General features: G+C 40.8%; 1 protein-coding gene and 1 pseudogene across 8 annotated transcripts; both read left to right on the top strand.

Annotated features, from left to right (window-relative positions):
- Positions 1–26,776: 26,776 nt before the first annotated feature.
- On the top strand, positions 26,777–228,387 carry DNAH5 (dynein axonemal heavy chain 5). Of its 8 annotated transcripts, none has more exons than XM_078391705.1 (80): positions 26,777–27,238; positions 42,924–43,058; positions 50,197–50,281; positions 51,319–51,476; positions 51,769–51,990; positions 53,076–53,213; positions 55,088–55,264; positions 55,836–55,949; positions 56,282–56,389; positions 58,725–58,847; positions 59,654–59,869; positions 63,465–63,572; positions 65,681–65,766; positions 66,919–67,240; positions 67,858–68,064; positions 69,533–69,704; positions 70,880–71,025; positions 73,052–73,214; positions 73,547–73,792; positions 75,396–75,586; positions 75,684–75,780; positions 77,023–77,159; positions 81,158–81,359; positions 82,338–82,573; positions 84,020–84,238; positions 84,806–84,868; positions 94,553–94,791; positions 101,603–101,843; positions 103,222–103,421; positions 103,510–103,663; positions 103,906–104,069; positions 105,905–106,061; positions 108,818–109,030; positions 111,608–111,832; positions 113,866–114,038; positions 115,268–115,446; positions 117,572–117,759; positions 119,531–119,725; positions 120,791–120,925; positions 122,662–122,769; positions 126,131–126,284; positions 133,218–133,364; positions 134,660–134,901; positions 136,521–136,697; positions 139,808–140,012; positions 140,889–141,031; positions 143,483–143,617; positions 144,981–145,103; positions 145,656–145,869; positions 146,420–146,643; positions 147,948–148,146; positions 149,666–149,692; positions 151,124–151,296; positions 153,058–153,188; positions 157,041–157,194; positions 157,790–158,057; positions 159,502–159,733; positions 161,705–161,819; positions 163,069–163,245; positions 164,561–164,764; positions 166,896–167,075; positions 167,712–167,849; positions 170,898–171,033; positions 173,374–173,690; positions 174,366–174,521; positions 176,119–176,301; positions 179,924–180,167; positions 187,952–188,066; positions 192,842–193,032; positions 193,420–193,541; positions 195,730–195,879; positions 196,901–197,146; positions 198,785–199,004; positions 199,351–199,556; positions 200,068–200,271; positions 204,366–204,581; positions 205,894–206,106; positions 206,888–207,040; positions 210,170–210,401; positions 225,496–228,387. In XM_078391705.1, the coding sequence occupies exons 1-80, from the start codon at positions 27,110–27,112 to the stop codon at positions 225,645–225,647; spliced, it is 13,989 nt and encodes a 4,662-aa protein (XP_078247831.1). In that variant the 5' UTR covers positions 26,777–27,109; the 3' UTR covers positions 225,648–228,387. The 8 variants fall into 8 exon arrangements, with proteins under 8 accessions (XP_078247831.1, XP_078247827.1, XP_072854601.2 ...); XM_078391701.1 differs by having other exon boundaries at positions 26,995–27,238; positions 73,550–73,792; XM_078391704.1 differs by lacking the exon at positions 26,777–27,238 and adding an exon at positions 36,760–36,912 and having other exon boundaries at positions 73,550–73,792.
- LOC140707215 (U6 spliceosomal RNA) lies at positions 204,624–204,719 on the top strand (annotated as a pseudogene).
- Positions 228,388–265,125: the final 36,738 nt, after the last annotated feature.

The following is a 265,125-nucleotide window of genomic DNA, read 5'->3' as shown; positions in this document are numbered from 1 at the left end:
CAGTCCAAGAATACCTGGGTTACCCAAGGTATAGAACCACTACCTTAGAGGACTATTGTCAATGTCTGCCCTCCCCGTCCCCTTATATTTTCCCCATTTTCTAGCACTTGGAGTAGTGCCAGGCAAGTGGACATAGCTATCTTAAGTTCCCACAGGACTCCTGATGTAACATTTCTCCTGAGTCGTATATGAAATTAAAAGTGTGATTAATCCCAACAGGCCCCTGCTGCTTGGAACATTGCCACTCTGACCTGGTCTGCTATAGAGGAGGGGGCCTGACTGAAGACATTTTCACTGGAGCAGCCTCGAACCCAAACCCAGCCCTGATACTCACTTTTGGTTTTTATTAAAATAAAATTCTTCCAAGTATGAAAATGCTAGAATTAAAGACATTTTCTCACTCTACAGGACCATAAAAGCATATGTGTTGAGAATGGATATACCAGTACATTAATAGTTTTTAAACTAGATCAGGATTGGGACACCTGTGGCCCTCTAGATGTTGTTGAAACTAAATTGTCATCCTTTATTATTGACAAAACTGCCTAGGGCTGATGGGCATTGAAGTCCAACAGTAGCCTGCCTGTACCCGGTTAATATTCTGAACATGAATTTAAAAAAAATCCAGCTGCTGAGCCACTGATGCTTAAAAATAAAGGTGCAAATCACAAGGTGAAACAAAAACAGTACCTAAACCTATTTATATTGCCATGTGTTGTTGCCTAGACTGAGTCTCTATATCAAATGAATAGGAAGAACTTTGGAATATGTTTGAGATTAATACACCACAGTGGTTTGTCCAAAAAAATGTATTTTGTTTCTTTGCTAGTTTTGTAAATAGACACACAAATAGTACAGTGCAGTAGTTCTCAAGATTTATAAAGTCTGGTGTAGGAACAAATGCTGCTTCTACCTTCCTCCGTAGCTTGTTTTGGCCATTAAAGCAGATGTTTCCCTGCCCCACCATATTGGAAGAAGATAATTTGGCATAGACCTGCTGTTAAAGAAGAGCAGCATTGCAGAGTGTGCCAGAATACAACTGAATAAATTCTGAAATTAAAAGCACGGAAGAGTAACTTGGGTGCAATACCACTTTGAGCTGAAAACATGTAATACACCTTCACTAATAAAGAGGGAAAATTGGATAATGATACCAGTTTCCATCTGTTTCCTCTCTGGCAGTGCATAGTCTCCAGCTTCACATTTTCATGGCAAGATATTCTTTATAAATGAACTAATGGAAGTCCCTTTTCCTATTTGCAAGGTTGAAAAAGTAATGGATAGAAGTGCGACAATTTTCATAAGTAGATAGTAACAAATAACTCCTCAAGGATCACTTTAGGGCAGATGGATTATAACATCAATGAGTAGGTGAGTAACTGGAGGGCCTGCTGTATAGATCAGAAAAACCAACAAGTGGGCTGCAAGTGGTTTTTGAAGCCATCACTGAAATCCAAGGAAAAAGCATTGAAAAAACCTACACTTTAAAAAAGGTATGGAGGGAGTTTGTATCATATTTTGAAAGAGAACTATGTTCCTCAAAGTGCAATTCTCCATTAAAATAAGTTACATGTTCCCCATAAGGCTTGTTTTAAAGTATTGTAGAGTTTTAAAGTACTGTAGGGCAGCTAGCAGGGCCAGGGGAAATTATGCTAGGTTTCAGATCCATGAAAGGTGCGCACCCAAAGATGATGGTGGCATGTCCAAGTAAGATGAAGGCTATTTTGTGCAGCCATCTTGTTTGCTTCACAAAGAATCCTGTTTCTTGTCACACAAACCTGTCAGTGTAGGGTAGTGGTTATAGGGTTGAACTGAGACTAGGAACCCTTGATTTGCTCCTCATTCAGCCACAAGCATATGTGACTTTTGTCATCCACCCTACCCCGTGACCCTCTCCTCACAAGGTTGTTCTGATAAAATACAGAACAAATACATCTAGGCAAATCCTAGATGTCACTTTGAGCTCTTTGGAGGGAAAGTAAAGTGTCGAGATTAGAAAGAAAGAAATGTAATGTCTGAACAAGCGTTAGGAAATACAAAGTATACATTTGGTGGGGAATTGCTGCAAAACATATCCTCCCAGTTCATGAACCACATCCATCACATACAGCAGGATCCCCATACCCTCTGGGGATTGGTTCCAAGTCCCCCCCATGGAGAGTGAAAACTGCAGATAATAGCAAACTACTGTATATATATCATAGTAAAAGGGGGGGGGGGACAGGAAAAATTATTTTCACATGCTTTACAAGAACTGACCACTAGAGACTGCCAGAGATCATGCTATGTTTCTTCACTAACTAGTATTCATAGCTTAGCCTCTGGCTCCCTCTAGTAGACAGTTCTCTAGTAATACATGTGAAAATGTTTTTTTTTTCAGATTTTTTAAAATTACCATATTTTTCCATGTATAAAATGATACTTTTTCCTAAAATCATTACACTGAAAATTGAGGGTTGTCTTATACATGGAAGTAGGCTGAGGAGAGAACAAAGTGGCCCATACATTGCCTCTGCAAACAGGCTTCCTTCAATCACAAGGTTTATCTGCCTCTAATCAGGAGGCTTAGCTTCGGGGGGAGCTTCGTCCTGGTGAAGCTAGCAGCTCTTGGGAATAGCTCCCGGAGAAACTAGAACCGCTTCAGTCTGGGATCCCCCCAGGAATGGGGGAATTTAGGGGGGGTCAGGAGAGACCCTCCTGAAGCTTGTGTGAGCCGCAGAAGTTAGAAGATTGGGCAGCAACTCGATTTTTCTTTCTTCTGGAAATTCACATTAGCACAGACCGAAGACGGGCGCCATTGTTGGTAACAAGCCAGGACAGCTTCAGCGCCGAGAATAAGAACAAGAAGCACGGCGAAAATATAAATAAAGTAAGTGGGAGCCCTTGTTCTATGAAAAACCCCATTAAAATGAAGAACAAGTGATTGTGTGAAAATTTATGACCGAAATGAGATAAGGAGGAGCGGCGTATTTAGCATGTCAGCTCGCAATTAAGCTGATCAAGGTTGTGTGGATTTTAAGAGAACAGCCAGGCAAAAACAGCTTGTGTTTTTATTAAGGGAAAAACTTCTGGACACTGGACAGACTTTGAGAGAATAAAATCTGCTGTAAGCTGTACACTTTGGACCTTCTCTCCTTTTGGATATACAATTCTTAGACTGTGTGGGACTCTGTTTGCTGTGGAAAACACATTTGCTGGGACTCTGATTGTTGGCCCTCCCTGTTTGGGGGAGGAGAAGGAAGCCTTTGGAAGTAAAAAAATAGACTGTGAGCTGCGTTTAAACTGAACTAATGATTTAAATGGCACTCTGATAACATAGCCCGGCTAGGTGAAGGTAAAAATAAATCTTGAGAAGAGAAAAGAACATCTTCCGGTTTGGCGGCTGGCAATGAGTTGGACCTTCTCTCCTTTTGGATATACAATTCTTAGACTGTGTGGGACTCTGTTTGCTGTGGAAAACACATTTGCTGGGACTCTGATTCTTGGCCCTCCCTGTTTGGGGGAGGAGAAGGAAGCTTTTGGAAGTAAAAAAATAGAATGTGAGCTGCGTTTGAACTGAACTAATGATTTAAATGGCACTCTGATAACATAGCCCGGCTGGGTGAAGGTAAAAATAAATCTTGAGAAGAGAAAAGAACATCTTCCGGTTTGGCGGCTGGCAACGAGAAAAGGGATTGGACTATAAAAACACTTGAGAGACTCATGTTTTAAATTCCATCTTTTTGTTTGAGTTTCCCTGCTACTTTATTGTTAACACTGCAACAGTTTTAATGTAAAATATTGGTCTCGAGGGTGAATTATATAATATGTATATGTGGGCAAAGGGGAGAGGGAATTCTAAGTGAGGGATAAAAGAGTGGGAATTGAAGAGTATTTTATATATAGAGAGAGGAGATATATTGGAAAAATGGAACTTCTCCCTGGGGAAAATAGAGATCAATGGCTAGATTGGAAAATCTCCTTTCAAAGGACAATGTTGGAAGGATTTGCGCAGGTAATTTTTCATCTTGACCAGATACAAGATCTTATTAAAGATCCTAAGGAAGAGAAAATAGTAGAGGTTAAATCATACCTAAGAGAAATGCCAGAGCCGGGTATATTGAAAACAATACCAGATAATACAAATGGGATGGTGTGTTACCCATTAAGCTATGTAGCCATAACAGCTAAGAAAATTGAGGTTGAAAAGAGAATTACTGCTTTAGGGGTTGTTCCCCCTTTCAAAATACGGAAGAAAACAGAGTCACAGAAAAAAAGAAGCACATGGAGAAAAAGGGAGAAGTGAACAGAGTATATACTATTTTAGACCTGTCGAGTGTACCTTCAAGACAAAAGTAGGGTGAAAGAGAGGATATATTTCACAATTGGTCTTGGTGTTCTGATGGTGTTGGAATAACTTAGATGGAAGCTGTGTTATAATTGTAAGTTGAAAGCTAAAGGGGTAAATACATAGACAAATAGCTAGAAGAAGAAGAAGAAGAAAGATGAGATTTTATTGGAATATGAATAGATTATATGTTTATATACTTAATATGAAAAGATTGAATGATTATACATTTGATGTTCTCTTATACTCAAAACCCCTTTTTCCACCCTTTCCATTGCCCTTTACCTTCTGTATCCCTTCCCAATTTCCTAATAGTTTTGAAAATAAATAAATAAATTAAAAAAAAGGAGGCTTAGCTTCCTACAGTCAGGAGACTTAGATTTGTCCAGTCACGAGCCTTATGCATCGGACATTAGCTGATGCTAAACAAACCTACTGCAAATTGCTCAGATACAACAGGGACTCCTAAAGTCCTAGCATTCTCAGCCCAGAGGCTGAATAAAGTTAAAATGTGATGCATAATATGACAATACTGGTATGTAAATGTTACCTAATAACTAAATAAAAATGTGTTCTGTTTTATGTCTAAAATATTGATTTTTTAAAATTTGGGGTTAGAAAAGTGGGGGGAGTCTTATACATGGGGGTATCTTATACACAGAAAAATACGGTAATATTTTCAGAACATGGATAAATGAATCAGTGGATACTGATCCCATGGATAAGGGTGTCCTACTGTGCTATTCGTGTCTGGGATGAGAAACTGGATTTTGGTACATCAGGGGAGGTAATCATCACTCTTTGAAGAAGTGCAAAACTTACTGTTTTGTAGGAGAACACCTATGTACAAATCTGAGGAACCACAGCTAAGTCTCCATTTTTTCATATCTCTGAAAACATGTGCTATGGATTTGAAATGACACTCGCATTAAATTGACTGAAAAAGGGTCTTCTACTGAGCCAGTGTCACAGTCTAAGATATCCCAGGCAGCCTCTCACCAGTGGCAATGGCACCAGGACCCAGTCCACCATGCAGGGTATTGAGTCCAAAGGCACTCATTGCACAGTTGGTTGTGACCAAGCAGAGACAGGAGAACAGGGCTGGGAGTACAGAGCTAGAACAAGGCACCGTGAGACAGGAGGCAAAGCAAGGGGCAAGAACACTGGAGTCCAGATGCAGGGACCAAGGCAGGAACTCCAGATCTCAGGAGCAACAAGGCACTAGTAACAGTAAGCACAACCAAAGAACTTTGCTGTTGAGGCAATTTGTGGGAGGGAGAACCACTCCTTAAACAGGCCTTCCCTCCATGTTTCCAAGTGAGCCTCAGGAGTGGCCCAGCAACTGCTACACAGGCCAGGGCCTGAGCCTGCAAACACCAGGCTCTTCCTGGGTCATGCTGGCCCCGATCCTGCAGCTGCTAGGGCGGTGTGGGCCAGATCCTGACAGTCAGCTGAGAGACAGAGTTGACTATGTAGCTAGTAACCATGGATCTATTAAAGAATTTACAGTATTCCTTTTTCTTTAAAATCATTATCACTTCCTGCATGTATTGCAATGGAGCAAAACAATAAACACTTTTGGTGTGATTTTTACATCCTTTTTAAAATGAAAAGTGGAAGATTTTGATACGTGACATGGATTTACAATAAAGCTGAATATTTTTAACCTTTCTGGTTCAAGGTTCTACATTAATGTTTTCTAAGTGTTTATCTGAGACATACCGTCCAATTAAAAGTGTGAGCAATAGGTAGTCCAGAGGCATCATGTGGTTCCCCATACATCCTTTTTAAAAACTCAATGCATTTTTTGCTCATAAAGTCCCCATATACCCTCTAAAGTGTGTGTAGGATTTTGTTTTTTTCACGTTTTCACAGGGCCCCAACAGATTGTCAAGACAACCATACCCCGAGAGAGTTTGTCATTGTGACAACACTAGGCTGGATACTTTTGCATATAATTTGTGCTCCTGCCCTTTTTATGCAACTGCAAGAGAACATTTTATTAACCCTTTATTTAATTTACTGGAAACACCACTCTCTGAAGACCTTACTCCTAAACTACTAAACAACAACATTCTCATTTTTTGATCAATTGCTGAATTTGTTGCTGCTATTCAGTCTCCAAGACTGAACCACTTACAGTGTATACGTATTTCATTTTAAGCGGCACAAGAATTTTGGAGGAACGGAAATAGGTTCCCAGCATCCTGAGGGGCCCATAAACCTGAAATTTATTTTTTTTATATAAAAAATTCCAGTTAGTGTTTTCCTTATAGTACTGTTAATATTCCCACAACAGATTTTATATTGCCCACTTACAGCCTCCTGTCTCATTCCTGGGATTTTTTTTATTTTTATTTTTTTGTTTTTTGTTTTAGTGTGTAGAAAAACATTGACAGAAGCAATTCATTGTAGTTTCCCTTAACAGGTTAAAACACTTCTGATGTGCTTGAAAGAAGCCTGTGGAACCAGTTTGTTTAACTCTTTTACCAGTTGAGATAGAAAAAGCCTGTACAGGCAGGTTTTATTGTGCCTTTCCTGGGAGAAAGAGAAGAGCAAATGATGCTGCACTGTTCAATGATAAGGGGGTGGTGGTGATTCTGGAAATGCAAATTATTGAACTAGACAATGAAAAATGGTTACAGTGGATAAAATAATAGATACATGATTTGCAGAATGCTGGTGGAGGAACTGAACAATCTCACAGAGTTTTGTTAATCTACAAACCTTACTGTGGAAAACCTGAAATGTAGATTTGGAGTTTTTATGTCTTGAGATGGGGGTGACTTTCCTTACTAGCAGATCTTATTCTTTACAAACACCCTTCAGGATTTCTTCATGATACACCCTGCTCTGTTCATCTACTCAGAGAGTTTCAGCCCAGGTCTGGGAGGAGAAATAGAGAGGAAAGAGCCTTTGGGTTATTTGCCCCAAATCCAGAATCTGGGTCTGGAAAAGTTTCAGATATGAGGATTAAAGGCTTGTGTTAATAGGGGAAATATGGAGAAATAAAGATCTTTCAAAATCCTTTCTGTTGCTGAAGAGCAAAACAACAATTAAAAAAACACAAAGTTCTCCATGATCTGTCCCACTGAACACTGTTGCTGGATAATGTTGCTGAATCTTTTCTCTCCATGATGGAAGGCACAGCTATCAGCAAGCAAAATCAAGCTTGCTTTCTTCTTTCTTTCCTTACTTTAGTGTATTCTGTTTACAGTACTGTTTTGCAACATTTAGGCGACACGTTGTGTGGTTTTCTCTCATTAACTGTATCAGAGAACTGGTTCAAACCAATGGAGACCCACAATTGGTCAGTTCACTTTGGAATTGATCTAAATCCGTTGCACTGCTCTCCTGTCCAGTAGCAACTTCATTCTTTCAGAAGACTAAAGTCAGTGTTGAAAACATACCATTCTTAACATCTACCTCGGAATGGATAGTCTTCTACAAGCAAGAGAAGGTATTGAAAAGAGCAACTAAAATGTTAAAAGGAATCCTTACAAAGAAATGTTACAAGAGATTTGTGTTTCTGAGTTCAGAAAAAGCAATAATCAAGGAAACATTGTATGATTCTGAACTTGCAAATAAAAGCAGGCATACTGCATATTGATATGATTGTGACTATTAAGCAGAAAACCCCAAAACACACATGACACGAGAGTGTTTTTTTTAAAGAGTCATAGTACAGTACATGAGGGTTCACAATTTAAGCCACTGTTGGTTTCTTCTTAATTGGGATTTGATATATTCAGATTCTAGTCCCTACTGATCAGACTCCAGGGAAGTCTCTAGATGATCTTTTGTCAGGTACTCAGTCTGAATTACTTTCCAAGTTGTTATGAGCATAAAATGAGAAAACAGAGCCGTGTACAGTGCTTTATTCTCATTGGAGGAAAAATGGGAAATACATGATGTGTCTAAGAAATAAAATAAATAATGTCAATGCACTACACCCTGTTGTAGGGAATGCTGTTCATCAATATGTGCATGCACAACAAAAACCATCAGACATTATTTTGGGTGTCCTGCACCCATGGTCAATCAGCCTCATTGGGTGACTGTATTTTCTGGTCATATGAAAGGGATATAAATGTCTTGCTAACCGCATTTCCAGCCCCAGGGAAAAATCCAATGTATGGCAGGATGTAAGCATATCCAGTATCCAGTGGTGTGATTGTGGATGCTGAATAAACACTTTCTCATGCAGATACCTTGAAATCAGAAAACAAAGTGTAAGAACAGTAACATAAGATCAGACAAAAGAAATGCACACTGCTGAATTCCAACTCAATTGATTCCAGTGTTGTCTCAATGAAAAAAAATGAACCATCCTACTGATAGCCCCAGCACAGCATGCCTACTTTAATATATTTGAGCTTTACTATATGCTGATTTGTCTTGAAAGGGGCAGGAGTGGAGGCAATGCAATATGTTGGTAAGAACAATAGAAAAATCATTGGATTTATTCAGGTTTGTTTTCTGTCTGAGATTTTTTTTATTAAAAAACCCCCAAAATGTGAATGGGTTGAATTATGTGATAGTGTTTACAATAGAACATGTGACAATTTTGGAGATACCAACATTATAGAGGTGTAAACATCTGTCGATTTTGCAACAAAGCAGAACACAGGGAGGCTAAAATGACATGTCCTAGTATGTACATGAAGATTAAAGGGGAATTTAATACATTCATATAAGTACAATGAGATTTTCCCCCTCCTTCTTGAAAGATTACACAAAGGTTTTTGTGCCTAATAAAGATATCACAACAATATGCATTTTGGAATTAATATTCACATTCCTCTATACAAGAAATTTATTATGTATTTATGGGGAATTTATGTCACTTATTATTACTTCAACTAGAATAAGCTCTATAGAATCCTGAAGGCCACTGGGTCCTGCTCATACAACTAAAAAGAAAGATAAACAGGAAGAATATGCCATAATCATGTCAAAATTGACTACTTATATGAGGTTCAAAGATGCATGGCAAAGATGCAATAAATTGTTCCAGAACTGGGTTATTTTTATTCATTACTAGCAAGATAAGACACATGTCTACAAATATGTGTTTAATTTACTCTGGCAGTCTTATTGTTTTTGCTATGGCAATATACATGATATATGTATTGGATATTTATATTCCAGTAAACATAATATAAAAAAAGATGCCACACTATTACGTACCTTTTTTCTCATAAGTTGATAGATTGTTATATCTTTTACATAAATCGTGTTTCTCATACTGTCCACATTTGATGAAAGCAAGTGTCAGTGTTTCTCCACATAGTATGTAAATTAAGAATAGGCAGCTGTTTGGACAATTTTGGCAGGAATCCAGCTTTTATCATCCATATTCGGTGCATATACAACCTCCTGGATTTCTTCAGTCAGACCCATCTGTTACAATGGCATGATTCCCATGTATAAGTTGATCAGCTCACTTCTCATGGGGCATAAATAGACAGCCACCATCACTGCCAATCTGGTATTTGCTTTTCAAAAAAGGAAAGGAAGGTACATTCTGGGTGAAAAGTATCTTTTTGCATGCCACTTAAACTGTCAGGTGGTAAGTAGGACAGGACAGCTCAGAAGTTGAGAATCTGACTGTATGAAAATGGAATATTCATTTCTAAAATTAATGGTCTAGCATTTCTAGCCAACTGGGGTCACATGGCTAGTATGATGGCTTTCTTCGTGTCATTTCATTTGTTTCAACCCAAAAGAAAGAAAAGAGCAGGTGGGGAAAAGAAAGAAAGAAAATAACAGAACAGGGAAATGTAGGAAAAAAATTACAAAAGACTAGGCATGTATGCTAATAAAAGTTGACCATGTGCCCAAAAATGTTCTGTTTGTGGGTGTTATTGATAGAGTGGATGCTCATGCATAGCTAAAGAAATACGTACAAGGTTCTGACTATTGAATGATGTACAGTATGTTCCAATTTTCCAGCCCAAAAGAATAAGTCTTTTTTTGTGTGTGTGGTAGAAGAGCTCATAAAATGAAACTGTGCTGACCACAAGTTAAATTCCAAATTTCAGGAACAAAGTCTGTAACTACATGTTGCAGAGAACCCAAAGGGAATTCATAGCAACTCCTATTGCTGCCCACAATGCAAGCCCTTGTGAGGTTTAAAAATGGCGCCCATGTGCACTTCTTAAAACTGCACGGGTGCTTTTGTTGCTAGCTAACAAGTGCTGGGAAGCTTCCCTGGTTGGGACAGCAGAGACTTCAACCACTGGACATGACATGTGGCAAAAACAGGACTGCTGGAGCTGACCTTCTGGCAAGTACAACATCACCTAATGGGCAGTGCTGAGAGCCTTCCTGGTTACCTCACCACTGGCCAGCTGGCCACATTTTTTCTTGCTGGAGTGGGGGGGCAGCTCCGCTTTCACTGTATGTCAAGTGGGTGAGCTGCTACCCACACCTTCGAGCTGTCAGAAGCTGTGGGGAGCTTCCCAACACTGGCTGGCTAGCAACTGCCCTCCATTTTGTTTTGATGTGAGGACTCACATTAAAACAGGATGTGTAAAACAGGTGGTTTTGCACCTATTTTCAGATGAAAAGCTTACTGTGTGTTATCCGAACATGTAGTTCCCACCACTATTTAAAGGTACATGCCGGCCTACAAATACAAAGGATTTTCATAATACAGGGTTACCGTATTTATTGCTCCATAAGATGCATCTCACCATAAGACACAGCTACTGGAGGAAGGAAAAAAGGGGAAAAAATGCTAAGGCATCAGGGGTAGGGAGCCGCCAGCTCCCTTACCACCCCAGCCAGCTCATCATCTCATCAGTTGTCCCTCAGCATTGCAGAAATATAGCAGCAAACAATTAAATGGACAACGAGCTACGGGATCAGACGGTAAGCCTGCGGACGACACTCTGCAGCCGCACATGGAGGAGTAGGATGAGATGGAGCCCATTCCAGAGTGGGCGCCCACCTGATGTTTCATGACCCCATAGGAAGCCTCGCTGAGAGGACCATTCCTCTCCCCCCCCGCACGCACACCCACAAAGTCCACAAAGCTCTTTTCCCCCTCTCAGCCTTCACTGGCGCAGATAGAAAACCGAAGCATGGTCCACGCTGTGCCACATTGGATCGGGTGTACGATGATAGACTGACGATAGACAACTAACTAAGCAATATTGGCAGCAGGCGTGAGAGGGGAAAGCTGGAGGTGACAGCGTGGAAGACGGGAGGTCAGCTTTCATTGCAGGTGGTGGGAACAGTATTCACTCCATAAGACGCACACACTTTTCCCACCCCTTTTTTTTGGGGGGGGGAAGTGTGTCTTATGGAGCGAAATATATGGTAATTTGTTGCATCACTGGGCATGCTCATAATAAATGCTTCAAAGAAACACTGCTCACATTGTATCACTCAGATTTAACTGAAGTTGCCTGTTTCTTTTTAAGTAAGAAAAAGCATCCTGGTGACATGGCAACCTGTTCATGAAACACCTCCCCCCTCCATCAATTTCAATTCAGCCATAGTTGGCTTCTTTTCAGAGAGCCAGCCATATCAGAGAGCCAGCCATATCATCATTTACTAATGTGACAGACGCCAGATGGTATATCATGTCCCCAACTATTTCTCTAGAGCCAGGATCCCCAACCTCTGGTCTGTGGCCTGGTACCGGGCCGTGGCTTTGGCAGGGCTAGGCCGCAAAGACAGATCTCCCTTCCCCACGCACACACAGACGCATGCATGGATGCCCCACCCGCCCACCCACACATGCACGCATGGATGCCCCACCCCAACTCACACCTACATGTACACACGGGTGGCCCATCCCATCCATGCACTGACACCCCCCCTTGCACACACACTAAACTGGTCCATGGTGGGAAAATGTTGGGGACCCAACCTTGGGTAACTCAGATTTTCTTGGACTGCAATTCCCAGAAATCCCAGCCAGTGCAGCTGGTGGTGAAGACTTTGGGAATTGCAGTCCAAGAACACCTAACTTACCCAAGGTTGGGAACCATTGCTCTAGAATCCCCAACAATTCCTCTATGTTGCAGGATAGAGCTAAGTATATTGCACTGCCTGTCTTGGACTCCTCAAGGAAGCCTGTGTCTTCTGGTGCCATGGCTGAAGGATGCAGTCCTTTCATCAGTGCTGAAATAAGTTTCATTGGCCAGGCTGATCAGCTTCTGTACACCAAATGGGCAGGAAGAAACATCCTTTCCTTCAGCCAAGCAAAAGTCTTAGGCCATCCCTGCTTTGTAGGTAGTGTACAGCAATATATCTTCAGTAACCACCTGCTTCTGCAAGTTCATGGGAATGGGCCAGGTCTCTATTTGGAGCCTTTGGCTGTTTGTTAATGATTGTTCTCTTTCTGAGTGCCCCTGGCATTGCTTGTGTATGATGTGTTTACACTCTACTAGTCTGCTAGTATTAATGATTGTAGACAATGCTCAGGAAATGACTGAAGTAAATTGGTTACACATTAGCAGGGTGCCCAGATTATACCAACAGAGCCACACAAAAATATAAATAAGCTCTTTAGGTGGTGCCAATGGCTCAGTGCTCCTCAATAATCTCTCAAGTTGCATTTTTGTTTAACAGTCATAAATCTAGGGAAGAGGAGTGTGGATTTCTGTCTAAGGAAATACACAGGCCCTACGTGGTCAGAAAATTAGGAGAATAAGAGAATATAAAACTTCCATGTTGGCAATTGTTACCTCTTTTTTTTGCTACAGATTTTAAAAGAGGGTTAGAGACATTGTGCTCCCCCTGCCAGTAGAGTGGGACTTCAACTTCCATCACCCTTCTCCATTATCAAGGTCAGATTGGCGGGTATGGTAATCCAACCATAGTAGCAGGGCTAAAAATCCCATCCCTGTAATAAAGAATGCCAAGAAGAAGAAGAAGAAGAAGAAGAAGAAGAAGAAGAAGAAGAAGAAGAAGAAGAAGAAGAAGAAGAAGAAGAAGAAGAAGAAGAAGAAGAAGAAGACAGTATAACAAGGAAATGTATTTCAGCTGTTAACATCTTGCAGTGGTTAATAGAAGCTGCTCTAAGGTTCTGTTTCTTACTTCTTACTCCTGTCCACAGCTATTTGTGGAACATAGTTTAATACAGCTGACATTGTAATAGAGGCTACTTTAGGTTAAAAATATCACAGCTTTTCCACAATGCTCTAGAGATTCAGAACTGATCTGCAGAAATGAAGGAAGTGGCATATCATGGATTTTCACAAACTGTGGTTGGTGGGACAAGATTTCTGAACGTTTCTTCCACACTAAACAAAAACTACTTGTTGATAGAAAAAATTAACAAGTGAGGGGGAAAGGTTCTACTTGAACAGTCTTCCTGCTATTTCACTCTTGGAGAACCTTTGAATGTAGAGCAGTGGGTCCCATAGTGTTCTTGGACCATAACTCCCAGAAATCCTGGCCAGCACAGCTAGTGGTGAAGGCTTTTTGGAGTTTTAGTTCAGGAATATCTCGGGAACCAGGGTTAGAAACCCATCCCGCAAACCTGTGCCCCCCTCAAAGCAGGAGGGGGGGCAGAAGAATGGTTTCTGATTGAGCCAATAGCCCCAAGGAGTACTCCTCAAATTTATTTGGCTTTATTCCCCTCTTTCTGTACAATAAGGATTGCTAGAGCTCAAGGAATTGCTGTGCTTCTTCAGATCCAAGTGCAAAGACAAATCTAAAGCCAAGTAGTGCTGGAGGTTGAGAAAATTTGATTTTTGTGTCTGGCGTGGCATTAAACCGTAGAAACATATCTCTTTGCCCATTCCCAGATAGTGTGAGGCCTCACTCTGTCTCAGCACAAAAGTGTCTGTATATGTGTTGTGCTTCCACAGTATTTGTTATTATGTGCCATTACCTCCAATTTATTATAACCCTAGGAATCCAAAATTACCTGTCCTCAACTGCCCTGCTCAGCTATTGTAAATGCAAAACTATGGCTTCATTTAGGAAGTCAGTCCATCACATATTTGTTCTTCCTCTTTTCCTGCTGCCTTCTACCTCTCCCAGCATTATTGCCCTTTCTAGACAATTCTGCCTTCTCATAATGTACCCAAAGTAGGACAGCCTCAGTTTCATCATTTTTGTCTCCAGAAATAGTTCAGGTTTGATTTGCCCAAGGACCCATTTGTTCATATATCTGGTAGCCAAAAGTATCCACAAAGCACTCGTTCAACAGCACATTTCAAATTAATCATGCTTTTTCCTGTCAGTTTTCTTTACTGTCCAGCTTTCACACCCATTCATGGTGATCGGGAATATAAGAGCATGGGTGACCAGTCTTGGCCTCCTGTGACACATCCTTACACTTGATAATCTTTTCTAATTATTTTATTGCTGCCCTTCTGAGTCTCAGTCTTCTGATTTCTTGGCTGCAGTCTCCATTTAGATTAATGGTGCAACCAAGGTATACAAAATCTCTATTTCAATTTCTTTATTGTCAATGCTGTGTAGTTGTTTCCTAGTTATGGTTTTCGTCTTAATGTTCACATTATAGATACAACAAACAAGCCAGAACTGAGGGAAAGGGACGGGGGAGGCAAATGTTATGTGCATGCCTGTGATGCCTTTTAGAGTGAGGTAGGTCATGGCATTCAACTGTTTCCACTACCATTTGGGCCATAACCAGTTACTTCCCTCCAACAACCTGCACTGTGACATCACAAAACCCTCCTGCCTTCAGATTCTAATACTGAAATGTCAGAGAATGGAATGCAGGTGACACAGCAAACTAGAACAATTCTCTCTCTCTCTCTCTCTCTCTGTGTGTGTGTGTGTGTGTGTGTCTGTGTGTGTATGTGTGTCTGTGTCTGTGTCAGTTTGGCCACCTTGGGATTCTACTGCTTCTTTTTCACTTTGTTCTTCTGCATCTGTGGATTCAGCGTAAGTGGCACTCTGGTAAGGCCCTTGACTTAGTATAATGAACACCTCTGACTTTACTGAAGCATGGGACCCATATGATGTGCCACAGCCATCATGTGAAAGGCAATTTACATACGCACTGGTAACATCTCGTATAGATTATTGCAATGCGCTCTACGTGGGGCTGCCTTTGAAGACGGTCCGGCGACTGCAACTGGTCCAGAATCGAGCTGCGCGGCTGGTGAGTGGTGGGGCCACTAGAGATCACATCAAGCCGATTCTGTTTAAGTTACATTGGTTACCAGTTGCTGCCCGGGCCCAATTCAATGTGCTTGTTTTGACATATAAAGCCCTAAACGGCTTGGGCCCTGGATACTTGAAGGACCGCCTCCTTCCATATGAGCCTACTCGGCAGTTAAGATCTAACCAGGGGGCCCTTTTGAAAGAGCCGTCCCTCAAGGAGGTAAGAGAATGGCTTGTAGACAAAGGGCCTTCTTGGCAGCTCCCTCCAGACTATGGAACGCCCTCCCGACTGAAATTCGTCTGGCGCTGACGTTGATGACATTTCGGTGCCAGGTCAAAACCTTCCTGTTCCAGAAGGCTTTTAACTGAAATAACATCAACTGTGGGTCCTGATGATGGCAATTTTAATTGTATTTTAATTGCATTTTAATCATTTTATCTTTTATTGAATTTTAATTGTTGTAAGCCGCCCAGAGACCTCTGGGTAGAGTGGGCAGCATATAAATTAAATAAATAAATAAATATTGGCCTGAGCCTGGTAAAACCTATAAAGTGTTATGAAGGCTTGGAGCTGGTAGAAAGAAATCAGAACAGTTACTGGCATCAGACTGTTGACATATTCTATGCTAGATCAGCATTAATTAAATAAAAATTTATTCATTTCCCACTTGAATTCACTTGGAGTAGCTACATAGGATTGGAAGTGAAAGCTCCAATTCATTTTGAATTTGTTGATTTAGTTATGTATCATATGCTGGAAAACAATAGCAAAAATACCTCAAAATTTAAAATTCATGAATATTATCTTTGATTGAGTAAAACTGGAAGCAAACTGATTTTACTACTGCTTCCTACTCTAGCGGAACAGTCACTGCTATACAAGAATATGTATAGATCCCCCCCCTCCCCCTCCCCCACACCAGAAGCTTCAAGGCTGCAGAATAATTAAATCATGCTGTGCGGACCTCTCCCAATCAAAAAGATGTAATTGAAATAGTCTGGCTGTTTTGAGGGGTTCTATCATCCGACAGTCGCACTCCCCCCCCCCCTTACAGCCCAGCATTCTCATCTGACAAGTGGATGGAAAACTATGATAAAGTTTTATAGAAGCGTGAATTATTTTGGCAGTCTTTTTGGAGAAGGATGAGATGAATGGGGTGTGACAAAGGGAAGGTGTGGGGGAAGAAGATCATAGATTTTTCTCCAGATCGGAGAATGTCCCAGGATTTCACTTATCTAAGAGCAATTCCCATCAAATATAATAGGACTTACTTCTGTGTCACCATATGGCACTAGCCTGTTTGTTCCCTCCCTCAGGAGGTACTGTTGGCTGGAGCAGCCTCATATTTAAGACGAATCACAAGGAGGCCGAAGTCTTTTATTTACAAATCCACCAAGCAGCAGCATGTTTCCTCTCAGTTTAGCATCTGCACTCATTCACAACCTAATAAAGTAAGAATAAAGGGAAAAAAATTAAAATTAGTTTAAGGTGGTATATGTAAAGGTAAAGGTAAAGGTTCCCCTTGACAATTTTTGTCCAGTCGTGTCCGACTCTAGGGGGCGGCGCTCATCCCGCTCTTCAAGCCATAGAGCCAGCGTTTGTCCGAAGACAATCTTTCCGTGGTCACATGGCCAGTGTGATTTAGACACAGAACGCTGTTTACCTTCCCACCGAGATGGTACCTATTTATCTACTCGCATTTGCATGCTTTCGAACCGCTAGGTTGGCGGGAGCTGGGACAAGCAACGGGCGCTCACTCCGTCAGGTGGATTCGATCTTGTTGAATATAATAAATTCAGACTATTCTAAGGCCTGTTGGAAATATGATGAAGAAATTGGCATCTATTATCATATGTGGTGGGATTATAAATTGGTTAAGAAATTTTGGAAACTGGTTTTTAAGGAAATATGTGATATATTTGGAAAAGATATATTCAATTCTAAAATTGCTTTGTTGTCAATTTTTGATAAGATAGAACTTGATTATTGCTCAAAGGAATTGATTTCCAATTTTATGACAAGTGCTAGAATATTAATAGCTAGATTCTGGAAAGATAAAAATTAGAAGATTGGTATAATGAAGTATGGGACATTGCATTAAATTAACTACTGAACTTAAGGTGAAAAGAGGGGAAATAAGTTCAAATATTTTTTATACTATTTGGGGTAGATTTTTTGAATTTGTATCAGTGAGAGGAAAGGGAAAAGCCTCCAAACAACAATCAATACAATTTTGGAAAGGAGGTTCGTATTAAAAGTATTGTTCCAAAGGGTCCCATGGTTATGGGGTGCACTATGGTTTAGAATGTATTAGTAAGTATTTTGTACTTTTGTATTTGGTTTTTTTTTGTTTTTTTTTTTTAATTTAAAAAATAAATTAAAACAAAAAATATATAAAGCTCCCCAGAAACATGGGAATGGATGGAGGAATGTTAAATTCATAGTGGCAGAGGACCAAGGAAATGCCTCTTGAGGGCAGTATTGAATCAGGCAGAAAAGCCAGAGTCTTCTAGGATGAGCTCAGCCTATGCTGAAAAACGAATTGATATGTTTATAATTTGAAAGGGCTGAGTAGCTGTGGTGTGTTGTTTCCTCTTGGCAGCTACCACACCGTGTTCATGTCAAACAGAATGTGGGAAAAGGGTAAAGCAAATTACCAGTGTCACTTTATGAGCTCCATTTCAGCTAAGCATCCCGAGTACCAACATCTTTAGGCAAATTGCTGCACAATATGACTGCCATGACTGCCATCCTTTGTCAAAAAACATCAGGAAAGCATCAAAGGAAGTGTCATGATGATGAGTGAGAGTTTTGTGACATTCCCTTAAGAGAATACCCAAGGCCCTTTTGCTAGACCTCCTCCTTTTGGCCAGGTGCAAGGACTTCAGCTATATGCCTGTCACCTCATGCTGTGACTTCCATACAGATTCCCCTCTATTTCTGATGAGCACCGGTTTGTGACAAATACTTGCACAGCCTCTGGCACTTGCTAATGACCCTCACCAGTGCATAACAGCAATATGTGCCAGCCACAAAGATAGTATGGAAATGTCAGCTGGTGCCATGAGCAGTGCTCCTGAGCTGCAGATCCTTAGAAAAGATTCCCTGCCCCCCTAACCCCCAAAAGAAGGCCGAGTATACTCTGAATACTTTCTGTCCATTCCATTATCATATTTCTGCCCACAATAGTCGGGAATCCAATGGTGTATAGAAAATGGTAACTAGGTTGCCAGCACAGGCTGCTATTACTGTTGGATAGTTCAGTGGTTTAGGATGTTGGGGGTTCAATTCCCCACTGTGCCTCCTTCAGATGGGCTGGACTTGATGATCTATAGGGTCCCCTCCAGCTCCACAGTTCTAAGATGAGGGGGAGGAGAATTATTCAAAACTACCAGACACAGTCAATTAGAATTATAAAAACACTGGCTGGTATTATGTAACAGATACAAGTTTGTAACAGGCAGCCCTGACCTCACGTGTCTGTCACAGCTGGGCAGTGAATCATCAGCCAATGGGGTGACGGTGGGTGGGGCTGAAGAGGCAGGAGCTGGATGAAAAAGGGGGTGAAGAGAGTGTGAGAGATCAGATCTGGAGTGTGAGAGAGAAAGAGCTTGTTTAGAGGCCTGTGTGCCAAAGTGTTTAGTGAGGGAAGTCTGTGATTGATTAAATAAGATGCAGTGATTGACATCGTGATTAGCTACTTGTGATTTTCATATTTTATTTTGTTATCAATAAATCAGTTTTGTTTTGAAGGAAACTCTTGTCCTTCTTAAATAGTCATTACAATTGGTGGCAGTGAATGTGAAGAAGTGTGGTGGGCATTCTGAGAGGCCTGAGTTGGCAGTGACATCAGAGTGGCCAGCCATGTTACAAAGTTTTAATTCAAAACCTAAATATCTGTTAATATCGGCACAGTATGTATGCTATTCTTAATATTGCTGGTTTTTTGAAGCTCTGATTGTGTTATTTTTGAGATCTGCAAACAGCTTATATTCATGTGTGAAATTTCTTGATATTGTTCCAAAAGCCCTGATGACTACGGGGACCATTGAAGTGTGTTTCATCCACAAGCGAGATGTTTTGATTGCCAGATCTCTGTACTTTGTTAGTTTTTTCAATTCTTTATTTTCAACTCTGGCATCCCCTGGAATTGCAGTGTCAATGATCCAGACCTTTTTTTGTTCTGTTATTACTATGTCTGGTGTGTTATGTTCAAGGTGTCTATCAGTTTGGATCCCACAAGATCTTGACATTGCCATTTTCTGACAGCTTTTCTACCTGATGTTCCCATAGGATTTTTGAGGCTGGCAAGTTATATTTTCTGCATAATGACCAGTGTACTAATTTTTTTTCACTCTGTCATGCCTAATTTTGTAATCTGTGCAATCTTTAGACATTTGCAGATGAGGTGTGACACAGTTTCATCTTTTGTTTGGGAGAGTCAACATTTGCTGTTAGCACTAATTTCTTGGATCTTAGCTTTCATCACATTGGTTTGGAGTACTTGTTCTTGTGCAGCAAAAATCAAACATTCAGTTTCTTTCTTAATGGTCCCCAGTTTTTTTAGTCATGCCTATATTGAATTATAAGCATGCTTTCCATCAATATTTCTCAGATGTTGTCCATGCAGTGGTTTATTTTTCCAACTGTTAATTTATTTTCAAATTGTTGTTTCTTATATTGAGCCTTATATTCTTCTTGTTCTTGTTCTTGTTCTTGTTCTTGTTCTTGTTCTTGTTCTTGTTATTGTTATTATTGTTATTGTTATTATTATTATTATTATTATTATTATTATTATTATTATTATTATTATTATTATTATTATTATTATTATTATTATTATTATCGTCGTCGTCGTCATCATCGTCGTCGTCGTCGTCGCTGCTGCTGTTGTTGTTGGTAGTAGTACTAGTACTAGTACTTCTACTGGTGCATCTTGCTACTACTTTTAGTGGTGATTATATCAAATAAAATACTAAAAAGGAAGAAGAGGGAAAATGTGTGGAGGAATGGTAAGCTCTTTTCCATTGAGTTTTGTAAAGTCCTCTGTGGAATGTATTTTGAAATTCCCCCACCATTTAGGGTTGCCAGGCCACCAGCATCCCATTCTTGGGATTTTAGGGGCAGTCTGAGACCCCTGAGATCTGGTTTGTGTAACAGTCAGAACATACTGTGTTACTAATTTAAAAGCTACCATCTGAGTTCCAGCAGTACCACCATGGCTGCCACCAACAACAACAGCAGAAGGAAGGAGCTCCAGAGCATGCAAGAGAGAGGGGGGAGGGAGGGAGGGAGAGACAGAGACAGAGAGACAAAGAACAAGACCAGAGTGCTTTTGAGCATACCTAAATGGAATGTCCTGAAAACATAAGGATGGACCCCAAATGCTGGGTTGCCAAATTGCCAGCATCCCATCCCTAGAGAGGTGAACTCCAAAGAGTGACACCTGGAGGATGGACTCACAAAACTCAGTCCAACACCTGACACCTATCAGATTCCTTGGTGTCATTTTGCTTTGCAATCCAATGCTTATTAATATGAGGTTTGTGGATATGTAGCATTTTCGAACCCCTTCACGAATTGCTGCCTTGTCGTGGTGAAGGGGCTTGAGTAATTCAGAGAAGCTATGGGCTATGCCATGCAGGGACATCCAAGATGGACAGGTCATAGTGGAGAATTCTGACTAAACACGATCCACTTGGAGCAGGAACTGGCAGGCCACTCTAGTATATTTGCCAAGAATACCCCATGAGCAGAAACAAAAGGCTAAAAGATATGACACTGGAAGATGGGCCCCTCAGGTCAGAAGGCATCCAACATGCTACTGAGGAAGAGCGGAGGACAAGGACAAGTAGCTCCAGAGCTAATGAAGTGGTTGTGCCAAAGCCGAAAGGACGCTCAGCTGTGGACACGCCTGGAAGTGAAAGGAAAGTCCAATGCTGCAAAGAAAAATACTGCATAGGAACCTGGAATGTAAGATCTATGAACCTTGGGAAGCTGGAGGTGGTCAAACAGGAGGTGGCAAGAATAAACATTGACATCCTGGGCATCAGTGAACTAAAATGGACAGGAATGGGTGAATTCAATTCAGACAATTATCATATTTACTATTGTGGGCAAGAATCCCATAGAAGAAATGGAGTAGCCCTCATAGTCAACAAAAGAGTGGGAAAAACTGTAATGGCATATAATCTCAAAAATGATAGAATGATTTCAATACGAATGCAAGGCAGACCTTTCAACATCACATTAATCCAAGTTTATGCACCAACCACCAATGCTGAAGAGGCTGAAACTGACCAATTCTATGAAGACTTACCACACGTTCTAGAACTGACACCAAAGAAAGATGCTCTTTTGGATATAGGGGACTGGAAGTCTAAAGGGAGTCAAGAGATAAAAGGAACAACAGATAGGTTTGGCCTTGGAGTTCAAAACGAAGCAGGGCAAAGACTAATAGAGTTTTGTCGAGAGAACAAGCTGGTCATCACACCGTTTTCCAACAACACAAGAGGCGACTCTACACATGGATATCACCAGATGGACAATACCGAAATCACATTGATTATGTTCTCTGCAGCCAAAGATGGAGAAGCTCTATACAGTCAGCAAAAACAAGACTTGGAGCTGATTGTGGCTCTGATCATCAGCTTCTTATAGCAAAATTCAAGCTTAAACTGAAGAAAGTAGGAAAAACCACTGGGCTAGTCAGGTATAATCTAAACCTAATCCCTTATGAATACACAGTGGAAGTGAAGAACAGATTTAAGGAACTAGATTTGGTGGACAGAGTGCCTGAAGAACTATGGCTGGAGGCTCATAACATTGTACAGGAGGCAGCAACAAAAACCATCCCAAAGAAAAGGAAATGCAAGAAAGCAAAATGGCTATCCAACGAGGTCTTACAAATAGCAGAGAAGAGAAGGGAAACAAAATGCAAGGGAGATAGGGAAAGCTTCAGAAAATTGAATGCAGATTTTCAAAGAATAGCAAGGAGAGACAAGAGGGCCTTCTTAAATGAACAGTGCAAAGATATAGAGGAAAATAATAGAAAGGGAAAAACCAGAGATCGGTTCAAGAAAATTGGAGATATTAGAGGAACATTTTGTGCAAAGATGGACATGATAAAGGACACAGATGTTACGTACCTAACAGAAGCAGAAGACATCAAGAAGAGGTGGCAAGAATACACAGAGGAATTATATCAGAAAGATCTGGATGTCCCGGACAACTCAGATAGTGTGGTTGCTGACCTTGAGCCAAGACATCCTGGAGAGCAAAGTCAAGTGGGCCTTGGAAAGCATGGCTAACAACAAGTCCAGTAAAGGAGATGGCATTCCAGTTGAACTATTTCAAATCTTAAAAGATGATGCTGTTAAGGTGCTACACCCAATATGCCAGCAAGTCTGGAAAATTCAGCAGTGGCCAGAGTATTGGAAAGGATCAGTCTACATCCTAATCCAAAAGAAGGGCAGTGCCAAAGAATGCTCCAACTACCGTACAATTGCACTCATTTCACATGCTAGCAAGGTTATGCTCAAAATCCTACAAGGTAGGCTTCAGCAGTATGTGGACCGAGAACTTCCAGAAGTACAAGTTGGATTTTGAAGGGGCAGAGGCACTAGAGACCAAATTGCTAACATGTGCTGGATTATGGAGAAAGCCAGAGAGTTCCAGAAAAACATCTACTTCTGCTTCACTGACTACGCAAAAGCCTTTGACTGTGTGGACCAGAGCAAACTATGGCAAGTTCTTAAAGAAATGGGAGTGCCTGACCACCTTATCTGTCTCCTGAGAAATCTATATGTGGGACAGGAAGCAACAGTTAGAACTGAATATGGAACAACTGATTGGTTCAAAATTGAAAAAGGAGTACAACAAGGCTATATATTGTCTCCCTGCTTATTTAACTTATATGCAGAATACATCATGTGAAAGGCAGGACCGGATGAATCCCAAGCTGGAATTAGGATTCCTGGAAGAAATATCAACAACCTCAGATATGCAGATTATACAACTCTGATGGCAGAAAGTGAGGAAAAATTAAAGAACCTCTTAATGAGGATGAAAGAGCAGAGTGTCAAAAATGGTCTGAAGTTCAACATAAAAAAAAAAAAACTAAGATCATGGCCACTGGTCCCATCACCTCCTGACAAATAGAAGGGGAAGATATGGAGGCAGTGACAGATTTTACTTTCTTGGGCTCCATGATCACTGCAGATGGTGACAGCAGCCACAAAATTAAAAGACACCTGCTTCTTGGGAGGAAAGCAATGAGAAACCTCAACAGCATCTTAAAAAGCAGAGACATCACCTTGCTGACAAAGGTCTGCTTAGTCAAAGCTATGGTTTTTCCTGCAGTGATGTATGGAAGTGAGAGCAGGACCATAAAGAAGGCTGACCGCTGAAGAATTGATGCTTTTGAACTGTGGTGCTGAGTCCCCACTCTTGAGATTCCCCTGGACTGCAAAGAGAACAAACCTATCCATTTTGAAGGAAATCAACCCTGAGTGCTCACTGGAAGGACAGATCCTGAAGCTGAGGCTCCAATACTTTGGCCATCTCATGAGAAGAGGAGACTCCCTGGAAAAGACCCTGATATTAGGAAAGTGTGAAGGCAAGAGGAGAAGGGGACGACAGAGGATGAGATGGTTGGACAGTATCATCAAAGCGACCAACATGAATTTGACCCAACTCTGGGAGGCAGTGGAAGACAGGAGGGCCTGGCATGCCCTGGTCTATGGGGTCACGAAGAGTCGGACACTACTTAATGACTAAACAACAAGCATTTTCAAGCAGCGGTATACCAGGGGGAGGGATGGGTGCCACAACTACATTGTCCATTTTGACTCTAGATCTTTGGTTCTTTTTTTGTTGTTGTTGACCCTCAGTTGTATCACCTACCTCAGCTATCATCATACGGCTTTATTCTTGCTCTCTTTATTTTTCTTGTATTTAAATTTCATCTGATAGATTTTATTAGGGGTGTGATTGTGATTATAATGCTGTTGCAAACCGCTCAGGACAGCAGCTTCTCACTGGATGAACAGTATACAAAATAAGTAAGTAAGTAAGTAAGTAAGTAAGTAAGTAAGTAAGTAAGTAAGTAAGTAAGTAAGTAAGTAAGTAAGTAAGTAAGTAAGTAAGTAAGTAAGTAAGTAAGTAAGTAAGTACCCTATTTCCCCCCAAAATAAGACCTAACCTGAAAATAAGCCCTAGTGTGATTTTTCAGGATGCTCGTAATATAAGGCCTACCCCCAAAATAAGGGAAACACTGTATGTGTGTGTGTGTGTGTGTGTGTGTGTGTGTGTGTGTGTGTGTGTGTGTGTAAAGTAGTACCTCAGTTTACGGAATTAATCCATCATCTGGGATGTAACGTAATGCAGAAATTACTTAAAATGAAACGCGAATTGCCATAGCAATAGGGGCAGCCCTAGAAACCTCCAGGCGCAATGCGTCCTTTTCATACACTGAACCCCCCCCATAAAAACGTAAACCAAGACATTATTTCTTAAGGATATTGGCTCATAAACTGAAAATTACATAAACTAAGGTGTACATAAGCCGAGGTACTATTGTATGTATGTATGGATATACAACTTATACACTTTCAGTTGTTTTTTGTAGTTTATGCCATTAGTTTCTGGGAATAATTCACAGACTTCTGTCTTAATTACTGCAATATTTTGAGGATGCCTTGCTCTCAGTATCAGTACTGAAGGAAATAAAAACTTTCTTCTTAGGGAAACAGATCTGTGAGTCTGGTGAGTTTTTAGTTTTAATTTATTAATTAATTAATTTTTAATTTCACAGAAGCCTGTAGACTCTGCTTCCGCACATACACACACTCTCACGCAGACACATTCCCCCCCTAGAAAAGCAGAATCAACATCTACATGGCTTGTTTAAGAGCCAAGATTCAATAGATACAATTTAACAATTCCCCAATGTTTGCTCCTCCAGATTTTTATGCCTTGAAGCACTTTGGATGCATTGATTGCTTTGAAGCTATTGGAACTGCACTAAATGTTGGAATGTTACGTTACTATTAGGATTATTTTGATCAGTCCCAGAATCGCACAGTCAGCATGGCTGCAGAGGCTGGGGATTTTGCAATTAGTGGTCCAAAAAGCAACTTTTAAAAGTTCTGGAATGATGAAAACTTCTGTATCATTTAATTCCCCCTCTTCTACTATTGTTTAGGCTAAGGAAATACCAGAATTCCCTGAGGACCATATCTAAGGTTGACTGATATGGAGGAATGCCTGATTCAGTGCCATTGGCCATAATATTGTAGTCCTGTTTCCAGCCATTTAATAACTTGGCAAATGGGATGATGGAAGGATGAGCAGAACATTAACCCATCCCCCAGTCCTCTGAAACAAGGTAAATTGCAATTTCCGAAGCTGTGAAAGCCATTAGAACAAAATGTAAGAGCATAATCAGGCATAGTTCACCACTTAAATCAGCTCTATTTCGAGCTGCAAAACTTCAGCTGGCCCTGAGATATAATAATGCAAGCTCCATAACCATCCACTGTTGTTGAAGAACAAAGTTTAGTGTTCTGGGCAGGTTGGTGTGCCTCTCTAAACTTAACCCACTGGCTTCAGATGTGGTGGGTGATACTGTCCCATCACTAGTATCAACGGAGGCTGCATCTTCCAGACTGGTTGCCTTTTGTGGGTGAAATGGGGAAGGGTGCAATTCTGAACTTCAGATTAGGTAGCAAAATGTGATGTTTCTGCCTGATGCCCAACCCTTTAAATAGGTTTACTCCTGAGAATGGCACGTGTGGCTCCAGAATAGTGCTTCCCAACTTTGGGTAATCCAGGTGTTCTTGGACTGCAATTCCCAGAAGCCTTCACCACCAGCTCTGCTGCCTGGGGTTTCTTGGAGTTGCAGTCCAAGAACACCTGGCTTACCCAAGAACCTCTGTTCTTGAAGACACTCCAGACTCCTTTAGACTAGGGAACACAAATTCTGGATTTGGTGCCCATGGTCCTTCAAGGGACACATCCCTGTACAAAGACAAAGCCAGCCCTGCCATTAGGTAGATCGAGGCAACAGATTTGGGGGGGAAATCACAGAGGCCAGCAAATAATTAGTCCTTGATTTATTGCCGCTGTATTTTGACTGCCAAGAGGGAGGCTCTTTCTGAAGCAAAGCGGACCGGTTGTGACAGTCACCAGAGTGAGGGGCAGGGCCCCATCTTTTGCCCTCCCTCAGCTGTTCCAGTGCCTCAGCGGAGCCTTGGGGAGAGCGTTTCTCAGGGGTAGGAAGTCTGGAGACAGTCCTCCTGTTGACCCCATTCGCCAAGGTAACGGGCTGGTGGTGGTGGTGGTGAGAGGAGAGAGTTTCGGGCACGCATGGCTTGAATTCCCCGAAGCAGGGGAACCCTTCCCGGCAGTGTTATGCAAATAATGTCCTGTCGCCGGCCAGCCGGCCGGCCATTCGACGACTGCGGATTCTACCGCCAACTGGCAAGGGAGGGCGAGCACAGAGCCCGGGGGAAACCTGCTCGAAGGGGAGGCGACGCAGCAGCCGGGCAAAAGTGGCCAAGGATTCACGCTCACCATGGAAACGGCGGCGGGTGGCTGGCGCCTCAGGGAAGGGGGACGGGCAAAGGAAGAGGAGGAGGAGGGCCCGGCGGCGCCTTGCCCCTCAAAGGCAGCTCCCGGAGATGGAGAACCGGCAGAAGGATCGCCAGGCGCCGGCCGCCCGCCCGAGCCAGTCCGCTTCCCAGCGTTCGCAGCATCTGCCCAGACCGAGCCAGCCCGTCGCTCCCATGGAGAACATCAAAGAAATGCAGGTGACCGTGTTTGCTTTGGTCCTTAGCTCAGGAGCGTCTCGGAGGCCCCCTGGAGCCAAGAAGGAAGGGGGGGGGGGTCTCCGGAGACGGATCTCCTATTGTGGTGACCAGCTGCCGAGCCAAAAAAAAAAAAAAAAAAAAAAAAAAAAAAAAAAAGGGGGGGGGAAAAAGAAAAGAAAAAAAGAAAAAAGAAAAAAATGAAAAAAAAGGGGGGGCTCCTGTGCCTTTAATGGGCACAAAACGGGAGGCACGGGGGGGCACGAAAAGTTTCTCGCTCCTGCGTGGCGGTGGACGCCTGCAACTCTCTTTTCAATTTCGCTGTAAGAAAGGCTTTTCTTGCAGTGTTTGCTCGCCATGAAGGGGTGAGCAACCTGTAGTCATGGAAATGCCCTCTAATTAATACACAAACTTTTTTTTTAAAAAAAAAAACAGTTGTTATGCCTGAAAGATTTCCCGTAATTAATAGAGAAAGCAAAATAAAGCACCCCTTAAGAAATAAGCACGGAGCTGTTTGAATGGAGCATCTAAGTAGATCAAATGCATTGGAAGAAGGCTAGAATTCCTGGGCACTATAATGTGACAATTCTAGTCTGGGGGAAAAAAAACTTGCGACTTTTATAGAGGGATCCGTTCTCCATCCCTTTTCTAAAGACACGTGAGTTTTGATCATGACTCCATCGGTTTGTCTCTTTTTGCCTCAATTCAGCTGCTCTCGGATCAAGACACAGCCTTCCTGGTCACTGGCCAGTGCTGCTGGGTTGTATGGTAGAAATGTGAGTTAAGGGACGGGGTTTGAGTTTACAGTTTCTGTTCTATGCATCTATATCCAGGCTTTCATTCACTGATTTAAAACAATTCTTCCCCATTATATAACCTCCCAACTATCCTGTAAGGTAGATCAAGCTGAAAAGTGAATCGCCTAAAGTCACCCAATGGCTGAACGGCCATTTGAACTTGAGTTCTCCTTGATCATAGTTCCTACGTTTTAGCACAATGCCACACTATCTTTTGTTTGCAAATGGTGCTTTATTTCCAAGACTGAGATGTCGGGATTTGAATTTGCCCACGAGTCACCCTTTGGCCACTCTTTTGCCCAGTGTTTTACAGAGGCTGACAGAGATTACCTTGTGGATGGGGAGATGTATTTCAGATGTGTTGAAATGTCCTATTATTTTATATTTTATGATCAAAGGCTTGAGATCTGTTCCCTTTTGGATCTGGTAAACCTCCCCCTCCTCAAAATCATGGAACTCTGAAAAATGAACTGACAAAATCCTTAAAATACAGTCACAGTTTTATAAGTAAATGGAACAAAGCTATTCTATTGAATAGATTAGATGAACATATTGAGTCAGGAGTTCATCATTATTATCATCCGAGAACTGCAGAGCAGGCAGGGACCCTATGGATCATCACATGCAGCCCCTGTCAAGGAGGCAGAGGGGGGAAATCAAACTCCAAACATTTGGCTCCTCAGCCAGGTACCTAAGCCACTGAGCTATCCAACAGTTCTTAATATATCACCTTGATGACACATGTTGGCCAAAATCGACCGTGCTTTGCTAGTTGCAAGATGTGATTACTCAATGAACCAATGGCAAAATCAACAAGATAAAAATTAACGGCATGTTATATACGAGTCTTCATCTCCAAACTGTTATATGGATCCTCTTCTTATCAGTCATATAGGATGGCCCAGGGCCCCACAGCAGGTGATGTTTCCCATTGTGAAAGGTTGAGCAGGAGAAGTGCGTAGTGTAAGCTGTATGTGCAGTGAGAAGTTCAGAGTGTAAGCTGTATGTGCAGCGAAAGGGAATTGCATGGGCCAGAAAAATCTGATGAGTGCATGTGAACTGGACCATACAGTAGCATACAACCTTTTCAGCTGAAGAACGCAAACATCTCTTCTAGAATCCACTCCTCTTTCTCTCTGTTTTTAACCACACATTGGTGTGGAGCTAGTGCTCTTGGTACAGGCTACTTTTGTTCAGGATGGGATCCGCTACACCCAAGCTAGCTAGGATCCCCCCCAGGATCCAAGCTAGCTTGGGTGTAGCGGAGACTAAAGAATTGGGAACAGTTGGTAGCTGAAAAGTTAGGGCCATTTAATGGAACCACAAAAGAACTATAAATCTATTTTGTTTATAAGAGGTCAGCTGGCATCAAATCTTTTGATTTCCAAGAAATTAAAAAAGCAGGTTATAAGATACCAGAATTCCAAGAAAACATACAAGTGTATTCTGAAACACAGAAGAAATGTATGAAAGTATGAAACAGCACGGCAGTAAAGGTTTGGAAGCAGTCATAAAGTTTTGATATTTATTGATGAAAAATTATAAAAACTTTGCAATCTCTGAAATAAAATCTTGAACAGAAAAGAAAATGTTGACTTCATACTTCTCTATGTAGACAAAATGAGTATCTAACAGACAATTCTGTGTATGGAACGTGTGTTCTTCAATTGTGCTCCAGAATTTAAAGAAGTTATTTTTAAAGCACAAGCTCTAGAACTGTTCTAGCTGTTTCTGAGAGCTTTTGGGCTTCCTTTCATTTTTCTAAAAATGGTAATGTTTCAGAGTTGTCACAGGGTAACACTACCTACCATACTTTCTGCCAGCTGTGTGTCACGTATACACATTTATGGCCAAAATTATTGGAGGTGTAAGAAAGGGGAAATCACGGTCATGTAGCTGCTGGTAGTGCTTCTTTTTGCCTTGGAAAAAAATGTATTCAAGTATCTTTTAGCTCACTGGGCATCTTTAGCCCAGCTACCAATTGCCAACCAAACTATGTGAAGATAAAATAAGTTAAATCCCAAGTCCCCTGGAAGAACTGTGAGTAGCAGATATGAAAGAAGCCAGGTTAACGCAATATCTTTTATGACACCAATTTGCCTTTGAGCCTCTGTAACACGATTTATGTGAACATGGAACCATTTATAATATAAAAGAGCATCCTGGCCAAGTAGTTTGGAACATGAACATGAAACCTGTTTCCAGAAACAATTGCTTTAGACCTTTTATGTGGGATTCTTCAAAGTAGGTGCCAGGAAATGTGCAGTTCAAATCCCACTGCAAAGAACTAGCTCCCTAATTGGCTAAATCCAGATGATGATGCTCAGCTTCATCTGCAGCCTAGGGATAGCAAAAACTGCTTATTTTATATAGATGTTATACAGATTATTGAGCTAATGAAAACATACAAAAGATCAGGATTAAATATCAAGTATTTTGATGTGCACTCTTGTATCCTGTATGAACCCGAGATAGACTCAGATGTGAGCTGAAACTCCAAACCTGGTGTTTATTTATTGATTTAAAATATTTAAAACCCGCCTTTCTCCTAAAAAAGGACCACAAGATGTCCTACAACAATTAAAAGACAATGTTTAAGTTAGTAACAATAAGTATACAGTGGGACCCCCTTATCCACGGGATCAATATCCACTGATTCACTTTTATATGTTTAATGATGAAGTTTCCAGAACTGGTCACTAGAGGGAACTAGATGCCATGCTCTCTATAGCATTTTCTATTGAAATAGTGTTCCACATTTTTCAGCATCCATGGGGGGCTTGAAACTGATCCCCCACAGAAACGGAGTCCTACTGTATAATACTAAAAGGAAGAACCTGCACCCACTTCAGTCCCTCCTCCTAAATTTGGGTTTGAGGAAGATTTGTTTTTGGTTCGTCTCTTGTTTTAAACCAAACTTATGGAAATTCTTACCTGAGTGTATCGAGCAGTTTTTTGAGCAGGTGGTAGAATGAATGGAGCCCAAGTACACTATGAAGAATGAACTAAAAGTTATAATTTAGCTGATGCTAAGCAACAGGATTTTGGCCACAGTGACTTGAATGTGTTGGGTGGTGAATGCACATTAAAGCATCTCCACTGTGATTATTTGGGTTTGTGTGCACCTGCATTAAGCCAGCATGTGCATGCACCCCCAAAAATCATGGCAGGGATGGTTTGTTTACCACAGAGGAATGAAGCAGAAGTTACGATTTCGCTTGTACTATGCAACAGGATTTCAGCCAGAGTTAGATACTTGGTGCTGTTCAAAATAGCGGAACAGCATTAGGGTTGCAGTTACTTTAGAACAGATATTGAAAGCAGGTATGAGCAACAGGCCTGTTAGAGAACTTGGCTCTTGGCAATTTCCAAATACACTAGGTGCTGACATTAGCTGCTCCTTTGCCAACATCAGAGATAGGATAAGAATTTACAACCTCATGGAAGGAACCCCATGCCCTAAATATGTTTTAGATTACATTTCCCATAAGTAGCAGAAAAATCATTACCTCTGGAATGGCAGAGAGCATTTGGTTGTATTTATGTAATCGGACTTACAGCTTGCCGCATCTTACACACTCTAAATAAGTAAAAATTGGCTGATTTTTTCCAGGATATTCTTTCATATCCCTGGCCATCAAACTGAAAAATTTCCAGAGCTGAGGGTTTTTTTAAACTTCACAGTGTAAAGCACATGAAGTACATTCCTGTTCTCCATGAGGAAGTTATCAATTTGTATGAATAGCACCTACATGGGATCTAGCGTTGCAAATATGTTACAATATGTTTGTGGCTTTGGGTGGTTCTCATGAATGAATGCATGGTGGCCAAGCCAATTTAAAATGAGCTCAAGCAGTTAAGTGATATGCAGTAAGGAACATTTTAAGCTAGCAATTCTAATGTTATAGGGGAGGGTGAGTCCTGGGCTTTAGCTCAATTTTTACAGGAGCTCTCCATGGTGCTGGACCTACTTGGGGAATAGGGGCCAACAATTTGGCTAGATCTGTTGCAGATTCACCATCCCTGTGACACCGGAGTCGTGAGCCTCAATTGCCAATGATAACGAATTTGAGAAGAGAACTGAAGGACAAGGGAGGTGGGGCTTTTGGGTTGCCTTGTGATGCCTTTTCTTCCTTTCTTTCAGCACTCCAAAGAGAGGACAGAAATGGTTCTAACAGCAAGTCATCAACATACTGATCATGTTTTTATGCAATATTGTCCCCTTAAAGCTAGGGTTCTTGGCAGATTTTGCATTTTGCCAGCCCTTAGCTAAAGAATACAACCATCTCACCCTTATTTCTTCAGCCAAATGCATGTCAGTGAAGGCAGTGGAAGGTCTGAAATGCTTCTGTCTTGCAGACTAAAGATCAGTTTCATGATCACGTCTGCTCTTAGCAACTTGCATTTCCCTGAAACTGGATGGGTATATTATTACCAGTATATGTATATGTCTACTTTCATGCTGTTGAGGTCAACTGAGCTCAATGTGTAACTTAGTTATGTTTCCTCTTTCTTCCCTGACTCTCTGCAATAGAGATGGGGACATTTTTTTTAAAAAAAGGGCAATTAATTTTGATCCATTATTTGTCAAGTTTAACGGATCAACGAATACGGATATACGAATATTCTTTGATGAATTGATGGCTCGATCTGTTGGTTTGACTTCACTTTAAACTGCTTTAAAACTGGCCCCTAAGCACCCAGAGACACCAAATATGCAGGGAAGCTTCCTCATATGCTTTCCTACAACTTCTGAAAGTTTGGTGAACATTGGATCATGAACCCCTGAATTAATATAGTCACAAAGAGGACCCATCAGGAAAGCTCCTCCCAGGTGCTTAGAGACTCCAGAATCACAACAGAGCTTCCAATGTCTTTCCCCAACACGCCTGCCAACTTTGGTGAAGATTGGATAGTGGACATCCGAGTTACTCACCCACAAATTGGGTCCCCCCCAGGATAGTTTACCACACAGCACAGAAGTCCATTCTGCCTACCGGCTGCCAATCAGCTGATCAGAAGCTGATAGTCAGCCACCCCACACACACACAGCCAGCCATGCCAACAGCCTACCCCCACACCTCTTCCTTTCCCTACCTTAGCCTCCACCCCACTCCCACCAACACCCTCTTACATTAATAGCTGCTGCTGAGGTCTCCATCAGACCTTCGCAGCCATGGCGCGTAAAAAGGGAGACTGGCTGCCCTTTGCAAAGATGGCGGCTGTGGCTTCATTTAGGATAGGGAAGCTGCAGCTGCCATCTTTGCAAAGGGCAGCCTGTATTCCGTTAAGGCAGGCTAAATTAATCCAGGCTGCCCTTTGCAAAGATGGCAGTTGCAGCTTCCCTACCGTAAATGAAGCTGCAGCTGCCACTTTGCCAAGGGCAGCCAGTCTCCCTTTTTACATGCATGGTTGCGATGCAACAGTGATTAAGGTAAGAAGGTGTCGGTGGGGGTGGGGTGGGGTGGGACCTAAGGTAGGGAAAGGAAGGGAATGGGGGATAGGGGGTGGTATTGGGTGGCTGTGTGGGGTGGTGGCTGCCTTTCTGCCGCCGATCAGCTGATCAGCGGCAGTAGGCAGAATGGTGTGTCTGTGTGTGTGTGTTTTAAATATGAAGGATGAATAAAAACAGGCAAATATTCGTCCCTTCATATTCATGGGGGTCTCTGGAACCCACAAATACGGATCGATGAATATTTAATGAATTGGCTATAGTCATTGGAAAAAGCGATCTGTTTTTATATTCGTCCCCATCTCTACTCTGCAATCATGTTTCTGTTTCTTTGCTTGTAATCTCTTGTATTGGATCAACATCTATGACTTCATGAAAACGAAAGCACTATATTGAGTAGACAGCTTGCCATTTTATATGCAACAGAATGTCCATGTACCTTGGCATGTAACCAAGGCGTATTTAGAATGTTCTGCTTGTGAAACTATTTCATCCAAAATTTAATTCTGTTTCCATGTGTCACACAAAGTGGACATGTCCACGAAAGCTTACAGTAAAATATAATAGTCTTTAAGTTGCCACATGTTTTTGCCTTTTGTTTTGTTTGGTTTCTTTGGATTTTGCCAGAAATGATGGCTGTTTCTCTGCATGTGTCAGCACTGCCTCTCCTCCACCCTGCCTTGATTCTGTCTTGCTGTCTTTCATGGAAACCTTGAACGATTAATTTCAACAGAGAATTCACTGAGTGACCATCATCCTTCTGTCTACAGCACTGATAGTGAAAAACAAGTGACCATTATATTCTCTGAGGTGAAAGCTCATAGGTACCATGACACCAATACCTGAAGCTGAACCCTTAATTTTGCAGTTTTAAGGATAGACACTTGAAATCTCAACATGTAGTCAGGATGATTTTGGGACACCTCCAACATCCTCATCCCAATTCTGCAATGCCTAGTCTGGATGAATTGTTCAGAGGTCAAAAGCCTGGCAACACTTCAGAACTTCACTTCCTTAATGGTATTTCAGTGATCTGATAAGACATTAACTTAACCCTCTTATCGGATTTGGCAGGCGAGCCACATGGCTGTGTATTTCCTTGGTTTCATGTCGCAATTGAGACATATTAAATGATGATCTTAAAACACTTTCAAATAGGTTTCTCCTCCCCAACAACCCCACTTCAATGTTTACAAAATCCAACACTGTGGAGTTCTTGTTATGCTACTTGCCACTTGAGGGCACCACAACTCTACTTTGTACATTTTGCTGCACAAGAGAAATCCACTCCTTTTTAAGTGACCTGCTTCTGGCTATGGGTTTTTAAGGCAAAAGCAGATTTTAATTTTGATGAGCTGTTCATTCTGCGCAGTATTATCTCAGCGGTACACAGCATGAACCAATTTAATTGTATGCCTAATTTACAGGATATTGGTTCTTTCTTTTCCTTGTTTGCAAAACTACTGTCTAAACCACTGGTTCTTAACCTTGGGTTACTCAGGAGTTTTGGACTGCAACTCCCAGAAGCCTTCACCACCAACTGTGCTGGCTGGGGTTTCTGGGAGTTGCAGTTCAAAAACATCCGAGTAACAAAAATTAAGAACCACTGGTCTAAACAATGGAAATATACAGTTTATCCAAGCAACTTTAAGATCACTACCACCTCTCTCATCAATTGCTTAGGACAGTGGTTCCCAATCTTAATTAACCCAAGTGATCTCAGACTGCAACTCCCAGAAACCTCAGCCAGCACAGCGAGTGGTGAAGGTTTCTGGGATTTGCAGTCCAAGAACGCCTGGGTTACCCAAGGTTGAGAACCACTGGCTTAGGGAACAATTCAACTTTTATTAGAAAGAGTAGTTGGGATTTTGGCTGAGATTTAACACAGCATGTGTCTCTTGACAGAAAAGTTCTGTATTGAACAATATGATGCTGGAAGAGAGCTTTGTGGATACTCTGGACTTGCCAGAAAGACAAATAAGTGGGTCCTAGATTATATCAAGCCTGAACTATCTCTAGGGAAAAAAAATGATGACATTGAGGCTGTCCTACTTTGGGCACATCATGAGAAGGTAAGAAACAATAATGACGGTTGAAGGCAGCAGGAAAAGAGGAAGACCAAAAAATGTGATGGGTTGACTCTCTAAAGGGAGCCACAGGCTTGAGTTTACAAAAGCTGAGCAGAGCTGTTGAAGACAGGACATTCTGGAGATCACTTATTCATAGGTTGGTTATAGATTGGAGGTGACTTGATAGCACATAACAACACGATTAAACACCTACATGGTTATCTGGGTAAGGGAAACAATATATGAAGGAAGCAATCCACTTCTAGAGAACTAATTAAGTAGGTAAGTTAGTGAGTAAGTAAATATTTACACCAAAGGAGGGATACGAATGGGCTTGTCTGTCACTAATAACAAAGAGCACCTAGAAAATGGGTAAGGGCAAGGTCGATCTAGTTTAGTGTCTCTGTCTTCGAGCGGCAGTGAGACAAATGTCCCTGGAACTGAAGCAGAAGCAGAAACAGCTCTTCCCAGTTTGCTGTTTGTTATTTAGCCATTATTGATGTTTGATTTCAGGATGCCCCACAGCTATCAGGTTTAGAAATGAAATTATCTAATACAATACTTCCTCAGTTGAAATGATCACAATCCCTAATCTATTACATTAGCATTGCAGGTGAAGATTTGGATGCTGGTCATGGTGGAGACACCCACATGGATTTCTGGAGAGGACATCCACAGGGAGTTCCAAGCAGTTCATATACAAGTTACTTTTTGGGGCTGTTATTACTTGAATCTCCTGGTCAACAGGGCAACTAGCCATACTAGCCATACTAGCTGGGGGGATTTTGGGAGCTGTAGTCAAATAACACAACTTGATAAACCTGCAGCTCCAAATTAGTTATCAAATTATAGCTCGGCCAGTGTCAAGTTGAAGAGTTTTTTTTACAGCCAATAACTTTATTTGCCAGGCATAGGAAAGCAGTGCTCGCCTAAGGTCCAAAGAACAAACAAAACCAATTATGTAGTATGCCTAAACGGGGCACCAGAATACTGCTAAGTCAGATATGCAAATCTAACACAGTAGTTTCATAAGTCAACACTACCATAACAACACTGAAGCTATGTTGGTGGTTGTGTTTGCTTAGTTCCAACTCCTATAGCACCAAGTGGCTTCTGCTAGTGGGCCAGTCTCTTTCGAGAGCTGCCCTAGTTATGGTTTTTCTAAGAGATTTAAAATCTCAATGTCTCTGACTTTTGGAAGAGATTCTGGAGCACCAAAATTTTTTCAGTAAGGATTTAGAGCAGCAAAGTCAGGACTCAAAATAAGCAGTTTGTTGCAGATTCCAAAATTCAGCGAGCAGAATGTTCAAAACTGGAAGGCGGCAGCTTTGGAAACAAAGCATTAGCAGAGTTTTGAAGGTAAGATGTGGGGAACAGGAATTAAATTATTGGGGTACATGTGCTGAATACCAGGGAAGGTTCAAATGACCCACAAATCCCCTCTCTTGACTACCCCTCCATTTAGCCAAATCATGTCCTGTAATCTTCTAAAACATGCAACTAAGGGAACTAGCCAGTTCGAAATCTGAGTGTTCCTTTTGATAATCAGAATGCTAAATGACATACAGCTAAAATGATAACTAAAACAATTCATTTGTTTGAAACAACATATGTGAGAACCTGTTGCACAAACAAAGCAATATGGGATTGCTTAGAGTTGACTTTATTGACATTTGCATTTAATTTTATATGTAACAAAACTGTGTTATAGAAGCTAGAAAACAACAAGGCTACTGTATTATTTCTTCATCAGGAATATGGCTGCTTAGGGTGAAGTCTTAAAGCATCTTCTTATACATATACATTTGGAGATGATTGACAGGTCATTAGTGCTTAGTTTGGATTATGGCTTCATGCACAAACCTTTCATTCATTCTGCTCATTTATAAATTGTGCATGATAAAAGGTGTCATTCGATATACAACTGCTTCTTATATGTTTTATTTATTTGTTTGATTTCTACTCCACCTTTCTTACTGTGGAGATATTTAGATATGAAGGCTGATATTCAGATATGTAATATAGATGACGAATTGATCTGTGAATTTTGGAATCTGTATTATATCATATATTTTGATTTGTGGTCTGATTTTGGAGTGTTGTTTATTATGTGGTGGATAACTTTTTCTTCTCAGTTTCTTTATTGGTGGGGTGCAATTTCTGGTCTGCCATGTTTTTATTGCTGAAAGGTTAGGTGAATTTATTGAAATAAAGCTATGAATACTTACTAGAAGAAGCAGCTAAATGCAAAGAGGTTGCATACTCTATACCCAGGTGGTGGGAGAAAAAACAGCTGAGGTCAATTGCCTTTATGTTCTGCCTCTGGGCTTCCTAGAATCATAGAACTGGAGGGAGAGTTACAGCCCATTCAGTCCAACTCCCTGCTCCAGACAAGAAATGCAGAATTTGATCCTTATCCCAACTGATGGATGTCCAGGCATTGCTTGAAGAGCTCCAGAGAAAGAAAACCAGTTACCCCTCTGAGGTTCAAACTAGAAGTTAAAAGAAATGCATATGCTCTAAGATTAGCTTGTTCTTCCTTCCATAGTTTGACTTCCTCAGAGAAGTGCCTTGACTCTCAGACTTGCAAATTAAGTGCATATACCTCCTGATGACCAATCACAAAACAAAGCACACTGAAATGCAATGTATGGAGGCAAGAAAAGCTCATTTTAGGACAAAAGGATGTTTTTCATTGCTGAAGGGAGCACCCCTGCTAAAAACATGGGGCATGTACAGTAATATCTAGTTTGGCCTTAGGTAAATGGCTTTATTGTTGAATTGCTTTTAGCACAAAGGAGTTTTTCTGAATGTTCAACCAAAAGTTTTCTGCATGTTCAACCAAAGCTTACTCACCTGTAATTTAAGCCCATTTGATCTCGTCCTGCTCGCCAAGGCAACAGAGAACAAGTCTTTGGCCTCACTTCTAGGGCAGCCAGCAATGACCTAAGGTCTCCCACCGCTCAAAGTGGAAGGAGGAGCCCTGGCATGGCCTCGTCTTCTGCATCCTGCAGACATGCCCATAGTGTTCTCTACTGCATGTGTACCTGCTTCCTTTTCTGATGCACACATCACCCCTGTGCACCTGCTACCTCCTCTTCATGAGTCTCTTTCTGCCAATACTGACATAACATTTACCTGGCCTCATGGTGCTTAACCTTTCCACAGTGGGGAGCAGGCAGAGGGAGGGAGGGTAGCAGCAATAAAGACAAGCTGCACAACCAAAGGAGCGGATGAGCATGGGAAGGGGAGCCATGGCATCCGGGAATGAAGGTAACAGCACTGGGGGCCCTTGCTGTGAGGGTGGCAGAGTTCACTTCCTCCTGGGTCTTGCCACCTCAGGCAGCCACCCAACCAGGCCTAATGATTAAGCCGGCTCTGGTGACAGCCTTTGAGGCATTTGAAAAAAATATTATGACCTCCCTCTTTCTTTTCTAACCTGGGCTATGCATGACCAGTCTCTTCAACTTTTCTTCACGAAGTTTGTTTTCCTTACCACCCACCCAGCATCCTTATTGTCCTCCTCTGAACCAGTTCTGATTTGTTTACATTCTGCTTACACAGCAGCACCCAGAACTGGATATTCAGTCCCACAGAGAAGGTTTGATACATGTAGAATAACATGCAAATTCACAGAGGACTCCACCTGGAGACAGCCTGCTAACTCCCTCATTTCCTTCCTTTATTCTTCCTGTTTCCAGGCATAAACGAGCAACCCAACACATACCAACCCCCTTTTATTGGAACCACATACTTTGGCCACAGGTGAAAAGGATCACTTGAGACCTGACACTGGCATGCCCCTGCAGTAATGTTTTGTTTGCAGCAGCTTGGGTAACCTGTTGCTTAGCAGCCTTCACTGTGGCTTTTGTCAGGCTGTTGAAAGCAATTGGCGGCCAGGGAGAAAGGAGATCTTTCCATCTTTCGGGCTGCTTTGTCAGATCACTGGCTCTGTTTCCTAACTCCGTGAGGAGAAGTGTTTCAAAAGCCAAATGATATATAATTGAGGAATGAAACGTTAAACCCAATTTATACATAATTTTTGAGATATTTAAAAATTAAAACTGAGTTGCAAAAAAAAAAATTGCCCTGGCCCTTCAAACATTAAGAAAACACAGCATAATTTACTCCTGGAGAATATATAACCCTTCTGAATGTATTACACTCCAGCTGCCATTATCCCTTATGACTGATTATGTTGGCTAAGGCCGGTGGCAAATTTGTCTTAACAATTTGGAGAGAGCCATGTGCTTCTCCGTGCCTGCTGTATCCCCCTCCTTGCAGAGACCAACTATAAAACTCTTTTCTTGACCTCTTCTATGCAGGCTATTTTAATGTTTCTGTCAGTGGCCTGGGGAGGTAGATGAGCTGCTGAACACCATGGGCTCGTACATCATGTTCACACTCATGTCAGGACATGTTGCTGTGTGTTGGATAGCATATTTATCCAGGTGTGGGATGGGTGCATGGTGGGAACAATTCACAAAAATCACCTTTAGGGGTCTCCACCTGGGCAACACATGAAGGGGATAGATCATATTGCAGAGGTTTGAATTCCTGTTAAAATTCATTTTTTTTTGTTACCTAATAGAAGTAGATAAATTTATAGGGGAGAAGCTACAAGTTTCCCAGAATCCATTCCTTTCTCATTAACTGGCACTTTAAGTCTCAGTAACTCACTCTGAGACATTTGTAAAGAATAAAAACTTTTCATTACAGTTGTGAGTAGATCAACAGGAAACAAAATAACTGCCTTCAATTGACTAAAGAGAGGAAAAGAGAACACTCAGCAGAGAGGTGGGGTTCTCTTTGAATTCAGAGGCGGAAGGGGATGGTTCATGCTGGAGAGATTGTCACTTCATCCCAGAAAAAGTCTTTCCCAGTCACCTAAACCACAACCAGCAGAGACGTTGTAAAAACTCCAGCAGCTCATGCCCACAGTTTCTTTCATGGCATGGGTCTACTTGTAGGTAGATGCTGTTGGATGATGATGGATAAGTAGCTTTCTAGCAGAAAATGGACCCCAAAAGTTTCCCTTGGATTTAATTTAGATAAACATTTGGTGAAAGAAGCAGAGACTCTACAACATAGTGGTCCCAACATGGTGTGGGAGCTACTTTGATGTTAAGCACATGTTCTTCATGCAGACATTTCCAGGTTCCATTCCTGGAATCTTTAAGAATGTGGAAGCACCTGTTTGAACCCCTGGAGAGCTCCTGTTTCCCAGTGTAGACCAGTGGTGGACAAATTCTGAGGACCATTTCTCTACCCGCAGTTTGGAGGGCTGTGCCCCCATGCTGATATTTACTTGGCAGCTGAAAAAGTGGCCAGTGATGTCCGGAGAAGCCTTGGGGGGGCATGCATTTTGCAATGTAAAGATTATTTTGCTATAGGGGAGGCAGGCTGTTTCCAGTTCAAAATAACTTATTTCACACACAGGGATGCCACTTCCAGTCTTTTAGGGGTAAGAGAGGCTATTTCAAGGCTTAAATTACCTCAAGGAGGAGCTTCGAATAGTTTTTAAATAGCTGATTACAGTTGCAAGCTTCTGAGGAAGCAATTTGCTCCTATTGCTACATTTTTTTTTGGGGGGGGAGTATTATTGCCTGTGGGGGATATATGTAGCCCACTCTGTGCAGTTTGCCCACTCCTGGTGTAGACAGGACTGAGTTAGATGAAACAATGATCTGACTCAGTATAAGACATTTACTTCTGAACCTTTCCAACACATGCACAGTGGAGCTCTCTATTGAAGGTGGATCTGTTTAAAAAGGGACTTGCATAACAGTCAGAAAGAACCTTTATCACATCCCCTGAACCTGTATTCTACTGCCTTTACACACTCCATGAAGACTTTTGTAACATTCTAACTATAGCAGGAAAAACAATTATTTTCATAATGTGCTAGACATAATAGAGAATTTTTGCAGGGTATAGAAAGTTACTTATTGAGACTACAATATTTGGATGCTTAGCCAATAGGGCAATCCTTGGCTAGGGGCTGTAGCATTCAGCCCTGCCCTCACCTGTCCGTAACAGCTGGGCAGTGGAACATTAGCCAATGAGGGGACGGAAGGTGGTGCCGAAGGAGGAGGAGTTGGTATATATAAAGGGGTGTATGAGGTAAGAGGGGAGATTAGAGAGAGATTTTGTGAGAGTGAGTGATGAGTGTGTCTATGGGCCTGTGAGCCAAACGGTCAGTGAGGGAAGAGTCTGTGTGTCAGTGAGGGAGAGACCTTGATTAACATCAAGGTAGACATGGTCTAGAGGGGTGGGGTATAAATTTAATAAATAAATAAATAAATAAATAAATAAATAAATAAATAAATAAATAAATAAATAAATAAATAAATAAATAAATAAATAAATAAATTTTGTGATTTACTTACTTTATTTTGTTAAACCAATAAACAAGTTTAAGTTTTGAAGAAACACATGATTCAGTGATTTATTGGTATTGAAATAGCAATACCTGGTGGCAGCTACCTGAGAAGAAGAATGAGCACTCCTGGAGGCCTGAGTTGGTAGAGGTTCCAGCGTGCCTGCTACAGGGGCTCCTGGGAATTATCAACCTGCAAAGGAACTTTTCTGAATTCTGGTTTTTCAGCATTCATGAAACAAGGGTATCCATGTTTGGTCCAACAGAAAATGTTCACATTTAAAGTATGTTTTGAACAGTATTACCACATGCCCCTGGTGATTTGATTGAATAAAGTTATAAGGATAACACATTAAAATATTGTTGGTGAATTGAGTTGTTGAGTATTTCTGGGGATGACAGCAGTCACTTATTTGTACCTGATCCATTGGGATCTGGATCCTATGCCTCTTAGGTAGGAGCTGGACTTGATGATCCATAGAGTCCCTTCCAACTTCGCAGTTCTAAGATGATGAGGATATTTGAACCTAATCCTTTCGGAAATATAAATGCATAATTTGAAACACATGTAATATGCTCACTGTTGAGTTCAGGAAGCTTGAAAATGGCCAGAAGAACCTGCAATATTATTCACAGAATTTGCCATGTTATACCCAAAGTTTTATTTCTCTTCACAGTTTTATAGCCCCATCCCATGTATGTTTACTTTGAAGTAAGTCTCGCAGAATGAATTTGAGGGGACATATTTCTGAGTGTGCATAGAACAGCAGCCTTATCCTGTGAATATCCAGATGTCTCTGTGCTGACCATTTCCATAAAAATCTCCCTGAGGTTTAGCACCTGAGTTGGATTTAGCAATTTGGAAAGAGAATTTGTTGAGTTTTTCTGACCAGTTGGTTCATGTATCAGGCATTTCACAAAGTCCTAATTCAGTCACTGAACAGAAATGTTGTTCTCTACATGTTAATAATGGAGACTTTCACCTCCGCAGCAAAAGCTAAAAGAGGAGAAAGAGGCTAAGCGAGCCCACCTAGATGGCAGACATGATTATATACTGTCCATCCTGGCTTCCTGTGTGGACCTAGAGAAAACAGAAGTGGAAGATGCCATCCTTGAAGGAAATCAGGTATCTTGTTTACATATGTAGTTCCATTTGTCAGAATCCCACTGGTTTAATGGTTTAATGCTGCATCACTTGGTGGCTACATCAACTGGCATGTTTCTGCAAATGGACAATCCTGTTCACATACTGAGTAAGATGTGCTGATCTCACAGTCGGATCCGGTTAGATGATAACACTGTTGAGGGCAAATAACTCTAAAATAGAGGGGTTAGAGTAAATCTTCCTAAATCAGCATTGCCCCCATGGTCAGTGATGAACCAGCACCTGAAAGACTGCCAAATCATTAGTCTTCAGAGGAAACTATAATTTTTGTATTCATTTATTTGTTACATTTCTATTTCTGCCTCTCCTTCAGTGGGCTCAAGGCAATGTATATTGCGTTCCACTTGTCCACTTCATCCTCACAGTGTTTCCTGTGAAGTGGGTGAGGCAGGCGGTGAATTTTAACATTGGTCCCCTGAGACCTAGACCAGCTCCCTAATCACTGGGCCTCTCTGGCTCTCTTAACTAAAATTATAATAAACTAATTGAAAGGGAAATTCCAAAGCCATTTTATAACATCATGATACACATTGTTTATAAAGCAATCTTTAAATATGCATTTGATATACATTTGTATACATTTATTTCATTTTGTAATTACCTTTGAACTTGAAGAATATGAATCAGTTGATTGGAACATTGTTTTTAATAACGAAACTCCTATCAAGTGCACCATAGTAAGGGAGATATCATCTAGCAGGGGAAATAGGTGGCAATTAAAGAGGTCTTGCTCCAGTCCTGAGACTCACGTAGCTTGTGTGCAATCAGCCCCATTGTATGTGACCCATATGAGCCTCTGGATAGAAGCAGGAGCCAGCAAACCCCTTCTGAACGACATCATTTCTTTAATGCTGGTCTATTTAACAGGATTTTCAGCTGTTCATCATTATAACTAATGTGGCACATTGTTGGATTTGAGATAAATGAGATATTGATAAAACATTATGTATACTTAAAGTGGTCTTGAAATAATAATAAAGCACCTGCTTTAATGGGCTTTTAATGATGCGTTCCCCACTTTCAGCTGTATTTTTTCTGTATGAGTTAGGTACCCTGAAAGCATTGTATTATAACTACTGCCTTAGAAGTGAGTTCCACTATGTTCAAAGAGTCTTTCTTCCTAGTATGTGTGTTTACGTTTGAAGCTGTTTTCAGTTTGTGATAAATACTGTCTTCTACGCATAAGGCATGTTACTGGTTCTAATTTCAGGACTCATTTTATTGTCATAAGGTATTATAATGTCACAAAGTATTAGTTCTAATCTTTGAATGAATCTGCAGGCACATAGTTCTGGATGCACAGACCTGTGTTCATTTTCTGATTTCCATATCTGAATTGAGAGCATCTCTTCAAATAGACAATGGCTAAGAACCTGCAGCAGTAAGTTATACCATATAAGTTCACTGGAACTCAGAGCCTCTGCAGGGGTGGTGAACCAATTAAAATGGTCCACTTCAGGAAGCTGATGGATTCAAATGGTTTCCTGATGGCTCCTGGGGAGTTTTCTGTTGCTTCAGCTGGCAATTCTGTTGAAGTTGTGGCTGATCCCTGGAATGAGGGAATGACCGGGGTTGTTGACATGATTACTCCTAAGCATCCACACCCACAAAGTAGAGTCAGATTGTCCTTCTGGTTTACTAGGGAGCTGATGGTGATGAATGAGCAGAATAGAGACTAGAGAAATGACAGCGAAAAACACAGAGTGAATCCGATTGAATACAGGATAGGGCCACAGGAAAGCCTACTCCACGGCAGTGGTGTCAGTGAAAAAGCCATTCTTTTGTGCCACTTTTGCATCTGCACAGAATCATCTAGCAGAGCTCTTTGAGTGGTCAAGAGCCTATTACATGCTGGCCTGCGGAAGAGAATGTAGACCACGCTATATATAGCCTGCTGTGAAGAATTTGTGCAGCACTTTGCAGGCAAATTTGCTTGGATCTGCTCTGACATGAATACTGTAGTTGATACAGGTCCTACGAATGCAACTGTGTCCCTGCTTGTTCTGTGTCAATAGATAAGTTTCAGTTTTTACAGCTGATGAATTGGACAGGACCCTTGCAGAGGTCAAGGCTACTATGTGTCTGTTGAACCCTTGCCCTTCCTGGCTTATACAGTGGAGTCTCGACTTACAGTCAGCTTCACTTATGAGCTTTTCGAGATCCGTATTTCTCTGGCTGCAAAGTTTCACTTTGACTTGTTGGCTGGACAATTGACCTACGGACAGGAAGAGGGAGGCGGGAAAAGTGCCAAATTCAAATTTGGCACTTCCCCCCCCTTCCGATCTGTAGGCCGCGGATCTGCCTCTGGATGCCTTCCAGGGCTTCTCCACTGCCATGGGAGGCATCTTGGAGGTCTCCCCCACCAACGATAGTGCCTCCAAAGCACTATCGGTGGTGGGCCTCCGAGAAGCCTCCCATGGTGGTGGAGAAGCCCTGGAAGGCATCTGGAGGTCTGCTGCCGCTACTGGGAGCCAAGCCGCGACGGGCAATCCCGGCTATTCTTGGATTCCCAGGAGTCCAAGCATAGCCGGGATTGCCTGGCGCGGATTGGCTCCCAGCAGCAGCAGCAGACCTCCAGATGCCTTCCAGGGCTTCTCCACCACCATGGGAGGCTTCTCAGAGGTCCCCCCCCCACCGCTGATAGTGCTTCGGAGGCACTATTGGTGGTGGGCCTCTGAGAAGCCTCCGATGCAGGCTTTCCCAGGGTGGACCGGGCCTACCAGGGGAGGGCTTCCCCTGGTAGCCCAGTCTGCTGCCCAGGAAAGCCTGGGGAGTAGACCAGGCCTATGGGGGGAAACCCTCCCCAAGTAGGCCTGGTCCACCCTGGGAAAGCCTGCGTCAGCAGGGGCGGGGGAGCTCCAAGAGGCCTCCGGCAGTGGTGCCGAAGCCCTCAGAGTCCTCCGGCAGTGGTGATGACGTCGGCGGGGGACCCCTGGAAGGCTTTGGAAAGGTAAGTTCCCTTTTAAAAAAGTTTTTGGTGGGGCACGTTTTCTTGGGCTGGGTACGGATTAAATGGTTTTCAATGCATTTCTATGGGGAATGCATTTTCGACCTACGGACTTTTCGACCTATGGACCCCGTTCCAATATGGATTAATTCCATAGGTCAAGGGTCCACTGTAATAGCTGCCAGAGAGAGTGGGTAGAAATAGTAGTGAATGCCTCCTTGTGGCAGGATAGGATCCCAGCATGCTTAAAAGAGGCAGTAGTAAGACCATTGTTTAAAAAAAACTATCCTTGGATCCCACAGTACTGGTTAATTACTAGCCAGTCTCTAATGTCCCATTTTTGTGCAAGGTGCTAGAGTGGGTTGCGGCTTCTCAGCTCCGTGGGTTCCTGGATGAGACAAATTTCAATGTGGATTCAGGGCTGGTTATGGGATAGAAACCACATTGGTTGTCTTGTTGGATGACCTATGCTGGTAACTGGACAGAGGAAGTGTGTCCCTCTTAGTTCTGTTGGACCTCTCAGTGGCTCCCAGTACCATTGACCCTTATATCCTTCTGGGCCATCTCTCTAGGATGGGACCTAGAGGCATGGTTTTACAATGGTTCTGAGCTTTCCTGGAGGGGAGAACTCAGAAGGGAATGCAGGGAGACACCTGTTTGACCTGCAGTGTCCCTCTGGGTTTTGCTTTGTCCATCATGCTATTTAACATTTACATGAAACTACTGGGAGAGTTTATCCAGAGTTTTGGGGTGCAGCATCATCAGTATGCTGATGACACCTAACCCTTTCTTTCTTTCATTTCCATCTAAATCTGAGGAAGCTGCTTTAGTTGTAGATTAGTGTTTAGTGTCAGTAATGGACTAGATGAGGGTGAACAAATCGAAGCTTAATCCAGACAAGACAGAGGTGCTCCTGGTCGGTGAAAGGATAGATCAAGGAATAGGGATCCATAAGCAGCACACTACTTTTTTTAAAAATCGGTCAATTTTTGGCCACAATTCAAATTGCTGATTGTAACATACAAAGCTCTAAATGGCTTGTGTCCAAGTTATCTTAAAAACCACATCTCCCTGTAGGAGCCTGCCTGGGTGTTAAGATCATCAGGGGAGGCCTTTCTCTTAGTCCCACCATCTTCACAGGTGCGCTTGGTGGGGACCCGTGAGAGGGCCTTCTCTGTTGTTGCTCCCAGATGCTGCTCCCTTCTATGGGAGGCTAGACTGGCCCCATCTTTGCTGTCCTTCAAAGATAAAGACCTTTCTTTTCAGACAACCTTTCTTTAAATGAGTGGTTGACTAAGGAATTCTTTTAAGGGACTATTGTATTTCTGTTGTTTTCAATGTAATTATAATATTGCTTTTACTTATATGTTTTTAATATGATATTTCTTTAATTATTTTTTTAACATTGTAGCAACTTATTATCTTAGCTTTTAGTATTGCTTCTTTTCATACTGTAAGTCACCTTGGATCTTTTAGGTGGCATACTCTCTCTCTCTCTCTCTCTCTCTCTCTCTGTGTGTGTGTGTGTGTGTGTGTGTGTGTGTGTGTGTGTGTGTGTCTGTCTGTCTGTCTGTCTGTCTGTCTGTCTGTCTGTCTGTCTAGGCCAATAATGTCATGAGTAGCAGCAATTTTTCAAAAATAAAAACATTTTTGAGTCTCCACCTTCAAAAGGTCCCAAGACTCCTATGGAATCCCCCTTTTTCATTGGGAAGCCATTAGGGCAGTGAGACAGGGAAATGTTACTAAACATTGCTGCAAGTGAAATGGTTTTACTGGTGGCAGCAAATTTAGGTAATTAAAGATCTCTCCCCTGTTCTCCACCCCTCAATAGCTCCCTGACAATGAAAGAGATTCCACAGAAACTTTGGAACCTTTGTGGGGTGGTTTGGGGGTTGGATATGCTTTATTTCTGAAAAAATGCTGTGGCTGATGATGTTATCAGCCTTATGCAGTATAACTTATGGAACAGGATTTCTCCCATTGTATTTTTTTCTACTCATAGAGAGTAGACTGGAGCATGCATAAATCAGATGATTTCATCAACATAAATAGAAGTTTATTTGTGTAGCCAGAGCCATTAGAAAAAGAAAGAACAGACAAATCATATATGATTAAAAATAGACAAATAGTGTGTAATGTTAAAAATAAATACAATAGTAAAGGAGTTGTAGCCTAAGCCAGAAGTCTATGAAATAAGGATGAATGGATGGATGGATAACTTTATTCCGGTCAAATACCAGCAAGACCAGAACAATATAAAACAAATACATACAATTGCAATTTCATAAAACTAAGCAGAATTATACATTCTTCCACGAAAAACATGATAAATCAACCCCTTCTTTAAAATTTATATCATAATCAACAAGCTGACTCTATATATTTAAAAGAACTGGAACCTCAGCCAGTGTTATGTTATAAAAACATTATATTGTCTGTCTTAGATTGCAATCCAAACATTTGGTTGCAAACAACTCATTGCAGCGCAGAATTTGGCCACTTGTCTTGTAATATAAGGGATAATGTCAGAGAGTAGCAACTGTACATAATACTCCTCTGATCTCCCAGGAGATTTACATAGGAAGTAAAAGCTCCATACATAAATCCTGATAGCAAATACAATATAAGAGAACATGCCCAACTGTTTTGACTTTGTCACTATTACAAGGGCAGATACAATCTGATGGAGGCAAACCTCGAAATCTTCCCTCCAGAAGCTTAGTAGGTAATACATTAAGTCTGGCTAGTGTAAAAGCCCTTGTGGCTTTTGTACTGGCTAAATATGAAGAGGTGATAAAAGCAGATTTCTTAAGAAACTTAGATCTCCCCAACTGGTCAATATGGTCCTGTAATTCTGTATCCCAGACCCTTAACTTCACCGCCTTGATGGCGTCCGTAAGACCCATTGCTATAAGTGTACTGGGAGAAAAGCCAATTTTTGATATTTCTTCAGTTATAGACTTCCACTCCAACTGAAAAGTATCTAGTAGCATCAGTGGGGTCAAGCCTTCCAATAGAAAATAAGTTTAAGCCAGTACTTTACCATAAGGACTTTGGCCCGTGCTTTATTGGGTACTCACTCAAACTCTAAGCAAAGAGCCACATTGGAAGTACAAGGTGGAACTCCCAGGATGGCTCTTGCAAATTTATTCTGAATAATCTCCAGAGGTTATAAGTTAGTGTAGGTGAATAAGTGAGAACCATAAAGCATTTGTGAGATAATCCTGGCCTTAAAAACTTGTATTGCCGACGGAACATGTTTACCCCCATCAGTATGGAAAAATCTGGTTAGTGCCACGGTATTTAAGATTAAGTGTCTTGGAGATGCAGATGGTCATAATCATCACCAACCTTGCTTTAAAGGCCAAACAGGCCTTTTCAGAGATACAGGGAGGACTATCCTCCAGTAAAAAATTAATCAAGAATCTAGCAAGATATGCAAGTAATAAACCTAGCTCTTTAAATAAGTGTTCTCTGTCATAGATTGGACAACCAAGTAGATAATGAGGTACTAGTTCAGGTACACTGATTCTGCAAGGACAGACTGTTCCATCATGAGTAGTTTTGTGATAATGACCTTCAACTATAGCAGAATTCACAGACTGGCATTGTAGAGCTACGAAAAGCATTTCTGCGTTTAAAATCTGAAATACTAGTTATACATAATGGATGAGAGGTCTGAATAAGTAACTTGGCAAATGATAGAGAACATTTTGATTGACAAACAGAAACATTATGCGCTTAAAAGTTGTGTTTTGAAATACAGTGTGAGATTTGAAGCTACAAAGTGCCTTCTCAAAATTTAAAGAGTGCAAACAATTCAGAGAAAGTCCGTACCTATCAATAATCTGAAGCTCTCCTGATTCTAAGATAGAGCTGCCATATTTTTGAAAGTCATGTGTTGGGTAATATGAAGTGGACATTAAACTGCAGTTTACCCAACATCACTATCAATATGTTCAGAATATGTGCAAATTACTAAAGCAGCTGATTTTTTTTTTAGCACGGTCTGGACACTGATATTTCGGAATGTACCAATTGAGTTATGTTTAGCATTTGATCATGGATACACCTAGCATGTTATGTATATACATCTAACTACTAGTCCATACACATCTAACTTGGCATTGGTTTGAATGTTTAATATAACAGATTGAGCGCATTGATAAATTCTTCGCAGCTGGAGGTTTTCGTCATGTCATGTTCTACTATCAAGATGTGGAGGCATCTGAAACAGGTGGGCAGAATGTGTTTCAGATAGACACAGGTTCATGATATGACCTTGCTCACAGTTATGGGGAAGACTGTCCCCCAGTGGGTTTCAGATATGCATGTTATTTACTTGTGATGACTTCTATGCACGCGAACCACATGGTACATCAAGGATCTAACAAACATGGGGGCAAATCTTCATACCATCTAATTTCTAACATGCTGCTTTTCAGGGGAAATGATTCACAAAGTTAGCTGACAACTGTCAAATAATAATAATAATACATTTTCACATGCCCTCAGATATTTTGATTGCATAAAGCTGCAGAAATACCATATTATATTATTTGGGAATGGAGTTTTTAAGAGTTTCTGGACAAGACAGGAGCTGCATACTTGAGTAAGTTATTGCTATTGTTTAAATTTGTTACATATAAAAAAGAAATCCACAGTGACAGAAGCATTATTGAAATACACGAAATTTAAACAGAACTAAAGCTATTAATTTCATACGAAGATACAAAAGGCAGCTACTCTGAAATAACTAAAATATCAACAATAACCAGAGACAACACAATTCAACTGATGCATTAAGCAACCCATCAAACAATTAACAGAAAAAGAAAATGTTCCGCTGTTTTTAAGGATGACATCTGGCCTTGAAGGAGAGGGCATTGAATATTTGTGGTGGTGGAGACACAACTGAAAAGACCCTTCACTTTGCAAAATCTTATGAACCTCCTCTAGGAAAGATCTTGAAGGAGGTACTCAGATGCCCATGTTAGGTTATGAGAAGATTCGTAGCATGAGCCCTCACCATATATTGCAATCATCAGCTGTATAAAACTTCACTCGACTTTAAATGTTGAGTAAACAATGGTGGGTAATTAAGGTGATGTGTACCTCCATATGTCAACCAGTCTTCCCATTAAGGAACTCTGTATAGCCTCTTTGTTTTCTAAAATGATAGCCATAGGTGCCTGTATTCTCATTTAATGGCTGTACAGTACGAGAGAACTCTCTCTCTCTCTCTCTCTCTCTCTCTCACCTGAAATACTACAGGGCTTGGAAGTTCAGCAGGAACTAACCCCCTCTCTGCTAAGAGCAAAAAGCCTAAATTATTTGTGACAGACGGAAAGGATGTTGCTTTAACTGGGATCTGTGTGTTCTTCATTAGAACAAATCCATCCAAAGCAATAACTACAGAGAATATTAATCGTGTAAGTATCCTGCAACTTCTTTTAATTCTGAAATCCTGTGTTCACTATTCTCTTTCCCATCATGCTGATGAGCACTCAGAGAAGACTAATTGCATCTAGGGTAACTTTCCTGTCAGTTTGAGTTCTGCTACTTTGATTTATGTTTTTGCATTTCTGGAGCAAACTAACTTGCGATTGTATGCTTATTTCCATAACTTGAGGCTCCAGTCTTATCCAGACTTTGTTTCACAGAATATACTCAAGACATGATCAGACTAACAACTAACAATGCTGTTTGGTATTTCATTACCAGGAAGTCGTTTTCAATATGATGGATGCGTCTCAAGGTGGCTTATTGAACAGCATACAGCACTTACTGTCAGATATCTTCATTCCAGCTCTGAAGACCATGAATTACGCCTGGGGAGAGTTGAGTGGCCCCCAGAAAGGGACAAATGTTAAGCAAGACTTCATTGCTTCTCTGGAAGGATTTGTTAATGTCCTTTCAGGAGCTCAGCAGAGTCTGATGGAGAAGGTAGGCCTGCCTGGCTCTGTCGCAGAATACGGTGAACTGCACAGAGCACAGACCCAGTTAAATGGGATGCTTAAAAGAAAACAGAGGTTAGTGGGACCGTACTACCGACATGTTAGGAAAAGTGTAGAAGAAAGATTTTCATTAGGTGTGTCTTGCATAACCAGTTACACTTTCTGAAAGTTTCTATTCTACACAACAGTTAAGGGAACAAGAGCCCTGATCCTTTCCTTCTGCTTCAGGTCACCTCAAATATACTTACATGCTTCAGCCAGGGCAGTCACCGAGCAAAGTGATGATGGATATTTTAAGCTAGGATGCATCTTGATCGTAGACACTGGAAATGGTTGTTTAGTCATTCAGTTGTGTCCGACTCTTCGTGACCCCACGGACCAGAGCACGCCAGGCCCTCCTGTCTTCCACGGCCTCCCGAAGTTGTGTCAAATTCATATTGGTTGCTTTGATGACACTGTCTAGCCATCTCGTCCTCTGTCGTCCCCTTCTCCTCTTGCCGTCACACTTTCCTAACATCAAGGTCTTTTCCAAGGATTCTTCTCTTCTCATGAGATGGCCAGAGTATTGGAGCCTCAGCTTCAGGATCTGGAAATGGCAGGCAGATCCAAATCCAATAGTAGGCTGAGTGGTAGCCAACAGTAGGTGGAGCCAAGACTAAGTAATTCCTCTATTGTCCCTCTCTTCCTCCTTAATTACAGTGAGAACCTTTACGCAACCAGAAGGCACATGTAATAGTTCACTTTCAAGCCAGCCCCAGCATTTCCATTTGAGTATCCTTGCAGGAACTATACTATTTGGCCATGGTATCAGGTTACATAGTGCAGTGGGAAGCTGGCATCTGCACATCTCTGACCAGCCAAAATGATGAAATTGGATTAGGGGAGCAGGAAGCACAGGTACAAACAGACACGTCAGTGATGGGCAGCTTGCCTCTCCCTCATGTCAGGCAATGTTGGCAACAGTCAGAATTTATGGGAGTTGTAGTACAGGTAGCCTATACATAGCTATAATTTCTGAGACAACTAAGGTGTTGAAAATATAAGTGGAAAAATGGATTTTAACATATTATTTAGGTGACTCTGAAGGAGTGTGAAACCTATGATTTGAAAACCCTTAAAGGCCCTGCAGACTATATGGTTGCAGCAAATAGTACAGAGACCCTGGAGCGAATAGAAGCCTGCATGAAAGCATGGATTAAACAAATTGAACAGGTAAGCATTGCACTGAACATAGAGATAAAGAACGTGCAAAGAATTATAGCCATTCTTCCACAGAAATTTCTCATTAGTGCTACAAAACAATGGTGGTTGTGATAATAAATCCTAAAAAAAAATCAGTAAAGATGTGCCACTTTTTACCTCATGATGTCAAGGTCCTAACTAGTTATTATGCAGAAAGTGTATGCTTCATCCTTCAGGTAGTGTATTCTTCTAAAAGCCACTGTTCTATGTGTATTTGTTTATGTAGGTATGTTATAAAGAGAATGAGAGAGAGATTCAAATGTCAATGCTGCAGTGCAAACCCATTAGTATAGTGGTGGATAGTATAGAGGCTGGGGCATAGAAAATAACCACACTGGTCACAACATACAGTATTTGCAACAAAACCCACTACAGCTTTATTGATTAGTCCTGGAGTTAGCATGGAGGATGGATCCCTCATCAGCTGACCTGCCTGCCAGCTGATGGTAACCATGGTGACAGCAATTGGGATTAACCATGTGGACACATGCCCATTGTGTGGCCCTCTTTGATACCTGAGAATGGAAAGTGTGCAAAAACCCTTTCGCTGGGCATGCACGTGGTCTCTCTGCCCCCATCCTCATAAACTATAACTGAAGTGAAGGAGGATGTCCAGGCAGATGGGCTGCCCAGAGCCAAGTGCAGCTGCTTACATACTTCCCAGATGGGCCAGTCCCCTTGGAGAATTAACTCCATTCCCAGCCAACCCGATTGGCCAGGCACTGTGTGAGACTAGAGGCGAGGGGATTGAAGCCCTCGCCAGAGTGTCGTCCTCCTCCAAGAAAGAGCAAGAGGTGCAGACAGAATCTCCAGCCTCCCGCATTGTGACAGTGCAGCAGGGAGTACCCAGGACCTAGAACAGGGGATAGCAAAGGTATCAGTGTCTACCCAGACCGGGACTGAAAAGGCGGGAACGGAAGAAAGGGGCAGACCGTTGGTAGAGGCGGGAAATGTGGATATAAAAGGGAAGAGAGATGACATACCAGGGGGTTGGGAGTTGATTTGGACAGGGAAATGTGAAAAGATTTGAATGCCTCAGGAAGAGGCAGATTACCACAGACGGAGGGGTTTACCTCCTAGACCCTCTTACTGGGGGGAATCAGAAGCCAGAGAGTGTCAGAGGAGATTAAGGGAAGCGAAAGAAGCAGTAGAGCGGGAGGTACGAGAAAGGAGAGCATGGCGTCTGGAGGAGGCTCACCGGATGAAGTATTTACCGGACCCTGGGACCCACTACTCGAGAGAGCCAACCCCTTTGACTCAGAGGGAAGAGATGAGGAGACCCTTCCCTTGATTGACAATGGTTTGGATTCACCAGACTATGAGGACACCAACCCTTTTGTTAAAGGTCCGTGGTATGAATCCAGTTATAACCCGTTTCTACAAGACTTATTGACACCCTCGTTTGACCCGTTGGCGATGAGAGATAAAGTTGTTAACAAGTTTAAAGTTGCCGAACACAAGTTGAATGTACCAATAAAGCCCAGTTTTGAGTTCTTAAAGAATGAGTGTCCCATGTTTGAGTCTGACCAGCCAGAAGCCCAGTTTGAACCCTCACACACTAAAGCACAGGAAAAAGGCCCACACAAACCACAGGGGCCTACGGGAAGGAGAAGCAGTAGCCACTGCCACTGATAAACATGGCCCTGTATTAATTGTGGGACCACTGCTTTTCAGTCTATGTGGAGATTAGAAAGGAGGTCCTTCACGTGTTGTTGGACATTAACTCTCATAATACTAGCCAGCGTAGTCAGCGATAAGGAGTGTGGGAAGCCATATTTCTCTCCTTGGTCTGTTGAAGCATTTTAACTCTCTTGCTAGATAATCAGCTTCTCTGTGGACTGCAGGTGATTGCTGAGAATAACCAGCTGCGAAAAGAAGCAGATGATCTCGGACCACGAGCAGAGCTGGATCACTGGAAGAAGCGACTGTCCAAGTTTAATTACTTACTGGACCAGCTGAAGACATCAGATGTGAAGGCTGTGCTTGGAGTGCTTACTGTTGCTAAATCAAAACTTTTGAAGGTGGGTCTATTTGCATTAGACTCAAAGCAAACATTATGTACCAAAAGCAATAAAAGATAAGGGATGCAATTCCTTCTTCTTGCCCACAAAGATGATACAAAAAAGGATTTATGTCCTTAATCCTTATAACCAGGAATGTTTCATATTCTGGAGCAATATTTTTGCCCAAACTGGACACTAGAGGGAACCAGAGACCATGCTATGTATAGTGTTTGCTAGAGAAACATATTTCCATGATGTCATTACAAGAACCGACCACTAGAGGGAGACCATGCTACGTATAGTGTTCACTATTAAAAAGAGTGTTTGCATTTTTCAGCATTTGTGGGGGTGGGGGATTGGAGTGATACTCCATGGATACAAGGGTCCTACTGTATATAGCATAGTCTATGGTTCCATCTAGTGGCCAGTCCTGGCAATACACCTCAGGAACATTTAATTAATTGGATAAGTGAAACCGCTGGTACTGATCCCACAGATACAGTGGTCCTACTGTATCTCTTGCAAAGAAAGGTTCACTTCCACACATATTTTTAAATAAATTGTATCACTTTCATTTCCATTTTTCAAGAGCTGGCGAGAGTTGGATGCTCGGATCACAGATGCAACAAATGAAGCTAAAGATAATGTCAAATATTTGTACACCCTTGAGAAATGCTGTGATCCCTTATACAATAGTGATCCAGTAAGTATGAATAGTTTTCTCATTGTATAAATATGCTTCGGTATAGCAAATGCCAGATGACAAGCCAATTACCGGGACTGCGGTTTAAAATAGATGTAAGGATAACATTAAATGAACAGGTTTTTTTCAGTTGTGACTTTAGAATTGTGCCACTTAGCTCATTGTGTATAGTGTAAAGCTGCCTTTCCCAAGTAGGTTCTATCAAGAATATGTGTTAGATTACAGTACACATCATCCACAACCTGCATAATTGTGGGTTACCAGACTAGGGAAGGCTAGTATAGCTTTAAACTAGTGGAGAATTTCTAATGATAATATTGTTGGCATTTCAGGTGGCCATGGTAGATGCTATTCCGGGCCTTATACATGCGATCAAAATGATCCACAGCATCTCACGCTACTACAATACTTCAGAGAAGATAACGTCCTTGTTTGTGAAGGTTCGTACCCAGGCAGCTCTTCTGAATTTATCCTATTTGACTGACATTGACGTTAACTTGCTTGGAAGCAATTAATAATGTATTCTACAGCATATGATTGGATAAATATGTCTTGCTAAGATTGTAAGTATCAGTTCTGAAAACTGAAAATACAGTGGAACCTCTACTTACGAATGTCCCTACCTACGAACATTTCAACTTACGAACAGTTCCGTCCGCAAAATTTTGCCTCTACTTGAGAACAGAGCTTCAACAAAAAAAAGGCGGGGAAAAGGGCGGGAAATTTAAATTTGCTAACCATTGGTGGCGAAGAGGCTGCTTCTTTCTAGCTCTTTTGCTCCAATGGTTAGGAAAAGGGAGGCTCAGCCTCCCGGGCTTCCACTGCTGCTGCTACCACCTCCGGGAGGCAAGCCGCTGGATCATCCCGGCTGGGCTCAGCCTCCTGGACTTCCAGCGCTGCAGGCTTTCCCGGGGCTCGCTGCAAGCGCCGCTGTTCTCCGCCGCAGCACGGGTTGTCTGCCACCATGGGAGGCTTTCTCAGGGCTCGCCACAAGTGGCGCCTTTCTCTGCCGCCATCTGCTGCCGGGCCAGGGTTTCTGCGCCGCTGAGGCAGGGTGTCCTGGGGTAGACCAGGCCTACCAGGGGAAGCCCTGGTCTAGCAGGGCTTTCCCAGTAGGCCTAGTCTACCCCAGGAAAGCCTCCGACGGCGGCAGAGAAGTCCTGGCCCAGCAACTGGAGCCTGGGAGGCCTCCTGGCAGCAGCGGTTGCGGCAATGGAGGTAAGGTGCTTTTTGCTTTTTAAAAACTTTTATTTATCTTTTGCAGGGTGGGATTGGGCTGGTGGGGTTATATTTCTGTTTATTTTTGGATTTGGGTTTTTGCAGCCCCAGGGACTTGCAGTGTTTTATTTTTATTTTTGGGGGGTAATTTTTTTCTTTGGCCGGAACAGATTAATCGGTTTTCAATGCATTCCTATGGGAAATGGTGCTTCTACTTATGAACATTTCAACTTACGAACATCGTCTGGGACGGATTAAGTTCGTAAGTAGAGGTTCCACTGTAAATGACACAGAGCACAAAGCTAAGACATATCAGGCTAAAACAAAAGAAAATAAAAATAAAGAAGGCAGAAACGTTGTGGCACCTTAAAGACTAACTGCTGTATTTTAATGTGAGCTTTTGTGGACAAGACCACTTCCTCAAAAGTCTATTTGTTCATGAAAGTTCATATGAAATGTAACAATTAGTCTTTAAGGTGCCACTAAATTTTTGTCTTCTTTATTTTTTTTCTTTTTTGTGTTTTTAAATTTTCTTTTGCTTTTGCCTGATAATGCTAGCACAGACTAACATGGCTATCTCTTTTAAAATTAAAGCTAAGACGGTATGTCTGTGGTCCTTGAGTCCATAGGATTATCAGCTCCCACTTTCTGAGATGAACTCCAGCAGTAGAAGGACAGATACAGTTATGAGAAGGGATTCCAGGTCCCGGCCCCACCCAGCCATTGTGGGCTGGGTTCTCTCCATGAAGGTGGTAAAGAGAACATGTTCCCAAATTCTTATCACCCTTACTCATGTTCTCATAGACCACTACAGGGATGGCCTAGATCACTGGTTCTTAACCTTTGTTACTCAGATGTTTTTGGACTGCAACTCCCAGAAGCCTTCACCATCAGCTCTGCTGGCTGGGGTTTCTGGGAGTTGCAGTTCAAAAACACCTGAGTAACAAAGGTTAAGAACCACTGGCCTAGATGAATATTTGTTGGAAGGACATTCCTCCTGCTCCCCCCCCCCCTTTACAAAAACCCAGCTTCATTGTCACTTCTCATCTGCAGACAAGAGCCTGACAGGGCTCCAGGCAGAGTGGAGGATCTGTTATGGGGGGCAGGGTGATGGTTTCCACTGTTATAGATACTTCCTTTTGGGACTGCTCTTTGAACTGTAAAAACTATGTCAAAGGGTGTGTTTTTTTCTTTCCAAATTACAGGTTTCCCCATTATGTTGTCCTTTTGAAATGTCACATTTTTTATTTATTTATTTTATTTATATCCCGCCTATCTGGTTTTCCTAGCAGTTGGGGGATAGAGGAGAAGAGGAGAGTAAGTTAGCCACAAAGAGGGAGTTAATTGATAATAAGCAGTGGAAGGATGAATCTTCTCAATGGCTTTTTCTTCTCCATGGACTTGGCTTTGAATCCATCTGGCTTTCTTTGGCTACTGGGGAGAGGGAGCTTTCAAAGTATCGAAGAGGCATGTATAGACTGCTTTTCTTCTGATTAGTATAATGGGTAGCCAAGCTTTAAGAAAACTGGAGATCATAAACCTCTTGTTTACTTGCAGGTTACAAATCAAATGATAACTGCTTGTAAGTCTTACATTACCAATAACAACACCGCCACCATCTGGGATCAGCCTCAAGATATAGTTCTGGAAAAAATTCAAGCAGCAATAAGACTTAAACAGGTGAGCTTTCTATCTTGGTATAACATATAAGCAGAAATAAATATGAATTCTACAACTCAGTGTTTAAGAAACAGGCTGAGTCCACTATTAGGAGACCGTGGCATTGGGTAACAAACACTGGGGGATAGCTGTGTTCCTGAGTAACTCAGCCACTTTTCGCTATTCAAAAGCTATCTATGTCACATGGCTTGACTGAACTATTATAGGCAAAAACAAAATAGATCAAATTAAAGAACAAATTAAAAAAGACAAAAATGCAGTGGCATCTTGAAGATCATTATATTTTAATGTGAGTTTTCATGGACAAGTTCACTTCTTCAGACGTAATAAGAGAGAGATGTAATATGGCAAATATTTATACATGGCATCGAAATACAGAAATCATGGTTGATTGATAAGAAAGTTAATAGGTATTTAACAGTGGGGTGATTGCCTCTTTGGTATACAGGTATAAGTCTACTGTCTTAGGTAGGATGGAGAATGGAGTCCTCTTGTTCGGTTCAAAATAATATTCAATTGGTACTATTGCTGGTCTCTGGATGTGGAATGGGGAACACCATTTATGCTTTGACTTAGGCAGCACAATGTTTTGGACTATCCTGTTTCAGAAGGTATGGGGATGTAAGAGCGGGAAGACACTGTACTGCGAAGAAAAATAGTGAAAAATTTCATTATGGTAGGGTTTCATCAAGGAATATAGCTTTCTAAGAGTCAGTTGAGAAATGAATGAATGAGTAAATGAAAGAAAGAAAGAATGGAAATATGTGTTCATTTATAAAGATATAAATCTGGCTTATGTTTTTAAGGAATATCAAAACTGTTTTCACAAGACCAAACAAAAACTGGAACAGAGTCCAGCTGAACGGCAGTTTGATTTTAGTGAGATGTACATTTTTGGAAAATTTGAAACTTTTTATCGCCGCCTGCTGAAGATTATGAAAATCTTTGACACCATCACAGCCTATTCAGTTTTACAAGACTCAAAAATAGAAGGACTAGAAGTGATGGCAACAAGATATCAGGTATGTAAAAAGTCTACTTCATTTAATTTGATCATCAGTAGTAGAGCTGTTATACTTAATAGTACACCTACCAAAATCCTTACCTAATGGTGCCTATTAAGAGATAGGGGCTGAAATCCTCTGGGCAGAGCAGCACGGTGATAAATGGAGATAATGTTATCTGCCATGGATATTCTTTCAACCTCAGGAAGCCTTTGTGGGCCTTGGGACCTGGGGGAGCACCTTTAATATAAGAAAATTGCCGCTGCTGACCCCGATCCCAGCAGCTAGACCGATGGTGGCAATTTTTGGATATTAAAGGGTTCCCTATATCCGAGGCACCTAAAGGCTTCCGCAGGTTGAATAGGCTAAAAAAAAAAAAAATCTAAAATAACCTTTTTTAAAAAAAGCTGATTAAAAAATTGGACATTTGTTTGCTGTTTAATAGGAAAGTTAATCAATTTAAACTCCACAAAAAGTTGTAATGCTGATTCTGAGCTCGGGAATTAAAATTCAATAAATATTCTGAGACAGAGATTGCTTTACAATGCTGATCTCCCTAACCCTTCCATGAGGAAGGATGCTGTTCTTCTCATTTTATAGACAGGCAACTATGATTAAAGTTGACTTGCATATTATTAATCACATTATTGTTTTGTTACTTTGTGACTACTCACCTGATCTCAAGGTCTACTTCAGCTGAAGTGTCAAAGCTACTCTGGAAGTGATTTGCGGAATAAGTTATGTGGCTGCTCCCTTTGTATAAATAATCACTCCAGTTTGCAGCAGAGTGACAGATGTGCACATGCACAGTCCTCTTAAGACAAGTGATGTGCCCAAATTCTCTAGCTGAGCTCATAACAGAAGTTGAGTTCTCACTGAATCCAATAGATTTAGGTTTGGCCTATACAGTGGTGCCTCGCTTAACGAGCACACCGTTTAATGACAAATCTGCATAGCGATCTGTTTTTTCAGATTGCTAATGCGATCGCATTGCGATGTTTTCAATGGCAAAACATCGCATTGCAATGATCGGTAAGCATTTTGCTTACCGATCTTTGTATTGCAATGTTTTTTTAAACAGCTGATCAGCGGTTCCAAAATGGCCGCCAGACGCCCAAAATGGCCACCACAACCATTTTTGCGTCCTGCCCTCGCTTACCGAGGGCGCGAAAATGGCGGCGCTATGGAGGAACTTCGCTGAACAGTGAGTTTGGGGCCCCATAGGAATGCATTAAACAAAGTTTAATGCGTTCCTATGGGTTTTTTGATCAGTTTAGCGATGTTTTTGCATAACGACGATTAATCCGGAACGGATTAACGTTGCTATGCGGGGCACCACTGTACTACTTGCTTTTTTGTATGCTCAGGGCTGGCTTCTGGGTTATGGTGGGAGGATGCAAGCCACTCACTTGGCTTAGCTTACAGAGGGCAGTTTGCACATTTCCCTGCATATATGAGGACTGCACTGGGTGGAGCTCCAGGTCATACATCTGAATTCATCAGCATCTTTATCTGTTACACCAGCCAAGGTTCCCTTGCCTCCCTCCATGAAGCTTTCTTCCTCCTCTCTGCAGCGATCCCGTTCAGCCAATTTGGTTCCAGTTGCAACAGAACCCTGCATGCAGGGGGTGGGGGGCAGAGTCTCATGCACACACTCAGGGGCAAAGTTTCACATGCAAGAGGGTTGCATGTGAAACCCTCTTGAGGGTACATTGATACCAGCCATGTGAAAAGGACCTTAGAATTGGTGTAGATCACAAATTGAATAGGAGCCAACGGTGTGATGCAGCTGCAAAAAAGATAAATGCCGTTTTAAGCTTCATTAACAGAAGTATAATCTCCAAATCATTTTAAGTTCCAGTTGTCCTCTATTTGGCACTTGCTACACCTCATTTTGAGTCCTGTATCAAGTTCTGCAGACCGCACATTAACAAGATGCAGATGAACTGGAAGACGTCCAGAAGAGGTCAACAAGGATGATCAGGGAGTGGAAATGAAGCCCTATGAGAAAAGATTGAAAGAACTGGGCATGTTTAGCTTGGAGAAAAGAAGACTGAGGGGAGATCTGATAGCACTCTTCAAATAGTTCAAAGATTGCCATACAGAAGAGGCGCAGGATCTGTTCTCAGTCATTTCAGGGTGCAGGATTTGAATACTTGCATTGAGCAGGGGGTTGGTCTTGATGGCTTTATAGGCGAACTCCATTATTCTTTGATTCTACGACATGTGCATTTTGAGGTGGGGTTGGCACAGTTAAGATTATGGTGATAATGAGTTCTGGTAGATGGCCTTGGAGTTCTTTATTCAGGACCACTGCTAGACCATCACCTTGGTCTATTGACCAGATGAAGAAGACAAGGTTCCTGTACCTTTAATAGTTGTCTGGAGGAGGAAATTGCAGGAGATGTAGTTCCTGCTAAAAGCTGAAGCTTTGTAATTTCCTGTTCTGAGCTACTATTAAAGGCACAGGAATCCTATCCTTTTAAAAATCTGATTACCCAGACTTAGTCCCCATTGCAGGCAGAAAGGCAGATAAGTAATCACCGAAACTTGGCCAAGTGTTGCTAAGCAACAGTGGTGGCTGCTTGGCAGTGGTGCTGCACTGCTCTGGCCCTGCATTCTTGAACACACTGGCACTGCATTATGCTGCTGTCAAGTTCAGGCATCTGCAGGGCAACCCCCTCACATCCCTGCAGGCTGTAGCCAGGCTGGCAGCAGCAGGAGCAGTAATAGTTATGATGGTGCCTGACAGGTCTCAATGCTTTCCCCTGAGTTTTCTATGGGAAATGTCTTTTTCAGCCTTGTGTATGAAGGTGTCTTCAATCATGTGAGTCCTCCCAGTGATCAGACACAGTGCAGCAAAGATGCAGGTTTACAATCTCAATGAGAGCAAGGGAGTGGGGACCCAAGCAGCATCTTTTAGGCTTCTGCCGGCTTGTTAAACATTGATCTTGTACCAGTGTAATTGTAATAGCCCCCTGTCTTAGCCCCAAATGCTGGGTATTATATTTTGTTGAGGTTGTTAAGGATCCTCCCTAGTCTCTGTGCAGTTAGTGACCACTAAAATCACTAAGATGACTTATTGTACTTTCATTTGTGCAGACTGTGGCCATGCAGGAACAATGGGAGGTAAAATGCTGGGGTTGCTAATGATGTGGATTGGATTGTGCCTATGAAAATGACTTCTTGCTTCTCACTGGAGGGCTTTTACTAAAGGAAAACAACACAGAGGGAACATGTTTACCTCTACAAACTTGTATACATTTCTGCTTCTGTCTGTCTTCTGTCAAACAAAGCCATTGCACCAGAGTGTGCTCTTCAGCAGTGCTGCACATTCTTGCATGTTTGAACACTTATTTTCCTCAAAAGAAACTTGTTTTGGTTTTGTCAGAATTCAGTCTTTGAAGGTTGTTGTGTGCAAAATATTATCTAATTAATAGATGCAGGCCTTACCTTCACATTATATTTAGTTCTGCTTTAAATTCAAGAAACTTAGTTTGTGTTTGTTTTGAGAAACAATTTTTGTTGGAGGGGGGAGCATGTGTTTAATCCCCTCCTTTTCTAAAGAGAGATTGGTGTCATCTTTTTGACAACATTCAATTTCCAACATTAGAGCATTGTTGCCACCATGAAAAAGAAGAAGTACAACTTCTTAGATCAGAGGAAAACTGAGTTTGACCAAGACTATGAAGAGTTTCTTAAGCAAACAAATGATCTTCATGTAAGTTTCACATTTGCTGATTTTATGCTTTCGTTTTTGATTGTTGAGTGTGAGCGCTGTCTTTGGATACATACATTAATGAAATTTGTATCTACCCCAGTGTGAGTACTGAGAACCGCTTGTCGAAAACAGGGTTGTCAGATGGTCGGCATTTGGTATATTGAAAAGATATGGGCATGAATTAAAAAATGAATCACCAAATCTATTCAAAAATTGCTAATCATCGATTCATATTCGTATAAATAATGCCACCAATGAATATGAATCAATTAATTTTTAGTGATTTTTTAATTCATTGATTCATTTGGCTATAAAATGTTCCCCAGGCACCGAGGGACACCAGATTATCAGGGAATTATCCTCTGACTCTCCTCTACAATCCTTCCAAATTTGGTGAAAATTAGGTTTCAGATGTCTGAGTTATACAACCACAAAGAGGGCCCCCAGGAAAGTTTTCCCCAGGCACTTAGAGACACCAAAATTACAGAGAAGCTTCTGCTGACTTTCCTCTGCAATCCCTCCAAGTTGGGTGAAGATTTGGTTTCCCCAAATCAGCAGCTAGAGGGCAGTTTCCTAGGGCCCCCTCCTTGTGGGTGTATAATTTGGACATCTGGAACTGAATCTTCACCAGACTTGGAGGGCTTGTAGAGGAGAGTCTATAGAAACCTCTCTGTGGATTTGGTGTCTCTAGGTGCTTGGGAAGCCATTTTATAGGGTTATAAATTAAAAAGAAAAGATTGATGAATTGATTCATTGATTCATCAGGAAAAAAAAATCATATATTTGTAATTTGCCAACCTTGATGAATCATGAATATAAATAAAATCAGCATTTTTCTGATTCGTGCCCATCTCTAATATTGAATATTCTATCCTGTACATTTTCAGTACAGTATAGGAGGTTCTCTTTTAAAATAATGTTTGGATAGAACTATGTTTTGGTAGCAAATATCAGCTCCAGACAGTACACTCCCCTGAGATCCTAAGCCTAGGTGTCCCCAGGCATAACAGTTCAATTTTCTTGATAAGATTTAATAGCAGCCATTCATTTAGAGAGAAAAAAAGGGAAAAGTTGTATCCAACTGCACCATTAAACATAGTCCCTTTCCATGTTGACCCTAAACCATGGATTAGATACCTCCAGCCCCTGGCTCTTTCCCATCAGTCCTACAGCTTTTGGTGCTATTGTTTGTGGCCCAAACCCACTTGTAAAAGCCCCCCCAAAAATCACTGATACCTATACAAGGCCTCCCCTGCAAATGTTAATTCCTGTGCAGGACTTTGTATGTCACAACTGTGGTAGAAAGGGTTAACTTCCTACACATAGCAGTTATGCTTTTAAGAAAATCTCCCATTGACTCCAGTGAGATCTTTTTTCCAAGCTTAAATGCTGTATTGAATGCATGTTGTTTCTGTGTATGTATGCATGTGGATGAGTGTTTGTACATAAATGTGTGTGTGTGTGTGTGTGTGTGTTTGTGTGTGTGTGTGTGTGTGTGTGTGAGTGTGTGTGTGTGTGTGTGTGTGTGAGAGAGAGAGAGAGAGAGAGAGAGGGAGACAGAGAGAGTAGAGTTACCATTTATGCTATGGCCCCATTTATCACAAGCATATGGCCCTTGGAAAGCATGAGGAATATATCCTCCTGGGTGAACAAGTTTTCCCAGCTTTGCCTTGTCTACTGAGAATAAAGCTACCCCCTATTGGAGGAGCTGGTATAGCTGAGTGACTTAGAATGACTGATTGCAGAGCTGCAGGCTGGGAAGTTGAGGCCTCTCTATGGTTACTGGACCACAGGCCAGCTGAGATCATCCTGAGTGTGTGTGGCTTATCTGCTCTGCCACTTCTATGGCCTGGGGCAAGCTGCCTTGTCTCAGAGAGCCACCAGTAGGAGGGACTGGTAAACCACTTGTGATTATATCTAGAAAACTCTGTGAGGGTTGCCATAAGTTGACCTCACATCATCATCATTTCTTTATTCTTATTTTCTGATTGGAACTCTTTGGCTTCCTTTCCTTGGTCACATTAGAATGTGATGACATCTTAAGACCTGGCTAGTACAGTACAATATATGTAATCAACATCTCCTATCCTTACATTTTCTGTTTTCAGCAACAATTACAAGTGTTTATGGACATTACCTTTGAAAAGATTACACACACTGAAAGAGCCCTTGATATGCTGAAGAAATTTGAAAGGTAAACATGATTAGTCTGGAATATGAAAATGCCAGTACAGTTATAACCTTATTGTCCCCTATTCTGAATCACATTTAAATAGTGTTGCTTACAGAAACAGAGCTTGAATTTCCATAGTATATAGGCTTGCTGCCTGGGATGAACAAGAACCTTCCAGAAATGGTAAGGCCCTGTTATCTCAGCAAGTGGCGAAAGAACACTCAATGTCTATCTAAAGCTCCTGCAGTAATGGATGAATGTACAATTTGCCTACAGTATTTGTAACCCAAAGGGCACTAAGCATATTTGGCTCTAGTTTCCTCTTTATACAGTAAACATGGGGTAAAATATCTTGGGTTGCAGTTCACTATTATGTCTGTCAGTCCCTGTATACTAGTAACTCAGACAAGTGGCATGATGTTTAATAGCGAAATAATCTGTCAATTTTTACTTTCTGTTTGAATAGGTACTGTGTTTCCTTTTGCGCTATTATTGTCATCATCGTTGCCATCATAGGTGACATCAGTGTAAAGCTTTAAACTTCCATAGACAAAAAACTGAGAGAGCTATACAGATAAAAAGCTTACAGTCTAACAGAGGGAAGGAGAAGGGAGGGAAGGGAGAGAAAGAATGCACGTGTGTTACGTATTGTACAACTTATTTGAAATGACCTGTATTCAATCAAATGACTCAGAATGCCTTAGAGTGTAGGATTGGGGTTTGGGAGATCTAAGTTCTATTTGCCACTAAGTCATGACATTTACTAGGTGACATTGAGTTAGTTGCCCTTTCTTAATAGAGTGTGACTGACCCAAACTCATGGGATTGTTGTAAGGCTATGAGGTGCAGAGGGGAGCCTTAAAAGCCACCTTGAACTCACTGGAAGAAATGGAGCATGTTGGATATAAAATGTTCATATATAGTAATAAAAAATTAATATAACCAACCAGGCTTTTGACATATCAATTTGGTTATGATATTTTGTCCTATGAAGCATTAAGAGTGACATGAGATGATGGGGACGGCGTAGATGTGAATTTTTCTTCATCTTGTAGGTGCTGGAATAGATCATCCTTCAGATCCCGTTCAACTATATTATTCCATGTTAAGAAACTGATGGGCTACCTGGAACCTCATACTGACATATCTTTCCCGACTGCATCCTTCTTGCAGGTTAAAAATCCCAAACCTTGGCATTGATGATAAATACAAAGTAATCCTTCAAAACTATGGCCATGACATTGAGATGGTCTCTAAGCTGTATTCCAGGCAAAAGAATGATCCTCCACTGGCTCGTAACCTTCCTCCAATGGCTGGGAAGATCTTATGGGCCCGGCAGCTGTTCCACAGAATCCAAGAACCCATGAGTCTTTTCCAAAAGCATTCTACAGTTTTGCAGACAGCAGAAGCTAAGCCCATCATCCGCAACTATAACAGGGTGGCTAAAGTCCTTTTGGAGTTTGAGATTGTCTACCACAGGGGATGGCTTCAACAGGTAAGCTTCCATGGTAAACATTTGCATAATAAGTTTCCTATTGCTTGACTAGTGTCAATCAAATCTAATACCTCATCTCCAATTTGTTTGTATACTTTGTATTTCTTCTTAGCAAAGTCACCAGTTAATGCAGCATGAGTTTAACAGGTGGATGCCTGAGTCCAAAAATCATTCAGTCTACCATGAGCTGCCCTGTGTTGTAGTATTTTCATAGCTGCTTATAGAATAGCACATATAGAAAATTATGCTGTTGTCTTGACCTTCATACTCTATGGCTGGCCTTCAGTTTCCCAACAGGCAGCATGACTATATCTTCAGTATTGCTAGAAATTAAAGATAATGTGTCACCCTAAAATACATTCATCAAGAATGCTATTTATGACCTTCCATTGATGATAGATTGGATCAGAATTCACAAGACCATGTGACCCAAGTTATAAGTATGTAGGGAAAAGAGTGATGTTTTTAGTTGAATCTAAGACTCAAACCTCTACTGGGTAGACCAAGTATTGTCTTACAGTGAGACTAACCAGCAGTGGAGTCATTGCTCAATGGTAATGTGCAAGATGAACTACTCTTGAGAAGACTAATGTTTCATGTGTATTCCTTGTCTACAGGTGCAACTAACCAAAGCAGGACTTCAGGCATCTTTGTTGGTGAAAGCTCCAGAGACCGGAGAAATATTTGTGAATTTTGACCCAGAGATTCTCACCTTAATAAGGGAAACAGAGTGCATGGCACGCATGGGGCTGGAAATTCCACCATTTGCCATTGCTCTTCAACAAAAACGTGATACTTACAAACAGAACTTCGATAAGCTACAGGTGTTCTTCCACTGCTTGAATAAATCTGCTGGATTTCTGGGAAACACCAGCACCTTGGGTAACCCTGGTGTTCTTGGACTGAAACTCTCAGAAGCCTTCATCACTAGCTGTGTTGGCCAGGTTTTCTGGGAGTTGTAGTTCAAGAACACCAGGATTACCCAAGACAGGGAACCACTTTTCTAGGGGGTAAAGCCCTCTTGCACCACGAGTTTCAGTTATTTAAGAGGTGGATAAACATGTGGAACACTCTCCCTACTGAAATTCGGCCGGCACCCTCGCTGGGTGTTTTCAAAAACCAGTTGAAAACTTGGTTGTTTAAACAGGCCTTCCCTCCAGTCAATTAAGTGTTTTCTTTTTCTTCCTTGTTTGAGTCTTGCCATCTTGGAAATGTATTGTTTAAAAATTTAAAATTAATTGTTTTTATATATGTTATCTTGTTGTGTTTTAACCTATGTAAGCCGCCCCAAGTAGACGTTGTCTAGAGGGGCGGGGTAAAAATCAATCAATCAATCAATCAATCAATCAATCAATCAAACAAACAAACAAACAAACAAACAATCAAACAAACAAACAAATAAATGTGATCCTTCAGGCATTGTCACTGCTCCTGTTCATTCTAGCCAGCACAATCAAAGATGAGGAATGCTGGGACTTTCTGTTCTAGCATCTTATTTGCAACATCTAAATTTATTTCATAATGCTTTTATGTAGAAGAATGTCACAAAAAGCCATCTTGTTTTATGTTATCCTTTTGATTTGGCTGAGTTCTTTCCTGGTTTATTTAAATAGCTAGGTGGTATTTGTTGCCAATTTTATCCATACCTTACTAAATCTGATATGTCTAAGCAGACCTGGAGAGTAATGATGGGATGAACTACTGTTAATTTTATATAATCTATACCTTTAGAAAAAGGAATCCTGTAAATTGTTATGCGATTAGCACTCTGGTAGACTTTAAATCACAGGAGGAAAAAAACAGTGGCCCTCTAGATGTTGTCAACTGCAAATCCCATCAGCTCTAAACAGCAGAGCAAGGGGTTATGGGAGTTGTAGTCCAGCAACATCTGGAGAGCTGCACATTCCTCATCCATGCTTTGAAGTATGCCTCTGAATCTTGTGACCTGTTTATTTTATTTATTTATTTATTCAATTTTTACCCCGCCCCTCTAGACAACGTCTACTCGGGGCGGCTTACAGGAATTAAAACAGATCAAGAAAACATATCTAAAAATACAATTGTGTTGTGTCTACTATAAGCTATCCAGCAAAGGCTCTGTAGACCTGCCTTTGCTGCTGATCTGGAACTGCAAAAACAATGTGTTTCTCACATTATTTCACTGTATTTCACTTCCCGGGTTACAAAGTTATGTAACTATGCTGTAAAGTCAGTAGAGCAAAGCTCAGCAAATTGAGTGAACTAGGGTTTCTTCTACTGTATGCTTATAGATCTTTTGGGGACTCATTTCAGATGATGCTGGCAGAGTACAAAAGAGTGAAATCCAAAATCCAAGCTCCTCTTCTTACACTAATGATTCCTCATGTTGCTAAAGTGGATGATGCCATACAGCCTGGTCTGACTACCCTGACCTGGACATCCTTGAATATTGAGAAATACTTACAGAATGTTTTGGATAAACTTGGTAAGTCGAACATGAAGAATCAGACCAACACTTTCTTGATAGACCCATAAAAGCAAGCATGCAAATATAGAGCTGTATTAATCCTCATGGTCCCTAAATGTTGAGCTTTGCAGATTATCTATTTAGTTAGTCCAGTAGTACTGACTTTCATAAGGTGTGCTGAAATACTGTAGAAGGAATTTTTCTGCTGAGAGGGGTGTCAAACTGACCTTTTGCTCTGACCCTCGTCACTGTCTCAAGTTTAAAGTTTTGGATAGACACTTTGAATTTCCTGAAGCAGAAATGCTTCCTGAACAGGATGATTGGAGCTATTATTTTGGACAATTCCTTCCTTCTTTTTCTTTGTAATAATATGCAGAAAGCATATTCATGTGAAACCTTTTATTCTGGGTGGCTGAACTAGGTATTTAGTGCTAGACATGGGACTGACAGCTCTCATTGGTAACCAAAGCTTAGCAAAGCCAATGAAAGGATCTACTTTGAAGCAAAAAAATTCCATGTGTGAATGATTAACCTTCTCTTTGTCTGCTGCTTTCAGCCTAATAAGGGTTCTAGATGTGTGTTTGTTCTACTACAAGGAAAAAGTGTTTTTAAAATTGAAAATGTTTTTAAAATTGAAGATTGAACAATAGTTTACTGGTGTCATTGCAAAACAGTTGGCTAGCTCTCTTAGCCAAGCCAGTCACTGTACCTGAACATTCTTGACCGTTAAATATGTTTTAGAAATATTTGTTGTAAACCGCCCAGAGTGGCCTCGGCTGCTAGATGGGTGGCAAATAAATGAATGAATGAATGCATGAATGAATGAATAAATAAATAAGTAAATAACAAAGCATAAGCAAAGAATGCAAGACTTCTGATGTTTCTCTAAAGTTCTGTAGAGCTCCTCGGGAGATGTCCACATATCAGACTCCCTGACCTGACAAATAGGACTAACATAAGAGACAGAGTCTTCAAATGCTGACTTAACAAGTCCCATTCATTTAGTGGGTCTACTCTAGTTGAGATTTACAATTGAATTTAGCCCTATTTTAGAATGGTACTCTTTAAAGGTTGTTTGAAATGTTGCTAGACTCTTCTAACACATAATCATATTCATGCTTCATAGAATGGAACACGATTTCTGAAAGTACTTGGCTTGTTAATTGTATTGATTTTGCTCTTTATCCTTCAAGCTGACTTTGAGCTGCTGCTTGATCGAATAAATGACTTGATAGAATTTCGTATTAATACTGTTCTTCAAGAAATGAGCAGTGTGCCTCTTTGCAACCTCCCTGAAGATGATCCATTGACCTGTGAGCAATTTCTTCATATCACAAAGGTATGATCATATAAGCACAGGGATTACCCCTGTGTCTCAGCTGCTACCTTCACAACAAATTTCATTTGCTTTCACTCTCCCACAATTCCCCTCACTTAGAAAACCAGCATGTCATGGAAGAGGACAGGTGAGAGTTTTCCCTGCCATTTATTTTTCTGAGTGCAGAAAAAAATTGATATTAGATTTGACTTAGATAAGCTGAGCCCTTATCTGCAAGATGAAATAGGACAATTCAGATACAGGTTAATTATATCAACAAGAATTACACCAGAGCAGGTTTAGTCTGATAGGAGCTGAGGTCTGGAGTCATAATGATGCTTACAATTAAAAAAAAAAAAATCAAGTCACTGAAATAGTTTATTTTTTAAAGATGCAATTATGAGGTAAAATATGAGCATTGATGAAAACAAATATTTGGGATTGGAGATGCTATTGAACAGATTCTTAGGTTTACATTTGCAATGGAATTCCATGTTGTGAATCATCTTCTACCATCTTTCCCTTGTTAAAATTTATTTTATAAGAAGTGTCTGTATATAGTGTAAGTTTAGTTTTCAACTCACCCTATTTCTTTCAATTTTGCACAGTTTGTTGCTATTATTGTTATTATCATTGTCCTCGTTGCAATCATCACACATCGTTTTAAAATCTCTCTCAATGATTTTAATCTTTAATAAAACCCAGAAGTGATCAACAGGTTCCTTCCTGTTTCTAAAACCATATTTTAAATGGGAATGCAGGTTCTGACTTGTCCAGTTGTTGCAGGTGAAGGGCAAGGAACTGCAGAAAAACTCTTGTCACCTTCAGGAGGGGAAGGTATTTTAGGGTGCTATTGACAAAAGGAGAACAAGAACTATTTTTGAAACAGAAAATAAGCAAAATTGCACAAAGTGGTACTTTAGCACAAATAATACTTTAAAGCAAATTATACAACTCGCTCAAAATGACAATGGTTGGTGCTTTGTTGCTGTATTTTGAATGATTAGAAGTGTTAGTGTTCATATCTGTTTTGATGTCAGCCGTCTTCTTTGCTTCTGTTTATTTGTGTGTGTGTGTTTGTGTGTGTGTGTGTATGCCTTTCTTCTCAAAGAAAAGGGATACTACATCTATGCAGATAGTTTGCACAAGCTGTGGATACCTTAATGAGGAAAAACAGTGCCTTTTGCCTCATATTCTTCAGGAATAGAGGAATCTCTTGATCATTGAAAATTCCTCATAGAAATAGCTTATCAAGTTGAAATCAATGAGAACAACAGGCTTAGCAAACTTTGTTGTTATCATGTGCCATCAAGTTGCTTCTAGTGTTGACCGTAACTGAATTTTCAAGGTGTGTGAGATGTTCAATAAATAGTTTACCAATGCCACCCCATAGTGACTTACGTACTTTCATTGAGCAAAGATTCAAATCCAGGTCTCCTGAATCCTAGTCTTACACTCTGTCTACTATACCACACTGTCATAAATGCTTTTTGCATGCAGATTGAAATTGGGTGTATAGTTCAAATTGTGCCCCCCCTTGAGGCCTCTGAAGGATATGATTTCTATTTTAGAATTCAAAATATTTTCTCTGGGTCCTTCGAGGAGGCTGGGGTGTGTAGACTTTTGTTAGTGACTCATGCTTGTTTTAGTGGAATTGTAAAGGAGACACTTCTGTGGTTTCTCTTCCCAGCTCCCTGTTACCCCTGTTTTGCTCTAGAGATTTTGTGTACCCTCGGAAAGTGTGGCATGATACACAGAGGGTTACAAGAGGGAGAAGTGATAAATGAAAACCATTTTCCTTGCTAGTCTACTAATGTATCAAAGGGGCATTTCCCTGTCTGTTTCCTTGCTATTCCTTCTGCTTGATCAAAACATCTTCTCTCAATGGAAGGCAACCAACAGGACACAATCCACAATTCTCATGGTGATGAGTTGGGTGTTGCCTTTCAACACAAGAGAACTTGGATAAACTGGGCCCCAGCTATCCTGTTGCTGTCAGTGCTAAACCAGAACTAAAGCGAACTGTTTTTTCACATTTTGTTTGCAGGAGCTCTGTACTAAGGGAGCATACACATTGCACCTGAAAAGCTCATTGGTAGAGGAAGCAACTAGTGAGCTTATCAATATGTTATTAGACATGGATGTACAGAACAAAGAGGATATTGATGAGAAGCTTGCAACTGAAAGCAAGCCTGAAGAAATGGATGAAGGTAAGGAACTTACATGTTAACCAGTGGTCTACTGCTTGTCTGATATGTTTCATTAAAACATTAGTGGCTACTGAGAAAAATGGATAGGCTTGTCTGTATCATTGCTAAACAAAGAAAAATAAAATAAAATTTTGTGCGAACTGAATGCACGAGCATATTAATTCTACAATCTGTATTCATCTAACTCTTTTAGATAGAATAAAATGCATGCTCTTTGCCAGAGAACTGCCTAGTAACATGTGCAATTGGGGGATATCTCTAAAAGCAGTACTAAGATTTTGCTTAATAGATGAACGGAATGCTGTTGTTCTAATTCCATTTATTGTTCTCAGCAGCAGAAGAGGATGGGCCATCAGACTTTTTAGCTTCCTCACATACTGCTAGCCAGATATCAACACGTTTATCTTCCCCAATGACCAGGAAAAAAAAGAAGGAAATGGAAATGCTAGAGGAAGGAGCCCAAGAACTGCTGTCCCATTTCAGTCATCGCAATGTTGATGCTCTTCTAAAGGTTACTCGCAACACCCTGGAGGCTATTCGCAAGCGCATTCATGCCTCTTATGCAACCAGTTTCTTAGGTAGCAAATGACTTCCTTCTTCCGTGTTCTGCAGAAGCAGCTGGAATTGCATTTTCATCAAAACTATGGGTGCTGTCATTGTGTGTGCCTGACTGCATCAGAAAAGGTTACTTTAATGGGAACAATCTCCCTTAAAGTGACCCTTCAGTTTGCCAAGGAATTGCTTCAGTTTGAACCCAAAAAGTAGAATAATAGAGTAATAGAATTGGAAGGGGTATATAAGCCCATCAAGGCCAATCTCCTGCTGAACGTAGGAATCCAAATCAAAGCAGATCTGACAGATGGTTGTCCAATTTTCTCTTGAATGCCTCCAGCATTGGAGTGCTCACCATCTCCCAAGATAATTGGTTCCATTGCCATACTGCTAAAACAGTTATAAAGTTTTTCCTGATATTCAGCCTAAATCTGGCTTCCTGTAGTTTGAGCCCATTATTACATGTCCTGCACTTTGGGATGATCAAGAACAGATCCTGCCCCTCTTTTGAATTAGTCTTTCAGGTATTTGAAAAGTGCTGTCATATCCCTCTGTCTTCTTTTCTCAAGGCTAAACATGCCCAGTCCTTTCAGTCTTTCCTCCCATACCTTGATTTCCACTCCCCTGAACATCCTTGTTGCCCTCTTCTGAACCTGCTCCATGTAAAAGTCCTACAGCTGGACCAAAAGAGTTCAGCTTGGGCATGGATTGGAATCAAGCTGGAGTGCATTTCCCCTTACACTGTGTGATCACTAGACAATAGATTGTGCTGGACCACTCCACCAGCTGTCTAAATTGTGATCTATTTTTTCTATGTGATCACATTATAAGCTTAATATTTTGAATGTGTCCTGTGTTCAGCACAGGTAGTTGTTGTCTGTGTTGGTAAATGAGGCTCTGCTTATTATTACGGTACATACTCTGTGCTAAATACAGGGAGTTATCAACTCTAATAAAAGGCAGTGCAGTTGAGCTCTTTAGCCAAGTAGCTGATTAAACTGCAAATCCTAGGATTCTTTAGGATTGAATCAAAGCCATTAAGATAGCATCAAACGGTTATAACTACAGTGGTGCCTCGCATAGCAATTGCTTCGTTTTACGTCGAAATCGCTTTGCAACGCATTTTTTGCTATTGCAAAAGCGATCAGTTTGCAATGTTCCCTATGGGGGAATTTTGCTTTGCAATGATCGCAGGGAAGCAATCATCGCAAAGCCCCCGTTTTCGGCCAGCTGATCGGTGGTTTCAAAATGGCTGCCGGGTAAACAAAATGGCCACCCACTGTGTTTAGGGATGGATTCATCGCTTACCAGGCAGTGAAAATGGCTGTGCTATGGAGGATCTTCGCTGAACAGTGAGTTTTAAGCCCATAGGAACGCATTTCGTTCTGCAGCGATTTTTGCGGAATGAATTAACGTCGCTCTGCAAAGCACCATTGTATGTAGTGCAGACACCACTTGAGTATCACAAACATATTTAGCCTGTCCTTCTCTGTACCTGTGTCTGGTTCCAAGCTATGTCAAATCCAGTAAGATGAACTTCTGGAATTTTTTGGAACACAGAGAAACTTATTTTTTCGCTGTGGATTATACATGGTTTTATGAGACTTGTGTTTTTGCCTTTATATGTAGATAATGAGAATGCTTCCAAGCAGAAACAGAGTGCTCAGCCCATATTTAGGGCGAGTGTTGTCCTTTCTATTCCAAATTTTGCTATGGTCCCAGGACTTGACGAAGTACAGCAAACGCTCAACAAAGCTGTAGACCACATTGTAAGTGTCATGAAACGAGTTGAACAGTGGAGTAAAGAAAGACTTTCAAAGGTATGTGCTGGCGTATTTCAGATAACCTTTGGGAGACCATATATTCAGAGTTCAGTATTGGTAAATCTTCTGCATTCTTTTTTTCATTTATCTGAAGAAAAAGATCCTAGAAAGAAAAATGGCTGCTTTAAGAAGTGATGGTGACAATGATTCTGAGAAAGAAACGGGAGAAACTGAACAAGGAAATATTCACGGTAATAGCTTGACCTTGAGTATGTATATACGGATTCGATCTCCATTAGAATTGAAATATAGTATTTTCCTACTGCTGTTTGCATCATCTTGCTGATGTAGCAATTGCTTGCTGGGCAAATGTACTGAAATTTAGCGTGTTGAATGCAGCTAAGTATTGATATAATGTGTGAAATGTCATTCCTCCGACACTGAAGTTCCAGAGGCAGAACTACTCAGATTTATGCATTGAAATGATGTACAAAGTTAGGAAAGGGAAAAGATTTAAATTCAAGGCATATATAGACAAGAAAGTTTTCCATGAATGGGACTGCTACTTCAAGTAATTGCTAGAATTTTTCAGCCCTAAGAAGCCCAATTCAGCATTAAAGTACAGTATATTTTATACAAGATGTCTACTGAATTACTAGAATAAGGTCCATTCACATATTAAAGAAGGGACATATTTGAATCCTGTTTTGGAATTCTAAAGAAGGTCTAGACTGAATTGGAAAGCTGTGACCTACATATGTTTTGAATTTCCACTCACCACATTCTCACTAGCATAAGATCAACTCTTGCTGACCTCTGGATAGATACTTTTTCTGTCAGCCACCACAAGGTGCAGAGGAGTAAATAACAAGCATCATTATAAGCGTGGGTAATCTCAAACGAACCGTTTCGTATATTCCTTGCTTTATGAAATATATACTTGGAACTATCTCTACTTTTAATCTTTTTATGGAAACTCAGGTATTTATGATAATGTTAGGTGCTTAACCAAGAAAACTAATAACTGTTCTCCAATTTTTCTGGAGGATGAGAGGAGCAGCCTGCTTGCAAGCATAGTACATGACGAAGAATGATTTTCCATGTTAAAGCATCCATTGAAAGGGGGTGAACTAGCATGTTTCAACAAATGCTGTAATGTGTAGTTTTATTTAAAACTGAATATCAGGTGTGGTGCACAATCATTTTCAGACACACAGATCATTAAGAAATATTAATAGATCTCATCTACAGCTATTTGATTAAACTTATTTCAGAACTAGAGCCACACCTCAGTGGCAGAGCATGTGTCTTGAATATAGAAGATCCCAGCTTCAATTTCCAGTTTTTACAGGGAAGGGTGAAAAGCCACCTACCTGAAATCCTGAGGAGCTGCTGCTAGTTCTTGTCAACAGTAGCAGGCTAGGTGAGCAAAGGGTCTGATGTGGCATAAATTAGCATCCAATGTTGCTAATTCTTCTTTGTTTTGGTTTTAGACACTGCTTCAGATACAATATCTTTGACTTTGCCTGCTCCTATCCCAAACAAGAACTACTACAAAATCATTTCAGAGAATAAAGAAATAATTAAATTGATGTCTGTTCTGAGTACAAGTATCACTTCCACCAGAAGGGTAAGCAATGCATAGAAAGGGAACATTGCTTTCAGTGAGAGGGCAGGAGTACTAGAACTGACCAAATCAGAAAGAAACAGGGTTTCAGGACGATGTGTCATCACAGGGCTGGGAAGGAACAGAAAAGAAGAACGAAGGACAATGTAGAAGGGAGGCTCAAAGGAGTGACAGAAAAAAAACAGAGTTCAATATGTAAAAGTGTGCATGTGTGTGTAGAAGAGTTTGCGCTGCATTTTAGGAAAAGTGGGCACAGATTTGCAGTGGAGCTTGTCAGTCATCTGTGGTAGCAGTTTTCTACTGAGTTTGGAAAAGTTATTGTTTTTGGACAACACCTCCCAGAATTCTGCATGACCGTTGTCAAAAAATTATAAAACACTCCCCTGATCTATACATGTATAGATTAGTGTTTTGTGTGTGGTTTTTGAAATTAAACCCATTCATGGTTACATGTTACGCCCATGAATGCTGGGTAGCATTTTGTGGAATGTATTGGAACCAGGTCATATGAGTCTTTTTTTAAATTAACATTGTATTAGTTTTTCAATATATCTATATTCAGTTCGTGCTTGTTAAACATTGTGTTACATGGGTTGCTTATAATTATTTATTTTTGCGTCTTGGTGTCCTCTTAGTTGTCCAAACTCTATACAGTGGTGCCTCGCATAACGAGCGCACCGTTTAACAATGAATCCGCATAGTGATGCGGATTTTGCGATCGCTAATGCGATCGCATACCGATGTTTTATCGCATTGTGATGGGGGAACAGCTGTTCGGCGGTTCCAAAATGGCCGACGGAACACCCAAAATGGCTGCTGGAACACCCAAAATGGCTGCCGGAACACCCAAAATGGCCACCAGAACACCCAAAATGGCCACCGGAACACCCAAAATGGCCACCGGAACATGGGGAAACATCGCAGAACGGTGAGTCTTGGGCCCAATTGGAACGGGTTTCCCAGTTCCATTTAGCGATGTTTCCCCATAGCGAAGGTTAATCCGGAACGGATTAACCTCGCTATGCGGGGCACCACTGTACATTTTTAAGCATTTGAGCCAATCATGTGCGTATTTTATATAAATGTTTTTTTCTTTTTTAAAATTTATTTAATTTTCTTTATATAATTGTTTATCCATTTCTGACTCCACATTTTTCTGTCATGTCTATATCAATATCATATCTGTTAATTAAGTACTATTTGTTTTACCTTAGTCTTATTTCTAGCTTCAATTTACCTTAAGAATCACTGTGTTATGCCTTTACCCTGATCAATGATCTCTTATTTCAGTTTGATTCCCATTTCTAATATATAAGATGTGTCCCCTTACAATTCCATAAGTTAGGTAGAAACATGCTTTCAACTTTGAAGGCCACCTTAATACTTTTTTCCCCTTTATCTTTTTAAGTAACTCCTTCTCTTGTTTGTCTTTTCCCAATTCTTATTCCTATCTCTCTAAAAATCCTGCCATCCCTTGTACCATCTGTGATCATTTTTTTTGCACTTGATCTATCTCCAATTGATCTTCCAGGCTATTTTTAATTAAATCTGCTCCCCTTATCTTCCCTCAGCACACCTAAGACTCTCCTCGGCTCCAGGGTTAGAATTAGATCTCCTAAATTTTCTCCTCTGATTTCCTCCAGCCCCTCCTTTGGTTAGCATAGATCATCCACCACCCTCTCATTTCCTTGTTCATCATTCCCTGTCTCCTGTTGGCTATAGTCCTTCCTTAACTGCTCATTGAATAATTTTGTCTCTTCATTGTGGGATCTCACTATTTCTAAAATTGCTTGAAGGGTAGATTTTGTTTCATCCCAACATTTTCCTTGTTGTAGCATTATGTTCCAGATATCAAATAATTGTATTCCAAGTGAAAGTTGTCCAGTTGCTTAAAGTAATCAGTCCAATTCCATCAATACTTGCTTCAATAGGTCCACTTTAATATATTGACCATCTTTAGAGTTAAACTTGCATCCAGTCTCAGATGTAAAGGGTTTCCCCCACTTGGAGGCTCAAGGACACTTGCTCACCGAATACTGTAGTTCACTCAGTGTTCGTACTCATGGTCCGATGTCTTTTTTAATCCAGCCCCAGAAGCTGTCCGGGATACATCCTAATTTTTTATTGGTCCACATAGATCCACATTAGCCAGATATATATTCCAAGATGAATTGTCTTTGTTAAACTTTCCAGGGTTAATTTGTCAATGCCTCAGTCAGTTTTTAGAAGAAAAAGGAGAGTCAAAACAGATTCCCAGCTTAGGGCCACCACAGAGTGTTCAAGATCATTGTTCTAGGCTAGTGATGGTGAACCTATGGCACGCGTGCCATGGCTGGCACACAGAGCCCTCTCTGTCGGCACACGAGCCATAAGTCACCATAGAGAAATACCTATCCTCCGATCCCGGATTTCGGCACTCCCGTCTGCTGGTGCAGTGATCCAGCAGAGGGGTGCAATGGCAACCATTACCTGTCTAGCCCAATGGGGGATTGGAGGACCAGTAAGTATTTATTTATTAATACCGCCCATGGGGGGGGGGGAACACAAGCATTTAACCCTTGGAGTGCAGGAGCAGTTGTTTTTTCTAAACTAAAACACCAGCATTTGGGGTTTAATTGCAGTATTGGCACTTTGAAATAAATAAGTTGATTTTGTGTTGCAATTTGGGCACTCGGGCTAAAAAAGGTTCACCATCACTGTTCTAGGCTTTTCGTCAACGCTTAGATAGCCATAACATAACAAATTAAACTCCTAGAGTTGTTTAGCTAATAATGATTTTAAGAGAAGATTTCTTAAGATTCTAACGCCAAAGAAATACCAAAAATTCCTTCCATGAAGTGTAATTAAATGTCTAATTAGTGACCAATTTATTTTCTTTGCATCTGTTTGCATCTCTTCCCTCTCTCCAGATTCACCGCTGCTCTATAGGTGGTGAGGATAAGAGACACTATTTCTTTTATAGGGACTGTTTCATCCAGTGATAGTCATAAAGCAGTACAGTTATTAAATATTTCTCACTCAGTGGTAACAGCGATGTTAATTAGCTGATTTTATCACTTCTCCATTGCCAGCTGCCAACGACTTGCAAGCAAGCTATTCAGCTGCTTGTTTCCTCCCACTGGTTGATTGGGAAGTTTCCCAGATGAAAACGGGGGTAACCACCTTCCCCCCACGATCAACAGGCTTCCCCAATTCACCACCTCTTCAGGGTGGTTTTAACAGGTCAGAATTCAGCCAAGGGGACAGAGCTCTGTCCTCTTGCTGCTGTCCCGTTGCAGCGTCATATGATTCTTGGCACCCTTTTTAAAGCTCCCATTGCTCGTCTCTTCATATGTTTGGAAGCTACAAGCTTTGATCTCTTGAATATTGAAATTATTGAGGATGTTGACACTACTGAACTCCCACACTGCTACTTGCAGAAGTAATGCAACAGTATGTTTTTAGGTGGAGGATTTTCAGTCTTTCTACCTCAAGTGGACTCTGCATGTCACCAAGTAATTCCTACTCACTATATTGGATTCTGGGACAGATTCTAGAATATGTACTTGTTTTATGTGGTGCTTTTTGAAGAGCACCTTGATATACCAGATGGATCTCTGCAATGTACATTGCATAGAAAGACCAGGTGTAGGCTAGCTGTGTTTTATAATCTTCTGATCATTATGAGGAACATCAGGGGCTTGTGGCAAGTCATAGTGTGGCATGGCAAGTAAAGCAAGGGAAGGAAAATCTGTAAATCTCTAGATTCAAGTGGACTCTATGATAAACCCCTACTTGCCTTGTTTAAGAGTTTATTGACCAGCCACAACTGAAATGGCTTAGAAGGCAATACTTGATTATGGCTTGAGATTGCTTAACAGGCTAGAGCCGTGTTGATTGGGGACATATAGTGTTTTGTTAACCCTAAAATTTCTAACATGTGGGTTTCTGTCTGTGTGTGTCCTGGGAAATAAACATCAATGGGAGACAACATTTTACTTTGTGCCTTGTCAATTTTTCAGGAAATTGTTGCAGCCTTGGAACGGTTCAAATGTTACCATCATATCTGGCAGCGGGAGAAAGAAGAAACTATTGGAAACTTTGTCAAAGGAAACCCACTGCTGTCTGAATTTGAATCCCAAATTCTTTATTACAGAGACTTAGAACTAGACATTAACTCGGAGCCTGAATACATCTGTGTAGGAACTGTTGCACTATATACTGGTAGTGTATATCTTCTGCTTAATATTCCATGGTCAGGAAATTTGCTTCAGTTGCTCTCAGTCTGAGAATGCAGCTTAAAAGTATGTGAAAGCAGTAAACCAGTACAGTTACCTGGGACTTACTTTTGCTTAGTTGGATCAGAGTGGGCCAGATAGGTGGGTAAGATGAGCCTTGGGCATTGAGGTGAAAGTTGTGCTGACTTAAGTCTTATGGCTCAGGGACTGCTTTCCCCCCCTTCTTTTTAATTAAATGTGAGAGCAAGCACAGATTCTTTGTGACTAGCACATTCTTTCTTTGACAGTGCAATTCCTAGAGATATGACCGTAGTATATCAGACTTGCAAATAAAGCCCATGTTTACCTTCCGATAACCAATCACAAAGCTTGTTGCAACACAAGATACTGAGTGAGAATATATGTTCTGAAAATCTGAGCTCTTTCAGTACTTAAGGACCAATTTTAACTGCAGCATCTAGTATAACCCTGAATGTACTGTTTACCATGACTTATTGTTAAATGCATTATCTTTATTGTTTCCTGCTGAAATTCTGCAGTTTGGATCCTAATTGTGAAAATAACTTTCTATCAAGTAGCACACGAAACATGCCTCTTTTTCTTTTTCTAATTTCCCATTTGATTTCTCTTGTTCTCTTTTAAAAAGCCATCAGGAGAACATGACTACTTTTTGCTGAGTCTGTAATCTTGTGCAAACCACAAAATTTGACCAAACAGTTAACTGATCAAGGAACATCTTGCCCAGCCATTTAAAAAAATAAAAAATAAATCTTAGGCTCTGTCCATCATAACAGCTTCCCTCTCCTTTCACTGGTTTTTCTTCTTCTATGGAAATATGCTATAATTTATCATAAAGGCTTTTTGAGGGGTGTCACTCCAGGGATGAGAAGGAAGATTTGGTGAAGAAACATGGCACTACAGTATTTCTTAACCGTTTGATACCAACTGAATGCTTCCTCCCCAGTGGACCTAAAGCTGGCACTTACAACAGAAACCAAAGCTTGGATGATTGCATTTGGATGTCACTGTAACAAGGCTTACAGGACAGAAATGGAAAACATTTTCGGCTTTGTTGAGGAAATCAGCAAAAGACTGAATCGCCAAATTAAAGATCTGGATGATATACGCATCGCTATGGCTGCGCTGAAAGAGATCCGAGAGAAACAGATTGCCATAGACTTCCAAGTGGGGCCAATTGAGGTAACTAGAAAGAGAATCTGTGCCTACATTCAGGACCCTGAACAGTGTCTGTTTTCCCCCATTACCATCTCCCACTTGGGGTTCCATCACCATTTGTTCTGCTCTTTATGTATAATTTCTTATTTTACTTTATGCCCTATCTTTTTTCTCCCAGAGGGAATTCAAAACACTAAACATGAAAAGAACAAAATGTTCACATTGATCCTGAATAGATCCTTCTGATCAGTTATCCTGCCGACTGTATTTTCTATTTTCTTGAGAAAACTGAAACAGTGCCAGGGGCAAAAAGGGTGTTTCCCCCCCCATGTGCACTTTCATCAGCTGATTTTTAATATGTGATGTTAAAGCTATACCAGTGTAAATGTGATGGGCATTGCGTCTAGCAACCAGGAATTGTGCAACTGGTTGGACATTCCTGGCACGAGCGACTGTGCAATGTTCCTGCCAAAGTGCTTTGGGGAGAGTGCACTAGTGCAACCAACAGCACACATCTTGTTGGACACTCATAATTGTGCAATAGGACATTTGAGCATATTAGCAGATAAATGCTAGGCTGGAAGCTGCTAGGCTTTCATTACCATAGGATGAAGAAAAGATAAAAGTTCAGTTTACACTTCAGGCAGAAAGTTCAGTTTGCAGTTCTTGTAATAACTTGGTTTGCAGTTTGGTGGAACAGTTTCCTGATGGGCTTGTTATTGCTTGGCAGGGTCATTTGTCCAGGTTTAACTGTGCTCTGTCTTCTGTAATGCAGGATCACTTTTTCTGTAGCTTTGTCATAACTATTGAAAACTCTGGGTATTTGGTGTATTGCCATTTTTTTTAAAAAAAAGTCCCAGATTCTGATTTGATATCTAATAAAGGTAAAGGTAAAGGTTCCTCTTGACATTTTTAGTCCAGTTGTGTCCGACTCTAGGGGGTGGTGCTCATCCTGTTTTCAAGCCATAGAGCCAGCGCTTGTCCGAAGACAGTTTCTGTTGTCATGTGGCCAGCGTGACTAGGGAACGCCATTTTACCTTCCCACCGAGGTGGTACCTATTTATCTACTCACATTTGCATGCTTTCGAACTGCTAGGTTGGCGAGGAGCTGGGACAAAGCAACAGGAACTCACTCCGTTGTGTGGGTTCGATCTTACGACTGCTGCTCTTCTGACCTTGCAGCACAGGCTTCTGCGGTTTAGCCCACAGTGCCACCACGTCCCATATCTAATAGCATGAACTAAAAATCTAGACTACAGTATATATGATAGAGCACAAATTATTTTTTTCAAAACTCCACGCTGTTGGTTTTTATGTTACCTTTTGCACCAACCTAGCTCCCTCACATCCTTAGCAGAACCACTTGGTGCTCTTTTCAGCCAGAGTTGTACAAAGAATGTGTCATTATGTGAATACATACTTATGCATAGGCTTTTTGATGATTGTAGTGAACAAGTTTTTCCTTTGCAGGAGTCTTACGCGATGTTGAACAAGTATGAGTTACTGGTTGCAAAAGAAGAAATGGAAAAGGTGGACACCCTGCGTTACACCTGGGAGAAACTGCTAGTCCGAGCAAACGAAGTACAGAATGAATTAGTAGCATTGCAGCCTAAATTCAGAGGGGAACTAATAAGCACAGTGGAGATATTTGTTGAAGACTGTGATCAGTTCTACTTGGACTATGATAAGGTACAGGAATATGGTAAAATGAAAGGCAGAATAAAATCAGCCCCATAAAGCAATATAAGATCTAATTAAATTCTGATAGAACAAGGAAGAGGCTGTGTGGTTCCCCAAGATTATGCAAATGCAAGAGTGGGTGATACCTTTTATTGGACCATTAAAAAAATTCTGGTCACAAGCTTTCATGGATGAAATCCAATTTGTCAGGCTAAGCATACTTCTGTGAGAGATTATCTAGAACATGTCTTGCATGTCATTGCCTCTTGGAAAAAGCATAAGAACATATGAAGAGCTCTGCTGGATCAGACCAAGGGCCCATCTAGTCCAGCTTCCTATATCTCACAGTGGCTCCACCAGATGCCTCTGGGAGCACATGAGACAACTAGATATTTGAATCATCTTAATTGGTCTGTATGGTGATGGCCCTGACATTCAAGTTAAAATTTAATGATGTAGTTATGAGAGGATGGGAGAATGGAAACACTTGCGAACAAGAATGGTATGTTCTTCTAAGCAACTTTACCAATTGTTCCATGGTTTTCATTAATGTGATGTTTCAATATTCTCTTCTAGAATGGTCCTATGGTGGCTGGTCTTGAACCTCAGGAAGCTAGTGACAGGCTTATCATGTTCCAGGTATCTCCCCTCCCCCCTCCCCTTCTTCTTTTTTTGTTTCAGTAGTTTAAAGCTTTTGTCAGACTCCTTGAATCATTGGTTTATTGAAATACTGTATTGCAATATCATCATTCCTGATAAAAATGGTTGCTGAGTCAGTAGAAAAGCTTTGTTATATTAGACCAAAGACTCAGTATCTTTTCATCTGTCTTGGATCCCTCATCATTTCGTTTTATTAAATGTCTTAATGTTCAAGTGTTAGGGAAGAAAGAGAAAAACAAACAATCTCAAGTCTGTTCTCTTCCATCACATCAAATAGTGGTTGAAATCCTGTTTGTGCATCTACGCTGCACAAGGCTGATGATGTCATCAGCCGTGATTTTTTTGGAAATTATTTTTTTCCAAGTCTCACTCTAAGGTCTCTGCAGCTCTTGTGGGATTCCTTTTGCATGGGGAAGCTTTTGGGGCCATGGAAATGGGTGGTGGGAGGAAATATTTAAATTGTAAAAATCACAAGCAAGATGATTTTACCAGAGGCAACAATTTTCAGAAATGAAAGACTCCCCACTGTACTATGTACATCTTCCTCTTCTTCTTACAGCTAGGTAACACATCAAGAAAAGGACATACTTCCCACTCTTGCAAGGTTACAATAACTGGAATTCTGTTGCACAGTTAAGATGTATGGAGATTTTTCAAACTTGCATTAACTTCCAAATGTTATGTATTTTGTGTAACTATGTAACAGGATTTCAACCTACTTTTTTTCCAAAGTAGATATCTGAGAAATCAGAAATGTAACTAAACCCTGTTCTTATTTCCTGATTACCAATCACGAAATAAAAGAAAACTAATTTGCAAAATGTAAATTGATGCAAGCTCATGTTAGGAGAAACAGATGTCTTCTACCTGCTTCTACCCTTTCATGGATTGCTGCCTTGTTGTGGCGAAGGGGCTTGAGTAATTCAGGGAAGCTATGGGCTATGCCGTGCAGGGACACCCAAGACGGACAGGTCATAGTGGAGAGTTCTGACTAAACACAATCCACCTGGAGTAGGAACTGGCAAGCCACTCCAGTATCTTTGCCAAGAAAATCCCATGAACAGAAACAAAAGGCTAAAAGATATGACGCTGGAAGATGGGCCCCTCAGGTCGGAAGGCGTCCAACATGCTACTGAGGAAGAGCGGAGGACAAGTACAAGTAGCTCCAGAGCTAATGAAGTGGTTGGGCCAAAGCCGAAAGGACGCTCAGCTGTGGAAGTGCCTGGAAGTGAAAGGAAAGTCCAATGCTGCAAAGAAGAATACTGCATAGGAACCTGGAATGTAAGATCTATGAACCTTGGGAAGCTGGATGTGGTCAAACAGGAGATGGCAAGAATAAACATTGACATCCTGGGCATCAGTGAACTAAAATGGACAGGAATGGGCGAATTCAATTCAGATGATTATCATATCTACTATTGTGGGTAAGAATCCCGTAGAAGGAGTAGCCCTCATAGTCAACAAAAGAGTGGGAAAAGCTGTACTGGGATACAATCCCAAAAATGATAGAATGATGTCCATACGAATCCAAGGCAGACCTTTCAACATCACAGTAATCCAAGTTTATGCACCAACCATCAATGCTGAGGAGACTGAAATTGACCAATTTTATGAAGATTTACAACACCTTCTAGAACTGGCACCAAAGAAAGATGTTCTTCTCATTCTAGGGGATTGGAATGCTAAAGTAGGGAGTCAAGAGATAAAAGGAACAACAGGGAAGTTTGGCCTTGGAGTTCAAAATGAAGCAGGGCAAAGGCTAATAGGGTTTTGTGAAGAGAACAAGATGGTCATCACAAACACTCTTTTCCAACAACACAAGAGGCGACTCTACACATGAAAATCACCAGATGGGCAATACCGAAATCAGATTGATTATATTCTCTGCAGCCAAAGATGGAGAAGCTCTATACAGTCAGCAAAAACAAGACCTGGAGCTGATTGTGGATCTGATCATCAGCTTCTCATAGCAAAATTCAAGCTTAAACTGAAGAGAGTAGGAAAAACCACTGGGCTAGTCAGGTATAATCTAAACCAAATCCCTTACGAATACACAGTAGAAGTGAAGAACAGATTTAAGGAACTAGATTTGGTGGACAGAGTGCCTGAAGAACTTTGGATAGAGGCTCGTAACATTGTCCAGGAGGCAGCAACAAAAATCATCCCAAAGAAAAGGAAATGCAAGAAAGCAAAGTGGCTGTCCAACAAGGCCTTAGAAATAGCAGAGAGGAGAAGGGAAACAAAATGCAAGGGAGATAAAGTTACAGAAAATTGAATGCAGACTTCCAAAGAATAGCAAGGAGAGACAAGAGGGCCTTCTTAAATGAACAATGTAAAGAAGTAGAGGAAAATAATACAAAAGGAAAAACCAGAGATCTGTTCAGGAAAATTGGAGATATTAGAGGAACATTTTGTGCAAAGATGAACATAATAAAGGACAAAAATGGGAGAGACCTCACAGAAGCAGAAGACATCGAGAAGAGGTGGCAAGAATACACAGAGGAATTATACCAGAAAGATTTGGATATTCCAGACAACCCAGATAATGTGGTAGCAGACCTTGAGCCAGACATCCTGGAGAGTGAAGTCAAGTGGGCCTTAGAAAGCTTGTCTAACAACAAGGTCAGTGGAGGTGATGGCATTCCAGTTGAACTATTTAAAATCTTCAAAGATGATGCTGTTAAGGTGCTACATTCAATATGCCAGCAAATTTGGAAAACTCAACAGTGGCCAGAAGACTGGAAAAGATCAATCTACATCCCAATCCCAAAGAAAGGCAGTGCCAAAGAATGCTCCAACTACCGTACAATTGCACTCATTTCACACACTAGCAAGGTTATGCTCAAAATCCTACAAGGTAGGCTTCAACAGTATGTGGACCGAGAACTCCCAGAGGTACAAGCTGGATTCCGATGGGGCAGAGGAACAAGAGACTAAATTGCTAACATGCGCTGGATTATAGAGAAAGCCTGAGAGTTCCAGAAAAACATTTACTTCTGCTTCATTGACCATGCAAAAGCTTTTGACTGTGTGGACCACAACAAACTATGGCAAGTCCTTAAAGAAATGGGAGTGCCTCACCACCTTACCTGTCTCCTGAGAAACCTATACGTGGGACAGGAAGCAACAGTTAGAACTGGATATGGAACATCTGATTGGTTCAAAATTGGGAAAGGAGTACGACAAGGCTGTATATTGTCCCCCAGCTTATTCAACTTATATGCAGAATACATCATGCAAAAGGCTGGACTGGAGGAATCCCAAGCCAGAATCAAGATTGCCGGAAGAAATATCAACAATCTTAGATATGCAGATGATACCACTCTGATGGCAGAAAGTGAGGAGGAATTAAGGAACCTTGTAATGAGGGTGAAAGAGGAGAGTGCAAAAAACGGTCTGAAGCTCAACATCAGAAAAACTAAGATCATGACCACTGGTCCCATCACCTCCTGGGAAATAGAAGGGGAAGACATGGAGGCAGTGACAAATTTTACTTTCTTGGGTTCCATGATCACTGCAGATGGAGACAGCAGCCACGAAATTAAAAGACGCTTGCTTCTTGGGAGGAAAGCGATGACAAACCTTGACAGCATCCTAAAAAGCAGAGACATCACCTTGCCAACAAAAGTCCGCATAGTCAAAGCTATGGTTTTTCCTGTAGTGATGTATGGAAGTGAGAGCTGGACCATAAAGAAAGCTGACCGCCAAAGAATTGATGCTTTTGAATTGTGGTCCTGGAGGAGACTCTTGAGAGTCCCCTGGACTGCAAGGAGAAAAACCTATCCATTCTAAAGGAAATCAACCCCGAGTGTTCACTGGAAGGACAGATCCTGAAGCTGAGGCTCCAGTACTTTGGCCATCTCATGAGAAGAGAAGACTCCTTGGAAAAGACCTTGATGTTAGGAAAGTGTGAAGGCAAGAGGAGAAGGGGACAACAGAGGATAAGATGGTTGGACAATGTCATCGAAGCTACCAGAATGAATTTGACCCAATTCCAGGAGGCAGTGGAAGATAGGAGGGCCTGGCATGCTCTGGTCCATGGGGTCACGAAGAGTTGGACACGACTAAATGACTAAACGAAATGAAGACCTGCTTCTAGTGATTTCCTAATTGTATTATCTATTTATTTAAAATGTTATAACCCTGCCTTTCTCCTTAAAAAGGACCCAAGGCGGCTTACATTAAGAGGCAATATTTGAAAACTAAAAACAATAAATATACAAATATTTAAAAGAGTCAAACAAATATCGTATAAAAAACATAAGCAATACCAAAACCACATTCAAAGCAGTAAGGCACAACAATCCATAAAAAAAAAACCACTCAGGCAGCCAGTCACTGAGGGAAAGCCTGCCTGAAGAAAAAGGTCTTTGTCTGCTTATGGAAGGGCAGCAAAGATGGGGCCAGTCTGGCCTCCTCTGGGACGGAGTTCCAGAATCTGGGAGCAGGAACTGAAAAGGCCCCCTCCCATGTCCCCACCAAATGCACCTGTGAAGGTGGCGGGACTGAGAGGAAGGCCTCTCCTGATGATCTTAAAATCTGAGCAGGCTCCAATGTTCATAGCTACGTAGCATAGGTAGCAGACGCTGTATTAACTCTCTCTACTAGGTAATTTATTTCAGGAAATGTTCTTCTGTGATAATGTTCTCTTGTTGATGATTCCGAACATCAGCCTCCATATAGATTAGCAACAATGTCCTGCCAGAATCAAGAAATCCGGATAAGTTCTGTTTGCAGAAAAGCCTTCTGCAATTTATTTTTTTTTGCCTAAGTGCTTTCCAAGATCTGTAGTGTTCCACAGTTTGTCTTTCCTTATTCACCATGGGTATATTCAGATATGGCTGATCTTGGCAGCAACCAGTGATTGCAGTCCAATCTGCAAACAGAATAGCAATTGTCCCTGCAATCTCTGAAACTATTCTGTAGCTAAAGAGGCATTCCTCCTTCCTTCCTTCACAAGCATCACTGGTGGTGAGGAATTTTTCCTAGCAACATGACATATGAAAGGAAAGGCTTAAATTCACAACAACTGATGCCCTCTTCCCTTGGCTCTGGTTTAGGAGTGTGTATATATATGTGTCCCCTTCACGGATTGCTGCCTTGATGTGGCGAAGGGGCTTGAGTAATTCAGAGAAGCTATGGGCTATGCTGTGCAGGGACACCCAAGACGGACAGGTCATAGTGGAGAGTTCTGAGTAAATACGATCCACCTGGAGCAGGAACTGGCAGGCCACTCTAGTATATTTGCCAAGAATACCCCATGAACAGAAACAAAAGGCTAAAAGATATGACACTGGAAGATGGGCCCCTCAGGTCGGAAGGCGTCCAACGTGCTACTGAGGAGTGGAGGACAATTACAAGTAACTCCAGAGCTAATGAAGTGGCTTGGCCAAAGCTGAAGGGATGCTCAGCTGTGGACGCACTTGGAAGTGAAAGGAGAGTCTGATGCTGCAAAGAAGAATACTGCATAGGAATCTGGAATGTAAGATCTATGAACCTTGGGAAGCTGGATGTGGTGAAACAGGAGATGGCAAAAATAAACATTGACATCCTGGGCATCAGTGAACTAAAATGGATGGGAATGGGTGAATTCAATTCAAATGATCATCGTATCTACTATTGTGGGCAAGAATCCTATAGAAGAAATGGAGTAATGCTCATAGTCAACAAAAGAGTGGGAAAAGCTGTACTGGGATACAATCTCAAAAGTGATAGAATAATTTCAATACGAACCCAAGGCAGACCTTTCAACATCACAGTAATCCAAGTTTATGCACCAACCACCGATGCTGAAGAGGCTGAAATTGGCCAATTCTCTGAAGACGTACAACACCTTCTAGAACTGACACCAAAGAAAGATGTTCTTCTCATTCTAGGGGACTGGAATGCTAAAGTAGGGAATCAAGAGATAAAAGAAACAAGAGGTAAGTTTGGCCTTGGAGTTCAAAATGAAGCAGGGCAAAGGCTAATAGAGTTTTGTCAAGAGAACAAGCTGGTCATCACAAACACTAATTTCCAACAACACAAAAGCAAAAAAAAAAAAAAAAAAAAGTATGCTGGGCGGTTCACAAGTTAATTATGCAGGCTACACATTACCCCCCACCCAGCAAGCTGGGTACACATTTTACCAACCTCAGAAGGCTAGAAGGCTGAGTCAACCTTGAGCTGGCTACCTGGGATTGAACCCTGGGTCGTGAGCACAGTTTTGGTTGCAGTACAGCAGTTTAACCACTGCACCATGAGAGGTGACTCTATAGATGGATATCACCAGATGGGCAATACCGAAATCAGATTGATTATGTTCTCTGCAGCCAAAGATGGAGAAGCTCTATACAGTCAGCAAAAACAAGACCTGGAGCTGATTGTGGCTCTGATGATCAGCTTCTTATAGCAAAATTCAAGCTTAAACTGAAGAATGTAGGAAAAACCACTGGGGTAATGTTATAATCTAAACCAAATCCCTTATGAATATACAATGGAAGTGAAGAACAGATTTAATGAACTAGATTTGGTGGACAGAGTGCCTGAAGAACTATGGATAGAGGCTCGTAACATTGTACAGGAGGCAGCAACAAAAACTGTCCCAAAGAAAACGAAATGCAAGAAAGCAAAGTGGCTATCCAACGAGGTCTTACAAATAGCAGAGAAGAGAAGGGAAACAAAATGCAAGGGAGATAGGGAAAGCTTCAGAAAATTGAATGCAGACTTCCAAAGAATAGCAAGGAGAGACAAGAGGGCCTTCTTAAATGAACAGTGCAAAGATATAGAGGAAAATACAGTGGTGCCTCGCATAGCGAACGCTTCGCTATGCGATGAATCCGCACAACGATGGGTCCCGGGCCATCGCTGGAGCGTTCGCTCAGCGATGGCCCCTATGGGCTTTTTTCGCTATGCGATGATCGCGCGGACGCGATCAAAGCATAGCGAACAGCTGATCGGCGGTTCCAAAATGGCCGCCGCTAAAACAAAATGGCGACCGCTGTTTTGCCTCGCTAACGAGGCATCCAAAATGGCCGCCGCAATGGACAAAACTCGCAGAACGGTGAGTTTTAAGTCCATAGGAACGTATTAAATCAGTTTTAATATGTTCCTATGGACTTTTTTGTTTCACTTAACGATGGATTCGCTGAGCGAGGGTTAATCCGGAATGGATTAACCTCGCTAAGCGAGGCACCACTGTAATAGAAAGGGAAAAACTAGAGATCTGTTCAAGAAAATTGGAGATATTAAAGGAACGTTTTGTGCAAAGATGGACATGATAAAGGACAAAAATGGTAGGGACCCCACAGAAGCAAAAGACATCAAGAAGAGGTGTCAAGAATACACAGAGTAATTATACAAAAAAGATTTGGATGTCCTGGACAACAACTGATTGGTTCAATATTGGGAAAGGAGTACGACAAGGCTGTGTATTGTCCCTGTGCTTATTTAACTTCTGTGCAGAATACATCATGAGAAAGTCAGGACTGGATGAATCCCAAACCAGACTTAAGATTGCTGGAAGAAACAACCTCCGATATGTAGATGATACCACTCTGATGGCAGAAAGTGAGGAGGAATTAAATAACCTCATAATGAGGGTGAAAGAGGAGAGCGCAAAAAATGGTCTGAAGCTCAACATAAAAAAAAACCCTAAGATCATGGCCACTGGCCCAATCACCTCCTGGCAAATAGAGGGGGAAGATATTGAGACAGTGACAGATTTTACTTTCTTGGGCTCCATGATCACTGCAGATGGTGACAGCAGCCACAAAATTAAAAGATGCCTGCTTCTTGGGAGGAAAGTGATGAGAAACCTAGATAGCATCTTAAAAAGCAGAGACATCACCTTGCCGACAAAGGTCCGCATAGTCAAAGCTATGGTTTTTCCAGTAGCTTTGTACGGAAGTGAGAGCTGGACCATAAAGGCGGCTGACCACTGAAGAATTGATGCTTTTGAATTGTGGTCCTGGAGGAGACTCTTGAGAGTCCCCTGGACTCCAAGGAGAACAAACCTATCCATTCTGAAGCAAATCAACCCTGAGTGCTCACTGGAAGGACAGATCCTGAAGCTGAGGCTCCAATGCTATGGCCATCTGATGAGAAGAGAAGACTCCCTGGAAAAGACCCTGATGTTGGGAAAGTATGAAGGCAAGAGGAGCAGGTGATGACAGAGGACGAGATGGTTGGACAGTCATCAAAGCTACCAACATGAATTTGAACAAACTCTGGGAGACAGTGGAAGACAGGAGGGCCTGACGTGCTGTGGTCCATGGGGTCATGAAGTGTCGGACACGACTTAATGACTAAACAACAACAACATATGTATGTGCATGAGGGGAAAGAATAGAGGCAAAAAGGGTTGAGATTATAATAGTTAGTTCCCAGGGAAGAGGGACCATCTCTACAGAAGAAATGCTGTCATTATTGGCACACAAAAAGCAATGAAGGAGGTATAAAATGTCTCATCTACACCCTGGGAAGACAGTACAACTATGGTCAAAATCCTCTTGCCTACTTATGCTGAGACAATGTCATTATGATGATGATGGGAGATATATACTCCATATAAAACAGATCAAAAAGCCTCATTGCAAGCAGAATATAGCAGTACATAGTTAGTTTCAAGGTAACACCTAGCCATTGTCCATGATCTGTAACTTACAGTATACATAAAGGAATAATTAACTGCATCTAATAAAATTAGACTGGTGGATTTCTTAAAAATTGAGTTCTACGCTGTTGAATTAGTAAACTAATACATTTGGCCATCTGTCTGGTGTAGCTTTTATTTACACCTAGGAGGAGATTGTACAAGATTGCCTTCTCCACCTATTCAGTAACAAGGATCGATTCCAGGTTTGAAGAGCAAATGTCATTGTTCAGTGCGCAGTAGGGAAGCATGTGCTGCAGCGACTCTATGGACCCAGAGTTACAAGGGCAGAGCTGTGTTTTCAGAGGTTGCAAATTAAATCTACCATATAAGACATTGGATGGCTAGAGTGAAGGCCGTGTGGGCTCTCTATGAGATGTAAATAACAGGCTGATTTATTGATATATAATGGTAATTGTAGATTTAAAGGTGAGCATACTTTGCGGGCTGCCACAAAGAGTTCTTACCTTTCAATATTCAGGAATCTCTTTTTGAGCAGTCTATAAGACTGAGCAAAAGGTAGAGCACCCAGGTGTTCTAGGGAGATAGCCATGGTCCACACCTTTTGTATGAACAGTTTTACACTGGGAGAATGTAAAGAATCAGACAAGACACCCCTAATTAAGGGGTCACTGATGGCCACAAAGCATATTCTCAGCCAGTATTTAAAGTGTCTCAGCCACGCTTGTATCCCTAATCTGATTAAGCCTGCCTCCAGGCATAGAGCTGCATATGACACACAGCAAAGATATTATAGCGAAAAGTGGCCTGGAGTCTTTCCACTGAGGAGTTAAAGGGATCCAGCCAGATTGGTGAGCCATATAACAGCACATGTTGTCATGCCATTATGGTTTGGAAAGTTGTGTGATAAATCACATATTTTGGGTTTTGTCCTTGTGGCTCTCATTTATTTTGGCTGCTGGCTCCTCCAATATTAGGTGAGTGACCTTCTTGAGCAGTATTCATTTTATTCTTTATTATCTCAAGCACAGAAAGTACAGTATGCTGAAGCTTTGATTTTTAAACTCTAGAATCGATTTGAAAACCTTTATCGGAAATACGTCACCTACACTGGGGGTGAAGAGCTTTTCGGTCTACCTGTGACTCAGTACCCTCAGCTCCTTGAGATAAAGAAGCAGCTCAACCTGTTACAGAAGCTTTATGGCCTTTACAACAATGTCATTGAAACTGTAAATGGCTACTATGATATCCTCTGGTCTGAAGTGAACATTGAGAAAATTAATAATGAACTCCTTGAGTTTCAGAACAGGTAAGAATACACGGGTGTATTAGATATCTGTTTAGCACAGGTTCCGTGACCTGTTATCAAGAGTAAGTGAGAAGCAGCATGTATCTGTTCCGCCAGACTTAGTGCTAATCTTTAGTTGCTTGAAGCAAACCTCTCAAAAGTATAGCTTCTGGCATTATTTTTATTTAAAATGTAATCCTCTGTAATCTGTCTTTCCACTGGTTTCATTTTTATCCTTTGGATTCTTGCCCCCAAATTATTGTTAACACTTCTGATAATTGCAGCACACATTCATTCTTTACTGAGAGAGAGACGTAATTTACATGTAAATGGGAATATGGTTAATAGAGGACTTCTCCAAAAACAAGCTTAACTGAGAGGTAACTTGGATTCTCCACATGTTGCTCGAGTGCAACTCTGATCATCTCTCACTGAGACTTTGTTGGCTACAGCTGAGGAAAATTGCAGCTGAGAAACTTCTGGAGCGCTGCATGTACCCCACCCTTGCTTCTGAGAGAAAACCCTCTCACACTGTGTAGACTCTTGGATTCATTTTGCCAGGGAGCAATGGGTGGGCTGCAAGAATGGCATGGAAGCTGTGATGAATTTTGTCTAGTTGCAGATACGTCTTCAGATGTGCTTATTTTTATGGGCTAAATAAACAAATCCTTAATGGTAAATTATTATGACAGTCATACACACTGCTAGATAACAATAATGATAAACGTATACCAGCTGAAGCAGTTACAATATGACTACCATGAAGGCAATGACAAAATAATAAATGAAATATTAACAAAACAGATCACCGCATAGTATTAAACAAAGGGAAAATATTGGAGCTAGGTAAGGTCAACTACAACAGCACTCAAGTAGTATAAGGGACTAGCATTCCTCAAACTCATTTTGACAGGTGCCACACCCCTTTAAGGCAGGAATAAGGGGTCAAGAATTGACCCTGACCCCTTCCCCCAGAAGGGGCGGGTTTAGGGGCGATGTAAGGGGATGTGGAGGTTCCTGTGGCCCTATAGGGGTTTTCCTAGAGGCTGGGGTCTCCCATGGCCAGAGCACAGCCTCAGGATTGGCCCCCTGAAGGGAAGTGTCACCCTCACAGCCCTGTAGGCCAATGGGAGGCGTTCAAGGGATTTGGCTAGAATCGGGATGGCCGTAGGGCATGCCCCAGCATGCCCTTAGGTCTCCTGGGTTGGAAAGGCCACAGTGGGGATTTCGGGGCCCTTCTGATGTGCAGTGGTGCCTCGCATAGCGATCGCTTTGTTTAGCGATGAAATCACTTTGTGACACATTTTTTGCGATCGCAAAAGCGATCGCTTTGCAATGTTCCCTATGGGGGAATTTCACTTTGCGATGATCAGTTCCCTGCTTCGGGAACCGAGCATCGCAAAGCGATGATTTTTTAACTGCTGATCGGCAGTTTCAAAATGGCCTCCGGGTAAACAAAATGGCCACCCGCTGTTTTCTGGGACAGATTCCTCGCTTACCAGGCAGCCAAAATGGCCACGCTATGGAGGATCTTCGCTGAACGGTGAGTTTCCAGCCCATAGGAATGCATTGAAGGGGTTTCAATGCATTTTTATGGGCTTTTTTATTTCGCATTGCGATGTTTTCGTTCTGCAGCAATTTTTGCGCAACGAATTAACGTCGCAATGCTAGGCATCACTGTACTGCAACAATAATTAAATAATTATACCTTCAAAATAGGAGACAATTTTAAAGCAATGGTTAAAGAAAACAACAACAACAAGCCTCTTCTGTTATGAATAATTTCGGGGCCCTTCTGATATGCTGTAACAATAAATTAAATAATTAGACCTTCAAAATAGGAGACAATTTTAAAGCAATGGTTAAAATACAACAACAACAAGCCTCTTCTGTTATGAATGATTTCAGGGCCCTTCTGATATGGTGTCTCAATGATCCTCATTTTTACTGGGAAACAAAAATGACTTATTTTTATTTTTCACCTCACGGCCAATCTGCACTGAATCCTTGCAATAAATAATTATTTTAACCTTTTATAAATATATACTGCATAGTGGGTGTTTTATTTTTGTAATTTGCAGAAGGAGCCACAGAATTTGAAGACTGGTGGCACATGGTCTTTAAGTTGCAAGCTTTTTTCAAAAGTCTCTAGGCCTTATGAGAACTGTCTATTTTGTTGATTAATGCTAAGGTCTGATCAACCTCTCTCTGAAGACTATGGCTTAAAGCTCTATGGGTGGGTTCCTGGAAAATCAAAAATACAACTTAACTATCTCTAAAATCACTGTTGCTTAAAACTCTATAGGGTACTTCCTGGAAAATCAAAATGGGTTTTAACAGAGAGAGAGATTCTAGAAAAAGGTCTTGGGTATAAAAATGTGGAAAACATTTTTTACTTTGAATTGTATTAAGGCAATTTTACTAAAATGTGGAGATTTTGTACTGTTCAACTTATTGCTCCTTTCTATTTCAAGCCTACTTACTAAATCTGCGTTCAAACGTCTGAAATCTTTAATGCATTCCTATGGGGCAAAAACTCACCGTTCAGCGAAGATCCTCCATAGGGGCGGCCATTTTCGGTGCCTCTTAAGTGAGGAATCCGTCCAGAAAACAGCGGATGGCCGTTTTGAAACCACCGATCAGCTGTTAAAAAAGCATTGCTTTGCCATGATCGGTTACCCAAGCAGGGAACCGATCGTGGCAAAGCACTGCCAACCAGCTAGCTAGCTAGCCCGGGAGACACCAGGTGTCCTTGGGTGGCAGGCGAGTGAGGTCTCGGAGGCAGCCGCCGGGGGCGGGAAGGGGCGGGCCATCCACCCGGAGCTCGCTCGCCAGCCAGCTAGCCAGCCTGGGAGACACCGGGCGTTTTTAGGCAGCGGGCAAGCAAGGGCTCGGGAGGAGGGCCACCAGAACACCCGGGCCTTGCCCTGCCTCCCGGCTTTCCCCGAGCCACCCCTCACCCCCATCTCTGCCGCCCCCGCCGGTCAGCTGGGGGAAGGTACGGGAAAGGGATGGCTCCCCCCCTATCCTCCCGAAGCCAGCATTTTCGAACAGCTCCGGAGGATAGGGAGGGGAATCCTTTCCCCATCCCCCCGAAGCTGGCATTTTCGCTGAGCTCCGGAGGATGGGGAGGGGAATCCCTTCCCCCCCATCCTCCCGAAGCCGGCATTTTCGCACAGCTCCGGAGGATGGGGAGGGGAATCCCTTCCCCCCATCCTCCCGAAGCCGGCATTTTCGCACAGCTCCGGAGGATGGGGAGGGGAAGCCTTTCCCCCCCTCCTCCCGAAGCCGGCATTTTTGCCGAGCTCCGGAGGATGGGGAGGGGAAGCCCTTCCCCCCATCCTCCCGAACCTGGCATTTTCGCACAGCTTGGGGGGATGGGGAGGGGAATCCCTTCCCCCCCGTCCTCCTGAAGCCAGCATTTTTGCACAGCTCCGGAGGATGGGGAGGGGAAGCCCTTCACCCCATCCTCCCGAAGCTGGCATTTTTGCCCAGCTTGAGAATATGGGGGGGGAATCCCTTCGCCCCACCATCCTCCCGAAGCCCGCATTTTTGCCCAGCTGATCGGCAGGGCTTCGGGATGGTGGGGGAGAGCGCTTCCCTGCGATCATCCCGAAGCCCTGCTGATCAGCTGCGCGAAAATGGGGTGTATGGGGAAAAATTGCAAAGCAATTTTTCCCCATTGAAAACATCGTTATGCGATCGCTTTTGCTATTGCAAAATCTTTATCAGTATGCGAATTAGTAGTTAAATGAGGCATCCGTTAAGCGAGGCACCACTGTATTTTATCCTTTTATAAATGTATAGTGTGGAGTGGGTGTTTTATTTTTGTAATTTTCAGAAGGAGCCACAGCTTGAAGATTGGTTAAGGTGATGATGTAGAAATATTACTTGGTAAATCTTCAATATCATTGAGCACCCATCAGTGTGGAAATACAACTTAACACTTAGCACTGACGCTTTTGATAGTGGCACTAGAAGGCATAATTATTTAATTTATTGTGACTGTCTACAACAGCGGCCACAAATAAATTTGATGGAATATTCTCAAGATCCTTCTCATCACCCCACATCAAGGTGCAGGCCAGCTTTCTTGTGCTTTTTGGCGTCTGCTTTGGCTTTGCGGTAAATAGGAATAGGGCTTCTGCAGACCTGCATTTTCTTCTTAGATTTTCTGGGTCTTCAGGCAGCCTCTCTGAGTCTTGGAGGGGGGTCCTAAGGGACACAGGGGCTTTGAACAACCCACAGGCTCCTGGTAGCAACTTTGGGGGTGCAAGCGCACTGGTCTCTGCAAAGAGTGGTGAGCACGTACAGAAGGTCCCTGAAATCACCGCTGTGGAATTTCAGGCCCAGGTGGCCTAAGGGCTTGCCGAGACATCCCCTATGATCACCCCTTTTCTAGCCAAACCCCTTCAGCCTTGTCCAAACTTCTGAAAATTACAAACAGGTCTTTAAGTTGCAAGCTTTGTTACTGCACATTCTCAAGTGAAACTCTTGGGGTATATTTGAGTTGCCGCAATGAGAAATGAGAAATCCTAGTTTCTATATAACATAAGATTGAACTGAAAAGTGGAAATCATGAAAAAGGTTTATACAGCTATATCATAAGAGGTTTGTTTGTTTGTTTGTTTGTTTTGACCATTGCTTTAAAATTGTCTCCTATTTAGAAGGTCTAATTATTTAATTTATTGCTACAGTATAACGGAAGGGCCCCAAAATCATAACAGAAGAGGCTTGTTGTTGTTGTTGTTGTTGTTGTTGTTGTTGTTGTTTTCTTTAACCATTGCTTTAAAATTGTCTCCTATTTTGAAGGTATAATTATTTAATTGTTGTTACAGTATATCAGAAGGGCCCCAAAATCCCAGCTGTAGCCTTTCCAACCCAGGAGGCCTAAGGGTATGCCGGGGCATGCTCTACGGCTGCCCGTTTTCTAGCCAAACCCCTCAAATGCCTCCCATTGGCCTACAGGGCCATGGCAGCAACACTTCCCTTTGGGGGGGCAATTCTGAGGCTGCGCTCTGGCCACAGGGGATCCTGGCCTCTAGGAAAACCCCTATAGGGCCACAGGGACCTCCACAACCCGTTACGTCACCCCTAAACCCACCCCTTCTGGGGAAGGGGTTAGGTCGATTCTCGACCCCTTAATCCTTCCTTAAAGGGGCGTGGCACCTGTCAAAATGAGTTTGAGGAATGCTAGTCCCTTATACTACTCACTCATTCTTTCTTATGCTTAATCATTTTTAGACTTTTGTGGGGTCATTTCCTGATAGTGTTCAATTAGTCAGGAGTCTTGGGCCAATTTTGTCTGAGCTCAGTCCATCCTACCCTGGTCTTGATGTGGGTGCATGTTTGAACCCTTCTTCTCTCGTGTTCTTCTCTGCTGTCCTGGTCTATAAATTTAGCAATGAAACGAACATTTATCAAATAAAGAATTGGTGGCAACTCTTAAAGGGGCAGTGGGAAATGAAATTGCCCAGTGCTGGAAAGATGCTCAGGATCTCACCTAGAAGCAAAGATATATGAATAAAATATATAGGCAGTGGTACTGATGGAGAAACTGACTAATCGGCATCAGCTAGACATAAAAATGCAACAATGAGCCATGGAAGAGACTACCTGAAAAGATAAAAAGATAATGTGAACATTGTGTATATATGAAGGCATATGTTTTTATGAAAAAGAAAATTACTAGTATTGAACTACAATAGGTATTGTTCTGTTATGCTATTTTGAATGGATTAATAAAAAATTTTTTTCTAAAAAATATAAATTTATATTGGGTAAGCCTGTTCTTGTGGTACAGAACAACTCCTGCCTTATTTCAGTTTCTACACAATCGGTTGCTGGTTTTGGCTTCTCTTTAGTGGCTTCTAGTGTTGGTGTGCTTGATACTTACCCTGGAATTTGTTCTTGTCCTTCTCCACTTCAACTCACTCCTGTCTTTTCCAAAGTTGGGGCTGGCTGCTGGTGGACAGGCTGTAGGGCTTGGTTTTGGCTGTGTTTCTGTCTGGCCATGTTTATTTGTTTGTTTGTTTGTTTGTTTATGTAACTTATATGCCGCCCACTCTACCCAAAAGTCTCTGGGTGGCTTACAACAATTAAAATACAATTAAAATACAGTAAAATGATAAAATATAAATTTATCAAATAAGAATCAGACCATGTAGGTGGAGGAAACAGTAAATTCCATTGCAGATGTATTCGTTGTGTTCTGTTACAACATCTCAGTTCTCTGTCAATGTATTTTTAAATTCTGATATGTCATAGAAAAGATAGATACATGCAGAATTAGATTTCCATAATTCTGTCAGAAAACAATCAGTTGACAAAAGGACTTGAATGACTGACATACATTATCCTATTATTTTAAAATCTGAGTGCATTTTAAGTTGTCCTATTGTCTGTTTAGACCATTTGGGGCTTGAACATATTACTGTTTTACTCTATGCGACCACAGAAGTAGGACAGATAAATAATTGTGAGGATAGATGAAGAATGGCGTGCTCTTTGTGTATGCTGAAAAGCATTAATATAGATGCATTCTTCTCCCTTCTTACCTAGAATAGATCCATTGAATTCAGTGAGACCTAGAGTACATTGGATTATGATGGAACCATGGAATATATACCCACTTTATAGTATACACCTTAGGGTGTATTTTCCAGAACTGGACACTAGAAGGAGTCAGAAACCTTGCAATGTATAGCCTTTGATACTTCTGCATTTTCCAGCATCCACTTTAGAACTTGGAACTGATCATTTGCGGATCCCATGGTCCTATTTTATTTTAAATCAGTGTTGAAATACTTAGTGTGCATGTGTGTGTATCTAGGTGCCGTAAATTGCCCCGAGCTTTGAAGGAATGGCAAGCCTTTCTGGACCTAAAGAAGACAATTGATGACTTCAATGAATGTTGCCCTTTGCTTGACCTAATGTCCAACAAAGCCATGATGTCACGTCACTGGAAACGCATCACTGATCTCACTGACCACAGTTTTGATGTTGAAAATGAGACTTTCAAATTGAGAAACATCATGGAAGCACCTTTGCTGAAATATAAAGAAGAGATTGAGGTACTACAGACAGGTTTAAGATGGATACAGTAGTAATGACATGGCAGCATCCCCAGTACTGATGTGTGGGTTCAATATATTCTCCTTTCCACTCTACCCAGTCCTAAAGAATATATTGACATCTCATTTTCCATATTCTGCAACAGAATAACTGAAGGTACACTTACAAATTATTTTGTTAGATTTAGGATAGTAGCGTGTATCTACTCACTTGCTCAAAGGATTTTTTAAATTAAGATACGGTACTTCTATAAAAAACAGAAACTGAGCTTGTATAAGAAACAGAATGCTGAACACCTTCAGTCAAAGCCACAGTGATCACTAAAAGCCTGTTCTTAGTGCATGCTATTTGTGCTTAGCTACTGGGACATTGTTTCCATCTTGTGGTAGCAGCCAAAAGATGTGGCACAAGGGAGGGCATGGAAACGATATGTTTATAAACTTGAATTGTGCACTTAGGAACAGAGGGATTTTAACTGACGGTCAAGAACAGATAAATGTCTACTGAATGCTGACTTTATTTGTTCATCTGATAGATACTCATTGCTTTTGCATTGTGACTTTGCTGCAGTGAGCTCCCAGAAGCACAACTCAGCTTTCCACATGGTCTCTGCTTATCTAGGTCAGTCTTAACGCTTGAATAGATTCCCCAAAAGAAGGGAAGCAGTCCTTGTTTCAAGGTAGCATTTTATGATAAAACTTCTCATCCTAAAGAAAGGAAACTCAGATCACCAATGAGCCATCTCATCCCAAACATGAGCATATGGTTAATTCTGTTTTGTACCTTGATTCGTCCCAAATTGCAAGAGGTGAGCTCTTTGGTTTTGAAAGAGAGAAAACCCTGCCAACAAGAGCATTAAGTCCATTAAACACAATGGTTGAAATTCTGGTAGATGTGATATGCCAGTGAAACAGGAATGATGTTGTAATTAACAGCAGATTGCCATGAATTTCGACTGGCCTCACAAGGTGGAAGAAATTACTTGATAGCTGGACATTGAAAATGGGCCCTGAGTACAGACTTCTAATGATCACTGTGGTTTCGATTTAGGTATTCATCTTTGTTTCTTACATAAGTTCAGCTTCTGATTATTATGAAAGTACCTTAATTTTAACAACCCTTTGAGCAATAGAGGCACTATTATTTTTGGGAACATAGCTTTAACCATAACATGTTTAACTCTTTGTTCCTTTTTTTTCCTTTGGAGAATTTTCCTGCCTCTGAAAGCCTAGGAGCACATAGATATTAATGTTGGCAAAAGAAAGACGGTCTTTACTGACAAGCATCAGGGAAGGAGAAAATAATGTCAGGGAAGGGAAGATTTCATGCTGAAGTTGTTAAGTTCTCACTGCAGTAATTCTTGGACTGATTTGCTAGGATATCTGCATCAGTGCAATGAAGGAGAAGGAGATTGAACAGAAACTGAAACAAGTGATTGCTGAGTGGGACAACAAAACGTTCACTTTTGCCACCTTTAAAGCCCGAGGGGAGCTGCTGTTGAGGGGAGACAGCACTTCTGAAATAATTGCAAGCATGGAGGACAGCTTGATGGTTCTGGGCTCTCTAATGAGCAACAGGTACTATGCTAAACCCTTTTAAAAAGTCTGGTCTTATATTTATCAGCTTATCTTAACATCCTGGAAAAAAATATGTTAATTATTTCAGGTACAACACACCTTTCAAGGCTCAGATTCAAAAGTGGGTACAGTACTTGTCTAACACAACGGACATTATTGAGAACTGGATGACTGTACAGAATCTGTGGATATACTTGGAGGCTGTCTTTGTGGGTGGAGACATTGCCAAACAGCTTCCAAAGGTAGGAGCTTGCACTGTTTACCTGGAGAATCTGGAGATAGGTTGAGGCAGCCTGAGGACTCTGACATGATTGATTCTAGCAGTTCAGTACACATCTCAACAGGTGGCTGAAGACGATCTTCAGATCATTGCAAAAGAATGGAATCAGAACTGGTGAACACTGATTGATGTTTATAGTTTATCGTTCATGTTTATAGTTGTTAAAACAGTTGAGGCCCCTCCCTCCTTTGTGTCTTGAAACAGGAAGCCAAGCGTTTTTCTAACATTGATAAATCCTGGGTGAAGATTATGACCAGAGCTCATGAAATACCAAATGTGGTCCAGTGCTGTGTTGGAGACGAAACCATGGGACAGCTGCTTCCCCATTTGCTGGATCAGCTGGAAATTTGTCAGAAGTCTCTTACAGGGTGAGGCTGGTGACTAAGAAACCTTTCAGCAGTGGACAGTCAGTTATGGTTGCACTCAGAAGCAGAGCTAGCAAAACCAGGCCTGTTCCTCCTCCACCTCCCAAATTCCCCAGCTAACAAAGGCACTTATCCAAGCTGTACTAAAAGCAATTATGTTCCATTTATTGCAACAAGCGTGTGCCATAGTTTAACACTCCTTCAAGTGTTGAAGGAATAGCCTCCAGCTGTTGACATTATGCTCAGCACTAGAAACTACACAGTTTGAGATATTAATTTATCTCATAGTAATCTCTATAAAATAAGACAATGTAGGCTATAATTTAAGACCTTTGTCAAAGTATGCAAATTCAAAGATGAAGAATCTGCTGAGTATCTCCTTCTCTGTTACAATTCTGGTGTGGTAGTTTTGAATATCAAAAAGTGGAGCCCATATTATTTAGTTTTTGTTGGAAATGCCCTTAGCTTTTAAAATACTGTTCTTGGGCTTAGATGGATAGAAAAGAAGTTACCTTCAACCAAACCCAATCCTAAACCTACCATATTCATGGTAATAATAATAATTGTGTGCTGTCAAGTTGATTCCAATTTATGGATATCCTTCTCAGGATTTAATAGGTATAAAGTACTCAGAAATGGTTTACCATTGTTTTCTTCCGGAGTTGCTCTGGGATATGTATTTGCCCAAGGCTATGCAGGCTGGCTCTTCTCTGAAGAGGCAAATTAAGGAGTTGAACCCCAGTACTCCAACTCAGTAAGGTGTCCAGGCAGCTGTCTATTGGGAAAAAGGAACAAGAGATAGCACCAAAAGAGGCAACTAACTGAGGTCAATGGTCAATATAAGAATTAACCTTTGACCATTCACAAAGCCCCTTTGTACTAGCTAGCAAAGAAGCCCAGGAGTCATCAGTTATCTGTTGTTGTTTTTAACTTGGGAGACTACAATATATACTTTGGAACAAGCCATTATATTAAGCTGAGATTGTTTGTGGCCAACAGCCCATTTAAGGCAAAACTCCAACTATAGTCTCTTGGATTCCCCATAGCCTGAGGAAGAGATTGGAAGTAAATGAAGCTTCCTGATATCTTGAACTTGGTAGTTCTTGTTAGTTTAAGAGCCAGGAAACCTGGTGCTATCAACGCTCATTACCTCTGTTATTGACTATGTTGGTTGAACCATATGGGAGCTGTACTCCAAAATGCCTGCAGTAGCCCACTCCATTAAACTATCACTTATTCAAAGAAGCCAAGATTATAAACAAGGTTGATCCTGGTTTCTTTGAGCAAAGAATAATTTGAAATAAACAGAATCCCCGGTATTCAAACATTACAAGGACCTCTGGTTTAGGTGCAAACAGAAGGAAAAACTTTTTGTGCTCATTATCATGCCAAAGGAGGAGTAAGAAAAAAAGGGGTGCATGGATGCAAACATTGTGCACATGATATAGCCTAAAATGCTTGTGTTCCTTGTACTCGAAATATTTATTTGAATAAACCATGCAACTTGAAATATTTTAAATATTTGAATGAAACCAAAAATAATTATTGGACTAACACTATTTCAAGTCCATTTATGAGCTATTCTAGATACAGCTCTGCCTTTTTCTTGCTGGTTTATCATCGTGTTAGGCATACCTGGATGATAAGCAGTCTTCTTTATTTCATGAAGGTTTGCTTATCACCCTTCCATGCCAGGTAGTAATGTCAAAGCATATTAAGTTCCCTGGAGCAAAGTTTGGCTCAAAGTCTGTGATTAATGATGTATTCTCATTTGGTTGGTTTAGAAAAATTGTGTTATATAAATTTTCCATATCGCTTTTGTTTTTGTTGACATGCAGGTATTTGGAGAAAAAGCGACTATCCTTTCCTCGTTTCTTCTTTGTCTCAGACCCTGCTTTGTTGGAGATTCTGGGCCAAGCATCAGATTCTCACACAATCCAAGCTCACTTGCTCAATGTCTTCGATAACATCAAATCTGTAAAATTCCATGAAAAGGTGTGTTTAACTGTAACTTTGGTCTTACAATGAGAGTAATAGGGTCTGAATGCCTGCCAGTTCTTCATGCAACCAAATTTTTACCTCAGAAGTTTGAATTAAGAAGTCACCCTGGGACTTAATTAAGTCAATTCAGCTTGCGGCTTATAACCCGTCCATCCGTCAATTGTAGTGTCCATTCCCTTTTGAACATAGAGTAGAGCAGGAGCCATTTTCTCCTGGTAGGTACTGCTGCTTCTGTCATGTATAGCACTTTTACCTCAGGTAAAGCAGAGGAAAATGCCATGTTTTAATTTAGCTCTGAATATCTGGTGGTCAAATTAGACAATATGTTTATCGTATCTTTTTGCAGAGGTGCTCCTCCAAATGGAGAAATACGTTTGGCAAAACATATGATTTTTACTAACTCAACCCTGCATTTTTGTTTAATTTAAAAAGATCCACCATATTCTCTAGGTACTATGGAGTGGGAATTCATCACATTTTGGAGCTTTCCTGACTTGTTTTTGGTACATGGTCTGGTATGCTAAAATTTAACCAGTTTCAGTTTTGGAAAAATCTCCTTGAGGGTCTAAATCAGACACAATGGCCCAAAACTTGGCAAATTGCTCCCTCTACCTTCTAAGCACTGCTGCCCTAGGGTAAGGGGGGAAAAAGGCAAATTATGGGCCATGGACAGCACATATGGCCTTCTAAGATATTGAGGGTATATATAGTCTTTATACCTTTGGAAGTAATCCCCCCTATTCTGGGACATCACATTCACTCCTCTTCCCAAACATCCTCTGAAGCACCAGACTGAGTGCTAATAATGGAAGGAAAGGCAGAAGGACCATTAATGGAATCCACAAGCCCCATTCTGATTGCTTCCAGTTTTAGCCAAGCATACCCCCCACTATCCTCTCAGAACCAACAGAAAAGATACCACGTAAGATGGTAGGGAGAGCTTTCTGATACCTTTGTAAGACTTCAGAGAATGAACAGATTTGAAATGTAAGCTCATGAGAGTCTATTAATTTGTTGAGTTTAATTCTCTCATTAACTCCTGTAGGAAGCTTGCACAAGTAGAAAGAAAAACTTGATTTGAAATGTTAGAAAAGGAGGTTGCAGCTGGCTGTATAGCTCAGCGGATTGGAGCACCTTGATTCTCTTGTGTGCCTCCCCAGAGGAGAGCCAGCCTGTGTAGCCTTGGGTAAGCTGCACAACGTGAGAGTATCCCCAGAAGAAGGGAATGGTAAACCACTTCTGAGTATTCCACTCCTAGGAAACCCTTGAAAGGATCAGATAATTCATTTTATGTGATCATTTTTTTTAAAAGGCAGTCCTTTAGGGAAAATTTATTTTGATCTTCCTGTTTGTTGTTGTTGTTGTTGTTGTTGTTGTTGTTACAATAGCTGAGTTACGTTGCAGCCATTAGAGAGAAAAGATAATAGATCACTACCGTGCATCATTAAATAATGTAACAACAGATTTGTGTGTAATTACAAAACTAAGTATTTTTCCTGTTTGCTGAGTAAAAACTTCTAATATTGAATTCTCCCTGCAAACTAGATATACTGCCCCTAAAATCCTGAAGAGCCCCCCTGGATAGGCCCACTTCACTGGTTGAGAATAACTCATGTGGGATATAATGAAGATCTCACTTGTCATTCTTAAAAAATAATTAGCAGCTCATGTGAAACTTTAAATAATGCTTTATGTGTTGAAGAGTTAACCCCTCCCCTCTGTACAATACCCTCATTCTAAATTACTCTCCTCTGATAGCTAGAGCAAACATATAGGTGTTGTCGAGCATGTAGTTCTCACATTAAAATTTACTGAAGAGAAAGGGAAATACTACAGAGCCTCCATAGCTTGAAACAGTGACATAAAAGCCAACACGGGGAAGTCACTTTTTTATTGCATGACAATTCCTAGACTGTGAGCCATAATCTGTCCAAAGTCTGGTAAAGTGTTGTGCATGGAAATCCTAAGGTGAATGAGAGTAAATTTCCCCAGCCAGCCCAAGTTATGTCTCTCTTTAGCACTTCCCTTGAGTCTTTCCTTGAAGAGGATGCTTCACTATGTTTCTGTTTAATGCTGACCAACTTCAAAAAGTAGGGTCACATCAGATCTCAGTCAAAGCTTAGAAAAGTAGCTTTTAAAGCAGGCTTGTCCAACCTGCGGCCCGAGGGCCGCATGCAGCCCAGGTCGGCTCATAATGCGGCCCAGTGCAATTTTTTATTTTTAAGAAATTCCAAAGTTTCAAGTTACACTGCCGGCACTTGCGGCTGGAATGTGGCTGGGGCACGTCACAACGGTGGGAGGGGGAGAGGGAAGGAAGGAAGGAGTGGGAGGGGAGGGAACAGGGGAGCTGCATGACTGCATTGTGCTGTCCCCGTCAATAGGTGGACCCCTCCCGGCCCCATAAAGCCGTCGGAGTCGAAGCTGGCAGCCTCTGCTGTTTGAGATCGCAGCTGCCAGTAAGCGCGCTTGGAGCGGGGCTGCGGAGGATGGCTAGGGCTGCCCCCCCATGCAGCCCAAACCAAATTTATGTGCGGCTCAAACCAAATTTTCATCTTCTAATGTGGCCCAGGGAAGGTGAAAGGTTGGACACCCCTGTTTTAAAAAATACAACTACATTTGAGCTATGTACTATATAATACTGGTGCATTCCGGGAGTTGTGGCCTGCAAAAGTTGTCCATTTCTAAAAAAGGAATGCATAATGATTGAATGATTTGATGCAGATTTTTCACACAATATGTACAATTTGCAGGTTTATGACCGGATTCTTTCCATTTCATCTCGGGAAGGTGAGACTATTGAACTGGAAAAGCCTGTAATGGCAGAAGGAAATGTGGAGGTTTGGCTCAATTCCCTCCTGAAGGAGTCCCAGAGTTCTTTGCATCTGGTGATTCGACAGGCAGCTGCAAGTATTCAGGAACCAGACTTCCAACTAATAGAATTTCTTTCTTCCTTCCCTGCCCAGGTAAGTTTCTTATTTTATTATTAATTTTAGAGTCTATTTTCTTTTGTATTTTCTTTAATGAAACAGAAATGAGATGATGATACCAATTATTAAGAGGCTGGGTTTGATACAAAACCCTGTGCATATCATCACATATATTAATCCTTTCTCCAGGATGTCCTTCCAGTAGTGGTAACACCATTACGTTGATGTTCTATATTGAGTTTCGTAGGCTACCATTTAAGCAGGTAACAGTAGAATTACTTCAGCTTTCAACTCTGGTTTTGGGTTCTTAAGAAATATTGTTACTTCTCTGCTATGTCAACTGGCTTAGTTTTAGTGTTAAAACAACAATAACCCAAAGTTGCTTCAAGAATTGTATTTAACATCATGTATCATAATGCCCAGAGAGAGAGATAGAAAGGCAGCAAAGAGAAATATTCATATGAAATTTCCTCCGATGAACAAAGCTTAGTGTTTGAGCCATAACTTTCTGGAGGGTGATATCATCAAATCATCAGTTCCTAGCTGAAATGGGAATATTTGATTGATTCAAAGGCAGCTGTGAGAAAAAAAAAAACAAGTGCGCCCCCATTTCCATGATTGACTAGCCTCATCTGAAATAAAGTGTATATTTGGTCTGCCAATGCTTTCCTCTCTTAACTCATTCCTGCCGCACAGAAGTTTCTTCTAGTGCAGGCTTCTCTAAAGTAATGCCTTAGACTGTGACTTCCTTTGAGCTGCTGGGGATGATGGGACTTACAGTCTAATATATCTAGAGGGTGCCAGCTTGGGTAAGCCTGTTCTTGTGGTACAGAACAACTCCTGCCTTGTTTCGGTTTCTACACAATCGGTTGCTGGTTATCGCTTCTCCCTTAGTGGCTTCTAGTGTTGGTGTGCTTGTTCCTTACCCTGGAATTTGTTCTTGTCCTTCTCCACTTCAACTGACTCCTGTCTTTTCCAAAGTTGGGGCTGGCTGGCTGCTGGTGGACTGGCTGTAGGGCTTGGTTTTGGCTGTAGGGCTTGGTTTTGGCTGTGTTTCTGTCTGGCCATGTTTGTTTGTTTGTTTGTTTGTTTGCTTGCTTGTTTGTTTGTTTGTTTATTTATTTATTTATTTATTTATTTATTTATTTATTTATTTATTTATTTATTTATTTATTTATTTATTTATTTATTTATTTATTTATTTATCTTATATGCTGCCCACTCTACCCAAAGGTGGCTTACAACAATTAAAATACAATAAAAATACAATAAAAATATAAAACAATTAAAATACAATTAAAATGTTGCTCAAGATCCAGTGCAACTGTTAACCTTTCACATGTCTTTCCTTTCTACATTTCCTCTGAGAAGTTCAAGTAGAGCTGATGTGCTTATAATGACCCTACATAAAGTGTGAAGACTAGGAGGAGCTTCTTGTCCACAGTCCATCTCCATTCTAGCTCAAAGGTTCCCTGTCCCCATTCCATCTGATTTAGATTCTGCCTGCCCTAATTCTTACTATAGAAAAGGCAAGCCAGGTTTCAGTGTTCCTGAAGATTTAAGAAACTAGCTTCAAACATGCTTAGCAGCACAACCTAGTTAACTTCAACTGTAGTCAGGCTTGGTGACAATACAAGCCTTCAACAATGGATACATTTGTACAATTGATAAAGTTGAGTGTAATGCAGTAATCTGAAGGACTATTGAGGAGAGCTCTTTGTTTGCACATGTTCTCATTTTGAAAGGTTGCCGACTCCAAATCTGGTTTGAATAAATGGAATGATAAAAAGAGAGCATTTGGGACAGGGTTGTTGAAATTGCCTATTAGCTCTTAGCCTCTGGACACTAAGCTGAACAGGCACATAGATTCCCTACTTACAGTTTTCATTTCCTGGTAAAGTGAATTGTGTTAAATTATAGTAATTAATTCTACATTTGGATGTATGTGTATACCAATGCCTCAATAGGGAAAAAAATCGCAGAGCGAAGGGCAGTAAGCGGTTCACTTACCGACCTTCGCTTTGCGACCCGCCGATCAGCTGTTCGGCGGCTACAAAATGGCTGCCGGAAGCTGCAAAATGGCCGCGTGCAGCGTTTTCGTACCCTCGTTAAGCGAGGGGAGGGCGCAAAAATGGCTGCCGGCCATCAGAGAAACATCGCTTGAACGGTGAGTACAGTAGCTGATTGGAACGCATTAAACACTGTTTAATGCTTTCCAATGGGCTTTTCTGCCCCGCTTAGCGATGTTTTCACACACACTCATACATTCATATTTTATGGAAATATGTGGGCGAAATCCAGTTGCTGGTATCACTAGAGCAGGCCTGTTGAATCAGTGTCATTCACATCAGTCTTGACTTACAATTGAAAAACTTGTTCAATCTATTCTATCTGAAAATAGCAACTGGATTTATACCTGGGTCATCTTTTTTAAAGTAATGCATCTCTCTATCATTTAGCGAGGGTGATACACTCCCAAGTCTAAAAATCTGCAGATGAGAGGCATTCCAGTTTTTAAAACAAGGCAAATGCATTGATATATCCACCAGTGTGTCTTGTATTCTGGAAAGCTTGTCTACTCAGTATTACAACATGTTTTTTTTTTAAATTAAGGTTGGCTTGCTAGGGATTCAAATGATCTGGACTCGAGATGCTGAAGAAGCTTTGACGAATGCAAAATATGATAAGAAAATAATGCAGAAAACGAACCAGTTTTTCCTGGACCTTTTGAACACTCTGATAGACATGACTACAAAGGATCTGAGTCCTGTGGAGCGCGTCAAATATGAGACCCTGATCACAATTCACGTGCATCAGCGGGATATATTTGATGACCTGGTAAACCAACTTTTTTTTGTTCTAAATTGTCATCATAGAAAGATGGCTGTATTTTCAACATGGTGTGTGCATTTGTGTTTATTCTACAAATACAATAGCTGAGGGCCCACATACTATTTTGGAACTTTCTTACCTGACCAATCTTGGCAATGTTGTCTTCATTGTTTTGTGCTTGTTTCCATTTGCCCAAGGATGATCGTGTTTTTATCTCTGACTCTTCTCAAGAGCATTATCGGTATGCTCAGCAGCAGCACCTATACAACCCTGTCCTCAACAAGAGTCTGCAACAGCCAGGCTCTTTCTACATGATGGATTCTCAGTATTTCTTCCTTATTTCTACTCCTCTGTCTGGACAGCTCATGCTGCAAGAGGAACCTCATTTTGGAATGAGGTGGCCCCTTACTCTAGTAAAGAGCCACCTGTACTATAGAGCAGTGGTCCCCAACCTTTTCCAAACTGTGGACTGGTTGAGGGAACAGGCTCCATGCGTGGGGTGGGGCAGGGCACCCCCCATGCTCGTGGGTGGGTGAGGAGTGCTCACGGGTGGGCGGGGCGCACACTTGTGCATGCGGGGATGGAGTGGGAGTGTATGCACACATGCACAGATGGGTAGGGTGTGCTTATGGGTGGGCGGGGCATGCTCACCGGTGGGTGGGTGCACTCACACCCATACAGATGGCGGGGCACCCATGTGCACATGCATGGATGGGAGGGGAACACTCGTGGGTGGGTGGGGCATGCTTATGGGCAGGTGGGTGTGCACTCATGCATACACGGATGACGGGGCACCCATGCATGTGGGTGGGCTGGTTGTGCATGCGTGAGGGGAGTGGGTGTGGAGGGGGTGGGATATCTGTCTCTGCAGCCTGCTCCTGCCAAGTCCGTGGCCCGGTACTGGGCTGCAGACCCGGGGCTGGGTACCCTTGCTGTAGAGGGTCCACTTGCAAAGGAGGGCAGCGAAGGAGTTCAGGTGATGCTCTCTATCCTTCCGCAGGTCATTGCAGTCATGTTCATTATCATAATGTTTGCTGCTTCTCACGTTTTGCTTGCAAAATGGTCAGCAGCCCCCCTTCCCCCAGGATTTCCCTCTGAGTCAGAAATGCAAACACAAAGAGGAAATCTGGTCACAACAGAATGAAGAAACATGCCCCTCATTGCTCTGACTGGCCCCATACCCATCTCTAGATGAATATATTCAGAGATAGAGCTCAAAAAAGGCTAAGGAACATCCTTCCATTTCCACAAGGAAACAAGTGGTCCTGTCTAACTATATATCTCAATGGGGTTGTTTGTTGGAGTGGAAAAACACCACTTCCTCGTGGAATTTCATGGATACTCTTCCAGAATAAGGTGTGCATCATTAAGATGATGAAATAGCTAGTAATATATAACTCCTCTCTCTATGGCAACTGGGAGTGTTGTAAACCAGCCAGAACCCCATCCAGTCTCCTCCAGTGCTGTAGAGGAATGGGTTTTGACAGAAAAAGTCCATGTAGGTGCCTCACAAGAATGTGAAAATCTGGCACTTTCACTTTAGGCTGCGTATTTTAGAATCCCACCAACATTTTTGTCCCATCCGGTTTCTGGGTCTTTTATCTTTCTTGCATAAAAAATTCATGTCTGTTTGGATAAACATTTTTCCAAATGCCACATTTCCAACATATTGGCTGAAATCCTGTTGCTTAGTGTAGTAAATTGCAAATGGAGTAGGCCCATTGAATCAATGGAATTTATGGAGGAATTGACCCATGTACTCTAGTTGTGACTTATTATGCTAAGCAACAGGATTTCAGCCAGTACCCCACATCGACTAAAGGGGGTATGTCTGCATTCTAAAACATACACATTTTCTTTGTGCTGTTTCATGAACAGTCTTGCAGACCACAAACTGCATATACAACCCCTCCTCCATCCATAGTGTCAAGAATTATCTTTGTTTTCACAATAATTGCTTCCAACAAATGAACTGGATGCATGCCCATTCAGTATTGCCATAGTTCTTGATATATGACAGCCTGGTTTCTTGCTTCCAGTGCCGTATGCATATTAAGAATCCTACAGATTTCGAGTGGCTGAAACAATGCAGATTTTATTTCAATGAAGATTCAGACAAAATGATGATTAACATCACAGATGTGGCCTTCACTTATCAGAATGAATTTCTGGGCTGTACAGATAGACTTGTCATCACGCCTCTCACTGATAGGTGAGATACTTTTATGTTATTCAGGCTGCTTGATAGATTATATTAATGTTATTCACCAGTTTCTTATTTGGTAGTCATATATTCTTATTCAGCCCCACAGCCTGCCCAAAGCCCCCATCGCCTCCCTATTTAGTCCCATCATGTCCTCCTCTTTCTCGTCCTCTGCCTCCTCCACTGCTACCATCTTAAGAGACATCAGCCAAGCTTCCTTTCCAGAAGCCAGGCCTGCTGTCTCTATGCATGCCCAGCTCCTGGAAAGGAAGCCAGGACTACTGTTTCTCAAGATGGCAACAGAGGTGGAGGATGAAGAGGTGGCGGCAACAGGACTAGGTAGGTATGTGATGTGGACAGTGGAAGGGGGATGGGGATGGGGGACAGATTGCAGGGGTGGGGGGAAATGAACCAGGAAGTTTCTTAAATTGTAAAAAGGTTTGTGGTTCAGATTGGTTCTGATTTGTCAGTTTTGATCAACCCAAACCAATGAATTAGTGATTTTTAATGAACATCCTGGTTCGTTTTTAAGTTTGTGCCCCTCATCAGTGACTGAGGTCACTGATTTGTGGCATGTGATATTCATTCATAATATTGTGCAACAGGGTTTAGGAGGTGCAGTCTGCTATGGATCCATGAATGATCCAGGTATGCAGAATGAACTGTGAGCGAAACATTATAATCTGGTACTCCAGATTAATTCCAAATTATAATTGGGTGTATCTACCACCAGTCACTACCGTATTACTTAGTACTGTTTGACTAAGATGCATAAAAATTAACACAAGCTATTTACCTGCAATTGTTTGCATCCTGCCTTCCCACCTAATGCTGAATAAAGTACCTTGTTTGCTCATGACAGAAAGAATAAAATACAAAACAAAATGAATTGTAAATAAATATGTTTTTTAAAAAATAAAACTGAAAAGGTCAAAAACATATAGACCAACTCTGTGTCCTTGCCATGTTTATCCTATTTTGTGTTGACACTGTGCTGACAGATGGGTTCATGGATATGTGTTCTGTGTCTAACTAAAACAAATGCTGGTTCAGAGATATCGAGAGCGGATAACTTTTTTTTCACCTGGATAACCCCCGTTTACTGTAACTTCTGCATTTCTTAATTTCCACACCCAGGAATGCATTTCTCACATTTTAGTATTATTGCCTTGCTTTTGTATAAGAGGTTTTAAAGCCTTCTCTTTGGGTGTAATGTTGAACAAGTCCTTTATTTGCAGGTGTTACATTACTTTGGCTCAAGCGCTGGGTATGAGCATGGGGGGAGCACCTGCGGGACCTGCAGGAACTGGTAAAACTGAAACAACCAAGGACATGGGACGGTGCCTTGGAAAATACGTTGTGGTCTTCAATTGTTCTGACCAGATGGATTTTCGAGGATTGGGGAGGATTTTTAAAGGTCAGGATATCTCCTGCTGTAGAAATGGTGACCTTAAACTACAGCATTCATTTTCAAGTCATGATGCGCTGAATTGCATGTTAATTGTATGTTAATGTCTTGTTGTGAGAAAAATGAGAAAATCAGAATGGACATTTTTTGGGGGTGGGGAAATTTGAATTGTTTAATTTTGTTGCTTCATAATACTTACACTGTACATAAATGGGCATTTACTGAAAAGCTCAGAACCCAACTTTAGATGAGATTTTTTTGTATTGTGTCCTCAATTTGTGTAGTGTGATGTTTTCCCTGTTCTTGAAATTTATCCTGCTAACATTGTGTTTAGACATAATTTGGCTAATATTCAAATCAACAATCCCCCAAACTTCTGCATGCAGCTCATATGGTTTTCCTGTTCCCGAAAGTCCTTGGTTGACTCCCTTAATTATTGCTAGTGGTCTTATCACAATATAGCTGTAGGCAACAAAATGGTTCATTATAGGCAGTAATGTTCTATAATTAGAAAATGTGTATTACATTTTGTTATAATATTACAGAGATGGAAGAAGCCAAAGGCTATCTTGTTCTGCAACTGGCCATATGTGAGCCCCCTGAATGCAAGCATGAATGTTGCTACTTACAAATAACTATTTGCTTGTGTTAATTCCTTTTTGCAATAATAAAGCCATAATTAGGTTTCATTATAACTGTAAATTAATATGGGATAGCTTTATTCCTTTTATGACATAACTTTTACTTTTCAGTTACTTTTGTAGCTATGAAGTTTAGCTGTATTAAAAGATGGAAGAGAAATATCACCATTCCCTCTAAGTTGTACTGGTGAACGGCTGTGCAGTGCTATATTGGTGCTGTACACTTGCAGTTAGTGTTGCCACCCATTTGATTCCAGTCGCAGAAAACCACCCTGTTTATCCTAGAGTGGGAGAACCACTCAAACGTGGTGATGACTAGGGAACCTGCTTGGCTCCAGTGCCTCGCAATACTTCAGCCTTTCCCAACTGGGCAATGCTTCCAGGGAGTCCAAGAATCCATAAGGCTAGGCACTCTGAACCTCTACACCCAACTGACAAGGTAGAGCTGCCACCACACATATAAAAATATCAAGGTTCCTGGTAGCTGGTCAAGGCCAGACCTCGTTTTACTACCACAAACCCTCTGAGCCAAAACCCCAAATGGTTGAAGAATGTGTATAGTTTGTTAAAGACAGTTCCAAACAGTTTCAAAAAGGTTTCAAAAAGCACTTGAAGGAAAAAAAGAGAGAGGGGGGGAAGAGAATTTGAGACAAAAGATGAGGTGATTAAGAGAACCCTAGAAAATAATAAAATTAATCTAACCTACCTAATACTCACACATCAGCATAGAGTCAGCTGAGTTCTAAAGTGTAACACAGTGTGCATCCTTCCAGGTACAGCATAACAGGACAGCAACTGAGTATAGCACCTCCTGAGAAGTAAACTAAGCCAAATGAAGTAACTTTTCAACTCCTTGTGATTGGCAGACCATCTGAAATGGTCCAGAATGTGATCTCGCAGGAAGCACATTCTGGACCGTTTCAGATGGTCTGATGATCAGGCTTCAAGTTCCCTCAAATGTTCACAAAGACAAAAGCATATTCGGCCTCCTCCCATCACACAGCTGAAGTCATTTTCCAATTAGCACAGAGCCAAGGAACAAACTGAGTTGGCCTTGAAGACCTCATAATAATGATAAACTGCAGGTGTTACTTCCATCTCTTTCAGCCATTCCCAGGCATTGACAGAGAGCCTGAATTTTCCAAATGGATTCCATATTCCCCTAATTTCTCAGTCTCTTCACAATATCTATAGCTAATTACTTTGAAAGTATTTTTTCAAGATTTGCAAAAACCTTTCTGCTCCCTACAGCCAACTTGCACAACCATCCTAGACTTGAAAAGTTCCTTTTATGTGATCAAAGTAAAATATATCCGGTCCCTGAGTTGAGTTCCAGAGTTCAGACTGCCTTTCATTAGACCTGCTTCTAGTTAGCTTCTTAAATTCTTTTAAGCATGATGCTTTGAAGCAGTTGGGGATGCCCCTGATGTCTCATCATGTAACGGGGGCACAGATTTAGCTCCTTTTAACCTAAGCCTTTTCTCTGATTGAAGGTCTTGCTCAGTCTGGATCCTGGGGCTGCTTTGATGAGTTTAACCGCATTGATTTACCAGTGTTATCTGTGGCTGCACAGCAAATTGCCATTGTTCTAACATGTAAGAAAGAGCGGAAGAAGAACTTCATTTTTACGGATGGTGATAATGTGGAAATGAATCCTGAATTTGGACTTTTTTTGACAATGGTAAGGGCTCTGAGACTATAGGATAGTTCTATTTCTCAATTCCGTGAAATTCCGTGAAGTCTCTTTAGTGTAACTTATGAGGTATTTATAAGGCTTTACTGGAAATTCCAGCTATGACCAAGAAGTCCCCTTCTACAGGAGCGCATGTGGGGAAAAAAAAAAACAATTTTGTACTTTCTTGATGTATAGGCTAGTTACAACAGCTGCACTGACTGCTGATCCATTTTGGGGCAGAATTCAAAGTGCTGGTTCTAACCTATAAAGCCCTAAACAACTTGGGTTCAAGGTGTCTAAGAGACCATATCCCCTTTTATGAGGCTGCCAAGGTCTTAAGATCATCAAGAGAGGCCTTTCTTGCAATCTTCACAGGTGCATTTGCTGTGGATGCAGGAGAGGGCCTTCTCTGTCACTGCTTCCAGACTTTGGAACTCCCTCCCACAGGAGGCCAGACTGGCCCCATCTTTGCTATCTGCCTGCAAGCAGATGAAGGCCTTTCTTTTGAGGCAAGCTTTTCCTTAGAGACTGGCTGCCTGAGTGAGGTTTCTAAATGCACCATTGTGCCTTCTTGCTTTGTCTGTGTTTTTGGTGTTACTTTTGTTACAATCTTTTGGGGGGGGGGTGGCATTTGATCTTTTTTAGTATTTGTATCCTTAGTATTTTTAGTATTTGTAGCATTAAACATTGTCTTTTAATGATGTAAGCCATCTTGAGTTCTTTTTTAAGGAGAGAAGTGGGGTAAAAAAATTTAAATAAAGTAAAAAATATAGGATGATTAAATAAATAATAAACAATAAATACAGCCCAGTTGTTTTGCTGGTTATCCCAAAAGTAGCTTGTTACACTACTTGTCACTAGTTATTTCAATCTATGCCCTTGAGGATGACTGTCCTCACATACTTCTTCGATATGACTTTTCTCTGAATGCACCCAGCTAGGTTTCAACAAATATGATTTGAAGGGAAAATGGCAACTCAGATGATTATATTGCTATTTATGATGAAGACAAAAGTGCCACATTGTTGGGGTTTTTCTCGCGGAATCACGTTTTTCAGCAGTTTCAGCAGAGTATATGGCGGTCTAGGCAGTCCAGCAATAAACACACGCAGTCCGGCAGCATTTCGTGCAGCAAAACTGTATTTACAGCAGCAGCATGGCAGGCATATGTGATCTCCAACCAAGTGAAGATAATACTGATTGTACAAGTCTACATATATACATTTCCACAACCAATCACAATACAGATTACCTCATAGCATTACATCAGCTCTAGGTTGCATCAGCCTTGCTGAGTCACCCTGACTCATTCTCAGCACACCTGACAGACATGGTTGCTCATTACAGCATTGATTCTGGTCAGGCCTATAATTTATACTTGACACACATCCTAGGTGCCAAATGGAGCCTCATGAAGTTCATTCCCAGTCCTTCCAGTCAGTGATCAACAAATGTTAATAAATTTAAGGTGGAGAACGAATACAGTAGGGAATCTGCCAAGACATAGAGGGAAGACCATATCAGGACAATGCTTGACCTTACCTAAGTTTGTTTATATTGGGTAACCACAGATTAGATGGATGAGGTCTTCATGACAGTCTGTGCAAACCAGACCTATCCTGAAAGCTGTTCTATTTTAAACTAAGTGTCCTAGTTCTGTATGTAGAGTAGAACTTGTGAAGGAAATTCTAATAAATCTGCCATTTAAGTAAATATTGAGGCTGATGTGAATGATAGCCCAACTGTTAAATCAAAATTGAACTCTCTGTTAAATCAGAACCCTGGATATGCTGGCCGTCAAGAGCTGCCTGAAAACCTGAAGATTAACTTCCGCTCAGTGGCAATGATGGTTCCTGATCGACAGATCATTATCCGTGTCAAACTGGCAAGCTGTGGTTTTATTGATAACATTGTGCTTGCAAGAAAGTTTTTCACCTTGTACAAACTTTGTGAAGAACAGTTATCTAAGCAGGTAGGAGTGATTATGTTTTATGAACACTGTTACTCTTTTTCCCCCCTTCCTTACTAGAGTTTGGACAGAGCCATGGCTAACCTTTGTTCTTTTAATAAATGCAGGAACCACTAGTCTTCCTAAATGCTTTTGTCAATAATGTAGGTGATATAATTTGATGTTTGTAGTGCCATAAATCATGTAAGGATTTCAGTAATTCTCTTGGGTCATCCTGATGTTAAATGAGTACTGAAACACTAAGGATACACATAGGTCCCCTTTCCTATCTCTAGCCTCTGTCTAGCACCTTGTCCTAAATGTGAGGAAACTAAAAGCAAAACAAAACAACAACAAAACCCCACTTGCTTATTATCAGCTTTATCTGCTAGCTTACATAAGCAAACCTCATCTGGCCATTAAAATGCTAGCATTCTAAATCTCAACCTCTTATCTAACTGGTTAATGATGTGTTACAATGTTTTTGGTCAGCATTCCTTTAAAAAGTTGTTCAGTTAAACTGTTCCTCACAGAGGATTTGCTATGTTTAGTAGAAGCCCCATTGTCTGGTTTAGTTCCATTCTAAGAAGCATATTCCTTTACGGGTCCAATTTTTCTTGGTTTACACAGCTTGTATCCAGGTTATCTGAAGGGCACTTTTTCTGATCTTTCCAGGTTTTAAGGCCTTTGGGGAGGGTGCCCTTCCCTTATTCCATCTACCCTTTGGGAAGGACAAGGGAGAGGATGTTCTTGGTGGCTGCTTCCACATTTCTGTCTTGGCTAGTTTGGCCCCCTCCCTGTTGTCTTTCTGCTTTCCATATCAAAAACCTTTCCTTTCAGGCAGGCTTTTGGTATAGAACCTTGTCCTTCTCACTTTCTGAAACCATTGCTGTAAGTCAGTAGTTGCTTTAATATGATTGACAGCATGTTTAATTAACTTTTTATACTACCACTTGTCAGTTTTTTTTAAAAAAATGTTTGTTTTTAAAATAATTTTTGCCCTGTATCAGGAGAAAGACAGGGTGTTAGATCAATACATAATATGAACATTATTTTAACCAGTATAAATCCTTTTAACCTTTTTGGTAGGTACATTATGACTTTGGGCTGAGGAATATATTGTCAGTATTGCGAACTTTGGGAGCGGCTAAAAGATCAAACCCTGATGACACCGAATCTACTATTGTAATGCGTGTCCTGAGAGACATGAATCTTTCTAAGCTGGTAAGAATGAAATTGACATATGTGCACAACCACCTCTGCAGGCTCTTTTTTCAATGCCCCTACCCTCAAAGGAGAGGTGGGTGATGATTGGAGGTTGGTCATTTCAGTGTCCTACCTTCCAATGGAACCACCCTGGGCTGCATATTATATCAAAGTTAACTGCCAGGCATTGATAAACTGACTAGGAAGTTGGATGGGACCACTGGAGTAGCATGGGGAGGTGAGGGAAACATGGACAATCAGAAAAAACACATAAATTTTACTTTCGGCTAGAAGTGAAGTAAAGAAAAGGGAGAAGAAAGTGAAAGAAGGAAGAACCCCCCCCCCCAAGACCTATGACTAATGAGGAGAATGAGAGCCAGAATAACAATTAGAAGGAGAGTTAATGGGGGAGGGAGCAAGAGATAAATAGTAAATAATAAAAGACATTGAATAGGAGAAAGGATGAAGGAAACAGCTGTGTATATCAGACTCCCATTCTTTTGGCAAATTAATCTTTCTCTTTTCATGATTTCTTTAGAATTCCTGCTTTTGGCATTATTAATTATCTTGATTCTCTACAACCCACCTTCAGTGAAGTAGCAGCATTAGTCTGTCTCACCATATTGGCTTGAAAATGGGAACATATTGTGGCACTTTAAATACCTGCAGATTTATTTCATTTTGAGCTTTTGTGGATCTAAATCTACTTCTTCAGATACAAGGAATACAAATACTATGTTTTCTGTGTTTATACATATCCCCACAGTGGAGATATCTGGTCATGATTCTAACCACTACGGGAAACATATCTATGCGCACATACCAGATATGTATATGTGTGTGTGTGTCTGTATATATATATATTTTGCACACAAAACTTTGCACACAACCCCTTTTGCCAACATGAAAACTATTTGGTCTGTCCCACTTTGCCTTCCTCCTTGGCACTGTTATGCAAATAGTTCCAGAAATTTAGTTCTTCACTCACAGTATATTCTATGACAGGGCTGGTTCTACCATTAGGCAGAATGAGGCAATACCCTCCAATGGCAAATGTTAAGGGGCACCTGTGGCAACCCATCAGTTCTCTCTCTTGAACCTTATCCCCTCTATTGGAGGACAAAGCTATATCTACTACACAACTGCACCCCTCTCTCATACATAGCCTGTTGCTTTAAGAGTGGTAGAGGACACAGTCTCATCTTTCCATTATAAATATCAGTGGCTATTTCAACTAGCTTCATTGTAGTGGAAGGGGAGGGGGCGTGATCTTGCCCTGTGCCTTAGACAGCATATCATCTTTGGAAGGATCTGCCCTCTACCAGTGAAATCTGTGAAAGTTGGTAGTTCAAGACTGATTGTCTTTGCTGTGAACTTTCCTCTGTATCCCAGAGCATTCCTCAAACATTGCAGATAAAGTATGATTTCTGTGCCAGAGGTTTCCCAGGGTTTCTGAATTCTATCCTTTTGAAGTGATCTGTTTTTTCTTTACTATTCTTGCTTTGGCTATATTCTAGTTTTATTTGTGCTGTCTTTTCTTTTGCCTTTCAATGCTCCCTCTTCCTGCTTCAGGCTGCTTAGAATGGAAAGTCTGCATGATCGTTGCCATCTGTCCAGTAGAAATGTATGTATATTGGTGAGCCAGGGTTCTTCAGCAGCACTTTGTTGTTAGGTATATTAATTTTAAAATGCATACTATGAAAGAAAACTGTGCCTATTACATTACTTTTGTTTGTTTACTTTTGCATTGACAGATTGATGAAGATGAACCGTTATTTCTGAGTCTGATTGAAGATCTTTTCCCAAGTATTCAGCTTGACAAGGCAGGCTATCCAGAACTAGAAGCTGCCATCAGTAAACAGGTAATGCTAAGGAACATTTTTGTACTGTCTCCGAAGCTTGACAAACTGAGTTGCTTGTGAAGGATGAAACAAAACATTGGAATATATAAATGCAACCCAGCACATATGTATGTGTATGCAAGAATGTTAGAGTTGAGTAATTTATGTACTGGAATTTATGCAACTGATCAGATTATGTCTGGACTTAGCCAATAGGTGTTCAGTGAGTTAACTGCCAGATAGATTAAAAAAAGAAGCAACAGTTATTCTGTTACAACTAGTCTGAAAGTAGTGAAAGTCAGAAGTAGTCTGTTAGGTGCTGTAGGAGTCCATTTGTCTGTTGCTATATGTGATAAGAATAAGGCCCTTCTGGTAATCAGAAAGAGGACTGGATCTTTTATTTTTTATGTAGGTGGCTTTTTTCTCATTTGGGTTTTTCGTGGTAGACCAAGTGAAGCTCTACAACACCCACATAACCACTTCTAAACGAACGAACAAACATGGAGAAGGAAGCAGATAATCATCTATTCCAAAAGCAATAACAATAGTGCACGAGAAACCAAGATCAGACATCATCAGACACCAGACACTTAACAACAATTTAGTACACAAGTAGGACCTCACATTATGGAACAGAAAATGAAAACATACAAAAATAAACAAAAAATATATGCATATGTCTCTAAGCAGAATAAATATAATATTCTATGTCATTTTATACAGCACAAAGAAAAGCAAAAGCAGTGCCGCCTCCTCTCTCTGACACACAAGAAAAATGCATACTGTACACACACAAGCCCGCTCTCCACACCAGAAATTAAAAATCAAGAATGATAAGGACAGAAAATAAATAAAAACAGTTAAACCACCCCCAACCCCTAACTTCTAAAATATGAGATTGGGGATTACTTCCTCTACCACTTTGATGTCTTAGTCTAGCAACATGATTTGCAGGGCAGGCAGGTAGGCCAGCAGTCTACCGCAAGAATAAAGAGAGAAAGGGAGAAATTCCGCCATACACAAAAAAATCAATAAAATGGACCAAGGAATTGGGGGGGGGGAAGACAATTGTCAACAGGAACGTTTCCCTTTCCCTTTTAATTCATAAGTAGATAAGAGGATGATCAGATGGACATATAGCTCCCTATTTGGTGAAGTTTGGTTTGCTCTGTTTTTGATGACTGTATGTCACCAAAAATAACGATCCATCCCATTCTTTTTAGGAGTTGTCTACTCCTTTCTGGCAGAGCACTGAGGCTGCAGTTTAGTTGGTGCAATTGGGAATGTTCTTGATTATCCTGTTCTGTAGCCTGTACAGTTGTTGAATTCATACCCAAACAGAGCTTCAGGCAGTGTTATCTGAGCTGAAAATTGTGTTATGTATTCATGGGGTTATGACATTAAAAGGGAGAATGGAGAAACCCCCTCCTTTATTTTCATTGTCTTTAAAAAAATTCCTAACTGATGCAGCACAATTCTAATATGTTGGAAGTTCTTTTGATACAATAGGAATAATGTGTGTACTGTACTAGGTTGGTGTACTGCCATAGCACTATGTTACTTTAACAAAAAAGGGAGGAGTCTCTGCAGCTTGTGGAATGATGGATGCACAAAAAGGCAGGAGAGGGGCTAGAGACAGGGGTGTCGGTAATTGAGAGTGGGATGAATTGGAGTGATCTGAAGAGCTTTACAATCCTCCTCATAGGAAGAGAAATGTCTCCCATGTGAATGGAAGGATTGTTCGAGTGCAAGATAAAACAGATCTCACAAAAGATAAGGATCTTTTAATCATGAACTGGATTGCTCCAACTTCCCCCATCTGGTCATGCCCAAAGCAGTGCAAAATGTAACAACAATCTAATCCAATTCCAAATGTAGGAAGAATAATAATAATAAAAAAACAAACCCATTAATGCAAAATGAAACAGAGAGAGCAATGTGATGAGGATCCAGCCCAATTCAAAATGGAAGACAAGCCAAGGAGCTTGTAAGGCAAAGTCCTGCTAGGAACCAGCAGCAAAGAGCAGGCACCTCTGTTTTCCATGCCCTTTTAAAGGATTAAACTCTCCTCCCCCAACCCTTTTAAGGTGTTTTGTGAATCTGAATTAGGAGGTGACAGCCCTCATTCTGAGACTCACAGAGTTATTCGTTAGAATATCAGTGAGGTGTTTTTACATACACTGATCAAATACAGTAGTACCTCGGTTTGCGAAATGAATCCATTCTATGCGATGTTATGTAGTATGGACATTTCGCAAACTGAAACACCAATTGTGTTATGAAAGGGGCGGCACCATAAATGCAATGCATCTTGGGGAAACCCTTTTGTGGTGTGAAAAAAAGAAAACAATGTAAACCAGGGCTTTATTTCTTATGGATTTTGGTTCATAAACTGAAAATTATGTAAACTGAGGCGTTTGCAAACCAGGGTACTACTGTATATATAATCCAATAGAAATAAGGTATTTCCAATACCCTGCTTTAGAATTCTGAATATATCAGTTTTCAGAGGTTTTATGTTGGAAATTCACAAAATACTGTAAAAATGAAAACACCTCTTTTGTGTTTTTCCCCATTCAGGTTAACCTCAAAGACCCATCTTATTACTAAAGATGGGTCTTTGGGGTTAACCTGAATGGGTAAAAATGCAAAAGAGGTGTACTCTTGCCAACAATCTTTTCTTCTTCCACAATGGTATTTCCCAAAAAATACTGTATATGCTTCAGCTATCAAAGCTGTCAATTGTCTGAGTGTATCGTCTAATGATTAGTCACAAAAGGAAGGAGGCCAAATACAAGATCCATAGATGAATCTATGTGCTATGATAAGCAGATGTCTGTCATTAATTGAAGGAATATGTCTTCCAAAAATGTGCTATCTCTACTATCTAGTTTGAGCCATAATTAATAGCTCCTTGAAAAGGTCCATGCAAATTCCCAGTGTAAAAATAAGAATTGTTGGGTGCTTTGTTCCCCCCCCCGAAAAAAAAGATAATATCAAACATTTGCCACTGAAGCTAAGCCCATGGAGCTAATTGAGTATGGCTGAATGATGGACTAGAGAGGACAGTGTAGAGCAGGAGCACATTTGTAATCTGTCATATTTTCCTCCAAATCATGGCCATGCACAGAATAATACTTCCCATATTTAGCGGATAGTTTGGCTTCAGTATTAACAGAAGCCGCTGCATGATTTTATTCATAGTCAAGCCCCCTTCAGACTTTCCTAATCAACAAGGGATCATTGGGGCTGAACTGACAAGAAGAGGTGTGTTGATGGTGAGTCGAGGATCACAGCATTTATGTGCATTGATAACAATCTATCTGTAGGGCTTCTGGGTAGATGAAATGATCAATAACATGATTCTTGGTGATCCTGACAGGTTGCAGAGGCTGGCTTAATTAATCATCCCCCATGGAGACTGAAAGTCATCCAGCTGTTTGAAACACAAAGAGTGCGCCATGGCATGATGGCCCTGGGGCCCAGTGGGGCAGGCAAAACTACATGCATTCACACACTGATGAAATCCATGACAGGTATGGGAAACACTAAGGTTTGTTCACAGGGGCTGTAAAATAATATCTTTTGTTAAGATATAGCTATGACAAAAGAGGTTAGCATTAAGGGGATGGGTTTTGAACCATGTTGTCCGAGTTTACCAATTTTGCCCAGACAATAGATATTTAGAATTGTATGATAGCTGACTGTTTCTGAACACCTGATAGTAGAGATGGGAGCTTTATATTTGTCTCCTGGGTGAGATGAATACGAAGTTCACCACCACAGGTGGCCAGTCCTGTTGGTAACCCCCCCCCCTCAAACCAGGTGTCCACTTACCACTTGTATTGTGGTTGAGACGGCCATCATGCTTTGCACCATGCCAGTTACAGAAGAGGCCTGGTTGGATGTCTTCTCCACCTCCCTGTGCTGCTGATGCACCTTTTTGACACTGTATTGTATGAGTGAAACAACAGACAGTTGGTGTTTATTGAGGCTGAAAGGAGACAAGTCCTCATAAAATATGGACTGTTATTTACAAGAAGCCATTAATACTAGTGCATTTATGTGTTATAGATAAGTCTGTTATGTTGTGTATGCATCAATGTGTTAAACAACAATTTCATACCACTGTTTTGTATCTTCGAGAAGCACTTTATTTGGGAAAAGTTGCTATGAATAATTTCAATATTATTCACACACAGTTTTTGGTCAGTGTAAATATTTCTCCATGCTCTCTAGTGAATGTGAGGGTTTGTGAAGCAACAGGAACGATGTTCATGAGATCATCAGAATCTAAATAAAAGCCTCTTGATGCAGTGGTTAAACAGCAGTAGGGGTGGTATATAAGCAGCACACTATTTGCTTTAAATACTGTAAATCACTGTTACTAAGAATTTTTTTGTAACTAGAGAAAACTCTGGAGTGGTTGCCATGAACTAGAACCAACCTGACTGAACATAATTATAGGAACTGGTACAACTTAGTGGATTTGCGTGCCTCTGGGGGCCAGGAGTTCTAATCCTCACTGTGCCTCCCAGAGAAGGGACCAGCCAATTTCACTGGGAGTATGAGTGGCTGTTGGGGTTAAGTGTTTGGCCACTTATGTGACCTTGGGCAAATTGTATGGCTCCAGAGTGCTACCAAGAAGGAGGCAGTGGTAAACCACCTTTGAGTACTTTATACTTTGAAAACCAAGGAGGGTCATCAGAAACTGGAATTTGACAGCACACCGTTACTATCATTAGAGAATGCCCAAAATCTTGTTTAGATGGCTTTGCTGGCTGCTTAATTTGGAGCAACTAATCACTGAGTTTTATGCTGAGTGCTTTACACCAGTGAAAAAACACAACAAGATTTGGACCACTATATAGAAAAAATAATGAATTGGTGACTGCCAAAAAGAAGTAGAAAGGTAAACATACTTCTGTGGTGTTAACTGCATGAGCTCAAATAAAGCAGAAATACTTCCATCCTTCAAAAGATACTGAATGAAACTGTGCACTAGCTCTTACCTAAATTGTTGACTTCTGTTGGGTTGGCTGGTTTTCTTCTGAGGTGGGTTGAACTTCAGATGAAAGATACTAGTAAGTTATTTATCACCTGCATTTTTCATCACAACCTCTGAGTGCAGTTTTTTTTCCTTTGGGGGAGAAAAGGCAAGACTTCAATGCACACAACACATTTTCATAACCATGGGTACCTCACTTCTTTTTCTTGATTGTTCCTTTTTTAAAAAAGTAAGATAGCCCAGAGGAAAATTGTTCTACAAAAGAATATCTCGATGGCAGTTAGGAGGTAAGAGATCAAATACATAATAAGCAGCATGAAAAATGACTACCAATGTGATAGTGTCCTAAGGCAGGAGGACTGAGGAACTTGTGGTCTACCAAATATGGCTGTATTTCAATTTCTGCTGGTTCCTACTAGCTTGGTCTGTAGTTGGGGCTGATGAAAATATTAGTTCATCAATTCTAGGAGAGCCACAGGTTCCTTAGCCCTACCTTAAGATTTTCTTTATCCTCCTTAAGGACCTTACGTCTGAACAAGTATAGATACACCATAGCTTTTCAGAGGCTGAGAGTGCCTTTTTTGAGGCTCTTGGTACAGTATATTAAAAAAGATGGAGAAATGTTACAACAGAATTACAAAAATTGTGGCACATTTTAAACTTAAGGTCCTCTATGAATGTGAGATTTGGGCTATATTGGAGTCCTTCCCCCTCCTTGTTGTAGACCCACATAGGCTTTTCAATTGACACACTGTTTAGTAAGAACTTACATAATTACCTCTTTGGTCACTTCTTTCAATTCCCTTTTTCTGTGAGCTGGAATATATTCTCTTTCCCCCTTGTTTTAATGGGAGGTGAGTTTTTGTACCAGTGATGAAGCAGGCAGTGTATCTCATGATGCTTTGCCTTTCCCTCAGAAGGTGGTGACCTCATCGCTGACTTCATAATGTAGAGCTTGATACCAGTTTTCTGTGCTAGCTCTGCAATTCATGTTAAAGGAAAGATGGCAGCTTGTGGCTCTCCAGTTGTTGGCCTTTATATCCCATCAGTTCTAGCCATGTTGGCCAGTGTTAAGGGACAATGGGAAGAGTTCACCAATACTTGGAAGGCCACAGGAATGGGAAAGCCTACTTTTGCATGTTATATAAACAAAATGATAAACTGTAGCTTCATATTTGTTTCAAATAATTACCCTCCACACGATTCCATTTTGTTAATAGCTAATGCTGTTTAGAATTCTCAGAAACACACATAAACACACACTGAGAAAATGGTAAATCTTTTTACAGTTTAACCAGAGTTACAACTGTAAGAGACAATATATGAAGTGACCAAGGGAGGGGAAATAGGTGGCTCTGTGGGAGCTGGCAGTTGGTTTAGACCAGGGGTCAGGGAACTTTTTTACCTTTTACCCCCCCCCCCAAAAAAAACTTTATATATGCCGACATGACCCCCTTGATTCTAAAGAAAGGAAATCATACATTATTTGAATTACAAATATTATTGAATCTACACAGGCTGTGTACCGAACTAGCAGAATGCACCAAATTTGATAAAGATGTGCATAAAGATGACATTTTCACATCCTGCTGTCTGAGGAAGTCACACAGCATCCTGAGAGACTCTTCCCATCCTGTTTATAACTTTTTTGAACTGTTGCCGTCTGGCAGAAGATATAGAACAATTAAGACTCGGACCACACGTTTTCTCAATAGTTTTTATCCCAGAGCTATAACTGCACTTAATAATGAGCTTAAAGACCACCAGTAGTGAATAGTTAGTTGGACTGTGTTACTTGACCTGCGGTGTAGATGTTTGTATTTTTAGTGGGGACTTTTAGTGGGTGGGGAGTGTTGGGGGATTTTTTAGTGGGTGGGGAGTGTTTGGGGAATTTTATGTGTCTGCATGTGTCTGGTCTCTGGGTGTCTGTGAATTTCATTGTATGGGTATACTGTGTATATACTTACAATGACAATAAAATAAATAAATAAATAAATAAATAATTTTTTGCTGGAACACATTGCACTCCAGCCATGGTGTGGTATAGGGAGTAGTAAGGTGTCCAACGTGCCTAGCAAGTTGCATTAAATTTTTGCTAGCTCGCAGAGGATTTAATCATCATCAGTGGCTACCAGCGTGGTGCTAGCAATGACATGCTTGCTAGAGACAGCCAACACAGAATTGGGGAGGGGGCTTTCCCTACCAATTTAATCATTCTATGTGTGGTGTGCAAAAAAGGAACAAACCAGGCTAAAGGCCATGTCACCCAGCCTGTGCCACAGCCCAAAATCAAAGGACCATTGCGCCATATTTTTTATCATCATCATGGGAAAATTCAGCAGTGGCCAGAGGATTGGAAAAGATCAGTCTACATCCCAGTCCCAAAGAAGGGCAGTGCCAAAGAATGCTCCAACTACCGAACAATTGCACTCATTTCACACGCTAGCAAGGTTATGCTCAAAATCCTACAAGGCAGGCTTCAGCAGTATGTGGACCAAGAAATCCCAGAAGTACAAGCTGGATTTCGAAGGGACAGAGGAACTAGGGACCAAATTGCTAACATGCACTGGATTATGGAAAAAGCCAGAGAGTTCCAGAAAAAAACATCTACTTCTGCTTCATTGACTATGCAAAAGCATGGCAGAAAGTGAGGAGGACTTAAAGAACCTCTTAATGAGGGTGAAAGAGGAGAGTGCAAAAAATGGTCTGAAGCTCAACATCAAAAAAAACGAAGATCATGGCCACTGGTCCCATCACCTCCTGGCAAATAGAAGGGGACGAGATGGAGGCAGTGACAGATTTTACGTTCTTGGGCTCCATGATCGCTGCAAATTGTGATAGCAGCCACGAAATTCAAAGATGCCTGCTTTTTGGAAGGAAAACAATGATAAACCTAGACAGCACCTTAAAAAGCCACCCTCCCCCCCGCCTTAATTCAAAGTTTCTTTTGCTTGCCTGTTCATTTTCACAGTTTTATTTAATTTATTTATTTATTTATTTAATTTCTTTCTTTCTTTCTTTCTTTCTTTCTTTCTTTCTTTCTTTCTTTCTTTCTTTCTTTCTTTCTTTCTTTCTTTCTTTCTTTCTTTCTTTCTTTCTTTCTTTATTTATTTATTTATTTATTTATTTATTTATTTATTTATTTATTTATTTATTTATTTATTTATTTATTTTACTTATATGCCGCCCACTCTACCCAAAAGTCTCTGGGTGGCTTACAAAAATTACAATTCATGATAAAGGTATTGCAGCCTGGCTTTGGTTTTTACTTCCTGTTCTTGTCCATAGTTACCTTTTTAGCCGGTCCTACATTTGTTTTTAAATATATCTATTTATGTTTCAAGTGGCTTTCTATCTTGCATTTTCTTTAAATAAAGACAAGGGTCATATCAAAGCTGGGTAGAAAAGTTCTTATTACAGTAGTGAAAATGATAAGAGTCTCTGTTTTTAACACAAACTTCAAATCTATTCACTGAGTTAATCTTGCTAGAAGTGTATAATGTTACTGGGATTTTTCTTACCTTCATGCCAGTAAAACGGCCACACGTTTTATTCCAAGTTTGCCAGTTCCATTTTCATAGAGATAAACGTGATCCGTTAAGCCATGAGAATCCAAAAAAGACTTTCCTTTGAGGGATGGCTCTCTCTCTCTCTCTCTCTCTCACTCACTCACTCACTCACTCTCTCTCTCTCACACACACACACACACAAACACACCCATCCACCCTCCTTACATTTCCTCCCTCCATTTTGTACATTTAAATAAGCTTGATGAAGTCCTCCGTCTCTCGTACCTTTCTTCCCTCCCTTGCTTGCTTCTTGATCCTTTCCCCGCCTCCTGCTTGCTTGCATTCATTTCCGGAGGAAGCGGTCATTCAAAGCCCCAGATTGATTGATTGATTGCCTGGGGCTAACCCTCAGCTGCAACCAATCAAGGAGCTTATCTCCCGATCTCTAACAACGGAGGATTTATGAGTGCCCTGCTGCAACAAAGGAAGTAACTGAGAGATGCCGCTTACAATTTGAGCTTTGGCTGCAGAGGTGGGAGGGAGGGATAGCACTCTGCTCATTATCCCCAGGATTTTCACTTTTACCCAATTTGGGGTAATTTACTCCTGTTCTCCAACCTATGGTTTAGACCTACAGCATATGTATTTTCCAAATATGATTTTCAATTGTAATCAAAATGTTCTGTATTAAAGTATTGGATGAATGATTATGTATCTATTTATAAAGATGCTCTCACATGCACAGTATATTTTGTGCACAAACATATATAAATACATGTTTATTAAATGGCAGAAGAGCCCACCTGAACAATGAAAGGAAGGTGAAATGTGAAATCTAAACCAGCATCAGTTTTAATATGTGCATGAGCAAAACGAGAAAAATTAAGTTACGGTATATCTTAAGCAAAATACAGTGGTGCCTCGCTTAGCTGTGTTAATTCGTTCTGAAAAAATTGCTGCTAAGCGATTTCATCGCTAAGCGAAACACGGTTTCCCATTGAAATGCATTGAAAACCGGATAATCCGTTCCAATAGGAATGAATTGCCGTCCTTAAGCGAAAATCGCCGTAGGAAACATCGCTAAGCGAAACGCGGTTCCCGAATTGAAATGCATTGAAACCTATTCAGTGCATCTCAAAGGGAGGGGGAAATACAGAAACAAATTAAAAAAGAGTCAAAACAAAATCAAATTTGGTTAACAAAGGGTTTATTAAGTGCACTTAATGATTTCAAACATTTTAAACAGTAAACTTGAACTTTATACATAACCGAAAAACATTTAAAAAACAGCAAACATGAGGCTGTTTAAACCATCGTTAAGCAAAACAGGGGACCCAAAATTTAATCGCTATGCGAAGCATGGTCCCAACCATCACTAAGCGAAAATCGCCCATAGGGACCATCACTAAACGAAGCACACCAAAAAAAGTCATTGCTAAGCGATTTCATCGCTAAACGGAGCCCCCGTTAAGCGAGGCACCACTGTATCTGATATGAACCAGTATTACATCTCAAGAAGAAAAGTAATGTACACACTAGGCTTTTCCATCTTGGGTTCCAAGTGATATTGAGCAACAGTTTACATCATTCTTAACAATTAGGACCAGATTAGGATTATGGAAATTGTAGTCCAGCAACGTCTGTGGAATGGTATCAGTGATATCTACATTAATTTTAGGCTCATATATTTCATTTATCCTGCTTGTCTTCAGTTTATATACCAGTCTATCCCTTTCCTCTAAAGTGTTGTACTGTAGTTCCCATTATGCTGTTTAAAGATTATGTCACCTATAATCTGAAGACAGATGCTCTCCTAACCAAACAACACAATTTACTGGAATTAACTGGACTGCTTAAAGTCTGGCTGATGGCTGGCTCAATGTCGTGATGTTAGACTGTGGAACATACAATCATCTTATTAACTGACTTATTTGCATATTTGACTTCTGCAGACTGTGGGCAGCCACATCGTGAAATGAGAATGAATCCTAAGGCTATCACTGCACCTCAGATGTTTGGACGTCTTGACGTTGCAACCAATGATTGGACAGATGGAATATTCTCCACCCTTTGGAGGAAAACATTGAGAGCTAAGAAGGGTATGCACAATACAAGTACTAGACACTGATACATTAATAATTAGAGTTGTGAGAATTGCAGGTCCCAGAATACACGAGCCAATGACTGGTTGGGGTTTTCTGCAAGTTTTGATCCAAAAGATTCATTTTCTCCATCTTTGTGAAGAAGTGACATAACTGCTGCTTCTTTCACAGGGAAAAATGGCTTTTCTATGACAACATTGCAGAATTTATCATTATTAATCCTTATTGTTACTAATCCAGCCAGTCCTCCTCCCAATACTACAGGAAAGATTTAATGCTGTTGAGGCTGTTGGGAGCAAGCTAGTGAAGAGGATAGATCCAATAACATATGGGATTGTTTTAGAACAGTAAGAAACAATGAGTTTCCAGATCTAGTTAGACTATAACATTCCTTACAGTCAGAGGAATTATGAGAGTTGTATTCCTGGAAGGAGACTTTTTGCTTATTCAGGAACACAGTTTCCCCATCACTCTTGGTTTCTGTACTTATCTGTGCATGTCAATAACGTTATGAGCCACACTCCTTCCTGGTGCCACATAGAAGGTTGGGTTCATTTGCCACCTCTCTAAAAACCAAACAAGACATGGCAAACTATTTGAGCAAAAAGAAAAATGAAATAGAAACAAAAGAAAAAAAATATTATGGCACCTTTAAGACTACCAGATTTAGTGTGTTTAAATAAATGGATTATAATTTATCATTTAATTTATTTAAAATATTTTAAACCTGCCTTTCTCTTTAAAAAGGGCCCAAGGCACCTTACGACAATGAAAATACAATATTTAAGTTAATAACAGTGAGTATACAATATTAAAAGGATGAAATGAATACAATACTAAAAAAACATAAGCAACACGAAAAAAATTTGATACAGCAAGGTACAAACAAACTGTTTCAAAAACTCCACTTGGCAGCCATTTGCTCAGGGAAAGTTTACCTGAAAAAGTCTATAATTCATGAAGGTTCATGGTAAAATAAATTTATCAGTTTTAAAGATGCCACAATACCGTTTTGGCTTTGGTTTTAGATTTTTTTTGTCAAGTTTCTGAATGGGGGGGCCCTTTTCACTTCACAACACCCATGTGAAGTAATTTGGGCAATGAGATGGTGACTTCTATAATATTGGCTGTTGAATTTCTTGGATGTGTGGCAAGTACAATAGTCATCATCATACTATACTTCCTGGATCTCTTAGTTATGTTTACTTTATGTAAGGGCATCAAAATATTACAGATGAGGATGCATGGATCAATTTACCTGAAATGCTTTTTTTTAAAAAATTGGGTTTTAGGAGAACACATTTGGATAGTACTTGACGGTCCCGTTGATGCAATTTGGATTGAGAACTTGAATTCAGTACTTGATGACAACAAAACATTGACCTTGGCTAATGGAGATCGGATCCCTATGGCGCCAAACTGTAAAATTGTATTTGAGCCTCATAATATTGACAATGCCTCTCCTGCCACTGTGTCAAGGAATGGCATGGTGTTCATGAGCTCATCGGTTTTGAACTGGAGTCCCATTCTTGAGGTACTGATGTTTTCTCTTCGCATTCCTTATATCGCTAAAGTTGATGACCCTTGTAGCAGGAAAAGCAGACCATGCTTCCTGTGTCCTTGCTTGATGTTACAAATGTTTCCTTCCATTCTCTGTTTCTCAGCATACTATTGTAAAGCTCTGAAGAAGCCGAGCCAGGATTTTCCATGATACAGTATTAGGAGCATGGTGTGGTCAGGCCTTTTGATCTCAAAGAAGGGGGCTATCACAAGTGCAAATTGCATGGCATTGGGAGCAGGATCGTTGGTGCAGCTTTAGTTCAATTTGTATATTAGTTCTCTATGACTTTTTTCAGTTAATGAATAGATAGAACAATAAACTGTGTGAGCAATGTGTGTTCTCCAAGGCTATTTTTTGCAACCCTGGAGCTCCTGATTTCCATGTCTCTCCCTCTTTAAAAAGGCTGAACTGCAGCTGATGGAACCAGAAATATTTCTGGATTTAGTTTCTCTGGGTTGTTTGTTTGTTCAAAACATTTATATCTCTTTGCATTCCTTTTTCCTAAAAAACAAGCAAACCCCAAGGCAGCTTACAGTAATTAAAAAGAAATAATATTAAAAATTGAAAATGACAAATTATTACAGTATTTAAAAGAATTAAATATGTATAGTATTAAAAATAATATATAAAAACGGTAATAGCATACTAGTATATTAAACATATATAATTTTAAAAATAGTATATAAAAACTGCCATCTTGGGTTCTTTTTAAGGAGAAAGGTGGGATAAAATATTTTAAATAAATAAATAAATATAAATGCTAAAGCACACATTATAAACAACAAACACACAAACGAGCCCTTGGGGGGGGGCCCTCTTAGTCAGCCAATCACTAAGAAAAAGCCTGCCTGAAGAAAAGGGTCTTTGCCTGCTTGTGGAAGAACAGGAAAGATGAGGCCAGCCTGGCCTCTGATGGCAAGGAGTTCCAGGGTTTGGGAACAGCAACAGAGAAGGTCCTCTTTTGTGTCTTCGCCAAAGCCACCTGTGAGAGTGATTGGACTGAGAGGAAGGTGTTCCTTTGTACTGTGCCACTTCTTTGAGGCACAAGAAATTTGGGATGCCAAAGTAGGACAAGTTATAAAATAACTGTCATTGCTTCAAGAAGATCACCCACTGATATTCATAATTTAATATGCCTTGACTTAATGCATGTTTTCCACTTCTGAAGCGAGCAACGTGTGGGATGAATTTCAGTCCATGTGTTTACAGCAGAGATAAGTTCCATCCCTCTCCCAAAATAGTTTTAGCAATGTCAGAATGCATACTCACTTTTTGAAATTTTTTTGCTACTCCTTTTGAAAGTATTCATATATGCATTCATGTTGCCTTCACTTAGTCTTGTAATGTCATCAAATCAGCTGCACAGTCCCCTCATTTGGTGATATCTTTTTCTAATGGAAAGAATGACTCCAGATCAGGTGAAAATGTTTTCCCCACCTCTTGTTTAGGCAAGTGTTCTCTTGGGGAAAGCTGTAAATTTCTGCTTAAATTCAAAAGTTGAGAATATTCAGTGGAGTTCTGGTTTAAGCTGACACTCTGACTTTAATTATATAGTGAAAACTCATAGGGTTGTTCTATCTTGGTTGCAACAGGGTTTCCTGAAAAAGCGTCCTGGACAGGAAGCTGAGATTTTGCGTCAACTGTATACAGCATCTTTTCCCGACCTTTACCGATTTAGCATCCAGTCCTTGGAATATAAGATAGAGATGCTAGAAGCCTTTGTGATAATGCAGAGCATCAATATGCTGCAAGGTCTTATTCCTTGTAAGGTAAATCATTTAAATTATTGACAATTGAGTTCTGGAAAACTCTCTCGTTACCAGTGGGACCATACCCATGGCTCTATGTGCACGTGCCCATACAAAATGTATGTCTTCTCAAAATAACTGTTGAGGAATCCTGTTCCAGAGGTAGAGCACATGACCCATATGCAAATTGTCTCAGGCTCAGTCCCTCACATTCACAATTAAAAGCTGATGGCAAATGGCAAATACTTCTGACTGATACCTTAGTCCCAGTGTGGGCAAAGTTTGGCACATGGCCTGTACACAGACCTCAGAGACCCATGGACAGATCTCACCTCACCACAACACTTTATAATTTTAATTCTTTTTCTGCTCCAAAAGTCTTCTTGTATTCTTAAGACAGAATGGAAGGCAGTTTGGTCCTCAGCACCCTGCCCCTCTCAATTCTTGGTAGTTTTAAAAGAATTGTATGAGAGGGCTTTTCCGGTATAAGAAACATTTTTAAAATATTTTTTTGGGGTAGGTGTAGAAATAAGTAGAGCCCTCCAAGGTCTGTGGTAAAGAGCCATCCCCCCAAGGTTGACCACCCTGGCCCAAGAAGGACGAGGGAAGAGCCTTGTGCAGCGGTTAAACTGCAGTATTGCAGCCAAGATGCTGCTCTTGACCTGAGTTTGATGCTGATGGGTTCCTGTAGCTAGTTCAAGGTTGACTCAGCCTTCCATCCTTCTTAGGTAGGTAAATTGAGTACCTAGCTTGCAGGGGGACAATGTGTAATTTACATAATTAAATTGTAAACTACCCAGAGAGTACTTTAAGTGTGATGGAGTGTTATAGAAGCAGTACATTTTGCTTTAGGCTAGATGGATCAACAATCTGTTTCTGTATTGGCCAGTGTCATATATTCCCATGTGTCATATTTAGAGATGGGCAGGAACCAGTAAATTAATGGTTTGTCTGAGTCCACAAACCATGAATATCCCATGTTTTCCTGATGAATCCGTTTGTGGGTTTTTTAATAGACAACCCAGTGGCTGTCTTCGGGGAAAAAAACACACCCAGTGGCCTTAGCTGAGCTTCTGTCCCCACAGCCTGTCTCCCCATGTCCTTCCCACTGCTCCTATTCCCTTCCCACTGCCTATGTTCCCTCCCTATGTTGTCCTGCTGCCTCTTAAAAGGGAAAAGGCGCCTCTCAGCTGAGAGTTGGCCAGGAGAGGTGGGCAATTTCCCCCCTTGTCCTTTTATGACCGCCTCAAGGAGCTGTCTTAAAAAGAAAGAAAAACAAAGAAAAACAAAACCCACCTCTCAGCTGATGGTAATGGTGGGCAGTGGGCAGGCAACAAACTAGGAAGTTCATTACATTTCCCAAAATGTGTTGCTTCAAGAAAGTTTGGATTTTCTGGTTTGGATGAACCCAAACTGATCCGAACCAACAAGTTAGCGATTTTTGATGAATTTCCTGGTTTGATATATTCACGAAGGCTTTCACAGCCGGGATCTAATGGTTGTTGTGGGTTTTTCGGGCTCTTTGGCCGTGTTGTGCTGTCCTCTGAAGATGCCGGCCACAGAGGCTGGCAAAATGTTAGGAAGAACAGCCTTCAGAACACGGCCAAAGAGCCCGAAAAACCCACAACAACCAATTTCCTGGTTCATTCTTAGCTTTGTGCCCATCTCTAGTCATTTTCAGTTTCAAGACGGTGGCTGTGATGTCTGCTTGATTTTGGGAGCTGTGGTACAAAAGAGCAGCTTCTCAAAATTCTGTTACAGATTATTCTATCATACTTTACTCAACATCTGGAAATTGAGTCATGGCAACTAGAATTTTTTTCTTGTTAGGTTGAAATGTTTTGCTACAAGAAAGAAGTCCAGTTGCCATGACTCAACTTCCAGATAACCAGACCTAGGTGACTGAGAATTTTCACAGATATTTTACTCAACATGTTTGGTGAAATCCTGGAATCAGTCATGAAATCAATGTTCTCTTCTCTGTTTATCTAATACATTGGTGCCTTGTTTGATGACATTAATTCGTTCCAGCAAAATCGCTGTAGAGCGAAAATGTCGTAAAGCAAAATAAAAAAGCCCATTGGAATGCATTGAAAACTTTTCAATACATCCCAATGGGCTGAAAACTCACCATCCAGAGAAGATCCTCCATGGGGCGGCCATTTTCCATGCCTGTGCAGCGAGGAATCTGTCCCTAAGCACAGCGGGGGGGCATTTTCTTCAGCCGGTGGCCATTTTGAAACCCAGCGATCAGCTGTTTTTGATTGTCGTAAAGCGAAAATCGGTTCCCGAAGCAGGGAACCAATCATCGCAAAGCGGAAAAACCCCATTCAAACCATTGTTTTGCGATCGCAAAAACCTCACCACCAAGCGTATTCGTCGTTAAACGGGGTAATCGTAAAGCGGGGCACGACTGTATAGTCTAGCTGGGAGCATCATGTGGGGAAAATTTCATTCTGTAGGCAAGAGTATGAAAAAAAGAGAAGGGAAATGCCACTTGAGCTAGGAAACTGACAAAATCAGGAGATGTCGATTGCTTCATTTTTTCACACTGGCAATATTTAATATATGACAGTATGAAGAGAGAAGGCACAGATAATAGAAGAAAAACAAAAGCGAGACCTATCTCAAATGCCTGTGATGTTTTATTAATTCTAACACATTTGGGATTGTGCATTTCTCCTTCAGAGCCTTTTGAAATAAGAATTAAAAAGGCATCACTATATCTAATGCATATGCGTGATCATATCCTAACTCCTACATGTCCAGTACTGTCAAGCGGTGGCAGATACAACATGCTGCTGTCACATCTCGTTTAATACTCACCTTATGTGTCAGATTCTGTCAAGTACTGAAAGCAGACCAGCTGCCAAATATTGTCAAACTGGGTATAATGCCAGTTATTGCCACATATTGACTGTTGCAGCATTCCAATATTCACATATTAACAGATATGGATGACTGCTACCATCAGCTATCCCGAAAACACTTCAGCAGTTCATTGGCCTGTTTAGATATGTGTTACAATGAGTCTGTTCCTTTCCATGAGCTCCTGCAGAAGTTCTGTTTTTAAAACCTTACTGAGTGCTTCACAATGAAATAACAAAAGACAATCCCATGTTGCTACTCAGGAGCAAGGAGGAGAAATAACAGCAGAGTTCCTGGAAAGATTGTACATTTTCTCCCTGATGTGGAGCATTGGGGCATTGCTGGAATTAGAAGACCGCCGAAAGATGGAGAACTGGCTTCGTGGCCACGAGACCATAAAACTGGACCTTCCCACTATACCAGAAGGAAGTGAAGACACTATGTTTGACTACTATGTTACCAGTGATGGTCAGTGGACTACTGAGAACTTGTAATGTGTGAGCATGAGTAAACAAGGCAGTTTCTGGGTTTCAAAGTTTGATGGAGGTCATATCCTGCTGTTGGAGACTGGTTGAATCCCATATGGAACTGAGGAGACTTCAGCATTTAAAACACTGGTGTCACTTTCACTCTCTAGTCTTGCATCTTCTCAGTTCAAAGATATTGGTTGAAATGCTGAAGCAGTAAATGTTCCTTACTCAACCTGCTGGCCCCCTGTTTCATTGTGGAATTATGGCCCTTGTACTTAGGATTGCTGGACTGGCAATCATGTCCAAAACCTGAGACCCGAGGGGTAGACTCTTGTGATAATACAGGGGTAGGTTGGCAAGGGTTGAGGAGTGGAACTTGTTCTGCGCCACCTAACTATAGAAAGGGTTAGAAGGGGAATCTGAGTAAATGAGGCTGGAATTTGGGCTAAGCCCAGTTATTCTGGTGAAACCATTTTTTGTTGGTTTGCTTTGGACAAAATGAACCCTGTAGCTACAGTGGTTACTGCTATTCCCACCTGGGTTTACATGCACTGGGCTTGTGGGGAGGTCTTGCCAGACCCTAGGGTTTTCTTTCTTTCTTTTAAGCTTTGTGCTAGGACTTATGCTGTTTTGCATAGGGAACTGTAATAATCCTCTGAGGAATTATGCTTCTTTCAGGAAAAAAAAAAGAGACCATGAAACAACTAAAGAATTCCATGTGATTTCTCAAAATAACACCAACACCTCATGCCCCAGAAACAATAATTTGTGACTGAAAAGGAGTGGCGTGAAATCCCCCTTTTAATAAATATATCTCCCATTTTATACTGGGTGTCTGTCAGCTTATATTATCAATGCCTTTTCTTCTGATTAGGAAAATGGATGCATTGGAATACTTGTGTTGAAGAATATGTTTATCCTGGCAGCAGCACTCCAGAGTATGGTTCTATCTTGGTGCCAAATGTTGACAATGTCAGAACAGATTTCCTTATCCAAACTATTGCAAAACAAGGAAAGGTAATTCTTAACCATCTTATACTGGGACATTCCCAAGCTTTTCAGGGCTTTGTGGAAAAGCTTGGGAAATCCAGGTTGCTCCATTTTAATGATATGGCTGGTTTTATAGTGACACCTTTTAGTGCCATTGTATTAAATTTGAAGGTGAGGGCTAATTATGTTCATAACACATTTTGCTGAGGCTTATTAGGAATTTGATTGTGGCTCTTCCACATAGAAATCAACACATGATGCAAAAATCTAGATTTGAATCTGATGAAGGATGAGTGAAAACTGGTGGAAGAAATGTCAGTAATTTAAGATATGAAGGTAATAGTGCATTATTGGCAAGAAACAACAATGAATGGAACTGCTGATGAAGTTTTAAAAAGAAGTTGTGAAAGCTGGATTATAGCTGAACATTAAGAAGACAGAAATGATGGCAACAAGAGAATGACATTACTGTGTGTATGACAATGATGAAATTGAAAGTGTTAAAAGGTTTTATATACAGTACCTTGATTCAAGCCTCTGTAATAATAGAGACTGCAGCTAAGAAGTCAGAAGGAGACTGAGACCTAGAAAGGCAGATGTGAAAGAACTAGAATATAGTGAGGAAGTGCCATTGCAGACTAAGGCCAAGGTCATTCATAACATGATATTCCTGGTCCATTACTATGTCCATATGGGAAAGCTGGAGAACGAAAAAAGGTGACAAGTAAAAATTAATCCATTTGGAATGTGGTAGAGTCAGGAGAACTGTATGGAGAACATGGGCCAGCAGAAAGACAAATACGTGGGTATCTAGAGTAAATGACTAAGCTAAAACGACTAAACAGAAATGATTGTACTTTGGATATATCAGCCACAATCACATTGGACACGATTCTCCAGTGCACTGAAAATAATCATTGGCAGCAGTCAACTGCTGCTATCAAAGCCCTCCTTTTGCAATTTTGAGTTGTACGTGACTTTGTTGCATTGTGTGCCAGTGGTTTGTACCCCGCAAAAGGAAAGGAAATTGCAAAAGGAAACTTCAACCAGCGGCAGGCTTCCACTACCAATGACATATTTCCAGTTGTGCAGATGGAGCAACACTACAGGATTTTAGCCACTATCAAAGGACCAGACTTGCTGGAAAAGACATTAATGCTAGGAAAGGTGGAAGGTAGGGAAGAAAAAAGTGGAAAACTGCAGCTTTTAATTTACAAAACTGGAGCAGAGCTACTAATGAGAGGAGCTTTTGGAGGTCATTAATTCACAATGGTTGCCATAAATTGGAAGCAGTTTGATGGCACATAATGGTAGTTCTACTCTCGTTGCAGTGATCAGGCTGTAGGGGGAGCTTTGTACCTAATTCTGGGTACAAAGTTTTAAGAAGTTAGAAATGTTTTAATAAATTGGTATGTAGCCAGTTTAGAGCCTGGAAAGTTCTTTTTAAAAAACAAACAAACAATTTATTGTATAAATATCTACAAAGCCAAAAGGCTGGCATATTTTGGAAAATGTAGTATAAAGCAGCAGTTTTTATAATTTATTACTCTTCTCATTGCAAACCTTTATTCCCATGTTATGTTACTGGTTCTGCTACTGGTTACAGATAGATACAACCAAAGTAAATTAGCAGTATTGCAAAGTATAGCATCTTTCTTGTCTGAAAAGAAAAGTCTATGTGGCCATTTTACACAATTTGAAGATAAGATTGGGTTCTTAGTTAGTTAGCTGTGTGCTGTCAAGTTGGTACTGGTCTATAGTGACCATAATAGGGCTTTCAAGGTATGTAAGATATTTAAGGAATGATTTTGCCAGTTCTATGCCTCCAGTGAGTTTCCATGACCACGTCTGGATTTGAACCCTGATCTCTAGAATCCTAGTTCATTACTCTATCCAGTAGACCACACTGGGTTCACTCATACACTTATTAGAGCACTAAAAATTCCAAATACAAGTTAGCTTTTGACTTTGTAGGAGTCTTTATTAGGTTGGGCATTGCAGAATTGTTCTTGGTGGTGCAGGAGAAACATAAAATTTCCGAAATCCACAGCCAGATGTGGGGTAAATTTCAGATTTCACCTCTGTTGGTGTGGATTGTTATGTCTCTCCCAATCTTGTTACACAGTCTTCTTACACATTTGAATCCACACCATCGGAGGTGAAATCTGCCACTTCTGAACTTACGTCTTCAGACCCCATTTTGCGACTTGCTTTAAACAAGGAACCTGATCCACTCACTGGAAATGCCCTGACTGACGAAGAATTGAGCAGAGGCAAAAGCTAGCTTATGCTTGTGATTTTTCAGTGGTGTAGTAAATGTATCATCCACTGTAATCTTCAGATTGCATATTTCATGTGAAAGTTATCGTTTTCACACTTCTCCCTAATTACCTGAGATGAATAATTTTGAGAATGGGGTCTTTGCCAAGATTTTTGGCTTCCATATCCCTAAACTCCTTTTGAATTCTCATGTTTCAGGCAGTGCTGCTAATTGGTGAACAAGGGACGGCTAAGACTGTCATCATCAAAGGATACATGTCGAAATATAATCCTGAAAGTCACATGGCCAAGAGTCTGAACTTCTCATCAGCAACAACTCCTTTCATGTTTCAGGTAAAACTCAAAAATGATCTTTCCCCAAAGTGAATGTAAAGCTAGCCTTTTGGTTTATTGACAATACATTGGGAAGAGATTAATTAAGAACATTTTATGACATAGCAAAGGCTGTGCACTCTTATTCTTTTGCCTTTGATGGCAAAATGGTCATTCTCTTGGGATTCCGTTTCTTCCTTGCTCATATCATTTTAAGGCAAACAATTTTAGGAAACTCCTGTGTCTTAAATCTCTTGCAGGTCTTGTCTCGTTCTCATGTCCTAGGGTTTTCTTCGAATGAATGTCAGTGAAATGAAATCTCATTAAGCCCCCATTAAAATAGGTAGAAGTGTAGACAAGAAAGCAATTAGATACCAGCCATAAAAGTTAGGGTATTACAGGGAAAAATAACACAAACATATATATATGCATTACTTTCAGCTTCTTATGCTTGGAGCATGACCCTTATCTCCATCCAAATGAACTCACATGGCACGTGCTTGTTGAAATAAACAGATTTTTTTTCATTGAGGAGAGGATAAAGAACATGTAAGAAAATCAGAACCTCAAGGGGTTTTTTATATCTGTGATGGGTGTAAATCCCAGATATTGATAAATATGGAAATGTTGTTATACTTTGATTTGCAGCCTAACTTTGCATGTGTCTATTCAAAAGTATATTAGAGTGAACTCAGTAGCCCTTCATCCCACATCAATATGTATAGATTTTCAACGTTAGGGCTCAGTTCTGAAATAATGCTGGCTGGCTGATGGTTCCCGGATTTAGTGGAAGGCCCATTATGCAAGTGAGATATATGCTATGCCAGTGGAGAACCACACAGACTATTTTGCCTGCGTAGCTGTTCTAAGACCTGGCGCTGAACATTTTACCAGCCGCATACTTCAGTGGTAGGGAAAGAATAGTTTAAAAGGCTTTCCCCACATCAACAATAATCCCACTTATGTTGCCATGACAGGGCATAGGACAGGGGGCAGATCAGCATCTTTTGGTAGCGTTTCTAAGAGAAAGTCCACTAATGTGTCCTGAAAAATCCTGCAATAGAATTTCCGATTGAATATGATGCTATACTTAATATAAACCACATTGTGCATACTACCCACATGTGATTTTATATTTCTCAGTGTTCTTTGTTTCAAGCAAACTGTATGCAATGGTTGTTGTAGGTTTTTTTGTGCTATTTGGCTGTGTTCTGGAGAATGGTTCTCCAGAACATGGCCAAACAGCCCGAAAAACCTACAACAACCTTTGGATGCCAGCTGTGAAAGCCTTCGAGAATACATTGAAACTGTATGCAGTTGACATTTTATAATCAATAAATTATAAAATGAGTTTTTTTCTAAACAAACATGTTTTTCTTAACAGCGCACCATAGAAAGTTATGTGGACAAGCGAATGGGCACAACATATGGCCCTCCTGCTGGAAAGAAAATGACAGTCTTTATTGATGATGTGAATATGCCTGTGATCAATGAATGGGGAGACCAGGTCAGGCAGATGAATATTAGTGCCATGTAATACAGTATCTTGATTTAGGTATTTCTATGTGGCTTAGATAATGTAAAGCTGGTTATTTTATTGAGATCATTGTTTAAGTAGTCACCTTCCCCCAAATAAGAACCAACATAGTGAATAATGGTAGTCATGAAAGAATAGACAAAATCTAAAGAAAGCTGTATCAGCAGTACCTCCATGGTAGCACTATTTAATGTTGGGGATTATGTAAATATTAGCAGTGGAGATGGGATTTTAAAGATAGTGTTGCCAAGGATGGAAAATATCCTCTTTTAACCAAACAGGGGAAATGTGTATTGTCAAAATAATATTATTTTATGATAATAACAGATGTAAGTTCAAGAAGTAATTTCAAAAACTCTTGAGGAAAAAAAATAAACGTTTATCAGTTTTTAAAAGTGTGGAGAATGTAATGTTCCACAGAATCTGTGCTGCTGCTCTACTAAGATAATCTGCTGTATAAACTTGAATTTGTACTTGGATGGATGATTGGTTTCCTCCAAACCCCAATTACTTCCTTTGCAGGTAACCAATGAGATAGTCAGGCAATTGATGGAGCAAAATGGGTTCTATAATTTGGAGAAACCTGGAGAATTTACCAACATTGTGGACATCCAGTTCTTGGCTGCTATGATCCATCCTGGTGGTGGACGCAATGACATCCCTCAGAGGCTGAAGAGGCAGTTCTCTGTGTTTAATTGCACTCTGCCTTCCAATTCATCCATCGACAAGATTTTTGGTAATGTGAAACAGACCTTTCAAAAACTTTGCTATGCGGATGTGGTCACTGGGATTTGCTTTGATTTGATGACAAATATAAGAGGCCAAATCTCCTGGATTTATGTTAGTGATATATCTCCAGTTAATATTTGTTCCCTTTTCTTTGTTAGCATCATGGGTAGCGTTTTTCCTGCTTCCTCAAGGGATTTGATTTTTGATGTTGTTGTTGGTAGTACATCCACAAAAATATAAGAAGAGGCTACTGGATCAGGCCTAAGGACTATCTAGTCCAACGTTCTGCTCACTCAGTGGCCGACCAGTCACCCAGTGCAATGATGTGGGCGAAACTGCACCCTGCGTACTGCCTCTGCCATTGGAGATGACACATACTTGTCCTGACAAGTAGCCCCTGATAGCCCTAACCTCCATGATTTTTTTTTCCAGTATCATTTTAAAGCAAATTAAAATTCTTGTTGTGCCATGCTATTGTCTACACTGCACAGATTGATTGGAGAAGTGACACTCTGGGATGCATTAATTTTTCAAGCAGTCTAACTGTGTTTTACTAGGTGTGATTGGCACAGGACACTACTGTAGTCAGAGGGGCTTTCTGGAAGAGGTGAGAATAACCATTGCTAAGCTGGTACCACTGACACGAAGGCTGTGGCAACTGACCAAGACCAAGATGCTGCCAACACCAGCTAAATTTCATTATGTGTTCAATCTCCGAGATCTTTCCAGGATTTGGCAAGGAATGCTTAACACCATCTCAGAAGTAATCAACGAATCTAATGTAGGTGGCAAATTGAGTACCTTCATATATTAGCCATTGTAATCATAATCTTTGTGATGCAGTGCACATCATTCCCCATTTGGTTGCATGTTGATGACAGTAGGGAGGGAACTGAATGGTGGACAGCCCCAGAAATAATTCATCCCTTTGGAAAGCATTGTTAAAATTTGCAAATGAGGAAATGAGATCATTTCACAGTAAGTTTATGACAAATGATCCAAACACTTGTAGGTACTAAAACCAATTAGAAAGAGGAAGGGGAGGAGAAAAGAAAGTTGGTAGAAGTGTTATGCATCTTGTTTCTCCCCATTTTTTCTCTGATGCAGAAGAGGCAAACTAAAATTTTACTGGAAAATATTTTTACATTTTGGTTAAAGGTAAAGCTAAAGGTTCCCCTTGACAATTTTTGTCCAGTCGTGTTCGACTCTAGGGGGCGGTGCCCATCCCCATTTCCAAGCCAGAGAGCCAGCGTTTGTCCGAAGACAATCTTCCGTGGTCACATGGCCAGTGCGACTTAGACATGGAACGCTGTTACCTTCCCACCAAGGTGGTCCCTGTTTATCTACTTGCATTTGCATGCTTTCGAACTGCTAGGTTGGCAGGAGCTGGGACAAGCGATGAGCACTCACTCCATCACGTGGATTCGATCTTACAGCTGAAGATCTACAGACCTTACAGCACACAGGCTTCTGCAGTTTAACCCGCAGCGCCACCACGTCTACTACATTTTGGTTAGAGACAGTTTAATATCAGCTCAGAAACAAGGCACGTCTGAGATTAAGAAACTGTCCCTGTGGCAAGGATACAGGATATATTATAGAGTATATACAAAATCTATTTAACTTTTCATAATAACCACCAGCTATTGTATAAAACAATTGATTAGAAATAGGAACTCCTGAAGAAAAGTAACATATAAGCAGATGTAAGACAGGATCAGTGGCAACCTGTGTCCTTTAAATCAGTAGCTTTCCATTTTTGTTTTCCCAAAATGTGTTGACTTCAACTCCCAGAAGTCTTAAGCTCATATGTCCAATGGTCAGGAATTCTGGGTGTTGAAGAACTTTAAGAAGGCCAAGTAGTTGAGAATCACTGGTCTAAAAGATGCGTCTGAGTTTATCTTCCATATGGAAAACTTATATGGAAATCAGCCTCATAGGAGGAATGGATTTGTTGCAACATGTTCTTGAACAACATTCAGCTACCTACTAAAATTTTGTGGAGAGCTGTATATATTTGCAAACTGTAAAAAAACCTGTGGTGCAAAGCAATATCCAACATTTTGTCTGTTTGCCCCTGAATAGGTGCTCATAAAACTATGGAAGCATGAATGTAAGCGTGTTATTGCCGATCGTTTCACAACCCCTGAGGATGTTGCTTGGTTTGATACAGCATTAGCAAAACTGGTTGAAGAAGAGTTTGGTGCTGAGAAAAAAGCACTAGTAGATCCACAGATTGATGCTTACTTTGTGGACTTCTTAAGAGATGCACCTGAAGCAACAGGTAGAAATGTAAAATGAAAACTGGATGTCTGACTGGATCAGTGAATTAGTGGAGATGTTTATAGGGTGACCCAGTGTAGAAGAGTTGAGTACAATGAGAAGAGAAGAGAGCATTGGGCATGAGGAAGCAGGGAAGAAGAGCAATTATTTGACAATATTTATATTCTATATTGTACCTTATGAACTAGGACCTATAATGTTCTAAAGTTGTCTTTCCTTTCCATTGGAAAAATTAGTAAGGAAAGGCACATTCTCAGTGCATAGACAATTGCAGCAAATAATGGTGGTTTCACTCCATGCTGTATTTTCTACATAGCACTCATTCCAGAAGGAACATAGGCTTTAGTAATAGACAGCAGGAGAAAAGCAAAGACTGGAAAGGAACGCTGTACCATTGATAGGTTAATGCTTCTGCTTGCTAATACAGTATGAGTAGTTAATACTAACTTTATGAGTAAAATACTTCAACTTTGCCTAATTCTGTTCTGCTAGTTCATTGGTGACTTGGGTCTAAACTGTGCACACTTTCAGAATGCACTTTTATTGTGGCCTTGGAATGTTTGGTTCACTGAAATCTGCAGGAGATCTAGATGTCCTCATGTTGCAGTCCTCCTCTCTTTCCCCATCATCTTTGTTGTCTTTTGTTTCATACCAAAGAAAATCCTTCAAGGAAAAACTGGAATAACTGCCCAGTAGTTTTACAGCTATGAGCAAAATAATCCAGCAGTACCATGAATTTGCAGTGCTTATGGTACATGGTCAACTGCTGCTGTTGTAGTCTAGGTGGGCATGCACCAAAAGTCTGCATTGCCCAGATCATCTTTCTGTGACACAGTGGGGAGCCTCTGCCCTCCAGATGATGTTGGACTGCAGTTCTTTTCCAATCCTATCAAGGATAGCAATTGCTGGGGGATGTTGGAGCTGCATTTCGGCAGAATCTAGAAGGCCAGGAAAGTGTAAAAAGCCCAACATCATCAATGATAACTGATAGGAATGGTAATTCAGACCTGTAAAAATGATGGAAGAAATAAGAGCGAAATTGTACAACGTCTGTTCACATGAGCTTTCATTAACCTTGGATACTTTTTATAACCTCAGTCTACTACTGTGTGTTTGTACTCTCTGCTTCTTATTCCATTTATGAAACCACCTCCTGCTTCTAAAGTAAGAGTGACCCCAAATAATACGTATGGTGAAGTTAAATGTGATTGAATGAGAATGGAGTCTGAGATGGGAGTTTTCATTCTATGTGTAATCGCTTAGATGCATCTCTCTGCAGATCTGATGGGACTGATCACCAGATCAGACATGTATGGGCACACATTCTGTGTTACCCAGGCTGCTGTGTTTAACAATCCTGCTAAAATCTGTGCTGGTGTAAGACAGTGTCCTATATATTGCTTGACAAACCTGAATAGTTCTAGAAGTAGATAAATGGAGGAGTAACAATAAAAAGTATGGAAAAAGAATGTTAGTTTTTTCTTTTTCCTAAAAAAGAAATATATCTTATTTCAAACTAGGTCTGGAAAAGGAAAAATCTCTGAAAGGTAAGATGTAGATGCCTGAGCCAGCTGGAATATGCAAATATTATAGGCTTAAAAGGGGGGGAGGGTGGCGGTTAGGTTGGGTTGTGCACTCATCTATGCATGTTTATTTCTACAGAAGTCAGAAGCATGTGTTATCTTTCACATGATGGTGGCCTCAATTATTTATTGCTTTAAATAGAATGGCAGTTGAATAGGAAGTAACTTAAGCGAATAGCATGCTTGGCTGACACAACCTTCATTTTAATTGCTGAAACTGCAGTCCAACAGCACTGCAATTTAGGCACTGATAATTTTTTGCTTCATAAATAAATTTTCTCCACATAGGTAAAGGTAACTGCTAAAAAACATTTCTCACACTGAATAAAAATCATGTATTCTTGCGAGCCATGAAATATTCCCTGAATGCCATTTTACGAGAGCCTTTCCTATGTCATAAAACTAACATAGTATGGTGTAGCTTACCTAATTTTGCAGTATCAAAGTTTAAAAGCTGTTTAAATAATAGCATGAAATGCTTGTTTCAGCTTTTGAGATGAACTTAAGTGTTCAATTAACAGTAGTTCTAGCATTCTTTTGCATGCTTCAAAAGCTACTAATTATTGGTTTTTATTTTCATTTACTGTTTATAGGAGAGCATACCTTCTGCTTTTATTTAAACCCATTTATGCTAAAACAGTAAGTTTTAAAATGCAAAAGAGTAAGTAGTATATATAGAGAGGGCTGAACATCTTGCAGATATGTCTTGTCTTGAACTTATTTAGTCTGCCCAGAAAGAGACTTCAATTCATTGCCTTTATTTCTGAGCTTTGCCTTGGTATTCAGTAACTCATTCCACGAATGATGACATTTTGAAGCAGGTGGTGCTGTAAAAGTGAATAAAACATAAAGCAGAATTTGTGAACTCTTCCATGTAGATGTGAACCACAGAAATGCAATATGAAATAATCATTCACCATGAAATCCTTCAAAACTGTCCAGCCTTTCCCCTTTAAACGGAGCAATTTTTTAAAGCTTTACTAATTAAAATAATTATGTGACTAGGAGACATTAATGCCTCTACAGGCTCTGCTGATGTTTCTCCATCCCCTACAGGTCACCCATAATTTCATATGAACTCTACTTTTTAACATTTTATGTTGTATTGTCCAGTTAGCGTTCAGGTTGTCCCATCCCTTCACCAACCTGGCCCTTGTTTCCTGGCAAAACCCATCTCTGCAATTCCTAAAGAATGAACTGGACCTCATTACTGTACTGTGAAAGAACTAGCTTAACACTGCTTAACATATTGAAGGCTAGTGGTGTATTTCTTAGTTCAGCAAGGCAAAAAAAAAAAAAAAAAAATCTTAGAAGATGTACATAACAGAACTATGAGTAAAGACCAGATCTTGCTCCTAATTTGAAGTATAAATGATGTCTAACTTTTGATCACAGGAGAGGAACCAGAAGAAGCAGAAGCTGACATGCCAAAAGTATATGAACCCGTTGAATCTTTTGATCAGCTGAAGGACCGCTTGAACATGTTCTTACAAATATACAATGAAAGCATCCGCGGGGCAGGAATGGACTTGGTGTTTTTTAAGGATGCAATGATTCATTTAGTAAAGGTACTGGTGGGCCTGGCAAATGCTTTAACTTAGATATTAGGAAAATTTTAAAGTGAGTTGGGCAAAACTTGCCTCAGCTCTCTCTCTCTCCCCCCCCCCTCACTCACTCACTCACTCACTCACACACACACACACATACACACACACACACAGAGAGAGAGAGAGAGAGAGAGAGAGAGAGAGAGAGAGAGAGAGAGAGATGACCTACAGATATGTATGATCTCAAGAAATTAATAGGCTAGATTTTTCTGGATCAGGCTGCAGTATCTGAAAGTCTCCAGAAGATGCTGCTGGTGCAACAGCTCTTTTATTTTTTTATTGTTAAATTTCTAGATTTCGAAATGGAGGATATTACAAGTAAATGCCTGGTGGTTCTGACAGGTCTCTAACACATCTAAGTCCCAAGTTGTCCCTTGAGAACTAAATTGCCCTACTGTGAGCTTAAGGAACTGAAGTGATATAAAAGATAAATCCATCTGTTGGGGAAGCATTCCTTTCCTCCTTTTATATAGCATTCCCTTATATAGCGATAGAGTAAAATATATAGCTCTGCATCCCTGCTGAAAATCTATCATAACAAGATACCATGCAATCCAGGTGTGGCTTAGATACCTTCCAGCCCAACCACAATTACATGTAGGACAGCTGCTGCCCTGATAATCTGTTAGAAATTGAAGAAATGTGTCAAATTTAGGAACTAGTACTCAAGCAAAGGGGTTATCCAGACACCTTACTTTAAATATTCATTTTGAGATTTACCTTTTTTTTAAAAAAAAAATGCTAGTCAGTACAATAACAGAATTATGGATAAAACACATGCATGCAATATAGACTGCAAATTGGTAGAGTTACCAAGTTATGCCAGAAGCATTCCATTCTTGGTTTGGAGTTGCAGGATGAGCTGGACTGACTCTGCCATTTGGCACAGTGTGATGGTTACAGATATTATGGTGATGACAACAAACAGTCCTCTGTTTATCTTCTTCTTTTGCACTGCCACCAGCCATTCCCATCCTTTGACCAAATCTTTGCTTGAAGTCGGCTTGAGCTTTTATCTTGCTTAATTGCCTTTTCACAACACATCCCACACAGTGTTTTGGGGCAGTGGTTCTTAACCTTGGGTAACCGAGGTGTTCTTGGACTGCAAATCCCAGAAGCCCCAACCAGCATAGCTGGTGGTGAAGGCTTCTGGGAATTGCAGTCCAAGAACACCTGATTACCCAAGGTTAAGAACCACTGTTTTGGGGAATGGGCTTCTGACTGAGCAAGGAGACAAGAGAGGCAGCCAGCCTAGATTGTGCATTCCAGATGACACTGCAGACATTACGCACTCTGCCATGGCTGTTGCTGAACCACAGCCTTGTTTTGAGTGGGCAGTAATTAGAACAGTTAGCAAGTGCTGACAAGATAAGACATACAATAACTATGCCTTGGAGCCCTCTTTGCTACCATTAAACTAGCCTGATGCCTCCAGTCATGGTGGAAGATCCTACTTGATTGCCTGTTTTGAAGTAAGATTTAATTGCTAGTTTGTTTGGCTTCTCTGCATGGAGCAGGAGAGAGGATACCATCTTGTCCATCTTCTCAGGCAGCACAGGGCCTTTGGCCAGCCTTGGAGTTTAGGCTGGCTCAATAAATGGTTGAAGCAAGACCTGCAGAATCATCAAGGTCTTGATAACATCCAAGAACCCATTGCAAGTGCTGTTTAGTTTTTGGTGGTTCACAAGGTATAGTTAACAGAAACGTTCCTGTGTTCTGCAGATCTCTCGTGTAATCCGGACGCCTCGTGGGAATGCTCTGCTTGTTGGTGTTGGTGGATCTGGAAAGCAGAGTTTGACAAAATTGGCATCATTCATAGCTGGCTATGATATGTTCCAGATCACACTGACCAGGTGCACAATATGTTGAACATTTATTTAAGTATTTAGAATAGTGGTTCATGTGGGGAACATGTTATCTATAGTGTTAAGATTGCTTAGCAACAGAAAATAAGAGCATTCTCTGTCCTTCTACTTCTGTTCTTCCAGATAAAGAGGAATACAGGGTTAAAACCTTGTAAAATTATTCTTTTGCCCTGCAGCCTTCAGAATCTCCAATAATCATGGCCATTGGCTTTGGGATTCTGGGAGGTTTTGTTCAAAAAAGCAACATTTCCAAGCTCTGAGGAGCCCCATACATACCTGAGACAACAGCAGACACTGTAAAAACAATTCATCTTAGCTCCAAAGCCATTTCCAATCTGGATTTGCTAATACTTTTACGAAAATTATTAGTCTACTATTTTGTTTTGTTTTACTTATTGTTTACAAAGATGCTTGCCTTTGTAATTCACCAGGTGGGGTGCAGAGTGGTGAGATAGGTCTTTTGTAAATACAAAATGTAACAGAAAGAGTAAAACAGCCACATCTCCTATCTTGATCTAATGTCAAAAGGAACTTTATTTACCTCCATCTCTGAGCAGAGAAATGTGTAAGAGAAGTTTTTTGACCATTTTATAGACTGAATGGATTTTGATCAGCATTTTTCTTTATATACATAAAAATATATTTCTATATAAAAACAATACATATTCTTGTACATAGAAGGGCTTTGCAGCTAAGGTGGAATTCCGTCTTTTTGCCTAATCCTTCCTTCCTTCTTTCCTCCCTTTTGGGGAAGGGGTAGTCATCAAATACTGGATAACTCTGGCTCATTGTCTTTTTGCAGATTCACCACCATGGCTCTTTAATTCATACTGCAGCACATTTTGACTTTCAAATAAGATCATAGCTTGTGTCCACATTTACACTCAGACACAGAAGAGCATATGGTAACACTGCTACCGTGTCTTCCTGCCAAGCTTTTGGAAGAGCAAAAATAATGACCTGCCACAAATTTCCAGTCTTGTTATAGCTGCCCCTTCCACCAACCTCCAACTGTGTAACCAAAAGTTTTGTGACACGGTCCTCCCCCACCTCGGCTTTGTAGGCCTTCTTACTCAGTAACAGATTGACAAACTGGCGATGATCTTTCAGTCTCTGCAAATGGCATGAAGAAAATTCTCCATGAGTTGCACAACTTGACAATGATTAATTGGTATCCTGCCTTTCTCTCACAAAGACTGGCACCCAGGGTGGTTTACAGTATTAGTAAAAAAACCAAATACAATTGTAAGCATTAAAACATAATTAAATCAGTTATGGTAAAACTGTTGTTGAATATATTTTAAAAACATCTCAGAAAGAATAACAAATTGCCATTAAACAATAGAAAACTGCAGCATCTCCTTTAGAAACCCTGTCCTTACCATTCTATCAGTTATCAAAGGCTTCCCTGAAAAGGGAAGATAGTGTGTACCAGCAGGAGGACGACAACACAGAGGTGATGAACCTAGCTTCCTTTGGCTTAGAGTGTTATAGTATTGGAGTGCTCACATATTCTCATACCAAACATGCCTCTGAAGGTGGTGAGGACAGAGAGAAATGCCTCTCTAGTATATTGCAAAGCCCAGGCTGCCTTGTATAGGAGAATACAGTCTTTCAATTCGCCTGGACTCAACCTGCCTAAGGCTTTATGGGCCATAACCAGCACTTGAAATTGTGCCCAAAGAGGGCTTAATAACAAATTAAGATGCAACAGGGAACATATATGTTTCCTAGTATAACCACGTCTGGTCAGGACTCTGGCTACAGCAGTTTGGAGCACCTGAAGAGTCTCCAAAGGAAGACCATGATACAGTGATCCAAAGAGGATTAAAACACATGTCCTGGTAGCCAGATCACACAAATCCAGAAATAGATTTAGATGGTATATTAGCTTTAATTGTTTAAATCCACTTTTGGCAACCACCAAAACCTTGGAATCCAGGCCTGAATTCAGGAGTACTCCCAAATGAGGAATTAGCATCTTCAATGAGCATGTAACTCCATTCAGCTTAGATTGAATCCCTATTCTCTAATCTGTTTTTCAGTTGACCAGGAACATGACTGGATTAAGCTTCAGTTAAATAGCAAGGAGCATTAAAACTGAACTAAACCCCTAGACACTGAGGAATAAAACACTAACGCTACAATCCTATGTCTACTCGAGGACTGAGTCAACCCTTCTGTCCCTGCTACTCATTGTGGACCTCAGAAGCAGCTGTTCCGATGGTTCCACATGGTAGAATTCACTGTCTGAGTAGCACCAATAAAGCACTTGGTGTTGAGGCCATTACTTGTTGGCATTATCTTCCCATTTATATCAGGCAAGGATCTGCAGTCTTGGACATCATTTTAGTGTTCTTTTCAATGAAACTTCCTCTGATGTATGGGATAAGACTCTTACAGTTTCATTATTGCTCTACAAAAATTATTATTGTTTATTATATTTAGGTAAAGGTAAAGGTTCCCCTTGACATTTTAGTCAGTTGTGTTTGATTCTAGGGGGCAGTGCTCATCCAGTAGAGCCAGCGTTTGTCTGAAGACAGTTTCCGTTGTCACGTGGCCAGTGCGGCTATACACGGAATGCTGTTTACCTTCCCACCGAGGTGGTACCTATTTATCTACTCACATTTACATGCTTTCAAACTGCTAGGTTGGCGAGGAGCTGGGACAAAGCGACGGGAGCTCACTCCGTCATGTGGATTCGATCTTATGACTGCTGGTCTTCTGACCCTGCAGCACACAAAGGCTTCTGCGGTTTAGCCCACAGCGCCATCACGTCCCACTTATTATATTTACCATTGGCTATATTTCTGTGGTGCCTTTCCTCCAGTGAGCACAAGGCTATGTACATGGTTGTTTCCCTCTATGCTATAGTTGCACATCAGGCCAGCTCAATAGAACATATTTTCTGTACAGTTCTGTTTAGAACCATATTGCAAGGTTGTCCATTCTATATGCATATTGTATGTAAGTTTGAATAAAACTGAACATGCTGGAATTTACTTCTGTGTAGCCCTGCCTAGAATTGCACCATGTAACCAAAAGCACAAGACATTAAATAGGAGGTGAGTCTCAGAAAGGTGTGATTATACAGCTAGGGAAATGCAAATTCAGTCATATTCACTCATTGTGAAGCCACACCAGGGAATTTGGGACTGTGTAATTTAAGTGGCCACACAGGAGAAAGCCCTCCAAATGTTCTTAACCTGCAAAACAAACAAACAAACAAAAAAACAACAACGAGGAATCTTGCCTTAGCCCTTTCTTTCCAAGCGAGCATTCTGACCCAGAGAATTCTTCACCACAGGAGCAGGAGTGAGGAAGCCACACCTTGCAGGGTGGAACTCACACCTTGACCCAGGCTTTGCAAGCTTGGGAAAGAGGCTTTGCAAGCTTGGGAAAGAGGCTTTGCTCCCTGTATGCATGTACTGGCTCTGCTTGTGTGTGCAAGTGTGTGCACACACTTGTGAGACAAGAGGTGGAAGGGGAGAGTGCTTTGGTAGAGCGCCCCTTGTATGTGTGTCTGTGTGCTCAGCTCATCCCCCCTTTCTTCATCAGTTTGAGCAATCACGTGCCTGGACCAATCTGAAGGATTTGTACTTTTATAGGAAGTAAAAGGCTCCCTGGTAGAAGGAGGGGGACTCTGGGGGATTTGCATTTCCCACTGTGTTGTGTGAACAACAGAAAAAAACACCCCAAGCCTATAGCATTTTCCACATTTTCTGCTAGTGTGGTCGTCCTCTTAATTAAACTGTTTTTATCTGAAGTGCAGATGTGTTTGCCTTTGGCATGGCTGGGATGCTTTGAGTACCTGTGACTTGTTTTTTGTTCTTTTTCTAGATCTTACAACACTTCCAACCTGATGGAAGACCTCAAGCATCTATATAGGACTGCTGGGCAGCAAGGCAAAGGAATCAGCTTTATTTTTACAGACAATGAGATAAAAGATGAGGCCTTTTTGGAGTACATGAATAATGTTCTGTCATCAGGAGAGGTAAAATATATACTTATCTAGCTGTCATCTTTTTTTTTACTCCTCACAATATTTAGTTAGTTATTTTTTTCCTTCTTTTCTTGCTGTCCACACAGTAAGTAGAGGTGGTTCATGAATAAATTCTTCTGAATGGCAGTGTGATTAAGAATTATCCTTAAGATCAGGGCAAGGGTCTTTAACGTTAGTTCAGCTCATTAACATTGTATTCAAGCAAATGTATTATAAAATCACCACCACACAATGGAACCTGCTTCTGATTGGTCTCTAAAGTTTTCTCTGATTAACTGGTGAGATGCAATTTCAGCCACTAAGTGCAAATTTGGAATTGGTGGGGATCCTTCTTAGAAGCACACACATTTAATTACTGTAGATTTTTGGGCCTTAAAATAATGGGGAATGAAACAGAAAATTAAATATATCCGTGCTTTCATTATTTCATCTTCTGTATCTCAGAAGAATGTCACTGTTGAATTTTTTAAACTGATCAATCTAGTCACTCAATTTAAAGCAGAAAATTAAATGAAAATTGAGGACTAGGTCTTTTTAAAGTACAGTAGCTCACATTTTTTAAAAAAGATATTTTTCCCTTCCCAAGGTTTCCAACTTGTTTGCCCGTGAAGAAATAGATGAAATCACTGGTGATCTCATACCAGTTATGAAGAAGGAGAATCCACGTCGGCCTCCCACCAATGAGAACTTGCATGATTTTTTCATGACAAGAGTGCGTCAGAATCTGCATGTCATTCTCTGCTTTTCACCCGTGGGTGAAAAATTCCGAAACCGAGCTTTGAAGTTCCCTGCACTTATTTCTGGTTGTACTATAGACTGGTTCAGCCGCTGGCCCAAAGATGCTCTTGTTGCTGGTAAGTCAAGTTTTGTCGGCCTTTGCTGTTGTTTCAGATTATAGAAGACAAGACATTTTGCTCTCAAATGCTATGGGCAATGCCTCCCAGATGCTTTTGGCTGAGCTGCAAGTGGCTGATGTAAGTTGTTGGCCAAAGTATCTGCAAAGCCAAGTACTTCCCACTTATTTAGTAGTTGATGTTTTGTCAGTGGCTTCAATGTGACATTGACTTCACTTACAGGAAATGAAATTTGTGGTAGGTCAGATTTTCCTACTGTTAGGAAAGTTGAGGTTGAGATTGCCTAGGTGTGCTGAAATGTTATTATCTCAGTGTCTATAAGTAACTGATTCTAACCCTTCATTCTTTCCCTCGCCAGGATTAGAGTAATGTCTTAGCAAGTGTTTATTTTCACAGCTCATTGGATACTGAAACGGTTACTCAAGTGATTCAAGGTGTATGTAAAACATATTTACAGAGGAATTAGCATATTTATTACATTTCAAAGGTATCTCTTAGTATGGATATAAAGCTTAGGATATCGCTTTTGGTACTACAGGATTTTGTCAATCCCTGTGTGAAACATTAATAAATGAGGAAGCATTCATAAAAATATATCACACATTTTGGTTTAAAACAAATGCCTTAATGTGGGAATTGCAAATTCCAGAATTAAATGAAACCCACTTACCTGTTTCCTTAGCAAAGGAATTCTTAATCCCATCAGTACAAGAACACTAGCAGAACTATCCAATAATTACAAAAGGAGGATTACCCAGTGGTGAAAAGAGATAAGTGCTAAGCTGATTCTACTTCTGGTTGATAAGCAGAGAACTCTGTGACATACAAATTAAAAAGAGCCAGAAATAATAACTTGTAACAAAGAAAAAAATTTCCCAGGCAGTCAGCAAATATATAAGCTCAAAAATCCTGAATTGCTTTGGCCTGCAATTTAGTTATTTGGATAGGCATAGAGCCACTATTGCATTAAAAAAAAAACCCTGAGGTTCAAATATGTGTAGTTATTAATGCATCACTGTTGGAAAAAAAATTAAAACTCCATTGAAGCTGAGTCTGTGTATCAGAAGAGCAGCATGAGCTATGAGATCATATGAGTTCATACTGCTCTGGAAGCTATGGATGGTGGGAATGGGCTCTGTAGATGCTGGGAATTGACTGAGTTGGAGACTAGAGCTTCAAGTCAGTGGTCAGATGGACAAAAGTTAAGGTCAAGGGGTGGGCCCAGGATAACTCCCTGTCTTGACTCAGCTGAGCGACAAGAGGAGCTGGATGAGTTATCCTTTACTCCTGAGTGATTTGATCCAGAAGTTCACAAATCCTTAATGCTCTAAATGTCAAATGAAATGAAAGTGGGTGGAACACATGAGTTTCTTGAAATGGCTGTTTTACATTAAACATATCCTCCTTTGTAACAGGTGAAGTTTCATTTTCATTCTCTTTTTAGTGTCAGAACATTTCTTGTCATCCTATGAAGTTGACTGCACTGATGATGTCAAACAAGAGATGGTGCAGTGCATGGGTTCTTTCCAGGATGGTGTTGCAGAGAAGTGTGTTGACTACTTCCAGAGATATCGTCGATCTACACATGTGACTCCCAAGTCCTATTTGTCCTTTATTCAGGGATATAAAGCTATATACAGAGAAAAACATGCTGAGGTGCAGACTTTGGCCAACAGGTGATGTGTTCCCTTTGATGTTGTCATCTTCCATTACTCTTCCCCCAATAGGAATGAATAATAGTCAATTCCCAATGTTAATTCTCTTTGGTATACTTTGAGAACTATACTCAGGGTCGGATTAGAAAATTTACATGTCTGCCATCTAAAATAGTTCAGGGAGAAATAATTTGGAGAGAAGAAATGCTTCATGGCAGGGAAAGCACTTAATTTCCCCCCTGTGGTCCATTTTTCCATTGAACTTTCCTTTTACTTGAGGGGTTTTTTGGGTGTGAGGGGAAGAAACCTCAGATGTTTTCAGTGGCTAGAAGTAAAATTATCTGGGGAAAAGACTATAGCACTACTCTGTTTTTCCTTTCCATTTTAATGTGTATTTGATGACTAAATTAACAAGTGTAACTTTAGGTGCAGTTGCTAATATATTCCAGTTTGCACATTTGATGGTAGTAATGCTAAACTGTTGCAAAAGAAAGAAAGGGTTTCTCTCTCTTTGTGCATGTGTGTAAGCATGAGAAAGAGAGGCCGGAATCCTGTTGCTTGGAGTAGCAAATTATACTAAAATAGACCCATTAAACGGAGATTTGTTGAGTCAGCTCCCTGAAAGTTCCATTGTTTCAAATGGGTCTACTCTTACAGGAACTTACTGTGTTAAATTAAATTGCAGTTAGAGTGGTTCCATTTGAATCAATGGAACTTTATGAAGGAGTTGACTCACTAAATCCCCATTGATTCAGTGGGTCTTGTGATGGTTACTTGAACAAGACCTTCCTCAATAGCCCCTCAGTAACACTGCCCTTTTTGTCCTGAGGTGGGTGAACCTAGGGAAAAGATAGCTGGAGAGGAGTCTGTGAAACCTGGATGGACCTGTAGCAGTCCCACACATTACCATTCACTCAGACCTGGCAATGCTTCCAGGGTGTTCAAAACAAAGTTAACAAAACTAGGCACTTAGTACACATTTCAGCCTTGCAAGGTAGCTGCCACCGCACCCACACAAATATTAAAACTGTCCAGTAGCTTGATCATGGCAAGACCGGGTTTTTATATCACAAATTCTTTACAACAAAAATCCAGACATTTATTTGAAAGAATTTTGTATTTTGTTAAAAGAAAGGGGAAAGTTTAAAAGGACAAGAGGCAAATGTTCCAAAAAAGTTACAAAAAGTGTTCTCAAAATGCTGGTGTAAAATATAGTGACAGTTTTATGGTCATTCAAAAGAAACACACCAAGAAACTGCAAGAACTAAACTAAACTACCTAATACTTATACCTTAGTGGAGCAGTAGCATAGATCTGGGATATGCACAGAGGGCATCCTTCCCCACATGACTTTGTAGGACAGTGGCGCATGAGCAAAGCCCTTCCTTAAAGGCAACCTATGCTATCTAACCAGTTTTCCTGATCACTTTAATACATTAAATGAGCTGTTCCAAACCTGTAGTAACAAACATCTTAATCCTCTTTCTTGTTTCCCCAAACCAGAACATATCCCTCCCCCCTTCTTTTCCCACAGTTTTAATTTGTGTCACTCTGGGGAAGGAAGTAGACAGACTTTTGATGTCCTATCTGATAAAAGATTAACTTGGAGGTGCCAGTTCCCTCTCAGTCCTTCTGTGAAGTCATCTTTAACAGGAGGTCACCTGAAGGTGTCAATTGCCATTTTGTTCTGGGGACATACTGCCTCGCATCTTTCCAGTTAGTTTTCCCAGGCACCCAGAAGCCTTGAAAATTCTAACAGATGGGTTCTATAGTCTATTCTCCATGGTTTCTCATTTCCTTCACATGCCCACTCTAATGCAATTTACTGTGCTAAGCAACAGCATTTTTGCCAGAGAGAGATTCTGTGCATTTCTTCCTCTCCCCTCCATTTTCTGCTGTTATTATATCCCCAGATGTGAAATTTGATGGAGCCTCCCCTCTTAACTGGCTTTCTGCTTTTTTTTTTTAAAAAAAAAACGTATAACTTTGTAGAATGAATACTGGACTGGAGAAACTGAAAGAAGCCTCTGAATCAGTGGCTGCTTTGAGCAAAGAGCTGGAAGCTAAGGAAAAAGAGCTCCAGGTTGCCAATGAAAAAGCTGATATGGTAAGAATAATTTTTTTTCCTATTCTTTAGCTAACAGAAAGGTCCTGCAGAATATAGACTGTGGATTTCACATGACTAAATTACTGAAATATTCTTTGATAACCTATAAACAGAGTGTGAGAAAGATCTGTTAATTTTATTACATGACTGTTAAATGTTACTTTTTTTTACAATGTGCAAAAGAGTCACTAATAAACAACAATGCTTATGTGAAAAATGTTTATAATGCAATGTTAACAACGTGTTTGCTCATTAGACATCATTGGTCATTGTTAGCCTTCTGCAGAGGTCACATGTGTGCATATTCCTCTCCCTAAAGGAGGAAACACTCAGTTTGACCCTGTAAGCAATGGCTCCCACACTCAGCCCTCTAGGTGTTCGTGGACTGGAACACCCAAACATCCTAGCCAATGTGGGCAATGATAGAGTTTCTGGGAGTTGCCATCTAAGAACATCTGGGGCCCCAAGCCATTGGAAGTACAGAGAGCTCCCATGCTGACATGGGAGAAGTTAAAGGGGTTGGGAAGGTGTTTTTAAACACTCATTTTGCTTTCAGTAATAGCTTTTGTAGTGTTAGGCTGAAGATGTCTGTATGAAAGTGGCTTATGAAATTAGTGCTTCTATATAGAGCAAGTGTTGTTTCTGGTGTGTATTAGTGTATATGTATATATAACTGCATGCGTATGTGTGGTGTGTGTGTGTGTGTGTGTGTGTGTGTGTGTGTGTGTGTGTGTGTGTTTTCTCCTAGAGGTAGGGAGATGAGATGGCCTTTCCTTGCCTCACAGTTTTCAGGCCCATCAGATCCTATCATTGCCAGCTAACAAATGGATCATGAAATTTGTGGTCTGCCTAGAAAAAAAAAATGCCAGACTGGAGAAGGCAGTTGAGAGTGACAAAAAGAACACCATTGAAGGAGCCAATAACAAATGTTCCAGTGGGGTCAACTGTGGAGCAGCTCTCTAATCACTCCTCTTTACTTCAGAATGAATGATTTTGTTAATAAATTAATGCAGCTAATTCAGGAGATTAGGTGTTTTCTGTGTTAAGAGCAATAAACGTGCCTCCCAATTTCTGATGTTTAATACCAAGAATTGCTTTTCATAGCTATCATTCGAAGTTTGGCTCATTAATGAAAAAATGATGTATTTTCCACATGCTTGCACACACACATGGAGCGTTTCTACAGTATTTACCAACATCTTTCCATGTAATTTCCTTTCTCATCTCTGGTGTTTGGTTTCCTCAATAGGTGCTAAAAGAGGTCACCGTGAAAGCGCAGGCTGCCGAAAAGGTGAAGGCAGAAGTGCAGAAGGTGAAAGACAAGGCTCAGGCGATTGTAGACAGCATCTCCGCAGACAAGGCTATTGCCGAAGAAAAATTAGAGGCAGCCAAACCTGCTTTAGAAGAGGCGGAGGCTGCTTTGCAGGTTATTGCTTGATAAGTGGATAATTCTTCAGCCCTGAGTTAGATGTTCTATCCTTCAGAATGGTACTCAGCAGATGATGGGGCACAGGCCTCAGTACTTCTTCAACTGCTTTCCCATTGGGGTGAAACAAACAATGTATTAATATATTTGAATGCAGGATCATCACTGATCGTGGATGGCAGAACTCATCAGGGCTGGATTAAACAACTTTAGAGGGGCCAGGGATCAGTTTTCAGGCCCCAATCACCAAAAGTCACACCAGCCCTGGAAAAGTAAAAAAAGCAACTTCCAGTTCCCAGAAAAAGTGTGTACGTAGGAACGGTGTATATAAGCCAAAGTAAAGAACAGTGGATACCTCTATTAGGCTGCAAAACAAAAACAAAACAAAAAAAAAATACAAACAAACATTAGCTTTTGGACCATAGGGGCCTACATCAGGGTAAATTACCACTTTTTTGTGGATGGTGCAGAAAAAAAAATATACAGGAATTCCAAATATCATGGCTAGACATCTATGCTAGTTTTAAAACAAGAGTTGTAATGGAAAGCCAAAAGAGCTGGTTTTAAATTCAACATCTAGTTATGTTGCCTGAATTGTCCCAAAACCTGCCAGACAAAAGGCTGCTGGAAATTCAGCATTTCCTCCTCTATTGCATTACATTGAAACAAAAGTTTATTTTCTTTGGTGGGGGCCTGGGACAATGCTGAAATGTGGCAAACCTCTTATCAGAGAAATCTGGATAAAATTTAGTTTACCCACTAGATAAGCCAGTTGCATCTAATTTAATAGTGCTTGGAGGATGATGTTGTCTTTGTTTTATAGTCTTGCTTGGCACAATTTGCAACCAAGCATGGGCACCACCTTAACATCAATGAATATCTGGTGGGGAGAGCAGTTTCAGGTGGAAATCAACAGCCCTGTAAATGATTTCTTTATACTGTATTATGATTAAAATTTTGATATTTCTTGTAACAATTCAGAGGCATTTTTTGGCAGCAAGTAGATAAACGTTTCTCAGTGGCTAACTTAATTCTACTGAGAACTAATGTGGTGTATTGGCTAGAATGTCAGGTGAGGACTCTGGAGAGTCCCTGCTCTGCCACGGACACATAGTGGAGAAAGTGGAGTAGCAATGGTAAATCACTCCTTGAACATCTCACATACTTGGAAAACTCTGTCACGGTTACCATAAATTGGAAGCAACTGCATGGCTCATAACGACAACTTAATTCTAGATTGCCCAAACATGTCAAGAAGTTAAATCAGTTGATGTTGGTGACACCACCTGATTTTGTTCTTTTCCCCAAAACCTAGACTATCAAGCCTGCAGACATTGCCACTGTCCGCACATTGGGCCGACCACCTCACCTTATTATGCGTATCATGGACTGTGTGCTGCTGCTCTTCCAAAGGAAGGTAAATGCTGTCAAAGTAGACACAGAGAAGAATTGTGCCATTCCATCATGGCAGGAATCCTTGAAACTGATGACAGCAGGAAACTTCTTGCAGAACCTGCAGGTGTGTTAAAAGCAAGGATGAATTTTTTTAAAAAACTGCATGGGCCAGAACAAGATAGGAAGGAGAGACATTGAGTGAGTTCTTGGAAGCAAATAGGGGGGAAAAAACGGGAGTCCAGGTCTGTCTCCCCAAGATGTTCCTACCTGGCCCCTAGCAAAGCATTTCTATGCACTAATACTGTAATGTATGCACCATGTCCTTCTGGGCTTAAACATAGAATAAGGGCTTTTCAGCCCATTCTATCTGTCTCCCTAGCTGTGTGGATCCCAAGAAAGGTTCTGGCAGATTCCTCCCCTTTGATTCACACTTCTTCTGTTCATTCCTACACATGTGGCTAGGGAAGGAAATGGAGGGAGAAGCTGTTGTGTTCAGATGAACTGTCAAAACTTTTGCTTATGCTCCTGGTGGGAGGATGAAAGTTAAAGGGCCCTTTGCTTGTATTTGTGCATACATGTGTGTCTGAAAGTCACTATTTGGAGCCAGTGTGCCTACACCTCCCCCTCCTCCCCCCTGAATGGGAATATGATCTCTGTCAAAGACAAGTCAATGACTAGGTGGATATGTCTGTGTAACTTAGAAAAGGTGCTTAAAAATCATAGCTCCTGGAATCCTTCCAGCATGGCCAGTGGTCACATATATACAAATGTTTGGCTCTGAAACATGAGGGAGGTAGTGTTGTATTTGCAGATACAAATTCTGGGACATTAGTTGGTAAATATGGTTGTCTACATGTGAAGGAGTGGAATTTTCTACCATTCCTGCCCCTCATATCCAAGAGTAAGGAAGGACAGGAGGAGGAGTTTAACAATATCTGAATATCTGACACACTCCCTATCCCTAGCCTTGTTATAATGACCAATTAATTCTGAGTGATTAGTAGTTATTTTAATGTATTGTATTGTTGTTCAGGTATTCAGACACAAAGAAAATTCCAGTTTATCTTGGTCCTTGTTGTTGTTGTTTAGTTGTTTAGTTATGTCCAACTATTTGTGACCCCATGGACCAGAGCACGCCAGGCCCATTTTGGTCCGAAGCTTACTCAATAAAGACAGCCATAGTCTTGAATTTGCAAGAGCTAAGTGAGGCTACTGATGTCAAGACATTTTGGAGGTCATGCATTCATAGGCCATCATCAGCCATAAATGACCTGATGACATATAACAACAACAAATCTTTTAAATATGTGACCTTATCTCTGTGAATCATACACTATTGCATACTTTATCCTGAATAGTTCCTACAGGGCCTACTTGAATAACAAGTTGTTAAATTGGAATACCTCTAAGGACTGTGGCTGTAGAAATTAAATAGCCATACTTTTATTTACACAGTGTTGTAGAATCAATCATTTGTGTTAACTTAAAAGCATATGTAAAACGCACATTATGAAGCAAGGGGTAACATTCAAAGGACTTAAATTAACTTAGATACAATACTGAACAAGAGCAATGGCAAAGCTAGCACAATAAGAGAGACAGAGCTTTGGGGTGATTCAGAAAGCCAATTCGGCAATTACCTTAAATTGAAAATAGCATTTACTGCTTTACAAAATAAGCTAGATCTACTAAAAGAAAGGAGCAAAGATTTAACCAGGGCAGTTAATTGGGGTTTGAACAGGAGAGAAAACAAAACAAAACATCAGGACAATGGAATAGTACTAATGGCTAACAGTCATGTAATTAGCTATTTATGGAAACAAACTCAAATTAATGCCTGTATCACCCTAGGAGCATCAACCATCACTTATGCATAATGAAATCAAGATTTTTCTTCCCTAGCCATTAGAAAAATGTGACCTTGACAAGGAGGACACATTATCAATGGTTCTTACAATAGAAATTAAGTGCTTAACAAAAGAACTAATTCAGCAAAAGAAATTTTAACAAAAGAACTAATTCAGTTGACAGGACAACGAACTGAGCTCTCTACATATACTATTCTAGATCCACTATGGATCTACCTAAGGGAACTGAGCTCTCTACATATACTATTCTAGATCCACTATGGATCTACCTAAGGTTTGTCTACGCATTGGCATGCCTCCCTTTTGAGCAGGAGTTCACAAAAGAGTTACTATGATAAATAGGTGTTTGTTTGATTCTTGATCATGCTATCATTATGATTTTTCTAGCAATTTCCTAAAGATACGATCAATGAAGAAGTGGTGGAGCTTTTAAACCCTTACTTTGAAATGGGGGACTACAATATTGAGACAGCAAGGAGGGTTTGTGGAAATGTTGCTGGTCTTTGCTCATGGACCAAAGCAATGTCTGCCTTCTTTGCTATCAACAAGGAAGTTTTACCTTTAAAGGTAAGCCCACCTATATGTGCCAAGATTCAGACCAGAATAGGGATTGATCGCCTGTTGCTTATCATCTTCAGATATCTTATTCAAGACGTTCGTTATTTATCACATTCTTCTGAGATATATTGAATATGTTATATATCTTTATTATATGCATACATTTAATTTTAGCTGAATCTACCTATGGAGAAATGAGTCAACGGGTGGTATGCTGAACTCTATGACTTCACTTTGTGGGAGCAGGGGGAGCCATATATTTAAATGTTTCTCTAAAGAAGAATAACCCTCTCAACAGCTATAAACTAGCTCAATGAAAAGGGCATCAGGCTAGACCATTTCTATTTGCAGAGAGCTGTAAGTCTTAAAATGTTGTTTCCTATGTTGAGCAGCAAATGTACACCTGGCTTTAAAGTCTTTGTCTAAACCATTATCTCATCTCAAGATCATTAGTTTGTTGCATTACATTTATCATGGCACATTCCTTGTGCATTTATTAATAGTTTTAATGTACTCTCAGTTGTATGTTTCTTATTCTTCTTCTGTTCTGTCAAATGAGAGTTGAAATATTTTGCCCCGAAAATAAGCAAACAAACAAAAATAGTTCTGTAAGTGACATTAAAAAACTTATTCTGTGTTTTATAGGCTAACCTGGCAGTCCAGGAGAACCGTCTGAAAAATGCCATGTTAGATCTACAGAAAGCTCAAGCTGAGTTAGATGCCAAGCAAGCTGAGCTTGATGTTGTCCAGGCTGAGTATGAGAAGGCTATGAGAGAGAAACAGGTGGGTTATTGTACACGAAAAGCCTTTCACAGGGTTGACAGAAGCTGCGACCATGTACTGAACAGGAACTTACTGTAACAGTTATCCAGCCACATGCTGAAGTCATTTATCTGGATGGTCCTGCTAATAAGGAGCAATGAATACCTTCTGTAGAGAAATTCATGGATAGAAGGGAGGAGTAAAGTTTTCCTCCCCATACTGATGAGTAGCTTATCAAGTAGTTATGTATGAGCTCATCCATGTTTGCTGTTAGAGGTGGGCACAAATAAAATGAATTGGAAAATTCATCAAAATGGCTAATTGTCAATTTGTATTCTCCTGAATCGATGCCCCCCCGATGAATGTGAATCAATGAATTTTTAAAGTAATTTTTGATTCATCGATTAATCATATAAAATGGACCCCTAGGCATCTAGAGACACCAAAATGTAGAGAAGATTCCCGCAACGCTCCTCTACAAACTCTCTAAGTTTGGTGAAGATTCGGTTTCCCCACACCAGCTGCTAAAGGGCACTTTCCTGGCAGGGAGGGACCCACTTTGTGGGTGTATAACTTGGATGGTTGAAACCCAATCTTCACCAATATTGCAGGGCTTGTAGAGGAGAGTCAAAGGAAGCTTCTCTATAATTTTGGTATCTCTAGGTGCCTGGGACAGGAACCTTCCTGGAAGCCCTCTTTGTGGTTGTATAACTTGGATGTTTGAAACCCAATCCTCACCAAAGTTGCAGGGCTTATAGAGGAGAGTCAGGGGAAGTTCTCTGAGATTTTGTTGCCTCCAGGTGCTTGAAGGGGACTGTTTTATAGGGTTTTAAAGGCAAAAACAAGTTGATGCACTGATTTGTCAATTCATCAGAAAAAAATTGTAAATTCATTACTTATGATTCATTAACCTTGATGAATCATGAATCAAAACAAATCACCATTTTTCTAATTTGTGCCCATCTCTATTTGCTGTCATCATGCTTTTCTTCATCACATGTATAAAAAATTGAGAATGCACTGGAAATCTTCTGCATGATGTTTCCACTTATTTCTCTGAGGATTTTATAATTAATTTGCCTATCAGTATGCATGATCTCCAGAAGCATAGTGATGGACAGAAAAGGCTATAACCCAACTAAGATTGCCCATGTGGGTTGAGCTGTCTAGCATTATCAATCATAAGGACTGCTGCTGAAGTTGATGTAATAGATGTTTCATTTGTTTTCTTTAAAATTAGAGGGGGAAAACTGAGAGAGTGAGAGAGAGCACCTCAGTGATGAACATATTTTTTTGAGTGTGAGTTTTTTGGGGATTGAAATCAATTTCCTCAGTATATACTGTATATACACAGTGTTGCACTCCTTATGTCTGAAGAAGTGGATTTTGATCCATGAACAAAATGACAACAATAATAGCAACACAACCCCAAACTGGATGACACAAGTCATACACTGTTTAGGAACAAAGTCCCAGATATCTTTATCTCTTAAGGTAGGAAATCCTAAAACACAAAGGAAATAGCTCCAGGTGTACAAATTGAAAATCCCAAAATAAAATGCAAATTCATATACAAATACATAATATCACCACATGGGTTTACCTTTCCAGTGTGTCTCCTGCACAAACATTGAAATTCTGTTGTTTAAACCAAGTTGGTCAGGGCTTATTTCATCTTCCAGGGAAACAGCAGCTCCTTCTGTCTCCAGCTCGGCCTCTGTTTCTTGACTGAAATTTTGAATCTCATCTCCTTCCTAAGATTTCCCCACCCACTGGGCTGAGACAAATAGTCCATAGGGGTTGAAACTGAGTTTTAAAAATGTCCCTTCTCTAGAAACCTTTTATCCCCAAGAAAACATCATTTATTATTATTATTATTATTATTATTATTATTATTATTATTATTATTATTATTATTATTATTATTATTATTATTATTATTATTATTATTATTATTATTATTATTATTATTATTATCATTATTATTATTATTATTATTATTATTATTATTATTATTATTATTATTATTATTATTATTATTATTATTATTATTATTAAAAAGAAAACCAGTTCCCCACATGTGCTTGCCTTCTGGAGTTGTTGGTACGGAGATAAGTCTTGCATCTTCTTGATGGCAGGGAAAGTTCAGTGCACAGTCAGTAACCTATCAGAGAACAAATGCTCAGAAGATCCCATTATGAAAATATGAGTGTGAGTTTTTAATTTACCTATTCAATAGACAGATGTAAAAACATACTCAAAAAATAGCCAATATTCCTTATATCCTAACAGCATTTTTCTTGGGGGCCCATAATCAAAACAATTCCAGATCCCCAGATACACACGATGAAAAAAGTTGACACAGGATGGAAAGAGTTGAAGAGCCTCGTGGCACAGTGTTTAAACTGCTGTACTACAGCCAAAACTGTGCTTGCGACCTGGGGTTCAATCCCAGGTAGCCAGCTCAAGGTTGACTCAGCCTTCCATCCTTCTGAGGCTGGTAAAATGAGTACCCAGCTCGCTGGGGGGGGGGGCAATGTGTAGCCTGCATAATTAACTTGTAAACCACTCAGACAGTGCTTGAAGCACTATGGGGCAGTATATAAGCAACACACTTTTTTTTTTACTCTTCGAAAGCAAAGTAGAGACAACTGAACATTTTCACTGTATTTCAGCTCAGCCTGAACTGATCATCTGGGCAAGAGCCTGCTGTTGAGCAGCCTAGAATCAAGGCATCATAGACACTGGTCATGCTAGCTGGGAGGATTCTGGCAGTTGTAGTCCAAAGAAGTAACTTTTTTTTTTAATCTCTGCTCAAAAATGTATCTTGCCTTGGTCCTTGCAGTAAAATCTACATCCTAGACACTGTATATGACGGAAGTGAATCCAGAGGCATCCATAATTTTTAATTGAAACAAAAACAGTGGGATGTGCCTGTTAAAAGAAAGTTCAACTTGTATAGTACACTGTACATATAACATAGATAGGGGACCTAAACTATTATGGAAAGAATTTAGGCTAAGCTACTTTGTTCTCTGATGCATGCTATTTTTTTTTCCTTTTTCACAGACGTTGCTTGAGGATGCAGAACGCTGCAGGCATAAAATGCAGACAGCTTCCAGTCTTATCAGTGGTCTGGCTGGGGAAAAGGAAAGGTGGACTGAGCAAAGTAAAGAGTTTGCTGTGCAGACAAAGAGGCTTGTGGGTAAGGAAAACATACTGATATTTTCGTGCTTTATCAAATATTCAGCCAGACGGGCAAAATTTCAGCACAGGGGGGACTGAGAAGATATAAACTGTTTTATTATTTTCATGTTTGGTAAATGTTTTAAACTCTGTATTAAAATCAACAGAAAGCAACAAAATTGAGTCGGCATTCATGGGTTTAGAGCTGACCCTGCCCAATGCATAGTGAAGCAATAAATTTGGCAACACACAGTGCTCCACACACCTATAGGCTATGGCTAGACTTCATTTTTGAAGAGCAAAGCAAGAAATGCCCCCGTGTACACTCCTTTCCTTCTCCTTTGCTTAGTCGTAGAATAACATATTTAGGGGATGGAGGGTGGAACGTTTCTGTGGTCCTCAGAACAATCTGAAAATGGATGCTGCAGCCCTACTGCTGAATCTAGGAACAGAGCTAAGTGTAAATTGGACTGGGTGTACAGTTTTTCCCCATCACCATAGAATGGCAAGATGGGGCAAATGCTGCAAACCTCTTTATTGATATGGCTGCTTCCTGGTTTGAGTATTGCTAACAGTTGTTGTGGGTTTTTTAGCTAACCCTTGAATATATTTCTTGGATAATTGGGGAGGGTGGGTTCTGATTGCCACTGATAATTCTTGAGATACGCGTAGACTGATGTTGAGATCTAGTGGTGGATATAAAGGAGTACATGCAGCCCATTAGGCAGCATTGATTTACAGAATGACAACGCTTAGGGCCTTCCAGACTGTTGCTTCTCCTGTGTTGTCCCAATATATCAGTTACTTTTTAAAGTGTCACAGGATCTTTTTTTTTTTTTTTTTTGCTTTTGTTTTGTCTTGTTTTTTTTGTTGAAATGCTTGCACAGACTAACATGGCTCAGACTCTGAAAACCATACACACACACAAAGACTAAAATAAGACAAAGCCAGTGAACATATTACAAGTTTGGGAGTGTCTCTTCATTTTGTGTGTGTATGTAGGTGGTTGTGTGTGTGCAAAAGATGAAAATAAATCAAAGTACTTTTTAATGATCAATATATTTAATTTAAAAAATATTGTTACCTGTTGCATTTTTAATTGTTTTAGTACTTGTTCCCCCCCCCCCAGCTCTTTCTTTGTAAACCACCTTCAGTCCCTCTGTTAGCACAAAATGGAGCAAACATTTGTTTTAATTAATTAATTAAAACATTTAATTAATTAAAACAGCTAAATGCATAAATGTGAAAAAGACGTAAGATCAGAGAAGTCAGACATTTCTGCAGACTGTTTTGGCTTTAGTCAATCAGTTGGGCATAGAAAAGGAGGTGTGTTGTTTTTTTTACTTATGAAAGGTTTAGTGTTCGGCCGTAAAGAAAAGAGAAGGTGAGTAAAGTTCAACAACTAGTGCCATGGAAAGTGCCATAGCCCTAAGCTCCCCCACCAGCATAAAGCAATACTGAGAGTGAACCATGATTTCTGGAGGAAAAAAAAGGGAAAAAGTACTGTGCGAAGCAAAATGTGGGGAACATAACATGGATGGGGGTGAAAATAGTAATACTATTAAGGCAGTTAAAAGAGAACTAATGTCTGGTCTGGAAGAACCCTTAGTTAGGCCACAGATAGTTGGAAAGTACTTTTTAATTGGCATAGTACCTACCGACTACTCTGGGATGTTCTTGTAAAGCTAACATTAGGATAACTAACAGGCCACCAGACTGAAGCCATGTCAAACTTTTTGAGGTATGAATAAAAACACATAATACCTGCCTGAACACAACTGCGTTTCTTTCAGTTTCTTTCTCTATTTGTAATTTCCAGGTACAGAAAAAGCAAATTAGGCCACAAAGCTGACCTCTATGCTTTGGACATCCTAACCTCTCTGTAGGAAGGAGAGCGCTTCTAAAAAGATTACAGGTGCAGACTAACCTGAAGAGAGAAGAATACAGTTGAGCCATAGATTTGCTTTGAAGAAATAAACATGGAACCATGGCAGAGTTATAGAAAATGTGCTGTCCTTAGAAAAGTAGTGCAGGAAAGCCTCTGCGTGTGTGTTCACATAGCAAATCATTAATATATGTCTGTTGCATGTAACGAAAGAAAGAAAGAAAGAAAGAAAGAAAGAAAGAAAGAAAGACCAGAGATGCTTATTCACATTCCCCCATGCCTTTATTTCATTAAAGAACAATTATCTAATGTTCACATAAAGAGTGAAAGACAGGGTCACTGGTAATTTACATTTACCTTTGCTTTAATTCCACCTTTCATATTTTGTATTTATTTGAGGCCCACACATTTTTGCAACAGTGCACTGACAAAAGACTTCAGCATCTGTCAAATATTATCTCTCTGTGCATTTAGGGGATGTCCTGCTAGCCACAGCCTTTCTGTCCTATTCGGGGCCTTTTAACCAAGAATTCCGCAATCTCTTGTTAACTGGTTGGCAACGGGAAATGAAGGCCCGGAAAATCCCATTTGGAAACAATCTGAATCTCACGGATATGCTGATTGATGCCCCCACTGTCAGTGAATGGAATCTTCAAGGTCTGCCCAACGATGATCTATCCATACAGAATGGCATCATTGTGACCAAAGCAGCTCGTTATCCTTTGCTGATTGACCCACAGACGCAGGGAAAGATCTGGATTAAAAACAAGGAAGTGAGGAATGAACTGCAGGTGAACTAGATTCAGTTTTCTCTGTTATTCAATAGTAAAAATGTTTTGGAGTGCATGAAAATACCCTCCAAATTGTACAATAAACATTACAAAATAATTATAATTAGAAAAATTTGGTTACTAAATTGAACTTGAATATACTTGGGAACTGGCAATACTGGGATTTAAAGTTGATTTTATACTAAGCCAGTAGTTCCCAACCTTGGATTTCTAGGAGTTGTACTCCAAGAACATCTGGGGACCCAAGACTGAGAACCACTGGGCTAACTCCCTTTCTGCATATAACGTAGAATTAGTATGAAACTGAGGACAAAACTAGATGTGAATTTTTTCAAATCTGCTATACATGTTAATCTCCCCACTTGCCAGCTCAGGTTAGGCAGTTTGCATTAGAGCAGTGGTCCCCAACCTTGGGCCTCCAGATGTTCTTGGACTACAACTCCCAGAAATCCTTGCTAGCAGAGGTGGTGGTGAAGGCTTCTGGGAGTTGCAGTCCAAGAACATCTGGGGGGGCCAAGGTTGGGGACTACTGCATTAGAGTATGGGCTTTACCCTTCACTTCTTTGATAGGCCCACCCCAGATTTCTTTTTTCTAAGCTGAAGTCCAATTAAGGTTCAGCATTTTTCCCTCCCTGACTCACTCATAATATATAAGTAAGATGGTTCTCTTTTCAGATCACATCTCTAAATCACAAGTATTTCAGAAATCACTTGGAAGATAGCCTTTCCCTTGGAAGGCCCTTGCTAATTGAAGATGTTGGAGAAGAGCTGGACCCTGCATTGGATAATGTGTTGGAACGAAACTTCATCAAAACAGGTTCTACCTACAAGGTGAGAGAAGTACAACGTTCCCATTTTGAAGAACCTTGTATCCTGTTAACACAGTACCCCATCACAGTCCTAACTCTGGAATTGATTTAACTAGGCACTTAGCCTATACTTTTAAGAGGATAGTTTACAACAGTGGTCTTTAAATTTACTGTACTGTTGGCCATCATTCTATTTCACCTATCCTCTGTGGAGCATCATATTTTCATATCCATTGATTGTTAAATGGGAAGATGGCTCAATACTCTCTGGCTACTATGCTTTTCTTCCTGGAATTTTTCTATCTCAGTTTGGTGCCATTTTTCATGGTGCATTTTAATTCTTCCTCTTCTTCACTGTTCTGCAGGAATGGAGGGGATGTCTTGGAAGATAATGTGAGAGGCTTCCTGGTCAAGTACTCAGATGCTTCCTACTCAGGATGCTCTATATCTCATACTTTTGTCATCCTTCCGTTCTTCATAAATAGCATTACAGTTGCAGTGTTTTAAATTTTTTTGTTAAATTCCTCTAACTACATAGCAGAAATGCAGATTCACAGAGCAGAATCGCTTCAAGTTCTCCAAGTGGTCCACACATTTTCTCATTAACTGACACTTAGTCTTTATAACTCACTCTGATACATTAGTAGGAGAAATAAAAGTTTCATTGCTTACAATTGAAAAACTCTAACAGCAAACTGACAAACATGACTTCTTTTAGCAACAGACCTCAAGTAGGAAAACAGCACTGAGCAGAAAGGCGGGCCTCTCTTGGAATTCAGAGGCAGGAGGGAACAATTGGTTACTGCTGGATAGATTGGCAGTCGCCCCAGTCCAGAAAGGTCCCTCCCAGCTGCACTTTCTCTAGGCAGCATGTGGGGACTGCAAAAACAATAATTACAACAATATTCCAGCTACCTTTTCTCCTTTTTTTTACACTGAAGAATTTGGGCAGCACACAGTACAATATAATCCAAATTGCTGGTTGTCATTTCCATGCTTTAAGAATATTTGCTTTACAAAATGAAAGAGGAATGGATCCATATGTTTGTTCATATATTTTGTGTTTGCCTGCTTGCTTATTAATCCATTAGGCAAATTTTTTTTTTCCGTGGACTGGTTCAACAGGTGGGCAGGGGCGTTGTTGTTCAGGCATGTGCGTGGTGTGTCTGTGCGTCCATGGGCGGGGTATGCAAGTGTTGGTGTGTGTATGTAGAGGGGTCGTACATGCGTACGTGCGTCCATGGAGGGGGGGTGGGGGGGCTTGCAATATGTCTCTACAGCCCGGTTCTGCCAAGGCTATGGCTTGGTACTGTGTTGGGGCCTGTGGGTTGGGCCCCCCTGCATTAGAGAATACATGGAAGAAGAAGCAAACTGGCCTTTTCTATTTGTAACGAAGATGAGTCTCACTGAATAAGTTTTACAAACACATTTCTTTCTGGACAGAGTTACGTTGTTACTTACATGGAAATTGTTGGAGATGTTACAATGGTTTATTTCAATAAATTAAAATGGAGATTTGTTTTACTGTAAATGACCAGTGGGGTGTTTAAAGGAGGACAGTAGATCCCTAGGCTTCTTTTTATGTATCTTCCAATTCTACAATTCCTTTTGTTAATTAGGTGAAAGTTGGGGATAAAGAAGTGGATGTAATGACTGGCTTCAGGCTTTATATTACCACCAAACTTCCAAATCCAGCATATACCCCTGAGATTAGTGCTCGCACCTCTATCATTGATTTTACTGTCACTATGAAAGGTCTGGAGGATCAGCTTCTCGGGAGAGTCATTCTAACAGAAAAGCAGGTGAGTGGGAAAATATTCAGTAATAGTTCTGGAGCCATCATTTGTAATTGTTTTGTACCTGTTTACTCAGGCAATTTTTCATTCTTTTATGTTAAAAGAATGAACTTTTCCAGTCCCTGTCATACAGTGAAGCCCACACCAAACAATAATCTGCTAAAATACATATATCACAGTAAAATTGCCAGGATTTCATACATGCTTCTTCTCTTTCCTCCTCTTCCACATACTGTTCATGTGTTCATATTTTATACATTTCTTATGTTAAACACAAATATATGAAACTGCCTTATAGTGAGTGAATCCCATTGGGTAACATGGAAACTGGCGTAAGTGGATTTCCGTTCATATAATGAGACTTCCCCCTCCCTCTCCCACCCACTACAGCCCTGTGTCATGAGAATCAATAGAATTTACATAATGTTAATTTACCAGGTTTCTGTGGGTTCAGTGGGTCCACTTTGATTAGGACAAATTCAGGTTAGTTGTTTAAAGTGGGTTTCCTGTTCTGGTTTAAGGAGCAGGAGAAAACACAATTTGTTAATTTGTGTGTAAAACCAACCTTTGATTTCCCTTAATGGGCAGGTTGCAATTTTACAGACGCTATTGGATTGCAACTCCTATGATGACCCTTCAACACTATGCTGGGTAGGGCTCGTGGTAGTTGCAGCCCAGGAATGTCTGGAAGCAACAAGGAGCCCATCCTTACCCTAACTAGAAAGTCAGGGAAAATGTCAGAGGACATGAAGAGAGGGTGGTGGATTTTAAGGTGCAGAACTGACAATCAAATGAGCCTTTGGCTGTTCTGCTCATGTCAGACCATTGCATTTGACTGTAATTACAGTTTTTGCACGTGATGGGGGGGACCTAGAGTGTGACATTAAATGCACCTTTGCAGTTAGTATGGATATTAAAAAACGAAGTGGCATCTGCTGGGGATAGTGTGTGACACAATAATTGTTTTTCTAGTTGGGGAAAGAAGGGGATGTTTACCTCCTTTCTCTCTGCTGTGGTCATTATGAAAGTCAAACCAGTTGCCATTGTCCTTTAGAAGAAAATCTTACATTGACACTAATACAGCATCTTTAAAGATTTTCATCAGGACCACTGTAGGGGAGAAAGAGTGAAACTCCTTCTCCCTGGCTGTTGTCACCTTTTTAATGCCTTGAACAGCTGCTATTTGCAAATTTAATATATGCCTGTTAAATGCAATGTTGCGCTGAATGCTGGCTTTTGGTTACCAGTTTTTTTTCTCCACAAAAGCGACGCTATAATTCAGTTTGTAAGCTGTTTTTTGAATGCATGTAAGAATGAAACTACACAAATCCGGGTCATCTCTAAATACTTCCATTAACAGTTCAGATTGCTATGTTTGCAGTTGATTATCAGAATGCCAATCCAACCAGAAACCGTACTTCTCTGAGGCTTTACTAAAGAGCACCTCACTTTTGGAAATTTACATAAGAGCTTGCATCTGCGTTTCTAATTTTAATATTTTCCCTAAGTGTCTCAATTAGTAGCGTATGTTATAATATGCTGCTGAGCACAACTTCAGGAAAAATAGGAATAGTTAGTGCATTTATCTTTGGAATGTAGCAGAAAAATGATTGACTGGATTAAATGTGAAAATTGGTGCTGTTGTCCAAATTCGCCACATTTGGCGAGATGTAACCTCGTAGGTGTTAAATCACGTAGTGGAATGTTACAATTATACCTGTTTGTATTCTAGAGACAGCTTTTCTTTTCAACCTTTTCATCTTGAAATGGAAACTAATTAAAACAAATGGAATGAGCAAATGTTCCCTCATTTCTTTCTGGATTACCTTTTCATCCTTTTTGCTTCAAAGATATTTGCATTTTTAATGTTCAGATTTCTTATCACGGCATGTCCAAAGAAAACTCATAATTCTTATAAATTACTTTCACAATCCCCAATTACACTTCTTTTTGTTCTACAGATTGTACATGCCAGAGGACTTTCTTTTATGGAGTAAGAGGTTTGGGGATATAAATATAGATACATATTTAGCTCGTTTTGGTCAAATCACATTCTACACAGTGAGACCGACTTTTGAATTAGATGCAAATTAACTTTTGGGTAGCGCTAACAATGAGAAATTAATCATTCCTGTCTGTACAACACTTGGATATACTGGGGTATTTTAATCAGTCATAAATATAGCATCATATAAACAGCTTATATTAATGTTCTTTTCAGCATAGCATAGAAAACTCTGGAATGTTGCCACTGGGGAAAATTAATTGCTATCATTGCACTCTGTCTTGTTAGGCTCCATGCTGTGGTATTTTCTATTTGTTTCCCAGTGTTCAAGTCCTGCTAGAACTAGGAATGCTGCCAAATGTAACTCCAACTAGAACCTCACTTGGATATTTGAGTTCTGCTTATAATCTGAGATAGTTTGTGTGAGGGGAGGGGTACTGGTTTCAATGGTTTCATTGGTTTCTCTTGTGTTCTTGTACCATAGGGTGTGTTAAGGAGTTGGGAGGCACGTGACATATGAAACAATACCTAGCATTACTTCTTCCTGAACAGCTCCCATGACATTTAGGCCTTTTAATTTTTTATTTTTGCAGTGAACATGCTCCAATCTTCAATTATTATTTTCAGTTCCCCTTTTTATTACCCTGACCACCAAATCTGAGAATGGATGGCTGCAAAGCTATACAAAATTGCTGGCATATTGCTGAAAAGGTCCATGGGCTGTATAGAATTGCAAACAAAAAAAATTATAGCATACAACTTGTTTGGAGAGAAAGGCCACAACCTTATTGTTTATAGCAGCAGTCCCATCAGAGAATTGGATCCATTGCCTTAAGAGGACTGAATGCCAGCCATTGCGTGCTTCAGCAACCACTTAAAGGTCCACCAGGAGTGGCCATCTTCTGGAGACCACACTGGCTTAGGCCATTCCACGACTCTGCCCCTGAGTTAGGCAAGACCATGGCCCTGCCCCCAGCCCCCTCTACAGGGAGATTCTATTAATATCCCAGGCAATCAGGGTCCTGCATGCTGCCCTCATATTGTCCAGATCCAACTCCCATGACCCAAAATCCCATAAGAGCTGGGCCCTGCTCAGCTTCCATCAGAGAACTGTGACTGCAACCAATCCACTATGGCCTTGCTAATATTCCATAGCCATATCTCTTGTCCACACTCGAATAAATGGACCCCATCTGCCTGAAAGCAGTGTGACCATCTAAATGGCAGATCCAGATGTTTAATCCATCTGCCATTTCAGGATGCCACCTTCTGAGCAACTGCACTGGTCACCTTTTGCCATTAATTTCCCCTTTTTATTACCCCGACCACCCATTTTTTAAATGGATGGCTGCAGAGTTGTACACCGTCTATCTTGCAAGGTTTCAAACAGGCCGTGCCAATTGCACACGTAAACCTTCTGATATAAGAAATGTGTTCCTTTAAAAAATATATAAATCTGGCATTGTGTTAAGTCAGTCAGTTTTAAGAATTAGCTAAAATATCAGAGCAGTTGTGTGTTAGCCTCTCTGCTTTACTGTATGTGTTATTCTGTATAGTGTATACATTAATGAGCCTGCTTCCAACAATGGATTCCATTGAAAAAATGGCTTTGTATTTTAACAGGAACTGGAGAAAGAGCGAACTGATCTTATGGAAGATGTGACGGCTAACAAAAGAAAGATGAAAGAACTGGAAGATAACTTGCTTTATCGGCTGACAAGCACACAAGGCTCTCTGGTGGAAGATGAGAGTCTCATCATTGTACTTAGCAACACAAAGAAGACAGCGGAAGAGGTGACACAGAAACTGCAAATTTCAGCTGAGACAGAAATACAGATTAATTCAGCCCGTGAGGAATATAGACCAGGTGAGTTGGTTGTCCCTAATGATGGGATGTGAACATCTTGTTCCAATGACCACCTTGACTCACTGGATGGAGCTGAGAGAGCAGTATTAGGAAATGAAACCATGAAACAGGAGGATTATACATCTAATAGGAATATATGCCTTGTTTCTCATATAGCATGTATAACCTATGGGAGAATGACAGATCTGTAGTAAGTTTCAGACAATGGTGTTCAAAAGCTTATTCACTAGTACTCAGCTGGACCAATGTTACATATTACTATAACCTATTGAATGAGAGCTCCTGCTACTTATACAGAAAATAGCCTAATGAGCTCGAAATGAAAAGAGAAATCCCCTGAAAACTTCAAATCAAATGCAACATGAACATTTTTGTCAGTACATGTAATTATACACCACAGTATGCATATGTATGTCTGTGTGTTTAAATGTGTTTGCCATGAAAGACCAGAATGTTGTATTTGCATATCATAACATTGTGACCAATCAGAATGTGTCCGTAATCAGCCAGGCAGCTCTATATGAGGCAGGTGTCAGAAGTTTGTCAAGCAGGGTCTCACGCAATCTGTAACTCAGACAGGGCTAAACATGTAATCAGACAGGGACAACCATGTCATAGGCACAAACATGTGTCAGAGTAAGATAGGGATATGTACAAACATGTAATAGGTTCAACTAAGATAGGGACACAAACAGATAGGTAACCTAGATAGTGGATAGGATCCAATATGTGACAGGAACCAAAATATGTAATAGTCGTCTGATAGGACTGACAGGAATAAAGATGTAGCTAACAGTATTTGATAGGACCAGATAGGGCTGACAATGTAATAATATAATGATAAGCGAGTTACTTAAGTACTAGAGAAAATATATCCATCAATAAGTCAAGAACATACTGTATTTGACAAATACCAAATGTATAAGCACTATGGGTTATATTATATTTTACAGATGTTTATAAGCAGTAAATGTTATTTAAAGTTTTAATCAAAATCACAAGTGATTATTTGACTATTAATTGCTGGCACAAACACACATGAGGGAGAACAACGCTTTTTGCTCCACGGTAGTATTTTTTAAAATCTATACACTTCAAGCTGCTGTACGCAGACTGTGCAAAGTTAAAGATTATATATTATTTATTATAGCCAAAAGCCAAAAGTTTTTCCCCTGCACATCCTTATTTATAAACTTGTCAATCCGCTGTCAATTTACCGCTGTAAATCACTGGAGCATATTTGTGGAGGATCTCCTGAAGTAATTTCAACCTTGCGTTATAGGCCCTGTCTGTCTACACTGTGTGTCTTATGGACAGCCTTTTGTTCAGACTTTGCTTTAGCCTCAGTTTTAAACATAATTATCGTAACTCTAACTTCCAAAATTTAAAATCATTTGTAAGTTTAAATATGACTGGAATTTTGTTCTGGCAGGGCTATGTATGATAAGTCTCATTTTACTTAAGTTCCTCTCAGCTGTATGGGAGACACTGCTGGAGCCTTATTAGCTGAGGAAATTGTGGAGTCATGCTGAATGAGATATATATTTAAAAATATAACACATTATATAACATTACGGCTTTGTAGCAAGAAGAGACCAAGAAATCTGTCAGGGTGTCCAACTTCCTCAAAACCAAAACAATCTAAAATTGATATATTTATGCCCAGCACCTCAAGCTGTCCAGTGCTCCCTTGTCATCTTCCTCAAATTGTTATTCAGTCTTGACAACCCACCTGGTGTAAGGAAATGAAGGGATCCAGGATAGAAGGAATGAGAAGAGAATGGAAGATTTAGGCCTCCGGCTTAAGGAAGCAAATATTTTATTTACTGATGCCATGACAGATAAATGCTGTCAATTGTGAAGACTTTAACAAACATTTTTGAGGCTTAAAGAAATAAAAACGAAAAATTAGGTCCTTTTGCTAGATGTGTGGACCAACGTGATGGGATGATACAGCTCAGTTAGGAACGAAAAATTAGAATCAATCAAGAAGACAAGCTATGCTTGCACATCTCAAATTGTATCTCCTGTCCTAAACTGTAGCATTCAAGGACTTCGAGCTTTGTGGACTGTGAAGAAGTCACAGAGCCAAACATTTCAGACCAGAACGGAGGTTAGTTTTAATTCCAGATGATAGCTGCTTAAACATCCCCATTGTTAAAATTGGTAGGGAAAATCCACAACTGTGCAAAATTCGAACAAGCTATTTTAATATTTAAATGTTCGTCAATTTGGGTATTCATCCAAGAAACCTTGAAACTGCTCATTCTGTCCCAACCTTCTTGTTGGGATCTGCAAGATGAGAGGAAGTAGGGATCTTGCAGATGAAGCCTCAGGGCAGGGATCTTTCTCCTCAACCAGCAAGGAGAAAGGAAAAGAGACACGAGACACTCAGAGTGTGGTTTTCAGGATGGGATCCGGATGAATACAGAACAGCCTGCCGTGAGGCACCTGTTCAGTGAGAGTTCTCTCTCCTCGATCCGGCCTCCCCTCAGTTTATTGTATCCCCTACCTTTGAACAAGTTAATCAATACAGAGGTAACTAATTTCTTGAATACACAACAGAATAACCAGAGTGCTGGTAAACAGAGACAAGTAATTTCCTTGATTACAAAGGCATCAGTAAACAGAGTGGTTGGTAAACAGGCAGGCTGGTAAACAGACAGTTAATAGTAAACAGACACAGCTAACTTCAAATACACAGCCAATGTAAACATTCCGGAGGTAGACACTTTAACTACATTACCCAGAGACAATAGACAGCAGGTTAATGATCATCCTTACTGGACGTTAGCCTTGCAGTTTTAGCATGATGTCTGCTACTAGCATACAGATATATACATTTATATACATTTATAATATACATTTGCTACTGCCATAGATATATATACATTTTAAAGGTATACAATTTCCCCACACCTTCTCTTATTTAAAGAGATGTAAAATAACACATCACTGGACTTGTGACTTGGAACCTACCTACCCCTCCTTTTTTCTGGGGGAAAAATCTTGCTTTTAATAGGGACTCCGATTTGGGACTTGGGACTTGGAGTCGAAGCCTTGGACTTGGGCTTGATACTTGGTACCAAAAACTTTAACTCAGACTTGAGGCTTGGATCCAAACATTTGCCAACATCCCTGGTAGATACTAGAATACTTTAATATCCAAACACACACTGACTTCATGACTTTGTGTACCTTGGCTAAATGATCTCTAACACTCTCTCCCTAGATGTCAAGCTGGATAAATGCATTGGCAAAGAAGCTATGTACCATGTTCTCTAGACTCACAAAGAGAGTACGGCTTAATAAGAAGGTGATGCCATATACCAAGATCCAGGTCTATAAAGCCTGTGTCCTGACCACACTCCTGTACTGCAGTGAGTCCTGGACCCTTTGTGCATGGCAGGAGAGGAAGCTGAACATGTTCCATATGCATTGTCTCCTATGCATTTTTGGTATCACCTGGCAGGACAAAGTTCCAAACAGAGTAGTCCTAGAACGAGCTGGAATTTTTAGCTTGTATACAATACTGAAACAGCAATGTCTATGTTGGGTTCGGCATGTCGTGAGAATGGCTGATGGTCGGATTCCGAAAGATCTCCTATATGGAGAATTAGTGCAGGGAAATTGCTCCAGAGGGAGACCAGAGCTGCAATATAAGGATATCTGCAAGTGGGATCTGAAGGCCTTAGGAATGGACCTCAACAGATGGGAAACCTTGACATCTGACCGTTCGGCCTGGAGGCAAGCGGTGCATCATGGCCTCTCCCAGCAGGCTGAGGCAAAGAGGCAGCCCCAAAAGCAGCAAAATCAGGCAGCTGGACAGGGGACAGATTGGATTTGTGTTCATTGTGGAAGGGATTGTCACTCTCGAATTGGCCTTGTCAGCCACACTAGACGCTGTTCCAGGTCTTCCATACAGAGCACGTTACCATAATCTCTTGAGACTGAAGGATGCCTACTACTGCACTGACTTCCCAGGCAGCTGAACTGAGAATTACTAATGTAGGAATGTCACAAACTCTCCTCTTTTGGAGCCCTTCCCTAGTGACCTCTTTGCCTTCTGCACTTTATTACCTCGAATTGCAGGGGTCTCTAGAAAGTTGCCAGGGGAGAGATCCCAGTAGACTCCCAAATGAGGCATTTTACTTTAAATATTTGTTACTGGCTGCCATTTCTCTGCCCTCCCCCCAATCTTTATTGGGTTAAAAACTGGTTACAATATGTCAGTAGTTTGGCTTGAGAAGCAAGGGACTGAAAATAAAACCTGAGATTTCCTCTGAGACCCACAATTGTACCAGGGCATGGAAAGATTTTATGTATATTTTTAAAAAGAAGATATTTAAAAGAAAAATCAAAGGAGTCCAATACAAAATAAGAGAAAAGGTTACATAAAACAGGCACTGGACCGAACAAATTGCAAGAAAAGTTTGCACTTGGAAAAATAAGAAATGCTAGCTCTCTAGCTATTACAAAGTACACTGCCACTACTCCCTAGCAGTGGGGAAGGAAGATTTTCCTTAGCTCCTACAGCTCTACTTTGTTCCTTTCCCCTCTTCTCCAGAGACAATATCCCTCAGACTTCCTTTTTGTTGGAGATGAGTTAGGAGTGAGGTTTACAGCCACAAGCGTCAATGAGGGTTAATCCTTTTGAAGTACTATCTTCTGACAAAACAAGGTAATGGATTGCTCTCCTGGAAGAAACCTTCCTCTCTGCTTAGATTACTTGTGCCCTCAGGTCAGGAAATTGCCTTACTCTAGGCTGTTTCCTGCATTTCAAACCTCCTTCTGTGAGCCTTCTCTACTCAGATCTTTTAGGCTATAACCTTTGATACTTGGCCAGCTGCTTTCAAATGCCTATTCCTTTTCCCAGAGATTCCAGCCATTTGTCTCAGATCAAGCCTCTAATCACAAACTGAATTAATAAATGTCCATGTTTCCTGTTTCTCATATTTGTTTCATGACAAAGGAACACACACACAGTCTTCCAAAGAATAAGCTATAGGCCAATGTAAGTGGCTGTTTCTGCTATCCAAACAAGATTCCTCTTTATATCTTTCTGGCAATTCTTTAATTGATAGCATGATTAAGCAAATCTTGACAGCTTTCAGTTTAAACAAAAAAACAGCCAGAAAAAGTGGTGGCTGATATAAACTTCAAACTGGCTTCAATACTTAGGGCTTGCCAGGATGACGTTTCTGCTCAGGCGTTGAACCTGTGCACAAATAAATGATGTGTTTGGATCCCCTGATTGATCAGATTGTTCAAGATCCTTTGATGGGATAAACAATGTGGAATGGCTCTTTCTCATAATGAAGGAACTTGGGGAATGCAATGTGAGAAGTGTCTTGGAACATTTTTTGTTGGTCTAACAAAATGCTCCATAATTTATTTAAGATGTACTTCAAATCCTTTAATCCCCTCCCCCAGAAGATATAGTCCACTGAGAATGTTTTCTTGAATGATTCTAAAATGTGCATCGTCTTGCAAATCCTTCTCGATGATGAGGTGCCCTTGGGGTGGTCTACCCTAGCTTTCTTGGTGAAAGGGGAAAATCAGTTTATGGGCAATCAAAAATCTAGGCAGTTGTCTTCAGGTGTAATTGTGGTAAACGTCAATATGGTTTCAGAACTCTACTTATTATTATGAGAATGTGTTGGATAACTTTTTGGCGTATTTACTTGCTCTAGTTTCTGATTTCCCATTTGATTATAATATCCATTTTAAGCCCAAACTTGGAATACACACTTGCCTTTGGATGACTTTCCAGAACTGTAAGAAAGGAGAAATTTATGGTGAAATCTCATGCTGTCACCATAAATATGGATAGATAAGAAACTCTTATTCAAATGATTCTGTAGAATGATCTCTTTATGTCTTCCAGTGGGAAGATCTGATAGGGAAACTGACTTCCATCAGTCCCATGGGTGTCAGTGTATTTAATAATATCAAAGTCACCCCATCTATTGTTGATATGACCATGTTATTTAAAGTGGTCACCAATCTTTTATTGTTCATTTGGAATGTCTGGGTGAGGTCTGGAGAAGTCAAGGAACTATGACTTTAGGTCAGGTTATTGTATTTTTAGCTTTTGATCTTGTTTGTTTTAATATTGCAAGCCACTTTTGGTCCTCTGTGGGAGAAAGGTTTTTTTTTTTTAAGAAATAATAAAATGAAAATGGAATGAATGAAATGAACTCCACAAGAAATACCTCTCTGTCATAAGCATGCAGAAGTGATTCATAGCCATTTTTTAATGTCTATGGCAATCTGAAAGAATACATATTGTGAGGAGCACCTTGACTACTTCAAATGATATGGGACTGTTTTAGATTGCTATGCCCAGATTATAAGAGTATTGCTGCCTAGTCATTTTGAGAAGCTTGATCAATTTTTTCCCAGGCCAAGGGAGGGTAATCCTTGGTTTAACAAGGACTGTAGGCAGCTTAAAAAATGAAGTTAAAAGACAACATAATTTTTTAAAAGGGATAACAGCATAGTTCCTTTACCCTGTCCTTTTTGGCACTGCACAAATCTTATAAGAAAGTGATCTAATAAACGAAGCTAGCATAAGCCACATTGAAATGGTTCCAACTGGTGCTAGCACTCAGAAGCAAAGAGAAATCTAAATTCTAGGTTTTCATTTCAGCCTCAGGATGTATTGATGAAATCTATACTGACCATTGAATGGGAGCTAAATTCTTGCTCTTTCTTCTATGATAAGACGGCTTGTGTGTGCTGCTTCTGCAAGTGGAAGGTTCAGTGGCAGCTTGCTGGGCCCTGGTTGCTTGTGAAGAGATAGAAATGTTCTTTAAAATATGAAAAAGGGGAAAGGCTTCTGGCAGGAATGGCCTCCCATCTGACTTCTTGGTTGACTACCTGCACTCATGGACAATGATATAAGCTGATCTATTTCAAAGTAGTCAGCAAACCAAAGTTCATTAGCAGAAAAAGGTTTGTACATCACAACAAGCCAATTTCAGCAAACCACAACATGGCTTGTCGTGGCAATGAACACAGTCGGTTGGATTTGGCCCAGTTTCACTTTGTCCATATGATCAATTGATGTTGTCAGGAAACCTTCTCCCCATCAATCCACTACTTCCATTTTTCCACTGAATTTCCTATTTAAAAGTGTGTTTTTAAAATTATATTTATTCCCATCTCTGCTTTGCAACAGTTTTTTTAATTATATACATCTGTAACATTTATATGCTTTGTGAGATTTCTGTTAAGGTGCATCACCCATGCATGCTTTGACACCAACGTACTCAAAAATCATTCAAAGAAGTGAATTTATTTTGCAGAATGACTGCTGGGCAATAATGTTAACTAGAACAGATTAGGATAGAGGGATTTCCTGCAGACTAGAACCACGACTTAATCTGCAGAGATTCTTAGCAGCTCATTGTACAATCCCACTTTCATACCCATTTTCCATAGTTTCTTATGAGGTGAGTAGGAAAATTGGGAAGGGCTTCTGTGAATTGCTGCAGGCTGAAAGGGATTCCCAAAGTTGACAGGGGTCTGAATCAGGTCAAAAATAATTTACACCGGTGTTGGTTTCAAAAATCCAGTGCCATTCTGGATTCTACACCATCACTATGATGCCATGATATTTTTGTATGACATCCTGATCTAGTGGTATATTTGTTGTATCATGAGATAAATTATTGTGATCATCAGCATGCAGACTTCTACGTAAGTACTTTTTTTTCAACCGAATGCTTTTGTTGTATAGCCTGGATTTATCAGATCCGGTCTTCTTCTTTTCCCTCCAGTTGCAACAAGAGGCAGCATTCTCTATTTCCTGATAACTGAGATGAGCATGGTGAATGTCATGTATCAAACCTCACTTCGACAGTTCTTGGGACTCTTTGATCTTTCACTTGCCAGGTAATTTTGATTAAGTGCGGTCTTTCACATCGTGAAGATTGGATTATCAAGTAGACAGTTTTCAAATAACTGGAGAGGAGTGATAGAGTCATCCTGTATCATAGCCTGGAAACTTATTTCTTTTGCTCCACAGTTCGGACTTACCAGACAGGTTCTGCATGTTTTCAGAGCATTAGCACCCTCCCAACATCTACCAAATCAGCCTAACTGGAGATTACAGTAGAACAAAACAAACAAACAAACAAACAGATGCTCACACTTTGATCCACAGTAGCTGAATTTGAGCCACTACAGCACTCTTATCTAGATTAGTAGGTTTCTTTGAATGCACATTTCCTTATTTCTCCTTATCCCTCTCTGCCTATAAATGAGCAAGGCAACCAAATGATTTCATTATTATATTCTGTTGCTGCTGCTGCTGCTGCTCTGTTGTTATTAAATACAAATAAAGTGTAAGTTCTGCACGGATACTGAAGGACAAGGCAGATCATTGCCTCTAGCTTACAAATTAATGCACTTTGTTCAGTGATTGGCTTTCAGGAGCTAGACACGGGCTTTGTTTGTCAGTACAATTGTTCAGGCATGAAGCTCTACCAGAACTTCTTGAATGCTAGTATACTTTTAACTGTTCAAAATGTCTAACTTGACCCTGAGAAATACAATGGAAAGGAAAAGAAGAAAATGGAGGAAAAAAGGAGGACAAAGGTTGAAATAACTTTTAAAAAAATAATGGAAAGGACCAGCTTGGGGTTCTTGATCATTATATCTTATCTGAGATTTCCTGGATTCCCTTGGTTTCCTTTGTTCTTCTTTGTGGCCTCTGTGAATCACACCCTGGGTGATCTGCGCCTGCGTGGAGCCTCATCGGGAAATTCTAGAGCTTCCGTGGTAGCAAAAAACACATTAGAATAAGACCCCTCCCCCTCATATAAGTACCTTGGCGCCAAGGCTACCCTTTCAGTTTCTTTCAACAGCTGTGTTGACAGCCTCATAGCTCCGCTTCTGTGAGTAAAAGAGAAAGAGAGTTTTTTCTTGATTCTTTCCTGTTATCAATCTTTTTTTCCTTTAAACTTTTAGATCAAATTAATTATCATCAGAGATTTTTTTCCTTTCTCCTTCGCTCGGCCTCTACTCCTCAAAGACACCATACAACCCATCTCACAACACAACAAAGGGTTCTTCTCTCGCTATCTCACTGTACCCAAAAAGGATGGAGGTCTTCACCCTGTCTTAGACCTACAAGAGTTAAACAAATACATCAGTACCACAAAATTCCATATGGTTACTCTCGAATCACTTCTCCCTTTACTCTATGAAAACGACTGGTTCATTGTCGTAGATCTCAAAGACACATTCTTCCGTATTTCCATACATTTTTACACAGAAAATTCCTCCAATTTCAGCTTGGATCACAAGCCTACCAATTCAAAAGGCTTCCTTTCAGCCTTGCAACAGCTCCAAGAGTATTCACCAAGTGCATGGCACTGGTAGTTGCTTACCTCAGTTTGCAAAAAATTCTCATATTTCCATGTATCGATGATTAGCTCCTCGTAGCTCATTCCCTTCACAATCTCGGTCTCGCTGTCAATGAACAAAAATCAAATTTGAAACCTACAAAGATTATTCATTATGTAGGCCCATGCATAGATTCCACACAATCTCGCACCTTTCTTCCTCCAGACAAGAGAGAAAATCTCATCACATTACTTCAAGTACACCCCCTCATGTTATGGTACTGCCTTGACTGTGCAATGTGTACTAGGCACCATGGCCTTTATCACTTCAGTAGTGCAGCACATACGTTTCAAGATGAGATTTCTTCAGCTGTGGTTTCTTGCCCTCTTTGACCCGCTCGCAGACCTTCCTCACATTCTCTTAAGAGTCACCCCAGAACTTGCCTCCCAACTTCAGTGGTGATGTTTTCCATGGGTGGAGAAGCCCTCTACCTGTATAAATGGAACAGATTCAAATCTTTCACTGAAGCTTCTTCATTACCTTCTATCAACCCATCACTTGCTACTGTTCTACATTTTTTGCTTCATTTCAAGTCTAGTGGCCTTTCCCTCTCTTCCTTGAGAGTTTACCTCTCCGCCATAGTTTCTTATCAGCCCCCTAACTCTCCAGCAGCTGATTTCTTCAAGCGTCCAACACTGAAATGTTTTCTTAAAGGTCTATCTCACTGCCTTCCCTGCAATGGTCACTGACACTAGTACTGCAACAACTTACTAAAGCTCCTTTCAAACTTTTAACTTCAACCGATTTACGGCTACTTAAATTTAAAACAGTTTTCCTCATCACCATCACCTCAGCTCGATGAGCTAGCGAGTTAGCAGCCTTACGTCACAACTATCCTTATTTACATTTTTTCCAGACAGAGTCAGACTATCCATGGATATTTCTTTCGTCCCCAAAGTCGTATCTCGGTTGCATCTCTCTCAGTGATTTATCCTTCCTTCCTTCTTCCCATCATCGTCCACAACTCAAGAAAGAATCCTCCATACTTTAGACGTTAGGCGAGCCCTTGCCTTTTATGTCCAAAGCGCCCAACCTTTCAGGCATTTACCTTGACTTTTCATAAGTCACCAACCACTTGCTAAATGTCACCAGGTGACCTATCAAGCTATATCTAGATGGGTTGCTTCAACCATTCACCTCGCGTATCAGCTGGCACACAAACCAGTCCTGAAGGTGATTCGCCCTCACTCCACCAGAGCAGTGGCAACCTCTACGGCATTCCTACATGGTGTACCTCTTCCAGACATCTGCTCCTGTGCCACCTGGGCACAGCTGTCCACTTTCATCCACCATTATACACTTGATCTCCGGCAGAAGTTTGATGCAGCCTTTGGACGTGCTGTTTTAGCCTCTACTGTGGCGTGACACCCTGCCTCCGGGTAAGACAGCTTTTTAGTCACCGAGGGTGTGGGTAACCATCATTCTCAGGAATGGTGGCAAGGCTAGAGAGTGTTGTTCTTAAGCTCAGTGCCCCAAGGCTACCGAGGGGGACATACTAGGTCTAGCAACAATCACAGTATTTTAAATAATCTTCTCTTTACCACTGCTATGATTGCTCACCCATCTGTATATCCTTAGTTTTTGTCTCATACCTATTGGGTTGGGGGTGGGGTAGGCAAAGAGAAGTCTTTTAAAATGGGATGAGAGAAATGAGGTTAGGGCCTGCCATAGTTACTAGGCAGGACAGTTGTGCATCACCATCAGTATCAGTGACAATATGTTTCTATTCGTTTTCCAGCGGCTGCAGGATATGAGTGGGAGGTTGTTAATGTGTTTGTGTCCTGGTAGTGGACTTTCCAGAGGCAACCGATTAACCACTGAGTGAGCTGAATGTTGCATTAGATAGATCTTTAGCCGGATCCAGTGTGGGATCTTCTTTGGTTCTTGTGAGCAAAGAAGATCCCACTGAAAGGAAATCCAAATTCATACAGAAAATACAAAAACGCTCGCAGACAACGTAAGTACAGAAGACAGAGCTTGCATTTTGTAATATGTCAAGGCCTGTTTGTCACAGATTGAATATCTAAGCCATCATTCAGAGGAATTGGGAGGAACTAGTTAGTCAGAAGTGACTTGCCTGGCAGGGGAAAGACAGGAAGAGGCAGTTCTTGCTATTGAATAACAGCACAACTGAACGGCAGGCAAAGTGTTTTGACTTCATATACACTTTGATATGTGTATGCATTGCTGAACCTTTGCCTCTTTCCCACCTTAGGGAGTGTGTTTCTAACTGAATTGGAAGGAACTGACAGAAATAAGGTAGAGGAGGCTATTTCAACTTAACTATATAGCAAGGGAACTCAGTAGCAAGGGAAAAGGTATGAGTAATGGGAAAGAGATCTTTAATATTTCAGTTTATATTTTCCTTTTATAATGACTTGTTCATTCAGCACAGTTGTTAATGAATTATACAATTGGTTTCTGGACCGGGCTGATTTCCTTTAGATTTGTTTGGATGAAAAATAACATCCTTGTTTAGACCCGCTGCATCTAATGTCACAATAGCCATGATACAATCCAAATTTCAGAAGGAAAAAAAGAAAGAAAAAGAAAAAAGGATTCTGCATTATATGTTCTGCCCTGTCCTGTCTAATTTCACATACACACTTAAGAAGCTGAGCCCGACAACTGGTCCATGTAGCCAGCCTGTCCACTTTTACTGGGCATAGTTCTATAGAACTTCCAGCTCTTTAAATGGAGATGGGGGACTCAACCCACAAGCACCGAGTTTTGGCTTTCTTCCTCCCTTGCCATGGGAAAAAAAAAATGCTATTTTGCACATCTTGCTCTTTTTGATAGTTATTTCGCTTTAAACTATTATATTCTGTAATGGCCATAAAACATTGTGTTTTTGTTTTTGTGTTTGCATAACTACAAAACTGCCTCGAGAAGCTTCTCAATTGTTCCATAGTTTTACAAAAATAGAGATAATAAAGGCCAGGTAGGTATGAAGAGCAAGGGGGACCAACTGAATGAAGCTCAAAACATTGTGCTTTTCCATCCTTTAACAAGGTGGCTTAACCTCCAGCAGTTCAAACAGGTCCAGCTTGCTAAGAGCTTTGCTGGATCATATTGACTGAACAGTATTTACTGTCATGTTGATTTGGTCTCGGCAACCCTGGTTGCTTCTGTGCTGGTTTAGGATTATTAAGTGCAGCTTTGACAATACTTTCTTTTTTTTCACAGGAAGAGACCTTCACCCCAAAGACATATTTGATTAACCTTTCGTTTACTCTCCGTTCCCCTTCTCTTTTGAACAGGTCTGTCAAGAGCCCAATTACAAGCAAGAGAATAGCAAATATCATTGAGCATATGACCTATGAAGTATATAAGTATGCTGCACGAGGGCTGTATGAGGAGCACAAGTTCCTGTTTACGTTACTGCTTACCTTGAAGATTGACTTGCAGCGAGGCAGAGTGAAGCATGAGGAGTTCCTGACGCTGATTAAAGGTCGTAGCCAGGACATAGAATGCAGTGCTTGTTTGATTAACATTTTACTTCAGTGCAAACATCCACCTTGTTTAGGGAGCTGAGGACATGGAGGATGCCAGCCTGCCTTGCCTCACACAGTATCCTCTATCCATTCTGATCCCTCTTAGTTTATGGCATGTTGGGCTTGGTCTGCACACCTATGTAATCCCTGCCTGCAGAACCTGTTCAGTTTAATTCTGTGGTGGATCTCACTTGGGAAATATGAATGATAGGCCCTGAGAATGATAGACAGCTGCACTATGGGGAGTTGGCAGAATAACTTGACTTGTCCCCATATTTTAAATAAAATATCTAATACTTTGGTAAGCTTTAACAACCCCTTGCAACCATTTTTTCTCTTTCTAGGTGGTGCTTCTTTGGATCTGAAAGCATGTCCCCCTAAACCAGCAAAATGGATCTTGGATATGACCTGGCTAAACTTGGTGGAGCTCAGTAAACTCAGACAATTCTCAGATGTTCTTGACCAAGTACGTAGTTGACAAGGATGAAAGATCGAGCAGTATGCCGTATTTATTTCTTCTAATTTGATTCTACCAATACTTTAATGCCAGTCCTTTTTGTATTTTAAAACAATTGTTCATGCGGACCTGCTTCAATGTATTTTTTGGGGGGATTGGCAGATAAAGTGTAAGTCACTTGTAAGGCTAAATCTACATGCTGAACAGATGATTTAAAAAAAGATTTCTGATTCTGATGGACCATGTTTAAATAGCAAGGCATTTCACAACTGTGATTCTATCACTGGACTCTATTTTGTTAATATTACTTGTGATAGTGATAGCAAGTACTGAAACATTAATATTTGGGATAAGACAATCTTTTAAATATCCCAGGCCCTGGGTGAAAATATCTTTAAAAGATTAAACCAACATCTTGCACTCAACTCAGAAATGACCTGGTGCTCGGTGAAGCTCTTGCAGCGTTGAAGAAATATGCTCTGCAAGGTTTGACCAAGGTAGTCCTTTTTTGCCTGAAATAATGCTGTCATCTTCTGGAGCAAAGTGAAATTTCCTCATTGATGTCATGGGTAATAATGGTATCTTTCTTCATTCATATTGGAGCATTACAGAATTTGAAATTATGGATATATATGAAATATATGCTAAAATCAAATGTAAAGATAATTAGACTATTCTTGATTAGAAGTGGGATACTTCAATAGCGTTTTCTTGGACATTTGCTATATCTTCCTTTGTCACAATCAGCCTCCTCTAGAAGAGTGCTTGACCAGTCGGACAGAGAGTAATTGGAAGTCTGTGCATCCTCATGTAGCTGGGTAGAGTCCTGGGTGACCTCAGCTAAGGCATGCAACAAACTTCTTCTTACATGTCTGCCCTAAAAAGATACTTGCTCAACCTTAAGAAAAAATAAGAAGACATTACACATGAGCTTTGTAGTCCTTAGACCCACTTGGCTCAACAAGATAGGCCTCTGTAGCGTAATGTGGCCTTGCTCCCCCCTCAGGGTATTGCTAAGACAGCTACACTGTTCAAGAGACCAAAAGATGTTATAATTATTATTTTATTGAAAAAATATAGATTTACAGAATAAATTCAGTTTGATGCAAAAGCAAAGCATATTACAATTTTCAAGGCTTGTTACAAAATAGAAATGAAGCAATAATTCTCTTTAATTTCAATAGCACTAAAAATCCCTAAAAATCTCTAAAAGCTTTCCTAGGGTAGGCAAGAGGCATAAAGCCCCCCTTCTTTTTCTTCCTGGTCTCCCTACATCTCCCTCAGTCTTTTACCTGCACTGAGCAGCAAGAAAACAGACCTAGAAAAACTATGATGGAAAAAGTAGTCCAAAATTGTAGAACAAAAGAAAGAATCTCTGCACATAGTAAAAGTTCCTTTTTCAAGATTCTTGGAACCACCCTTCTCCTCTGTCTCTCAAGCTATCATCCAGTCACAGCATGAGGTCATGGAAACAGTCCCTCCTTCTCTTCCCATGAGAAACAGGTGTTGTTTTTCTCAGTCCATCTCCTCCACCACCACAACAAGTGTCTGGTCTTCTTATCTTGTAATGGCTCATCCTGGCCTAAAGAAAAAACATTCCCACAGCCTCTGGAAATACACTCCCAGCATGATACAGAGAACCATTATGGAATCCATTTTACATTGTTCACAACTACATATCCCATTCAGAAATTACATTTTAGCCCCAATAACCTAAACCATGATACATGTGGTAAGGCATGAATTGCATGCAGGTAAGTGCTGCATTGATTGAATTCCTCCACAGTCACAGAAAATTTGTGGACACAGATGGAGCCATCTTGAAGAGTGGAAAAGCATTGTGAGTACACTCAGATATCCCCTGGGCAGTGAGGTGCAGCTGGCCAATCCTTCATTTCCATAAGCGTTGCACTATAAACTTGCTGATGAGCAAATAGCCCAATAGTCCCTTTCAGGATCACAAATGCCAATGGTTTTTATTAATATGGAGGGCATCTCTTCATCTAAAGAGGAATAATGGTATAACAAGTACTTTATGGTAATCAAGCTAAGAAGTTGTCAGTGCTTGAAGAATTTATCAGAGTTTGAAGAACAAAGCTCTTATAGAAAGGAATGTAGCTGGAGTGCCATTAAATTATGTGCAACTAAAGAGTCCTGCTATACAATGTAATGAACATGTTCCCCATTGTGCTAACAGATCTCACGGACAGAGAAACAGTGGAAGATTTGGTTTGATAGGGAGAAACCTGAAGAAGAACTTGTTCCCAGTGGTTACGACCAAGCATTGGATTGCTTTAGACGCCTCCTTCTCATAAGATCTTGGTGTCCTGATAGAACTATAGCTCAGGTAGGCTGTATGTTTGGCAGACATGGGTGCAAGTAAAACATCACTAGGTGACAGATACAGTCTAAAGATACTTCTAATGTAATGTGTAGATCTTTGCTTTGATGGTTTCTAGCAAAAGAATACCAAGAGTCCTTAATCCTGTTTTCTTCTTTAATTAACCTACCTGAAGTAATTTGTATCAAGAAAGAAAGTCAATTAATCAATGGGCAAAATCCTACTGCAAAATACCACCCATGTAATGGTGCAGTTTTCACAATTGGCCAACTGCTAGTTACTGTATTTTTCCATGTATGCTGCTTTTCCCCAAAATCGTTAGACTAAAAATTGAGAGTCGTCTTATACATGGAAGTAAGCTGAGGAGAGAACAAAATGGCCCATACCTTGCCCTTTGCAAACAGACTTCCTTCAAACATGAGGCTTAGCTGCCTCTAATCAGGAGCCGTATGTAACTGACATCAGCTAATGCTGAACAAACCAATTGGAACACACCTTGTTGGAGGTGGAGCATGTAGGCAGTGCTCAGAAGTGTTCTGAACCCAGAGGCTGAATAAAGTCAAAGTGTGATGCATAATATGACAGTATTGGTACATAAATGTTACCTAATTACTAAATAAAAATGTGTTCTGTTTTATGTTTAAAATATTTGTTTCTTAATTTTGGGTTAGAAAAGTGGTGGGCATCTTATACATGGGGGTGTTTTATACACGGTATGTGTCTGATTGTATGCCATATTGCACTACTAGACAACTATAGGGTTGCAGCAACTGACAAATTCTCTCCTGCTGCTTGTGTAATTGCTGTTATGTGATTGTGTAATGAAATAAGGAATTTTGCTATTTGTGTTCTCTATAAATGGAAAATACTCGCTAAAGCGTTCAACATCCAAAGAAGAATTATCATCTGGATTCTCTCTTTGGGTTTTGACATTTTCCTAAAATGCATTCCCAATAATCCCTGTGTATGTTATCTTGTCAAATAAATGTGGAAAACCTTGTGCTCATCTCTCTTTCTTTCTCACTAGGCTAGGAAGTACATTATGGATACCATGGGAGAAAAATATGTAGAAGGGGTCATCCTGGATTTGGAGAAGACTTGGGAGGAATCGGATCCACGGACACCTCTTATCTGCTTCCTTTCCATGGGGTCTGATCCTACTGATTCTATCATTGCTTTAGGAAAACGGCTGAAAATTGAGACCCGTTATGTTTCCATGGGTCAAGGGCAGGAAGTCCATGCACGCAAACTTCTGCAGCAAACTATGGCACATGTAAGGCAAAATCACAATTCAGTGGTAGAGCATCTCAATGTTGTAATTTTTTTCAGAATGTTATCAGTCACTAACATAGGCTAGGCTTGGCAAGAAATGTTATTATTGATTGCTGATCTCTGCAGAACCAGTTCTTACTTTTTGTCTAACAAAGATAATATAATAGTCATGTGCCATCAACTCATTTCTGACTTATGGCCACCCTTTTCAGGGTTTTCCAGGAAGAGAATACTCACGAGCAATTTACAGTTCACTTCTGCTGCAGGTCCCTTGGGACTGTGCAGCTTGCCCAAGGCCACACAGGCTGGCTGTACTTGCAGGAGGCACAGTGGGGTATTGAATTCCTAACTTTTGACTCCTCAGTCTGATTCCTAACTCACTGAGTGATCTAGAAGAACAAAATACAATTATTTCTGTTTGGAAAGATGTTAACAGTAGAACTTTTTGTGGCTGTCACTGGAGTCACGTGCTCACATGTCCTTATCCTGTAATTCCTAGTGAATTTGGGGTGCAACCCCATGTTACTCAGGAGCTTGCTCTAATGCATATAACAAGCTCACACCCTGATTAGTGGGTTTAGGATTGGAACCTTAAACATCTGGCATGATGTTGATGTTTTGGGAATGTCTGTCTCCTCCAATGGCAGCTAGTGAACTGTGGCAAGGAAGTGACACCAAATAGGTGCTATAGGAAAGAGGAGGGGAAATTACATGGGATTGCTGCTTTCGCTTACATGCTTTCTGTAAGGTCTATTTCCATCCCAAGGATAGATCTATAGGTATGACTCACTGCCACCAATGAAAAAAGGAATAGTACAGGTGGAAGCCAGGTGGGTGTTTCATTGTGCCCTGCGGTGCTGTATCAACCAGTTGTTTAGAGATTAGTTCTGGGCATACAAACAACACACATCTTGTCTTTGTCTCCCTCTGTCATTTCTCATGGTTTCCAGACATTTTTCAAATGGCAGAAAAATCTTGCATACAAACCTATGTGGAGATATTTGTCATCATTCTCCTATGTGTACAATGATAGCACTTTGTTTCTATGTATGGGTTGTCTTCCCAGGGACGATGTGAAGATGTGTCTGTGGGTGTTCCTTTCCTTTCGATCTCCCCCCTTCCTAATCTTTTCTCATTCTTTGTGGTTGGCCAGTGAGATAACATCTCTTCCAACTACCTCCCCCTTTCTCATTCTGGTAAACCAAACAATTCTGCCCAGTATTAAGAACAATATTACACGATTATCCCTTTGTGGGAAAGAGGCCAATCTTACTCTGTGGGACAGTGAACAAATAGTAAAAACTACACAACACAGCCCTTCTCTAAAGGGAGGAGTGTTGTGGATCTGTGATCCACTGAGTGTAACCGTGCTTTGCTTCCAATCATCTTTGCCAAGGTGGTATGCATCTATCTAGAATGGGAGGAGGGGGAGGAGGAGGTTTGAATCTGAGTCCCATTGGTCCCATTCTAGAGCCATTTTGAGGTGGTCAAAAACCAATAGTTACACTTTCACAGAACATACTGTGCCAATCCTGTAGGAATGTGCAATGTCATAAGAATGATACAGATGCTTGGGATTATGTTGACTTCCAAGGCAATAGGATCTAGCCATGTTTCTTCCATGATTTCCTTTCCTTAGGGTGGATGGGCTCTTCTTCAGAATTGCCACCTCGGCCTTGACTTTATGGATGAACTGATGGACACCGTTGTGGAAACAGAAACTATTCATGAAGCTTTCCGATTGTGGATGACTACAGAGGTTCATAAGCACTTTCCCATTACCCTTCTCCAAATGTCTATTAAATTTACCAATGAGCCTCCTCAAGGACTCAGAGCTGGCTTAAAGAGAACCTATGGAGGTGAGACACTTGTTCTCCTCACAGCTACTTCTCACATGCATGAAGCTCAGTAGATTTTGGTAATTATGCCTGAATCCCTTTTACTTTTAAAGGATACCAGGTAGCCTGTTCTAGAAGACAAAAATGGAAATATTTTCCCTTTGGAACCTTTTATTTGGATGGTGAAAGTTGTGTATATTTTAACTTTTTTTGTAGTGTTGTCCAGTTTTACCTTGGGGAAGAGCACCTCATTTCGTTGCACCCACTTGTGAGCGCAATGACAAATAAATTTCTTATGTCTTATGTCTTAAGGATGTAGGAAAACATCACATGTCCATAATAATATAGATCTGTGTCTTTTTGACAGGTGTGAGTCAGGATCTCTTGGATATCAGCAACATGGCACAGTGGAAACCGATGCTCTATGCTGTAGCTTTCTTACACTCCACAGTCCAGGAGAGAAGGAAATTTGGACCTCTAGGATGGAACATTCCTTATGAATTCAATCAAGCTGATTTTAATGCCACAGTACAATTCGTTCAGAACCATCTGGATGACATGGACATTAAAAAGGTACTTGACACTCCGTTTGCTGAAAACAGTGTCTAACTGCTGTACAATACTTGAAGTAATAGGACAGTCCATGTTTTTCAACAACATGCCATTGTCCTATAACTGCATATAGATAGGAAACTTTTTAAAAGTAAAGGCTCATCATATTTACGAGATGGAGGGGAGGGGGAAATTAAGAAATGTCACCTTCCTCCCCATCTGCTTTCTCCATCTCATTCACCAACTTTTCTGATGGACATCAGAATGATGAAGGTGGGGGTCAGGACTGTGAAAGGGATCCAACTCTGTTGAGGGTCATTTTCACTCAAAATAAGCCAGGGAGAGGTGTTCTCGTGTCAACATATAGAACTCTTATTCTCAGAAATCTCAGTACTAACTTTTTAAATATAGAACATGTGTGTGTATATAGACAAACAAAGAGAGAGAGAGAGAGAGATGGAGAGGGAGGTATAAGGAGTTACTTTTTAGCATACTTAACTGTAGGAAATTATGCCATATCTTCTTTCTTCAGGGGGTGTCTTGGAATACTGTTCGCTACATGATCGGGGAGATTCAGTATGGTGGAAGAGTTACAGATGACTATGACAAGAGGCTGCTTAACACATTTGCTAAAGTATGGTTTAGTGAGAACATGTTTGGTCAAGATTTTTCCTTTTACAAAGGCTACAGCATCCCCAAATGCACTGCAGTGGAACAGTATCTTCAGTACATTCAGGTTTGTACTGTTCTTTATTAATAGCTATTTACTAATTTGCTTCCTACCCAGTTTCCCCCCAGAAAAAACTGGGATTCAGGGAGGATTACAATATAATTTTAGAAACAAATACAATTTAAAAACAATATGTTATAAAGATTATAAGATGATTATATTGGTTACCATACTAAAAGAGAGCCAGTGCGGTATAGTGGGTGGAATGACTGACTACGACTCAAGAGATCTTGGTCCAAACCCTCTCTCAGCCATAAAAACTTACTGGTATGATGGTGGCACTGGTAAAATCACTCCTTCAATATCTCACATATCTTGAAAACTCTACTAGGGATGACATATGCCAAATGCAGCTTGATAGCAGATAACATAAAATATATTGAAATGGAGGGTTAAAATCATTAAATAGTACATCTCAGTTAAAAATAATAATTACGATCAAAGTAGAAAAGTAGAGCACATCCTTTAAAGCCCTTGATTCTGGCACTCAGTCGCCAAATATCTGCCTAAATAGCATTTGCTGATTAGCAAATGAATCTAATGGAAAACCTTTGGTTTTCTGAGAAAGGTAGAGTTGACTAAACAAAAACTTCCTTTCTGCCCAAGGTCAATACATTGCTATAATTGCTTTTTTAATAGGCTTCCTGCCGGGAAATTAAAGGAAGGAAAACTGAATGGCTTCTCAGAAGTTAAGGGCTAGAAAGGTGAAGTTTGCTGGTAATTAGCAAACATGAACCTGCACTATAGTAATCATTGCCAATAATGTATTTCATACTCAAAGTGTACAGTGTAGTTCTCCCAAACCCATCCATTTCCAAACATGTAAGACTGCAACTCCAATCACTTTGAGCCTGTGAGTTTGTTGAGTGGTAATGATGGGGTTACAGTCAAACAGAATCTGGCATCCATCAGATTAAGGAAAGCTGGTCTGATGGACAAACATGTCAGTTGTATTTTCCGCTACATTCAATTAAAAACAGTAACAACCACATTAAGTTGTGCCTGTCCAGTGCAAAAAGAAAATATGTAAATTATTTATTTATTTATTTATTTGTTCGATTTATATCCCGCCCATCTGGTATATTCTACCACTCTGGGTGGCTATAATATAATAACATTTGTTTAAAAAATAAACCAAATGAAATTCTCAGCCACCTGCACCAAACAAATAGGATGGGTACAGCTTTTCCCAATTTGGAGCAAACCATGTAATACCCAATTCCCAAGGCAACCCAAGCTGGCTGTACTCACAGGAGGCATAGTGGGGAATCAAGCTCTCAACCTTTGCCACCACAGTCAGATACCTAAACTACTGAGCCATCCAGCCAGCTATGACTAAATATACTACTGTATCAAAAACAGAGCAGAACCCTCAGAACCCTCTGCTGGATGGGTAAATCTGGCAGTTTTGCTTTCTTCCTTATCCGAAATTTTAATCTAGAATTTTGTTGAGTCTTTAAAAAATGTAAAGGTCATGTAAAAGAACTGAAGCAACCCGAATTCCCACCCATACTTATTAAGAAACTGAACTACAAATCAGGAAGTGTCATACCATGGAGTCTTAGCTAAGCCATTCTCAGCTTCAGCCCCTTTGACCGTTTTGCAATGGAGGGAAGAATGCTAATTTATCTAACAGGAATACTGTGTTGACTCCCAAAGTACTGGACAAATGCTAACAATATTTAACATGTGTATTTTTAAATCACTTGAGAGCCGTTTCATGGAATTTTCTTGGCAGAATTTTTTGCAAGGTAGGTTGTCAGGTCTTTCCTTAACCCTCCCCATTCACTGTGAAGAAGTGAGAAGATTGAATGCTGACTTCCAAAGGGACCAAGGAAAGATAGCAAAGTTTACTGGGAGAGACGTTGCAAACAATTAGAAGAAGACGGTGCAAAAGGACATACTAGGAATACATTTGCACAAATTAAAAAGATTTGAGTACCATTCATGGCTCACAAACATATCATCAAGGATAAGCAAGGGAAAGAATTGTCCAACCAGCAAGGTGTCAAGAACAGATGGTGAGGATATGTGGCAGAACTGTATGCCACCAGCAAAGAGGGGCAACATCAAACTAAGGAGGGGAAGGAAATAGAATCAGAATCATGTATATTTGATGAAGAGGCCATATGGGCAATAAACCAACTGCCAAATAGCAAAGCCCCAGGAGTTGATAACATAGCAGTAAAATTGCCGAAGTCAGTAACAATGGCATCAAAGTCTCGTGCCAGAAAATTTGGGAAACCAACACATGGCCACAAAACTGGAAATAGTATTTATTCTGTTACAAAAAAAGGGCTTTCAAGGGATTGTTCCAACTACTGCATGATTGCTCTTATCTATCATGATAGTAAGATCTTACTGAAAATTATACAACAGTGCTTGACACCAATCATCGAAAGGGAATTGCTAGATGTCTAAGCTGGTTTCCGTCAGGGTCATGCCACCCATGATCACATTCCAAATGTTCAATGAATAATGGGAAAATGTTATGAATATCAAAGAACGTCTACATGTGCTTCATTGACTATAGGAAATCTTTTGGCTATGTTGATCTTGGCAAACTATGGAGAACCCTAGAAGATCTTGGGGTGCCACTACATTTGGTGAAGTTGGGGAAATCACTGCATGAAAATCAGGAAGCCACTGTACAAACTCAGTATGGAAACACTGACTGGTTTAAGATTGAGAAAGATGTGTGGCAAGATTGCATCATGCCACCATTCTTATTTAACTTGTACACTGAAGTGGTAATCAGAAAGATAGAGTCAGAAGAATTAAAAAATTGAGGTAAAAATTGGTGGAAGAAACATCAATAAACTTCGATGTGCGGGTGATACAAGAAACCTAGGCAGGTTTAAAGCACCTGATCATGAAACTCAAAGAAGAAAGTGAGAAGTTTGGCCTCTTTTTGAATATTAAAAAGATCCAACTCATGACAACTGCAGAGAATGGAAACATCAAAATAGTAATTGGTGGAGAGCAGGTTGAATGTGTGGAAGAATTCATCTTTTTAGGTTTACTTGTCAATCAAAACAGCAATTGCAGCCAAGAAATAAAATGTCAGATCATGCTAAATCGCACAGCAATGATGGGTATGAATCAAATATGGAAAAGTAATGATGTCAGCTTGACAACCAAGTGCAGATTGGTTTGCACCATTGTGTTCCCCATAGCTACATATGGCTCTGAAAGTTGGATGATGAAGAAGATGGACAAAAGGGAAAAATATTCTTTTGAGCTATGGTGTTGGAAGAGGCTCTTGTGCATTCCATGGAGTGCACAGATAATGAATAAAGAAGTGCTGAAGTGCATAAAACTGGACATGCCACTGGAAGGCAAAATAACAAAACTTAGACTTAGTTACTTCAGCCACATCATACAATCAACATCATTGGATAAAGACATTATGCTTGCAATGGTCAGTAGTAAAGAATGACAAGGACACTAAATAATGTGTTGGTTGGATGTAATCAAAGCAGACACTGCCCAAAATATAAAGCAACTGAAATAAGTTGTTCAGGATTAGAAATCATGGCCGGAGCTGGCTCGTGGAATCGGCAAGGGTCGGATGTGACTAAATGGATAATATGATTTGATTCAATTCTGATTCAATTTTAAAATAGCGTTCTCCACTTCATATGGTTTCCTGGAGGTTCTTTAGCAGAAAATATCTTTGTGGAAAGCATTATTAGATGATTTTCTATAGTCTGCTGGGATTCTGCCATATAAGAAGATGATGTGGCTGTTGATACACTGTTTGTGGCATTGCATATAAGTATGCTGATAACACGTGATCTTAAAAACAAAACTGAGTCATTCCTTTGTACTTCGGTACATTACTTCATCTACTTTTTCTAAAATGTAATGCTAAGACCCTAACTTGTAATACACAAAAGTTGGGTGGATTTATTTATAAACCTCAGTGAGGGTGGTGTTCCTGTTCTATTTGAAATCTGTTTAAAACTAGAGTTCTATTTCATGTTGCAGACTTACGCAAATTACTGGTATTACTTATGGCTGATATTTATTTTTAATCAATCAGTGCTTAAATAGCTTGTAGTTTTTAATCTGGGAATTCTTTGTGTTCACATGTACAGAGCTTGCCTGCTTATGATACCCCTGAAGTATTTGGACTGCATCCCAATGCAGACATTACTTACCAGAGCAAGCTTGCAAAAGATGTGCTCGACACCATTCTCAGCATCCAGCCAAAAGACAGCTCCAGTGGCGGAGGTGAGACCAGAGAGGCTGTGGTGGCTAGGCTGGCTGATGATATGCTGGAGAAGCTTCCTGCAGACTACATGCCATTTGAGGTCAGTTAGTGAAATCTTCACCATAGGAGGAAGTGGAGGTCTGCTTGCTTCACCAGCATGCATACTAATATTTGATACAAAGAAGATTAGCATGGTCGTCTGCGCAAGGATGATATTTGTGAAGCATTCCATATTTTTGGAATGTACTATTAATGATAAATGAACATCTAATATGAAAATTAAGAAGGACTTGGTACATGACAATTTTTTCATTGGTTTATGGGGAGATTTTATTGAGTGTTAAAAGGGGTGGGTGGGCGAAGGGTTCCATGCCTTCACAAGAATGAGCGGAGTTTTGCAAGGGAAACATAACATCATAAAGAAGGAAAATTGATTATATCTCCAGATGGTCCTAGTGTGTACGTGTGTGTGGATGTGTGGACACACTTGTATTATTGTGTTGATTTTGTGTTTAAGTTTGAAAGTCTTTTTATGCAGTTGTGTTACATTTTGTTTAATATTTAAAAATTATACAAGAAGAAATTGGTGGCAATTGATTATTTTTTAAGACTTGTTCAGCTGAAGCAAAACTTTTGTCTTTGTTTTTTTTTAAATTAAAATACCATTTATATATCAGTAACCTAAATAAGTGAGGAATTAGTTTTAGCACCAAAATAGATCAGGTTCAGTGTGGGCTTGAAAATGTGGCTTGCCCAGTTTCAAGTGGTTGGGTTTTTAAAAAAATTCATATGCAATAAGAAAAAGGTAAAGCATACATAGCATAATTTAATTAGTCTAGGACTTCAATTTGGAGTAAATTCCCAGGAGCCTGCACCACTAACTGTGCTGGCCAGGATTTCTAGGGGACCCAAGGTTGGAAACCACTGATCTAGAGGATTATAGCCATAGGGGGACAGTTTGATTCTCTCAGGTAAACGCTAAATTATACTTATTTTTTCTTCTCTCCCTCACAAACCTTCTTTCTTGTCCAAACCAGATGTAGTGAATGTATTCCTCAATCTTAAAGCCAATCTGTCATCTGCATTTTGCATTCTAGTGAGATTTGTTTTATAACTGAGGTTAAACACTGTCTCAGTTTGCATGTCACTGCTGAGGTACACAACTCTATAGAAATCCCATTATTAGATGGAGAATGGGTTGATTTGAGGGAGTATCCTTTCTCTTAACATTTCCTTTGACCCTCGGTTTTCTGGGGGAGATCAAAGCTACATTCAGCCATCACTTCCTTTTGAACAATTCTATCCTTCATCCCCTTCTCTAGAGATAGAACTTTGTTAGTTAGTATGCTGGTTATGTCTACAGTCTGAAAGCTTTCAGTTCTTTATATTCACCTATTTTATTTTTGTGTCAGGTTAAGGAAAGGCTTCAGCAGATGGGTCCGTTCCAGCCGATGAATATCTTCCTCCGACAGGAGATCGATAGAATGCAAAGGATTATTGCCCTGGTGCGAAATACTTTGACAGATCTAAAACTAGCCATTGATGGAACCATCATTATGAGTGAGAATCTCAGAGACGCTTTGGACTGTATGTACGATGCAAGGATTCCTGAACGTTGGAGGAAGGTTGGTATTGTTTCTTCTACTGGATGAAAAAATGTAGTGCTCAATAATCTGCATTTTGAACTGTATATTCAGCATTCAGCTGGCAATATCCAAATATACACAAAGGCTTCTGAAACAGTGATTCTTTGTAGCTGAAGACCAAGTCTCTTATGTGACCTGAATGGCACTGTTTCAGATCATGCCATGCTTGTAAAATTTGAAGGTCCTAGACCAAATGAAAAAGGTTTCAGATGTGGTTCATTCTCTACTTCATTCTTCACTGATCAGTTCAATACGGATTGCATTTGTTGACATTAAAAATAAATTGAACTTCTTATAGGAAAAGCCTAAGTGCCTAAACCCAACTGTCTAAACCTTGTTGGCATGAGCTGCTAAGGCTATGTTTGATTGCTTCTGAATAGTTTCTGAATGCATGGAATGCCTTTACATTGTTCAGTCAATCATCCTCTTCATGAAGGCAGTGACAAGGGATGGGGTGGGGCTTCCTGTCCTCACATGCTCAAATTAACTATGCTGAGCACAGTCTTGCCATGTAAAGTGCAGGTGCAGTGAACCAAATCCAGCTATTATTGGGACTGTAGCTTTGATCAAGAGTTGCTCTCTGCTTATCCTACCATCCCCAAGCTATGGTCATTATTGCAGTTTTTCAAACTGTCCCTCTTTTGGTCCTGAAAAATGTTATCATCTCTATATATATACTCTTTGGGGTATTGTAGAAAGTTGGACAAAGCTGAGGTTGTTAAGAAAACTTTTTTTTAAAAAAACTAATCTCCTTTTCTAGGCATCTTGGGCTTCCAGCACCCTTGGATTCTGGTTTACTGAACTTCTGGAAAGGAACCGACAATTTCACTGTTGGATTTTTGAGGGGCGGCCAAACTGCTTTTGGATGACAGGGTTCTTCAACCCCCAAGGATTTTTAACTGCAATGAGACAGGTTATTGAATGCTCTTAAAACATGTTTTCTATGCATTTCCTGCTTTCAGTCACCATCTGAAGTGAATGGTACAGGAGATGGTTTCTGTTCTTATGTAAATAACTTTCAGTCATTTTTTCAATTAGAAGGAAGTGGAGATCCTGCAGAATTCATGATTTATTTTGGCTTCTACAATATTAACTAACTCCTCTTATTTTTTGTACGTAGCTGACAGCTACAAAATAGGTTTTATTTTGGTGTTGTTGTTGGTGGGTTGTTTTTTTTTTTTGGTCCTCTGGTCTTCTAGACTAGAGGTCTAGCAGAGAAACAAGTTCTGTTAATTAATTAATTTATTTTCTTCGGTTAATTTAGTTTAAATTACCTTACCTTCTGTAAGACCTGCATGATTATCAGATGTATGTTTTTAAAGGTTCCAGCAACAATTATGTATTGTCTAAGCAAATACTATTGGCCTTAAAATTATGAGATTTTCTTCATATTCTTGACCACCACAAACAGACCCCATGCAGCCACACTATTCAAATTTTCCCAGTGTGGATATTTTCAGTGTGTGACTAACTGGGGGACATCTTCCTGTCTGGTCCCTTCCTAAAACTCTGAATCATTCTGATTCCTGAGTGCTCCACGGAATACCAAGACTCACAAGGTTGCACACTTAACTTGTACACCAATCTTGCTAGGTAGGAAAACCAAAAAGTACTTGCAAATACAAAGGGACCCAGTAGTTGCCTGTAGTAAGACCTGGATTTAATACCAACAAAACACTTCCCCAAAAACAGCTGTGAATACTTCATTATTTTATTGAGGGTGTTGTCTAAAGTCTAAAGTTTCAAAACCCAATTCAAAAGTCCAAAGGCAATTAAAATACCCTGTAAAGCCAATACTTATTCTAGAAGCTAAGAGACTAGGGCAATTCTAGTATAGCTCCCAGAGAAAATTATAAAGCTAACTATCCACTATGAATATCTACACAGCATAGTTCCAGAGCATATACAGAATGGAGACTGAATAGTAAAGAGCATAATTGTCTCCTAAGAGAAACTAAGACCAATTAACTAATTTCTCCATACCATTTTTATAGCCATCAACCACCTTTCCAGAACTTTTGAGGGTAGTCCACCAATCAGATTCTCAGTTACCCCAAATCTCCCAGAAGGGAGTAACTTTTCTTCTAAATAATTTCACTTATCTGGCTGTTTCCCCTCCCTTCAGTTCAGCTGAAGCCGGCTTCATTTATAGTACCAGGCAAAGAAATGTTCTGATCTTGCTTCCCACCAGATATCACTCATTTGTGACTTGTCTTCTAATTAATGGATAGTTGTTCACCCTTCTTTGCCTTTCCTCTGGCACAAATCAACAGGCCTACATTTTACAAGGGAATTGAAACTCATTAACCCTTCTTTTGCAAGTTTTTCAACAAGTACTTTTCTGCACCATCCAGATTGTCAGCTGGTAATACTGTATCATATATATGTCATATGATGTTGAAAACATCTCCCTTGACAGTTTTACAATCAGTGTTTCAGATAAAATAATTGAATTTAAAGATATTTTTGAGGTACAGATTGAAAAGGAGAGGTGAAAGTGTACATATCATAATATTCATATCTTTTTGTGCTCAGTTGTTTGATCTTCAACTTTCATTTTAGCTTTGGTTGCTAGTACAGGTGGCAAGTTATACAAATATCTTGTGAATCAAACTTTTGTGTGCCAGCAGGTTCGGGATTGTTAAAGGTTTTCTCAAAGTCAATAAACAAGCATATAGAGCCACACGAATGTCATTGCATGTCTCCCTAGTGCATGTAGGCCTTACGGTGTTTCCTTGGTTCTAAATCCTCCCCTGAATTTTGTGTCTCCTCCTCTTTTTAATTGTTTTCTCTAAATTCTGCTCAACAGTTTTATGAAAAGTGTAAGCAAATGGCTCATCAAACTTAGCATTCTGTAGTTACTACTTTAGCATTTCCCCTTTGAATAATATAGTGAATTTCAACCCCAGACCAATTTCAGGAGTGACTCCTGCTCTTAGAATGACTTGAAAAGTTTCTCTGAAACGTCAAACTCACAATTTTCTGTTAGTTTTACCACATCTCTGAAAATATCACCAAGTCCAGGACCTTTGCAGGGTTTTTTAAATGAGCCACAGTGCATCTCATATTTCTGTGTATGCAGGCCAATAAGCAGCTCTTCAGTGTATTCACCCTGCACTATGATTCTCCTATGAACATCTGGAAAATAAATTCCGTTTGTCTGATACTTTCAAAAAGCAATGTACCATTCCATGCCATGATTTTATCTCTGACAAGGATCAGAGAACTGTCTGTCAGCACTGGGAAGTATACACTAAAATAGACATTGATCTTCTCTCGCCTTTCTGTTCCTGTACGTTGCTTGGACTACGTTTTTCCCTTGGTCTACCTAATCTTCCTTGGTCTTTGTATCATCCTAATTTTAGATGTTCTTGTGCAATTCTTTTTATTTGATGGCACATCTATTCTTCCTTTATCACCTTTCTTTCATTTGTTCTGATATCTCCTCTGACACTCACCTTTCCCCCTTTCCAGCTCTATTTTGAGATCATTGCCTTCTAATACTTTCATCAATTTAGAGCAACTTGTATTTATGTCTCAGTTTATCTGAGTGTATGATCCTATTGTTTCCTTCATGAATCCATCTCCTTAATGTCAGTCTATGCAGTTAGAGCTCTTAATTGTTTACATTTATGCTTTTCTAGTTTTAGTTCTCTAAAATTTCTTTAATTTGAGGCAAACTACCACAGTGACAGGATAATGATCTGAATTTATGTCAGTTCTGTTTCACCACCTTAATGCTATTTTGATACCTCTAGGATGTAATTTCTTCGGTTCCTCACAAAATGTTGTTTGTACTGCCTGGAGGGGATTTCCATGTATTCATGGAAATGGACAATGAGCAGTGAGATAAAAATGATTTATTGGAACCTGAACACTTCGGCATGCCTCAGGGTCAAAAAGAGAAATGCATGTACATGAACAGAACTGTACTTGGATATAATGACAGTTCTGTGGTTTATTCTGAAGTTATATAATGATTGGCTCCTTGTCTAATGGACTCCAGGTTTGTAAACTTTAATTACTCCATTGCTTTGTGCAGGAAATAACTCGAGCAAACAAAGGATGGGCCCTTGACAGTGTAGTTTTATGCAATGAAGTCACCAAGTGGATGAAGGATGATATCACCACTCCTCCTTCTGAAGGTGTTTATGTATATGGCCTCTACCTTGAAGGAGCTGGCTGGGACAAAAGGAACTTGAAACTCATAGAATCAAAACCTAAGGTGCTCTTTGAACCAATGCCTGTGATAAGGATATATGCAGAAAACAACAGTAAGTATCGCATTGATCATGATGATTATTTATTTGTTTGTTTGTTTGTTTATTTATTTATTGTATTTATACCCTGCCTATCTAGTCATTTTGACCACTCTAGGGGGCTTACAACATAAAGGATAACAAGTTCAAGAAAAATTTATAACAATTAATTAATTAAATGATTCTGCAATGGGAAAAATACAAAATAATTCAAATAAAGAGAAAAAGAATAAAAGGGGAAAGAGGACGGGAATTGACTGGAAGGGAAGGCCTGCCTATACATCCACATTTTTAGTTGGTTCTTAAAAGTACCCAGCGAGGGTGCAGCGCAAATCTCCAGAGGTAGGTTATTCCAGAGGCGAGGAGCCACCACCGAGAAGGCCTGGTTTCTAGTTCTTTCCTTCCGGGCCTTCCTCGGTGTCAGGCTCCTCAGCCTCACCTCCTGGCTCGCGCGGGTGACATGGGTAGAACTAGTTGGGAGTAAGCGTTCCGCCAAGTATCGAGGTCCTAAACCATTTAGGGCTTTATATGTAAGCATTAACACTTTGAAGTCAATGCGGAAACGGATGGGCAGCCAGTGCAGCATGGCCAGAGTAGGAGAGATATGTTGGTATTTTCTCACTCCAATAAGGAGCATTCTGCAGCACTTGAAGTTTCCGCATCAGCTTCAAAGGAAGCCCCACATAGAGTGCATTAAAGTAGTCTAATCTAGAAATTACGAGCGCATGTACTAAGGTAGTGAGCGCCCCCGTGTCTGCATAAGGTTGCAGGCGGGCAATCCGCCGAAGGTGGAAAAAGGCGGTGCGGACTACCGATGCCACCTGCGTTTCCATGGTGAGCATCGGGTCCAGGATTACCCCCAGGCTGCAGACCCCACTCTTCGCGGCTAGGGCCACCCCCCCAAACATGAGGGAGTTTCCCAAGCCACCATCCACAGGGCCACCCACCCTCAGAACTTCCGTCTTGTCCGGGTTCAGCCTCAGCCCGTTCTCCTGCATCCATTGCTGTACAGCCCCCAGGCAGCGCTGGAGGGACAGGACGGCATCACCTGCAGTTGGTGAAAGGAAATATAGAGCTGGGTGTCATCAGCATATTGATGACACGATGCTCCACACCCTGATGACTCCACCCAGCGGCCTCATATAGATGTTAAACAGCATTGGGGAGATGATTGACCCCAGTGGAACCCCACAACTGAGATTCTATGGGGCCGAAATACTCTCCCCAAGCTGCACTCTCTGGGGGCGATCTTCCAAGAAGGAACGGAACCAGGCCAGAGCCAAGCCACCAATATCCAACTCAGAGAGCCTCCCCAGGAGGATACTGTGGTCGATGGTATCGAAGGGCGCCAAAATGTCGAGGAGGACCAACAAAGAAATTTTACCACTGTTGGCCTCCCTCAACAAGTCATCGTACAGGGTGACCAATGCCGTCTCTGTACCGTGGCATGGCCTGAAGCCCGACTGAAAAGGATCCAGGGCATCTGTTTCATCCAGATGTGCCTGAAGCTGGTCAGCCACCACCCTCTCGACCACTTTGCTCATGAAAGAAATATTGGCGACGAGCTTATAATTGCCAATTTCATCCACCACCAAATTAGGTTTCTTTCTTATGGGCCTAATGAGTGTCTCCTTGAGGGCAGAGGGAAACCTGCCCTCAAGGAAAGACCCATTTATTATTGCAGTGGCCCATTTTGTTGTTATCGGCCTTGCTGCTTTGATTAGTCAGGCCAGGCAAGAGTCCAAGGAGGAGGTGGTGGCTTGACAGCGGTCAAGCACTCTGGCCACAGAATCAGGCGTGACAGGCTGAAAGGAGTCAAGGGTTACCGGGCAAGACGGAGCGCTGGACATCTCTGCTCGACTCTCTGTGTTCAAAAAAGGAGAGAGGTCCCATCGAATGGCCTCCACTTTAGATTTTTTAAAAGGCTGCAAACTGGTCAAGTGAAAAACTAGGGGGAGGCCTATCATTCAGACCACTTCCGGATAGGTCGCATACTATACAAAATAATATATACGGATTATGGGTAGACTTGAATGTATCAGGTAGAATGTATAAAAATTCTACAATTTTTGTAGGAAAATAGAAAAACTCCACAAAGTAGTTATGTGATTCACAGTTAGAAGTAGAAATCTGAGTTCAACAATGTTTTTATTGGATTACTGAAAATGGCACAAGCATGGTAAGGTTTTGAGGTTTCCAGCTCTTAATCTTTTCTTAGATGCTACAACGGTTGGGAAACTGAAGAAAGCAAAGTGTTCAAATATTTGGTCAGATGTACAGAGTGCTGTTTTTGCAGGCTGATTGACTTGCAAGATGGAGGTTGCAGAGTCAGTAGAGAAGAAAGATGTATCATTTCCCAGTCTCTCCTCCCTCTGCAGACAAAAGGCTTGCAAACTTCCTGGGAGATCTGCCTTGAATGAGATATGCAGCCCTCTGGATTGGCTAAGAGTGCAAGTATGGAAGAATATTCTTTATGCCAGAATAGCAGGATTACCGTATTTTTCGCTCCATAACACGCACCTCTCCATAAGATGCACCACATTTTTAGGAGAAGAAAACAGGAAAAAAATAATCTGTTTTATTCTCCTAAAAATTTGGTGAGCCTTATGGAGAGGTCCATCTTATGGAACACACGCTAGGACCCTTTGGAGGCTCAGCCAGCCCCCCCTGGAGGCCAGAGAGGGTGAAATCGCCACCTTCAGGGACTCTTCTGAAGCTTCCCAAGCCTCAAAAGAGTCGCAGAAGGTGGTGATTTCGCCCGCACTGGCCCCGTGAGGGGGTGAGGGGAGCATCACAAGGGTCTGAGTGAGCCTTCCAGGACCCTTGCGACACCCCCCACCCCCCATGGGGCCAGCGTGGGTGAAATCACCAGCTTCCAGGACCTTTTGTGAGGCTTGAAAGCCTCACAAAAGGTCCTGGAAGGTCCTGATTTCACCCCTGCTGGCCCCGTGGGGGGTGGGGTAGTGTCACAATGGTCCTGGAAGGCTCACTCAGAACCTTGGGAGGCTCACCCCCCACGGGGCCAGTGGGGGCAAAATCGCCACCTTCGCTCCATAAGATGCACAGACTTTCCCCCTCACTTTTTTTGGGGGAAGTGCATCTTATAGAGCAAAAAATACGGTAAATTTGGGTATTGCAATGGATGTTGCAAATCAGTCTGCCTACAGCCAACTACTGCATCTGGCCAGGTTTTCTTATTTTTTTCTTTTCCAGTTGCCTAAATTGTGAACCATATTAAGTCCAATCACAAGTTTTGGAGCACTTGAAAGCTCATCATGTTTGTAATATTTTGATGATCCAAGAAGGATATTAGACAAACCAGGACACAGTTTCTGTGACATTGGGAAAAATCCTGCTGCTTAATTTAGTCAATCACACTGGAGCAGTTCACTGAGTCCATGGAGATTTGGTGAATCAACAAGTTCCATTGAATCAAATGGACCTACTCTAACTGTGACATACTATGTTAAGCAACAGGATTTCTGTAGTCTCACTTATCATCACATTCACGTTCATTAGTGTGGATACTTTTTAGTTAAATGGAAATAACTGCTGGCTTAAACCATAGAGGACAAGTACAGATTGATTGATTGATTGATTGATTGATTGACTGATTGATTGATTGATTGATTGATTGATTGATTGATTGATTGATTATCCCACCTTTCTCCTTAAAAGGACCCAGGGATGTAAATCTTCATTTATTTTGATCTCTCAGGTGAGGAAAAAAAAAGTTTTTAAATGTTTCACCTGGCTGAGTAAGAGGTTGAAGGTTTTTATGGATTTTTTTTTAATAAAAATTATCTTTGGGAACTTTTTTGTGGGGAATTTTTTTTCCTACACAAAAACGTATTGAAAATACAGGGGCTTTTAACACAAAATGCAAAGTTCCTTTTGTACATCAACCACCATAGTTGGTGACACTACAGATGGATGAAGGTTTCTGGTCTTTTTATTATCATGGCGGAAGGAAGGTTTTTTACAGCAATTAACAATTTTTTAAAACATATTTTTCAAACATAAGAATTGCAAGTATTTGTTGCATCTTTATTTAGGAAGTGACTAGAAATGTGAATACTTCCTAAATTCCTTGTTTTGGACTATCTGGACAGGATGAGAAACCTTGTTATCAATTTGAAAACCCCATGGAATTTCTCACATTCTGCCAAGAGCAAGACAAAGCACTCTTTTTTCTCTTAAGATTGCCATAATTTGGGCAAAGTGCATCTGTGCAAAACGTATGATCTTTCCCAAAACACAGAAGACCTGTGTGATTAAGAAGTGTGCAAATAACTATTCAATCCCATACATTCTTTAATGTCTGCACAGCAAAGCTAGTTCTGTGCAATTTACACAATTTATGCAAATTGTGTGCAAATTATGTAATTAAAAAACCCTTGGTAATTTGCATGAAACACCTTTTCTGCTATTGTGAGAACTATCTTGCAGTACATTTATGTTCCTCACAGCCTTTGCCCTCCCAACCCTGGAATAAAGACGTGAGACAAGAATTATGGATTAAAACATGGGCTACACTTTATTAATCATAATCAATATTGCCATCCTTTGGCAAAGGGGGGGCCACCCTAGTGTAGAATCAGGCTAAACTGTAGGGGTCTCAAAGGCCCCCTTAAGCAACAAATGGGTGTGTCCCTGGCCCCAAGTTCTCGCAGTCTTAAAAGACAGTGAGAACCCGGCTGGCCGCAATTTGACAACCTGCAGACCTCAAACCAGCTTCTCTTTGTTGACTGTTGGTCTGGTTGTGCATCTCCCCCCCCCCCAAGCACTGTAATCACATGATCCACAGTGCTGGGAGGTCAGATGGGCTATAGCTTACCTGAGTTTGTAATGGGACTCACCAGAAAACCTGTTATATCTGCACTACTTGCCACAGCATAGGGACAAGCCTATCAAGCTCAGCAAGCAGCCCCCCCTTGATGTCTTCAAGGAAGAAATTCAAACCCAAATTGGACAGATGTACACCATTGTTCCAAAAAAAAAAACAACCCTCAGCCCTATCCAAACGGATCCTCTGGTGACCAATCCCTTATCCAAGGCTGGTGCAGACTGCTCTGCAAACCTCCTGGTTAACACTCCTGCATGGCGTGTTAACAGAGAAAAAGTTCCTGGCATCTCTCCATGCCAACCGAGGGACGATTGTCGACTATACTATACACATGGCCAGATACGTGGCCTTCAATCATCTCAGGTCACGTAAAATGTCCAAAATTAAAACCTTTCCATGAAACCCTTCCACAACTTGTTGCCACCCAGATGTATTATCAATAGATGTGGTGGAAATTGGCCAAAGGCCACAACTCTGCATAACTGGCTCCATAGCATTCCACGCAGCCCTTTCCATACAATGTCGGCTGTGGCTCCAAGGCCCAGATTGTTCTCCCATGGGGACGCAGCCGCATAACGTGCTGCCCAATAAACATAGCTGTGGCCCAAAATCACAATGTGTCGCCATCTCTCCATCACCATGGAACCTGCGGAGACATAACCAAACCAGGCTCCTGTCTATAAGTTAGGAAGTGTTCTAATATACCTATGATTATTGGATGAAGACCACCGACCCAGATGCTTAATTTTGTCTGTATTGGACCCTAAGGCTGCAGCTGTAGATGCTGCACCAGTTCTAAAGGAATGCGTGCCAAAACGTGATCCCTGCACACCAACTCTGTCCAACACTACATCTGTCAACTTCCAGAACTTGTACTTTGTTAATGGAAAACTATCTCTATGCTTAAAGAAATAGCCCTGGTACTGTCCCCTAACTTCCAAGTACATGATGGTGGCTTTCACCAGACAGACATATGTCTTCTATATGGCAACACATTTGTGTAAGTTGAGCACCCTACCTAGTTGATCGGCCCTGAATTGTCAAATATAAATTAGAACCACATTGTCCATAATCCTAACATCCTGCCATTGCAAAGCTATCTTAGTCACATCATTCTTACCAGCAGCAACTACCTCACTAATCATAAGGGCCCCAAAAAACATCAGCAAGAACGCTGCTCTAAATAAAACTATTTCATATTCATCCCTACACAAAAGCTCCCATTGTTTACAGATGTGTTTGTTACGTTTCTAGGGGATTCAGCAGGCGAAAGTCCAATAAGTGAGTCCAAAGTCAGAGAGTTACAAAACAGATGCCAAATTGTCAAAGCCAAAACACGAACTGTAGTCAGAGGTCAGAGTCCAAGAGCCAAGGGTCAAGTAAGCAAGGTTCAAGATAGCAGGAACATGGACGCAAGCCAGAGAATGGAGTTGTTGCTTCCACAGATTTCCAAGCCTTCTAGGTACAAATTATATAGGAGCAGCAACCATCAATGTCCTAGAAGCATTCCATCCTGTTAAAACGCAGGACGGATTGACCTGATGTTCCTGTGGGAAGGATTCATGCAAGCTTCGGATCTTTGTGTCATGAGTCCTTGATGAAGCTTGTCCCTCACTCTGGCTACTGGGGGAGGAGAATCTGGTGGTGATTCAGTTGTCTGTGCTTCTAGTTGCCCAGTATTTTCGTCAGCTGAAATTAACCCCTCAGTTGCCAGATCTTCTTCGGCTGAACTCATGACACCGTTCTAACAATGCAGGTGATATGGGAGCCCTGTTATCCTGAACTCTACCCCTTCCCTTAGATCAGTGATTCTTAACCTGGGTGATATCACCCTCCAGGGGGCGATGGAATGAAAAGGGGTGACGCGGGGGCAAAGGAACAGAAGGGGGCGATGGGGGGCTGGGGGAAGGGGCCAAGATAACTTCCTCAATGGCTCAAGGGGGTGTTTCTTTCAAAAAGGTTAAGAACCACTGCCTTAGACCACCCTTCAATCATTTTCTTAATGCGGTAATCTGAGTAATAATCCTGATACCCATTAATCCTAGTCTAGAAGACAAGGGCAATCAGCCTATCCTGAATAGTTCCAGGTGCCAATCCCCTTCTGTTCAAATACATAATGAATTGCTGAAGGTGATCCACTGGTGCAGACCAGACAGGCTCCAGGTTAACCAGCTTCCTAAATTCCTGAAACTCAATACTCACAGCTGAATACCCTTTCCGTGTCCTTGGTGCCAGGGCCAAGCCTATTGCCCTTTCCAGATCTTTGTGCTGATCTGCCATACCTCTGGGTGCAGCATTTCTGGGAACTCGTTGGCTCCTGGATCTAGCTCCCTGAACCACTCAATCTGTTGACACAATAATGCATCAGCTAAACTATTGTCTATCCCTGAAACATGTTGTGCCTGAACCAAAATGTTGGATTTCAAAGCCCGCAGTGTGAATGCCCTAACTAATGTCATGACCCTCTCTGAGTGAGCCATAAGTTTGCTTACAATGTAAACCACTGCCTGGTTGTTGCACCAAAAATGCATGACAGAGTTTGACCACTCTTCTGCCCATAGCCACAGTGCGCCCACTATTGGGAAGAATTCCAGGAATGTTAAATCCCTGGTAATACCAAATTGATGGCAATCATCAAGCCATGTGCTGGTACATCATCTTCCCCTGAAATAAATTCTGAACCCTAAAGAACCCACAGCGTTCAAATGGACCTGGAAGTCTACCTTAAGCCCTATCTCGCTTCTCCAGAAATATATTCCATTAAATTCTGCTAAAAACTGGCTCCAGACTTGTAGGTCCTCCCTCATGCCACATGTAACCCTAGTCCTATGCAAGGGGCAATGCAGCCCCTTCATTGTGTTGCAAAGCCAATGCAAAAAAACATGTCCTGGTGCCATGACTGCAAGCAAAATTTAAATGACCTACCATCTCCTGAGATTGCAGAGATACCTATCTCCTCTGTAATATGGATGCTATCTGATTCTTAAGGTCAGCTAATTTGTTTTCTGGCAGCTTCGATGTCTGTTGTACAGTATCTAGCTCAATGCCAAGGAAAGTGAGGGACATAGCCGGTCCCTTTATTTTTTCCTCTGCCAGTGGTAAACCTATCTCCTCAGCCATTGCTTGAAAAGTGTTCAGGATAAATGCACACCTCCCTGTATACTTTTCACCACAAAAAAGAAAATCGTCAAGATAATGGGCCATAGACTTACAGCTCACCCAACTCTTAAGTTTCCATTCAATAAATAAGCTGAATTGCTCAAATGCCACACATGGAACAGACCAGCCCATGGGCAAGGCTCCGTCAATGTAAAAGGATCCCTGAAATTGAAAGCCTAACAGATCACAATCCTGCAGATGAACTGGCAAAATCCAGAAAGCTGATTTAATACCACATTTTGCCATCTCTGCCCCTACACCACAATTCCGTATTATGCGAACCGCCTCATCGAAAAAGATGTAGTGCACTGTACAAAGTTCCTGAGCGATGGCATCGTTGACCGACTCTCCCTCTGGATAGGACAAATGATGTATTGACCTAAACTGTCCCTGTACCCTCTTTGGGACTATTCCTAAGGGCGAGACCCTCAAGGTCTTTAAGGGAAGGGCATCTTGAAAGGCCCCAGTACTCTACATTCCTTTACTTCCTTATTGATTTTTTCCTGAACCACATTCTTCATTCCACACATAGATTTCAGGTTCTGTGTGAAAAACGCTTTGCGCTCACCAAGAGCTAGGATCCTAAAACTGTACTTAAGACCATCTAATAAGTAAATAGCATCCACCTCGCGGGGGTAATCATATAGCCAGGCTTCCAAAACTGCAACCCTAATTGGCCTGGGGCCCTTTTCCAGAGTTACCCCTGCTGCTGCTGGGTTCTTTACTTCTCCTGTGCCTCTATTCTGATGCTGAGCCCCCCTCTAACACACAACATTTTGGGGTGCTGACCGCCACATGCTCAGCACTCATGCCTAAAATGGCATGGCTTTCTTTTGCAAGTGCCTTTAGCATTGTAATCCCAACAGAGCAGGCAGGGTTGAACCACCTGCCCCGCTCCCATGCGGGGATTTTGAGTCTGGGCTGCCTTTCTGTTCAGATGTCTGCTATCAAACCTATCTCCCAGATTAGGTCTGGCTGGTGTCATGGACTGCAGCCAGAGACCTGGTAAGGGTTCATCCCATCTGAGATTTGGATGAATCGTGCTGTGCATATAAAATGTTTCATCATAGTTAAGCCAGGCCTGTCCAGCAAAATCTACATATGCTGTATATATTAAACCAAAATATTGAAAGAGGGACTGCGCCCGCCATGGTAGGGCCTTTATGACAACCCCAGCGTAGATTACGAATCCCCGTAGTCAGTTGGAGCATATCCTGTCTGGCTTCTTCCTCCTATGTCTCTCATTGTTTTTCTCATCCTCCTTGTCTAAATCCTTCTCCCCACATTTCTATTTAACAACTCAAATAGATCGACATATTTGCCTTTAGAAAATTTTCTTGAGTTGCCAGTGTGAGATGGTCACCTAAGGGCATCAAGTAATTGTTGAATGGCAATGCTCTCAGAGGCACGGTATTGTAACCCATGTCTGGAACAGATGGGTACAGCCAGACCCCTATGCCAGCTGTAATTGGGAATGGTGCTGGAAATGCAACCTGGGGATGCAGTGCAGGCCATCTGACAAATTGTGTGCTAGAACTGGGCCATGAAGCATTCAAGGCCCTGAAACCCTGTGTATTGTATGGCATATAAAAAGGAGAACTAAATTGTCCACTGCCAGCCCAAGGCCAGGCAGGGATCTTTGACTGAGTGCTCAGTGCAACAGCTGACTCACCTGTTGAAGGCGTTGCCAGCCTGGGGTCCTCCCTGCCATATAGCTGATCTGGGTCTTCCACGTCCACCACTTCCTGCCTATCAGAAACCACACCTGCATAACCAGATGTGGCTGTGTGGCTGTAGTTGATGCCTTCACCCTTTGTCCATATACTATGACCGTGGTGTAGCTGTTGCCCCATCTGCATCACCTTTGGATGTCCGTGCCGACTGCTTTTCTGCTTCAAGAACAGCAAATCTAGAATCAGGTCATCAGCTATCACTTTAGGTTCTGCCCCATGATAGTTTTTAGCCTCCCTAGCTGAGTGGCATGGCTGAGCCCTGCCAGCCTGAGGTGCCTGTTGCTCCAGAGCCTCCAGAGCAGATATTTTTTTCTTGTAGTTGCTGCCATACAGGCCAAGAATCCTCATCCGATGAAGACTGAGCTGGAGACACTTGTGGAACAGGCCGTTTCCAGGCCAGTTGTTTCCCTTTTTTGTTTCCCTGATCCTTACGCATGGCCATTCTGAACCTAGCGTTCAAGACTTTCAAAAGGCATTACAAGCCTCACCAGCCTAGGTGCTAAACTCAATTATCAATCCCATGTTGCATAGACCACTTACAAATTAGAAGAAAAAATTAACTGACAATTTTCATCTGTAACCACTACCCCAATGTAACCCAACCTTTGCACAATGAAGCACTGGAAATGCAACTTCCCAAAACCACTGTTAATCACTTTAATTAAGTATGCTTTGAAAACAATGAACTACGCTTCCTTGAGTAATTGCCTGTGATCAAATTATTTATTCAGCTTGGAATTGATGAAGCCAATATCCAATTAATTTTAGTGAAAGAGCTGCTGGCTGCTTTTTAATTTATGAAAATATAAATAATTTTAATGCTACTCCATAAGCCCCTAATAATTAATTGCCAGACTCAAATTAATTAAATGAGACTACATGCTACCTATACCTAACAGAATTAATTATTTATTACTATATATAATATCTTATTAATTTCTAATTGATTCTATTATTAATTTAATTTTCTTCTTGGTTTTTAATCAATTATTTATTTTATTATCTATTTATTACTTATCACATTTATATCCTTGATCTAGATGGGGAATGAATGTAAAACAATTCAAATCTGGTGCCTCATGGCTTCAGTTATGTCACCAAGCCACCAAACTGTTGGTGCTATTCGCACAAAACACTACCCCGACTCTATAAACTCCAACCCCTGGAGTAAGTAGGTTGGTGCGGGGGGGGGGAGAGAATCTAAGCACCGACAGCCATTCGGCCTAACAGCCATGCTGCATGCACCCCAAACTGCTGCAGATCTTCCAAACTGACTGCTGTGGCTCACCTTCGCCGCCTACTGCTTACCCAACCCTCTCAAGCTCCATGTTAATGGGTTGACGAGCAAGTGAGGCGTACTTAGCACTGGCCCTTCAGCCGAAGTAAATATCCTATATTTATCTCAAAGCTACCCAGGAACTATTCAAGTTTCGATTGCACCGAGGTGCGACCTGTGCATGCCGCGCAGTCACAATCCCCCCTTTCACAGCACTACCTCCTCCCATAATAAGAAATTTATTTAAACTTAATCAATTAATATAAATTAAATTCACACAGAGCTTATGGGACCTAATGTATATTGTTATCTGTCATCCAGTTTAAAGCAACTCTGTGACGGTTGTCCCATATCACTCCTGTCACTCACAGTCTGGTTTTCATTTGCATGAGCCTATAAGAGGAGTAGAGGGCAGAAGAGAAGCAGGGAGATATAGAATTGCATAGAGAGGAGAAACAGAGAGAGATAGTGAGAAGAAATAATAATAGAGATAAGCTGGTCAAGATAAATAGATAGAGCAGGTGATGAAGGTGGCAAGATATATGATATTTGAATGATTTGATTATATTCATCAAATAAATAACATCTGTGATTCTGATTAAAGTAAATACAATTCAATAAATAAGTTCTGTTGGCAGCAACCTGACAAGTCTGACTGAAGTTCATTATTTATTGTGGATAAAGGAAATCCACTGGTGGCAGTGAGAAAAAAAGGGGAACATCCCAATTGTTATCTGCTGGTGAGAAGACATAACATGAGCCCTTTGTCTGGGGAAACAAGCAGGGGTTATGTAGTAAATGTCACAAACTCTATTAGCAAAACTAACAGAGCTTTCAAGATAAATGAGATATTTTTGGAGTGGTTTTGCTAGTTCTACTGTTCCCCATCATTTTCCATGGCTAAGTAGGGATATGAACCCAGATCTCCTGAAACCTAGTCCATCACTATGTCCACTAGGCTATACTAAGTACAGTATATTACCCTTTTACTGAAGGACATTAGTGCATTTTTCTGCTGCATGCATTTTTACTAATATGCATTTTGAAATAATGTGACTTTGAAACAATCTTTCAACCTTACAGGTGTACAGATCTTGGAGGTGAGAAGTGTTTCTTCTCTCAACTAGTATCAGGAAGTAGGAAAAGGCTACTAACGCTATGACTCTTCAGTCCAACAGTCTTTTCCAACACTAGTATAGTGGGTGCCTCACAAGATGATTTTAATTCGTTCCGCAAAAATCGTCGTCATGTGAAAAATCGTCTTGCAAGGTTCCCCATGCATCGGTCTCAATAAATAAATAAATAAATAAATCTTGCGAAGCATCAGTCTAAAAAAAAGTCTTACGAAGCATCGGTCTCAAAAAAAAAGTCTTGTGAAGCACCATAGTGATTGCAAAAACCAATCATCTTGCAGGTTTTTCATCCTGCGAGGCAATCGTCTAGTGAGGCACCACTGTATTTACCAGAACTAGCATTGATGCATGAAAATAAGTCTCCCTGCACACTCAATTCTTCAGCAGGATCTAGCATTCTGGAAAAGAGGGTATGCAGGGAAAGTGGTCACCCTGTAGCTTCCTTCTCAGGACAATTACTGGGAAGAAGACAACATTAATAGTTTCCTTCTTCTTCCTGAACCTGAAAAACGTGGCTGGGATTGGGAGGAGGCTTTAACCATCCCTCTGGCAGCAGAGTTAATCAGATCTGTCTCTATGTTTGTGTCCCTGTTGTTCCTGAGTGCTTATTATGGATGGGAAGAATACTTAGGAAATTCCTTATTATTTGACAAAATCTCCAACCCTAGAGCTTTGATGTATGATGCTGGAGAAAGCAGTATCATCAAAATATGTCTGACAAATTACAGCGTTCTGCAAAATTTTGTTCTAGGGAACTAAAAGTGTTTGCTGTTCCTTCTTGTGTCTCCAGCTGGTGATGAGATAAAGGACTCATTTTCTTCCCAGTTAAGGTCTCCATAATTTGCTCAATATATGGATAAACTAGTTTTTTTTCCTTGAGAAACAAAGCACGGATACACATATACAGCATACAAAAAACACTGGCTGATCATTGCAAAAGAGACAAAAAACAAAAACAAAAAACTCCAACCACAACTTAAAATTGTTTATTCCCCTTCGTTTGAGGAGCTGCTACCTCAGTTTTGCACAACATCTGTATATTTTGTGCTTAATTCATTTGTGCAAACGGAATTGACAGCAGCAGAAAATCTCGCACAGTCCTCTCGGCAAGGAGAAGAATATTGTGAGTCATTGTCCTCATCTGTAAGGATACTTCAGTCAGAATTTAGAGCCCTAGTACTGTACCTATGGAGAGGGGGCTCTGATGGTTTCCATTCTGAATGATTCAGTGCACCTCCCACCACCCGCCAAGAGAATTTCCCTGTCATTGCTTTAAGGACTTTAGTGAGTTATATGAAAAGGCAGTCAGCTGGAGGGGGGAAACTCTAATGTGTATCAGTTATACAACCTAAGGCTATGGCTGAATGTGTAGCCATTTCATATGAGTGCAAATCACATGGATTATAGAACCATATTAGTTAAAATGGGTACTGATCAGTTCAGTATTACCTACATTTTGGAAATACCATCCTGTGTACTTTTGGCATGCTTAGCCCCATTACATTCTATTTATTTTATTTTATTTTATTCATAAATTACATTTATAATCCTATGTTTTTTCCAGTGAGTTCAAGATTGTGCATGTGGCTGTATTGCCAAATGCTGAGTGGGTGGCTTATACTTGAAGTATATTAGTCGTTAAACAGGAGGTGTGTGTGTGGGGGAAATAATGAATTAATATAATAATCTGTGATACATCACAATTCCTATTTGAAAAAACAAAACAAAAGCAAACAACACCCATACAATGAAACCTAGGGATAAGAAGGGAAGATTTAAAATATATGAAAGAAAAAGTCAGTGCAAAGAGATCTATTTAGTTTTTATTCACACCTAATATTATTTCAGGTGATTTTTTTTTTAAAAAAATAACATATAGGTCACTCAGCTTCAAACTCAACTTTTTGCTACTGCTCAGAATGCAAAGGATCTAGCAAGTATGGGGAGGCTGCAAGTTGTAGCTGGCTATGCCGGGGCTAGTGTTGACAGTTAAATGTGTAAAGTTTGGATCTGCTTGAGCAAACAAGTCAAAAGATTGAAAGAGCAACTTTAAAACTGAAAAGAAGGACCTCTAGGGTCCTTGGGAGAGGGAAGCAGCTGTCAAAATAGATTGTGGGCTGGAGAGATGGACACCAGAAGCCCGGGCTGTTCTGCTGTGTGAAATTCAGCTTGTGCTGTCTGCCTGAAAACAGTCAGTTTTGTTTAAGATCCCACAAGAAATAAATATACAAGCTGTGAAGGAAAATTTTTTGTAGCTTGCATTCCTATTTTTATTTTATTTTGGGCATAGTTGATTCTATGGCTACTGCAGTTTACCTAGCTGAGAATCCCATTGTAAGAGATACAGTAGATAAACAGTCTCTCATATTTGGCTTGCCTGCATCTGAAGGGGCTTGCACTTAGCACAAACCCTTAATGGGAGCCTTCTCGGTGGGTATTGGGCTAGCTATTGTCTGAATGGTACATATGGCTTCCATGCCAGCCATGTTCCCAAGGGCATCATTTCCCTCCCTTTTACCATGGAGGCAAATTACACCCGCATGGAGAGAACTACATGCCAAGTAAAAAATAATTTATATTGCATTCCGGAAAATTTATCCCCAGGTAAGTGAGCATTTAGGCTTGCTACCATAGTCATTTATCAAGAAGAACTCAAGAGCTCTTTCTCACCTTGTCTTATAGCTCAGAGCAGCTTCTCTTTGCCTTGTTTTAGCTTTGAGGAAGCCCTTTGCTCAAACTCAATAGATACAGTACTTGGTTGAGATTAGCTCTTATGCTTTACACATCCAAGCCCAATGGTCGTCCTATTGCACTATATGCCCAGATTTCTATTTAAGTTGAAATTCCATCCTGCTGTACCAATTTTAATTCCATGCCCTCCACTATTATGTTTATTTTGTTTCCAGCTTTAAAGCAATAAATCATTTTTTCTTGTTTTTTGTTTTGCTTTTCATCTTCTTAGCCTCAAGAGATCCGCGGCTATACTCATGTCCGATCTACAAAAAAACAGTTCGAACAGATCTGAATTACATTGCTGCAGTAGATCTACGGACCACCCAGCCTCCTGACCACTGGATATTACGTGGAGTTGCACTGCTATGTGATGTCAAGTAATGTTGAGGGAACACCTCAGTTTATTTTTAGATGGAGTTTTTCGAGCAAAGTTTCCTTTCTCCTTCATATTCTTCACTTGCCGCCCACATTATAAAGCAACTAGCTAGTTGACTGGCCACAGATGCATGCACATCTGTGTTTAAATAATCTTAAGAGCATTAATTTTTTAACTGTATCTTGACATTCTCTCAAAGGTTAATGGACTAACAATATGGAGAAGGTTAATTTTCAGGCACTAAAATCCTTCTATATACACTCCCCCATTCACCTCTAGAGATTCACGTGTGTCTAGGTGTCTCATAGAATTGTGCTTTTAGACATCAGGGTAAGTGACTTAGAATAGACAGGAAGACATTATTTGTCACTGCAACCTCCTAGTGTAACAAATACCTGGCAATTTCTACAGAAGAGGGGAAAAAAGGAATTCAGCCTTCCACATAAAATTCAGGGTTTCTCCCACAGTGGTTTAAAGCAAACTGGCAGCCTTGTCATGGCTGGTTTGCAATATTTCCTCAGCTAGCACAGGTTTGCTGCCTTTCTGGCCCACTTGAAATTAATTGGCTGCACTTCAGAGAGAGCTGTGTGTGCTGAGTTCCTTTTGGAATCAGTAGGAACTATGTACAAAACAGGGTTTTTTTATTATTATATCTGCTCTGCTTGACACGATTTTGGTGGGTGAAGTTCATAAGCAAAGTTCTAGAACATTGTGCCAGAATTATTCAGAGTACCATGAGGGGGAGGGACATACAACTGTCTCTTTCTGAGTTGCTTTATTTTCATCTCTTTCCATTTCATCATTCTTGTCCCTTCATCCCTCCTTTGATTTTCACACTTTTCTGACAAACACAGTTAACATTTCATGTTTGGAGTCAGCTGAAGAGGAAATATAGACCATGCCAGCCAATTTTGCCTTGTCACACTCCACGTCAAGTCCTATTTCTCAGTTATAAGCTGCTGGGTGAATACCTAGAATTTGCTTAAACCTATGCAAGTAGATAAATAGGGACCACCTCAGTGGGAAGGTAACAGCATTCCGTGTCTAAGTTGCACTGGCCATGTGACCACGGAAGATTGTCTTTGGACAAAATGCTGGCTCTATGGCTTGGAAACGGGGATGAGCACCACCCCCTAGAGTCGAACACGACTGGACAAAAATTGTCAAAGGGAACCTTTACCTTTTTAGCCTGTCTAAAACTCAGCAGACGAAAAGTCCAAATATCAAATATGTTTTCTTTCCCCCCCCCAAAAAAAATAATCTCATACATGTAAGCAGTCCCTGCTTGGCCTAAGTTAATGTACAATGTGCTTTTAAAAAAGAAGTGGTTTCCAAACAACTTGTTTGTATGTTTTTTGCCCATGTTTTTATTATGTCACTGTCAAATCAAATCCTTTATAACTTTGAGCTCTGTTCTTAGGAACCCTGGTTTCCAGCCCTGATGATTTTAAGGACAGAGCATATGATCTGTGTGCATAACATCTAGCTTCAGTACTTGATGCCTCCAGCAGAACCTTATTTAACCATCTTGATGCCTGGGGCAAGTGCCACCATCTCCTGTCCCCTCTGCCTTGAAGCATGAGCATGGCACACACCCCTATGAAAAAGGAGGAGGAGAATGTGAGCCCCCCACAAAAGGGAAAAAATGTTATGCTTTCAAAAGGGAAGGGAAGGGAAGTCACTAGGGCCAGGAAGTTTGTTGCTTATTTTTCTGACACTTGCTGGTAGATTCCTCTCCAGGCTTCAGTGCCCTCTAAATGCTGGTGCCCTGGAGCAAAGCCTCAGCTGTTCCACTCTAGTTATAGCTCTGACCTCCAGTTATAAACAATATTGTGTAGAAAGGTTAGAAAACAGCTGCTTCAAACCTTGAGAACCTGCCAAAAGTCAGAAGATTGTTTTGGCTGGACAGATGTTGTCAGGCAGCTTTATATGGAGAGTAAAAATTTGAAATGTGTGGGCTGGGTATAGTCTTATAGTCCAGAAACCAGAGTGTGGTGAGGCCAGACTCATGGATGGCATTTCATTGCTTTCCAGAGTTCTTCCTCATATAGCAAGTATTCCTTGCTGTACTTAATCCTCATGCATATTTAACAACTACCAGTTTTTCCTCTGGAATCTCTCATTTTAGTTATTCCTCCATACCCCATTTCTTACTCTCTTAGAGAGAATAAAATATTGTAGAACAACTGAATGCATAAAAATGTTTCTAATTTTTTCGGAATGTTTTACTAGGTTGGCTTGACACAGAGTTTAACATTTCTGAGATTAAGGCCTTATATTGATTACTGAATTTCAAATAACATTGGCATAATGAATGATACCTTAAAGTAGACTCCTAACATGTATTTTCAAAGCTGCTATTTGTCTGAACCTAGATGTTATGCATGCAAATCATATACTCTGTCTTTGGTATCTGTCTATCCAGCCAACAGAAATTTTGAATGAAGAATGAAATTAAGGGTTGCCTGGTCTGGTGCCTTCATCATTGCAATGGATAATTCTTAAGCTAATAAATATTTTCATATCCAAGAATGATTTGTACAAGTTAGATTAATGGATTTACTAGTATGGAAGCTACTTCTGTATACAGAAGAAGAACAAAGGCTAGACTGATAGCACTTGAAGAAGATGCTGCTTTTTATATGAATGTAAATCTCAATCATTTTCTAAAGTTTATTGCAGTGTAATTTGTTAACTGATCTAAGTATAATTCTCCACATTATTAAAAACAAACAGTGAAACCTGCTTCAGAATGCCTGATTGCCATTGCTGTGCTGATAGTGAGTGAAATATTTGCTTAAATAAAACACTGGTAGAAAACATGGGGATTATGAAGTTGAAGCCCAACTTTACTAAGAATGTTTTGACTAAATGTTAATTAATTTAGTTTATTCCAGTAACATGGAGTCTCCACAATCCTGTCTTGGTTCATAAGCCACCATTGTGCATATGACCAACGTAGATCTACTCTGTCTCATGCACAGTGGGGAAACATATCCTTTGCCTTATCCCCTTAGGAGGTAAAGGGGGATTTCAGTACATCTCTAGAGGAAGCAGTCATCAGAATTTGTAAAGCTGGAGAGGGCATGTGAATATACTTACCACCTGGTGATGTTGGCTTAGGAAAATCTTACCTTTCACATATATTGGTTGTCTTCAGATTTAATTCCCCTCATTTATTCCTTTCCTTTAAGCAATGAGCTCCAAGTATAGATATGAGAATTCAAGAATAAACAAAGAAAGGTATGCTTGGACTAGTCCATTTATGGTCTTCCAACATCTTTCTTGCCTTGGTACTTTGGGAACAAGCAGAAAGGATCTGCATTCTGCACTATGCACACAATTGAAGCTATTGATAGTTTTGAGCTTTCCGTTTCTTAAAATGGTAAATTGGACACACGTGAAATCCAGCATTCAGGTTGCTATGCACCGTGCAGTGGTTTTGATTTAGGGTCATTTGTGTTTTACATAATGAATTTATGAAAACCCTTTAGTTCCTGAGGAGTGAGTTAGTATGCACTACAAATCAACTTTTCAGCTAATTTGCTTTATTGTTCTCTTTGTAGTACTTTCCTTCACTTCTATCCATCTGGCTCCTCTTAATTATTATCTCCACCTTCTTTATCGTTTTCTCAACATTAAACTCAATTTCCTCCTAAATTTGTGTTATCATTCTTGCCTTCAATCCATCATTTCAAAGGGATCACCTCCCCATAGAGGACATTGCTCTGGTTGTCTTCAGCAGTTTAAGGGCAATGGAGAGCGATGTGTTGTAAGCAGCTGTGGTACCATGGGAGTTAATTTCCCAAGTAATTAAAATCTGAGTGGTCATGATCAGTCCAACCAAATTAAAGAATGAGTACATCATGGAGAGTATGTGTTGAAATGTATTATTAGCTTGGCTATGTTTAACCTACTATGCCTGTTAAAAGTATGTTACTCATCGAACACTGGGATGAAATAATCTCCAATTTACTCATAATTATAAAAAAGTCCAGTGACAACTATGTACTAGTGACTTACATTTCAAATAATAGTATCAGTTTATATTAACATTAAATGGCCAACACATCTTAAGGACTGTGTGAATGTGAGCTAACTATGTATTTAACAGGAATGCAAATGTCTCCTCCTGTCTTTAGCTTGCGTCATATTGCAAGATTTTTTCTTCTTCTGGCAAGGGAAGTTGTGCATCTTTTTTCACACTAAGAATTCTGTGTATGTTTTAATGTATACATCCCCCAGTAACTAAAAGATGTTGGTGTGTATTTTTTTCCATTGTATAGATTTATATCCACACCTTTTAAAAAAACATGTACTGTAGCTGTACATAATCCTGTTGCCTATCTCCACCTACTCAGTGGAATTAGCAGCAGATTAACGCTAACTGAAGACTTCAGTTTGTGATTTTGGAGTGCATGTGCTTCACTTACAATGCAGTGAAAATCACAAAAGGAAGCCTTCTATCAGATGCTGCTACTGTCATTCCCATTATGCAGGCGGACCCTAACCAAGAGGATTTCAGTCTTTATTTCCTTGAAACATAACACAAACCTCACAAATGTGATACCTTCCAGGGTGAGGTGGATTTTTTTTTATTGTAAAAAGTCTTAAGAGATACAAAGACAATCTATTAAGTAAGAACTTTAAACGGAACAAAATTCCTTCCAGTGTTTGCATTCTTAAGATGAAACAAAAACACACATACATCCCATGCACGGAACATATGATGGTTGATATCCTGTTGTGAAGCTCTTTCTGCACAACAGGAATGATGTCCTAGGTAGCTGCAGATTGCTCCTGATCAAAGGCTCCCTTATACAATTTCAGGGTGACCACAGCTTGCATGCAATGCAGCAAATCTCATGTGCACTGAAATTGCAAAAGAAAGCCCTTAATCAGTGGCAGTTTGCCACTGCTGCTACTCTAATTCTCATTCCACAGGCAGACCCTGCCCAACAGGATTTTGGTCACTATTTGATCTCCCCCTTTTTTCTTTAATTGGGGTCTTAAACACTCTGGTTCTATTTGGACAGCATTCTGAAACTAAAACCCAAGCTCATAATGGGAAGGCAAGCTGGAACTCTATAGAAAAATGTACCTCTTTTAGGTTAGGCATCCTTCAGTCTCGAGAGAATATGGTATTGTGCTCTGTATGGAGGACTTGGAACAGTGTCTAGTGTGGCTGAGAAGGCCAGATCGAGAGTGACAATCCCTTCCACATTGAAGACAAATACAATCTGTCCCCTGTCCAGCTCCCTGGTTTGGCTACTTCCAGGACTGCCTCTTTGCCTCGGCCTGATGGACAAGGGTCTCTTTAAATTGGGAGAGGCCATGCTGCACCGCCTGCCTCCAGGCTGAACGCTCTGATGTCAGGGTTTTCCATCTGTTAAGGGCCATTTCTAAGGCCTTCAGATCCCGCTTGCAGATATCCTTGTATTGCAGCTGTGGTCTCCCTTTGGAGCGATTTCCCTGCACTAATTCTCCATACAGGAGATCTTTTGGAATCCGACCATCAGCCATTGGCTGCATCATCGGCGAAGAGGAAGTCCCGCATGCATTTCAGTTGAACTTTGGTCTTTGCTCTCAATCTAGAGGGATTAAAGAGCTTTCCATCTGATCTACTCCAGAGATAGACACCTTCTGTTGCAGTTCCAAAGGCATGCTTCAGCATGATAGCAAAAAAGATCCCAAACAGGGTTGGCGCGAGGACACAGCCCTGTTTCACTCTGCTTCGGATGTCAAAGGGATCTGATGTTGAGCCATCAAAAACTACAGTGCCCTTCATTCCTTCATGAAAGGACCTGATGATGTTCAGGAGTCGATGTGGACATCCAATCTTGGGAAGTATTTTAAAAAGGCCATCCCTGCTAACCAAGTCAAAGGCCTTTGTGAGATCTATGAAGGCCACAAAGAGTGGCAGTTGTTGTTCCTGGCATTTCTCCTGCAACTGTCAGAGGGAGAATACCATGTCAGTGGTGGATCTATTAGCTTGAAATCCACACTGTGATTCTGTATGACTCTGTCTGCAAGCACCTGGAGCCTCTTCAGTACAATACGGGCAAGCAGCTTCCCTACAATGTTGAGAAGAAAGATGCCACAGTAGTTATTGCAGTCACATCTGTCTCCTTTGTTCTTGTACAATGTGACGATGTTTGCATCCTTCATGTCCTGTGGTACTCCACCTTTGCTCCAGCAAAGACGAAAGACTTCATACAGTTTGGTTGTGATGGTCTCTTTACAGCACTTCAGCACTTCAACAGGGATGTTATCCTTTCCAGGTGCCTTGCCGGCACCTGGAAAAATAAATGTCATTTATATTGAGGATTGAGGTACTCCACTGGTGTCAGCGATGGGTAAATGTGACTTGAGCCTTTGTGAGGGAAAAACAAGCAGGGGCCACAAGGGCGAACGCCACAGGCAGTTCACACCAAGATTAAATTAAAAAGTAGAGATAAAAACACCAAAATGTTTGTGTGCTTTATCTCTTCTCTCCACACGTGCTGCTCACTGTGCTCATCTCTGATGATGGGGGATTCAGTTAAGTGGGTCATACGAAAAGGGGACACCAAAGAGAGTCAGGGCTGAATTAAGCTCTTGCTCTTTTTGTCCCTCAACTGGTACTATGGCTATGTCCCTGGGCTGGAGAAGGTCTGGATCTGGATTAGCATGGATTCATTCACACACACACAATTCTCAAAATTTGCAGATATTTGTTATGGGATTTTTCAGTGTATTTACCTGATCATTTCTTTTCCTCCTTTGTTCCTGGATAAGTTCTCTTTATTTTGTAGTGGAGAAAGACTGACCGCTAAAAGAAAAACTTTCCTGCATGCTGAGAGATTGTGAATTCCATAACATTGATAAGTATGTTTGCACAAAATCTCATTACGGAATTCATGGAATTTACTTTGGACTGTACAGGTTAATGAGAGGACTCAGGAGAAAGGGGGGACCTGCCTGGTGTAATCAACCAAGCTTCATCCATTCCTTTTCTTTTCCTCCGCTTTAAAAAAACATTTTAGCACTTATTCACTTTTACTGGTGGGAGAGAATTGCTGCCATCCTAGGCCTAAATTGCTTTTCTTTGAAATAAGGTGCAATAAACAATCTGCCCTCCACTATTCACTGTTACCCTAAATTTCTTTCACAGGTAGCAAGCACACAAGTGAGTTCAATGTAAGAATGACAGATGTGGGACTTTTGGAGAGGAATTCTAGAGGAGAGGAAGATCAGTTCTCAGCCAGCATGCTCTTCCTAGGCAGGGTGAAGAATTCTGTTGCCCTCAAATAAGAAAGACTCAGTAGTTTTTAACACAACAAACCCTTAGGCATCCTTTTCATTGCTTATCCCTGTTTTCTCCACCTTCTATTATCTAAACAGAAAAGAGTTATAGGAATCTTAGAAATCCACAGTTACTAGCTTTCTTCCGCCTTACATGCAAAGCTCCTGGCTGTTAGCATAATATTGGAAGCATTCTCTAAGAAAGCACAAATGATTAGATAATCAGGAAACAGTGATGGTAGAAATCACTGCTGAAAGGAATGTTAGAGGATAATATATTCCCCAAACTCCAGATCAGACAGGCCAAGAAGAATTTAATTTTCTGCCTACTTAAATGTACAGAGAAATCTCTCTTCTTCAGAGTGCTATTTCATTGGCCATCTAATTGACTAGTAAATAGAAACTTTGGTTTTCCCTGTCCTATGCTGCTTGAATTTCTGTATTGATTTCTGTAGAGGTATGCTTTGTGAGGCTTTGTTAATGGATTGTGAATACTGTAGTATGCCTTCTGCATACCGACGGCCAAATAATGTGTGTTACAGATACCTGGAAGAAGTAAAACATTAGCTTCAAGGCCTGTTAACCACTCATGAAATTGCTTCTTCTTGTATTGAAATGTAAGTGTGTATGGGAATTGCTAAAGCAAGTTGTAAATTCCTTTGCACACTATGAACAGTGGCTGCATAACTTTATCACAGGAGCTCCCATACTGTGTGGTAGGACATACCCAAGAGGAACTGCTAGGATGCTAAGTGAAATAAGCAAAGGTCCCTGTGACTCTACAGTACCCAGAGAAGCTCTCCTCTGCATGATTTATTGCTCTGTCCCTACCTCCTTCCAATAAGCCTCAGTTGGAGGTGGATAATCTTTCCTGCTTCCCTACAGAAAGTATGATGGATCATTTCCTTAATTGCTTCTCATTTAGAGACATGACAGAATTACTTGTCTTCAGAGGAGGCATGGCCAAAGCAGTGACTCATACAAAGATGAATGTGACCAGTTCTTTCTTGCTTCTCCTGTGAGGTTGTTTGAGGTTAGAAGCATCGCAAAATAATGGAGTGGTTTTTACGAGGTGAGTAGACACACACACACACACACACACACACACACACACACACACACACACACACACACACACACACACACACACACACACACACACACACACACACACACACACACACACACACATGTCCATCTCATTGCTCCCTAAAACTGACAGGAACTCTATGCTTGCCCAGTGTCCATGGAAACTGACCACTTGCATTTGGGGAACAAATCTAAAGGTACCAGAAATCTGTTGAAAGCAGCTTGAGAAACAGAATGGTTGTATATCAGTTCAAAACACAAACAAAGGTGGATGATAGGGAAATAGAATTGAGAAAGGAGAAAATTGGCCTGCTCAGGGCCCTAAACAGCTCCTGAAATGGTTTGGTGGTACAGTACAAAATAGTCCTTCAATCATTATTCAGAGGAAGAGCATGCTTCAGCTATCACAAATTTGGGCAACACTGTTTTGTTTTTAATTGGAGCTGAATTCTGAGCTTTCAAAAAAATGAGATGAGGAAAATGTTTTAAAAGGCAATAGATGCCTTGTAGATGTAGACCAGATTCCGCTCGATAAGATACCAGTTATTATGGGCAAAGGAAGGTATGGCAGCAATTAAACTCAAAAGAGCGGTTGAAGGCTGTCCCTTGTTCTAGCTCTGTTGCCAGTGACAAGGTAACTCAGCCAACCCTCCACTCTATCCTTGATGCTGTTAAATGCCAGATCTGCTTTAAATAAGGCCCAGATTTGATCTTGGATGAAATAGCAGGTCTGGCCTGTATTACTGAAACCTGAGTGGGTGCAGAGGGCAGTGTAGCCCTTTCATTAATTTGCCAACCCGGATATTCCATCCCGCACCAAGGTAAACTGGGGGGTTAGGGAGGGGGAGTTGCCATTATTTATAAAAACACCTTAGAGTTTGTTAGGCTCTCAAGCCTTGAGCATCCTGGGCCTTGAGGCACTCCATGTGTTGATGGGGACAAGGGATGGATTTGGGATGGTGCTGGTTTAACGTGCTCTCCACAACCCAGCACTCTCCTTCCTGGAGCTGGTGGACTTCATCTTGGCAGTGGCACTGATGCCCCCCAGACTAATTGTCCTGGGTGACTTCAATGTCCATGCTGAGGTTGGGACCACAGGCCCAGCTCTTGAGTTCTTGGAAACCATGGCTTCCTTGGACATGTCCCAGTTTGTCAAAGGTCCCACCCACGTGGCGGGTCACACATTAGACCTGGTATTCTCAACACTCATTTCACACGCTAGCAAGGTTATGCTCAAAATCATACAAGGTAGGCTTCACCAGTTTGTGGATCAAGAACTCCCAGAAGTCCAAGCTGGATTTCACAGAGGAACTAAAGACCAAATTGCTAACATGCGCTGGATTATGGAGAAAGCCAGAGAGTTCCAGAAAAATGTCTACTTCTGCTTTATTGACTACGCAAAAGCCTTTGACTGTGTGGACCACAACAAAAAATGGAAAGTTCTTAAAGAAATGGGAGTGCCTAACCACCTCATCTATCTCCTGAGAAATCTATATGTGGGTCAGGAAGCAACAGTTAGAACTGGATATGGAACTGATTCAAAATTGGGAAAGGAGTACGGTAAGGCTGTATATTGTCTCCCTGCTTATTTAACTTATATGCAGAATACATAATGCGAAAGGCTGAAGTGGATGAATCCCAAGCCGGAATTAAGATTGCTGGAAGAAATATCAACAGCCTCCAATATGCAGATGATACTACCCTGTTGGCAGAAAGTGAGGAGGAATTAAAGAACCTCTTAATGAGAATGAAAGAGGAGAGTGCAAAAATGGTCTGAAGCTCAACATCAAAAAAACTAAGACCATAGCCACTGGTCCCATCACTTCCTGGTAAATAGAAGGAAAAGATATCAAGGCAGTGACAGAGTTTACCTTCTTGGGCTCCATGATCACTGCAAATAGTGACAGCAGCCCCAAAATTAAAAGACGCCTGCTTCATGGGAGAAAAGTGATGACAAATCTCGAAGGCATCTTAAAAAGCAGAGACATCACCTTGCCGACAAAGGTCTGCCTAGTGGAATAGCATATATTGAAATGAGAACTTTATGTACAAGGCAGAAAAGAGTAAATAGAATAACTTAAAATCTTGATATGGCAATAGGTATAGATTGGATATCAGTATGTTATTGTATCCCCTCTTCCTCATCAATCCCAACTCCCTTTTTCCTTTTGTCACCCCTCATGTTAAAAAATAAAAAAATTGAGGGGAAATAAAAGGTCTGCCTAGTCAAAGCTTTGGTTTTTCCAGTAGCAATGTATAGAAATGAGAGCTGGACCATAAAGGAGGATAACTGCCGAAGAATTGATACTTTTGAATTGTGGTGCTGGAGGGGACTCTTGAGAGTCCCCTGGACTTCAAAGAGAATAAACCTATCCATTTTGAAGCAAATCAACCCTGAATGCTCAACTGGGAGATCCTGAAGCTGAGGCTCCAGTACTTTGGCCATCTCATGAGAAGAGAAGACTCCCTGGAAAAGACTCTGATGTTGGGAAAGTGTGAAGGCAAGAGGAGAAGGGGATGACATAGGACGAGATGGTTGTACAGTGTCATTGAAGCTACCAACATGAATGTGACCCAACTCTGGGAGGCAGTGGAAGACAGGAGGGCCTGGCGTGCTCTGGTCCATGGGGTCACGAAGAGTCGGACATGACTTAATGACTAAACAACAACAACAACAATTCTCAACAGGTCAGGGAAAGAGTGAACCAATGGTGACTGAATTGATATTGGTCCCCTTGTCATGGCCGGACCACCACCTAATAAAATGTAACCTCTCAATGGCAGTCCCCCCCCGGTGGGGAGCAGGGACACATTAAGATGGTCCGCCCCCGCAGGCTATTGGATCCTGTAGGTTTCCAAGATGCAATGCAGGGGATACCAGCTGATCTTTTTGGTGCTCTTGTTGAAGCTCTAGTGGATGAATGGTATGTGGCAGCCACCAAGGTAGCTGACAGGATCACTCCTAAATGCCCCCTCCATTCTCAATCCTAGCCAGCTGCCTGGTATAACCAACAGCTCTGGGGGATGAAGCATAATAGGAGGAGGCTAGAGAGCATTTGGAGATGGGCCCTGATAGTAGCTAACTTATATGCTACTAAAATCACGTCAAATATTTATTTAGCCAAAGTGAAGGCTATAAGAAAATCCTACTTTGCTCACCGGATAAGTGAAGCCCAGGACCATCAAGCAGAACTGTTCCGCACTGTACGTGATATATCCAGAATTGATCACAGTGACAAGCCTCCCAGTAGCATCTCCTGTGACCAATTTGTGGCCTTCTTTAAAGAAAAAGTGGAGGTCATCCGCCGGGACATAGCTATCTTGTCTTTATCAGTAGATCGAGCTGAGACATCCGGTGCATCACCTTGCCTGGGAATTTTAACACAATTTCATCCCATGACATCAATTGAGGTTGACAGGGTCATTGATTGCTGCAGGGCTACCTCCTCCTCACTAGATCTTTGCCCGGCCTGGCTCTTGAAAGTAGCCGGGCTGATAACAACTGAGTCGATACAGGCTATTATTAATGGGTCTCTCCTTGAGTGCAAGGTCCCCCTCGCCCTCAAGGAGACACTTATTAGGCATATCTGGAAAAAACCCAATCTGGCAGCTGATGATATTAACAACTATAATCCAGTTGCCAGTATCCCCTTTATTGGCAAGCTGGTGGAGAGAATGGTGGCAGATCAGCTTCAGGCTCTCCTGGAGGAGACTGATGCCCTTAATCCATTTCAGTCCAGCTTCAGGCCATGTCATGGCATGGGGACAGCATTGGCCATTCTGCAAAATGACCTCTTGAGGAAGGCTGACAGGGGCAAAGTGTCCTTGCTGGTCTTCCTCGACCTCTCAGAGGCCTTTGATACTGTCAACCATGGTATCCTCCTGGGGAGGCTCTTGGGATTGGGGATTGATTGTCAGATTTTGGCCTGGCTCCGATCCTTCCTGGAGGACCATCGTGAGAGAGTTCAGCTTTGGGAGATGTTGTCTGCTCCGTGGACTCTCAATTGTGGAGTCCCGCAGGGGTCAATCATCTCCCCAATGCTATTTAATATCTACAGTATGTGAGGCTGCTGGAGGAGGTCATCAGGTGTTTTGGAGCTTTGTGTCAGCAATATGCAGATGACACTCAGCTCTGTCTCTCCTTGCATCCTTCTGCAGTCAATGCTGTCCTGTCCTTTGAGCGCTGCCTGGATGCGGTGCTGGGATGGATGAGGAACAACAGACTGAGGCTGAACCTGGACAAGATGGAAATCCTGCCCCTAGTGTCTGTGGTCTGGGTGCCTCCCTATCTTTTGGAGGGACACTCTTTCCATGAAGGATGAGGTTCATAGCTTGGGCATGCTTTTGGACCCATCACTATCAATGACATCTCAGATAGTGTCTGTGGTCTGATCTGCTTATTTCCACCTAAAGCGGATTGCCCAGCTACGCTCCTACCCTGACACTGGGTCCCTCACCATGCTAGTTCATGAGCTGTAATCTTGATATTAGACTACTATAATGCCCTATACATGGGACTGCCCTTGGGACTGCCATGGAGACTGCAACAGATCCAAAATGCGGTGGCCATACTTCTGAGTGGGGTTAGAAAATATCTCCCCCAACCTGTCTGCCTTACATTGGCTATCTGTTCACTTCCGTACCAGTTTCAAGGTGATGGTACTAACCTATAAGGCTTTAAACAGTTTGGGATCTTGATATCTGGCTGAATGCCTCCTTCCTGCCCATCCTATAAGATCGTTGCAGGCAAGGTGGCTGAGAGTTCTGACCCCAAGAGAGGCCCAGAAAACAACCACTAGTATTCAGGCCACCTCAGCGGTAGCACCACAGTTATGAAACTCTCTTCCACCCAAAGTCCGCCTGGCCCCTTCACTGGGCACATTCAAAAAACTACTAAAAACCTGGCTATTTGAACAAATTATACTCTGATACAATAGTGTCCAGTAATATAACTTCTATCATACTGTCATGCTCCATATTTTTTATTTTTCTACCCAAATAATTGTATTTATTGTATTATAATTTTATCTTTACTTCACTTTACGATTTTTAATTTGCTATTTTGTTACTCTCTTGCTTTTTGTTTTTTGTTGTAAACCACCCAGAGTGGCCTTGGCTGCCAGATGGGTGGTATATAAAGCAAACAAACAAACAAACACATGAACAAACAAATTAATTTTGTTTCTGGGAGCAGCCAGTGAGATCCGCTGCTGGAAAGAAGAGCACTGAGGATGGTGGTTCTCCCTATTTTTGCTTTTGTCCTCAGCATTTGGTATCTGTAGACACGTCATCTCTGAATCTGGAAGCCAACTGGCCTCCATGCCATGATTTTTAAAAATTCTTTTAAAAAGCTATATATATGACGTCTTGTGGTGGTGAAGGTTTGGACGTTGGTTACACAGTCACATACAAATATTTCTTCCTAGTAAATACTGGGGGTGGGCAGGTCATATTGAAGTCCATGTGAGGCTTGGGTGGATTCATCCATACAGCCATTTTATCCTGTTCCCACCATTATTAATAGATTTCTTTTTAAATCCTCATGAAACTTCATACCCGTTGCTACACATTTTATGTTAACATTACTATGATTTTTATGATAATTTTTATATGCATTATTTAATAAAATACACAATTATGTTTCATTTATTTCAAAGCCCGAAACTGGGCCCACAAAATGCATATAAGTGTAGAATTGTTAAGATAACTGCATTTTGAGCCATATATTACATCAAAAAAATGCAAAGCAGGTCAACTGGCATCTAAATGCAGACTCTAGCAAATGCTTGAATATCCTTCCTTACTAAACACCACCAGGGCAGAATGGCTTCTGAATTGGAATTGGTAGGCTTTTGGTTTTAGTATAATATAGGAGTGCATGTTAAAGGGTCCAGAATCCAATTTCCTGCCCCTAGAAGCCACCAAAGGTCATTGCAGCCCCAGAAATAAGGAAAAATAGCCACACAAAGCTTCTTTAATTCTGCTCGTATTGGGATATTTAGGAATAGTAGACCTTATTTTATATCAAAGTCTCCATCACTAGAGGCTTCCTAGAACAACAACAAACCCAGTTTCCACTTCTTTTTTCAACTGGATAAATAGAAGGTTTGGGGTGGACACAAAATAGACGTGGGTGGGCACATTTGGCCACACATGGAGTAAGACTTGTGTGTGTCCATGATTGCCTCAAGAGGTGATTTTCTGAATTTATTCAAGTAGGTGGATATGGGATCTTCTAATGATGATCACTAAAAACCATTCTTAATGCATTACAATTTGAATTCTTTTGATATGTTGCCTATCAGCTTGGGCAGCGTGTTTCACTGGGAGTGGGAATGTTTTTAATGCTTTTACCTGAGCCTAAACACAGAGAATTAGGTGAGAAGAAGAACTGGTGGACCTTGGGTCAGATTGAGACTATAGGGCATCAAGTGGTGCTGACACAAGGGGTGGCTCCAGTGCCCATTTGAGTCAATTCCTGTTCTGACTATTTTAACATTGGTATTAAGTCACATGGTATATAAATTGGGAGTCTCATTCACTTTGACTTAAATTAATTTAATTTATTTCTGGGAAATAAAATTGGTTTTAGTGGCTATTCGGATGAAATTGACACATTACCTTTCCTTTTTAGGAGCATGCTGTTTGTTCACCTTTGGCAATTATTATTTTTTTAAAAAATAAGTGATACATCGCTAAGTGGATGGCTGTATTCATCAGAAAAAATATTCTAAATGTCAATAAGGTACCACCTAGTGTCATATAGTTTGAAGAACAAAATGGGAGAAGTGCCATAGAGGAAAGCACAAGTTAAAATAATGTTGCATCACCAGAAAGGAGTAAACTGGGAGGATGATTGTAATATAGAACATACTGATGAAGTGATGCGATGATAAACTCCTGGCAATGCAAAAAAAAAGTTTATGGTCACAGTGCACTAAGTGATGCATCACTAAACATTTTGAAAATGAATTTTTAAAAATGGAGTGGCAAAACCATAATGCCAGTCACACTCAAAATCAATAAAGGCACAGAGTAAATTCAATAGTAGTATTCACAATCACTAACATGAAGTGAAATAAATTAATTTACATGTGAGATATTTTGAAATGCCCCTGCTAGCTTTTTTTTTTAAAAAAAAAAACCTAACTTTGCAGCCCAAATAAATTGATTCCACTAATGAGTCATATGCCTGGGAATTTATAAATTGATTTAAACAATGCTTCAATTGATATAACTGTGGTTCTTATTGCCAGTGGAACTGTGCCCTCAGAAAAGCAAAGTTTTCAACATGTGTTTCTTCCCATGTGTTCTGACTGTTGGCTGCAAGTTGTGGAAATATGTTTCTCAAAGGATGGGTTGTATATTCCTTACTTGGATGGAACGGGGTGGCTGGGCTAAGGCCTGGTATACTACAAATGTAAAGTTGCTTTCCCCCTTCTTTTTTGTGTTAAAAGTTAAACGTTTCCTGGTTTTCTTTCATCTTCTCTGTACAGACTGCAGCTCATTCGAGGGCCAGTTCCAATGTAGAATAGCAGTTCCTACCATTTTCCTCAGCATGGTTCTCAATAAACATAATAAGCATGTGTAGTATATTGCCACTTAGAACAAATATTTGAAGCACAGCCTCATACCTTGACTTGTCAGCTAAGCCATTGTTTCTGCTGTGAACTTTTATAGACTCCTAATGTTACCAAATGGGTCCTATATATTCTTGTGTGGCAAAATGTCAACAAGGGTGAATGAGATTTTTTTTTTGAGACACTATTATTATTTTAATGTAAAAGCTTCCAAGAAAGAGGGAGAGAAAGGCAATAGAAAAAAAAAACCACAGGTATTCTCTTCAGGGTGGAAAAGCAGTCAAACAAAATCTTGCAGCTTGATTTAGAGGGTTCTGGTGTATTAAAAATGGTCTGTGTATTTACTGCACCACACACCACACTGCTATGTTGAAAAGCAACATAAAGCCCTGACAGGAAATGTGATTTTGGGGAGAGCATGATGTGGAATGTACTGTTCTAGTCTCAGGATATCCATTTTACTCCCTTTATTTTCTTTTTTGGAGAGATGTCACTTTCATAAAATATTTATTTTAGGAATAATACACTGCCAGTTATTTAGTTCAGGTGCATGACTGGACTGTAGTTTTGATAATCAGAAGCTTTAATCAGCAGTGTCTGCCATAAATGGCTTGCATGGCAAAGAAGCCGTGTAAAAATGCTTTCTTGGATACAAAGAGTTTGTTTGCTTCAGTTGATGTGAGATCCACTCATTCATGCCAAATAAAGTCATATTATAATAACTGTCATCTCTGTGTTGCCTTTTATTTGTAATGGTTGCCCATTGAATGTTGTGTTGAGTTCACTTGTATTTATATGTTTGAGTCAGGAAATTTCCCTCGGTGCCCACCCTTCTATTCCTCTATTCATATCTTTAAGTCACAAAATGGCCCTCAGTGCCAACAGGTATTCCCTCTGTTGTGGAATGTAAGCATCTGTCAGAGGGAAAAAAAACAGATTTCCAATTTATTCATTAAACGGGTTTTTCCAAAGGCAAAGACAAAGCGATATGAATGGAGTGGATTTGGAATGCAGAGTTCATAATATGAGCTCTGTTGCTTGAAAAACTTCCCCTAAGACCAAATATTTCTAGGTTTACGCTTTTCCTACCTTGAGTTTGGGTATGCCCCTGCCATCTTTGCTTGCTTCCCCCCTGACACATGTGGTTTAAGTGATAGTAAGAGGGCAATACTGAAATCTTTGAGGCACATAGAGCACTGGAAATGTAGTTTCCCATAATGCTTGAACCCCTAAATCTCCAGAATGCCTACGTTTTGCAGGCCAACGATTACCAAGGATACTGTGGTTACAGAAAGGGAGGGAAGGGGATCCTCACGCTGAAGTTTCTAAATGCATCTATCATTGCTAAGTTAAGTTTGAGGAAGAGAAGAAGTCATGGAACAGGGTTTATCTATTTGGCTGTTCCACACACTTGGACTCTTCTGGTGACATGTGGAGAAAAAATATACCATTTTCCTTCTTTGGGTGGTGGGAAGACTTCATTTTGCTTAGTCCAATTCAAAACCATATCAAGGGCAACCTGGACACTGAAAACAGACAGCTGAGAGGCTGGTCAGTAGCTCTTATTCATGACTCCTTTACCTCACTAAGTATGTGTAACTCAGGACCCACTTCTGGATTCTCCTCTTGTTCATTTCTTTTGCTCTGCCTATTTCCAAGTCTGAAGCTGCCTAACATCATAAAAGAAATTCAGACTGTGCTGCTGAATTTGTTCATGCCAGTAGAATTTTACTGAGGTTAAATTATGCTCACTTGGCTATTAAATAATAATTCAGTGCACAAGTGGGACTCATAGGAGAAAATGATGACACATTCAGCTGAAGCTTATTGATGGTGCTTCATACCTGTCAGTGTCAGCTCATAAAACAGTGTCAAACATCTGGCGGCTATTTTGTTTATGAATATTGTCCATTAGGAGGAAATGAGGACTGAAAATAAACATTCCACTGAAAAAAGGTGGAAAAGATTTGCTACAGTACATGCTTGCATAGTGAGATATAACAATAATATCAATAGGTTGTGGTAGCATTGGTTCTTAGCAAACTTTGCGTCACTGAAGTTGGTTCAGTTTCAGGAGAATTTTGACTCCTTTGTTTGTTTGTTTGTTTGTTTGTTTGTTTGTTTGTTTTGTTTGTTTTGTTTGTTTGTTTGTTTGTTTGTTTGTTTGGTTGGTTGGTTGGTTGGTTGGTTGGTTTGTTGGTTGGTTGGTTGGTTGGTTGGTTGGTTGGTTGGTTGGTTGGTTGGTTGGTTGGTTGGTTCGTTGGTTCGTTTATCCGCGCCATTACTAGTGGTCTCTGAGAGGTGTACAACAATATTAAAACTTTAAAAACATTAAAACCATGAAAATAGGCAATATTATAATAATATCCTATATTTAAAACAATCATTAAAACATTAATATTAATAAACCCTGCTGCTCATATGGCCAGCTAAAGAACATTATTTGATTAAAATGCTGGCTAAACAGAAAGGTCTTTGCCTGGCACCAAAAAGCCAAAAGTGTTGAAACCAGGCAGATCTCTATAGGGAGGGCATTCCAAAGTTGGGGGGGGCAACAGCTGAGAAGGCCCTATTTCAACATGCCATCCCCCTCACCTCTTTCAGGGATGGCACCTTCAGAAGGGCCTCCTGGCCTGATCATAGAGGATGGGTAGACTTGTATAGAAGAAGGCGGTCCTTTAGGTAACCAGGTCCTAAGCCCTTTACGGCTTTATATGTCAAAGTAAGCACTTTGAATTGGGCCCGAGCAGACACTGGCAGCCAGTGTAAATTTTTCAGAACCAGCATGATATGAGTCCATGCAGCGGCACAACTTACCAGCTGCGCAGCCCAGTTCTGTGCCAGTTGCAGTTGCCAGACTGTATTCAAAGGCTGCCCCACGTATAGTGCTTTACAGTAGTCCAGTCTAGTTTTTGCCAGTGCATGTGTGACTGTTGCCAGGCTCCACTCATCCAGGTAAGGGTGAGGTTGATATATTCTCTGCAGCTGTAAGAAAGTACCCCTTGACACCAAGTCCACATGGGCTTCCAAGGTCAGAACCAGGTCAAGGAACACCCCCAAGCTGCAGACCCTGTCCGTTAGGGGGAGTGTAACCCCATCTAAGGCAGGGAAATGGCCCTTTAATCTATCTGGCAGAGCACCAACCAGCAGCACTTCCGATTTGAGGCTCAGTTTATTGACCCTCATCCATCTATTATCAAGTCCATACACGAGTTCAGAATAGTGATTGCCACACCTGGATTGTTAGAGAATGAGAGGTAGAGCTGAGTGTCATCAGCATATTGCTGACTCCTCAGCCCAAACCACCTAAAAACCTCCCCCAGTAGTTTCATGTAGATATTGAATAGCATGGGGGACAGTATAGAGCCCTGAGGAACCACATGATGCAATTGCCATGGATCAGGATCATGGATACTGTCCCCCAGCACCACTTTCTGGACCCAATCAGCCAGGTAAGATCCGAATCATCGTAAAATGGTGCCTCCCATTCCCATTCCAGCTAATCTGTTCAGAAGGATCCCATGGTTGATGGTGTTGACAGCCGCTGAGAGGTCCAGGAGAATCAACAGGGGTGCATCCCCCCTGTCTTTCTCCCAGCAAAGTTAATCAAACAGGGCAACCAAGGCAGTCGCCATCCCATTTCTCATTCTTTGTTAGCAATGGTTGACAAACATGTTAGGGGAGGGAAAGTACAGGAACCCAATCTCTGACATGTATGTAATTCAGTCTTAAATTTTAAGATTTAACACCTTCAGATGTTAAAATCTAGGTTATAAGTTCAAGGAGATATCACAATTATATTAGAATATCAAAAAGGGAAAATAGCGTATTTTTTTGCTCCATAAGACGCACCTTTCCATAAGACGCACCAATTTTTAGGAGAAGAAAACAGGAAAATATCATCTGTTTTCTTCGCTCCATAAGACGCAAAGACTTTCCACCCCCCTGTTTTGTGGGGGAAAAGTGCGTCTTATGGTGCGAAAAATACAGTAATTGTAGCTTTAAGGGATGTTTCCCATTGTGCTGGCATTGGTCTCTTCCTCCTTCCTCAAACCATTCTGGTTTACAACTGATTTGTCAGGAGACCATGTTCACAAACCCAAACAGTTTCAAAATATTCAAGCCCACAATCCCGTTTATAGTAAGTTTGTTTCAGTAGAACTTCAAATATTTATTTCTAAGATGTCATTCTCTTTATTTTCAAGGTCACCCGGGTGGCAAGCTTGTGTTTGGGACAGAGTTTTTATAATGAAATACTCCACTGCGTGAAGACAGCTATGGAACTGGAGTACAACTTACATGATACGTTCTTCAACAGCCCTTTTAGGGTTACCACCATCTCAGACACAACTTACATTATAGAGACTGACCACTTGGTGGCAGCAAAATCAAGCAGTACTGCTACATCACTCATCTGAGGCTAGTTACTTGCTAACAGACAGATTATAGAAATCTTTCTGCAGTGTAGATATTCATTGTGATTTAACTTGAAGATAATCAGGCAAAGTTGATGATTCTTTTGCACTAGTATCTGCTTTGAATTTCTACTTCAAGTTCAGGCTGTAATAATAGAAGGAAAAAAAACACACCCTACTTTTGCATTTTAAGATGCGAAGAGTTTTTTCTGTAGAGAAGCATAATTTCTTTGGGCCAAAATTCCCAGAATACTTCAACCAGCCTGGGCAGAAAATATATAACCTTTTATATAGCATAATCTTTTTCAAGAAAAGATGCATTTTTAACGTTCAGAAAGGGGCCTTTCTTTCAAATATCTCAACCAACAATTTCTTCAAGAAATTTCTAAAATGAATATGCCTTCTTTTACCTTGATTTTTGTAGAGCTCAGCTTGACTTGGTAATGAAAAGTTATTTAAAAATACTTCAAATTTGCTTCTAAAACTCAGTGGCATTCTGTATCCCCTCTCCTACATCAGATTTATGGGTCACTTTTTACTTCCTACTAAGAAAGCAGCTTCTAGACTTCTTTGTACAATAATGTTATCCTGTTAAAATCAGACTGAAAATTGGAGAGGTTTCGCACATGTTCTCGAGTCACCATTTATTATGCTGTGGAGCAGAGGGAAGTTTCTGACAAATGTTAAGAACATCAATAGGACTTTAATGGTGGGAGAACCCTTTTTGGATTGTCAGCCTTCATCCCACAAGATGATATGTCATTGGACTTTCATGTAGAAACCTTAAGAACAGACTGCGTTCTTATAGAATGATGAATCTTCATAAGCTTAGAAAGCAGTGGTCCATCCTTCCAAGTGTAACCAAGGCAACATGGTGCCATGGGCCCTTGAGCTATTCTTCTTGACTTTAAGGCAGCAAATCTAAAGAAAGAAGAGGCAGGACAAACGTCAGGCTTTAACAAGCCCTGCAGAAAAGAGGTCTTCTGTCAATGTGATGCTATATTTCATGTTGTGGCTCCATGTGACATGTTGTCTGGCTACAGCTTGAAGGCTATTAGGGAAGGGTCCGCTTTGAGTGCTAAGCAAGAATTGTGGCTCATGATTATACCACCGTGTGGAGGCCCCGGTGGAAAGAGTTTAAACCTGTGACCATTGCTTTGAAACCAAGTTGGCCATCAGTATGAGCAACTGCTGACAGCAAGTCCACATATTAAGAACATCTCCTGGTTGTAGTAATGACATCAAAGAAAGAAAATGATTCAGTTACATAATGTCATATATATATTCAGCATAAATACAATCAATGAACAGGTTTAAGCAGATTTTTTGCTATCTATCTAGATAGTTCTATTACATGATCTTATCTGTGCTATCAACCAGCTTTTCTCAACTTATTTACACATGCTACTTTTGCTTAGCCACATGCACTAAAGAAATTTTAACAGATCATGCAAAACAACCCTCTCAAGTAGAACAGGATGCCCAGTGATGTAGTGGATAGAGTGATGGACTAGGACTTGGGAGGCTTTAGTTCAAATCTTTGCTCAGCCATGGAAAGTCACTGAGCAAAGGTAAAACCACTCCTTAAATGTATCACTTACTTTGAAGCCCTATTGTGTGTTTGTGTTCTGTGCGATCAAGTCAGAACTGAATTTCAAGGTAACTGAGATATTCAAGGAATGGTTTTACCAGTTCCACTCCCCCAGTGAATTTTGATGACCAAGTGGGGATTCAAACCCTGTTCTCCAGAGCCCTGGTCCGTCATTCTATCCACTACACCACACTGGGATTCCCTTAACCCCTATTGGGATTGTTATAAGTTGGTTCTAACTTGATGGCACATAACAACAATAAATGGAATAGGACTTCAAGAGTCGTGTGCAGTCTGCAAAGTCCTCTGTCACAGGATCCATGGATTTTCCAGACAGTGTTTCTCCAAAGAGAACAGTTTGTATGTTTCTGTGTAAGCCAACCAGAACTCCCAAGAAGTAAAACCTGGCTTTTAACAGAATCTACAAGATCCTAAGAGAGAGCTGCAAAATACAAACAAAAGACAACAAATTATTTCAACAAATTCCTGTTTTACTTCAGCATAGATTGAGATAGAAGATTGTACTGACCCTTTTCTTGCTAACCACATCTTCGTACATTTCATTGCCACTTTCCAGCTAGGCTAACAAGATCCTCTAATCAAGTTTCCTTGAAAAGAAATTAATTATTCACAACACACTAATTATGTAAATTACTTGCTTAGGAAGAGAGCTAAGGTCTCTCGCTTTTTAAGTCATTGCCCATCCAGATTGTCCAGATCTGAGACTGATACTTTAACTTTGAAGATGGTCAAAACCTCCTGATCAGGTTGTGTGGTTCCCACAGCTTTGGAGAAAACCGTAGTGAGATCTCAACTGAAGAAATTAAATCTAGATGCTGTTCTTTTGGAAAACTAGTACTCAGAATCAAATTTGTCGTTCATCATTAATACACAGAAAGAGATGAAGAATATAATTTCTACGCAGTTTTGGGTAATATTGACTAGTATTATCCACTATATATCATCCACACTACAGTGGGGTCTTGACTTAAGAACGGCTTGAGTTAAGAACATTTTGACTTAAGAACCGCTCTCATAGGAAAATATTGACTTGACTTACATACTTAGATTTGAGTTAAGAACTGAAAAAAAACCCATGTGGGAGGCAGGGAAAGTGCAAAATTTGAACTTTCAATTAACTGTTGGCCAGTGAAAAAGGGTGCCTGTCTGCTTCCTCACTCCTCCCAGCGTTTAGAGAGTGGATTGGGAGACAGTCTTCAGACTGCCTGATACTGTACTGCCTGGACTGTATTTTCCTTGCCTTCCCTGAACCTTTCTTGACCTAAGAAAAAAAAGAAACAGAATATCCCCCTCTAGTGGTCGAAGGCGGAATAGCAGCTTCCCATTAGTTTCTATGGACTGAAAAGAGCAGATACGGATCAAATGGTTTTCAATGCATTCCTATGGGAAATGCAGATTTGACCTGAGAACTTTTTGACTTGAGAACCGCCTTCCAATACGGATTAAGTTCTCAAGTCAAGACCCCACTGTATTGTATTACTATGTACATTTGTGAAAGCTGGACAGAGAAGAAAGTTGACAGGAAAAAAAACACTGATTCATTTGGAACATGATGCTGGAGGAGAGCTTTGCAGATATCTTAGATGGTCAGAAAGAACAAGTGGGTACTAGAGCAAACCAAATCTGATCTATCTCTGGAGGCAAAAATGACTAAGACTGATGTTCTTTGGGTACATCATGAGAAGGCAAGAATTGCTGGGAAAGACACTAATGCTGTGAAAGGTTGAGAGCAGAAGGAAAAGAGGAAGACCAAATATCAAACAGATTGACTCACTAAAGGAAGCCAAAGTCTTGAGTTCACAAGAGCAGAGCAGCACTGTTGAGGGCAAGACATTTGCTCTTTCATAGGATCGCCATAAGTCAGATGTGACTTGACATCATGTAACAACAACAACAATGATACTAATGAGTATAACACAGTATTAAGTACTGTGTGGAAATAGGAGTGGGTGGGACCCAAACAAGCAAGGTCACACTTACACATGCAGACATGTGTAAGGAGAGGGAAGGTGTGGGTGATCATGGAACAAAGGAAGGCTAATTGCCATAGAGAAAGAACCAAGGAGTTGACAACAGATGTCCGAGCCAGTGGAGCCTACAGGCAATACCCTAAGAGCTCTTTTATTTACTTAGCATGATTACATAGCATGTTGTTAAAATTCAGATAGGATACTAGTTACCTAATTGCAACTAGGATTGGCTGAAATAACCCTTTGATCTTATGCTCTACCTTTAAACGAAAGAGCAGTATAAGGGGGTTACCCCACCTGCTGGCAACTGCCACTTCCTGCCAGGAGTGTATGCACTTCACTGGAACAGAATGCAGCTACAACCTTCAAGCAGAAATTTCCCACATTCCCCCCTTTCTTATATTTAAGCAAAGGCATATATTCTTTCATATATTTGCGAACTACATATAAATCTTTTTGGCAAAGGCCTGAGGGTGAAGCTTTGAAGCAGGTACTTATTATGGAAAAGAAGGTTGGTATACATTGAATGAATCAACAACTTATAAGGAGTATGAGGAGCAGAATTCCATATATTAACGCAGTGCAAAGCCAACCAAAGTGGGCAGCCATGACCATAAACTGTCCCACCAGAAAGGATGTCCTGTCGTATGTTATTGGCAAGCTAACTAAACTGAGTAAGTTGATTATTTATTGCATGACTATTATCAGATAAGTTAAAGCAACAGAGATTGTTAAAAGATTCACAACTGATGTGATTATGCAACATGAGATAATCCAATGCTGCACAGTTGTCTAAAATAGTGTCACGTAGTTGTCGTTGTTCCTGATTCAGCAGGGCAATAGTAGTGGAAGTGCGGTTAATAGCTCTAGCTAAGGTGCCTGCAATGTTGGCAAGAGTGCGAGAATTATAAACAGCAAGACCAGGAATGCCAACAAATGACGCAGGCAGTGAAACATATTCTGCTTTGGATAACAAAGTAACATTACCATCACAAATAATATCAAGAGACAAGCTTTCTTGTCTCAGCCAAGTCAAGGAGTTCTGCAAGGCAAAAATTTGCATTAAATTGATAGCTAATCTACTAAAACAGCATTGTGTTTTTGACAGATTAGCTGTAATGTAGCTAAAAGTATGTTGACCACATGTAAAAAACCACCCTGTAGGTAGGATGATATGTGCCCAATTATAAGAAATGTTGACAGCCTGCATACAAGTCCATGCAGCTTGGGTTGTAGAAATGCATGTGTTAGAAGAACAGTTGACTACTCTGGCACATGAAGTGTTTTCATTAGTTGCTACAAAGGAGGTGTAGAGGGAAAAGGCATCAATGGGTAGCATTTTTGTTGTTTGCCCCCAGTCAGGAGAATTAGTGTATTTAATGACAGTGGCATTAAACCTTTGGCCTAACCAAGTGTCATTAGGTTCTTTACAGACAGGAATTAAGCAAGTTCCCAGTAATCCATGCATAGCATATGCCTCCTGCAGACAGAAGTGAGAGACGTTCACAATTTCCGCTAACCTTTCCCATAAGTTAAATTGCAGATGGGCATCCTCTCGAGCCTCTGTGACACCTATTGGAACAGCTCCAAGAATGAGAACACAGCACAAGAGTGTAATGGAGTTGGCATTCAGCTGCAAGATAATGGCTGCTGGAAAAGTTTCAGGAGTTTCCAGGATCTGCTGCTGATCTAGAGTTCTTTTTGCATCAGCACCCAGCGTCTTTATCATCCCCCAAGTAACTTTGGGCTGGGTGTCTTCAGGTCAGGCTGGCAATGCGTAGTCATCTGCTCCAGCTCCAGAGCCATTGCTGGGTTGAATTCTGGAATCGGGTTCTGCAGGTTGCAGTGCCAACTCATTCTTCCTATGATATGGCCTCACACACTGAGCCGGCAAGGGACCTGTGGGAGTAAGCACAGCAACATAGCCATGCCCCCATGTTAGTAATAGGGCTGGACCCCCCCACTGAGGGTCAGGAGGTTGCTTATAAGTCAGCAGCAGCTGCTCCATGGGGATTTCTTTACAAAAGTGTTTCTTTACTAGCAACAACTTATGCTGACCTGCAGGTACAGTTAAATGATTTAATGTGAACAATACTATTGATACTACATCTGGAATGTCTTTGGGCTTGATCTCTCTGTTTTTTGTTTGTTTTGAAAGGAGAAATTTAAAAGAGCTGTGTGCTTGTTCTACAATAGCGTGTCCTGTGCAGTTATAAGGAATACCATGGGAAAGGTGAAAGTCCCATTCATTGCAGGAAATGGTAAAGTCATGAGAAATATAGGCAGGGCCATAGTCTGTTTTTAAGGCTTGAGGCTGGCCCATAATTGCAAATGTACATAAACAATGTTATATGACATGGTGAGAGGTCTCGCCATGAAGAGGGGTAGCCCAGATGTATCCTGAAAAAGTATCAATAGTTAGATCAACATGAGAAAGATGAGCAAGGGTAGGAACATGAGTGAAATCCATTTGTCAAAGCTGATTGGCATCCGTTCCTCGTGGGTTAACAGTATCAAAAGGAAAGGAAATAGGAGACATAGAACAGGAAGAGCAAGAGGAGACAATGTCTTGAGCTTGAGAAAGCGGAATAGAAAAATGCTTATGGAGTTGTTTAGCTCTCTGATGAAAAAAGGAATGGCTGTCAATAGGATTGGAAAAGAGGGGACACGAAGAACGAAGAGCAGAGTGTGCACGATGATTTCCCTCCAAGATAGCATCTTGAAATCCAGTATGAGATTGGATGTGAGCTGCAAAAAAAAAGGTTGTGATCTGGCAGCCAAGAGGTTTATTAAAGTCAAAAACAGGGAAAGCAAGGAAAAGGCAAGAGCAGGAGAAAGATAGGCATGTGACAGATGAGTGAGAAGATTAAATACATATTGAGTGTCTACAATGAGATTTAAAGGCTGATCTAGAAACATTTGAAAGGCAAGGATGACGGCCGCCAATTCTGAATGCTGAGAAGAGGTTTTAAAAGAAGTAAAAATGGTTTTCCAGGTTCTGGGAGGTTGCTGAAAGGTAATCATGCCTCTAGTAGGTCCACCATTGGTAAAAACAGTTAGTGCATCAGGGAGAGAAAGGAGAGGAAAAGCAGAGGGGTACTTGTTCAATGAATTTTAAGCAAGATTCTTTAGGTGGATTAAAACGCATGTCACCAATATAGTCTGAAAAAGCAATTTGACAAGTTGGTGATGTAGACATTAAATGATCATGGTCAGCTTTGGAAATAGGTAAGTAACAACACAGAAGATCCCAACCTGTGCGTTGCTTCGCACAATGGCGTCCTTTAATAACAATGTCTATAATCACATTTAGAATGGAGTAAACATTTCGGGGAGGAGTGTTAGATAAATAAAGCCATTCTGCTATAGCAATGGCCTTGTCAGATTTTGGGCTACACAACAACCCAGTAGGCAGTTGGGAAGTGTTCAATATAACCAGCTGCAAGGGACCAAAAGAAGGAATGCTGTCGACCATGGTATGTCACAAGGCTGCATTAATTAAATGTATGGCATGTTTTACAGCCTTGGTGATGGGTATGGAATCAGCAGGAGACTGATGTCCCTGGAGTGCATTAAACAAAGGTTGCAATTCATGAGTAGGAAGGCACAAAAATGGACAAGCCCAATTTAAATGCCTGAGGAACTGTTGCAATTGCACTAATGTAAACTGAGATGGAGATTTTAGTTCTGGTAAGAACAGAGAAGATGTAGCTTGCAACAGTTTCTGCCCTAGATAAAGAAATGGAGGTGTGGTTTGTATCTTTTCTGGAGCTATGTGAAGACGTTTTTAAGCAGTTAGCTAGAGAATCATAGATAGTAGTGGGGTGGGATTGCCCAGCCACCAAAATGTCATCCATGTAATGATATACAAGCAATTCAGGATGCTCCAAGCAAAATTGCTGTAAGGCTAGATCCACAAAATGTTGACATAAAGTCGGGGAATTCAACATTCCCTGAGGCAAGACTTTGCACTGATATCTTTGAGTAGGTTGGGAATAGTTGTACACCAGGATTGTAAAGGCAAATTTTTCCCTGTCTTGTGGTGCTAAAGGAATAGTGAAAAAACAGTCCTTGAGATCCAGTATCATTAGCTCATAGTGTTGGGGTATCAAATTTGGATTAGGTAAGCCGCATTGTAAAGGGCCCATAGGCTGAATGTGCTTGTTAACTTCCCGAAGGCCATGTAGCAAATGCCACTTCCCAGATTTCTTTTTGATGGTGACAATTGGGGTATTCCACGGACTGGTGGAATACTCTATATGTCCTTCATTGTTCCTTAACTAAGGCCTCCACTGCGTGGATCTTTTCTTTAGACAATGGCCATTGATCAACCCAGACAGGTGGTCCAGGGAGCTACGTTAATGGCAAGGCTGTGGCAGACTGGGTAGAGGGCTGTATTATAAATTTGTCTGCAATTTTGCATCAACCTTTTTCAAGAGATCCCGTCCCAAGATGGAAAAGGGAATAGGCAGAATGTAAGGAGTGATTGTGATTTGTCTAGGAGAATCACGTAGACTTTCCAGAACAATGGGCTGAAAGCTTTTCTGGGCTTGCTCATAGTCTCCAACTCCCCAAATGTCATACACTGGCTGGGTGGGATAGCTTTCTGGCCAGTCTTTCTTTGCAATAACGCTAATGTCAGCTCCCGTATCAATCAGACCATTAAGGATGGGACCCCATGATATGATTTCAATAAAGCTTACATCAATTTAGCTGAGGTTCTTTTTGCCTATGGTATTACTTCATAAAATCAAATGCATAATCATCAAAGTCAGATATATATATATTCCAAAAAATCTGCAAAAAGAAAAGATACAGAAAAACCTGATGCGTGGCCCTGCTTGTTATCCAACAAAGGACAAATTAACTGTTTGTGAACGTCTATGGAGGAGTTCCTATATGTTGTTGTTGTTTAGTCATTAAGTTGTGTCCGACTTTGTGACCCCATGGACCAAAGCACGCCAGGCCCTCTTGTCTTCCACTGCCTCCCGGAGTTTGGTCAAATTCATGTTGGTAGCTTTGATGACACTGTCCAACCATCTCATCCTCTGTCGTCCCCTTCTCCTCTTGCCTTCACACTTTCCTAACATCAGGGTCTTTCCCAGTGAATCTTCTCTTCTCATGAGATGGCCAAAGTATTGGAGCCTCAGCTTCAGGATCTGTCCTTCAAATTGGATACAGGCCTACAAAATAGTATATATGCATTCTGATTACCACATATAGTACGTGGATATAACTGGTGGATTTTGGTTGTAGATAACTAGGGGAAATAAGTGGGGTGGGGTGGGGAGTGCAGACATCATCCTGGTTTGGTTGGAAACCAAGTTTTGTTCTAAAACCTCTTATGCAGTCAAATACAGCAGACACAGCAAACAAAACTCTCTGAGTGTGACATTCCTTGAAGGGAAAGCTAAAGATGCTTTTTAGACAGAGCACAACTAACAGCCCATTAAGGGTGGAGAAAAGCAAGCCATATGTTCCACTAGAAAGGACTCATTTTGGAAAAACAAAACACTAAAATGTGAATGGGGCATGAGACAGAACAGCTTAATTTCACAAGCAGGATCTGACACCAAAGCTACGTGATATCTTGTGTGAACTAAATGAGCCAAATGAAGAAAACAATAATAAAATTTTACTCATAAAAATCAGGTTGTGACTAAGTTCCCCCCTCCTGCATTCTCTGAGATTTCATAACCAAAATCTGAACGGCTGGTTCTAGGCATGTTTCCTGTGGAAGTAGGTAAGGAATCTAGCTCAATGAGCTGAAAAGCTGGCTATTCTATTCTATTCTATTCTATTCTATTCTATTCTATTCTATTCTATTCTATTCTATTCTATTCTATTCTAGAGATGGACATGAACCCTTGGTTCAGTGGTTCGTGGCAGTTCAGCCAACAGACCAAAAGGTGTTCTGCAGCTGGGGTTCTGCAGCTGGCACCCACTCAAGAGGCAGCACCCAGATAGGGCAGGGAAAGGAAGCCAAAGCACTGCCTCTGAGTGGGCACCCATTGGAGGAGGTGGGGCACTGAACGGGGAACACCTGTTGGGCCATTGGCCAAATGGGCATGAACTGGCAAGCCAGAGATTCTAATTTATACCCCACTTTTTTTCCCCAGCGAAAGGACTCAAGGTGGCTTAATCAGGATTTTATCAGTATTTCTTATCCTGTACGGCAGCCAACATTCCTGGATATTTTCATCTCTATACCAGTCAGTATGGCTTGAAATAATTACAGTGAGAGAGAAAAGAATGGGAATCAGTCTTATATTAGAAGAATGTTATAAGAATGTTATTCTATAGAAGACTGTTATTCTATAGAGCCAATCTTCCTTAGAGTTTTGGTATAAGAAATGTATTTGTTACAACATGCAAAACAATTTTGAGCCAAGCTGTCTAAACTAGACTAGCATTTGAAATCAAGGACTGGATTGTGTTAAGAGCTCTATTTGGGTGTTCCAATGGTACCCTTCAGCAAGGGATAGTGTTAGACTTGTATTCACATGTTGTCCTTCAAGTAATAGGTAGTATATGCTTAGGTAGGATAAGGCCTCATTTATTACACTCTATAGACAAAATAGCATCATTGGTTTTATAAAGGAGCTGACTGATAATTAATGTCCAATTTGAAGGTAATGTAATGGCTTTCTTCAGATCATACAAACTTTATATATAATAGCAGATTTCAAGGAGTTTTGATGAGTTTTTCTGTTCAAGTTTTTTAAGAACGCAGGCTGAAATGACTGTTTTATTTTACAGCTGTGTTTGTCACTGAATGTTGCCTTGCAAACACAACATTGCCATCAGTAACATACAGGTGGTAGTCTGGAAGCCTAACAGAGACAGATACAATTATTTTCAAAGGGTGCGAAGGGAATAAAGTTAATGTTTTTAAGGAAAAATTGGGAAATTACACCATTTGTATGAATGTTCTCTGTCCGCAATGGGTTAAGATAACAGAGATAAACCTAGAAAGGGAAGTGACTCATAGTGGTAGCCATGAAAAAGGAGTAGGGTGGAAGTGACTAGATTGCAAGTAGTAGTAGCCTACGAGGGGCCAGTACTAAATATCCTTCTTTTAATGGACCATCACCTTCCTATTTTGCTTTGAACTTTAATGCTGGAAGAACCAGACTTTGTTATTCTGTGTATGTCTGCAATTGATGTGTGCTGATGTACCTATGCTTTGTTTATCTGTGAGGCAGGACTGTTAAAATTGATGGCTAGCAATTTTAGGTATTCTATGAGCAAAGAATATGGAAGGACCATTTATTCTTGCTGTTTTAGCAGGATTTTCCACACGTTATAGAACAAGAAATACAGGTTTGCCAGCCCATATGTAAGGGGTGAGGAGGAAGGTCTGACCCTCTACATCAGGGGTCTCAAACTCAATTTACCTGGGGGCCGCTGGAGGCAGAGTCTGGCTGAGGCTGGGCCACATCAAATTTTCCATCAAGCGGAGCAAGAGCCCGAGGAAGCCGCCCAGGAATTTCCTTAGTCCGGCTGGGGCTCCGAGGAGAAGGGGGGGCGCCAGCCACGACTTCCTCCAGCTGCTTCTTCACTACTGCCAGCAGCAGCAGGATGAAGAAGCGGAAAAGGGAGGGAGTGCCGGTGACCGCTTAGCGGGGGGGGGGAGGGCACGACATAAAATGTTAAAAAAATCCCTCACAGAATCGCCTTGCCAAAGGAGAAAAGCCCCCATCGGTACCTGCGAAATTAAACAAAATGGGGCGGGGCCCCCAGGTGTGCACGCGTGCACGCAATCAAACACACACACACACACACGGAGGTCTGGCAACCTTCCTCTGAGGGCCCCCTCAACAAAAAGGCACAGCAACAGCAGCTACCCCCACCACGACAGGGGAGCAAACTTTGCGAGGAGAGCCCAGGCAGCCTCAGACCTGCTGAAGCAGGATGAAGAGGAGGAGGAGGGCGCTGAGGCAGCCACTGGCCGGGCTGGTGCTGGGGGTGCAGAGAGAGAAAGAGAGCCAGAGAGCCGCTTCTGGATGATAGTTTGTGGCAAGGTGGGGGCCACAAACTATCATCTGGCAGGCCACAAATGGCCTGCATATTTGAGACCCCTGCTCTACATCAATGATGTAAATATATATGCAAAAAATATGCAAAAAAATGGTTCTTAATGTCATGAAAGATGGGACCCAGACTTACTCACAGTCCTGTGCTGACGGTGGTGAGACAGCTAGGGTCTCTTCCACAGTGACAGGGTGGGAACTGGACCTGGACAGAGCAGTCATCAGGGGAAGAGGACCTTGAGAAGGCCTGCGCTGGGCCTGGGAGTGAGAGCTAGCCCTGGATTGGCTGGTGTGATGTGTGGAGGCGGGGCCTCCTGCTAGTGGACCTGAAGGGAGTGGTTTACACGCTAATTCACCAGCACAACAAAAGAAGAGGAGCGCTGAGGCCAAGAGCCTCAGTCTCGCCAATGCAGTAGCAGAGAGAGGAAGCCAGAGCAGCCGAAAAGTAGTGAGGGATCACTAGAGGAGCTGTGGGGGAGATGCGGAGAAGCAGTGGGGAAACATTAAAGGAACACAATCCAGGGTGTGGCAGCAGTGACATCCAAAGGCCCTGGACCTGGAGAGAGCAGAGACATTGGGGGAAGAGGAGGCAGACATTAGAAGGCTACATTGACACTGTCATGTAGGGCAAAGAGTGGCAGGGCTCTGGATGCAAGCTCATTGGGGGCTCATATGAGCCTGCTGCTATCACAAGTGGGTGCCCCTCAGCTAAGGCCCTGGCCTGAGGAACACCACACGTGCATGCACACACGCACACACACACACAAACACAAGCTGGTGGTCTATAGGTAAACACTGCAGTACGTGTAGCACCAGTTTTACCACCTGGAAGTAGCTGTTACACTGAATCCCTCCAAAGAAGAAAGAAAACAGGTTACTAAGTGCAAAGTAGCATTAATTTATGCTCTTTCAGTGGTTGAGAGACCATGGGGAATGTTAAATCTAGCTCCATATATGATTTAGTAGCTTCTCTTCCTTTGAAAGCTTCAGTTTCTTAAGTGTTCATTTTAAATAAACATTTTTATATCAGCCTGTTTCCACTGCAATAGTTTTAAAATAAAAATATTTTAATTTTCTTTCTTGAGGATCTATGCATGCATGAATAAATTATATGACTAATATGCACAGCTGCCATGAGCAGATACATGGATTTCAGTTTTTGGTCTCCATCCCTTTTCATTTTGTGTCTTCCATAATGGATTCGTATGACATGAAGATGATTTTTAAAATAACCTATCCAAGGTTATTTTGTGTGGAGTTTTTAAAGGTATATAGTACTCAGAGGTGATTTGCTGTTCACTTCTTTGGGGTGTGTACGTGCTCTGGTACTGTGTAACTTGCCCAAGACTACACCAGCTGGCTCTTCTGCTGTGAGGCAGAGTGGCAATTCAACTCCCAATCCTTGGCTCTGTAGCCAGATATTGCTGGGTGGCTGGATGTGTTTTAGCCCTGAACAGAATGGTATTCTTGATTATTTGTAGTCAGTCTTGTTGTAAAGGACTTCAGCATCTATGAGAGCTAGGATGGTATTTTCTGGGAATTTGTCAGTGGAATGTGGTTGGCTGAGGATATCCCGTTAAGTCATGAAATATCACTGGCATATGGTCCAAGGAGTGGGAAACCATGTAGCCAAGCATCCCAAATGAAACAGTGCTGAGCGTTGTCTGGTCTATATTCTGGGAGGAGCACACAGAAACTTGAACAGAGTAAAACCTCTTGCTCATGTTTCCAGCAACTGTTTTACAGCACTACCTTGGAAGGAATATACTATCATTACAAGTAGCTTTTCAGAGGAGGGACTAGACATACTGTATTACTGTTGTCAAAAAACAAAACAACAGCAACAAAATAGGGAGAGGAGAACATTTCATTTTACTTTTATCATGCAAGCTCCTTTATACCAGTAATAAAACCTAAACATTAATTTGCCAACAATGCCAGTTTTCAGATACATTGGTGTTGTGTATCATTTACAGGGAAGAACTGTGAGTCCAATCAACTGGTTCATGTTCTGCCTGGTGATACTCTGTTAAGAAGCACATCAAAACACCATGTGTTCTTCTCTGGTGGTAATTTTTCTTTTGATCCAATTGTGCCTTTTTTTTTTATCAAGCCTCCAAGAATGGATAGTTACTGGACTCCCCGTGGATTTGATGCTCACCTTTGCCCTGAGCACACCTACCGTGGAAGAGTCTGTGTTTACTTACAGCCTGCTGGAACCACAAACAGCCGCTTTCCAGGTTAGTTTTCCTTCGAGAAGGCATGGAGTTGCCTGAAAAGGTAACTAGCTGATGTTGCCCACTGGTTTCCATGGTTACCACCTGGCATTTGAAAGCCCATTGTGACACAAGTGCAGTCCTGTTTCTTCCTAATGACATAAATATTCACGACTTTGGCATGATTGATAACAGCCTGTATTTTCATCTGGAATAATTTCGTAGCACTTGATGACTTTCTCTGCAGGGCTTCTTCATGTATCCGCTTCGTTTCTTGCAAGGAGCCAAGTAATTTTAATTTTTCAAAGCCTGAGCAAAAGGTAACCTTGTTGGAAGGAAGAGAAAGGGCAGCCTTTTAGGTATTGTTTTCCTGATAATGGTTGTAGAGGGAAGAAAAAAAATCAGATGGCAAGTGACTTCATTCTCAGTATTTTTTGTGTAAAGCCCAGGAAGAGGACAGCCTAAATGGTTTCTTGAATAAAATGGTACGTGGGCTTAGTGCTCTTGCTCAAACTCCCATGTAAGCATTTGGCCAGTGGATTACTGAACTCCATCAAGTGGGGCAGGGAGACCAAAGGAAAATGAAGCCAAAGGCCACAAAAGGTGGTGCTAAATGATCTTGGGCTTTGTTACATTCTTCCTCCTTTCCAGAGACATTGAAGTACAGCTCCTTACCCTTTAACATCCAGTTGAACTAAAGAACAGCCTCTTATGTTGGTTTGTTAGGTTTTCACAATAATGTGAACCCTTTCTTGGAACCTTTATCTTTTGCTTAAGCCGCCATTAGAGGATGAGAAATGGCAGGTCTAGGGACAATAAGTTGCTGGGTAGATGTGCTTGTACTACGCAGAAACATGGAGAGAGAGAGAGAGAGAGACAGACAGACAGACAGACAGACAGAGAGAGAGAGATGTCTTTGTAACTGTAAATATTGATGGCCTGCTTTCCTCTTAGTTGCATATGAGGTCATATCACGCAAATGTTAAGGTGCTACATTCAATATGCTAGCAAGTTTGAAAAACTTAACAGTGGCCAGAGGACTGGAAAAGATCAGTTTACATCCCAATCCCAAAGAAGGGCAGTGCCAAAGAATGCTCCAACTACCGTACAATTGCACTCATTTCACACGCTAGCAAGGCTATGCTCAAAATCCTCCACCAAGGTAGGCTTCAGCAGTATGTGGACCGAGAACTCCCAGAAGTACAAGCTGGATTTTGAAGGGGCAGAGGAACTAGAGACCAAATTGCTAACATGCGCTGGATTATGGAGAAAGCCACAGAGTTCCAGAAAAACATTTTCTTCTGTTTCATTGACTATGCAAAAGCCTTTGACTGTGTGGACCGTAGCAAACTATGGCAAGTCCTTAAAGAAATGGGAGTGCCTGACCCCCTTACCTATTTCCTGAGAAACCTATGTGGGGCAGGAAGCAACAGTTAGAACTGGATATGGAACAACTGATTGATTCAAAATTGGGAAAGGAGTATGACAATGCTGTATACTGTCCCCCAGCTTATTTAACATATGCAGAATACATCATGCAAAAGGCTGGACTGGAGGAATCACAAGCCAGAATTGATTGCTGGAAGAAATATCAAGAACCTCCAATATGCAGATGAGACCATTCTGATGGCAGAATGTGAGGAGGAATTAAAGAACCTCTTAATGAGGGTGAAAAAGGAGAGTGCAAAAAATGGTCTGAAGCTCAACATCAAAAAAACCAAGATCATGGCCACTGGTCCCATCACCTCCTGGCAAATAGAAGGGGAAGATATGGAGGCAGTGACAGATTTTACTTTCTTGGGCTCCATGATCACTGCAGATGGTGACAGCAGCCATAAGATTAAAAGACACCTGCTTCTTGGGAGGAAAGCGATGACAAACCTTGAGAGCATCTTAAAAAGCAAAGACATCACTTTGCAAACAAATGTCCTCATAGTCAAAGTTATGGTTTTTCCTGTAGTGATGTATGGAAGTCAGAGCTGGACCATAAATAAAGCTGACTGAAGTATTGATGCTTTTGAATTGTGGTGCTGGAGAAGACTCTTGAGATTCCCCTGGACTGCAAGGAGAACAAACCTATGCATTTTGAAGAAAATCAACCCTGAGTTCTCACTGAAAGGACAGATCCTGAAGCAGAGGCTTCAATACTTTGGCCATCTCATGAGAAGAGAGACTCTCTTGAAAAGACCCTGATGTTAGGAAAATGTGAAGGCAAGAGGAGAAGGGGACGACAGAGGACGAGATGGTTGGACAGTGTCACTGAAGCTACCAACATGAATTTGACCCAACTCCGGGAGGCAGTGGAAGACAGGAGGGCCTGGTGTGCTCTGGTCCATGGGGTCACAAAGAGTCAGACATGACTTAATGACTAAACAACAACAACAGCAGCAGCAGCAGCAACAACAACAACAACAACAACAACAACAACAACAACATGGAGAGGAAAGGTTGCAGCTGCAAGGAACAATCTCTCCCTAGTTTGGGATCTCTCCTATACACTAGATACCAAGTGCAGGCGAATCCTCTGTGTTTATATGGACCAACCACAGGAGGAATGGACTGGTCTTTTTTTCCAATAACGTTACAGGCTGAAGAAAGCCTGGGGAAAGATGACAGTTTCAATTTTCTCTTACGTTTCTTTTCCTTATTTTTAGAAACCTGTTTCTAATTCTCACTTTTAATGACATTTTTAAAAAATGAAGCAAGCAGCATAAGGTGCAGACAAATTACCATCTGAACCATGTGATATTCCACTATTAAGTGAGACCATGCCCCTGTAACTATAAAAGTGAACATTATAAGCCAGAATCTTATTGGAAGTGTAAGTGCACTTTTATAAATCAGTGGCAAATTGCTGCTAATTAGTGAGCTGTGTCTGTTGCCAACTGATGCTTGACCAGGATTGTGAATGGCACCTTGTTGATTAGTAGCAATTCATTGCTGTGATTCACAAAATTACTTAGTTTGATCTAAATTCCCAGTAGGATTCCAGCCATAATTATTAGATAAAAGTAGTAAAATTATCAGCAAGGGATAAGCTAAGTTATAGGTATAAAGCAACTTGGTTATGCCTGCAATACTGGAAAAGGGAAAAAAATTATAAGTAATTCTCTATTAGTAGCTACAGCTGCAGGTGTACAGGTTCCAAGCATGGAACATTTATTTTATTTTATTTAAAATATTTCTATCCCACCTTGCTCCTTAAAAAAGAACCCAAGTTACTTTGAGGAAGAGTAAATATATTATAAGACATCCATAAATGGGTAGTGATAGGCTGAGCGGACTTGGAGAAGCCATTAATGGTAGCATATCCTATAAGAAACAGCTGGAAGCAACATGTTTTTCAGTCTGACTTGCTAAGTCTGATCTCAAGTTACAAAATGAATAACAGAAAAAAAACCCTCCTTAACTAGAGCAGTATGACAATGGAACCAATTACCACAGGACATGGAGAGTGCTCCAACACTGGAGGCATTCAAGAAAAAGTTGGACAACTGATCTGCTTTCATTTGGATTGCTGCATTGAGCAGGGGTGGGATTCAACGGCCTTATAGGCCCTTTCCAACTCAGTTATTCTATGATTCTATAATTGTTTTAGATCAAATGGGAATGTAATTGTAAGGCGGAAAGGGAGGATGCTTTGGGGAGAAAAAGACAAGGCATCCATGTAAAATAGGTCACAGAAGCTTGTTGATAAGAAAATTATATTGGTTTGGTTTTGATGACGGAAAAACTAAGCAGAGGCCAAAACAAAGACATTTCTAGTTCAAACTCTAAATCTCTTTTAGCAAAACAATATTAGCCTTAGCCCTGTTATAAACCAGCAGCCAGCTGTGCAATAAATACTCAATAGTTGTTCATCTGCTGCGCAGCATCCAGTCATCTTTCATCAATAGACTTCAGGGCCAACATATTTCCCTGCCACTAAGATGAAGACAGCATGTTGCTGGAAAAATGCCATTTTTTCCCACCCTGTAGGGGCACTGCAATTTTAGGCTTCAATTGGTTTGGGTAGAACCTGTGATATATCCACACTGCAGAACCAAAAGCACAGGCAAACAAGAGTTCCACATAAATGAAATTGATTTCCATCAAGGGACAGAAGGCTCCTTGTTTTACCCCTTAGACAGTCTTCTAATTTTTGCCTTGAGAGTTTTAGTGGATTTTGTGCTGAGATGAACAGATGGAATGACTTCTCTGAACTCCCTTCTCTGGCCTTCTAGATGGACTTTAACTCCCAGAAGCCCCAGCAAGGATGAACAATGGAATGAGACTATAGTTCAGGTTGGTCCACTGGAAGGGTCAACTCAAAACCCCATGCCAGCATTATGAATGCTGCCAAACATTGGGGTTGCTTTCTGTATAAAACTCACTATGATGCTCCTGTCTGGATTTCCAAGGTGAGGTAACATGCAGCACTACTTCTAGACGATTTTCATCAGGGAGCCAAGCTGAGAGGAAAAGGATGTGGTGACAGATGTGTAAAGATTGCTTTCTTATGCCGTGATAACATGCAGTTGAAGGAAGTGGCTGTCTTCAGCCCAGGATCAATGTTGATGGGATGATGTATCAGAAAACATAATGCTGGTAGGTTACACTGATGTCTCATCTCTACACGGTGTTGATTCTTATTTCTTCTGTTTGCCTAATTGGAATTGTGCTAGTTCCTTAAGATAGAGATTGACCTTTAGAATGAAATGAGCATATTGCATTAATGACAGTCCCAAACCTTTAATGCATGAGTATGGTTTCATTAGTTTCGAAGTGTAAGGTAGCAAATGGTTTTCTATATTCTGGTGACCAAACACCAAATTCTACCCCCTCATTAAAAAAACAAACAAACAAACAAAAAAAAACACAAACCCAGAAAAAAAAGCAATCTTCTAACAAGGAAATATCTTCCTTCCTGGGTAGACTGTTGCAGACACTCAATCTATGGATTCTAGTTCCACTGCAGGGGTGTTTTGTTCTGTTTTCAGTGTAAAATTGTTTGCAAAGACCAAAATTAATAGACAAAATCCATGTGCCCTTTGATTCTCTGTATGCATCCCATGAAGGCTGCATTCAGGAGTTGGAAGAGTGCATTCAGATGAAAAATAACTATTATGAATAGAACAATAATCTTAGAACCACATAGCTGGAAGGCACCCTATCAAGTCCAGCCCCTGTCAAAGAGGCATGGTAGGGAATTGAACTCCCATCCTCTGGCTCCACAACCAGATACCTAAATCACTTTGCTACCCCGCAGTTATAAGAGGGGCAGATTGTGACTGGGGTAGAATGG

Source organism: Pogona vitticeps, chromosome 4, assembly GCF_051106095.1.
Source record: "Pogona vitticeps strain Pit_001003342236 chromosome 4, PviZW2.1, whole genome shotgun sequence".
Classification (NCBI taxonomy): Eukaryota; Metazoa; Chordata; class Lepidosauria; order Squamata; family Agamidae; genus Pogona; species Pogona vitticeps.
This window is presented reverse-complemented; position numbering and strand designations above follow the sequence as displayed.

Excerpts from the sequence above, each read along its gene's own strand:
- DNAH5 (XM_078391705.1), top strand. The coding sequence starts at position 27,110 with ATGGAGAACCGGCAGAAGGATCGCCAGGCGCCGGCCGCCCGCCCGAGC. Across the intron at positions 82,574-84,019 it reads TCCAAGTGGGGCCAATTGAG|GAGTCTTACGCGATGTTGAA; the intron begins GTAACTAGAAAG and ends TTTCCTTTGCAG. Across the intron at positions 94,792-101,602 it reads CTCCTTGAGTTTCAGAACAG|GTGCCGTAAATTGCCCCGAG; the intron begins GTAAGAATACAC and ends GTGTGTATCTAG.